Source organism: Leucoraja erinacea, chromosome 33 (genome assembly GCF_028641065.1).
Source record: "Leucoraja erinacea ecotype New England chromosome 33, Leri_hhj_1, whole genome shotgun sequence".
In the NCBI taxonomy this organism is placed as follows: Eukaryota; Metazoa; Chordata; class Chondrichthyes; order Rajiformes; family Rajidae; genus Leucoraja; species Leucoraja erinaceus.
This window is the reverse complement of record NC_073409.1, coordinates 5,963,028-6,251,385: the sequence shown is the minus strand read 5'-3', so window position 1 is coordinate 6,251,385 and position 288,358 is coordinate 5,963,028. Positions and strand designations below refer to the sequence as shown.

At 43.1% G+C, this 288,358-nt stretch overlaps 6 protein-coding genes and 1 long non-coding RNA gene across 10 annotated transcripts; 4 read left to right on the top strand and 3 right to left on the bottom strand.

Annotated features, from left to right (window-relative positions):
* The first annotated feature begins 29,085 nt into the window (after positions 1–29,085).
* On the top strand, positions 29,086–60,887 carry tnfaip8l3 (tumor necrosis factor, alpha-induced protein 8-like 3). 3 transcript variants are annotated; one of them, XM_055661111.1, is made up of 2 exons: positions 29,086–29,312; positions 59,466–60,887. In XM_055661111.1, the coding sequence occupies exons 1-2, from the start codon at positions 29,267–29,269 to the stop codon at positions 60,029–60,031; spliced, it is 612 nt and encodes a 203-aa protein (XP_055517086.1). In that variant the 5' UTR covers positions 29,086–29,266; the 3' UTR covers positions 60,032–60,887. The 3 variants fall into 3 exon arrangements, with proteins under 3 accessions (XP_055517086.1, XP_055517088.1, XP_055517087.1); XM_055661113.1 differs by lacking the exon at positions 29,086–29,312 and adding an exon at positions 36,720–37,139; XM_055661112.1 differs by lacking the exon at positions 29,086–29,312 and adding an exon at positions 45,851–46,000.
* Positions 60,888–66,387: 5,500 nt separating this feature from the next.
* ap4e1 (adaptor related protein complex 4 subunit epsilon 1) lies at positions 66,388–101,226 on the bottom strand. The gene is given in 22 exon segments (XM_055661109.1): positions 66,388–67,922; positions 70,404–70,564; positions 72,466–72,656; positions 74,264–74,851; positions 80,574–80,814; positions 81,961–82,064; positions 82,066–82,097; positions 82,597–82,711; positions 83,774–84,076; positions 85,589–85,707; positions 86,858–86,970; positions 88,813–88,952; positions 89,525–89,634; positions 89,726–89,848; positions 91,456–91,529; positions 93,924–94,090; positions 95,217–95,376; positions 95,519–95,640; positions 97,240–97,313; positions 98,104–98,227; positions 98,854–98,925; positions 100,976–101,226. Coding segments are annotated over 22 exon segments (3,426 nt in total). The 5' UTR covers positions 101,108–101,226; the 3' UTR covers positions 66,388–67,761.
* Positions 101,227–105,748: 4,522 nt separating this feature from the next.
* On the top strand, positions 105,749–134,403 carry scg3 (secretogranin III). The gene is made up of 12 exons (XM_055661107.1): positions 105,749–106,242; positions 108,662–108,714; positions 109,751–109,778; positions 109,880–110,098; positions 110,952–111,094; positions 112,037–112,201; positions 114,086–114,251; positions 117,331–117,447; positions 124,818–124,901; positions 125,024–125,134; positions 129,834–129,917; positions 132,495–134,403. The coding sequence occupies exons 1-12, from the start codon at positions 106,146–106,148 to the stop codon at positions 132,611–132,613; spliced, it is 1,386 nt and encodes a 461-aa protein (XP_055517082.1). The 5' UTR covers positions 105,749–106,145; the 3' UTR covers positions 132,614–134,403.
* On the bottom strand, positions 117,797–171,453 carry lysmd2 (LysM, putative peptidoglycan-binding, domain containing 2). 2 transcript variants are annotated; one of them, XR_008726093.1, is made up of 4 exons: positions 171,086–171,453; positions 153,439–153,776; positions 141,127–141,599; positions 117,797–118,391 (listed from the first exon to the last, which is right to left on the bottom strand). XR_008726093.1 is itself a non-coding variant. In XM_055661108.1 (3 exons), exons 1-3 carry the CDS (start codon positions 171,326–171,328, stop codon positions 141,536–141,538), a joined length of 645 nt encoding a protein of 214 aa, XP_055517083.1. In that variant the 5' UTR covers positions 171,329–171,453; the 3' UTR covers positions 136,338–141,535. The 2 variants fall into 2 exon arrangements, 1 of the variants encoding a protein (XP_055517083.1); XM_055661108.1 differs by lacking the exon at positions 117,797–118,391 and having other exon boundaries at positions 136,338–141,599.
* Positions 155,135–165,974, top strand: LOC129712585 (uncharacterized). The gene is made up of 2 exons (XR_008726094.1): positions 155,135–157,128; positions 165,706–165,974. It is a non-coding gene; the product is annotated as an uncharacterized LOC129712585 (long non-coding RNA).
* Positions 171,454–192,713: 21,260 nt separating the features above from the next.
* Positions 192,714–243,273, bottom strand: tmod2 (tropomodulin 2). Its single transcript, XM_055661106.1, has 10 exons — positions 243,144–243,273; positions 219,584–219,738; positions 216,799–216,955; positions 203,809–203,931; positions 202,019–202,093; positions 200,743–200,873; positions 199,238–199,345; positions 198,132–198,275; positions 196,660–196,804; positions 192,714–194,455 (listed from the first exon to the last, which is right to left on the bottom strand). Exons 2-10 carry the CDS (start codon positions 219,707–219,709, stop codon positions 194,421–194,423), a joined length of 1,044 nt encoding a protein of 347 aa, XP_055517081.1. The 5' UTR covers positions 219,710–219,738; positions 243,144–243,273; the 3' UTR covers positions 192,714–194,420.
* Positions 243,274–256,053: 12,780 nt separating this feature from the next.
* Positions 256,054–273,227, top strand: leo1 (LEO1 homolog, Paf1/RNA polymerase II complex component). Its single transcript, XM_055661105.1, has 12 exons — positions 256,054–256,206; positions 259,483–260,199; positions 260,785–260,892; positions 261,030–261,121; positions 262,170–262,315; positions 263,012–263,096; positions 263,300–263,394; positions 264,642–264,776; positions 266,508–266,643; positions 267,106–267,292; positions 269,706–269,803; positions 272,957–273,227. The coding sequence occupies exons 1-12, from the start codon at positions 256,149–256,151 to the stop codon at positions 273,056–273,058; spliced, it is 1,959 nt and encodes a 652-aa protein (XP_055517080.1). The 5' UTR covers positions 256,054–256,148; the 3' UTR covers positions 273,059–273,227.
* Positions 273,228–288,358: the final 15,131 nt, after the last annotated feature.

Genomic DNA, 288,358 nt, shown 5'->3' with positions numbered 1-288,358 from the left:
CCTTAGCATTGTTGATACTTATCATCAATGCAAGTTTCTTAACAACAAATAGATTTGGAAGCAGGGAGATTTGGAAGAGGGGTCTATGTTCTGTGGCATCTCTGGAGAACCTATCCATGTTCTCCAGAGATGCTGCCTGATCCGCTGAGTTACTCCAGCACGCAACAGATATGTAAACACAGTACATCTTAAACACCAGAATAACCAACAAAAGAGAATTACAGTATGTAAAAAACAAATGATAACAGTGCAAAATCAAAAGCAATGCTCCCAAGTCTATGTAGTGTGGAGCTTAGTTGGAGGTTGTGGTGTTTAATGGCCTGGTGGTTTTTGGGAAGAAGCTGCTCCTAAACCTGGATGTTGCAGTTTTCAGGCTCCTATATCTTTGGCAGGAGTGAAATGAGAGGGTGGCCAGGGTGGTGTGGGTCTCTGATGATGCTGGCTGCTTTTTTGAGGAAGACCTATCAATGGTGGGGAGGTCAGTACTGATTATGATGTTATGGTATCGATGATTGCTACTGCTGCATTATTGTATATCTGTTGTATTAAGCTGGTTGTGATACTAGTTGAAGGTGGTTGCCGGAGGTTGCAGGTGGTTGAAGATAAGACCTTCCACTACCTGCAACCTCCGGCAACCACCTTCAACTAGCACCGCAACCAGCTTTGACTGAAAAATTACCGATTTTTAAAACGGCAACCTATTTTTAGTTGCGGCCGGTTTTGAATTTTTTGAAATAATCGCCGGAACATAGAAGAAGCGGAAACCACTTCCGACCATTAGGGAGACTGACAAAAACCTTCGGGAACCTCCGGGAACCGCACAGAAACCTTGGGTGGGGCGCCAAGTCTCCAAAGGTTTCCGTTCAGGTTTCCTAAGTGGGACAGGGGCATTATTGCATTATTGTGTCCGTAATGATGCAATAAGTAAGAATATAATCGATCCATTGCCAGTACGTACGACATTCATGTAATTTTGTATTTACTTTGTGTACTAGTCATGTCTCTACTATTTATTTCATTCCTCTTACATGTTTTTCCTCTACCTGCTAAATTATTGTAAGGTGGCCTTGAGACTCTTGAAAGGCGCCCACAAATAAAATTTATTATTATTATTATTATTCAAACTCTTTTGACTTGACAAAAAATTATCCATCACAGGAAAGTAATTAGTTTTTTACTTGCTATTGGGGAAGAAAGATGAGGTTGGAAGTGGTTGCTGCATGAACTATTATTTGTCATGTGGATATTTTCTGATTTCTGAACTTTCTGACCTGGCTTTCAACATGAAGCTGTCAGAAGTGTGAAGCAGAAATCAACCACAAACTGTTCATTCAATGTAGTCTGACTGTCTGATCATGAAATTCCTGCATGCAACCTTAATCTACAAAATCCTGACCCTTAAGCTTGAATGCAGCGTTTAGAATCAAAGTGATTTTAGACAAGAGAGTCTAAAAAGGTGAATCCATAATCGACAGAATGAAGAAGGGTCTCAACCCGAAACGTCACCCATTCCTTCTCTCCAGAGGTGCTGCCGGTCCCGCTGAATTACTCCAGCATTACTCCAGAATTACTCCAGCATAAGAGGGAGTTAGATGTGGCCCTTGTGGCTAAAGGGATCAGGGGGTATGGAGAGAAGGCAGGTACAGGATACTGAGTTGGATGATCAGCCATGATCATAATGAATGACGGTGCAGGCTCGAAGGGCCGAATGGCCTACTCCTGCACCTATTTTCTATGTTTCTATGTTTCTATATTTCTATTTGGTGTCAAGCAACAGAATGACACGGTGAACATTCAGATGAATGAAGTCAGCATCTCCTAATGGGGCAAATAAAGAACAAAGGTATTTTTGATAGAGCTGGAAGTATTAGTGAAAAGAACTTGGAGGCTCAAAGAGGAAGATGACCAGAAGATTTGTCCTTTGAAACCTGTACTCGCAGTTTATCTTTCTGACAGTAGGAAACATTTTAACTTAAAGGGCATACTTTTATTTACAGGCAGGGGCTATCAAATATGAGATCAACAGTTCAGGTGTATAGCCTCAGGTTCCCATTCAATATTTACCCCCCTGAACTTAAACCTATGTCCTTTGGTTCTCGAATCCTCGACTCTGGGCAAATGGACTCTGTGCATTTACCTAATCTATTCCACTCATGATTTTGCACAGTTCTATAAGATCAGCCCTCGTCCTCCTGCACTCCAAGGAATAAAGGTCTAGCCTGCTCAACCTCTCCCTCGACCTCAGTCCCTCAAGTCCTGGTAACATCCAATCCAACTGTCCTACAGTTCTTCCCTGGATTTCCAAGGCATTGATGGTGGGGGATTCAGTATTGATAATCCCATGAATGTCAGGGATGGGCGAAGGGTCTCTTTACTGTGTGAGGTGATCGGTGCTTGGCACTCCAGGGGATGCGTGACGGAGAATGAAAATCATCCCATGCATCTAATGGAATAAATCTGTATTCTTCAATAGAACGCCCCTCAAAATAACACCATCAGGAAAAACGATGAGCAGAGCAGGCCAACTGCAGCAGCCAGTGGCATATAATAGACATAAATTTATCATTTTTATACCACGGTTAAAAAATTGAGTTGATTAAGCATTGTTCAAACAGATGCCATGAAACTACCGTTTCATTAACAGACTGCATATGAATGTGTGATCGTCCAATCCAAGTGGTTGGAAACCCAGTTATATTATGTTGAGTGCTGCCCTCTTGTAGTATTTAATGCATTAAATTATAATGTATTTATGTCCTTTTATCACAGATTTTGCTTTGACACTTGCGATGGGTGAGTCGATGCCTCACAGCGCCAGAGTCCTGGGTTCGATCCTGACCACGGGGGCTGTCCGTACGGAGTTTGTACGTTCTCCCTGTGACTTGCGTGGGTTTTCTCCTGAATCATCGGTTTCCTCCCACACCCCAAAGACGTGCAGGTTTGTAGGTTAATCGGCTTTGGTATAAATGTAAATTGTCCCTCGTGTGTGTAGGATAGTGTTAGTGTGCAGGGATCGCTGGTTAGTGCCAACCCAGTGTTTCCGCTCTGTAAATCTAAAATAAACTGCTTATCTAGGGACCAAAGTTTATGGACTCTAATCCCCTGAAGGTTTAAGAACACCGTCGAGGCTAATAATTCTGGTGTTGTACTAAAGGAGTACTGGACTGTTGATGGTGTACAGAAGGAGCTGTCCACTATACCAGATACACATAAAAGATCTGGTGGCACCATGTACAATATTTATATCTTTGACCCGAGGCAGCATGTAGTGGATGGGGAGGTTGGTTTGCACGATGTACTGGGCTGCATCCCACAACTCTGCACAGAGCTGTCGCTAAACCAAGCTGTGATGCATCCCGATAGAATGCTTATAGTGGGGGGTCTGTCTGCAAATGAACCTGGTGGGCATGGTTTACAGGCTCCTGTACCTTCCTCCAGGTGGCAGTAGCGAGATGAGGGGTCACAGTTTAAGGATAAGGGGGAAATCTTTTAGGACCGAGATGAGGAAAACTTTTTTCACACAGAGAGTGGTGAATCTGTGGAATTCTCTCCCACAGAAGGTAGTTGAGGCCAGTCCATTGGCTATATTTAAGAGGGAGTTAGATGTGGCCCTCGTAGCTAAAGGGATCAGGGGGTATGGAGAGAAGGCAGGTACAGGATACTGAGTTGGATAATCAGCCATGATCATATTGAATGGCGGTGCAGGCTCGAAGGGCCGAATGGCCTACTCCTGCACCTATTTTCTATTATGTTTCTATGAGTGTGTGGCCAGGGTGGTGTGGGTCTATGATGATATTGATCCTTATGTATCTGTAAAAACAGCAACAAGTTCACTGTTCCATTACTGGTGCATGTGACAACTAAACACAACACAAGACAAGAGTGTTTTAATGTCATGTGTCCCAGATACGACAATGAGATTCTTGCTTACTGCAGCACAACAGAATATATACAGAACAGGAGATAAAAGTTCAGTGTGTCTATATACCATAGACCATATATATACACAATAAATAAGCAGATAACGTGCAATAGGCTGTTATTGTTCAGAGTTTGTTTGATGTAGTGTTTAATAGCCTGATGGCTGTGGGAAAAAGCTGTTCCTGAACCTGGATGTTCCAGATTTCAAGCTCCTGTACCTACCTTCCCGATTGCAAAGGAGAGATGAGTGTGTGGCCAGGATGGTGTGGGTCTTTCATGACGTTGGCAGCCTTTTTGAGGCAGCGACTGCGATAGATCCCTTCGATGGTGGGGAGGTCAGAACCGATGACTCAAACCACCAGTTCACCACCAATCACTATCTACCTCATTGGTGACCCTCAGACTATCCTTGCACTGAACGTTATTCCCTTATCGTGTATCTGTACATGACTCGATTGTAATCATGTATTGTCTTCACGCTGATTGGTTAGCACGCAACAAAAGCTAATTGTGAAAGTTTATTGTACCTCGGTACTTGTGACAATAAACTAAACTAAAATCCAATGTAGACATAGATCACCATCATTGAGACACTTGTGCAGCAGATGGAAACCACAGGTTTGCTCTTTGGTATGGCTAAGAAACTGAGCTCTCGGATTAACAAGATGTTGGCAGTGGGTAAGATCCATATGGCCCACGACACAGAGGGTTCATTACGAACATTTAAGAAGCTGAAGGGAAAGTCAGCATCAGGGGGAGTTGCAGTTGCAAAGTCACCAAGTGCAAGAGTTAAAGACCTGACAAGATCTTTGAAAAACATCAGCTCACACCTCGAGCCAGATCTGCCACTCTGGTTTCAAAGACTGAAGCCTGAGGCAAGCTGAAGCTGACGATGAATTTCTGCCCAGTTGAAGAAACACAGCCAAAATATACAACTTCAAGAGAATGAACAAACGTTTAGTTTAGTTTAGAAGATTGAGGGGGGATCTTATAGAAACTTACAAAATTCCTAAGGGGTTGGACGGGCTAGATGCAGGAAGATTATTCCCGATGTTGGGGAAGTCCAGAACAAGGAGTCACAGTTTAAGGATAAGATGGAAGTCTTTTAGGACCGAGATGAGAAAATCATTTTTTACACAGAGAGTGGTGAATCTGTGGAATTCTCTGCCACAGAAGGTAGTTGAGGCCAGTTCATTGGCTATATTTAAGAGGGAGTTAGATGTGGCCCTTGTGGCTAAAGGGATCAGGGGGTATGGAGAGAAGGCAGGTATGGGATATTAATTTGGATGATCAGCCATGATCATATTGAATGACGGTGCAGGCTCGAAGGGCCGAATGGCCGACTCCTGCACCTATTTTCTATGTTACTATGTTTAGTTTAGAGATACAAAGCGGAAACAGGCCCTTCGGTCCACCGAGTCCACACCGACCAGCGATCACCCCGCACACTAACACTATCCTACACACACCAGGGACAATTTACAATTTTACAGAAGCCAATTATCCTACAGTCCGTGAACTGGGGGCCACATGAGTCCAAAGTTAAATAAAAATGGCTCTGCTTATAAATGATATTTACTGGAAAGCTCTACTAATGGGGGTTTTAATTAAAATCAAAAGGGCAAATATGAAAAAAAGAAATTGAAAAGCAAGAGTGAAAGGATCACAAACAATAAGTGCGTATGTGTGGTGATCCTGGTATGGAACTGTGTACAAAAATGAAGTTCACTTTACATGCATCACAGCTTGGTTTGTCGACAGCTCTGTCCAAGGCCACTGAACCATTGATTCCAAGTCTTCCAGTTTTCATCCCGCGGACATACGGGGGACTTTGAGCACGTTCCAGATATTGAAATTATACGCTCACATAGATTGACATCCACACCCGCCTCCAGGTTAAAAATCAACCATAACCACCGACTCCCCACTCAAATAGCACACACAAGCCCAAAGTATATCAGACCAACCAAATCACTCCTGTGGAAACCTTGATAGCATTGCGCGTTCAAACGAAAATGTCTGAAAACAAAGCAAATTAATGAATCAGTCGACTGATCGATTGATTGATTGGTCGATCAATCAATTAATTAATCAATTCATTAAAAGAAGCAATTTTTAATTTTTTCACCTCAATCTGGTTTCCCATCAAATTAAGGTGCGGCACAGTGGCACCGCGGTAGAGTTGCCGCCTTACAGAGCCAGACACGGGTTCAATCCTGGCCTCGGGTGCTGTCAGTATGGGTTTGTACGTTCTCCCTGTGACTGAATGGGTTTTCTGTGTGTGCTCCAGTTTCCTCCTGCAGTCCAAAGCCATGCAAGTTCGTAGGTTCTGCAAATTGTCCCTAGTGTGTAGGATAGAACTGGTGTACGGGTGATCGCTGGTCAGCACGGACTCGGTGGGCCAAAGGGCCTGTTTCCATGCTGTATCTCTAAACTAAACTAAACCAAAGGAATCCCTTCTTAATCTGGTGTTTTACTTACATTTTATTTTACACTGTGAATTATTTTGACACTAGCTTTAAATGTACTCATTACCCAAAATAGTTTAGAGATGGTTAGGTTTAAAGATACAGAGCAGAAACAGCTCATTCAGCCCACCGAGTCTGCGCCGACCAGCGATCCCCGCATACTAACACTATCCTACACACACTAGGGACAATTTACAATTATACCGAAGTCAATTAACCTACAAACCTGCACGTCTTTGGAGTGTGGGAGGAAACCGGAGATCCCGGAGAAAACCCACGCAGGTCAAGGAGAGAACAAACAAACTCCGTACAGACAAGAACTCGTACTCAGGATCGAACCCTGGTCTCTGGCACTGTAAGGCAGCAACTCTACCGCTGCACTATAAAACTATAAAAGGAAATTAAATAGAATGTACACTCTTTCCACGGGTAACACGATAGGTTCGAGACACAAGTAACTGCAGATGTTGGAATCATGAGGAAAAAAATCCCAAATTGGTAGAGATCAGGCAGCATTTGTGGAAGGAATGGAGGAACAATGTTTTGGGTGGAGATCCTGCATTAGGACTGAGAGCATAGAGAGGACATAGCCAGTATGGGGAGGTGAGAGGCAGCGGTGGAGAGGGGCCATCTGGCGGAATCTACAATGGACCCATTATAAAGAGAATGAATAAAATGTGCGCTTTTCCCACAAGTAACATACCAAGTTGGAGACGCAAGTTGCTGGAACCTTGAACAAAAAAAACAAAGCGTTGGAGGGAACCTCCTAGACGGGTGCGTTAACATCTCCTAGGACTGGTCTGTAGAATGTCTGAAGAAACAGAGTTATTTATCCTGTGGAAGGAATGGACATGCGCCATTTCAGGTCGGGACTCTGCATCAGAGATCATAGAAGGAGATAGGGAGGATAATGAGATGAGAGGGAGGAGTGTGAATTGAATTGAATTGAATGGAATACTTTACTATAGGTTTTTTTTGTTCAATTTTGTGGGAGCAAACAGAATCAAACCAATTTCAAAGGATAAACAGTCTTCCTTTTCCAGCTTTAACTAGTCTGGTTGCTGGTCCATTTATTCCAACCAAAAGTTCATATTTTTAATATTAACGGCCCAGAAATAAAACACGAAATTCGGTAAAGCTAAACCTCCATTTGTCTTTGATTTCCATAAATGTTTTTTGCTTATTTTATGATTCTTATAAACCCAAATAAAATTAGTGACGATGGATTTTTAATCCATTTTTTTTTTTTTAAATTGGCAGATATATCGGGATTGATTGAAAGAGGTACAATAATTCCGGTAGAAAAATCATTCAAGTCTACTCTGACATTCAATAATATCCCAAGTCTATATAGTCATAGCCTGTTTGGAGGCTGTAGTGTTTAATAGCCTAAGATAGACACAAAATGCTGGAGTAACTCAGCAGGACAGGCAGCATCTCTGGAGAGAAGGAAGCAACCAGAGATGCTGCCTGTCCCACTGAGCTACTCCAGCATTTTGTGTCCATCTTTGGTTTAAACCAGCATCTGCAGTTCCTTCATACACGTGTTTAATAGCCTGATGGCTATAGGGAAGAAGCTGCTCCTGATCCTGGACATCCCAGTCTTGCCAAAGGTAGGAGTGAAACGAGAGCATGGCCAGTCTGGCCCGGGTCTCCGATGATGCTGGCTGCCTTTTTGACACCAGCAATGATGTCTGTCCTGTATGCTTAGCAAGTTATGCACTGCGATGAGCCATAACTCATTCTTAGGATGCGATGATTTCTGTCGGTGTTAACAGAACTGCCATCAGTCATTTCCAACAGCTATCAAGCAAGACCTCAGAAATGTCAAATAACCTTTATCTTCCCCTTGACGAGATGGTTCGTGAGGCACGCTGGCTATAAACTATTTTCGTATATTTGTTAGTATTTATTTTGCAAGTTGTATTCTTATTGCATCATTCAGATCTGTCCTAAATACTTCATCCAAACAGTTGGGCCTGCTGTGTTATGCAGTTGAATCTGGAGCGTTTTTGTCAAAGAACCTGCAAATGGCAGTGAAATACAGTAGCAGGGAGGTGAACATGTCAGTAATTGTACCTGAAGTAACAGGATTGATGGATACAATAGCCCAGTTGTTATGGTATTATATTTGCCCTCCTGAGATCAATTCCTAGTGAGATAATAACACTTGACAATTTTTGGATATGACGATAAATGCTTCAGAAATCCAACTGGCTCAAGAGTCTAATTGATGTTGAGTTCCCTCCTTCTCCATTTTCCTTGTGGTATAACCCTCCCCTGGGCACCAGGACAAATGCTGACAAATCGGGCCAAACTATTTTTAGTTTGCCTTAGAGAAGGAAATGTTTTTGCCCCTCCATTGAACCTCCTTTGCTCTGGCTGTAGTCATTCAGTGAGCAGAAAGTACCATCAGGTGACAAATCGCCAGAGTGCCTTATATGTCCCTGGCAGAAAGCAACTTCTAATAAATGGAACTGACAGGAACCTGAGCACGATGGGCTCAATATTAACGGCAGATGTTTAGTTTATTTCCGTTTAGTTTAGATGCACAGCACGGAAATAGGTCCCTTGGCCCACCAGCGATCCCCACACATTAACATTATCATGCACACACACTATGGACAATCCACACTTGTACGTTTTTGGAGTGTGGGAGGAACCTGAAAATCCCAGAGAAAACCCACACGGTCACGGGGAGGACGTACAAACTGCATACTCGCGGTCGATCCCGGGTCTCCGGCGCTGCAGGCGCTGTAAGGCAGCAACTCTACCGCTGCGCCACCGTGCGTGCTGCTCCATATGTGTTGTGCCTCAGATGTAGCAATGATGTAATACTGCAGTAAAACCCCCAAATCTGCATTGCATTTGAATGAGAAACACTGAACCTGTCGTAAAAAAACTCATTAGAGTCATAGTCATGCTGCGTGGAAATAGGCCATTCTGCCCAACCTACCCATGCCAGGCCAAGGTGCCCCATCTACACTAGACCCACCTGCCCGCCTTTATCCCCTATCCCTCTTTCAGTCTGGGAGCAGGTCATGGAGTCAACGAGTTTTACAGTAACACTGCAAACCAAATGAGAGGGGAAGGATTTAATGGGAACCTGAGGGGCAACTCTTTTCACTCAGATGATAGTGGATGTGTATGGAACGCGCTGCCAAAGGAGGTAGATCAGACAGGTACAATAACACCTAACTGGACAGGTACTGTACATATATAGGAAAGGTTTAGAGTGCTATGAGGCAAATGGGACTAGCTTAGATGGGCATCTTGGTTGGCATGGACAGGTTGGGCCGAAGGGCCTATTTCGGTGCTGTACCACTCCATGACTCCACTTGTGGTACTGGGCATGGCTTGACTCTCCTCGTGTATAGTATCATCTGACTGCAGAGCACAAACCTTTCACTGTATCTCGGTACAAGTGACAATAATAAAGCAATACCAGTAGTATTGGACTTTAGAAATGTATGCTTCCCCCACTGTGGTACCAAACTCTCAGCACAGAACTAGTTCTCTGAACACACTTCATGAAACTTTCCGTAGCACCAGCAATCAGTCTGTGGGCTTTGTGTCAGATGGGCCCGTGCGAGGCAGCTGCCTTATCTCACATGGTTGCCAATAAATCATTCTGACATGGCTGACCCCATTTCCTCACCTGAAAGGCAATGATTGATAAAGGCTTTCTTTCTTCACTCTCGCTCCTCCCCAGCTCCAGAGAACGCTGACAGATTCCCTGAAGAGATCGCATGCACCACGAACCAAACACCACAGGAGGGTTACATCCAGCATGTACATCCTGCTTCCATTCATAGTCCTTGTTTCAATAATGTCTGCACGCATTTGTGCTTTCTTTTTAACATGGAACACAACACAGGAACAGGCCCTTCAGCCCACAATGTCTGTGCCTAACATGATACCAGGTTAAACTAATCTCCTCTGTCTGCACGAGATCCCTAACCCTCCATTCTCTGTTTATCCTTGTGCCTGTCTAAAAGCCACTTAAATGTTACTTCTATTACTGCTTCCACCACCAACCGTCTGCAGTGCGTTCTAGACACCCACCACCCTCTGTGTAAAGGACATGCCCCGCTCATCTCAATTAAACTTTGCCCCTCTCACCTAAAATAAACGGTCTCCAGTATTTAATATTTACATCATGGGATAAAGGTTCTGGCTGTCTACCCTATCTATGCATCTCGTAATTATATATATTTCTGTCAGGTCTCCCATCAATCTCTGCCATTCCAGAAAAAGTAATCCATGTTTGCTAATCCCCCATAATCCAGGCATTATGCTGGTAAACCACCTCTGCATCCTTTCCAAAGCCGTCCTGTAATGGGGTGACCAGAACTGCACCCAATACTCCACATGCAACTCTGTAACCATGTTATGAATTAAAAAAATAGACACAAAATGCTGAAGTAACTCAGCGGGACAGGCAGCATCTCTGTAGAGAAGGAATGGTTGACATTTCGGGTCATAGAAACATAGAAACGTAGAAATTAGGTGCAGGCGTAGGCCATTCGGCCCTTCGAGCCTGCACCGCCATTCAATATGATCATGGCTGATCATCCAACTCAGTATCCCGTACCTGCCTTCTCTCCATACCCCCTGATCCCCTTAGCCACAAGGGCCACATCTAACTCCCTCTTAAATATAGCCAATGAACTGGCCTCAACTACCCTCTGTGGCAGAGAATTCCACAGATTCACCACTCTCTGTGTGAAAAAAGTTCTCCTCATCTCGGTTTTAAAGGATTTCCCCCTTATCCTTAAGCTGTGACCCCTTGTCCTGGACTTCCCCAACATCGGGAACAATCTACTTGCATCTAGCCTGTCCAACCCCTTAAGAATTTTGTAAGTTTCTATAAGATCCCCTCTCAATCTACTAAATTCTAGAGAGTCCTTCTTAAGACTCAACCCGAAACGTCACCCATTCCTTCTCTCCAAAGATGCTGCCTGTCCCGCTGAGTTACACCAGCTTTTTGTGTCTATCTTCGGTGTAAATCAGCATTTGCAGTTCCTTTCTACACTTAACAATCTAAAAAGATTGATGTCAGAAACTGCGATGTTAAAACCATCAGATTATTTTGAAAACTCATCTGATTAACCATTCACAAAAGTCAACCTGCAGTTCTCTCATGACCTTGAATCCAGAGGCACCTCACTCATAAACCCCCTTCAATTCATGGGTAAAAATGGATGGATCATAAATGTCAGCCCTACCAGCAGCGCCCATGTATAAATCTGAGATCTCTCTGCATCCAAGAATAAACACATCCTTTTCACTGGATTTATCTGATCTCAGCCCCTTTAGCTGCTAGGATTTCAATCTCATTGTTCTGCATATCTCAATGATTTTAATGCTTCATCAGTTGTTAATGTCCTTGTTCTGACCCTACTTTCAGGAACTCTAATATATTACTAGATGTACTTTGCTACTAAATGTTATCCCTTCACTGGACAGATCAGTGAAGCGTGACTTTTCTCCAGTACAAAAGGGAGCAAAAGAATTGAAATGGACATCTGCAGTTCCTCGTGTCTCCATTTTACCGCTCCACCGTGAAAACTCCTCAAGGTATGTTGAATTTGAAGAAGTTCTCCTCCTCTCGGGTGCCAGGCGTTATGGGGAGAATGCAGGAGAAAGGGGTTGAGAGGTGAAGATAGATCAGCCATGATTGAATGGCAGAGTAGACTTGATGGGCTGAATGTTCTAATTCTGCGCCTATCATTTATGAACATAAACTCACCGCTGGGAGTTCTGTGAGTCCTTCTCTTACTGCTCCTCTTACGTGATCCCTGCTCTTCAACCATGTTCTTATCCAGCTTCACTACAACAGCCGAATGTGAAGAAGGGTCCTGACCCGAAACGTCATCTATGTTGCCCCTCGGGTTCCTATTAAATCTATCCCTCCTCACCTTAAACCGATGTCCTCTGGTCCTCGACTCCCTTACTCTGGGTAAAAGACAGTGCATTATTCCTCCTGTGATCTTGTGCACCTCTATAAGATCACCCTTCATCCTCCTGCACTCCAAGGATTGCAGTCCTAGCCTGCTCAACCTCTCCCTATAGCTCAGGAACCCCGAACATCACTAGTAACGTCCAAGGTATCACTGAACCAGGCACAGCTCAATGCCACTTTATGAGTTGCTGACTGGCTATAGTTGCTGCTCACCATTCACAGTAGGAACAGGTATAAAACAGTCATAGTTCAGGCTTGGATAAATTACTGATCACAATCTCATCACCCTTTACAAGAAGCTTTCAACCTAATCCCTGAAAATGCTTTATTCTAATGCACAAAATAATATTTGAGATTCAGTATAACTTGTTGCACCTAATATAATTTATATAATTTTCTCAATGCTAATCTTCCCGCATTTTTCACTTTGTATATTAATTCTCCCCACTCTGTTCTTTTGAATCGGATATCTCTCAAATCCGTATATATTCGCCAGCATTAAACATTCCTTTGTTTCAAAATAAAGGTGAACATGTTCTCTGAAAGTGGTGATGCAGGTGGAGAGGTGATCAAGACCAATTGTTTGAAAAGTAAGAAACACCTCTTGTAGAGTCATAGAGTGTAAAACAGCACGAAAGTAGGCCCTTCAGCCCAATTTGCCCGTGCCAGCCAAGATGCTCTATCTACTCTAGTCTCCCATTCCCTCTAAACCTTCCCTATCCTTGTACCTGCCCAAATGTCTTTTAAATGTTGTTATAGTACTTGCCTCAACATCCTCCTCTGGCAGCTCATTCCATACACCCACCACAATGACCGTGAAAAGGTTGCCCCTTGGGTTCCTGAGGAAGCACAATCTGCCACAGGCAATGATGGTCCAATTCTACACGGCCATCGTAGAGTCTGTCCTCACCTTCTCCATCACAGTCTGGTTTGGCTCAGCCACCAAGCACGACACCTGGAGGCTGCAGCGAATCGTCCGATCAGCAGAGAAGGTTATTGGCTGCAAACCTTCCCTCCATTTAAACTGTACACTGCAAGGGCCAGGAAGCGAGCGGGCAAGATCATCTCTGACCCCTCTCACCCTGGCCACAAACTCTTTGAATCACTTCCCTCTGGAAGGCGACTCCAGACTGTCAAAGCTGCCACAGCCAGACATAAAAACAGCTTTTTATCCACGAGTAGTTGCTCTACTCAACAGCCAAAAATCTGTAGCCTCCCTTTGATCTGGTATTCTGTTGGTTCACATGCTTGATCAATGGTGTTTTATCATTAATGTTTTATTATTATTAATGTTTAGTGTTTTTCTGAGATTCGTAACTGTCACTGTATGTCATGTTGTTACTTGTGGGCGGAGCACCAAGGCAAATTCCTTGTATGTGAATACTTGGCCAATAAACTTACTTACTTACTATTAAATCTTTCCCCTCTCACTTGAAACTTATGTCCTCTGGTTCTTGATTCCCCTACTCTGGGTAAAATACTCTATGATTGAGATAGTGTGCGGGGATCGCTGGTCAGCATGGACTCAGTGGGCCGAAGGGCCAGTTTTCACGCTGTATCTCTAACCTAAACTAAAATCTGCTCCCCCTCGTAACAAAGTTTAACATTTATGTGGGTTTTGCGGAAGGGCAAGTTTGCAGATTTCTGTAATTCTTCATTGTTCGATGATTCCCGCAGATTATCACAGAGAAAGTTTAAAAGAAGACCAGCGATAAGCAGAGGATTGCCAGTTCAATGGTTTGTTGGTTCACAGGTACCTCATTGCATATGTCCATCTTCCAGAAGCCAAATCAGATTTCTTCCACTGTGAAATCGCTCCACCAGTGTGCTCATCATAAGTGCTAAACCAGCGACTCACACACAACTTTCTCCAGCCAAGTCTGGAAGGACTGTTGATAGACTCAGATGGTTTCTCAACAGTTCCACATCATATGAAAGAGTTTAAGAAGGAACTGTGCAGATGCTGGAAAATCGAAGGTAGACAAAAATGCTGGAGAAACTCAGCGGGTGCAGCAGCATCTATGGAGCGAAGGAAATAGGCAACGTTTCGGGCCGAAACCCTTCCGGGTTTCGGCCCGAAACGTTGCCTATTCCCTTCGCTCCATAGATGCTGCTGCACCCGCTGAGTTTCTCCAGCATTGTTGTCTACTTTAATATGAAAGAGTTATCGGTAATGAACTGTTGATATGAATCACAATGATTACAAAAATACCAAGACTACAAAATAAGACATTAACGTTACCGACAATGCCTGACCTGAGTCAATTACACAACAATTCATTAAGTGCTTTCCAAAGCAAATTCCATCTATTTTTTACCTCATGCCATTTTTAAATTTGAGCGTTTTCATCTGCCCCTAATGCAATGTGGCATCGCTTACAAACCTGGAACAGAATGAAGGACTTTGTCTGGCCACGATTCAAATTCCAGGGCCTGTCGTGTATCATTGAAGCAGAACAGCCTTCCTATGTTAACCTATTCCCTTTTCTGGTCAGATTTTTCAACTAAACCTATTTCTGTCTAAGGAGGATCTACTCTAACTTCACCCCCAGCCCCCATCCCGCCCTCCGCCTCTGAACATACATGTCGATCGTAATGTACGACATTAACGTCCATAATGTCGGGGTCACTCTGCAGTAACCCCGACGTTATCATCAAACCCGCCGACAAGGGAGGTGCCGTGGTGGTCTGGCGCGCTGACCTCTACCTGACTGAGGTCAGGCGCCAACTCTCAGACACCTTCCCTGGACCATGACCCCGTAGATGAGCCCCACGCTATCATCTCGCAGCCCCTGACTCTCAGTCTGAAGAAGGGTCTCGACCCAAAACGTCACCTATTCCTTTGCTCCAGAGATTGCTGCCTGACCTGTTGTGTTACTCCAGCATTCTGTGTCTATCTTCTGTTCCTGTCAACGTTCTAACTAAATAATAACTTTTTGGGCAAATCATTCTATAGGCCAGGCTAACTCAAGAAATGTCTCTATACACAGATGCAACTGATATCAATTTAAAATAACCAGTTACCAGTTTCTTGGATTTTATATAAAATGAAGTCTAGATATTGTCACCATCTCCATCGTGTTAATATCATAATTCCACTGCTATTTCTGGGAGATTCAAAGTCTAGTATTGACGATAAATATTTAATGTCTTATTAAAATGCATGACTGAGGTTTTCAATATTCATATTTCGAAACATTTCGATGTTCCTACAGACAATAGATGTAGACGGTAAGCTTTTAACTGTCATTCATTTTCTTCAGGTACCTTCATACTTCAGTCATGAAGTTGTGCGGCAGAGAACGAGGCCCTTCAGCCCACCTTGTCCATACTGACCAGGTTGGCATATTGGGCCATTTGCCTGCATATGGCCCATGGCCCTCTAAACCTTTGCTATCCATATATCTATCCAAATATATTTTAAAAGTCATAATTAGGTCCACTCCAAAGTTTTCTCTGGCAACTCATTCCAGACATCAGTTCAGTTCAGTTTGGTTTATTGTCACATGTACTGAGCTACAGTGAAAAGCTTTTGTTGGACCACCTTCTGAGTGAAAAAGTTGCTCCTGAGGTACCTCTTTGGATCTCTCCCGTCTCACCTTAAGCCTATACCATTGAGTTTTAGAATGCCATACCCTGGGTAAAAGACTGTGAGCATTCACTTTGCCTATGCCCCTCTTGGCCTTGTACACCACATCAAGGTCACCCCTGAACTTCCAACACCCCAAAGGAAAATTCCCAGCCTATTCAACCTCTCCCTGTAACTCAGGCCGGCAAAACCTGGTAACATTCCAATGAATCTCATCTGTACGCTTTCCAACCTTCTCAAGGCCATCTGCATAGTTTTCTCAACTGATGTATCAACATTTATTAATTTTTTCACTAATGTTGCAAAAAAACAAACACTATGGGAATGCTTTGGTGTCAGAATATTGCCCGTCTCTTATAATTTATACACCCTTAAATATAAAAATAAATGTATGTGAAGAGGCATTTATGTGGTTTGAGTCATAGTCAAATGTGCCTTCACCCTATCTATATCCCCCTCATGATTTGAGACACCTCTGAAAGATCACTTCTCAGCCTCCTGCGTGAAAAGGAATAAAGACATAGTCTGTCCCAACCGCTCCCTCTAGCTCGTAAGTGTTCCAGCTTAATGACACCCTTCCTGTATCAGGGTGACCAAAACTGGACATCATACACCAAATGTGGCCTCACCAATGTCTTGAACCACTGCAACACAATGTCCTAACGTTAGTTCTCAATACACTGACTGATGAGTCCATTTGGGAGTGATGGTACATTTTACCCAGTCATCGGTGCTTTGTCCATTGGTGAACATTGCCAATAGTTACAAGGAATGGACAAAGTTTAACTATACCAAATGTATTTTAAATGCTGCTGTAGTCCCTGCCTCAAGTGCCTCCTCAGGCAGTCCATTCCACATACCCACCATCATCTGTATGAACAGATCTGGCCTCAAGGTTCACCTGACAACACAGTGACAAGGCTGGTAGAGTTGCTGCATCACAGTGCCAGAGATCCAGGTTCGATCCTGACCTCGGGCGCTGACTGCGTGGAGTTTGCATGTTCTTCTTGTGACCGCGTGCTCCGGCTCCCTCCCACATCCCGGAGGCATGCAGGTTTGTCGGTTAATACGTTCACAAGTTCATCAATGATAGGAGCAGAATTAGTGCCATTCAGCCCATCGAGTCTACTCCGCCATTCAATCATGGCAGATCTATCTTTCCCACTCAACCCCATTCTCCTGCCTTCTCCATAACCGCTGAACCTACTAATCAAGCATTTGGCCCAAGTTTGCAGATAGTAGATAATGTGGAACGGGTGTAAATGGGTGATTGATGGTGGGACGCAGACTCTGTGGACTAAAGTTTGCATCCTGTAACTCTAAACATAAACTAAGCTAAACGTGGACAGTTCCAACAAGGTGCGACACACAAGGAAAGCCAAGTCCAGCTCCTGCACACCAGTAATCCTTCCTTAAACTTCTTTAATCTCCAAGACTTCCCCTTCCCACCGAGTTGGTGGAATGTCTGACAATTCCACGAGATTGCATGAGCTCACATTTTTTGTTGAACTCTCTGTTAACGAGAATAAATCTAAGAGCTTCATATCCCTCGCTGGGTAAAAACCCAGACCTTTAAGTTAAAGATAAAACAGAAAGTGCTGGAGGAACTCAGTTGGTCAGGCGGCATTTGCGGAGGGAATGGACCAGTGACATTTTGTGTCGGGGCCCTTCTTCAAAGTTTCTTTGTGTCCCGACCCGAAATATCGTCTGTCCGTTCCCTTCACAGATGCTGCTGAGTTCCTCCAGAACGCTGTGTTTTTACATCGGTGTGCTGCTATAATAACAACCCATAATCAATGATACTGTGTAATAGTATACTGCACTCTGTGGAAATACTAGGACCAGTTGCACATAGTTTAACATTGAACAGTGTACCTCTGACTCAGTGTATACAGCACCACAGGAGACCCACTTACACATTCATAGCTTCAAACCCCAGCATGTGCCACTCACACCGTTCTGAATTCCAAAGTTTATAAAAGGAAGCTCACTCATTTCCTCTTGGATTTTTTCATGACCTTTGTAACTTTGCCTTTCTTCGAAAACACAAGCTGGAGGTTTGCAAGCAGTGACTGATCAACAGGTGTGTTTCTTAAGGGGCTGTCCCACTTGGGCGACCAAATCCGCAAGTTCTGGCGAGTTTGCCCTCGACTCATACTCGCAGCATGGTCGGCACGAGGTCGTAGGAGGTCTTCGTAACTCTCCTTCATGATTGAGAGTGGTCTCCGCGTACTCGAGGCCTCAGCTAGGTCGCGGCGTTTTTTTTTCAATATGTTAAAAAATGCCCGCGAGTAAAAAAAGGTCGCCATGGAAAAAATCGATACTTTTTTTACACGTAGGTTTAGTCGTGTAGGTCGGCATGTTAGTCGTAGGTAATCGAGGGTAGTCGAGGGTAGTCGAAGGTAGTCGTAGATAGTCTTCAACATAGTCGAAGGGAGGTGGAAGGAGATCGTCTTCACTCCACTATTCGGTGTCCAATTTTCCCGAAGTTAGTGGTAGCTAGTCGAAGCTGGTCTTCAACATAGTCGACAGAGGTCGAAGGAAGTCTTCAACATAGTCGAAGGAGGTCTTCAACATGTCATTTTTTCAAACTCTTCTAAACTCGCCAATTAGGTCGCCCAAGTGGGACAGCCCCTTTAAGAATTAGTTACTTGGATCATGAGGAACTGGGCAGGATTAAATATTGAGAAACAAGGAACTGAAGATGCTGGTTTACCAGAAAAAAAACCCACAAAGTGCTGGAGTAACTCTGTGGGTCAGGCAGCATCCCTGGAGAACTTTTTTTTTTTTTTAATTTTATTTTTATTAGAAGTACGGTAAATTACAATCCTACACAACACATATATGTTAATACATTTTTTGTACCGCTTCATTTTTTTGAGCTTTAAGAAAAAGATAGAAGTAAGGAAAGTAAAGAAAGTGCGCAAGAGTTGTGAAGTGCAAGAGTGTTGGGAAAAGAAAGCCCCTTAGAAAAGAAGTTAGAGAAGGAAGTAAAGTGAGAAAATAGACCCTAGAAAAGAAAGAAAAAGAAAACAGGAACAATCGCTCTATTATAACATTAAACTCCGCAGAAAGGGGACTACCAACCAAGTCTGTTTTTGTTGTTTTACCTCCCGTTACCAGGTCCTGATACCATTTATTTATTTATTTATTTATTTAAATTACTTTTGCACCTCATACTTGTAATAGGTCCAGAAACATAGACCACGTCTTTTGGAATTGGTCTGCTTTACCTGCTAAGAGGAATCTCATCTCTTCCAGATGTAATGTTTCAAACATATTTGATATCCACATTTTTATTGTTGGTGTGGGCGCATTTTTCCAGAATTTAAGTATGAGCTTTTTTCCCATTATTAGCCCGTAATTAAATAAATTCTTCTGAAACACGTTTAGTTCAGGGTTAACTTCCGATATTCCAAAGATAATCCATTCTGGTTTTGGTACCAGTTTTATTTTGACTAATTTTGAAAATCCCTGGAGAACTTGGATAGGTGATGTTTCAGGTCAGGATATCTTCTTCCAACCCAAAACAGTCTGAAGAAGGGTCCCAAACCAAAACGTCACCTATCGATGTTCTCCAGAGATGCTGCCTGACCCGCTGAGTTACTCCAGAACTTTGTGTCTTTTTCATTCAAGAGTCAAGAGTCTTTTAGTCATATGTCCCAAAACGGAACAATGAAATTCTTATTTGCAGCAGCACAATTGAAATGTAAACATAGTACTCTGTAAACAGCAGGCTAAAACAACAAAAAATCTACTGTATATATGGTTAATGTTTCGTTAATTATGTGCGTTAATGGTTTCATGAATGCTACACCATGGACTGTGGCCATGCTTTGTTTAGTTTAGCTTAGAGATACTGCACGAAAACAGGCCCTTCGGCCCACCGAGTACTCACCGACCAGCGATCCCAGCACGTTAATGCTACCCTACACACACGAGGGACAATTTATACATATGAAGCCAATTAACCCACAAACCAGTATGCGTTGGAGTGCGGGAGGAAACCGAAGATCTTGGCGAAAATCCACGCAGGCAGGTCACGGGGAGAACGTACAACCTCCGTACAGACAGCGCCCGTAGTCGGGATCGAACCCGGGTCTCGCTGTAAGGCAGCAACTCTACCGTTGCACCACCGTGCCGCTCTTTGGTGTCAGAGGATTGCCTGTCTCCGCAGAGAAGGGGACTAAAATTGTAACAGCGCTTAAAGTGCAGTCTTATCAACCTCCTGTACCATCACACAAAGACATCCCTGCTCATTGTTCAATTGCTCTTGCTATGAAGGCCTAACATACCACTTGCTCTTTCAACCACCAAGTTTCTTCTCAGCAGAGAGTCCACAACAGCAAACTTTTCGACATCTTTCAGCATTCGAATCTGTCTTCCTGGTTTTGCTACCAAAGTGGGTAATCTCATAAAATAACAGGGGCAGGGTGTTGCCTGTGGGGCAATAAACCACAACAGGTGAAGATGTCAAGTCAGTCGGTGCAACTGGTCAGTCAAACGGCCTTAGGAGGGTTCATTTCTCTTGAAGAAGCATTGAGACTGTAGCATTGAACTATTATCTGAATGCACTTCCATTTCAAAGCAAGGTGATTCATGCAAATACATGCTATGATGAGTGCTAAAATCAAGTCATCTCAGTAAGGGAAATATCACAGGAAAGGGACAGTGTTTATGCATAAATTAACATTCCGTACAGATTTATCTAGAGTGCATTGCAAAGGACAAGACACTAATTTCATGGAAGGTAGACATAAAATGCTGGATGATGTTTCGAGTCGAGTCCCTTCTTCAGGCTGAATTCAGAAGGGTCTCGACCCAAAACATCACCCATTCCTTCTCTCCAGAGATGCTGCCTGTCCCGCTGAGTTACTCCAGTATTTTGTGTCTGCCTTCGATTTAAACCAGCATCTGCAGTTCTTTCCTACTGATTTCATGGATATGTGTCGGAAGGAACTGCAGATTCTGGCATAAACTGTAGATAATTACAAAATGCTGGAGTAACAGGCCATTGTTAGCTGTGTGCTGGGTGAAAACAAGTTACAGACAATGTCGTCCTGATGAGTTTCATTGTCTGAAACTCGTTTTCACCCAGCACACAGCTAAAAATGACCTTTTTCCTTTAATCATCTTCAGTTTTTTTGCATATCTTTCATTCATTTGTTCTATATCACTGTCTATATCTCTCGTTCCCCTTACTCTCAGTCTGAAGAAGGGTCTCGCCCTGAAACGTCACCAATTCCTTTTCTCCTGAAATGCTGTCTGACCCGATGAGTTAGTCGGGCTTTTTGTGACTAATTTCATGGATCTGTCTCTTGTGAATGGTGCGTCAGTAAGTCCGCGTGGATCGGTAGGCTTGAAATTTGGGAACATCTCAAGGGAGATAGATCTGCAGCAGCCAGTCTTTCAGTGTATTTGCAGCATGGGGATAATTAGGTTATTTTTAAAGAGGATGAATAAAATAAAATGTGACCTCACTGCATTTATTTTGCAATTCCTATTGGAGAGGTTTTATATAAATTCTAACAATCATCTTTGGGGAAATCTGTATCCAGCTAAATGAGGCAATCATTAATGTTTAAGTCTGCAGTGTTGAATAACCAAAGTGGGGTTGGAGCTGGGTTTGATTCCAGACACAGCAACAGTGTTGTAGGATGAAATCAGACTGCTAATGAGGTTACAAAAGGCAGCAAAAGCAGACATCATATTCAATGCAACTTCTCTCTGAGTCAGTTCCCCAGATGCCTGAATTCCTCCAATCTTTCAAATATTTCATCTACCTTCTCTATAAACATTGCCTGTCATGTAGTCTCCACCACCCCCTGGGGTCAAGAATTCCAGAAATTCACTACCCTCTGCAAGCAATACATTCTTTAGTTTAGTTTAGAGATACAGCATGGAAACAGGCCCTTCGGCCCACTGAGTCCATGCCGACCATCGATCGCCCGTTCACACTAGTTCTATGTTATTCCACTTTCTCATCCACTCCCTACACACTAGGGGCAATTTACAGGGGGCCAAATATCCCACAAACAAAAAAAGACGCCCGTCTTTGGTATGTGGGAGCAAACTGGGGCATCTGGAGGAAACGCACGCAGTCACAGGGAGAACGTGCAAACTCCACACAGACTGCACCCGAGGTCAGGATCAAACCGGGGTCTCTGGCGCTGTGCGGCATACAATACAATACAATACAATACAATGCAATAATACTTTATTAGCCAAGTATTTTTTGCAACAAACGAGGAATTTTATTTGCCAAATCAGTCATACAACTAAAAAGCAACAGAACACACAAAATACATTTTAACATAAACATTCACCACAGTGACTCCTCCACATTCCTCACTGTGATGGAAGGCGAAAAAAAAGTTCAATCCCTTCCCTTCGTTGCACGTTAGATTAATATAGCCACCTATTTATTGTGCGACATTGGTCCCTTTTTTAGGAGACTCTCCCACTAATGGAAACATCTTAACATGTACCCTAAAAAAAAATCACAAAGTGCTGGAGTAACTGAGCGGGTCAGGCAGCATCTCTGGAGGACAAGGATAAGTCTATAGACATCCCAAGCAATCGCCTAGCCATGTCCTTCAGAGATGCTGCCTGACGGGCTGTGTTACACCAGCACTTTGTTGTTTTATTTTGTAAACCAGCATCTGCAGTTTCTTGTGTCAACATCTACCCTGTCATGCCCGCTTAGGATCTTACAGTATATGTTCCAAGATCTCTTTCTTCTCAACTCCAAAGTTGACAGTTCCCATTCACTGCCTTTCCAACAGTGAATAATGCCTCCACTCAACTCTAAACTGGACCCATTATCGTGAATGGTCACTACTTCACCAAGTAAATTGGTGGTAAATTTGGTCAAAAGGGAAAAGGAAGCAAGTGCAAGATGGAATCTCACCGGACCTTTGAGTAATATAAAGAAAGGAGGTAGGTGGTTAAAAGGGCCAAAAGGGGCCACGTTGGCTTTGGCAAGTCAGATTAAAGAAAGTCCCAACGCTTTTTATGCCTATATTGAGCAGGAGGGTAACCAGGAAGAATGTAGGACCAGGACCACACATAGATAATGGGGGGAATTTGTGCTTGGAGTCTGGGGGTGGAGGCAAGGTATTTGGAATAAACATTTGGAACGAGGTGCCAGAGGAAGTAGCTAAGGCAGGTAATTACGGGTCAGACGTAATGGGGAGAATAGGGTTAGGAGGGAGATAGATCAGTCATGATTGAATGATGGAATAGACTAGATGGGGCAAATGGCCTAATTCTATTATCACTTATGATTTTATCATCTTATGATCTTTATAACATATAAAAGTCATTTGGACAACTGCATCAATAGGAAAGGTTTAGAAATATATGGGCCAACCACAGATTAGCTTAGATGGGGCATTTTGGTCGGCATGGACAAGTTGGGCTGAAGGGCCTGTTTCCGTGCTGCTTTGACTCAATGACTCTTTATTGTCTTACCAATGCAGTTGTTAAAAACACTGTTTATCATTTGTGTCATTTTGAAATTAATTCCAAATTATTGATTGAATCCAGATACAAATGTGTTGGTGGTTGCTAAAGTTACAGTAACACATCGGTGGAGTTTTATCAGAGGTGTTCCACAGGACATTGATTCCACAATGCCCATGAAGTGCAGCGTGACAAATGTGTCTTTGACACTGTTTTAATCAGTGGCTTCGTTTGGAAGGAACATAGTCCCTGAACACAGTCTGAAGAAGGTCTCAACCCAAAACGTCACCCATTCCTTCTATCCAGAGATGCTGCCTTTCCCACTGAGTTACTCCAGCATCTTGTGTCTATCTTCGGTGTAAACCAGCAACTGCAGTTCCTTCCGACAGATAATGAATAAACGTGTGATAATGACCAGGGATGAATCATATTTGGAGTGTAACGTGATCTGGCCAAATCTGTACAGTGTCAGTGTGTTTCAGTACACATACAGTAAAACTCAGCAGATGGTCACATCACGGTGTTAACCAATAATTCTGTTACCGTTCAGCCAGCATCAGTTTATTACCAGGCAGTTTGTGGGCATGTGTTTGTGGGCACAATTGCAGTGACAAAGGTATGATTATCTACAATTATTTTGTTGCAAGAGCAAAGAAAGGGCGGCACGCTGGCGCAGCGGTAGAGTTGCTGCCTTACAGCGTCAGAGACCCAGGTTCGATCCTGACTACGGGTGCTGTCTGTGCAGGTTTTGTACATTCTCCCCGTGTGTTTTCTCCCTGAGTTTTCTCCGTTTCCTCCCACACTCCAAAGACGTTTGTAGGTTAATTGGCTTTGGTAAAAATTGTAAATTGTTCCTAGTGTGTAGAATTGTGCTTGTGTAAGGGGAGTGCTGGTCGGTGTGGACTCAGCGGGCTGAAGGGCCTGTTTCCACGTTGTATCTCTGAACTAAACCAAACTAAAGTAAGTCACAGTAGCCTTGCACTAAGCATGCATTTAATTTCATAATAGAAAGCTAACATTCCTCTTGACTAATTTCAGTATTAAAAAGTCACTATCAATAAAAAGCATTGTAATGTGTTTCAAATACATTAACTTGCTGTGCTCAATGATGGAATCAGCACTTCTACACGGACTCAAAATAAACCTGACAAAGTTGTTATCAGCTTTTTTAATGTCATTAATCATGAAATTGTGCTGCGTGACCCAGATTCACCATCAAATGAAAAGAGATTTAGTTTAGTTTAGTTTATGGATACAACGTGGAAACAGGCCCTCCCTCTGCCCCCCCAGGGCCACACTGATCATCCATCACAGTAGTTCTGTGTTTTCCCACTTTTACATTCACTCCCGACACACTTGGGGCAATTTAGACAAGCCAACTAACCTACAAACCTGCAATTGTTTAGGAAACCAGAGCACCTGGAGGAAACCCTCACGGGGTCACAGAGAGAACGTGCAAGCCATGAAACAGACAGCACCCCAGGTCAGGATCGAACCCGGGTCTCTGGCGCTGAGAGGCATCGGCTCTACCAGCTGTGCCGCCACATGCCACCTCTTCAAACCTGCACCCGTGCAAGTAATGAGAGCAGAGATGGGCGTGAATACTGAGGCCGAGAGTTCTGCCAGAGGGTATGCAATGGCCATGGTGAAAAGGGGGAGACCAGCAGGTAAAAAAAAGGGGTTATAAGAAATGCATCAAGCAGGTCCCGAAGATAGACAAAGCGAATAGTTGAGACACAACTCCCCCAGCTTCAGCTAACCAGACTGATTCACCCTTCATTTAACTTCCACAAGTAACAAGGAGAGGTGAGACAAACCTGGATTGTTTTCACTGGAACCTCAAAGGGTGAGGGAAGAACTGATTCACATATACAATTATTGTATTGTATTGTATTGTATATCTTTATTGTCATTTCCTGAGTATTCACATACCCAGAGGAAACAAAAAAACGTTGCTCAACCAGTGTCCATTCAGTGTGCATGAAAAATAAATAGAAATTTAAAAAAAATACATGTATCATGAACAAATTTAACACTCTACTAAACATTCAACAGGCGTTCCGACCGGCAGCGGCACAACAGTGGCTCTGCTGCAGTGTGTCCAGGTTGGGGGTTTGTGCGCGATACTTGGCAGGGGGCAAAGTCCATTTAGCAGTCTTATAGCCTGTGGGAAGAAGCTGAGGAGCATCCTGCTGAGAGGCATGAAGAGGGTTGACAGTCAGAACCTTTTTTTTTCCCAGGGTGGAAATATCAAAGATTAGAGGGCATAGCTTTAAGATGAGAGGGGCAAATTTTGAAGGAGATGTGAGGGGCAATTTTTTTTACACAGAAGGTGGTAGGTGCCTGGAACGCACTGCCGGGGATGTTGGTGGAGGCAGGTATAACAGTAACATTTAACAGATTTTTAGATAGGCACATGGATATGCAGGGAATGGAGGGCTATGAGTTATGTGCAGCAGAGGAGATTAGTTTAATTTGGCACCATATTCGATATAGACACTGTGGGCTGCAGTTCCTGTGCTGTTCCATGCCCTATAGTCTATGCAATGATCTCTTCACTTGGACCTTGTGAGTATTTTCCTCAGAATTATAACCCAGGCATGTCAATGCTGTCAGGAGATGAGAGATAAAATTTGAAGGAGAAATAACAGTCTATTATTTTCCTTGGCTTTGACTGGATCGATTTACTTACACAACCTTTTAGGTCACGGAGATATGAAAGTATAAGAATGACAAATGGATTGAAGAATAGGATTCATGGGGCAACATGTTAATTCAAGCACAATTATTATATCGGTTGCAGCTAAGATTTGTACCTTCATCTGGTGTCTGTCAGGTGCCTTTGTACTGCTGCTGGCAGGAATAATAAAATCAGAGTCAAGAGTCCTTCATTCTCATATGTACTGGCAACAGGATAATTAAATTCTTACTTGCTGCATCTTAACAGGCCCCATTCCTTTCTCGCCAGAGAATCTGCCTGTCCCGCTGAGTGACTCCAGCATTGTGTGTCTATTTTCAGTTCCTTCCTACACATACATATATAGTAATGGATAATACAAGAAATTAATAATCGGTAATACCAGGTGAAAGTTGCTGGAGAGAAGCTGTTCTTGGATGCTTTCAAGAGAGAACTAGATATAGGGCTCTTAAAAATAGCGGAGTCAGGAGATATGGGGAAAAGGCAGGAACGGGGTACTGATTGGGGATGATCAGCCATGATCACATTGAATGGCGGTGCTTGCTCGAAGGGCCGAATGGCCTACTCCTGCACCTATTGTCTATTGTCTATTGAACCAAGAGGTCATGGTTTTCAGGTTCCTCTTCCTTCTCCCAGATGGTAGCAACAAGATGAGCATATGGGCGTGGTGGTCAGGGTCTTTGATGCTATTGCCTTTGTGAGGCAGAATTATGAAGGGAAGGCCCTTTATTGAAGACATCAACTCTTAACTACACTGCAGTGTCCGGCACAACAGCGTTTCACGAGTCGCACCAAGTGGCAACAAGTGTCTCTTTAAACATGAAGATCAGATGCCTCACCTGCACTTTGATGGCCAAAAAGGTAGTGGTACATCAGCAACTAACTTGATTGACTCTTGAGTTAAGGCATGAGGGGAACTGTGATGGGACATAGTTACATAGAACAGCACAGGACCAGGCCCTTCTGCCCACAATGTCTGTGCTGAACATGATGCCAAGTTAAACTAACCTCCTCTGGCTGCACGTGATCCATATCCCTCCATCTCCTGCATATCCATGAGCCTATCTCAAAGTCTATTATACGCCACTATTGTACCTGCCTCTGTTGAGAAGGAAACGGGACCATTGAGGCTATATTGAATATTTTTGTGCCTTTGCTGGTGCCCTATATACTTGCCCTATATACGCCTGGCTCTTAACATACTTATATCTTGTTTGCAACACAAAGAATTTCATGCTGCCTAGACAGTACATGTGGCAACACACTATCAACCAATCAAGAAAACTAAGATGAATTCTAAAGATAGACACAAAATGCTGGCGTAACTCAGCGGAACAGGCAGCATCTCTGGAGAATTGGAATGGGTGACGTTTCGGATCGAGTCCATTATTCAGACCGAGGAAGGGTCTGAAGAAGGGTCTCGACTCAAAACGTCACCCATTCCTTCTCTCCAGCGATGCTGCCTGTCCCGCTGAGTTACGCCAGCATTTTGTGTCTATCTTTGGTGTAAACCAGCATCTGCAGTTCCCTTCCTACACCTAAAATGAATTCCATCTCTCACCTGGGTAAGAAGGAACTGTGCAGATGCTGGTTTACACCGAAGATGGACACAAAATGCTGGAGTAACTCAGCGGGACAGGCAGCATCTCTGAGGAGAAGGAATGGGTGACGTTTCGGACCATCTCTCCCCTTGCCAGTTAAGTAATAACAGACTCTGAATTGTTTTATACATTCTGGGCAAGTTACAGTAAAATAGAATAGATATTTATTGTCATTCAAACCTAGGTTTGAACGAAATTCCATTTCTACAGTTTTTTACAAGACCCACACTTAACACAGTTTACATAAACATCCATCACAGTGAGTCTCCAACATCTCCTCACTGTGATGGAACGCAATTTGCAGATTAGGAGTTAAGGACATAAATGTATCAAATCCCATGATCTTGCATCAGAACTCACTCAGCGGGGACACAAAAGCACCGTGCTTGGCCCAGCGTCAAAATAGCACAGACTGTACCATCTCACTGTGTAGAAGTGATCAGACTCCAATGAATGATGGCACAGGCAGCGGAAGTGACTCACACGTAACATTTTCTCTCTCTTCAGAGGAGTTTGGTGGAACAAAAACAATCCTGCCAATTTTGCTTAGTGTGGTTTAGCCAAATTGAATAGAAAAAAATCAGCCTTTAAAAGCAGCTGCCCCTGATGTTGCCGGTTGAATCTTATTATGCTGATCTATCTCCACTGCTTTAAAGATGACTTGAATTGTGATTTCGCAGCAATGAAGGACACATCTTACTCATAAGAACTCCAGAGTTTTTTTGTGACGAACTGTGATAGTTTACAGGGAGCTGTGGACTCGCCCAGGGGGGTCACTAGTAGACTAGTATTATGTTTCATTATTAACCATTTCTTCACCTTCAATCCGCGCTTTCTTTCGGGCATTAAGTGTCCCCGTTGTTCGTATTCAGTCGGTGTACGAGGAGGTGGAGTCGTTCTGTTCTTCACTTTTATTACTTTTCTCCACTGCGAGTAGTTAGAGCTCTTTGGAGAATGGGTTTCGGCACACGTCACTGCCAATCTCCCGGCTGCCTAGTCACTTGGTCGTTCTGTGCTTAAAACAACCCAGGAGAGAGGGTGAGAGAGAGGGGGGAGAGAGAAGAGAGGGGAGAGAAAGAAGGGAGAGGAGAGGGAGAGAAAGAGGAGGAGAGAGAGAGAGGGGAGAGAGAGAGAGAGGGGGGAGAGAGAGGGGGGGAGAGAGAGAGAGAGAGAGGGAGTGAGAGAGAGAGGGGAGGGAGAAAGAGAGAGAAGAGAGAGAGAAACTTTTGAGAGAGGAAATGTTTTTACGGAGTTTTGGAGAAATTGAGAGAGGGAGAGAGAGAGAGAGAGAGAGAGAGAGAGGGAGGGAGGGAGAGAGAGAGAGGAGGGGGGAGTGTAGAGAGAGAGGGCAAGTGAGAGAGCGAGAAGAGAGGGGGAGGGAGGGAGGGAGGAGAGGGGAGATGATGATGATGATGATGATGAAGTGGAGTTTGGGAGGCGACATGCCCGAAGCTGACTCACTTTAGACTCAATCTGCCTCGAACTTGCAGCGGTGGCTCTGTCTATATGCTCAGCATAAACACTTCACTTTAGCTGTTCAGCCACCGAGCAGAGGGAGAGATGGATTTGGAATCTGCAGAGATTGGTGAAGGGGATATATCACCAGGTAAGTAGGGTTTTTCTTTATTCTTAGTGCCATACGGTGTGGACACAAGCCCTTCGGCCCAACTAGCCCACACCGACCAACATGTCCCAGCTACACTAGCCCCAAATGCCTGCGTTTAGCCCATATCCCTCCAAACCTGTTCTATCCATGTACCTGTCTAATTGCTTCTTTAAAGTTGCGATAGTCCCAGCCTCCGGCAGCTCGTTCCATACACCCACCACCCCTTGTGTGAAAACGTTACCCCTGAGATTCCTATAAAATCGGCCCCCCTTCACCTTAAACCTATACATATTTGTCCTCTGGATCTCAATTCCCCTACTCTGGGCAAGAGACTCTGTTTTGGAGAAAGGACATTTCATGAAACTATTGTTACCTGATGAAATGTGAGTTGATTTATTCCCAGCGAGACCCAGTAGACACAAGGAACTGCAGGTGGTGGTTTACACACAAAAAAAGACACGAAGTGCCGGAATAACTCAGCAGATCCGGCAGTCTGAAGAAGGGTCCCGACCTGAAACGTCGCCTATCCATGTTCTCCAGAGATGCTGCCTGACCCGCTGAGTTACTCCAACACGTCTTTTTCCCTGTCCACAGATTGGCACGAAATACTAATGAAAGATCCTTTAAGGAAGCACTTTGTCTCATTCTGCTCGCTTAACTTAGCAAAATGTTCACCGCTGACGTTTCTAAAGTAACAGAATAAGTCTGTGAAAAATGCACCCACTCCTTCCTTCCGAGGAAGCTTTCGGATGTTGCTATGCTTCCTGTACAGTCTGTTATTTGTGCCTTTAACTTGTGATTAGTATTTCACGCTGTTCGCCAAACAGTATCTGTCAATGAGACTAACACACGCTGCATGAATTCATTACAAGTGGGTCCAGTCGGATATTTTTTTTTTAAAGTACCTAGATATTTTTTTTTCTTCTACTCTCCGTTTCCCAAATGGTAAAAGGTCCATTTATTTCCATCTCACTCAGAACGTGTTTCACATCCTGTATTAAACGGCTCCTGCCTCTGCAGCGCCGGCCAAGTTTTCCCGAAGGGGGCTCTCCAATTACAATGTGGTTTCAAAGATATCTCGACAGGCCAGCACCGAGATATCTTTAATGCTGAGCAGTGGTGGGGAGAGGGGACGAGTATGGAGCTCTGGAAAGGAGGGGTAAACATAGAAACATAGAAATTAGGTGCAGGAGTAGGCCATTCGGCCCTTCGAGCCTGCACCGCCATTCAATATGATCATGGCTGATCATCCAACTCAGTATCCCGTACCTGCCTTCTCTCCATACCCCCTGATCCCCTTAGCCACAAGGGCCACATCTAACTCCCTCTTAAATATAGCCAATGAACTGGCCTCAACTACCCTCTGTGGCAGAGAGTTCCAGAGATTCACCACTCTCTCTGTGTGAAAAAAGTTCTTCTCATCTCAGTTTTAAAGGATTTCCCCCTAATCCTTAAGCTGTGACCCCTTGTCCTGGACTTCCCTAACATCGGGAACAATCTTCCTGCATCTAGCCTGTCCAACCCTTAAGAATTTTGTAAGTTTCTATAAGATCCCCTCTCAATCTTCTAAATTCTAGAGAGTATAAACCAAGTCTATCCAGTCTTTCTTCATAAGACAGTCCTGACATCCCAGGAATCAGTCTGGTGTGGTAGAAAGATGGGGAGGGGTAGGGTGGATGTGGGAGGGGGGGTGGAGGGGGTGGATGGGGGGGTGAGGGGTGGGGTGACCATGAAGGGAGGGGTAGGGTGAGGTGGACAGATGGGGTGGGTGGACCAGAGAGGTAGGGTGAGCTGAGCTGGAGGATCAGCCATGATCACAATGATTGGCGGTGATGGCTTGAAGGGCCGAATGGCCTCTTCCTGCACCTATTTTCTATGTTTCTATGGAAGGGTGGGGCGTGGTGGAGAGTTGGGGTGAACGGGAGGGGTGAGGTGGATTGGGGGGGGGGGGGGGTGGGATGAGGGGGAGGGGGTGGGGGTGGATTGGGGGGGGGGGGTGGGATGAGGGGGAGGATGGACGGGGAGTGAGGGTGGGGTGTGGTGGAGAGGTGAGAAGCAGTGATATGCGATGCGAGGGGAGAGGGAGGGTGGTGTGGACAAGTGGAGGGGTGGGGATGCAGGGGAGGATGCATGTGTGAATGACAGGGAAATGCTTGCATTGTTTTTATGAGCAAGTGGCAAATATTGGAAACTTATCCGCTCCACATCAAAATCTGGCTTAAAACTGTTGATTCCTCTAGGAAATTACCAGGATTTCCGGCCTTTGTGTTAAAGAGGAAATGTTTCTGAATTTTGTACCGGCCCGCTGATCAACAATCTGTGTGAATTTTAGTCGTTTAGTCAATCATTGACTTTGATTCATGATAATGTTTAGAGCCCTCGAGCCATGCAGCACAGAAACAGGCCCTTCGGCCCAACCTGTCCATGCCGACCTAAGCTAGTCCCATTTTGGCCCATAAAACCTCTCCGTGTACCGGTCCAAGTGTCTATTACATGTTGTAATAATACCTGCTTCAACTACACCCACTGGCTACCCGCATTCCATATACCCACCAACTTCCAAGTGAAAATGTCACCCCTCTGAATCCTCTTAATTCACTCCCTCTCTCCTTCAACCTATGTCCTCTGGTTCTTGATTCCCCTACTCTGGCTAAAAGACTCTAGTGCATTCATGTTTAAGAAGGAACTGCAGATGCTGGAAAAATCAAAGGTAGATAAAAATGCTGGAGAAACTCAGCAGGTGAGGCAGCATCTATGGAGTGAAGGAAATAGGTGACGTTTCAGGTCTCGACCCAAAACGTCACCTATTCCTTCGCTCCATAGATGCTGCCTCACCCGCTGAGTTTCTCCAGCATTTTTATCTACCTTGTGCATTCATACTTTGTTTACCCTTTCTAAGTCCAGACTATTGTATAGAGTGTTACAGTTGGTACAAGACGTTGGTGAGGCCACAGTTGGTACAAGACGTTGGTGAGGCCACTGTATTGTTTTCAGTTTTGGTAACCCTGTTACTAGAAAGATGTTGGCCAGCTGGAAAGTTGTGCAGAAAAGATTTACGGGGGTGTTGTCAGGACTCGAGGGCCTGAGACATAGGGAGAGGTTGAGCAGGTACATGGATAGGGCGGGTTTGGAGTGACATGGGTCGGAGGGACGTGGGTCAAATGCAAGCAGGTGGGACTGGTGTACACGGGACATGGTGGTCAACACGAGAAAAGTTGGGCCGAAGGGCCATCTTCCACGTAGTAAGTCTCCATGACTCAGAGTGAATGAAGCATACATCTCCGACTACATCTTATCTCTGTACCACCCACTCCTCTGACTTCAGTCTGAAGAAGGGTCTCGACCCAAAACATCACCCTTTCCTTCTCTCCAGAGATGCTGCCTGTCCTGCTGAGCTACTCCAGCATTTTGTGTCTATCTTCGATTTAAATCAGCATCTGCAGTTCTTTCCGACACACTGTGTCTTTTTCTGTCGTTGCTGAGAGGGAAGTAGAGATGAGAAATGGGAAGCTCCTCACAAATTAAAGCAGTGGGATTGGGAAGAGAAACCCTTGGCTGCGGCTTTAAGGCTTCAGCTGAAGAGATAAGAATGGTAACCAAATATCCATAGTCCTGCCCAGCTAGAATACATGAACACTCTGTCAAAGACCACAGGCTAGCTGAGAAGGACAAGACGCAATGACTATCCTCTTTACCAAGACATAGGGTGTACTTTGTAACTTCAAAAATATCTTGGTATTGAAGTTGGAGTGCAAACCTGACTGGTGGGATTTGAAAAAAAAAAGTAATGTGAGGTAAGATTTGGGTACATTTGGACAGGTACGTGGATAGGAAAGGTTCAATGGATTAGGGGCCAAATGGGGCTAGCTGAAATGGGACACCCTTGTTTGGCATGGGCAAGATGGGCCGAAGGGCCTGTTTCCCTGCAGTAACTCTTCTGCATTTTGGAAATGGAGAAAATGACTGCTTTGCAGATCTTGGGCAACAGCAAAGTCACATCATACAAGCAATGGGCTCTAGAGCCTCCAATGTGTTCTGATGTAAACAGTTTATTGCTCAGATCACAGGCCAATCCCATGGCATTTTAGAAAAATTAAACAGAAAATAAATTCTAGTGGTGCATGGTGAGTGTGAACCATATGCTTCGTCTCACTCGGTTTCCTAGCGATTGAATTATTCATAAATAAACTTCCCTGTTCAGTCGAAACATCTGGATTTATAGTTTGGAACTGAATTGGGTTTAAAAAAGTGTAAAGCACTGTCAATATTTTATGCATTATTATCTTATTTAAAGGGATTCAGAATGCGTAAAGAAAACTTGGAGGACACTTTTGTTGTTAAGCCTTGCTTCTGAGAGTTTACAGTCATAGTGACCCCCCCCCCTCCACACCGGACACTCCTTCCCCCAGAAAAATTGCACTCTTACTGTATGTACATATATATATTTATTGCTCATTATTCTATGTTCGTTCTTCTGGGGAGATGCTAACTGCATTTCGTTGTCTGTGTACTGTACACTGCACAATGACAATAACATTTGAATCTGAATCTGAATCAGAATGATACAATGTGGAAACAGGCCTTTCAGCCCAACCTGCCCGCACCGGCCAACATGTCCCAGCTACACTAGCCCCACGTGCCAGCGTTTAGTCCATATTCCTTCAAAAACTGTCCCATCCATGTACATGTCTAACTGTTTGTTAAATGTTGGGATAGCCTCTGCCCCAACTACCTCCGCTGGCAGCTGGTTCCATATACCCACCACCCTTTGTGTGTAAAAGTTACCCCTGAGATTCATATTAAATCTTTCCCCCTTCACCTTAAATCTTTGATGTTGCCGTCATCAGTGAGCAACGTACCTGCTCCAATTGAGTGAAGACCAGACTTTGAAGAACTGCTATTTGTAAACCAGCATCTGCATCTCCTCGTGTTTCTGCATGGTCAAACTTTGCTGTTGGTATTAGTCATGTGTACTGAGACACAGTCAAAAGCGTTTGTTTGTGTGCTGTCCAGTCAAATCAAATCAAATCATACTATATATGAGAACTACCAAGCCACATACAAGTACAAAAGGCCATAGAGTCATACAGCACAGAAACAGGCCCTTCGGCCCAACTTGCCCATGCTGACTAGGACATCCCATCTACACTGGTCCCATCTACCCGCCTTTGGCCCATATCCCTCTAAACCTTTTCTATCCATGTACCTGTCAAAATGGCTTTTAAGATGTTTAGACAGGCACAAGGTAGTGTAAAGGAAACGCATTGTAGAATGCAGAATTTAGTATTGCATCTGTAATGTTACTGTTGCAGAGAAAAAAGTCCAATATCTGCAATGGGGTAGGTTGGAAGATAGGGACTGCCCCCTAGAGTATGGGAGGACTGTTCAATAGACTGATAACAGCAGGGAAGAAGCTTTTCTGAATCTGGTGATATGGGCTTTCAGGTGTTTGTACCTCCTGCCTGATGTGGGAGGGGAGAAGAGGGAGCGACCAGGGTGAAAGTCTCCAGTGATGAGCAGCTACTTTGTTCATTTGTTTATTAAGCGGTTCTGCACCAGCTGAGATTATTAAGGGGGGTGTTTTGGTGACAGGGGAGGCCGAGATCAGCTCCATCTAAAGCTGCATTTTAACGCAACACCCAGAAATCAAAACATTCCACAACATTGTGACATGGAGTCACATTGCTCATTCTGTTTACAGGCAGGAGGCCAAGTCAACTTCTCTGAGGCTGAGCATGAGGAATTCAGATGCTGGAATCTTGCACAAGGCACCAGGTGCTGCAGGAACTCAGCGGGTCAGGCAGCATCTGTGTGGAGAGAATGGACAGAGAATTGGGTTGGGACCCTTCAAACTGATGGCAGTAAGGGGGAGAAATCTGGAAAAGATTTAAGGAATGATGAATTAAAGAACGTTCTTTTAGGAAGGAGATGAGGAGAAATGTCTCTAGTCAGAGGGTGGTGAATCTCTGGAATTCTTTGCCACAGAAGACTGCGAAGGTCATCAGTGGATATTTTTAAGGCCGAGATAGATAGATTCTTGATTAGTACAGGTGTCAGGGTTATGGTGAGAAGGCAAGAGAATGGGAATTAGAAGAACAAACAGACTCTGATCAAGAAGGCTCATCAGCGTCTCTTCTTCCTGAGGAGACTGAAGAAGGTCCATCTGTCTCCTCAGATCCTGGTGAACTTCTACCGCTACACCATCGAGAGCATCCTTACCAACTGCATCACAGTATGGTATGGCAACTGCTCTGTCTCCGACCGGAAGGCATTGCAGAGGGTGGTGAAAATTGCCCAACGCATCACCGGTTCCACGCTCCCCTCCATTGAGTCTGTCCAAAGCAAGCGCTGTCTGCGGAGGGCGCTCAGCATCGCCAAGGACTGCTCTCACCCCAACCATGGACTGTTTACCCTCCTACCATCCGGGAGGCGCTACAGGTCTCTCCGTTGCCGAACCAGCAGGCCGAGGAACAGCTTCTTTCCGGCGGCTGTCACTCTACTCAACAACGTACCTCGGTGACTGTGAATCACCACCATCACAACTGGGATAAGGCCAACTCTGAGGGTATGAGAGAAGGTCTCGCTCAAGTTGACTGGAGCAGGTTATTAGATGGGAAAGGAACATCGGCCAAGTTGGATGTTTTTATAAGTGTACAAAAGAAAGCTCAGGATGTGTACGTCCGGTCACAGGGAGAAGATGCAAACTCCACACATAAAGCACCAAGGTCATAAAGTCAGAGCTGTACAGCACATCTGCCCACATTGTCCATGCCAACCATGTTGCTAGTCCCATTTGCCTCATAGCCTGCTAAACCCCTTCCTGTCCAGATATCTGTGCGAACGTCTTCTAAAAGTCTTAACTGTACCTACCTCTTTAGATTCCCTTGGCAGCTCATTCCAGATGTGGACTACCCTTCGAGTGAAACGGATTGCCCCTGCAGTCCCCCAAATCTCTCCCCTCTTATTTAAACAAAACTGTGAGTGTTCATTTTATCCATGCTCCTCATGATCATATACACCTCAACGTCACCCCTCGGCCTCCTAAGTTCCGAAGAAAAAATGTACCAGCCTATCCAACCTCTCCCTATAACTTGAGCCCGCAAGTCCAGGTAACATTCTGGTGAATTGATGCTGGTCTGGAGAGCTGTGAGGCATCAGTTCCTTCAGAAGCACCGTCAAGCCATTTGAATACTGTTGACCCCATCACATTGATTCCTATCACACCGTACCTTCACAATATTCCTTCACTATTGGTCTGTTACAGAGAGAAAAAACTCTGAATTGCCCAATTCCCATATGGGAATTAATTTGAAATATAGATCATTTTATTTTTAGAAAGCCAGATCATGATACACATTGCTTCACTCATTTGTCACTGTTCTACTTTACAGCTGAAGATATACACTGTGTGTTTTATTTTAGCACCTCATCTATTTTCTCATATTTCACAGTACACATTAATGGATTTCCCCGCTCCGTTCCTTCCCTGAGCTTTTAATAACTTTCCCACCTACTTTCAGGTTTCGGAACAGCATTATTATCAATGAATTGACTGGGAGATGCAGCATGCTGAGGCCCTTCGCACCACTGGGTCCACACCAACTATCGATCACTTGTTCACACTAGTTCTTTGTTATCCCACTTTCTCAGCCACTCCCTGCACATGGGGGAAAATTTACAGTCAATGATGTACAAACCTGCCCATGTATGGGCTGTAGGAGAGAATCAGAGAAGCGGGAGGAAACACACGCAGTCACAGTGAGAACGTACAGACTCCACACAAACTGCGCCCGAGGTCAGGATCGAACCCCAGTCTCTGGGGGCACTGTGAGTACCACCGTGCCACCCTTTAGCCGAGGACGTGGTTAAGATGAAGACTTTCCCCATTTGCCCTCTACCTATGAAGTCAGGTAGTGTTGTGGAAGTAGGGAGTCTGCAGAAGTACTTGGACAGGTTGAGAGAGTGGGCAAAGAAATACAAATGTACAGTCATGCACTTTGCAACAAGGAACAACGGAGGCATGGAATACTTTCTTAATAACGAGAGAGGTTCTTATGGTCTTGTGGCATAGTTCCCCTGCTGCAGAAGTAATAATGTCCGTAAGATATAGAGGCAGAATTAGTCCATGCAGCCCATTGAGCCTGCTCTGCCATTCGATCCAGGCTGATCTATTTTTTCTCTCTCAACCCCAATCTCCTGCGTTCTCTCCTTAACCTTTGTTATTATCTTATCCGTGTTATCGTTTCTCAAAAGTACCAACCACACAGCCAAAAATCAAACCAATGCTTCTATTTCCTCATGAGACCCAGAAAGTTCAGATGTTTAAGAAGGAACTGTGCAGATGCTGGAAAAAACGAAGGTAGACAAAAATGCTGGAGAAATTCAGCGGGTAAGGCAGCATCTGAAGAAGGCTGAAGTCTGAAGAAGGGTTTCAGCCCGAAACGTCACCTATTCCTTCGCTCCATAGATGCTGCATCACCCGCTGAGTTACTCCAGCATTTTTGTCCACCTTCAGAAAGTTCAGATGTACTTTGGAAAGTGTTGCACGATGGTTTGAGAACAGCCCAATACCACTAGAAATTGCAAAGGGTTGTGGATGTTGCCCAGTCCATCACACAAACCAGCCTCCCTGCCCGCCATCAACTCTACACTGTACACTGCCTCATGAATGCAAGCAACATAGTCAAAGACCGTTATCACCCCGGTCATTCCCTCTTCACCCCTCCCTCATCAGCCAGACCATGCAAAAGTATGAAAGCGCATATCACTGGATTTTGGAATAGCTTCCTCCCCACTCGTTTCAGAGAACTAAGAATCCAATTCTCAATTCACAGTCAATGTCTCGTATCTGAAGAAGGGTCTGGACCCGAAACGTCACCCATTCCTTCTCTCCCAAGATGCTGCCTGTCCCGCTGAGTTACCCCAGCATTTTGTGTCTCCAGTTTAAACCAGCAACTGCAGTTCATACATAGATACATAGACAATAGGTGCAGGAGTAGGCCATTCGGCCCTTCGAGCCAGCACCGCCATTCAATGTGATCATGGCTGATCATCCACAATCAGTACCCCGTTTCTGCCTTCTCCCCATATCCCTTGATTCCATTAGCCCTAAGGGCTCTGTCGAACTCTCATTTGAATGCATCCAGTGAATCGGCCTCCACTGCCTTCTGAGCCAGAGAATTCCACAGATTCACAACTCTCAGTGTGAAATGGTTTTTCCTCATCTCAGTTCTAAATTGGTCACCCCTTATTCTTCATATACAGCAGTTTAAAGCTGTTATGGTCTTGTAGACTGGTGCTGACAAGAATCTTGCTTTATAAAATGGCCTTGTAGACTGGTGCTGCCCTATCTTGCTTTATAAAATGGCCTTATTGGTCAAGAGAAGAGAGTTGCATTCTCTTCAATTTGTTTGAGTGTTTTGTAGTTGAAGGGCAACGTATAACATTGCTATTAATCACAGGATATGTGTACCTAAGGATCTTGTAACAGCTCGAGTAGTTATTTTTCTCGACAATAGATTGCAGGAGGCTACAAACCAATATGCCACACTATAAGAAGGCATCATGGCTCAAGGCAGTGCTAATCTGTATCTAGAATAATGTTCGAAAATGTTGTTCCCCTGCAGTTTAATTAATTTGTTTATAGTATGTGGAGATCCAGGAGTCTACCCATGGTTTCTGAACTTGAAGAATAATTTAGTTTAGTTTAGAGATACAGTGCAGAAACAGGCCCTTCGGCCCACCGAGTCCCCGCCAACCCGCGATCCCTGCACATTAACACTATCCTACGCAAACTGGGGACAATGTACAATTATTCCAAGCCAATTAACCTACAAACCTGCGCGTCTTTGGAGTGTGGGAGGAAACCGGAGATCCCGGAGAAAACCCACGCAGGTCACGGAGAGAACGTACAAACTCCACACAGACAGCACCCGTAGTCAGGATGGAACCCGGGTCTCTGGCACCATAAGGCAGCAAACTCTACTGCTGCACCACCGTGCCACACAAGAAGCATTGATGCTCTGAGAATCCCCATCCACAGCCTTAAATATTCACTGCGCCATCAGTGGTAAAATATGTCTGCTGTATTTATCATCAATAGGATTCATCACAGCAACTCATCAGCCTCTTTGGTAACACCATCCAAACTTGAAGCCTAGAGGAGCAAGGCCTTGTAGGAATAACACTTACTCCAAGTTCCCTAGCCACCCTCCAGACTTGAAACTATTCATTGCCATTGGGTCAACATCATGTAACTGTCCTCCTCAACAGCGCAGTGGTGTGTGCATCAGTGTACAGGCTGAAATACTTCAAGAGACCAGTTAGTTCATCAGCAATTCATCAAGACAACTATGAAATGGGCAATAAATGCTGTCCTTGTCAGCTATCTCCCATGAAAGAATAAATCGTGGACGTGTTTATTTTTATCCAAAAAGGAACCTATTAAAAATCTAGTTATATTAAGTCTAAAATATGCAACATAGTGTGTGACTGAGACATGGTGATTAGGTTGAACACAAGTTCAAAACTGACACCGGCTCCTCATTACTATGCATTGACTCTGTGCTGAAGAATACTTGTAAAGATTGGGTGAGGACAACATTCATCTCAGCCAGGAATCAAATAGCTTACTGACAATGAATATTTCATATAATTAATATTTAAAGGCGGCTTAAAAATAACTATTTGAGGAATAAGAAACTTATTCCTGTCTCAAATGCTGAAGTGCTTTGTCAACGTCAGTTCTGTGCTCTCATCTCCTTCTACGTTGAGATAAATTAAAGACACACAGTCTTTAATTGGACTATCTTTATCTGGACTTTACCTTGCACTAAACGTTATTCCCTTTATTAGATATCTGCACACTGAATGGCTCGATTGTAATCATGTATTGTCTTTCTGCTGACTGGTTAGCAAGCAACAAAAGCTTTTCACTGTCCCTCGGTACACGTGACAATAAGCGTAACTACACAGGTGAGACAAGGTAAAACATCGTGCATTGTAGTTATTCCATAATTCCTTTACATAGTTGGTTTCATTTCATCCTACACTACGCTTTGCTAAAGAAAACCCCATGATATATCACCGATCCATGTTCTCCACAGATGCTGCCTGACCGGCTAGGTTATTCCAGCACTTTGTTCTTTTTTTGTAAACTAGCATCTGCAGTTCCTTGTGTCTCCGCCTCTTGTTGTTGCCTTTCAGCCTCTCGCTTCTCTTTATTTATTCTCTCAAATATTTGTCTCACTTCAAAGGAACTAAGTCGAACTCTTGTGTCCCTTAGTTGTCCAAATGCTTGAGGCAAGAAACAGCAGATGCTGGAATCTGGAGCAAAAAAAATTGTGCTGGAGAAACTCAGGGAATGGGCAGCTGAAGGAGGGTCCCGCCCCGAAATGTCATCTGTCCATTCCCTCCACATATGCTACCTGACCTGCTGAGGCCCTCCAGCACTTCGTCCTAATGCCTGAATGTTTTGGCAAAATCTCAGTCTTCGGGATTTTAATTGGGGCAGAAGTCATTTGGCTGAAATACTAAAGAAGGAATTTGTCAAACCCAATTCTCTGGTCAAGTGCCAATTTTGCAAATCTCCATTTGAATTGAGGTCCGTTGATTGGTAAACAAAAACGCCTGAAAAGAAATTAAAAATTCTAGTCAGGACACAAAATAGCAGATTGAGACGTCTGTGACCCATGAAGGCATTTCCCTTAAATATTGTCTTCAGTAAGGCAAACTAAAAGTTAGGAAGAGGAACTATGAGCCCCATGGTGTAAAAAAGCCAGTTTTAAGACACGATGATAAGGGAATGAGATTCTCGGCTATATGAACACAATAGCTATCTTTTTCCACCAGTTACATTGATAAAACTGCTTCAAAATGATGCTTTACCTCAAGGTACTTCAAGTCCAAGCTATAGTAAGGGAGGACAAAGTTATCTTGGAAAGGTTTATGACGGAGAAGGCAGTATGTATTCATGGCCATTAATTGCATTGTGTAGCAAAGGCTACAGGGAATTGGCAATTGACCAGGCTTGTAAGACCGGGAGTGGAAACAAGGATTGAAAAGGTTTGTGAATGAAAGTGAGGACAATGAAGTTGATTAGCACGGATACAATACACTTGGAAGTGCAATGCAGCATTGATATACCAGCATGGCATCAAGCCGAGAGAGACTGAATTTAGAGGAGAGATCATTCCAACCATGATCATGTTCCCCGGAATTAAGAGTTGGATAAAGTGAACGCTTGCAGTCTTTTTCCCAGCGTCGTGGATTCTAAAACTAGAGGAGTATAGGCTTAAAGTAAGAGGGGAGATAATTTAAGAAGGAACTTGGGGGCAACATTTTCACTCGGAGGTTAGTCTGTATCTGGAATGAGCTGCCAGAGGAAGCTATAACCGTGGATTCAATTACGATTTATAAAGGACATTTGGACAGATGTATGGATAGGAAGGGATTGGATGGATATGAGCCAAATGCAGGCAAATGGGACTAGCTTGGTGCCAACACGGTTGGCCACAGGGCATGTTTCGTGCTGTATAGCTCTATGACTCTAGGTAATAAGCGATTTAATTTGAATTTTCAAGATATTAGGGGATCTGGAGTGGTAGGATTACAACCATGGCAATCTGGATCCAAAGGACATAGACTAACGTCTGAAGCCAGGTCGTTAACGAATGAAGGTACAAAACACTTTCTACAACCAATGCTGTTAGAAATGTAGAGCCCACTACCGCATATGATGATAGATGCTGAATCAATTGCTAATTTTAAATGTGGTGATTGGTAGAATTGTTATTAGTCAGAGCAATGAATGGATATGGGGGGGGGGGGGGGCGGGGGCTGGCCCAAGGGGTGAAATTGTCAACTTTGGTTTTTGGATTCCTTTGTACTGAGTGGATCGGTGAATCAGTGAAGTTCAACAGAAGAATGGGCATTAGGTGCTCAGGATCTTGTGCTGGGCAGAGTTTTAGAATTGATCAACAATTAGAGGATCATTTATTATGGAGGAGACGAAGGGGAGACACTTCACACATTGACCCACCTATTCCTTTTTTTTATTTATTTTTTTTTATTTTATTTTTATTAGAAGTACGGTAAATTACAATACTACACAACACATATACAATTAGGAAAAAGGGATAGAAGTAAGGAAAGTTTAGTTATGGAGTGTAGGGAAAAGAAAGCCCCGAAAGGAAGTTAGAGAAGGAAGTAAAGTGAGAAAATAGATCCTTCACAACATTATAACCCAACCAAGTCTGTTTTTGTTGTTTTACCTCCCGTTACCAGGTCCTGATACCACATTTGTTTATTTAAATTACTTGCACCTTACACACTTCTATAAGCTAAGATCATCCATTCTTCCAGACCCATATTTGATATCATTTTTATTGTTTTGGGCGCACAGAATTTAAGTAAATCCCATTTAGCCCTTAATTAAATAAATTCTTCTGAAAGAGAGGTTACCTTCCGATATTCCGAAGGCGTTTTATTTTGATCAATTTTGAAAAGTTTTCTCTTAATTTTCATTAAAAGAGAGTGCCATTCTTCTGACACAGGCATTTATCACTGAAACATTAGGGAAGTTAATTTATGAAATAAACTGTATGTTTTAATTGCGATTATTTCGAGACCCAGATTCCCTTATACTTTTACACACTTCTATAAGAAACCATTCAACCCCTCATCATTTACTTTGAAATTATTAGGAAAGGAAAGAGAGGGCATTCTCTTAATTTTCATTAAAAGAGAGCCATTCTCCTACAATCACTAACAAGGTTATTTATGAAATAACTGTACTTAAAGCGCGAGACAGATTTAGCTCTTAAAAACATTCCTCTCCCTGCCCTGCTACATCACTTCACAAACATGTATCTTTTCATGACAGAAGCAAAGTAATTGATGTTAATGTTCAGGCTAGTGACTGTATTAATTGGGTTATTGATGGTGTTACTGCCCTTAAACAAATATCACAGTCTAGACCTGGAATAATGGAAAAAATAATAATCTTAACACGAGCATTGAGTGACACTTTGTTGAGATTACTTCACATGAGATCACACCAAAGATAAAATAGTTAATCCTTCACATAAATTGCAATTATAAGGTCAATTTAACACCAAAATATAAGCTATAAAGTGAAAAATATTTATCCAGCAGAAAAGCATTCAAAACATTGAATATTAATATAGCTATGAATAAATACACTTAATTTATTGCCATGGTTTTATATTACTGAGTCTAAAAACATGAGCTGATTTAGATTTTTTTAAATCCTTTTGCACTAAATTTAAGGCAGAGGCCGAGATAAATATTTCTTGACCAGTACGGGTGTCAGGGGTTTACGGGGAGAGGGCAGGAGAAGGGGGTTAGAAGGGAGAGATACATCTGCCATGATTGAATGGTGGAGTAGACTTGATGGGTCGAAATGCCTCATTCTGCTCCTATAACTTATGAAAATGAAATTTTATTTTTTTTGGATGAATGGTCTCATCATGAACCACCAAAATGTCACCATCTTTCTTAAAAACAATTCCAAAATATCTAATGAGTGTCAAAGGTGCTCGGAAAGGTAAGAGACATTGGTTATTTTAATGAGAAGGGTGATATTGAAGGTGGAAGCGTTAAGATGCAGTTGCCCAGATTTGTCTACAACATGCCAATCGGTGAGATGGCGTCTCTATCTTTGCCGGTAGGAAAGTCCCTCAAGAACCAGAGGACGTAGGTTTAAAGTGAGGGGGAGGGAGGGGAGGGAAGAAGAGAGATTTAATAGGAACGCGAGGGGTAGCTTTTTCACACAAAGGGTGGTGGGTGTATGGAACGAGCCTCCAGCGGAGGTAGTTGAGGCAGGTACTATCGTAACATTCAAGAAACAATTAGGCAGGTACATGGATAGGACAGATGTAGAGGGATATGGGCCAAACGCAGTCAGTTGGGACTATCGTAGATGGGACTTACTGGTCGGTGTCGAACAAGTAGGGCTGAAGGGCCTGTTTCTATGCTGTATGACTCGCTAACTGTAATTGATAATTAGTCGACATACCAGTTAAACAGCTTTGTGGTGTATGAGCTCCAAACTATTGGTGAAAGATCCAACTGATGATGATCTCCTCAATTTCTAATGATGGGCCTTTGTGCGGGGAGCCAAGTTCAAGATAAAGATAACCATTCTGTTCTACAGTTCTCGAGTGATGTTTGTATCAGATAGATACTGAGTAGCTGACTGAAAACTTGCAATCATCTTTGCTAACCATTGAGAATGGTTAGCAAATTGATAAGATATGCATAATGTGGAGATTGGATGAGTTTAATCTAGAGGGGAGATTGCATCCTAGGTCACAGTTTAAAATAGTTGTTTAGTTTTAGGAATACAAAGTGAATACAGGCCTGTCCACTCCGACCATTGGTCACGCTGACACTAGTTCTGTTATCCCACTTTCACATCCACGCTAGAGGCAATTTACACAAGCCAGCTAACCAGGGAATGTGGGAGGAAGCTGGAGTACCCAGAGGAAACATGTTCCCGATGTTGGGGGAGTCCAGAACCAGGGGCCACGGTTTAAGAATAAGCGGTAAGTCATTTAGAACGAAGATGAGGAAAAACTTTTTCACCCAGAGAGTGTGGAATTCTCTGCCTCAGAAGGCGGTGGAGGCCAGTTCTCTAGATACTTTCATGAGAGAGCTAGATAGAGCTCTTAAAGATGGCGGAGTCAAAGGATATGGGGAGAAGGCAGGAACGGAGTACTGAATGTGGATGATCACATTGAATGGCGGTGCTGGCTCGAGGGGCTGAATGGCCTACCTCTGCACCTATTGTCTATTCTCTATAGTCTATTGTCTGTCACATGGAGAATGGAGAAACTCCGCACAAACTCCAGCACCCATGGTCCGGATGGAACTTGAGTCTGTGGCACTACTACTGCGCCACTGCGCCATCCTAAATTACTAATTGTGCATTAGCAACAAAAAAGAGAAACTCACACTACTTATTTGACTGTTGAGCTCGCTACTAGAACCATTGATTATGCTGCTAATCCCATTAAGTCTTCTGTTTCCAATATGCTTTTTCTCTCTTATCTGTTTGGCATCTGGGAGCTGAGATTCGCAGTGAGGCAGCATTAACTTTTAAAAAATGGCCATAAAGTTTTGCAGTGTAGGAATTTTTAGTGCAGCTTTCTTTGACTTTCCTTGTATACAGCCACCCCAGAGCCCACTTCAACCTCCCACTTGTTCAATGGGCTCGATGTCAACTTTTGTTTGCAAGGTTCAAGGTGGAATGCCTCTAAGGGTTTAGTTGTAAAGCTATTACATCCATGGGAAGAATGGAAGGAAATCGCTGCAGTTATTCCATTTTATTGGAAATTAAAAAGAGGATTTCCAGTTCTCTCACACAAAGAATAATTTCCATTTAAACAAAAAAAAAAAGGAAAATGCAAGATGAGTCACGGACCACAGAGGTTCCTGAAACAAGGAAGGGTAACTTGGTATCAAAGCAAGGAAGCACCTGCGTTGCAGTAAGTGTTAGGGCCACTGAGGTTCTAGTCACCTCTCCCATGACACACAAGTCATTCAAATGCTACAAGTCACAGTGGTTTACATCGCACAAAGGCTGAAGTAGTATCTACGCGGAGAGGTTGGACAGACGTGGATTGTTTTCTCCAGAATGCCGCAGGTTAAGAGGAAACCTAATGGAAGTAAGTAAATTTATGCGAGGCATTGAGAGAGTAATTGGTCAGAACCTTTCTCCTCAGGGTGGAAATATCAAAGACTAGAGGGCATAGCTTTGAGGTGAGAGGGACACAGTTTAAAGGACAAGTACGGGGCAGGTTTTTCACACAAGGTGGTGGGTGCCTGGACCACTCTGTCAGGGGTGTTGGTGGAGGCAGTAACAAAAGTAATATTTAAATAGAAAGGTGGGAATGAAGGGATATGGGTCATGTGGAAGCAGCGGAGATTAGTTTAACTTGTCGTCATGTCTAGCATGGACATTTAGGGCTGAAGAGCCTGTACCTGTGCTGTACTGTTCCATGTGCAGGAAGGATCTGCAGATGATAAACTGAAGATAGACCCAAAAAGCTGGAGTAACTCCGCGGGTCAGGCAGCATCTCTGGAGAAAAGGAAATAGGTGACGTTTTGGATCAATACCCTTCTTCAGTCTGAGGAAGTGTCTCGACCTGAAACGTCACCTATTCCTTTTCTCCAGAGATGCTGCCTGACCCGCTGAGTTACCCCCGTGTTTTATGTCTGTACTGTTCTATGGCTGTTTGGGGCCTTGGATGGCGGGAAAGGAAGAGATGAAAGGGCAAGTGTTGCGTCACCTGAGATTGGCAGAGAAACTGCTGTAAGAAGGCTTGGGAGGGAGGATGATTGGGGCAGGGAGTCACTGAGTGAATGGTCAAAGGGGAGGAGAGGGGAGGACTTGTGTGGTATTGGAAGCTCACTCAGTGGCAGAAATTGGGGGCAATAATCTGGTGAATGAAGGGAAACTGGTGTAGTGGAAGGTGAGGATGCCATCTTTGTTCTGTCTGGAGGAGAGGAGGTGAGAGCAGAGGCTCTGGAGATGGACCTCCTGTGTTTTATTTTTCATATTTAACTCCAGCATCTGTGGAGATAATAGAGAACAAGGTTCCTGACACGAATTCCAGCATCTGCAGTAATTTTAGATTCTCTATTTCATGCCAAGTCTGTTTGAAATGATCAAGTGAAGTCCTGCAACTTCTCTGCTGGAAATAATATTCGAAAGATACAATATCCTACTTTGGAGAAGCAAGGAACTGCAGGTGCTGGAATAACTCGGTGGGTCAGGCAGCATCTGTGGAGGGAATGGACAGTTGGCGGGTCATGTCAGGATCCTTTACTACCACCTCCGCAGATGCTGCCTGGCCCACTGAGTTCCTCAACACCTTGATTCTTGCTTAATATCCCACTTTGCTGAGATCTAGGAGCAGAATTAGGCCTTTCAGCCCATTCTGCCATTCAGTCTATTCCGCCATTAAATCATGCCCTCTCAACCCCATTCTCCTGCCCTCTCCCCATAACCCCTGACACCCGTACTAATCAAGGTTTTCAAGGAATCCAGTTTGATTCAATAACTCAAGCCTACTTCCCTGCCCACTCCCCTTCAATGGTCAATAGGTACTTTATTGTCACATGTACCCAGATACAGTGGAATTCTTTGTTTCGCATTCCCACTAATCAATAATTTGTCAATATCCATCTTAAAAAATGTCCATTGACTTGGCCTCCACTGACTTGGCCTGTGCATCATCTCCCCATCACCTGAAGTCGATGTTACTCTGCAGTAAGATACAGTTGCACTGCCTCCCCTGCCCACAGACAATGAGCATGTAAAGTGCACACAGCACTCCGACACCTCTAAGGCAAGGCGCGGCTGGAAAGCGCTGCTTGAAAAGCTCACTGCAGCAGCACCACCATATTACTACCTGTAACAGACAGAAATGAAAACCATTCCACAAGATTCGCTCATTTACTGCAGTCCCATCCAATGCCTGCAGTGTGTGTTATTGACAGCAGTACCATAGGACCATAGAAAATAGCTGCAGGAGTAGACCATTCGGCCCTTCGAGCCAGTGCCGCCATTCAATATAATCATAGCTGATCATCCAAAATCAGTACCCCGTTCCTGCCTTCTCCCCATATCCCTTGATTCCAATAGCCCTAAGAGCTAAATCTAACTTTCTCTGAGCGATGGTAAGTTTTATATCCACCCATTCCAATCATGTCAGGAAAACGCTGCCCTTCTTAAGTTCTTAATTTCCAATGTGTTCATCTCAAATTGTGATTCATGTTTATACCCTGACCTGGTCTTGGAGAAGTCAATGTGCTGTTTGGTTCTGTTATAAGTATTGGTTCATTAATGTCACCTATACCAAAATACAGTGAGAAGCTTTTGTTTGCTTGCTAACCAGTCAAATCCGATAATACTCTACATGAATATGGGCAGCACCAGTGATCCCCGAATATTAACGGGATATGCGGAGATCGCTGTGGTAGAGTTGCTGCCTTACAGCGCTTGTAGCGCCAGAGACCCGGGTTCAATCCCCACGTGTGATGTAGGGAGTTTGTACATTCTCCCTGTGACCGCGTGGTCTTCGGTTTCCTCCCACACTCCAAAGACGTGCAGGTTTGCAGGTAAATTGGCTCGGTAAATGTAAAAATTGTCCCTAGTGTGTGTAGGATAGTGTTAATATGCGGGGATCGCTGGTCGGCGTGGAGCCAGTGGGTTGAAGGGCCTGTTTCTGAGCTGTACCTTTAAATGAAATGAAACTAAATGAATATAATCAAGCCAAATACAAGTGTAATAGGTAGTGCCCAAAGAGAAAAATAACCAAGGGCATGAATATAGGTTTGCAGCATTGTCACATCACATCTAGAGTCATAGTGTCTGTCATACAGTGTGGAAACAGGCCCTTCGGCCCAACTTGCCCACACCAACCAACATGCCCCATCTACACTAGTCCCACCTGCCTGCATTTGGCCCATATCCCTCTAAAACTATCCACTCCATGTACCTGTTTTTTTTAATACAGAGGAAAAAAATCCATCACCTGCAATGAGGTAGGTTGGAAGATCGGGTCAATACTCTAGTTTATGGGAGGACCATTCGGTACTCTGGTAACAGCGGGGAAGAAGCTGTTCCTGAATCTGGTGCAACACTATCAAGTAGATTGAGTATAATCATTGCTGGGCAATGATAAGCGTACATGAGTTATCAAAAAGGTTTTTAATTAAAAGGAACAGTGTGTGTATATATAGCAGTGAACACTGATTAATGGATACCACGTTCAAAAACAGCTTCAATTATGTGTAATGGATGTGGAATTTCTGAAAACAAGTTTAGCAGGCATGCAGAAAAATCTCAAGGGATTATCCAAATTTGGACATGGCCATTGTTCAAAGGCTCAGCAACGATCACTGTGCCAACAGCAATGCTGATTTTTGCATTCGCACGAATATATCTTCTTTTCACTGATGAGTAGACCACGTTCACTGGGATTCAGGTGATCTCACTGAGACACACAAGGTTCTAGGATGGATTGATGGGGTAGACTCCGAAACACTCTGTCCTCTGGCCTACGGTCTGGTCTCAAGTATCGGGGACATGGTCTGAGCATTTTATCGGGATGCAACACAGCATGTTTGCACTAGTGGGAGAGTCTACGACTGGAGGTCAGAGCCTCAGAATTAAAGGACCTTCTTGTAGGAAGGAGATGAGGAGACATTTCTGTAGTCCGAGGGCGGTGAATCTGTGGAATTATTTGCCGCAGAAGGCTGTGGAGGCCAAGTCAGTGGATATTTTTAAGGCGAGATAGATAGTACGGGGGTTGGAGGTTATGGGGAGAAGGCAGGAGAATGGGGCAAGGAGAGATTGATCAGCCAAGATTTAATGGCAGAGTATTGTATTCAATTTTGTATTCAATTTATTGTCATTATCTCATAAGAGACAACAAAATGGATTTCCCTTACAGTCAAGTAACATAAAAATAAATAATAAATAAATACAAAATAAAAAAAATATATATATATATATTGATGGGCCGAATGGCCTCATTCTACTCCTATCCCTTATGATCTATTGAACAGCAGACAGAAGACAACTGGATATATTTATGAAGGAAAAGAAAAGCTGGGGTTGGGGATCATGTAACCTCCAAAACAGCTAGTGGAAATATAATAGTTCACATAGACTACATATTTTGAGATATTATTTTGGTTGAAAACTAAAATGTTAATTACCCAGTTTTAATCTCTTGTCTCTGATCGGTCCCAGCATTGACGGTATAAAACTGATGATAGAACATTGAGGACAAAATAAATGTTGTAGTATGACAATGCCCTGCAGCTCCATATAAAAGAGACGTATTTAGTGTACTGAGAGACTGTTGTGGGAAAAAAGCCACAAGCCAGGGTACTGTCCAATTCACCTCTGCCCCATTGCGAACATCGGACTTTGTCTATGGAACTGGTTCGCTACAAAGTTGAGAACTATATTCTGCACTCTGTACCTTCCCCTTTGTTCTACCTATGTGCCTGATTGTATTTAGGTGTTGTATTATCTGATCCAATTGAATAGCATAAAAGGTAGACAAAAATGCTGGAGAAACTCAGCGAGTGAGGCAGCATCTATGGAGTGAAGGAATGGGTGACGTTTCGGGTCGAGACACTTCTTCAGACTGATGTGGGGTTGGGGGGGCGGGAAGAAGAAAAAGGAAGAGGCGGAGACAGTAGGCTGTGGGAGAGCTGGGAAGGGGAGGGGAAGGAGGGAGAAAGCAAGGACTACCTGAAATTGGAGGTCAACATTCATACCGCTGGGGTGTAAACTACCCAAGCGAAATATGAGGTGCTGCTCCTCCAATTTGAATAGCATGTAAAGCAAAGCTAATCATAAGTTATAGGGGCAGAATTAGGTCATTCGGCACATCAAGTCAACTCTGCCATTCAATCACGGCTGATCTATTTTCCCTCTGAACTACATTCTCCTGCCTTCTCCCCATAACCCCGGACACCCCTTTTCACAGTACCCCAGTAATAATAAGCCTAAACGTAAATAATTGTTAGTGCTAAAGCTATGGGACACACACAGGCAAATGACACTAGTCCAGTTTGCCAACTTGGTCAGCATGGACAATGCAGGCCGAAAGGCCTCCTTCCATGACGAACAGCTCTATGACTATCCATTGCAATGACATAGTTGCAGCTGAGAATACTTGTACATTTCGAGGAGTTTATAATTAAAGCCTAGTAAATAATCTTTATTAAAAGCAGATGCCTAATAATAGGCTGGAAGGCTATCGTTACAAGGAATCAAGTCCCTTTTCGCCCAGAATATAAAGGATACCGACATTATGCAATGATAATGAAACATGTGGTGGGCTTTTATGGTACACTACTTCAATTATTTTCCAATAATTGTTGACTATTTGGGTAGCCAACCATGAATTTTGCAAGTGAGTTCAGGTGTCGAGAAGATCATTTGCCAGATTGGATAAGTCTCTGAAAATGTTTTTTTAGGAAAAGACATAAAATGCTGGAGTAACTCAGCGGGCCAGGCAGCATCTCTAGAGAACGTAGATCTGTGATGTTTCTCCATGTTCTCCAGAGATGCTGCCTGACCCGTTGAGTTACTCCAGCACTTTGTGTCTTTTTTTTGTAAACCAGGATCTGCAGTTCCTTGTTTGGTCTGAAAGTGTGATCTGCTGCCACATCTTCATGTGCACCGTCTGTTCTTGTTTCACTGATATCCTCTACGACATCCACCCATGTTCTCGGGTGAGGTCTCATCTTCCCTTCAGACTTTCTTAAAAATAGATGTTGCTGAGATTTTGTTTTTATTAACTAAATATTTCAAAAGGTATGATCACAGCTCAAAGATACAAGTACTCTCTCATGTTGCAGTTGTATAAGATGTTGATGAGACCACATTTGAAGTTCAGTTCTGGGCACCATGTTATAAGAAAGATGTCGTCAAAATAGAAAGGGTGCAGAGATTTATGAGAATGTTGCCAGGACTCGAGGGCCTGAACTATAGGGAGAGGTTGAGCAGGCTTGAAATCTATTCCTTGGAGCGCAGGAGGATGAGGGGTAATCTTATAGAGGTGTTCAAAATCATAAGAGGAATAGGTTGGGTAGACACACAGAGTCTCTTGCCCAAAGTAGTGGAATAGAGAAGCAGAGGGCATAGGTTTAAGATGATGGGGGAAAGATTGAATAGGAACCTGAGGGGTAACCTTTTCACACGATGAATGGCAGGTACTATCACAACATTTAAGAAACAGTTAGACAGGTACATGGATAGGACAGGTCTAGAGGGATACGGGCCAAAAGCAGGCAGGTGGGACTAATGTAGATGGGACATGCTGGCCGTTGTGGGGGGGTTGGGCAGAAGGGCCTGGACGGATGTGGGGGAGGGGGTAAAGGGACAGGTGCTATCTCCTGCTGTTACGGGGGAAAGTACCTGGGGAGGGGATGGTGTGGGTGGGAAGGGGTGAGTGAACCAAGGAGCTGTGGTAGGGGTGGTCTCTCTGGAAGGCGGAAAGTGCTGGGGATAGTAAGATGTGGCTGGTGATGGGATCGCGATGGAGGTGACGGAAATGTCGGAGAGTGGTGTGTTGGAGGCAGAGGGCCAGTGAGGACCACGGCAACTCTATCCTGTATCTTCCAGTCCATCAATTCAATTATATCCTCACACTATCCATCAGAGTTTCAACCTACACCAGATGAGAGCAGAGGATCCCAATACTGTCACACAAAGCACTTCCAATGGTAGTCACTATCAGCCCTCTGTAATAGAAGATGTCCGTGCAACGGTCCAAAAATTATTCAACTTAATGTTCAAGTCGTATATTCTCATGTTATATAAATCCACCATTGCTAAATGGTGTGGGCGGCTTTAGTTAAAGGTCTGCGGCTCAGGATGTGGAGTGGACTCTATCAAGCCTGTACTTAGAAACAAATCAGTGTCAGATGAGTGTGTTATTGACTTCCTTTGCACAAACTGGAATGAAACAAGCTAGCTCTTCACATTGGCAATTTATACATTAACCCACTAAATCACGAGTTCCAGCTTAAATGAGTTCCTCCCTGCTGAATATCAAAATAGAGTTTGGAGACAAAAGTTTACCAGGTTGTAGTAGACAGAAGTTGCACATTCTTGAGTTATTTTCGAGATACAACATGTAAAAAGGCCCTTCGACCCACTGAGTCCACGCTGACCACCGATCACCCATTCACACTAGTTCCCTCTTATTCCACGCACTCATGCACTCCCTACACACTAGGGGTAGTTTACAGTAGGGGTAGTATAAATGCATTTTGTTGTCTCTGTACTGTACACTGACAATGACAATTAAAATTGAATCTGAATCTGAATCTGACAGGGACCCATTAACCTACAAACCCGCACATTTTTGGGATGTTGAGGGGTCCGGAGCACCCGGAGGAAACCCATGTGCTCGCAGGGTGAACGTGCACACTCCACACAGACAGCAGCTGAGGTCAGGATCGAACACTGGGTCTCTGGCGCTGTGAGGCAGCAACTCCATCCACTGCACCACTGTGCTGCCCTAGTCATTGCCAAAAAACTTGATTACGTTTCTGTGCCGAGCAGGGCGCCAAATTAAACTAATCTCCTCTGTATTTGTACAGGGTCTTGGTGAGACCACACCTGGAGTATTGCGTACGGTTTTGGTCTCCAAATCTGAGGAAGGAAATTATTGCCAGAGAAGGTTCACCAGACTGATTCCTGGGATGTCAGGACTGTCTTATGAAGAAAGACTGGATAGACTGTGTTTATACTCTCTAGAATTTAGGAGATTGAGAGGGGATCTTATGAAACTTACAAAATTCTTAAGGGGTTGGACATGCAGGAGATTGTTCCCGCTTAGGGAAGTCCAGGACTAGGGGTCAGCTTAAGGATAAGGGGGAAATCCTTTGATGAGAAGAACTTTTTTCACGCAGAGAGTGGTGAATCTCAGGAACTCTCTGCCACAGAGGGTAGTTGAGGCCAGTTCATTGGCTATATTTAAGAGGGAGTTAGATGTGGCCCTTGTGGCTAAGGGGTCATATGGAGAGAAAAACGGGATACTGAGTTGGATGATCAGCCATGATCATATTGAATGGCGGTGCAGGCTCGAAGGGGAATGCGCCCTACCTGCACCTAATTAAACTATGTTTCTATGTTTCTCTGTATTCACGTGATTTGTATCAAAAAAACTCTCCTTAGTGCCACTAGTGTATCTGCCTCCACCACCACCCCAGGCAACGTGTTCCACGCCCCCACCATCTATGTGTGGATAAAAAAAATTGCCCCTACACATCTCCTTTAAACTTTGCCCCTCTCACCTTAAAGTTATGCCCTCTAGAATTTGCCATTCCCACCCTGGGAAAAACATTCCGTCTCTCCTCTCAATGTTTTATATACTTCTATCAGCCTCCCTTCAGCCTCTGATGCAACAGAGAAAGCAACCCACGTGTGTTCAACCTCTCCTAGTAGCTCATAACCTCTAATCTAGGCAGCATCCTGGTAAATCTCTTCTGCACCCTCTCCCAAGCCTCCATATCCTCCCTGTAATGGGGCAACCAAAACTGCACACAATACTCCAAATGTGGTCTAATCCAAAGTCTTACAGACATGATTAGGACAATTTTAGAGGGGTAAGGGCCAAACGCAGGAAAATGGGCTTCAGCTTGGATGAGACATCTTGGTCCAGCATGGATGACTTGGGCCAAAGGGTCTGTTTACATGCTGTATGATTCGATGACACAATCTGTAAGTCAAGCCTCTGTATTTAGCACACAACGTTTCGTGTGGGATTGCAATAACACATGGAAACTGTCCCAGCCATGGAATTAACAGAGCCTCGTATAATAGGGTATCCAATGTGTGTAAAAGGCAGCATTCTGCTTTCCAACTCGATTTAATCAGTAATGAAATGACATGCTGTGGGCCAATTTTAAATTAAATCGTCGGCTTGCAGGTCTGTGTGGCTCGAAATAATATGACGGCTCATGATATGTCTGGGCAGTGACAGCTATGGAGTGCCTGATGCATTACAAAGCAAATCTGATTTCTCAGACACTCTTTTAGTCAAGGTTTCCTAATTGATCCTGATCTCTCAGTGGGTGTTACCATCTAGCTGTCGTGAGTTTAGTTTGTAACAATAATCCTCGTGTATAACATGGAGAGGCAAGTTGCAAATGCCTTCCTCCTTACCCTGGCCCTGACGATGTGAGTAGAACTTGTATTGTTAATACCCATTCATGGTCTCGCACAAAAGGCGGTAGAAACATAGAAACAGAAAAATAAGTGCAGGAGTCGGCCATTCGGCCCTTCGGGCCAGCACCTACATTCATGGCTGGTCATCTAAAATCAGAACCCCATTCCTGCTTTCTCCCCATATCCCTTGAATCTGTTAGCCCAAAGGGCTAAATCTAAATCTCTCTTGAAAACATCCAGTGAATTGGCTGCCACTGCCTTCTGTGGCAAAGAATACCGCAGATTCACAACTCTCTGGGTGAAAATGTTTTTCCTCAACTCAGTCCTAAGATGGGTGCGCCCTAGTGCAAGAAACATCAACCGAAGGTGGACTTCACACAATGTGTTGTCAAGGACCAGGCAGTCTCTTTGTTAAAACCCAGGCAATGTTCTTGTAGTTAACGCCTTACCTCTTCAAGCAGGTAATTCCCCAGAGTTAGATATATCTCTTAGGGCTAACGGAACCAAGGGATATGGGGAGAAAGCAGGAACGGGGTACTGATTTTGGATGATCAGCCATGATCATATTGAATGGCGGTGCTGGCTCCAATGGGCCAAATGGCCTACTCCTGCACCTATTTTCTATGTTTCTAAGATGGAGAATTTTTTTTGGTAAGAGCGCCGAGAGGATTTACGAGGATGTTGCCAGGACCTGGGAGGTTGTGCTGTAGGGAGAGGTTAGGCAGGCTAGGATGAGGGTGTTCTTATTGAGGTGATAAGATCATGAGGGGAATATGATCATGAGTGGGTAGATGCACAGAGTCTTTTACCCGGGGGAGGGGAATCGAGAACCAGAGTACATGGGTTTAAGGTGAGGGGGGTACGATTTAATAGGAACCCAATGGACAACTTTTTTTACACAAAGGGTGGTAGATGATAACAAAATTCTTAAGGGGTTGGACAGGCTAGATGCAGGAAGATTGTTCCCGATGTTAGGGAAGTCCAGGACAAGGGGTCACAGCTTAAGGATAAGGGGGAAATCCTTTAAAACCGAGATGAGAAGAACTTTTTTCACACAGAGAGTGGTGAATCTCTGGAACTCTCTGCCACAGAGGGTAGTTGAGGCCAGTTCATTGGCTATATTTAAGAGGCAGTTAGATGTGGCCCTTGTGGCTAAGGGGATCAGGGGGTATGGAGAGAAGGCAGGTACGGGATACTGAGTTGGATGATCAGCCATGATCATATCGAATGGCGGTGCAGGCTCGAAGGGCCGAATGGCCTACTCCTGCACCTAATGTCTATGTTTCTATGTTTCTATATTGTAGAGGTGTATAAAACATGAGGGGATGGCACAGTGGTACAGCAGTAGAGTTGCTGCCTTACAGAGGCCAGGGTTCAATCCCGACTACGGGTTCTTGTTGTATGGAATTTGTACGTTCTCCCTGTGACCCATGTGGGTTTTCTCCGGGTGCTCCAGTTTCCTCCCACACTCCAAAGACATACATGTTTGCAGGTTAATTGTCTTTGGTAAAGATTGTAAATTGTCCCTAGTGTGTAGGATGGTGCTGGGGTATGGGCCAGCACGGACTCGGTGGGCCGAAGAGCCTGTTTCCATGCTGTATCCCTAAACTAAACCTATAGCCACAGGGCTGGCAATCGGAGGGAAACACAATTATTACCCCCTCCCGAATAACCAATTGTCAACACATTTCAGCATCTTATCCCCAACTGCCCCCATTTGCTCTACCAAGATATGTTCATATTGCCTGTAGCTGTTATTCCCTTCCAACTCATTGCCATGATTAGTGTTTAAGAAGGCTGGTGCAGATGCTGGAAAATCGAAGGTGGACAAAAATGCTGCAGAAACTCAGCGGATGAGGCAGCATCTATGGAGCGAAGGAAAGAGGTGACGTTTCGGGTCGAGACCCTTCTTCAGACTGATGTGAGGGTGGGGGGGGGGGGGGGGGGGGGGGGCGGAAGAAGAAAGGAAGATTTCCTTTCCTCACATCAGTCTGAAGAAGGGTCTCACCATAATTAGCGTAGTAGGTTTAGTGCTTTCTAGATATTGTCCCTACTGTTTAGGATAGAACTAGTGTATGGGTGATCGCTGGCCGGCGCAGAGTCAGTGGGCCGAAGGGCCTGTTTCCGCACTGTATCCCTAAAGTTTAAACTCTTTGCCATGGTTAGTACTATACAGTGATGGGAAGTGGGGAGTTTGACTGGTTCACTCTCTGGCTCTGGTTGACCGTCTGATGACCCGTCCACTCCCCTGGCCTCCCTGCTCTCTACATTTATCCTGAGGTTCATTCACTTTGTATTTACATCAGTCCTTGCTCCTCCGTCTCTCTGCACTGACCTCGGCCTCAACTGCTGTCTCTGTCACTATTGCCTTCGCTCAGATGCTGTATCCATTTATTTTTCTAATAGCAGGCTCTGGTTAGAACAACCACTTAATCCAGACCTTATGCTGGTGGGAGAGCTAGATAATTAACATTGTTTAGAAGCGGCAGCATTTAATACGGCATTAAGAATTAACATTAGCAGTGCTGCCAGAGAGGGAGATTCCGCCTGGGTCAGTGGCATCAGTGGGACATATTCGGACAGGATTTAATTATTAGAACATAGAGCGGCACAGTGCAGGAGCAGGCCCTTCGGCCCATGATATCTGTGTCCAACATGGCTCCTGCATTACAGAGTAAAGAATCCAAGTCTGTCCAGCCTCTCCCTGTAACCATCCCCCCCCCCCCCTAATACAGACACAAAATGCTGGAGTAACTCAGCGGATCAGTCAGCATCTCTGGAGAAAAGGAATAGGAGATGTTTCAAGTTGGAACCCTTCTTCTGAAGATGTGTTCAGACCTGAAATGTCACCTATTCCTTTTCTCCAGAGATGCTGCCTGACCCGCCGAGTTACTCCAGCATTTTGTGTTTATCTTCGGTATAAGCCAGGGTGTAGGACAGTTCCTTCCTACACCCCCTAGTACAGGCATCATTCTTGTAAACGTCCTCTGCACCCTCACCAAAACCTGTTGTACACGCTGCCATTTCCAATATTTGAGCACATAATCCACTGAAACAACGCTCTTTGCCATACATCATTTACAGCGTAGAAATGGGCCCTTCAACCCACCGAGTCCACACCAACCATCAATTACCCGTGCACACTATGTTTATGTTATCCCATTCCCCACATTCCCTGAGCTTTGACAGCACTGGGCCTCTACTCGCTGGAGTTTAGAAGGTTGAGGTGGGACCTCATTGAAACTTACAGAATAATGAAAGGCATAGGTAGAGTGGATGTGGGAAGGATGTTTCCACTGGTGGGAGAGTCTAGGACCCGAGGACGTAGCCTCAAAATTAAAGGGCGCTCTTTTAGAAGGGAGGTGAGGAGGAACTTCTTTATTCAGATGGTAGTTAATCTGTGGAACTCATTGCCACAGAGGGCTGTGGAGGCCAAGTCAGTGGATATTTTTAATGCAGAGCTAGACAAATTCTTGATTAGAACGGGTGTCAAGGGTTATAGGGAGAAGGCAGGAAAATGGGATTAGGAGGCAGAGATCAGCCATGATTGAAATGTGGAGTAGACCCGATGGGCCGAATGGCCTAATTCTACTCCTATAACCTGTGAACAAACTAGGGGTAATTTACAGAGGGCAATTAACATGCAAACCCACGTGTCTTTGGGTTATGGAAGGAAACCGGAGCACCCGAAGAAAACCCACTCGGTCATAGGGTGAACGGGCAAAATCTACAGAGACAGCGCCCGTAGTCAGGATCTGAACCTGGTTTCTTTGAAGCAGTCAGGCTACTGACCCTTGCAACTGCTCCAATCCAACCCAAAATTATGTTGCCTTGAGGCTCGAGAGAAACTTGCTGTGAAACCACATTTGCTATTGGTTTTGGTTCACTGTTGTCACATGCAACGAGATACAGTGGAAAAACCTTGCATGCACGCTCTCCGGTGAAATCATACCATAAGCAAGACAGAGAGGAAAATGATTTGAAGATGGAGAGAAATAAAGAGAGTGGAGAATGAGAGCAGGGATATTACCAGTGGGATCCAACAGTCTGTTCCGTAGAAAACCCACACCTCCAGATCCAAGAACAGTTTCTTCCCAGCTGTTATCAGGCAACTGAATCGTCCTACCACAACCAGTGAGCAGCGCTGAACTACTAACTACCTCATTGGTGACCCTCAGATTATGCTTGATAGGACTTGGCTACCTTCACTTTGCACTAAGTGTTATTCCCTTTATTTATACAGTAGGTGGAGCAATTATAATCATGTATTGTCTTTCCGCTGACTGATAGCACGCAACAAAAGCTTTTCACTGTACCTCGGTATATGTAAACTGAACTGATGTTGTGGTGGAAGTCAATGTAACCATACGATTGCCTCAAGGAAATCCTTTGTGATCAATGTTATTTTGTCTATATTTTCACAGCGGGGACGGAAACCTTTAACTCCAAAAGCTTGGCCCTGCAAGCTCAGAAGAAGATCCTCACCAAAATGGCCACCAAGGCAGTGGCTAACATGCTCATCGACGACACGAGCAGTGACATTCTGGACGAGTTGTACAAAGTGGCCAGAGAGTACACAAACGACAAGAAAGAAGCCCACAAGATCTTGAAGGATTTGATCAAGATCGCTTTAAAGATAGGGATCCTCTACCGAAACAACCAGTTCAACCAAGAGGAGGTGGAGATCGTGGATAAGTTCAAGAAGAAGTTAAACCAGGCGGCCATGACAGCGGTCAGTTTTTACGAGGTCGAGTTCACGTTTGACAGAACCGTTATGGCCGAGCTGCTGAAGGAATGCAAGGACTTGTTGCACGAACTGATCGAACGCCACCTCACCCCCAAGTCTCACGGTCGCATCGATCACGTCTTCAGACTCTTTGGCGACACGGAATTCCTGACGGACTTGTACAATCCCGACGGCACGTACAAAGAGTCGCTACAGAAAATCTGTCGGGGTGTCAACAAACTGCTCGACGAAGGGATAGTCTGAACTCGGCAGCCCCCCCGGATCAGGAGGGCATTCGAGGTGTTGCTGATCTGCACAGAACATCCATTCGCCATTTTCATTCACCACTTCCACTGTTTGACCTGGGTGCCACAGTGATTCCTTTTGTCTGACTGTTACACTGTAGGTGTTTGCATTTAAATACAAACCAGTTTGTGATTCAAATCTGTTGCTTGTGAGAAAGAGTAAACAATCTGCTGTGCCAATGTACGTTGAAGAGCTTTTGTTAAATTGCTTTTCCACTTGCACACATTGAGATGCTTTGAGTACTGCTGTCTCCAGAATCCAAGGTGTATTCCAGCACAGTAACCCGATTTATTGTTGGAAAATGTATTATGGAAACTCAAATGATCTATGGAATAATGGCCTATTAATTCTGAAAATACAACAATTTAGGCCAACAGCTGTCATTAGCTGGGTTCAACAGAATTGAGTGGCACAGTGACGCAGCTGGTAGAGCTGCTACCTCACAGTGCCAGAGACCCAACTCCAAACCCGACCTCGGCTGCTGTCTTTGTGGAGTTTGCACGTTCTCCCCGTGACCGCCTGGGTTTCCTCCCACCTCTCAAAGACGTGTGGGTTTGTAGTTTAATTGGCTACTGTCAAATCGCCCTTGGTGTGTAGGGAGTGGAAGCAAAAGTGGGATAAATTAGAACTAGTGTGAAGGGGTGATCAAAGGTCAGTGTGGTGTCAGTGGGCCAAAGGGCATGTTTCCATGCTGCATCTCTACACAGAATTGAGAAAACATAAGTCTATTGTGCCTACTACGCTGGTTATCCTGTGCTGCTCACTGTCCCATATTTTTCTAATCATTTTCCATTAAAGTTTCCCTTTACAAATATTTATACTGTTGCTTTTTAAATGCTATTATAGATGGTGCTTCTGGTAAAATGTTGAAATCCGCAGGCCACGGTTGGAGCGTCGATCCCAGGCAAGGGATCGCAGGCTCCGCTGGTAAGTCAGTCTCAATGTCAGTCTCGAGCAAGGCCGCCAGCTCCACGATGTTTGGGCGCAGAGCGGCCGGAGATACGATCGCATCTTCAGCAAGGCACGAGATTGAGAAAAATGTTTCCTCAGACCCCCCCACCACCCACATAAAATAAACCAGAGAACAGTAACACCTACTTTCTAAAACACACTAAAAATAACGAAGAAGACGAAAAGACAGACCGTTGGCGAGGCTGCCATCGCCACTGCACCACCTGGTGGAATATAGAGAGGATGTTTCCTTAGTAGTGGGAGAATCTAGAACCAGAGGGAATAGCCTCAGAATAAAAGGTCGCACCTTCAGAATGGAGATGAGGAGGAATTTCTTTAGCTAAAGTGAGTGTTTCTTTGGCACAGAAGGAGGTCAGGACACCAAGAGCTGGAGCAACTCAGCGAGTCAGGCAGCATCTCAGGAGGACATGACTAGGTGGCATTTCAGGTCTGGATCCTTCCCCAGACTGAAGAAGGATCCCACCATGAAACGTCACCTATCCATATTCACCTGAGATGCTGCCTGACCCGCTGAGTTACTCCAGCACTTGGTGCCTTTTTCTTCGTAAACAAGCAGCTGGAGCTCCTTGCGACTCCAAAGTTAAGAACAATTTTTTGGCAGCAGTCCTCTTTGGAATGTCCAGAGGATGTGAACAGTATTGTATTAATGAAAACCCCTTCCTTAAACATAACTGTTATTCACTCTGAATAAACGACTTCAGGAAACACATTGCAATCACCAACTGAATAATTAGTTGGTTTACCTTCATGGGCACTGGATCTTTCACAAATGTTTTTATAATTATAGATACTCACTTGGGGATTTGATATTTTTCTGCACTTGTTAAATTCTTCATTTATTTTTTTTCCCCATTAGATGCCATTCGATTTGCTTGTTGCATGGGTTGTTCTAAGTTATAGAGGTACAATGTGCCCAATAGTTTCGTGAGAAGGCCAAATGTTCTGCAATTGACTTTTGATTAGGTCTTCCAATAAATTTGAACATCTGGTTATCATCACACTAAATCCCAGACATGTACCATCACGTTTAAATAAAGTATAGCTGTACACAATTAAGCATAAAGCAGATTTTAATCACCAAACCTTTCATAGTTCAGTGTGAACAGAGATGATCATAAGATCAACAGAATTAGGCCATTCGGCCCATGAAGTCTACTCCGCCATTCAATCATGGCTGATCTATCTCTCCTTCCTAAACCACATCCTCTCCATAACTCCTGACACCCATACTAATCAAGAATGATTGCACACCGAACTGGTCTTCAACTTCTTGACAATCAGGAGATGTGACAAGGCTTGATAAATGGGCTGCAGTGAGATGTAATCAGGGATGTTTATATCAAAGACAGTTTAAGAGACATTTGGACAGGTACGTAGATAGGATAGGTTTAGAGGGCTATGGGCTAAGCATGGCCAGGGGAGATTAGTGTTGATGGGGCACATTGGGCGGCATGGGCAAGTTGGGCCAAAGGGCCTGTTTCCAGTGTATGACACTGACTTCATGCAGTTTTTTGGATGAGGTGGTACTGCCAATCACACCGGGACATTGAAAAGACCAGACTCTGCCTTTGCCAGTCGAGTTTGAAGATAATCATGTTATTGGCAAAGAACATTTTATTTAAAGGAAAGATTTGTTCAAATAGAACTTACTCCAACCATTTCTTGTGCTGAATATTATTTTCCTACATTGCGAATGACTCACCGTATGACTCACAGTTGTGTAGGTCTTTGAACTGTTTCCTCCAGTCAACAATGACTGCCTGTATCTTTGATAACTCCACTGCCATTTTCAATTGGCAATGGAATGAGAGCTTGCTCACCTCCTGCCAGCGAGTTGTTGAGGTTTCAGTGCTCTTTACATCTTTCTTTTCTTTAGGTCCTCAGTTTTCTGCAGGTGACATCCAAGATCAGGAACATCTTCTCCCTAACAACCAACAGGCTGTTGTACACCACAAGCACCAACAAAACTTTGAATTGTCTTAGTTGCACTCGGGACTTCCAGCTTTTTTTTTGCTTCACACTAATAATTTATTGAATAACTCTACTGGTGTACCGCCCCATGGTGAATTCCTAAGACGTTACAACTAGAATTAGAATTAGATTCCTTTATTGTCATTCAGACCTTTCGGTCTGAACGAAATTATGTTGCCTGCAGTCATACACAGAACCAATAAAAACAAAACATACAATAAACACAAATTAAACATCAAGCACAGTGAGTTCACCAAGCACATCCTCACTGTGATGAAGGCAAAGTCTTAGTCTCCGTCTCTTCCCTCCTTGTTCTCCCTCTGCGCTGGGGCGATCGATCCAGGCCGGAGATGCCGCCCTCCAGTCCAGCGGACCTCCGTGGTGATGTCACCGCCGCCGAATGGGCGGCAAATCTCAATAATTTCTAAAACACAAATCTCAATAATTTCTCTGGACTTCATCTCAGATACAATGGGCAGCACAGTGGCGCAGCAGTAGAGTTGGTGCCATCCACCACCAGAGACCTGGGTTCGATCCCGACTACAGGCGCTGTCCGTACCGAGTTTGTACGTTCTCTCCGGGACCGCGCAGGTTTTCTCCAGGTGCTCCGGTTTCCTCCCACACTGCAACAGCATATTGGTTAGGTTAATTGTCTTCAGGTAAAATTGTTAATTGGCCCTGGTGTGTAGGACAGTGTTAGTGTATAGGGTGGCCGCTGTTCGACGTGGATGAGGTGGGCCGAGGAGCACATCTCCATGCTGTATCTCTGAACTAAACTAAACACAAGAAAAACTATCCAAGAAGTATTTTTCTGTATCATTCTGCAGCAAAGGAAACATTAAAGTGGTGTTGGTGCTTCAATCTAAAACATTTAATAACCACATCAAGGCAGCAGAATCAAGGAAGTCAGCGGGTCACACTGTAAAATAATTTCTGTTTCAATAAGAATAAAAGGTTGCTAAATTAATACGTTCTTAATGGATTAGCAACATTAATCTTCAAACAAATTATTGACCGTGACAACAAAGACTGGAAAAAAGCTCTTTATTTTGCCTGGACTGTTTACTCATTGGGTACCTTTTAATGAAGAGTTTCACAGCATGTCCTGTTATTAATCATAGACATTACGTTGGTCGCTGTAAGTGACTATTTTTTTAAAACGTTCTCTTAGTCTAAGACATGTCGATACTTGTCACAGTCGTGTGCATTCTCAATCAGTTGCACGTGAGTGAGTGAAATGAACGATGAAAAATACCTGTACAATAAGAAATTTTATATTTATACAAGTATATTTTATATTACTAGAGAACATTTGCAGAAGCAGAACTGTAAATGAGTTGCCCAACCTCTCCCTGTAGCTCAGGTTCTCCAGGTGAAGGGCAAAATTCATCAAGAGTATGAGACGCGCATTTACAAGAAAGAGTTGGATACAGGGGAACAGAGATAAGGAGAGAATGGAACGAAAAGGAATTCCTCCTTGGCAAATTGCGAAAATATGTAAAATTCGCATCAGACGCAAAGAAACACTTTCATATTCTTGGCATTCACTAAAGAGAAGATAGTTTAGAATGTATTTCCCATTGCGTTAGATACTGATATCCTTTCCAAAATATTGTACTTACCAGGTTGGACAATTCATCTCTCGCTGGTCTTGACAACAGACATAAGCTGGTATATTCATCTGTGAAATTCCATGTCCTCAAAAGGGTGTACTAAATGTGTTATAGGGTAACTTGTTTCCCTTTAACCCCGATTCTGAAATTAGTGGATTGCAATACTCGCACATTACCATATTAAGGATCTCCATTTCGTAGTTGAAATATTTGAAGGCAGCACAGTGGCAGAGCTGGAAGAGCCGTTGTCTCACGGCACCAGAGACCCGGGTTCAATCCTGACTTCAGGTGCTGTCTGTGTGGAGATTGCATGTTCTCCCTGTGGCCGCTTGAGTTTCCTCCGGGTGCTCCGGATTCCCCCCACATCTCAAAGATGTTTGTAGTAAGCCTCTGTAAAATTGCTGTGAATGTGTAGAAGGTGGGATAATATAGAACTAGTGTTGACGGGTGGCCGAAAATCAGAGTGGATTCAAAAGGCCGAATGGCCTGTCTCCAGGCTGTATAGAAACATAGAAAATAGGTGCAGGAGTAGGCCATTCGGCCCTTCGAGCATGCACCGCCATTCAATATGATCATGGCTGATCATCCAACTCAGTATCCTGTACCTGCCTTCTGTCCATACCCCCTGATCCCTTTAGCCACAAGGGCCACATCTAACTCCCTCTTAAAAATAGCCAATGAACTGGCCTCAACTACCTTCTGTGGCAGAGAATTCCACAGATTCACCACTCTCTGTGTAAAAAATGATTTTCTCATCTCTGTCCTAAAAGACTTCCCTCTTATCCTTAAACTGTGACCCCTTGTTCTGGACTTCCCCAACATCAGGAATAATCTTCCTGCATCTAGCCTGTCCAACCCCTTAAGAATTTTGTAAGTTTCTATAAGATCCCCCCTCAATCTTCTAAATTCTAGCGTGTACAAGCCGAGTCTATCCAGTCTTTCTTCATATGAAAGTCTTGCCATCCCAGGAATCAGTCTGGTGAACCTTCTCTGTACTCCCTCTATGGCAAGAATGTCTTTCCTCAGATTAGGAGACCAAAACTGTACGCAATACTCCAGGTGTGGTCTCACCAAGACCCTATCTCTGCACTAAGCTAAAGTAAAATAGCACAGAAAGAGGCCCTTTGGCCCACTTCACCCCTGCTGAGGATAGTACCTGTCTATACTAATCCTTTGGTCAGCACTTGGTCTGTAGCCATCTGTACTTTGGCGACTCAATTAAATATGTAAAGAGTACCTGCATCTACCACCTACTGACAATTCAAACTACACTCTTGGGTGACAAAATTCTTCCTGAGATCCCATCCAATTTACAAACCCACTCGTTCGTTGGGATGAGGGAAGAACCCGGAGCATCTGGAGGGAACCCACGCAGTTACAGGGAGAATGTGCAAACTCCACAAAGTCAGCGCCCGAGGAAAGGATGGAACCCGGGTCTCTGCCAGAGATCCAGGTTCCATCCTTTCCTCGGATGCTGACTTTGTGGAGTTTGCACATTCTCCCCATGAATGCGCAGCAGTGGCTCTACCAGCTGCGACACTGCGAAAGAGAAAACAAAGGAAACATTCAAACTATCATCTAACAAGGATCCATCCAAATTTCCATCTGCAAATGGATTTCGGCATCGTTCAGCTCGAGCTCATGTGACTGGAGTGGTTAGAGCTCAATGGAAGTGAAAATGTTCACAAAATAACTAAGCACATTTCAAAGGGAAGCATAATACTGTTGTACACTGAGAAATAAAACAAAGCAGATATATACAAAGAAATTATATTGAGCATTGCAGTCATTAAATTACAGATGTTTACAGAAACCATAATTAAACATACTATATTTATTATGTATATACACACTCAACCACACACATTATTAAACAGTGAAAACTGTACCACCGGTACAAAATAGGCTGATTATATTATACATGCATAAGGCTTTGGGTCAGTCTTGATAAGTACTATAACTTACATGCACAACTGCTCCGAAAGAGCTTGAAAACACTTCCCTGATTATTACTCTGATCTTGACCACAGTGCAAGAAATGATAAGCAAACTCCCTTTGTTTAATATCAGTGCAACAAATTAGTGATGCTCTTGTAGCAAATTAGTGTCACGCCTAGGAATACAGGAGCAATAAAACTTTGCTCCATCCAGCGGAAAAATTTAATTTTGCAATTTCAATGCAGCTTGCAATAAGAGAAGTGATGGAACGGGATTAAATATGCGCAACTCGAAGCAATATCCCTACACAGTTTGGAGCTTCTGTGCTCAAAAACTGGAAGTGTGTGATTCGGAAAAAAAACCTTCCAGCATTTAATGAGTACCCCATGCATAAATGACTCCAAGTTGCAGCACAGGTGGAATAAATTGATGATAGACACAAAACGCCGGAGAAACTCAGCGGGACAGGCGGCAACTCTGGAGAGAAGGAATAGGTGAAGAAGGGTTTCGGCCCGAAACGTCACGCATTCCTTCTCTCCAGAGTTTCTGCCTGTCCCGCTGAATTACTCCAGCTTTTTGTGTCTATCGTCAGTCTAAACCAGCATCTGCAGTTCCTTCCTACACAAAATAAATTGCTGTTAATTTCGATGGAACTCCTAATTGAGAACTTCCAAGCTGGTTTGCAAGTATAAACGTGCTAGACATGCTACAGTACTCCAAGATACTTGGCATCCATCACAAAGTTGGAACTACGTTTTTGTTTTCACAGTTCTCATATGCGCAAAACGTCAAACCTGGAATCAAAATACTATCATGATTCAAAAAGTTTTACCTTACATTGCAGTTTCCATACAGTGGCACTAGCCTAGAATTTCCATATTAAAAAAACCTTTGGAAATGAAGAAACATTTGAACACCAGCCGCTAGCAAATCTCAGGGAGTCCCCAAGAAGCAGTTTCAGTACAGAGTTGCTACTCCCACTTGCTTTTATACTGTGAACGGCTCTTACAATGGTTGACCATTGTTCATGTCACATTGCTGCTCTGGAACAACCAGCCTGCAGTGGCCTCAAACAACATGTCCTCATCAAACGCCACAGCCACCTCGATTCCAATGAACGTGAGAAACATTGTCAAAACCAGTGAGGAAAACGCAAGCTGCCTGACTATTTCTGCCTCAGGTTTTTTGCCGAGCTTACATTTTTTGTATCACCTTTTGGCACTCGTACAGCAAGCAGTCTAGAAGGACACCGCAACCTGATCGCAGCCACAGTGATAAAGTCCCAGCGTGGAATCGACAGTGGAGTAAACAGGCCGTCGATGGAAGCAGCTGGCAGGACACAATCCCTTCTGTTCCTGCACGCAAAGGGAACAGTTAATTTGGACACAGTCGTGGAAAAAAACAAAAAACCCAGCATGTCCACTACGTTTGCTTTCCTCGACATCTCCCTCACAACTTGCATTCAAGAACTAAATGAAAACTGCAGCCAGCTTTCTGTGGTAAATTCCTGCACATAAGCATCGGAGTCACTGTGACTCCAACACACTTCAACTAACATGTGCAGCCTAGGAATTATACCACAGCTTCCAGGAAGTGGATTGAGGGAACTCATTCACACAGTCCACACTATCCCTTGGTTTATGGCCATGTGGAGACCCTGCCAAGAGATCATCACATAGATACATCTAATTTTAACGTTCCCCTGCCTCACTAAGTAACGACTTCTTGCAAACATTATCATATGCTCATCGACCTCAAAGTTGAGAACAAGTCGGAACCGAATGATCAAGGAGCACACACAACTAACAGACATTACTGAAGGTGCTTTTACAACACCAACTTTCTCTCTTTCAGCTACTGGAAGTAGATGTGGTGTTTTAATTATGGTTGACTTCTTAAATCCCAATGATGTTTTCATTCCAACTACTTCAGGAGGTGTGTGAGGGTGGGCAGAGGAGAGCCATTGAGCATCCTTGATTATGATTTGCATAATGGGTTGCACAGTGGTTAAGTTGCTGTCTTACAGCACCAGAGACCTGGGTTCAATGCTGGCTACCGGTGCTGTCTGTATGTAGTTTGTATGTTCTCCCTGTGACCACGTGCATTTCCTCCGCATGCTCCGGATTCCTCCCACATTCCAAAGACGTGCGGGTTTGTAGTTTAACTGCTTCGGTAAACTGTCCCTGGTGCGTAGGGTGGAACTGGTATATGGATGATTGCTGGTCGATGGCCGGGATGGACTTGGTGGGCCAAAGGGCCTGTTTCCATGCTGTGTCTCTAAACAAATCTAAAATCCTCAATAGTTAAATACTGAACGGTATTACGTGTTCAGCACGGATAATGGGGAGCGGGGTGGTGGTGGGAACAGGAGGTACAGTTCACATTAAAACTAGTCAGTTGCTGGTCAGATAGTCCGGTCCATCATCTGATTCCACTAACAAGATCATAGTATTAGCAGACAGGAACTTGTCTACGCATACATGCACAGCCACATATATACACACCCACCACCCTCTGTGCGAAAACATGCCCTATACATCTCCTTTAAACTTTGCCCCTCTCACCTTAAAGCTGTGCTCTCTGGTCTTTGATTTTTCAATTCTGGGATAAAGGTCTGACTGTCTACTCTAATTACGCCTCATAATTCTAGATACTTTTATCAGGTTTCCCCATCAGCCTCCGTCGTCCCAGAGAAAATAATCTTATTTTGTCTAACTTCTTTTTATAGTGAATGCCCTCTGGTCCAGACAGCATTCTGGCATAAGTTCAATGAGTTATAAAATCGTTCTGAGATTATCCATATTAAATAACATCAAACAACACAGTCTGAAGAAGGGTTTCGGCCTGAAACGTTGCCTATTTCCTTCGCTCCATAGATGCTGCCTCACCCGCTGAGTTGCTCCAGCATTTTTGTCTACTGTCAAAAGAGAAATGGCTCAGACTGGTTGATGGTACTTCCCATTATTTTAAACCTGGGAGTAACTCAGTGGGACAGGCAGCATCTCTGGAGAGAAGGAATAGGTGACGTTTCAGGTTCCCTTCAGAACCCGAAACGTCACCCTTTCCTACTTTCCAGAGATGTTGCCTGACCCGCTGGGTTGCTCCAGCATTTTGTGTTTAACTTCAGTGCAAACCGGCATCTGCAGGTCCTTCCTACACATTATTTTAAACTTGTTGGGTGCACAAAGCTACTGGTTCACATCCCTGCACACACAAAGTCTGCTTAAAATTATGGTCAAGTTTCACGAATGAAGAAGGTTCTTGACCCAAAACGTCGCCGATTCCTTCTCTCCGTAGATGCTCACTCAGCCGCTGAGTTTCTCCAGCATTTTTGCCTACCTACAAGTATATCACGTCCTTTCTACAACGTGTCAATAATCACTGGAGCAGGAATAGATGGGCATATTCTGGTCGCCAAGCTATAGTGAGGATGTCATTAAGATGAAAAGAGTGCAGAAACGATTCACAAGGATTCACTGGCACTGGAGAGAAGGAATGGGTGACGTTTTGGGTTCAGACTCATTGAAGAGGTATGGGCAGGTAAAATTACAACACTCAAAAGGCATTGGGACAGGTGCAAGGATAGCAAAGGTCTGGAGGGAATCGTGCTAAATGCAAGCAAATGGGACTAACCCATGCAGGCAACTTGGTCGGCATGCACACGTTGGGCCAAAGGGCCTGTTTACATGATGTCATCTATAATTGACGTTATCTGATAATTGGAACAACAATAATCTGACTACATTGTAACGGGAAATGTTTTCACAGCAGATTTCTGTACAGCACTGCCTGTATTGTTAAGTCATCTCAAGGTTAGAAATGTGCACATTACCTACCTATAATAGCCACAATGTGCAGCTGGAGCTCTTTCTGTAGAGTGTTAAGTGCTGACGTCAAAGCTTCCGATGACTTTGATGAGACGTTAAGATTCTGTTTCACGTCGTTGGAGAGTGAAAGCCAAAGGTTCCCAAATTCTTCAGTCGACAGTTTTAAAGGCCTGGAAGCAGACAGAGGCAGGCACACAGCTAACGTGTTTATTGTTATATTAAAAAAACATGAATTTACATCAGCACACTGGTATTACAAAATAATCAGCCAACGTTTTAACTGTACTATTATCTACCCCTAACATTCTAGGCAGAAGCCTCGACATTCCCTTTCTTGCTACAACATTCCACACTGAAGGTTGAGCACATCAAAGGCAAAAAACAAAGTGATTGATTCCAGGAAAACATTAAAAGTCACAAAGTGCTTGAGTAACTCAGCGGGTCAGACAGCATCTCTGTAGAACCTGGATAGGCAACGTTTTGAGCATCCACATCTCCTGCTATCCTACCCTCCTCCAGTACTTTTGTCTTTTTTTGTAAACCAGCATCTGCAGTTCCTAGTTTCTCCAAGAAATCATAACTCATCTTTACAAAAGCACCAAGTACTGGAGTAACGCAGTGAGTCAGCAAGCACGTCTGGAGGACAAGGATTGGCGATGTTTCAAGTCAGGACCATTCTTCAGACTAATTGTAGCAATGGGGAGAAAGTTAGAAGAGAGGTGGGGGCTGCATTAAGACTAGCAAGTCTTGGGTGGAGCCAGACAAGAGAGGGGTTTGATTAGCAAAAGGTTGGACAGACGATTGGCCACGTGAAAAGGGGATAAGGAGAGAAGAGGCATGGAATGCGAGATCAGAGGGATATAGGTGGACGGAGGGTGGAAGGAGACCGTGGGAGATGGGAGGAAGGATAGCAGGAGATATGCATGCACATCCAGGTGGGACACAAGGGTGGGGTTTAAGCTCTCAATTAATTATGATATAAAAACGGGTGATAATTTATCTTTTTTATTATTTAAATTACGGAAAATCAGTTTGATGAGTTGAGGCTTACAGCCAAAAATCTGCAGCAATCTTTCCCCTTGTTAATATTTCCATACCATACAGACAGTACACTCAAGGGAAAAGTGTATGAGATCAACTCTAAGACACAGGCTTCCCTCAAAACGGAAATATCTGTTTACTCAATTGCTAGGATATAACTACATAAGAGCCAAAATTTAAAAAAATGTGTGCTTGCAGAAATTAAAAGCAACAACACAGTTTTGTGCTTAACTAATTGGGGCATTGATAAAGGTTGGGGACACAACATAACAAACAATGGGGTCCTAACCAACTTTGGGGTATCCGCACACAAATTATATAATTCATATACAAGGGCCCTCAAGTCCCTGATAAGGTCCAACATAACTAGGTGAGTGGGGGGGGGCAACATCTTGGACAAGGCAGATGGTTTAGGTTGGTCCTTTCTTCAGGCCATTGTGTGGGGGGGGTGGGGAGAAAGATAACTGGAAGAGGAGAAAGGGAGGGGGGGGGGCAAAGTCTGATAAGGTAGATACAGGTGAGGGGGGGGGGGTTGATTGATAGGCAGATGGTTGGTCCAAGGCCAGTGGTGACATGACAAAAGGTGTGAGACAAGGATAGAAGAGTGAAGCTGGAGGATAAGTCACAATCAGTCTGAATAAGGGTCCCGTCTCATAATGTCACTTATCCATGTTCTCCAGAGATGCTACCTGACCTGCTGAGTTTCCCCAGCAGTTTTTCTTTTGTAAACCAGCATCCGCGGTTCCTAGTTTCTACACTGATGGATGGGGGGGCAAGACAGGGATTTCTGAGATCTCCATCTTGCTTTCCTCTTTGTAACATACAATGGTCTGTCACTGACTGCCTGTGAATACCCACATTCAGCCAGTGTGTAAACTGTAGTTTGCTGCTCCTCAATCATTCTCTACTGAACAAATCAAAGACATTTTAAAGCAAGTGCTCCATAATTAGAATTGTGAGATAAGCTTATGCACAAGGAAAGGGCATTTTTAGGAATAATGATAATTTTGGTGCATTTTAATTCTCGTACCTGATAAAATCAGTTAAGAATAAAGTTAGTGTACATTTCTCTTCAGTGCATTGGTGGGTCTTGGGATGATAACTGACGTGCCCGGAGAGGGCTACCTGGGAACAAGGCTTCACCATTTGCAGACACAGCTGACATCTGACGGAGGCATGGCATTCTATGGTTGCAAAATGGAAAGTTGAACTCTCAACAGCCTGTCAAAGAGATTAAAATCAGAGTTAGGAAAGCTGACAGAACTATAAATTTGCAGTGTAGTCACATCCAAACCAGCAAATTATGATCAGATATGGTAGTGTGTATGCGAGGCACTGGAATTCCCCATACGGCAAACTGGACAAACACTTCCTGCAAGCTCAGAGCCAAGGGACTTCACACACGAAGCAGCCGACGGGAACGCATGTGTTTTATCTCTCAGCTGAGGAACAAAGTATTAACAGATGGCCGACTTCCTCACATCCAAAGCAACAATACAAACAAATGTACAAGTTCAAGAGGTTTTGCTGCAAGACGGCCAATCTGATCCGAAAATGCTTGTCGAAATTGCGGAACCTGACACCATTTTGCACCAGGGATATCTCACGACATATTCAAGAAGTGTTTTGATGCAATACCAGTTCAATGCATTTGGGAAGATACAACTCTTGTGATTTGGCAGAAAGACTAAAGATAGATCAGAAAATGTATTTTCATCCGAGCATGGGGACGTGGAGCTTTTTTTCTTGAAAGGATGATGGAGACAAAAAAAGCCTCAGTACATTTAAAAGGCTCTATGAGCGCCTGAGGTGCCATCATGTGTTGGCTACAGAGAAGTTAAAATGCCTGCATTGTCTAATCAATGTTTTTGCCTTACATGGACACAATGAGCCAAATGCCCACATATACAAACATACAGTGAGGGAGCTGTCTGAATAATGCCACCCCTCCTTGGGCAAATAACCTGCTTTTGTCACTTAATTTAATTCATTCATTTATTTGATTTATTTTTAATCGATAACGTTGCAGGTCCTCCTGGGGTTACAAACGCCAGACTTGGGGACAATGCAAATATACCAGCGAGTGTTTGGAAGACCAGCAGGATGGATTTGCGGGCTGCTGTGGGGTTACAGGCATCTTCTGTTGGGTGGGAATGGGGCATTTCAACGTGCTTTTGACCCCCCCCCCCTCTCCCCAGAGCCGCAACCATGGGTCGAGTCGAGCAAAGCTGGGATTGTGAGCAGACTTGTTCATTCATTCAGACTCTGTGAAGGCAGCTGGCGGCCTGCTCGCTCGCCCGTCACAGCTGTTTCTGTGATCCTCTCCCAGTCTCTACTTACAAACAGTTCAGGTTATTCATAAGTTCATACGTTCTAGGAGCAGAATTAGACCATTCAGCCCATCAAGTCTACTCTGCCATTTGATCATGGCTGATTTATCTTTCCCTCTTAACCCCATTCTCCTGCCTTCTCCCCATAACAATCAAGAATCTGTCAATCTGTCCTTAAAAATATCCATTGACATCCTCTACAGCCGTCTGTGACAATGAATTCCACAGATTCACCACCCTCTAGTTAAAGAAAGTTTGCCTCATCTCCTTTCTAAAGGTACCTTTTATTCTGAGGCTATGGCCTCTGGTCCTACTCTCCCACTAGTGGAAACATCCTCTCCACATCCACTCTATCCAGGCTATGAACAGTTCTCAGGAACTGAACTCTGTCTTAACCTTGGGAATGCCTGTATAGCTTAAAATGTAGAACTGCCCACTACTTGGGCAAATATCCATTTGTATTACTAAATTCAAGAGAATTACACCAATCATATTTACCTTCAATTCTTCAGTCAATGTAAATTCGATGGTCACATTTGTAACTTCTATATTGCTGTGATTAGTAAAAAATAGGATTATTAACAGACAGTCCTCTTTCCAGACTTTGCAGGAAGACAGAGTTACATTTTCAGTGGCACAAACTTGCTCAAATCCTGAATGCAAAAACTCAGAGAACTCGACGGGCAAGTTTGGAGTCAAACTGGAGACAGGTTCATGGGCCACAGAGGAAGAATTGCAATTTACAGGCTGTATAATGTCAAAATTCCCATCTGCAAATAGACCCGAAAAAGATTCCTTTGATGCTGTCGGCTTGGCTTCGATTAAGTTGTTATTCAGAGCCCAGGCTTGATCAGATACTTGGCCAGGTTCCACTCCAGAGCAAGTTGCTGCATTCACCAGAGGTACTGCTTTACTCTCTTGGAAGGAAATACAGCTTTCTGGGACATTATCCATTAGATCTGGAATTTCACCAGGGTGTGAAGCAGTCGCCTTCAGTGCAGACGTCATCTTGTTAGAGCTATTTTGTTTCTCAATATTCTTTGACTTTCGGCGAAATGTATGGGCAGTGCTCGGAGTTTTCCCCATCTGGAAAGATTACAGAAAATATATGAGTTGTATTTTTCAAGTCTTTAAATTATTATGTGCAGGCAAATAAAATATGGTCTTGGCACCATGTTTGGCATAGACATTGTGGGCCAAAGAATCTGTTCTTGTGCTGTAATGTTCCTATGTTCTGATCAGTATTGGCCTTAAGAAAAAATTGCCTTCACAAGAATCTTTTAAACAAATATTGTGCAAAAGCTAGCGTACTGTTCGATTCACCACTACCACATTGAGGACATTGGACTTTGTCTAAGGAACTGATGTGCTACTAAGCTGAGACTATATTCTGTGCTCTGTATCTTCCCCTTGGCTCCATCTATTGTACTTGAGTTTGACATGAGTGTATTTATATATGGTACTAGACTAAGTGGGACCCGGTGGGTCCCAGCATCACACGGGAGGGCTGGTTCCCCCAACGCAATATTCCACCTCTCCACCAATTCCAATATTGCTAGCCAGTGGGGGGGGTTTCTGGAGCGCTAGTATGTGTGTTGTGGGTCAAAGGGACTTGCTTCCAGAGGGCTAGTATGGACATTGTGGGCTGAATGGATTCTTGGGCTGGCAGCTCAGTCACTCTGAACCAAAAGAGACACTTTTTGCAAACATTGTAGAACCAAAGAAAGACACATTCTGCAAGCATTGTAGAACCAAGAGACACTTTTTGCAAATATTTTAGAACCAATAGACACTTTTTGCAAACATTTTAGAACCAATAGGCACTTTTTTTGCAAACATTTTAGAACCAATAGACACTTTTTGCAAGCATTTAGAACCAATAGACTTTTTTTTGCAAGCTTTAGAACCAATAGACATTTTTTGCAAGCATTTTAGAACCAATACTTTTTTTGCAAGCATTAGAACCAATAGACATTTTTTGCAAGCTTTAGAACCAATAGACTTTTTTTGCAAGCTTTAGAACCAATAGACATTTTTTTGCAAGCTTTAGAACCAATAGACATTTTTTGCAAACTTTAGAACCAATAGACATTCTTTTTGCAAGCTTTAGAACCAATAGACATTTTTTGCAAGCATTTTAGAACCAATAGACATTTTTTTGCAAGTTTTAGAACCAATAGACATTTTTTGCAAGCATTTTAGAACCAATAGACATTTTTTCCAAGCTTTAGAACCAATAGACACTTTTTGCAAACATTTTAGAACCAATAGACACTTTTTGCAAGCATTTTAGAACCACTAAGGGCACTCACATTTGAGTAGACATGTGTTCAGTGTTATTCACAGCTCAGAGAAACGTGACCCTCTGCCTTCCTCCATCTTGAAGAGTGAGTGAGGCACACCACTTCCTGGTTTTATAGTCCCTCCCCCCTGCCGCCAGCGGGGGCAGCAGAGAGAATGGGGAATTTTGTAAAAACATTAATATCTCTGTCATTTTTCATCGACGGGAAAAATCCTCGGCACACATGCGGCGGAGGGGGCCTCTGAGCAAGGTGGCCAAAAGTGACGGCCGTAGGTGGCGGCGTTCTCTCGGAAATCGCAGCACAGACGGCCAAAAGCGGTCAAGAACAGATAGATAGATAGATAGATAGATAGATAGATATTTGATCTCTTTGGATACCATGCAAAACCAAGCTTTTCTCTGGTACATGTAACAAAAATAAACCGAAACCTAGTCGCATCACAAGATAATTCTATTCATCTTACCTGCAGTACAATCTAAGCGTGTCTAAAAGCTGGTTGTGTGCCTATCAGGATTTTAACAAATTGGTTACCAGTTTAGCTGCTCATTTTCTTACACCTTGCAGGTTGAATTGCCTAGGTTTAACTGCAGATTCTACCCAGCATTCAATCAATTAAACAGAAGGCACATGATACATGTCCAGAGACAAGCTCCAACATTACGATGTGTGAAGTAAATAATGAGCATCAATAAAATCAAGTAATAGAAAGTTAATGCTAAAATCAAGATGATTAAATCAAAAGATATCAATTAGCTTGACTAATTAACATTGATAGTTAAATAAATATTCAGGTAACTACAGGTAATATCATGGGCAGCACAGTGGCGCAGCGGTAGAGTTGCTGCCTCACAGAGCAGGGACCCGGTGCAATCGTGACCTCGGCTGTTGTCCGTGTGGAGTTCTCACGTTCTCCCCATGACCGCGTGGCTTTCCTCTAGTTTCCTCCCACATACCACAGACGTGCGGGTTTGTCGTTTAATTGGCCTCTGTATATTGCCACTGGGTAGGGAGGGGATTAGAATGTAGGGTAACAGAAACTGTGTGAACGGCTGATTGATGGTCAGCAAGGTCTCGGTGGGCCAAAGGGCCTCTTCCCATAATGTATAATTCACTCAATTTATAATATATAAACTATGAAATATGATCCTTGAAGTCTTACACAAATTTTCCGTGGGTCTAATTCCATATAATTGAAATCAGCTGCATTATCTATTACATAATATTGGTTCATAACAAGCTCTCCCTCTAGTGGCCATGCTGGATACGCCATTCAATGTCTCACAAATGAGGCAGAGAAGTCATCGTCAGCATGGAAACAGGCCCTTTGGCCCAACTTGCCCATGCCAACCAAGATGCCCCATCTACACTAGTCCCACCTGCCCGAATTTAGCCCATATCCCTCTAAACCTAAAGTCCTATTGGTCTAAAATACAGATCCCACCGCTCTTCCGTTTTCTTTTCTCAACATAAATATTGTGGGAACATCTTAGCATGTGTTTTCATAAGCACATATTTTAATTAAAGTATGATCGATGATTATGTTCCACTGTAGGATGTTGCAAGATATCTGAAGTGTCTGTGTACAAATGTTTACAACTGGCTGCATAGTTATGAGATATAATCCAGAAAATTTATGACATTTTGCAATTTCAAAAAAGTTTAGTTCACAGAGCCTGCAACTTTGATTTGGAGTTGACAAAAAACAGATAATAAGCATTTATACATTCCATGATTAGGGTTCCACGGTCCTGTAGAATATTGTGAAGACATTCAAACATGTTTCGTAAATGCATATTCTTCACACAAGCAAAAGTAGTTCAAAGAACAGGCAGTGATCAGAGTAGATTTTTTTTTGTACAATGTCATTGGAAAGCAGTGCAACTCTAACATAATCAATGAATGAGTTTATTCTTAATAAAACAAAGTGGGTTCACTATCACACCTCAACGTCCACTGATGTGCAGAGATGTGCAGAGAATATCTTAGTTATTTCTAATTTACATTTTGGGAAAGAGATTACTTTTCTTTAAAAAAAAAAAAGACTAAGTTCTGGAGTAACTTAGCAGATCAGGCAGCACCCCAAGAGAAGATAGACACAAAGTGCTGGAGTAATTCAGCCAGCAGCTCTGGTGAAACGGAATGGGTAACGTTTTGGGTCTGAACCTTTCTCCAGACTGAAAGGGCTGGCAACATATGACCTCAGAAAGAGTGGAGTACATAATGAGGAGAATCCCAGGAGAACATGGCTATGTGTCATTCAGGTCATGACACTTCTTCAGACTGTCCAAGGATGCTACTTGATCTGCTGAGTTACTCCAGCAATTTGTGTCTTTTCTTTTTGTAAACCAGAATCTGCAGTTCCTAGTTTCTACATTATCATTTTTCCTTGTAAGCTGAATTAAGAGAAATTGCTCTACATTAGTTTAGTTGTTTGGTTCAGAGTTCAAATTCCAACATTAAATTAGGACTTCACAATCAAGGGTGAGTGACTTCAATGGGTGTAGGTAGATTAAAGGGCCTGTCCCGCTGCAGCGACCTAATTTGCGAGTTTAGACGAGTGTTTTAAGTTTCATTTGCGATGCTCCGGTATTCCCTGGGAAACGTTTTCTCATTTTGCACTGTACAACTGTTGCTTTGCAAGATGACAATAAAGGTTGATTGATTGAGTGAGTGAGTGTGAGTGTGAGTGTGAGTGTGAGTGTGAGTGTGTGTGTGTGCGTGTGTGCGCGTGTATGTGCGCGTGTATGTGCGCGTGTGTGTGCGTGTGCGTGTGTGTGTGTGTGTGCGTGTTTGTGTGTGTGTGTGCGCGCGTGTGTGTGTCTCGCGGTTTCATCACTGACGGTCGATCCACCTGGAGGTTTTTCAGGCGAGTGCCCTCGAGATGAAGGTCGAAGACAGTCGCTGAAAAGTCGCGTTAGTGGGACCGGCCCTTAAAGTGGCAGAAGAGATACCAAAATTTATCGATGTTGATTTACAAAAAAAAGGACAAAGTCCTGGAGGAACTCAGCGGGTCAGGCAGCATCTCTGGAGAACATGTATAGTTTTATGACACGTGGACACGTTCTCCAGAGATGCTGGCTGACCTGCTAAATGACTCCACACTTTCTCTTTTTTTTTTTTTAATTTAAAAAGAGGCAGAGATTGTTCTAATTAAAGCAGAGGAGATCAAAACAAGATAGGTGTACAAATTCAAGAATACATAGAAAATATACGAGGAAAAGCCATTTTCATACGAGTTAACACACCAGACTTTTCAGCCTAGGCTTGTGCTGATCAAAAGAACCATGCAATCTAAATTAGTTTGTCTTGGCATCTTGCTTGGCACTGCTCCTGTGCAGTACTGTTCTATATTCTATGTTCCTAAAAGACCCAACTGCCACGTGTTGAAGTCTTGTTTTTTATGTGCTCATAAAAATGTCTTAGGATTTTCTTTGATTTGACTTGCAGTGACTTTTAAGAGCGAGAAACCAGATGATAGATCAGGAGGAAAAAATAAAATCAGGGGCATTATAAAACGGGGCCAAACTGTGGAATGCAGTGCAGGAAAGAATGTACATACGCAGGCAAACTTCATGAGAAAATTACATAAATACTTGAGGGGAAAAAATATTGCATTGAGGGGAGAGGGCAATGGCAACTTTCACAGCCCTGCAGTTAGAAAAAAACATACATATTTTCCGATTTACAGAATTCAGTTTCGAAAGTCTATTGTGAAGTACATCTCTCTGCAAGAGTCACGGTAAGTTCAGCACAAATCTGGATTGCTGATTGAGTTTGAAGAAGGGTCTCAACCTGTAACGACACCTACTCCTTTTTTCCAGAGATGCTGCCTGACCCACTGAGTTACTCCAGCACTTTGCATCTATCTTCTGGATTGTTACTCGTGTGGGCTCACTGGTAGATGGTGTCCAGTTGCTATAGTAATAGAGCATGCAAACCTGTGCTTGCACACATTACAAGCAGGTCTGTCAAGGGATGTCAAACAAAGATAAGACACAAAATGCTGCAGTATTTCAGCAGGTCAGGCAGCTTCTCTCCAAAAAATGGATAAGCGACATTTCAGGTCGGGTCCCTTCTTAAGGTGCCAAACAAAGGATATAGGGCTCAACCTGCCTGCCTCCTCTCTCCTGAAACATCAGCTTTACCGCCAATGTCTGCTGTTCAAGATCAGTTTTTTTTTAAAGCATCTTTTCACTTCACATCTCAAACATGCTCCTGCCCTCGATCCCACACCCGCTGCCCTCTGCTGGCCAAATACTGGTTCTTCGCAACCAACCACTGTGTCCCACCAAGACCTCCTTCCTGCCTCCAAGATGAGTGGGGCAGACAACAACTTCATATTGTATAAATTCAGGGTGTTAACTCAATATAATTTTTTTTGGGGCGCACTATAAAATGAAGCAAAGATTAATTATTTTTAACAAAGACTGTGCAACTTTGCGATTCATAGCTGCTTACAATCCTCGTAGAAGTGAATCTATACACATATATTGATGCTAACTTACCAGATTTACAAGGTTATTGGATCCCAAACCAACAAATAGAGATGATGCCAAACGTTGTCTCTCTTGTTCTTCTGCAGAAATACTGACGACACTTTCTGCAGTGGAGGGACATTGAGCAGCCATTTCACCTTCGGAAACAGCAATTGCTTTGCTTGAGGTTTCTTCTTTGGATTCCTTGCTTCGAAGGTAGCCCTTCATACCCCACACTTTCTTCACCCCTTCAAGTTTCAGACCCTCTGAACTGAACACAAGAGGTATAGAATTCAATACAAAATCGAAATGTTGGCACAAAAAAATCCTTTGTTCATGCATACAAGAAATCACTACTGCAGCCAGTTTTTAGAACGCAGAATGTTAGTTCTCTGTCTCCAAACACACAAATAAAAGTATTAGTGTTACACTGTTATAAAGTCCCTAAACGCTTATGGGATTGGTTAAATGTTAGATATTTGACAAAACTAGAGGTCACAGATTCAAGGCACACTTATGAGAAGTAAGCATTTAATTCAGAACTGACGTTACAAAGTTGTACAGGTTTGTAGGTTAATTAGCATTTATAAATTATCCCCGGTGTGGAAGAGAAACAGTGTATAGGTCATCGTAAAAGCCCTGTCCCACTGTACGAGTTCATTCAAGAGCTCTCCAGAGTTTAAAAAAAAAACCCAACCATGTGGTAAGCACGTAGAATGAATGTAACGGGTACGTCGGAGCTCGGGGACATCTCTTAGCAGCTTGTAACGCTAACGGCAGGTACTCGGGAAATGCGGTAAGCTCGGGAAGACTCGTGAAGATTTTTCAACGTTGAAAAATGTCCACGAGAGCCCCGAGTACCTGCGAGCGGCTATTACCGTAAATCTCCGAGTTCGAATCAGGGCAAACTCAGGTGAACTATTTGAATGAACTCGTACAGTGGGACAGGGCTATTAGTCAGTGCTGAGTCGAGTCAATGGGCCGAAGGACCTGTTTGCACATGGATATTGCTGCGTGCACACTGACCACCTTGTATCTTTATGACCCTACCCTTCAAATGCACTTAATTAACACTTTAATCAAATGCTACCCATTTACTATTATTGACTTATTTGCAGCCATCAGGGACTGCTGAGAAACCTTTAATTAATACATCCTCAAGATGAATAAAGTACAGAGTGCTCCAAAGCAATTCCTCTAACTTACAAAGTCGGTGGCTTCATCAATTCAGACTATTCTTTCAAAGGCATATTCAACCACACATGCTAACGTTCAACACCAAAATCAACTGGTTTACAAGCTCAGAAATGTTAACAAAAATCTATTTCACATGCTATATTTACATATTAGATTTATACTCTAAACAAACAGTATTCATGCTAACGTCTGCTGAAGCAACACAAATCAGTAAACTTACTCTTTTAATCCAGATTCTGTGCTGTTGTAAGAAATCTCTGAATGTAAGGACAAGTCTGCAGGGGATTGTCTTCCTGTAACACTGGAGGTATGTTGGGCTTGTTGGAAACGATAGTCCATAAGGTTCAAAATTCAACACTGTGGAAAAAATTTATGAAATTACTTAATTGTGAGGCTAGTTTCTAACCAAAGATAGCAGGCGTATGTGCAAACATGCTTAAACCTTAGAAGAACTTAGAACCGTACAGCACAGGAACTGGCCCTTCGGCCCACAATGCCTGTGCAGTACATAATGCTAAGCTAAACTAATCTCATCTGCCTGCACACAATCCTTACCCCCTCCATATCCGAATGCCTGTCTAAATGCCTCTTAAATGTCACTATTGTATCTGCCTCCATCACTCCTAGCAGCACATTCCAGGCACACACCAATCTCTTGAGTAAAAAAACCCGTACGCCCCCTTTAAACTTTGCCCCTTTCACTCTAAAGCTATGCCCTCTAGTCTTTGATATTCCCATCCTGGGAAAATGGTCTGAATGCTTATCTTTTCTTTCTCTCTTATACTTGACTTTGCAATGGAAAAAAATATTTGAACACTCACTAATTTGAAACTGACTTTTTTTGTTCCCTCTTTACCTTTTTCTTGAGCCAATTTCTCTTCTTGTCTTTGATGATGCGGCTTATACGGTGCAACTCCGCGACCCAACGCATCGGCAACAAAACCATCCAGAAAAGAGAGCGAAGCATCAACCTAAACAAAGTAACAAGCACAATCCTGTTTATTCTGCTTTTCCATTATTTGCAACTTTGAAAATTGGTTGCATCCCGATAAATTAAATTCTACAGAATGATGCAGCAACTTTCCTTTTTGCAAAGCAGGTTGTTTAAAGGTACCACAGATGGCCTCATTTGACGGGGTGGGGTGGGCGCAATGGTGCAGCTGGTAGAGCTCACAACGCCAGAGACCAGCGTCCGATCCTGACCTTGGGCCCTGTCTGCATGCAGTTTGTACATTCCCCGTGACCATGCAGGTTTCTTCCCACATCCCAAAGGTTTGTAGATCAATTGGCCTCTGCAAATTACCCTTAGTGTGCAGGGAGTGGATGGGAAAGTTAGATAACATAGAACTAGTGATAGTCAGTATGGACTTGGTGGGCCAAAGGGCCTGATTCCACGGTGCATCTCTAAACTAAACTAATTTGAAATCCAGCATGTCCAATAACCAGATAGTCTCTTTGAGAAAGAACTCAGAACATTTCCCCATTGCTCAGCTCAAAGTTCAGAGCCTGAGACTGCAAGGGGTACCATCTTGAAATGAGACATTAAATCAAGTCCTCTCCCCACCCAAAAATAAAAATATCAATTTCTCCCGAAATGCTTCGTACTGAACGTCCCCCATATCTTGTATGAAAATTGCCTTTTATATCCATTTACTTGTCCAAGTATTTTTTTAAATGTCGCAATTGTATCTGCCTCTACTGCTTCCTCTGGCAGCTCAATCTATATACAAACCATCCGGTGTGTACAAAAGTTGCCCGTCAGATCCCTTTTAAAACTTTTCCCTCTAATTACTCAGCTTATCCAAACTCTCCTTATAACTCAACACCTCCAAGAGCCAGTAACATCCTCGTAAATGTTTTTTGCACCCTTTCCGGTATAATGACATTCTTTCAATAGCATGGCTACCAGAACTGCACCTAAAGCATTGCAAAGTAAATCCTGTGTTTGAGAGATAGGCTACAAATCACTGAGCATGAACTAAGTAAACTTACAATATTTTGGTCTTGCGCACAAATAGTTACTTGAGACTCACCACTATATCATCGCAACTTGCATTCAGTGGTAAAACTGAGGTCATCATCTCTCTGTTCTCAATAAATTGCTTCAACTCAAAACAACTTTGTCTCAAACAAGGATCCATTGAATTCCCAAAATGTTGCATGATTTCAGGTATTGCTTTGACATTCAGTGTCAGACGATAGAGTTTGGTAATCGCACTCAAGATCCAAGCTTTTGTTTCCAAATTTGCAGCACATTTTCCGAGTAAACAATGTAGCTTCTGTATGACGTCTTCTGGTTTGGTTTCTGTTTTGAGGTAGGAATATTCTCCCAGCACCTGACACACAGAGCAAGAACATATTTCAACCATTTGATCCAATCTTTATTTTCATACAAATTTCTCTTACTTTCAGCCTTGCAAATATTCTAACACATATTCTCATCATAACTCGGTCATTCACCAAAAATGAGCAGCCTGCGTCAGTTATATTCATTAATATGTTAACAGGCAACTAAACCAACTAGAGACAGTGCTGAGCTCCCATCTACCTCACTGGGATAATTTGAACTATCTTTAATGAGACCATCTTGCACTACATAATTATACCCTTTATCCAGTATCTGCACACTGTGGATGGCTTGATTGTAATCATGTGTAGTCTTTACGCTGACTAGATAACAGGTAACAAAAAGCTTTTCACTGTACACATGACAATAACAAACTAAACATTCAACATGGGCCAGTATGTCTTGGCAAAATGTTGTCGTCTTAGAAACATAGAAAATAGGTGCAGAAGGAGGCCATTTGGCCCTGCACCGCCATTCATTGTGATTACAGCTGATCGTCCACAATCAGTAACTCGTGCCTGCCCTCTCCCCATATCCCTTGATTCCGCTAGCCCCTAGAGCTCTACCTATCTCAAGAGTAATAACTCTTAGTACAATAACAATTATGCAATGATGTTAACGTAAAATTATTTGAATGTACCAAGAAATAAAATAGGCCATGGCATGGACTTTATGGCCATATTGAAAAGACTTGTGAAAGTTAAGTAACTGAAACAAGAAGTTTCTTGAGCCAACATTCCTGCTCTGTGTTCAATTATCATGTAAGGGTGTGCGGGATGTTGGAAATCCAAAATAAAAACATAAAATTCTGGAAATGTTGACTTATCCTATTACTGTCATTCCATTTGATCTTTATATTTCTGCCCCACTTTCTAAAAACTAACTTGCACTTCTCAGTTCTATCAAAGGGTTGCAATGCTAAAACATCAGCTGTTTTTCATTCCACAGTTGTTGCCTGACTTGATGAGTTTATCCAGCAGCAAACAAAACAATTACTTACTTAAGATGTTAGAATTACTACCCGTCACATCTGCAACATTTTCTAGTTCCAGTGAAGGATCAGAAAGCTTGGAATATCTTTACAGTTGGTTTTACTGGCCAGGCTTTGCTCTCTTCCAGTTTTCTTCCCCCCCACCCCCCCCAAGTCAAGTCAAATCAAGTTTATTCGTCACATACACATATACGAGATGTGCAGTGAAATGAAAAGTGGCAATGCTCGCGGACTTTGTGCAAAAAGACAAACAAACAAACAAACAACCAAACAAACTATAAACACAACCACAATCTGCCTGAAGTAGGGTCCCAACCCAAAACATCGTCTATCCATGTTCTCCAGAGATGCTGCCTGACCTGCTGAGTTACTGCAGCACTTTGTGTCCACATCTAACTAGGTCAGCTTCCCTGAAAATATTACAATGTGACATTAACACACTATGTGCATGGACAATCACAATCCTATGAACTGCTGAGCCTACTCCATTCCTTTTATTTATAATCTTACCCAGCTCATAACCTGTAGGAATTTCAAGGGATATTGTGCTTTGGGCTTTTCCAAAAGAGCAAGGTAGGAATTCACTGCATAGAGTCTCAATTGCTTGTCCTCCACTTCATCATCAAATCCTAGAAGTCAGAAAGTACATCACATTTTAAATATCAATACTAAGCTGCAAATGTATCAATAACATTTATCTTCAGGAGTCTTGCTTGGAAAATGTGGGTGTCTAAATTATGTGAAGGAATGATCTACATCCTGTTATATACTCACAGTTATACCCACAAACCAAGTGGATTAGTAAAAGACGGACATTAAATGCATTTGTCAGTATGACAATATCTCTGGCATTGACAGTGGTACCAGAACCTTCTCATCCATGGCCAAAAATTGATCATACATTTGGACTTTATGGAGAGGAGGTATCCACTAGTGGGAGAGTCTAGGACCACAGGCCATAGCCTCTGAATAAAAGGACACATCTTTAGAAAGATGAGGAGGAATTTCTTTAGTCAACCGGTGGTGAATCTGTGGAAATTATTGCCACAGACAGCTGTGGAGGCCAAGTCAATGGATATTTTTAAGACGGCGATCGACAGATTCTTGATTAGTACAGGTGTCAGGGGTTGTGGGGAAAAGGCAGGAGAGGATTAAGACGGAAAGATAGACCAGCCATGAATGAATGGCGGAGTAGACTTGATGGGCCGAATGGCCTAATTCTGCTCCTATAACATGTATTTATGACTTTTGACCCATATGTTAAGATAGCACGATAAATGAATTAATAATTCTGTCAAAATGATTAAAGCTTTCGAAACGTTATTTTGCTTTGCAGCTTATTGATCACAAAATTAAAGCATTAAGAAAATCAAATTAAATAATTGAAGGCAATATTAAATCATGAAACATAAGATTCACAATGAATATTGTGAGGAAGGAACTGCTGCAGATGCTGGAAAATCGAAGGTAGACAAAATGCTGGAGAAACTCAGCGGGTGAGGCAGCATCTATGGAATAAGAAAGTCTGGAAGGAGACGGAGACCCTCCTTCATCAGTCTGAAGAAGGGTCTCGACCCGAAACGTCACCCATTCCTTCGCTTGTCCTCCCTTGTTCTTCTCTCTCTCCCCCCCCCCCCCACACAGCTGTTCCCCCACGCCGGATCCTCCTTTGTCCCCCCCCCCCCCCCCCCCCCCCCCCAACTACCCTGGTGGTAAACACTTTCCAAGTTAAATATAACTACTGAATTTCAACAGTGATTCTCTCTGCTGGTCGTTTACCTTCAGCCAGTAGTCTCAAGAAGTTGTTTGGGATTTCCGGTTGTATCATATCTCCGCCAACTGCAAACACCGTGTTCATGGTTTGTATAAACCACTCGTTACTGGGAGCATACGTTTGTTGGTTGTCAAGGTGGGAAACCAATCCATTATAAATCTGTCTGCTTTCCTCTGATTATGTGACAAGAGAACGCAGGGGAGGGATTGGGAAGATGTATTTCAAGAGAAAATTGCACCGACCAATACATGAAAGGCTATTTTCTGGATGATATACTATTGAAATGCAAATCTGAAATTAGCATTTTCATTGCACATTTTCGGAAAAATTACAGAATAATACCTCTCACATTATTCTCAGCTTTCTTTTTGCAAAGATTAGCAAGTGATGCAAAGGCAGCGCTGCACCCTGCAGCCATGGATGCAATTTACACCACAGCCTAGATGCATCGGTTAGATTAGATGCATGATTAGAATTTCAACCAAGCTGCATTTTAAACTACTGCAGTCATTAAGAGGGAGAATGGAAGTCCACTTAAATCCAATTATATCTATGCATCCCAGAACTTTTTTTAAATGTGAACTGCAACATCCAGACCTCTATCAGCAATGCAGACTGAAACATCGTGCACATTTTCATTTTCATTAATGTCCAGTATATTACAACTATCAACGGTGAAGACCTTACAAATACTTTAAGTTTTTAGAGCAGGAAAGAAATGCAGATGCTGGTTTAAAGGTCGACACAAAATACTGGAGTAACTCAGCGGGACAGGCAGCATCTCTGGACAGAAGGAATGGGTGATGTTTCGGATCGAGACCCTTCTTCAGACTCATTGAAGAGGTATGGGCAGGTAAAATTACAACACTCAAAAGGCATTGGGACAGGTACAAGGATAGCAAAGGTCTCAAGAGAATTGTGCTAAATGCAAGCAAATGGGACTAACCCAGGCAGGCAACTTGGTCGGCATGCACACGTTGGGCCAAAGGGCCTGTTTACATGATGTCATATATAATTTGTCAGACTTTTAAGTTTAACAATTTAAGTTACCCTGGAAAACTAAATGTAGGATTGAATCTTCTTAAAAAAAAACAACTATTTCTCTAGTGTCTATTCTAATCCATCAGACGGCACCTGGTATGTAAGGAGTGATAGAGAAACTAAGCTGAAAGAGTTTGGCAGGATGAATTTTCACATTGCCAAAGTTTGGGCTATAGGAGCAGGAAACTCATGACAACCCAGATCCTGCAAAATAATGGTTTAAAGAAATCACCGCATTCTTTCCTCACCTTAAACGCATTCAAAATATGACAATTAATGTCCAATGCAAGTGCCTTATCATAGAGTTTTTTCCTATTTGTGATTTCAAAATCACCAGCTTTCTCATTTAATTTACACGTGGGAATACTTCTGAGCTCACAGTGGCACAGCTGGCCAAACATCCAGGTTCAATATGGAACTAGAGTTCTGGTTATGTGGAGTTTGCACGTAGGTAGGTATAGCTGCTGCCTCACAGCGCCAGAGACCCGGGTTCAATCCTGACCTCGGGTGCTGCCTATGTGGAGTTTATATGTTCTCCCTACGACCGCGTGGATTTCCTCCGAGTGCACCGGTTTCCTCCCACATCCCAAAGACGTGCGGGTTTGTAGATTAATTGGCCTCTGCTAATTGCCTAGAGTGTATAGGGAGTGGATGAGAAAGTGGGATGACATTGAACTAATGTGAACAGGTGATCATTGGTTGGCGTGAACTTGGTGACATGAAGGACATGTTTTCATGATGCATCTTCCAATCAATCAACTAACATTTCACACAGAATAATTAATGTTATCTACAATCAGTGCCAGCATATTTTTCTGTTCAATCTACATATTCTCAGTCTCAGCATCTCATTCCCATTATGATGCAAAATATAATCAATGCCTATTTGTTCAAACGCATGTCAAATGTTAAAGGATATTGTTCTGCAAGTTGTGCTATTTTGCCAACTAAATTGATGGTGATGTATTCGTCCTTGCTTTGTCTCAAGTAGTCCAGCAGTTTCTGCACTATAACAGCTACGTTTTGTGCATTGGTAATTCGGTAGAGCAGTTCTAGCGTCTGTGGAAAGAGTGCAACTTGGATCATTTTAAAACAGTTAAAACAATATGAATGAAATGAGAAGACACAAAAAAATGCTGATGCTGGAATCTTGAGCAAAGTACAAAGTGCTGAAGGAACTCACCGGATCAGAGAGCATCTGTGGAGGAAATGGACAGACGACGTTTCGGGTCGAGACTCTTCCTCAGACTGACTGGAATTCTTTTCCAGTTTTTTCCCCTCTACTTCATTCAGTCTGAAGAAGGGTTCTGACCTGAATCAACGTCCTGGCATTCTCGCCTGACCTGCTGACCTGTCCTCCAGCACTTTTGTGCTTTACTGAATGAAATCAGGAGTCATTTAAGAAAGCAGTCCACTCGGATATGGAAGAATGAAAAATCCAAGGCTCCCATGCAATTTCCACTCACCAGAATCAACTTTGAAGCTAACTGAACTTGGATTAATTTAGAATAAAAACAAGAACAGTAAAACAATCCACTGGTAAAGATTTAATGAACCTTCAGATCAATGTTTTGAATATAAATAATTTCATTTGGCTTATCTAGCAAACTGCCTGGGTCAAGATGACTTACCTCTCTCTTTATAATCGGGTCAGAGTGATCTAAACATTCAATTATTGTCAACTGGTGCTGAAGAACTAGATTCAAATCTTGCCGGATTACGTATGTGAGTGCTTTTAATCCTGGAACATTTAAATACAATTATCACTTTTCAACATAAACAATGCAATGCAAAATAAAACTGTTACAAGACAAATCATCTAATATCCTCACCTAGATATTTTAAGTTGTTTTTTGGTGATAAGATAAACTTTCCAGTACACTTTGCTGCCTTCTCCAACAATTCTGACTTTGGATGAATGGTATATATTGTTTGAATACACTCAAACAATATTGCTGGAAAACACAAGATTAAAATGGGGAAAGATGCAACAAGGAAGCTGCAGAAACTTGTTTCTTGATGAGCGCCTAAAGAATTATTCGTCTGTATTGCAACAATGAGCCAGCTGGAAAAAGAACAATATACATATTTAAGACAAAATGTAAAAAGAGCTGAGCATTAGGATTTTCAAAGAATTGGTAATTGTTTGAATCTGGCAAAGATTTACTGGCAAAACAATTAGACACAAAGTGCTGGAGTAATTCAGTGGGTCAGGCAAGATCCCTCTAGAACTCGGATAGGTAATATTTTGGGTTGGGACTCTTCATCAGACTGATTGTAGGGGGAAGGGGAAAGAAATCTAAGAGGAGAAGCAGGACAAAGCATGGCAGGTAATAGGTGAACATAGGCAAGGGAGGTTTTTGATAGGCAGATGTTGGACAAATGCCAGAGATTAAAAATGTGAGACAAAAGAATTGAAGAGTTGTGAATTGTGAAGCCAGAGGAAGGAACGTAGGTGGAGGGAAGACACAGGTGAGGCACAGGGCAGGTGGGGGAGGAGGGAAAGTAAGGGGGTGCGAGGGGAAATTGGGAGGCGGTGGGGTTGTTAAAAATGACCTAAAATTGGAGAATTTAATGTTCATACCATTGGGTTATAAGCTACCCAAGCGGAATATGGAGGTGCTGTTCTTACACTTTGCATGTGGCATCACTCTTGCTATGGAGGCCCAGGACAGAAAAGATCAGTATGGGAATGGGAAGGAGAGTTAAAATGGTTGGCAACCAGGAGATTGGTGATTTAATGCCAATATATTCTCTACAAATTGATTAATTGGAAAATATTCAACTGAAAAATACTTAAAAGAGCCAGACCCTAGAATACTAAATGGTTCCAACAGAACTATTCAGCTAAAGCTAAAACGTTAGCAAGATTATTTATGGTGCATCATAAATTCGTACAGTTGTACCAGAGACGGCTTTGGGTTTATTCAAATTGGTGAGATTAATGTCAAGAGTATTATTGACTGAAGACAATGGTCATGGTTTACAGTGAGTCCAGAAATGAAATAAATAAGCTGCCAACAAAAAGATCTTCCTATGGAATCACTGGCATGGTTCCCATACAAACCACAGGAGGCTACCAGATTACGTCCATGCAATCCAAACTCTTCCTCCTTCAGAAACAGAGAGGAAAAAGTATAATTATCAATTAAGAGGGAACTGCAGATGCTGGAAAATCGAAGGTAGACGAAAGTGCTGGAGAAACTCAGGGGGTTCAGCAGCATCTATGGAGCGAAGGAAATAGGCAACGTTTCGGCCTGAAACGTTGCGTATTTCCTTCGCTCCATAGATGCTGCTGCACCCGCTGAGTTTCTCTAGCACTTTTGTCTCCCAACTATAATTAGCAGTCCAGTTCAGAGGATTTAAGGTTGATTGGTTTAGTTTAGGCCCAAAATTGATAATTATAATGCACCGTTGAGCACAAGAACTGTAGAACAAATACCGTATGTGGTCACTGGAGAGGCTATTAGTTAACGAATTCCCAGTTTGAAGGTTTATCTACAGGCATCTGCTCGTTGGTGTAGACCTTCAGAAGTCAAGTCAAGTGGACACAGTTACTTACCATAGGTTATGTTGTGGTTCAGATCGGCTCTTCGTAAAGATTCATCAAGAACATCATACATTAATTCACTAGTTCTGCACCAAAATAAAAACACATTGCAAATACAAATTTAGATCCATGAAGTGAATTATTAAAAATGCTGGATATTTTAAAGGTGGCTAGTACAAAGAAATAACACAGATTAATTTTATCAGTGCCTTTCATTAGCTCAGAACATCCCAAAGAATTTCACTGCAGTAATTGTGAATTTTAGCTGCTATTTTAATATAGGCAGAATTGATTTATATGCAAGGGGAATAGTTAGGGTGAATGCAGTCTTTTCCCCAGGGTAGGGAAATCAAGAACTAGAGGGCATAGGTTTAAGGTGAGGGGGGAAAGATTTAATAGGAACCCGAGGGGCAACCTTTTCACACGGAGGTAGGCAGGTGGAACGAGCTGCCAGAGGAAGTAGTTGAGGCAGGTACAATAACATTTTAAATGACCTTTGGATAGATACATGGATAGGAAAGGTTGAGAAGGAAATGGGGCAAATGTGGGCGAATGGAACAATCGTGGACAGGGCATCTTGATGGGCATGGATGAGTTGGGCCGAAGGGTTTGTTTCCATGCTGTGTGACTATGACAATAATAACTATTATTCTTCAAAATTGCCATGCAACTTTACTGTTCAGTCAAACATTCAGGCATGATCTCAATTTAATAATTCATTCAAAGGATTGCACCAGATATTCAAGCATTCTCTCAGTAGTGTGACCACATCCTAAATTACTTACGCAGGTCATTGGAATGGGATTTGACCTTGAAAACCTTATGATCTTGTAACATGTAGCAGAACTATTTTAAAGATACAAATTTAATTTCCAATGGAATTATTATAATCCAGTCAAGTCCCACATCTCAAGTAACTTAATATCTAATAATCTATCTCTCTCTATTCTGAATAAACTACTGAGCCTCCACAGCCAGGGTAGAGAATGCAAAGATTCACCACACTCTTGGTGAAACAATATAATTTCTAAAGAACGTCTTATTCTGAGATTGTGACATTTAGTACTGGATTCCATCAGTATCCAGATGAGATCAGTTTAACTTGGCATTATGTTTGGTGCAAACATTTTTATTCCTTATCTTCCATGTCAGACAATTAAATACTTCTGAAGCATTATCAGTATTGAAATGCATTTCCCTTTTAAAATATAAGCTCCATTTTCTACATGCAAGGTCTGGCATCTTAATGATGAGCAACAACAGAGATTCTTGCGTTGTTGAAAATACATGACACATGCTTTAAAATAGATAACCCTTATATGCAGAAATCTCTGGATATAAATATAATCCCAGTCTGCATCTTCAAAACCTCACCTGGATGCAACTGTTCCATTTTGAATTCCTACGCCCACATTTATAGTGGAAGCTGCCACTGTGCACTTGTCAAGCTTCCCCTCAGTGGAGTTACTGCTGCACCACTGCTGAGGGAGAGAGAGGGTACAATTACAGTGCGACAAGTTTACAGAGACAGTTACCATTATAAATATAGATAAAGGAATGAATACAAACAAGGACTTTTAATATGGGAACCACTCTCTATCTATCGATATTCTCAAACAATTCCGACCTAAAATAAGATTTAATATAATGATATTTTATTTCAATTTAGAGTCATACAACGTGGAAACACGACCTTCGGCCCAACTTGCTCAAGCCGACCAACAGGTCCCATCTACACTAGTCCCACCTGCCTGCGTTTGGCCCATATCCCTCTAAATCTGCCATATCCATGTGCCTGTCCAAATGTTTCTTAAACGTTGTGATAGTAACTTCCTCAACTACTTCCTTCGGCAGGTCGTGCAATACACCCACCACCCTTTGCGTGAAAAAGTTCTTGAATACTTTACAGAAGAACAATCTGTACTTAAAATAATTGTATACAAGATTGTAACTAGCTGCATTAGAACTAATTGGCAATGCCATTGCTTATTATTCTTACTTGGGCCACATGTGTTTCTACAGCCTCAACCAGCCGATACAAATATTCACACAGCCCTTCAGTCCCAGAGGGGATGTGGAGAGGATGTTTCCACTAGCGGGAGAGTCTAGGAACAGATGCCATAGCCTCAGAATAAAAACTATGTACCTTAAGAAAGGAAAGGAGATGAGGATGGTGAATCTGTGGAATTCATTACCACAGAAGACTATGAAGGCCAAGTCAACAGATATTTTTAAGGCAGAGATTGACAGATTCTTGATTAGTTCATGTGTCAGGGGATACGAGGAGAAAGCAGGGGTTGAGAGGGAAAGAGAGATCAGCCAAGAAGGAATGGCAGAGTGGGCTAGATGGGCCGAATGGCCTAAGTCTGCTCCTATATCTTATATAAAAATGGTGATAGTGTACTTCCTAGATTTTGTTTCATTTTCAAATATGTTAGCATTATACATCGAAATGTAAAACTAAGCAAGGAATAACTTACACTGGATCATCTTTTCCCAGCAATCTTAAAATCCTCAGCAACTGGATCTGTAGCCAGGGCGCTGGCACACTGTGGTAGTTGAAGTCCACTGCAAGCTTCCCGCCAACCACTTGCTTAAGAATAGTTACAAAGCTCCCAGTTAAATCTTTATGGCCATCTGGATTTTCCTAAAATACAGGAATTGAACTATTAACTTTATTTTCTTTAAGCCTTAGAAGCAAAAATGACCTTTTCAACTCAATACAAAACATAATGCTGGACAACACAGCAGGTCAGACAGCATCTGCAGAGTCTGACGAAGGGTTCTGATCCAAAATATCATTTGTCCATTCCTTCTGCAGAGCATTTTGTGCCATTTTTGGCAAACCAGCATCTGCAGTTTCTTGTGTCTACATATCCCTCCAATGTACTGCCTGGCCCGCTGAGTTCCTCCAGTACTTTGTAGAAACAAGGAACTGCAGATGCTGGTTTACAACAAAAACAAAAAAAAGTGATGGAGTAGCTCAGCAGATCAGGCAGCATCTCTGGAGAACATGGATAGGTGACGTTTCGGGTCAGGACTCTACTTCACATTTGTAAACCATTTGCAGTTCATTGTTTTTACATTTTACTGTTCAATTGCAAAATCTCCTCAAGGTAGTAAAGGGTCCCGACCCAAAATGTCACCCATGTTCTCCAGAGATGCTGCATGGCCCGCCGAGTTCCTTCACTGCTTTGGTTTTTTTTTTGCTCAAGATTCGAGCAGTTCCTTGTGTGTACCGTTTCAATTCCAACCTGCTCATCACTCTTTCCCTGCTGCCTTAGAGAGGCACAGTTCAGACTAATGCTAAGTCATACTAAACAAGTATTTTCATCATAGTTTCATTTCTAATAAGTGGTTGACTATCCACTATTACCAAATCGCTCTAAATGGGTCACTCAAGAGGTATGGGGAAAATCAATGAGGGATTTCATTCCAGTGTATTAGAAAATATGAGAATGATGGAGAATCCAACTCAGCTGCAATAGAAATACAAGAGACTGCAGATGGTGGAATCTGCAATAGTCAGCAATCATACAATGCCACTACTTATGTAGGCGCACACACACACACACTGTTTATGATTGCAATAACATATCCCAGAGTTAATGGACTGACTGAATTCTTAAACAGTTAGATCATTTTAATTTGGCGTTCTACATCCAATACTTCAGTACGACTTGTTGGGAAAAGAATGAGGTTTGACAATATTGCATTTATGAGGCAAGAGAAGAAAATCACAACAACAACAATATTTTATTACACCAGGGTACCTTAATCAGCAGAAGGTAGATGTGAAGAGAGGCAGCCATAACTCCAGGATCCTTGTCACACAGAGCTTTCTTAAACTTGTCATGAATGTGTTGAACTTGATTTGGAGCAATAAGATAGAACTTATACAGCGCAAGCACTGCTTTTCTTCTTATTATTTCCCTATGAAGTAATATTTTCATTTTAGTTATGTTTACAGAATTGCACTCATAATTATGAATTTTAAAACCAAGATTCCATCTGTGAAACAAATGCCCGATAAATTACATCCAAGATGTTGCCATCTTCCGTTCTCGTCTCTTACTTTGAATGCTGAAGCTTCTCTTCAACCAGAGGAAGAACGGCAGGGATCATATCCAGTGGGAAAAGCTGGCTGCCAACAGTCAAAGCCATGCAAACCTCAAGAAGGTTAGTGCTCTGGAGATCCTGCAAGTAGACCAAGATTATCTAGAATTAGTACAATTGCACCAAATGCTTGAGATAAAAATGCAAAGGATACATCTTCTCAACTACTTGGACAAGCTCCATTAACTTACATGGATGTACAGCAGAAGTTTCATTTATCATTCAATTCTCTCGGTGTAAAGAAAATGCAGCATTAGAGACCCGGGTTTGATCCTGACTTTGCCTTCTGCCTGTACAGAGTTTATACGTTCTCCCCGTGACTGTGGATTTCCTCCCACACTCCAAAGACATACAGCTTTGAAGGTTATTTGGCTTCTGTAAGTGGTAAATTATCCCTCGTGTGTAGGCTAGTGCTAGTATACGTGGTGATTTCTGGTCGCACGGACTCGGTTGGCCGAAGGGTCAGGTTTCTAAGTCTAAAGACTAAAATGAACGATTCAGTCTTGGGAAACTTCCAACATTGTAATGCTTTTTCCAGAAACCCTACACAGCTTTTCATCATTTTAGGTGTTCTTTAAGTTACATCAGTTACTCGTGTATTAATCATATAGATCATCAAACAACTGTGTGACGACTTGGTGTACTCACTGACATTGATACCACAGAGAGCAATTTTACTTTAGCCAACAAAACTCGTATGGAATCAATATTACTCTTAGACAATAGACCATTCGGCCCTTCAAGCCAGCACCGCCATTCAATGTGATCATGGATGATCATCCCCAATCAGTACCCCGTTCCTGCCTTCTCCCCATATCCCCTGACTCCGCTATCTTTAAGGGCCCTATCTAGATCTCTCTTGAAACTATCCAGGGAACCGGCCTTCAGCACCCTCTGAAGCAGAAAATTCCAGTCACAACTCTCTGTGAGAAAATATGTTTCCTCATCTCTGTTCTAAATGGCTTACCCCTTATTCTTAAACTGTGGCCCCTGGTTCTGGACTCCCACCAACATCGGGAACATGTTTCCTGCCTCTAGCATGTCCAAACCCGTAACAATCTTATATGTTTCAATAAGAAATTCCCTCTCATCCTTCTAAACTCCAGAGTGTACAAGCCCAGCCGCTCCATTCTCTCAGCATCTTTAAAGCAATTAAAACAAAATGATATAAAACAATGCACAAAATGAAATTCTTGAACTAGATAGAACTAGTCTAAATGGGTTCAGTTCAGTTTATTGTCACGTGTACGGAGGTACAGTGAAAAGCTTTGTGAACGGGTGATCAATATGGACCTGTCGGGCTGAAGGGCCTGTGTTCATGCTGTACCTTTCAATCAATTCAATCAATCAAACTCCCAGAAATGACAGGGTGTGATTTACTGACCCTGGTGTAGGTTTTCAAAGCAAGATTATTAAAAATGAAGGAAGACATTCCTAAAAGGCCAGTAAAAGCCAGACTTTCATGCAATAAAAACAGATTGCACACTACACGTGGCCCTGCAATAAAAAGTTGCTATGTCACCTTTTTGTTTTGTGGACGCTATTGGTGATGAATTAAAAGGCTTGCAAACTGACCCACGCCAAGACATTAAACGTTAAGACAACACTTCCATTTGTTTTTAATTCAGTTCACAGGTTAATAGTCAGGATGTATCATTGATCAGTTTGGATATTTCTTACCTTTAGGACGGTGTTCACAAGCAACAGCAGCAGCTCGTGTCCCTCATTTAGAAAGAGAGAAACGGCCAAGTAGCCTAGCAATGAATAAACAAGTAAACATGAGTGCACTCAGTATGATTCTCAAACAGAGCTCCACTGCAGAATTTCAGCATGACAATGTGCATATTTTGCAGAAATCTTTAGTGCTAACCTTTGGCAAACTCAAATATCACATTCAGCTAATGCAGGCTGACAACGTGACAGTTTTCTCACCGCCTGACTTGTCTACTCAAAGGTAGCCACAATGTTAAGGAAGTAAACATAGAAACGACAATTAATCAACAAAGATCAGAGAATACATTGAAAATTAATTAAACCTGGGTGGCACGTGGCACAGCAGTAGAGCTGCTGCCTTACAGCACCAGAGACCCGGGTTCGATCTTGACTACGGGTGCTGTCTGTACGGATTTTTTACATTCTCCCTGTGACCTCCCTCTGATTTCCTCCTATATTCCAAAGACATACAGGTTTGTAGGTTAATTGGCTTCTGTAAATTGCCCCTAGTGGTGTGGGATAGAACTAATGTACGGGTGATCACTGGTCAGCATGGATCGAATGACCTGTTTCCATGCTGTATCTCTAAAACTAAAACCTGCCCTCACATCACAAGCATGAGAAGTTTTGTTTCATTTCTTTCCCTGTGTCCATAAAGTGGCCAATTTTAGAATCTTTACAAGTGAACAGAATAGTGAACCACTGACTAATAAATGGAATTGCAAACACTATGCCTTAGACGGTTCAGTACCACCTCAGTGCTGCCACACCAGCACAGCCAAACTGTACAATTAATATGCTGTGTATTTAAAAAAACACAGGGGAACATACCAACTCTTTTTTCCATCAGGCTGCCCTGCTGAGCTAATTTGATTGCGTGTATGTATCCAAAGGAGGCGTCGTACCCCAGCATTTCACAGTAGATCAGACGCACCAAACATTCCCACATTTGCTTCTGTAACAACACCAGAAGGCATTAAGGAACAATTAGTTCAAACAGTAATTGCAGTCTGAAGGTTCATCTCAGATACAAAGCAACTCAGCTAACCTTGCACAAATAACACTGTTGTGGGGAGGAAAGAAAATTTGAGATGTTGCAACGTCAAAGGTGGCTCCACAACGGTAGAGCTGCTGCCTCACAGCGCCAGAGCCCCGGGTTCAATCCTGACCTCGGGTGTCGTCTGTGTGGAGTTTGCATGTTCTCCCTCCCTGCGACCACTCCAGTATCCTCCCACATCCCAAAGACATACGGGTTTGTAGGATAATTGTCCCATGTAAATGCCCTTGATGTGTAGGGAGTGGATGAGAAATTGGGATAACATAGAAATCGTGTGAACGGATGTCAGCATAGACTGTGGGCCAAAGGGCCTATTTCCATGCTGTATCCTTCAATGCTTATCAATCAATCAATCAAAAAAAACAATTGCAGTGACCTCAGGACTAACTTGACAACAGAAAATACCACGATAAAATGTGTGTGTGATTAAGTAACTTAAAGCATAGCGAGCTCCAAACCATAGTTACAAAAGACTATTGAAAGGCAGCAAAAATAATAAATTCCTTGAGGAAATTAAGAATTACCGGAGATGTGGTGGGAGCAGAGACCTGTTCTTTTAACGCAGCCAATTCCTTCTTGATCAGTTTCTCCTCATCCTTAAACACAAATACCAACTATTTAGGAATGACATTTTCAGTGACAGAACATTGCTGAATTCACAATCTGAACAATGAACCAGAAAATTTCCAGAATAAAGCATCAGTAAAACAGTTCCACAAAAGTGCGTGAAAATAATCTTCATATGTCCGTAAGTTCTAGGAGTAGTTCGGCTTTCCAGCCCATGTACTCTACTCTGCCTTTCAATCATGGCTGATCTATCTTTCCATCCCAACCCCATTTGCCTGTTTTCTCCCCAGAACCCCTAGATAACCCCTAACACCCGTACTAATCAATCTGTCAATCTCCATCTTAAAAATATCAACTGACTTTGCTTTCACAGCTGTCTGTGACAAAGACATTTATTCTCATCTTTCTAAAGGTAAATCCTTTTATTCTGAGGCCGCGGCCTCTGGTCCGAGACTCTCCCACTAATGGAACCATCTTCACATCCACTCTCTCCTGGCCTTTCACTATTCGGTAACTTTCAATGACGTCTCCCCCTCATCCTTCTAAACTCCAGCGATCTACAGTCTCCTTTGTTTTAATTGTACACAGAAACGTGGGATAGGTGGGAGGTTGGGTAAGTTATTCAAATCATCTTAGCCTTAGTGATGCTGAAGGGAAAATAAATCCAGAAAATTAATTTCAACTATCCTCTGACACAGGACACATTTAAATTCCAAGTGGAGCAAATATTTCGAAACTACTCTTTATGCAAATAATCAGCAATCTACTCACTAGGTAGATGCAAAATATTCAATACCCATGTTAAAGAAGTACAAGAAAGTTTTCCCCCAGTGATCTAGCTCGCATTTATTTTTCAACCAAGATCACTGGAAAAACAAATAAAAGACAGTGCTGCAAATCCTCTCGCAACAAGCAGCGACCCAGGAGAAACAGTCAAAACTTAAAGTTGATGTCCATTTATCAAAACCTTTCATCAACCTGAAACACGACATAAGATTCAGATTCAGATTCAGATTCAATTTTAATTGTCATTGTCAGTGTACAGTACAGAGACAATGAAATGCATTTAGCATCTCCCTGGAAGAGCGACATAGCAAACGATTTGAATAAATAATAATAAGTGTCGGGGGGGGGGGGGGGGGGTGGTGATTGGCAGTCACCGAGGTACGTTGTTGAGTAGAGTGACAGCCGCCAGAAAGAAGCTGTTCCTCGACCTGCTGGTTCGGCAACGGAGAGACCTGTAGCGCCTCCCGGATGGTAGGAGGGTAAACAGTCCATGGTTGGGGTGAGAGCAGTCCTTGGCGATGCTGAGCGCCCTCCGCAGACAGCGCTTGCTTTGGACAGACTCAATGGAGGGGAGCGAGGAACCGGTGATGCGTTGGGCAATTTTCACCACCCTCTGCAATGCCTTCCGGTCGGAGACAGAGCAGTTGCCATACCATACTGTGATGCAGTTGGTAAGGAGGAAAGGAGATAAGGGGAAAGGAGTGTCTGTTTAAGGTGACTGCAGGGGACGCGAGGTGGGAAAAAGGGATGGGCAGTGGGTGAGAATTGGATGAAGGAGAAGTATGAAGGGGAGAAGCAAAGATACTAGTATATTTGGGGAGAAGGATCAGAGGGAAAGGGGGGCGGGTAATTGTCAAATGTGGGTGGGCTTGGTCAGGGGACGTTGTGGTGAGGATGGGTTGGTTGTGGAGGGGGGCATTTTGGAGGGGTTGTACAGAAGAGGATTTGGTGGAGAGTTGGTTGGGTGGAATGATAGTCTGGGGAGGGTCGGGGTAGATTGGTCAGGATTGGAAAAGTGAAGTGAGGGAGGGGAAAGGTCTGCACTCTGCCCCCGTCTAAACACATCCCATCCCTCCCTCCCTCACCCACCTCCCTTCCCTCCCTACTTCCTCCTCTTCCCCTCCATCGCTCACTCACTCCTTCTTTCTTGGTTCTTGGTTTCTTGGTCCTCCAAAATATTCCAAATGGAATTTAAACTGGAGGTGGTGGAGGGAGGACTTAAGCCAGAAGGATTTCCATCAATCCTCACACTCCCTCTCCCACCCAAAGCATCTACAGCATCTTTGCTCCCACCTGTTTGGACGCCAGCTCGGTGAGGCCGCGGATGAAGCCGCCGAGCCGGGACGCGGCCGTGATGCCGGCGCCGCCTTCCAGCGACAGGAGGCTGGGCAGCGCCGACAGCGTCTTCTCCATGACGTCGCTCATCGTGGCGAGGCCTCGGCTTCGGCCCCGTCCCTGTAACTGCTCCTCCAGCCCCTCACCCTCACCGCCGCTCCGCCCTGGGTCGCGCCATCTTGTTGTTGCCGCCGCCGCTTTCGATCCAAAACTTTATTAACATCGCAGCGCTGCACCATCCCAGCCGCCAGGGGGCGCCGTGGCCAGAGGCTGCTCTACATCATCCCATCAGCTAGGGGGCGCCGTAGCCAGAGGCTGCTCTGCACCATCCAGGCCGCTAGGGGGCGCTGCGATCAGAGGCAGCACCATCCCGGTCGCTAGGGGGCGCCGTGGCCAGAGGCAGCGCTGCACCATCCCGGCCGCTAGGAGGCGCCGTGGCCAGAGGCTGCTCTGCACCATCCCGGCCGCTAGGAGGCGCCGTGGCCATAGGCTGCCCTGCACCATCCCGGCCGCCAGGGGGCGCTGGAAACATTTCGGCTTTGCACCATTTCGGCCGCCAGGGGGCGCGGTGGGCTGGCCGGTGAGATACGACACTGAGACAGGCCCTTCGGCCCATCGAGCCCGCACTGACCAGCGATCCCCGCACACTAACACTATCCTACACACACTAGGGACAGTTTTTACAATTATACCAAGCCAATTAACCTACAAACCTGTACGTCTTTGGAATGTGGGAGGAAACCCGAGCGCCCGGAGAAAACCCACGCAGTTCACGGGGAGAACGTACAAACTCCCCACAGACAGCGCCCGTAGTCAGGATCGAACCCGGGTCTCTGGCGCTGTAAGGCAGCAACTCTACAGCAGAGCATCTATGTTCCAGCTTCTTGCTTTACAATCTCTATTGAAGTCAACAAGACCTAGGTCATGAAGGGGAACCTTCATGACCTAGGTCAATAGACAATAGTGCAGTAGGCCATTCGGCCCTTCAAGCCAGCACCACCATTCAATGTGATCATGTCTGATCATTCACAATCAGTACCCCGTTCCTGCCTTCTCCCCTTATCCCCTGACTCCGTTATCTTTAAGAGCCCTATCTAACTCTCTCTTGAAAGTATCCAGAGAACCTGCCTCCACCGCCCTCTGAGGCAGAGAATTCCACAGACTCGCAACTGTGAAAAAGAAAAAGCCCAAACACCACTTCTCTCCTCAATCTGGGCATTAGGTTCAGACAGAGTTTGAGGGCATGTCGCAGTTGAGTTAAATCTGTTGGTGGATTGTTTTCTCAAGTATAGGTCTTTGAACAATCTTTGTCCTGAGGTTTTAAAAGACATTCGGATGGATACATGGATGGGAACGGTTTGGAAGAATTGCAGGCAAATGAGACCAGCTTAGATGGCGCATCTTGCTCAGCCTTGTCCAGTGAAACTGAATATTTATACCACCGGGTTGTAAGCTGCCCGAGTGAAATATGAGGTGCTGTTCCTCCAATTTGCAAGTGGCCTGACTCTCAGTCTAAAGAATGGTCTCGAACCAAAACGTCACCTTTTCCTTTTCTCCAGAGATGCTGCCTCACCCGCTGAGTTTCTCCAGCATTTTGTGTCTATCTTTGGTGTAAACCAGCAACTGCAGTTCCTTCCTACACAGTTAGGCCATGGAGCCTGTTTCCATGCTATATGACTCTATGACACCATTAAAGTGGAAATACAGACAATTATAATTTCCTTAACTGAACGATACAAGCTGTGGTTGAAATGTTTGCAGCAATAATTCTTTACTTCCTATAATAATACTTTAAGTGTGGGCGGATTCCATCTTCAATAATATATCAACCTGTGAGATATGTTACTTATTAGTTCCAAATTCCTTATCACTATTTTAATTGGAAATTTTCATTATCAGTATTTCCAACTTAAGCTCTTGAGCTTCTCTTAGCCCGAGTCATTGGAAATTGGTTTAAAACCTCTTATTATCTTCATGTGTTTGTTTGCATCATAACCAATGGCTCTGACATTCACACTGCAACAGAAAGCACTCTGGATGATTTCATCTGGTACATAGAGTTCTCAAAATGTTCTGCGTTGGTGTATAATCAATAGATCCTTATAAACTTTGTGACAGATTGCATTGGACTATAAGTATGATTCAATTTCCAATGGACGTCTGAAACGTGTATTTATTCCTTCCTTCAGCTTATGAAAGTTTTGTCGCATTGTTATAATATTAGTTTCTAGAGCACACATTATGTTGCTTTCCTCACGAAAATAAAGTGCCATATTTTGAAGCAATTATTGAGTGTGTTTGTTCAGAATACTTTTTAAAAAGTAAGTGTTTCCATGGTAAAATCCATTTATTGCGTGGAATGTGTTGATGACATTTCTGCCAATCTACTGAGTCAAAGTAAAGCAAACTGATATATAGATGCCAAATCTACAAATGCTGACTGATTATAACCACGTTATCTCCTCGATCTCGCTGTCCCACACCGCAACTTTTTGCTTTATATCAGTTCCTTCTTTTGTATCAGTCCCTTTTTGCTTTAAATCAGTTCATTTAATCGGCTCTACCCTTGCCACACATCCAGCCCATCTAACAACCGTCTAACAACAAGGCTTTCCCATGTTATTCTCTTCCCTCGGTCCCTTCCCTAACTCTGTATTTTCTTTAAAGGTGACTATCACTAATCGCAACCTCTCCTGATATTCTGAAACATTAACTCTCTTTCCTTCTTCACAGATGCTGCCTGACCAACTGCATGTTTTTTGGTTCTATTTCATATTGTACTTGAGCTATTTGTATTTATTTGTATATCTGATCTATTTGGATAGCATTTAAAACAAAGCTTTTGCCGCAGAATGCTGTGGAGGCCAAGGGATATTTTTATGGTATAGATAGATAGATTCTTTATTTGTATGGGTGTCGGGGTTATGGGGAGCAGGCAGGAGAATGGGGTTGAGGGGGAGAGTTAGATCAGCCATGATTGAATGGCATAGTACACTTGATGGGCTGAATGGCCTAATTCTGCTCCTATCACTTATGAACTTTTCACTGTACCCCAGTATACATGACAATATTAAACCTAACCCTATATTTGTAGTAATATTTCGATTTTCTGTAAACATCACACGTGACTTTAAAATAAACATTTTTTTAAACTGAAGCCAAATAAATACTATTGTGAGCACACAGTCTAATATGTATATGACAACAGTTTTCCAATGAAACCCATAATGAGGAATGTCACAGTGTTTTGATTCCAGTATGAAGGACTTGCCTTCAGTGGAATCATATCAGCCCTGTTTTTTATCCATTTATTATGCTATGCCTTCCCCAAAGTCAACACCTTCACGTTCCTTGGTGTGCATATCTGTGAAGATCTATTCTGGGCCCAGCACATGGATGCAATCATCAAGAAAGTTATCAATACCTTTATTTCCTTGGAAGACTAAAATGAGATGTGGTAGGTTGTCAAATACACACTTGAATGTGTACAGTGGAGAGCATACTAACTGGTTGGAGCACAGCCTGGTTTAGCAACTCCAATGCCCAAATATGTAGGTAGACACTGCCTGGTTCATCACTGGTTTATCACTAGGATCTACAGCGCTGCCTCAAAAAGGCAGGTAATATCATCAAAGACCCCTATTTCATTTCACGACCACTGTCGGGAAGAAGGTACTGGAGCCTGAAAACTGTGACCACCAGATTCAATAACAGTTTCTTCCCTGCAGCCATCAGGCTCTTAAACACTGCACAACAGTGTGGCACAGTGGCGTATTGGTAAAGCAACTGCATATTGCAGCGCCAGAGACCCGGGTTCAATCCTGACTACGGCTGCTGTCTGTACGGAGTTTGTACGTTCTCCCCGTGACCTGCGTGGGTTTTTCCTCCCTCACTCCCAAAACGAACATGTTTTTTAGGTTAATTGGCTTGGTGTAGATGTAAAAATGTATCCCCAGTGTGAGTAGGGAAGTGTAAATGTGCGGGGATCACTGGTCGATGCGGACTTGGTGGGCCATCTCTAAACTAAACTAAAGATTAACTTTAACAACTGAGATCTTCTATAGACTGTGCCTTTGGTTGCACAACAGATTGGTCGTGGCAGGGTCATTAATTAATTGTATTAATGATTATTATATATTTTCATCTGGGTGTTATTTGCGTCACAGACCTGATAAGCTGCAGCAAATGAGAATGTCTTTGTTTCAGTGCCCGTACATATGACAATTAAACACTCTTCACTCCTGCAGATGTCTAAAAAGAGCTTATTCGCAGCTCAGGGCATCAATCATCAAATGTATTAAGCATCCAATGTTTGACGGCTCGCTGTCGGGAGAGTGTTTGCTGATGTGATTTGGTACACACGGGATCTTTTGTTCAGCATTTAATGTGTTTGCAACATGGAACTATAATGTGAGGTGCCGAGCCCCGGCGGTCAATGAAATGGAAACTCGTTTGCACACAGCCCACAGCCAACAAATGGACCGAATAACCTTCATCATCGTTACTTTCTTGCATGTCTTACATTCATTAGTTCCATATCTCTCTCTAACCACCGTCTAAATCTCTCGTTTCCCGTTCCCCTGATATCAGTCTGAAGAAGGGACTCGACCCGAAACGTCGCCTATACCGTTTCTCCAGAGATGCTGCCTGACCAGCTGACTGTTTCCCTTGTCATCGTTACTTTTTTGCATATCTTTCATTCATTGTTCTTCATCTCTCCACATCACCGTCCATGTCTCTCGTTTCCCTTGGCCCTAACCAGTCTGAAGAAGGGACTCGACCCGAAACTTCACCCATTTCTTTTCTCCAGAGGTGCTGCCGAGTTACTCCAGCTTTTTTGTGTCTATCTTCGGTTTGAACCAGCATCTGCGGTTCCTTCAACACAGATGAAAACGCCAGATATATTTCTATCGCCCAGCTGAGCTGAGGGTTTGTTTGTGTGTGTGTGTGTGTGTGTGTGTGGAGTGACGCAGGCGGGGAGAGAGTTGACGCACAGAGGTTGGATTAGCATCCAGTCCCCACCTCCTTGTTGTATTCAGCCCTGGTGTACCTGCTCCAGCGGCACCGCTGTCCAACGTCCTGAAACTGCAGCCAGCACTTCGCTTCGCCTCGCCTCGCCACCGCAGCCATGCCTCTCAGACACACTGTATGTGTCCTCCTCTTGCAGGCTGCTGCATTGGTGCTACATCAGGTCAACGCATTCCCAACTCCTGCAGGAGCCCAAGGTAGGTCCCGGTTCATCTGCGTTTAAAAAAATAGCACTGGGATTCGATGTGCAGCAAGGAACTGCAAATGCTGGTTTGAACCGAAGACAAACGCTGGAGAGACTCAGCGGGACAGGCAGCATCTCTGGAGGGAAGGAATGGGTGACGTTTCGGGTCGAGACCCAACAGTCCGAAGAAGGGTCTCGACCCATTCCTTCTCTCCAGAAATGCTGCCTGTCCCGCTGAGTTTCTGGGATTCAAGGGGTGACTGTGTATCACGAACGCAGATTAACCTCGCCAGATTAATCCACCGCAGTTAAACTGAACGGATGAGAAGGTTGCATTCCAGCGAGTCCTTTGTGTGTCGGGGTGTAGCCAGCAAAACGGCGTTGCTATTGTTCCCGAGTTATCTCTGTAAATCTGGCCATGGTCAGAGTTTGTGTCGGAAGGAACTGGTTTAAACCGAAGATAGACACAAAAAGCTGGAGTAATTCAGCGGGACAGGCAGCATCTTTGGAGAGAAGGAATGGGTGACGTTTCGGGTCGAGGCAGGTTGATCAATATTTCAGCTCAGGGCTTCACGCTTTGTTCAGCCCAGCGACCTGGTCGGGGATATGCAGACCGTTCTATTCTCGGGACGGTAGATGGAAGATATACAGGAGGCCGCTCGGCCCGCTGCGTCGATGCTGGTCAAATTGAGATGTCAATGGGTCCAGGCGATTTATCCGCATTGGGAAGGTTTCAGTCACATTTGTTTAACGGTGGGGCTGTCAAACGCAGCCAGTTTTCGGTTCTCAGGTCACGGCGAGGGAGGCGATTACAAGTGGCATCACAATCTTTGATACTTTAATCTTAAACTAATTAAAAAATCTCGGAATCGTCGCGTGGGACAAGCATTGCTGACAAATGACCTCTCTGTGGAACAGCCCCAGAATAGATTGCGACGTGCAATAGACTCTACATTCAGTCACACGGCCAGTAACGTCATTTTATCCAGAATGAGTATAGCCTTGCGACTTGGTACCGATTTCCATTTGTCAAACTGGTAAGAACTATTGTTCAGTCTGAAGAAAATATTCAGTCTGAAGAAAGGTCCCGACCTGAAACGTCATCCATTCCTTCTCTCCAGAGATGTTGCCTGTCCCGCTGTTACTCCAGCTATGTGTGTCTATCTTCGGTTTAAATCTGCAGTTCCTTCCTACACATCAAATACTATTGTTTCAGCTCACAGTCCACATTGACTGCAATGTTATAGCCATTGCACCTTGTGTAGGAAGAAACCTTCTGAAGAAATGTATCGACCCGAAACGTCTCTAGAGATGCTGTCTGTCCTGCTGAGGTACTCCAGCATTTTGTGTCTGTGTTCTTGCTATTGAGGGAGAGCAACGTAGGTTTACAAGGTTAATTCCCGGGATGGCTGGACTGTCATATGCTGAGAGAATGGATCAGCTGGGCTTGTACACTCTGGAGTTTAGAAGGATGAGAAGGGATCATTGAAACATATAAGATTGTTAAGGGCTTGGACACAGGAAACATGTTCCCGATGTTGGAGGAGTCCAGAACCAGGGCCACAGTTTAAGAATAAGGAGTAAGCCATTTAGAACGGGGAGAGTGGCGAGTCTGTGGGATTCTCTGCCTCAGAGGGTGGTGGAGGCAGGTTCTCTGGATGCTTTCAAGAGAGAGCTAGATAGGGCTCTTAAAAATAGCGGAGTCAGGGGATATGGGGAGAAGGCAGGAACGGGGTACTGATTGGGGATGATCAGCCATGATCACATTGAATGGCGGTGCTGGCTCGAAGGGCCGAATGGCCTACTCCTGCACCTATTGTCTATTGTCTATTTACCATTTGCACCTTGGTCTGTTGGGTATTCTGGAAATAGAGATGTGTTGGACAGGCTTAGATTGTTTTCTCTGGAACGCCAGAGGCTGAGGGGAGACCTGATAGAAATATATAAAATTATGAGAAGTTTAAATAGGGTCAACAGTCAGAACCCTTCTCCCAGGCTGAGAAATGTCAACGACTACAGGGCACAGATTTAAGGTGAGAGGGGGCAGATTGAAGGAGATGCCTGGAACACACTGGTGATGGAGTCAGGTACAATTTTTAAGAAAGAACTACAGATGCTGGAAAATTCGAAGGTAGGCAAAAATGCTGGAGAAACTCAGCGGGTGAGGCAGCTTCTATGGAGCGAAGGAATAGATGACGTTTCGAGTCAGGTACAATAGTGTTTTTCAGAGGCTTTAGGATGGGCACATGGATGTGCAGAGAATGGAGGGGTTGTACCAGATGCAAGCAGAGGAGAATAGTTTAACCTGGCAACATGTTCGGCACATACATTGTGCACTGAAGAACCTGTTTCTATGTTCTATATTCTATGTTCTATGTTCTATGTGCATCTTCTCCATACATTTCTACTCACGTTTATTCCATTCATTTCAGACAAAGCTGTATCTAATCTGGAGTTATCAGCAGAAAGACCAGTGGAAGTACAGGTAAATGATGCCATGCAGCTTTACACATGAGCTTCGATCAGTTGGCTCCCACTTTCACCTACTTTTCACCTACAATTAAAAATCATTTCAATTTAGACTATTGTCACGTGTGACGAGGTACAATAAAACATTTTTCGTTGCGTGCTATCCAGTCGGCGGAAAGACTATACATGATTGCAATCGAGCCGTCCACAGTGTACAGATACAGGATAAAGGGAATTAAGTTTAGTGCAAGATAAAGTCCGATCCCTGATGGTACACTTCGCTTTTTAGATTGCCCTTGCAATTGTTGATATTGTCCAGAACAGTCTAATCATGTCTTACAGAGACATTTAGTGTTGACTGCCACTTGGTGTAGATACATACTCTGCATAGTCAACCCTTCTGTGGAGAATCCCTTGGATTTATTTTCGGTGAATCTCCGATGTATTGTGTGCAGTTTTGGTCTCCTAATTTGAGGAAGGACATTCTTGCTATTGAGGGAGTGCAGCGTAAGTTCACCAGGTAAATTCCCGGGATGGCAGCACTGACATATGATGAAAGAATGGGTCGACTGGGCTTGTATTCACTGCAATTTAGGATGAAAGGAGATCTTATAGAAACATATAACATTCTTGAGGGATTGGACAGGCTAAATGCAGGAAAAATGTTCCCGATGTTGGGGGAGTCCAGAAGCAGGGATCCCAGTTTAAGAATAAGGGGAAGGCCATTTTTGACTGAGATGAGGAAAAATGTTTTCACCCAGAGTGATGTGAATCTGTGGAATTCTCTGCCACAGAAGGCAGTAGGGGGCAATTCACTGGATGTTTTCAAGAGAGAGCGAGATATAGCTCTTAGGGCTAACGGAATCAATGGATATGGGGAGAAAGCAGGAACGGGGTACTGAAAGCAGGAACGGGGTACTGATTTTAGATGATCAGCCATGATCATATTGAATGGCGGTGCTGGCTCGAAGGGCCAAATGGCCTACTCCTGCACCTACTTTCTATGTTTCTATGTTTCTACGTGACACTTTGTTACTTTCCTCCCCCTCCAGGAACTGGACGGCCACTCATCATCGACAGGTAGACATAAGGTTTTTAGTTTACGAATACAGAAATTCAATCTGGTCTTCACTTGTCACTTTTTATCCTTGCTGAACAAATCACATTTGATATCCTTGCAGAGAACAAGGTCCCCCTGCAGAATGACTCGTTTGCGGATGACCTCATGCTGCTGAAATCATTGGCGGAGAAAGAAAGTGAGAAGTCGGGGGACGTCAGCAAAGACTCTCCGACCAACGTCTCCGCTCCTCCCGCCCGCAGTGTCAATTCCACCAAAAGCAGGAGACTCGTTCACGATTACGACGATTCCACAAAGAATGCAATGGATTACAAAGATGAAGGTTTCTTCCTCTTGCTGACCTTTCATTTGCCGTGTATAACAGAGTCATAGAGTCATACAGCATGGAAACAGGCCCTTCAGCCCTACCTGTCCAGATGCCCCAACTACGCTGGTCCCATTTGCCCACGTATGGCCTTTGTCCCTCTCACACTATCCTATCTGTGTACCTGTCCTAATGTCTTTTAAATGTTGTTTTTGTACCCATCTCAATTACCTCCTTTGGCAGTTTATTCCATTTACCCACTGCCCTCTGTAAAAAAAGTTGCCCCTCAGGTTCATATTATATCTTTCCTCTTTTAGTTTAAGTTTAGAGATACAGAGCGGAAACAGGCCCTTCGGCCCACCGAGTCCACACCAACCAGCGACCACCCTGTACACTAACACTATTCTACACACTGGGGACAATTTACAACTTTACCGAGACCGATTTGCATACAAACCTGTACGTCTTTGGATTGTAGGAGGAAACCAGAGAACCCGGAGAAAACCCACGCAGGTCACGGGGTGAACGTACAAACTCCGTACAGACAGCACCCGTAGTCGTGATCGAACCCAGGTCTCTGGTGATGTAAGGTGCCACCGTGCCGTTCTATCACCTTAAACCTACGCCCTCTTGTTTGTGATTCCCTTACCACAGCTAAAAGACTCTGCGCATTCACCTTATCTGTTCCCCTCATGATTTTAGACTGCTGATACACAATGATTGATGATACTACTATCTTTTCATTTGTATTGAGTTTGTCTTTACATACACAAGGCTTGCTAGTTATAGACTTATGATTTACTGGTTCATCGGTTCTAAAATAATTTGCTTTAAATGACATAATGTGCTCCAAAGTTATTTATCTTTGCAGATGACCCTGATGGTCTACACCAGTTGGATGGAACACCCTTGACTGCCGAAGACATTGTCCAGAAAATCGCCAATAGAATTTACGAAGAAAATGACAGAGGAGTGTTTGATAGAATCGTTTCTAAACTCCTAAACCTAGGACTGGTAAATGTTTAGTTTAGTTTACTTTAGAGATACAACGCCCTTCTGGAAACAGGCCCTTCGGCCCACCCAGTCCATACCGACCAGCGATCCCCTCACACTAGCACTATCCTGCACACACTAGTAAGTCTTTGGAGTGTGGGGGGAGACTGAAGATCTCAGAGAAAACCCATGCTAACCTGTACGTCTTTGGGTTGTGGGAGGAAACCAGAGCACCCGGAGAAAACCCATGCAGGTCACGGGGAGAATGTTCAAGCTCCGTACAGACAGCACCCGTAGTCAGGATCGAACCCGGGTCTCCGGCACTGTGAGACAGAAGCAGCAATTTTACCGCTACGCCACCGTGCCGCGCAAAATGTCTCAAATTTAAGAGTTAATATAGCATGCAATCAAAGAAGGAAAGCCATTATGCAGGCAGAGATTAGCAGGAGGGAGAGCAGGGGTAATCTTACCCTGTTCAAACGCTTTGATTCAGGTCCACGCTGAAAGCCTCTTTGTTACCTCACTGACAGTTAATTAGCGAACCGTCCGTGCCTCAGGGAAATTAGAGGAAAAACTGCAGGAGAATCACATTTCATTTACAAAATGAGCAGAGATGAGCAAAATAAATTGAATCCAAGAACTGTAGAAAAAGACTTCTCCCTCCCCGCTGCTCCCCCACCCCCAACACCATTTAACATTCACAGCTGAGCTTCAACTATTACAAGATTGGTGAAGGTGTTTGTTATTTGTGGCTCTTTTCTGCATGAAGATATTAGACAAAGAGAATCATGCTGGCAGATAATGGGAGTTCTCATTGCAGATGGAACAGCACAGAGTGAACACATGGGCACTTGGAAATTAGACAATTGTGGGGGGGGCGGGGGGGGGGGAAGCAACAAACTGAAAGCGGGTATTGCTGTGTCTATCTGCATCTCTGACAATGCTGACATGCTCTTCTGATAGATAACAGAAAATCAGGCGGACAATCTGGAAGAAGAAGTTGCCATCTCTTTGCAACAACTTATCACCAATGAAGCCCATAAGAATGAAGTCAGGGATGAAAATGATGATCTCCCTGTTCTGAAGACAGAAGCCGACCGGCGTGATCGAGACAGGGAGGAGGACGAGGTAGGATCATTGAAGCACGTAACTAAGATAGATCCCTCGTGTGTGTAAACCCGGATACAAATGACAGTCGTGTAGAAACCCTAATAGTTTTAATATAAAAGAAGCACATTCACCATCTTATTATTTTCTCAAGTTGAATTTGGTCATAAGTTCATGTGATAGGAGCAGAATTAGGCCATTCGGCCCATCATGCCTATTCCGCCATTCAATCATGGCTGATCTATTGTTCCCTCTCAACCCCATTCTCCTGCCTTCGCCCCATAACCCCTGACACCCGTACTGGCAGTGTTTGTCCACATATAACTTGCTTTGACCAGCCCTGACCATCAAAAATATCTAGGTGCTGAACAGTTTTTCATAATTTTGAGATTAAATGCCAACCCCTGTGCTGTTGGAAAAAGAAGATCAAATATAAATTAACAGGCAGAATCCCAGGGAGGATGCCTGCACATATGCCCTATAGTTTGATATGTCAGGATATTCACAAATCTTTCCGCAATAAGTTGGGCAAGAGTGACAGCGCGGTTTAGAGTAACAACGCAGAAACAGGTCACCTTCGGCCCACCGAGTCCACGCTGAGAAGTGATCCCCGCATATTAACACTACCCTTCACTCACTAGGGATAACTTACATTTTTTACCGAAGCCAATTAGCCTACAAACCTGCGCATCTTTGGAATGTGGGAGGAAACTGGAGCATCCGGAGAAAACCCACGCAGGACACGGGGAGATGCTGTATGTTAATGGTGTATGGCAGCAACTCTACCGCTGTGCCATCGCTGTGCCACCGTGTCGCCCGCAGAGATGGGTCATTGCCGGGCAGAAGCGTGGGCATAGATTATATTTAGAGAAGAATACAGTCGTCAGTAATCGCCTCCATTTCTGATTACATAGTGTCAGCTAGTCAAAGAGAGATACAGCACAGAAACAGGCCCTTCGGTCCATCAAGTCCTTGCCGACCATCAACCATCATTTACACAAATCCTACACTGATCCACTCCAATTTTATTCTCCCCGCATTCACATGAATTCCCTCCAGATTCTATCCCCCACCCTCACACTAGCGGCATCAGACAGCGACCAATTAACCTACAAACCCGCACGTCATTGAGATGTGGGAGAGCTGGGACCAGAGCAGCTGGGGGAAACCCACGCGATTACAGGGAGAACATGCAAACTCCACACAGACCGCACCCGAGATCGGGGTCCAATGTGGGTCTCTGGTGTTGAGAGGCAGCAGCTCTACCAGCTGTGTCGACCCTTGCAAATGGGGCAGATGGAGCAGTCAGTGGATCGAGGACCCTATTGAGAGGAAGCTCTGGGGCTGTGATCATTGTCCTCCTGTGACCAACACCATCTACCTTTCTGTGAGGCTTAACTCCAACCATTTGAGTCTTTTCGCCTTGATACCCATTGGCTTCAGATAAACAAGGGTTCCTGGATCAGTATGAAGGAACTGCAGATGCTGGTTTATACCGAAGATAGACACAAGTGCTGGAGTAACTCAGCGGGATAGGCAGCATCTCTGGAGAAAAGGGTTCCTTGATGCCACACTTAACTAAATGCTGCCATCTCTTATCACACCTCAGGAACTACATGCTTTGGTCCACTCCTGGATGTTAATGAGGTTGACGTTCACTGATCCTGGTGAAATCAAAATATTTTCCATGGCTTCATAAGTTCATAAGTGATAGGGGCAGAATTAGGCCATTCGGCCCATCAAGTCTAATCTGCCATTCAATCATGGCTGATCTATCTTCACCTCATTGTCCTGCCTCCCCCCCCATAACCACTTTGGTTCTTTCTGCTTTCCCTTCTGTACGGGTTTTTGAGCAGAGGCTTATGTTTGCACGGCTTTTTTCTTATTTCCTCGCTTCCTCCACAGAAAATCGCAAAAGCTGCAAAGAAACAACGCGAGCTTGTGAAGAAGGAGAGAGACCGGACACCCACCATTAACAAGAACCAAGGAAACAATCTGCCAGTTGCCCAGGACATGGATGATCTTCAATACTTTCCCAACTTCTACAACCTGCTGCAGAGTTTAAACACAGGTAAGTGACAAATCCTCGTCCTCCTCCACTGTCAGAGAGAGGCTACACACAAATTGGAGGAGCAGCGCCTCATATTCCGCTGGGGCAGCTTACACCCTTGGGGGTCAGAGCGGTGCAGCAGTAGAGTTGCTGCCTTACAGACCCAGGTTCGATCCCAACTATGGGTACTGTCTGTACGGAGTTTGCACGTTCTCACCGTGACCGCCTGGGTTTTCTCCGAGATCTTTGGTTTCCTCCCACACTCCAAAGATGTACAGATTTGTAGGTTAATTGGCTTGGTGTATGTGTAAATTGTCCCTAGTGTGTGTGGGATAGTATTAACGTGCGGGGTGATCGCTGGGTGGGGCCGAAGGGCCTGTTTCCGCGCTGTATCTCCAAACTAAACTCAGTGGTAACTCCTGTATTCCCTCCCCCTCCCCCGCCCTAGTTATCTTACCAGTTCCAATGTTCACATCCTTGTACCCCTCTCGTTAGTACATCCTCCCCAGCCCACAATGGGCCATTCTGGATTCCAACCCTCCTGAGATCATCTGTTGCCAGCGTTGATTTGTTCCGGCCCTTTCCCACCTCCAGTACAATTCCCCCCCCCCCTCCTTCACCTCCACCTTTCAGTCTGAAGAAGGGTTCCAACCCGAAACGTCACCAATTCCTTTTCTCCAGAGATGTTGCCTGACCCGCTGAGTTACTCCAGCACTTTGGGTCTATCTTCGGTATAAACCAGCATCTGCAGTTCCATCCGACACATTGGGAAATCGGGATGAATTCTGTAAGGAAGGGGCTGAGAACAAGCAGTGTTCACTGGTATTAACGTGCAAACAAGGCGGCTAATCAAAGCCACTGGAGAAGTACAGTGAACACTGCTCTGCTCCTGCAAGAATGGTGCTTCTATTAACAGCAAACCAATTTCTTCTTCCTCGTGTCCGGCCATCTTCTATATCACGTCTTTCCGGTCGGTCAGTGACGGCTGACGGTCGGTGGTTGCAGAATTGGCTACTTCAGTCGGTCACTGTGGTACAGTTTATGTCGTCAGCGTTGCCCGGGATGCGCCACATGGAGGCTTCTGCTTGCGTCCCAGCAAACCAACATGTCCTTGCAATTAGTAATTTCCAACAGTCCGGGAAAAAATATATATGTACGGTGTGAGAAATATTTAAGTAAGTAAGTTTTTTGGCCAAGTATTCACATACAAGGAATTTGTCTTGGTGCTCCGCCCACAAGTAACAACATGACATACAGTGACAGTTACGAATCTCAGAAAACACTAAACATTATTAATAATAAAACATGAATGATAAAACACCATTGATCAAGCATGTGAACCAACAAAATACCAGATCAAAGGGAGGCTACAGATTTTTGGCTGTTGAGTAGAGCAACTACTCGTGGATAAAAACTGTTTTTATGTCTGGCTGTGGCAGCTTTGACAGTCCGGAGTCGCCTTCCAGAGGGAAGTGATTCAAACAGCAGAATCTTGTTTGCTGCCTACAACCTTTCTTTCACTAAAAATTATATTTTACAAATATTACTCAGCTTTTAATTATTGTTTCTTAAAATGTGAATAATTTTCCTTTAGTACAGCGAGAAAAGAGGCCCTTCGGCCCACCGAGTCCGTGCTGACCAGCGATAGTATACTAACACTATCCTACACACGAGGAACAGTTTACAATTGTTACCGAAGCCAAATGACGCTACAAACCTGTAACTCTTTGGAAACATAGACATAGAAACATAGAAATCAGGTGCAGGAGTAGGCCATTCGGCCCTTCGAGCCTGCACCGCCATTCAATATGATCATGGCTGATCATCCAACTCAGTATCCCGTACCTGCCTTCTCTCCATACCCCCGATCCCCTTAGCCACAAGGGCCACATCTAACTCCCTCTTAAATATAGCCAATGAACTGGCCTCAACTACCCTCTGTGGCAGAGAGTTCCAGAGATTCACCACTCTCTGCGTGAAAAAAGTTCTTCTCATCTCGGTTTTAAAGGATTTCCCCCTTATCCTTAAGCTGTGACCCCTTGTCCTGGACTTCCCCAACATCGGGAACAATCTTCCTGCATCTAGCCTGTCCAACCCCTTAAGAATTTTGTAAGTTTCTATAAAATCCCCTCTCAATCTCCTAAATTCTAGAGAGTATAAACCAAGTCTATCCAGTCTTTCTTCATAAGACAGTCCTGACATCCCAGGAATCAGTCTGGTGAACCGTCTCTGCACTCCCTCTATGGCAATAATGTCCTTCCTCAGATTTGGAGACCAAAACTGTACGCAATACTCCAGGTGTGGTCTCACCAAGACCCTGTACAACTGCAGTAGAACCTCTCTGTCCATACTCAAATCCATAGAATATTTGGAGTGTGGGAGGAAACCGGAGAAACCCCACACAGTCATAGGGAGAACGTACAAACTCCATACAGACAGCACCCATAGTGAGGATTGAACCCAGGTCTCCAGCGCTGTAAGGCAGCAACTCTATCGCTGCGCCTGGCACCATTCATTTACTGCCAACCCCCAACATCTGGTTCATTGAAACGTTGCCTATTTCCTTCGCTCCATAGATGCTGCCGCACCCGCTGAGTTTCTCCAGCAATTTTGTCTACGTTCAATTCTCCAGCATCTGCAGTTCTTTCTTGAACATTTAATGATTAAAACAGTGTGGTATTAATGCCAGGTTCCAATTACGTTGAGGAGGTGATTGCACAATTAATGAAAGAATCTTTTCTTTCTGCAAAATTGTAACTCTGCAAATCAAGATGACCATATCAAAATGGTGGGCAATGTTACAATATACGTTATAAACTGTCGTATGCAGCAAAAAAAACTGGAATTAATATTCTTTTAGAATCAATATTATTTTAAGAGCAGTCGCCTTCTGCTCCATAATCCCTGTATCAACAGCTATTTCATCCTTGTATCAAAAGCAATTAAGCAATCTCAATTAAAACATTGCTACTGTTCACAATATTGACATATAATTGAAATCCAGATCAATATTCCTTCTGGATTGGTTTAAAACTGTCCTATTTTGTATGGTGCATGCAGATTTTACCCAACCCACTTCAATATTTTTTTATTAATGCAGAGCAAGACGCAAAGGAGAAGGAAACATTGATAACCATCATGAAAACTCTAATTGATTTTGTGAAGATGATGGTGAAATACGGAACAATTAAACCAGAAGAAGGCGTTTCATACCTGGGTGAGATTACATTTAAATATACGCTGATTACATTTTATATTAGTGTCTAATGATCAAGAAGTGCATTAATAAACAACTTCTCTGGTAAGAAGCAAGGAGAGGGAAGAATTTTTTTTCACTCCTTACAATGCTATGTACGACAGTGATCGCAACTTCTACTGAAGTGTGGATGGCCTTTGGCTCGCTAGGAGCTCATCCGCCCTTTGACAGGTCTTGTTTTTGGTGCTGCTGGGGGTCCACAGCCCCCTCCTCACCTGGAAAACCAGGTGGGGGAGACAGTTTGGTCGCCGACTATCCGACCACGGAGCAGGTAGCACGGGATTACATTTGTACCCGTGGCTCTGGGGAACGCCCCCTGACCTGACCTAAAAAGTGCAAGGTCTTGCATTTTAGAAGTCAAACCAGGCCAGGACCTTCCAAATGAACGATCGGCCCTGAGGAGTGTTGTAGAGCAGAGGGATCTCGGATAAAATGTATATAGTTTCTTGAAAATAGCATCATAGGTAGATAGGGTGGTGAAGATGGCTTTTGGCATGCTGGCCTTCATTAGGCAGGGAATTGCATATGGAGATTGGGACGCTGTTTTACAGTTGTGCAAAATATTAATAAGATCGTGCTTGGAGTATTATGTTCACTTTTGATAGAAACAGAGAACACCAGCTTAATTAGTTCAGTTTAGTTTATCGTCACGTGTACCAAGGTACTGTGAAAAGCCTTTGTTGCGTGCTAACCAGTCAGCGGAAAGACAATACACGATGACAACTGAGCCATTCACAGTGTACAGATACATGACAAAGGGAATAACGTTCCGTGCAAGGTGTGGTTCAGTAAACTCCAATCAAAGACAGTCCAATGAAGTACCTAGTACAGTAGCTCAGGACTGCTCTCTAGTTGTTGGTAGGATGGTTCAGATACTCTGAGATACTCTGCAGGATGACCAGCGTCTGTGAAGAGAAAATGAAGAGAGGGTTTCAAAGTTTAGCAAATAGTTCATGGATTTGGAAAAGTATCAGCATGCAGAGAGTGGACTGTATCATGCCACAACTTAAAATAGAACCTGATAACTAACAACTACATTCAGCAGTCGACCTGAAACGTCACCCATTCCTTCTCTCCAATGATGCTGCCTGTCCCGCTGAGTTACTCCAGCTTTTTGTGTCTAACTACATTCAGAAGGTAGACACAAAAAGCTGGAGTAAATCAACGGGTCAGGCAGCATCTCTTGAGAGAAGGAATGGGCGACATTTTGGGTCGAGACCCTTCTTCAGACTGAATTTCATTGTTTGACATGATGCTTCCATTCACAGAGTAAACAATAAAAATATGAAGTGAAACCTTTATACCTTCATCTAATGCCAGAGTGGCTCGACAATACTTGCGTTAATTACAATGGATCGATGCCGATCATTTATTTTTCAGCTTTCCGTTCTCAGCCTCATATTTTCTAATTTAATAGGTTAAAATAAAGTGAAGTACTTGACAAATATTGTTCTAAAAACTCTTCGCATTTCCGGATCCTGTGTGCATCTGACAACAGCTGAGCAAACATTTGGATTGGAATTAATCTTACAGATGCCATTTCCTTCCTGCGATAACAAGTATTAGTTTAGTTTACTATTGTCAAGTGGACAGTGAAAAGCTTCTGTTTGCATGCTAACCGTTCAGAGAAAAGACTGTACAAGAATACAATAAGGTTGCCCACTCTGCACAGAGGGTACAATATTCAGTTGAAGATATAACATCACAGGGCAATTAAAGATAGTTCAAAGCTCTTCAATGAGGTATTGGCAAATGTATTAAATAATCAGTCACAATTTTTGGTTCAAATGTGTAAGCAATTTAAACTATTTCATAGTTTTTACTATTATAACTATTATTTCATATAGTATACCATTAGTATACTTATTAGTATATAAATTAGTATACTTTAGTATATGAATTGGAATACTTATAAATAGCATACTGTAAATAAGTATAGTAAACTTATTAAATATAATATACTAAATAATATACTTATTCATAACTGATAGGAGCAGAATTAGGCCATTTGGCCCATCAAGTCTACTCCGCCATTCAATCTATCTTTTCCTCTCAACCCCATTCTCCTGCCTTCTCCCCATAATCCCTGACACCCTTACTAATCAAGTAGTAAATAATATACTATTATTTGGAATAGTATTAACTGTTACTAAATATAATATGAATTTGCTATTCTACAGCACCAAATCAGTTTGGCAGGTTGCAGTAATTAATTTAATTTGTTGATTTGTAAGCAAAATATTTGACTGCAGTCTTTATATACATTGTTGAAACTGAGAATATATACTGTATACATATAATGTTTAAACTGCTAAAATAAAATGAGGAATGAGTTCCCGCTGGAACAAAACGTCACAAATGTTGGATACTGGAAAGGGCAAAGCAAACCAGAGTCCAGTGTTTGAGTGGCAACAACATTATGTTTTATGGCCTCGAAGTTGGAGAAGGAAGGGAATTATGAGTAAAGGTAGCTTGGAGGCATTGCTGACAAACAAGTTCATATTATAAAGTTGCATTTGCAGTCTGCTATAATAAGGAGGGAGTGTATAAACCTGGATAAGAGCAGCATTGAACACGATTTGGGGGTCGACAGCCATTTTAGCTCTCAGGGCATGTTGTCGTCTGCTCATGCAGGGGAGTTTAGTTTAGTTTGGTTTGGTTTGGTTTAGTTTGGTTTAGAGATACAGCATGGAAACAGGCTCTCCGGCCCACCGACCAGTGATCACCCCGTACACAAGCACTATCCTACAGTCTAGGGACGATTTTCAATTTTTACCAAAGCCAAATTGATCTACAAAACCTGAGTTTTGTAGATTAACTCTGAAGAGAGCTCTGGCAATGAAAGATTCTGTCAGAGCAGAAAGCTAAGCCTGTTTGATAGACAAATGTGTCAAGATATATGGTTAAATGTTTTTGGAGGAAACAGAAGTAAACACCAAGTAAAGATTGTGTTCCCCAGTTGTTGTGTAATCCATCTACAGTTTTAATCTCTGTCAAGACACAAAGTACTGGAAGAACTCAGCAGGTCGGGCAGCATCTGTGGAGGGAATGGACAGACGACAGTTTGAGTTGGGACCCTTCTTCAGACCGAGGACATGGGGGGTGGGGGAGAGAAAGCTGGAAAAGAAAGATGTGATGGGCCAAAACCTGGCAAGTGATAGGTGGATACAGGTGAGGATGGGGGGAGGGGGGGAAGGGGGGACGGTGGGCTGATTGGCAGATGGGTGGAGTAAGTGACAAAGGCTACAGGTGAAAAGGATACAAAAGGGCATCAGAAATAAGGAGAGAAGAGGTGGAGTGAAATGTAAATTCCTCATCAGACATGTAGACATGCATGGATAGTAAAGGTTGAGAAGTTAAAAATAATTAAAATGAATTTTAATGGAAGTCATTTAAAATACTATAGTGTAGCTTATGCAGGTGTGATTAATACAAGGTTCTGCAACGCTGGCAATTAACTGCAATTTTAATCTGTATTGCATGTGGAGTTGAGCAAATTTCATAAAGTCATACATTAGGAAGAATGCAAAGAATTATTTGCCATTAATTTCAATCAGTGATCAGCATTTCACTTTAAAATTCACCTTCACAACCCCCAATGGCACACAGAACCATTATAATGCCATTACTAACCAGAGAGCAGACCTAGACTTACTGGAAAATATATCAAACTGAGATTAAATATTAATTTTGTTGAAGCAGAAGATTTGCAGCTGAACCTTTAAACCACAGGATTTTAAAGCTATCTTTATTAAACATTATAAAATATAACGTCACCCATTCCTTCTGTCCAGAGATGGTGCCTGTCCTGCTGAGTTACTCCAGCGTTTTGTGTCTACCTTCCATTTAAACCAGCATCTGCAGTTCCTATCTAAAAGAAACATGGTGTGCTTTGTGTGAAATCTCCCACGCCACTGAGTGAAAATGACATCTCCTGGCCAACGTCTCAACTGATTCTATTGATAGCAAATTAAATACCGTTTTTTTGTACGACAATGCTCATGGCTGTCTATTCTTTGGCCTCCTCTCTACTTCAAAAATTTAGATTTAGAATAATTAAATATTATTTTGACACATTTACTAAGGTCCAGTGTTTTGAATAGTATCCAAACCGATATACCATACATTTATGCAATCAGTTAAACTTAAGTACACACCTAAGGGGAAGATACAGACTGTCTGTACCTAATGTTTGGTTGTACACAGTAATATCTATTTTAAGTAATGATTTATGGAGATTAATAATATTCAGGGAAGGTTCATTTCCCAATTATAAAACACCACAGTCTTGATTAAAATGAGTGCAGGTTTTCAGAAAACAGAGGAACGAGATTGCGAGCCAGACCCAGTAATGTTTAGAAACCTGCTTTGTAATTAGCAGAAGATAGACACGAAAAAGCTGGAGTAACTCAGCAGGTCTGACAGCATTTCTGGAGAAAAGGAATAGGTGACGTTTCGGGTCGAGACCCTTCTTCAAACTGAAAGTCAGTGGGAAGGGAAACGAGAGATGTAGACAGTGGTATAGAACAAATTAATGAAAGATATACAAAAAAGTAACGAATGATTAAAAAAGCAGGCCTTTGTTGGCTATGGGCTAGGTGAACATGAGTTATAGACAATGAAACTCACCAAGATGACATTGAAACTGATACAGCGACTAGGGTGAGGGAGGGACGGAGAAAGAGGGGATGCAAGGGTTACTTGAAGTTAGAGAAATCAATATCACATCACTGGGGTGTAAACTACCCAAGTAAAATATGAGGTGCCGTTCCTCCAATTTGCGTTTGGCCTCACTCTGACAATGGGGGAGGCCCAGGACAGAGAAGTCAGTGCAGGAATGAGAAGGAGAATTAAAGTGTTTGGTAACCGGGAGATCAGGTAGGCCCAGGCGGACATGAGCGGAGGTGTTCAGCGAAACGATCGCCCAGTCTGCATTTGGTCTCGCCGAGGGCTCTTCCCTTGAACAACGGATACAGTAGATGAGGTTGGAGGAGGTGCAATTTGCAGGCATGATTAACAGTGTTCCTAACAATCAAAACATCCCAATTACAGATTGGCCAAACTGTTTGAGCAAGATCAGCATGTTGCTGCAAATACTAAATGGTCAAATAAACACCTTCACCCTAGGATGACAGTTGCTATGGCAACTAATGTGCTTGGTATGGTCCTCAGGGAATTAGCAAATAATGCATTGGTTGCTGAGATACTGATCCTCCATTAGCCTGCAGCCAACATCTCTACTTGAGATTCTGCTTTTACTGAATATTCACTGTGATTCAGCTGTTATTTGAAGTTTTAATGATCTGCCTTTAAACAATGGCTGTTATTTCAATTTGCAGCTGTGACATTTACATAAGCAGTTCCCGAATGCACTTAATTCACTCCAGAGATTAACCCTAAACTGAAACGCCAAGTGTAGAACTGAATTTGAGATCCAGTTCCACCATCACCACTATGTCTATGAATCTCACAAATTTGTTGTACTTCATTGAGTTATAATTGAAGTAGGGACGCAAGAGACTGCGGGCCCAGAAATCTTGAGCAAAACACAAAGTACTGGAGAAACTCAGCGGGTCAGTCAGCCTCTGTGGAGGGAATGAACAGATGGTGTTTTGAGTCGAGACCCTTCTACAGACTGAAGTGGAGCAGTAAAGTGGAGACACAAGAAACTGAATTACATTGCATACTTGTGTTAGACACAGGGTTGCAAGGTGGCGTAGCATTAGTGCCGGAGACCAATCTCCATTTAGAACGGAGACGAGGAAACACTTTTTCTCATAGAGAGTGGCGAGTCTGTGGAATTCTCTGCCTCAGAGGGCGGTGGAGGCGGGTTCTCTAGATGCTTTCAAGAGAGAGCTAGATAGGGCTCTTAAAGATAGCGGAGTCAGGGGATATGGGGAGAAGGCAGGAACGGGGTATTGGTTGGGGATGATCAGCCATGATCACATTGAATGGCAGTGCTGGCTCGAAAGGCCGAATGGCCTACTGCTGCACCTATTGTCTATTGTCTATTGAGACCCGGGTTCCATCCTGATTATGGATAATTAACTGTACGGAGTTTGTACGTTCTCCCCGTGACCTGCGTGGGTTTTCTCCAAGATCGGTTTCAGCCCACACTCCAAAGACGTACGGGTTTGTAGGTTAATCGGCTTGGTATGAATGTAAAATTGCCCCTAATGTGTGTAGGATAGTGTTAATGTGCGGGGATCGCTGGTCAGTACAGACTCGGTGGGACGAATGTTTCCGTGCTGTATCTCTAAAATAAAAGTAAAGGGGATATGATTTCCTTTAACTTCAACTAGAAGGCTGAAAATCATCCAGAGATAATGCATTAGTGCAGGAGGTTATCTTAAGACTGCTTCTCTGTTCAAGATATACACTGTAGGCATTGTCCCCTCCGAACAAGTGACCATTTGTTAGGATAGTTTATAATTAGGATCCCTTATCTGGAAAAATGTGTCAGGAGTAATTGGGACGCCAAAATGGAGTCTCTTGCATCTGGACTGCTCTGTGTGTATACTGCACTAACTGGGGTACGGGGATTGTCCTGCAAATTTGTATGAAAGAAATGTATTTCACTGTACCTGGTACACATAGAAACATAGAAAATAGGTGCAGGAGTAGACTATTCGGCCCTTCGAACCAGCACTGACATTCAATATGATCATGGCTGATCATCCCAAATCAGTACCCCTGTTCCCCATAATCCTTTGATTCCGTTAGCCCTAAGAGTTACATCTAATTCGCTCTTGAAAACATCCAGTGAATTGGCCTCCACATCGAATGGCGGTGCTGGCTCGAAGGGCCAAATGGCCTACTCCTGCACCTATTGTCTATTGTCTAAATTAGTTTGCAGACTCAAGGATCTGTGGACGTTGGAATCTTGGGAGAAACACAAAGTGCTGAATGAACTCAGAGGGTCAGGCAGCATCTGTGGAGGGGATAAAAAGCGATATTTTGGGTCGAGATGCTTCTTCACATTAATGCTGATGTTTAGGGTTGGGACACCTCTTCAGACCTAATGAGGGTCTCAACCTGAAACGTCACCTGTTCCTTTTCTACAGAAATGTTGGCTGAGCCGCTGAGTTACTCCAGCAGCTTGTGTCTATCTCTGGTATAAACAAGCATCTGTAGTTCCTTCCTACACAAGGAAAGGTCCTGAACCAAAACATCATTGGTCCATTCCCTCCACAGATGCTGACTTACCCGCTGAGTTCTTCGAGCACTGGGTGTTTCCAATGAGTTTTCCCTGGGTTTATATTAACAGATTGCGTTGAATAGAAGATGCATGATTTTGTATTATTACTGAAGTCACTCTCTTTTCCCGGCAGAGAATCTCGATGCAATGATCGCAGTGCAGACAAAAAACAAGCTCGGCAAAGTCAAGCCCTATGCCATAAGTAAGGAAACAGAAGGTAAAATTGGAATCTATGTTTAAATCTATTGGGCAACATAGTTAAAACAAAGCCATTTCTTCAAGGATGGTTTTTTGTGCCAATTTTTAAAAATTAACATGAGATCTAATCACTTTCTGCAGGTACGATCGATGACTTAGACAGCACAAAGAACTACGTAAAGCAGGACAAAGAGACGGCCAATTCTGAGGATTCCACGAAAGAGATAGTGGAAGAAACAGAAGAGGAGAAAGGTGGGCAGTTCACTCGTTTAACAACACGTCTCGTTTCTCTGCATGAGGACCGACTCAGTCCAAATTATTGACAGTGTCATTTCTGTGAAAGAGCCAAACAGGAAATGGTGACATAGGCAGCGCAGCGGTAGAGTTGCTGCCTCACAGCGCCAGAGGCCTGGGTTCGATCCTGACTATGGGTGCTATCTGTACATAGTTTGTACGTTCTCCCCGTGACCACGTGGGTTTTCTCCAGGTGCTCTGGTTTCCTCCCACACTCCAAAGACGTACAGGTTTGTAGGTTAATAGGTAAAATTTGTAAATTGTCCCTAATGCCTGTAGGATAGTGTTAATGTGCGGGGATCGCTGGTCGGCACGGACTTGGTGGGCCTGTTTCCGTGCAGTATTTCTAAACTAAAGTAAAATGAGATTACAAGCACAAGTTAACAGGGGAGTGGGATATACAAATATAGAATGGAGACACAAGGAGCAAAACACAAAGTGCTGGAGTAATTCAACGAGTCAGGTTGCATGTGTGGAGAGAATTGACACGCAATGTTTCGGGTCGGGACAGTAGGGGGGTGAAAGTTGGAAAATAGAGGTGGGGGGGGAGGAGTAAAGCCTGTCAAGTGATAGGTGGATACGGGAGATGATGGGGGGGGGGGGGGGGGGGGGAGTGGCAGATGGGTGAAGGAAGTGACAAAGTCTTGAGGTGACAAGGAGACAAAAGGGTGTCAGATAAGGAGAAAAGAGGGGGTTTGAAATGGAAGGTTGGATAGGAGAAATGGGTGGAACTGAGGCGAGGGGAAAAGGGAATAAAAGGAAAATAGGACTTGGGGTAGGAATTGAGTGTACGGAGGAGGGTAAAGGAGCAAGGTGAGTGGGAAATGGGTGGAGGTGGGGGGGCAGTGGAAAAAGAGGGGGGTAGTGGTGTATTACTTGAAAATGGAGAATTCAATCTTCATACCGTTGCGTTGTAAGCTGCCAAAGTGGGACAACGAGGGACTGTGTCCATATCTTTGTCTTGTGTACACTTACAAATCAGAAGATCCAGATTAAGTGATGGTTTGCAGATAAACCTCTTCGCAGATCCATTTGGAATGGGCGTGGAGAGACATTGAAAGAGTCAACGGTATGATGGAAACAAGCTGTCATCACCAGTGGCTCACAGGACGCAGTTTGTTTGATGGGATTGGGCAGAGAATGGATGGAGCTGGTGCGTTTCCAGTCGTGAGGCAGAGATATAAAAGAACTGCTCAATGCTTATTGTCCTGGATGTGCCTTTTGAACGTCAGTGACTGGAATAGATTTAAGAACTGCTGAAAGCACACTGACGAGTGAGCATCTGCATTACTGCAGGTGTCTCTCTGTGCTGAGCCAGCCTGTTCTTCTTATAAATAGTATTATTGTGTCAAACAGCACAGAATCTGACCCTTCAGAAGTTTGGTTAACTTTTTATGTGTGTCGAGCATTTTTTCCATTCAAACTTTTAATGCCATTTTAATGATACAGAATAATTTTGAATTGAATAGAATTGAATACTTTATTGCCACACGTGACCAGTCACAGTGAAATTCTTTGCCTGTGTACCGTGCCAAGGTATGCAAATAACCGCCACATATAAAGGGCACTGACAAAGTTACAAAGTCACCCGGTTCTCCTTTGTCCTCCCCCCTCTCTCACGGTGGTCCCTCCACGCCGGGTCCTCCATTATTCCCGGCAGCATGTCCTACGACTCCCACTTGCTCTGTCCGCGACCGCCGCACCTTCAACGACCGCCGTCCCCGACCGGCGCCCACATCGACGCCAGAAACACGTTTGACAACTTCACTTATTGGCAAATAACATGTTTGACAAGTTTACTTCTGTTAATAATTTGTTATCCAAATCTGAGGAAGGACATTATTGCCATAGAGGGAGTGCAGAGAAGGTTCACCAGACTGATTCCTGGGATGTCAGGACTGTCTTATGAAGAAAGACTGGATAGACTTGGTTTATACTCTCTAGAGTTTAGGAGATTGAGAGGGATCTTATAGAAACTTACAAAATTCTTAAAGGGTTGGACAGGCTAGATGCAGGAAGATTGTTTCCGATGTTGGGGAAGTCCAGGACAAGGGGTCACAGCTTAAGGATAAGGGGGAAATCCTTTAAAACCGAGATGAGGAGAACTTTTTTTCACACAGAGAGTGGTGAATCTCTGGAACTCTCTGCCACAGAGGGTAGTTGAGGCCAGTTCATTGGCTATATTTAAGAGGGAGTTAGATGTGGCCCTTGTGGCCAAGGGGATCAGAGGGTATGGAGAAAAGGCAGGTACGGGATACTGAGTTGGATGATCAGCCATGATCATATTAAATGGCGGTGCAGGCTCGAAGGGCCGAATGGCCTACTCCTGCACCTAATTTCTATGTTTCTATGTCTATGTTTCTATGTTATTCAAGGATAGCCAACTCTATATATATTTCCCGGCACAATTCTAAGCACGCAGTTAACAAGGACATACATTGCACACTATCAGTCATGAGAGTGTTGACTTCCAGAAACAAAATGTTGCCTCTTGCATTGTCATAATGGCCTGAACATTCCCCCTACAGTAAACCCTCGTTATTGACAATTGTCCCCTATAACTGGGTGTGGAGGTTAATATGAACTAGTTTAACCCAAGGCCATGTGGGGGGGGGGGGGGGATGTTAAACCAGTGGGGTTTCACAGGGTGGGGAGCCGCAGAGTCCTCAGCCCCACATGCAGTGCACCAGGGACAGGCCTAGTCCTCACGCCACCTTCATGCTGGTCGCTCTCTCCACCAAAGATCACGGAACTCCGTTCTATGATCTTTGCTCTCTGCTCCCATCCCGTAAACACACCACGTGGCGCCAGCTAGTGAGGTAACCTCATGGGGGTGGGAGGGGGGGTGGAGGCGGTGTATTGGGAGCCACGCTCTGTCACCAGGTGACTGGCGCACGTTGCCAGAACGAAGCAGATGCAGGCGCGGTGGCGTTTGTTGCATCCAGCACCTCTGGTGGGCCCCACATTGGTGCAGCCGCTGCAACTCCGCGTCCAACGCAAAGCTCCTCGAGAGTGTTTTACCGCTCGCTCTCTCTCTACCCACCACCGCCTCTTCACTGCCCAACGCTGCACGGTGCCCGCCAAACATCAACACGTCACAGTGTTTAAGAGGGAACTGTGCAGATGCTGGAGAATCGAAGGTTACACCAAAAAGCTGGAGAAACTCAGCGGGTGCAGCAGCATCTATGGAGCGAAGGAAATAGGCAACGTTTCGGCACGAAACGTTGCCTATTTCCTTCGCTCCATAGATGCTGCTGCACCCGCTGAGTTTCTCCAGCTTTTTTGTGTAACCATCAACACGTCACAGGTCCGTTATTGCGAGGGTTGTCCCTTATAAGGAGGGAAGTCTCTCCAGATATTTATGAGAGGCTAGTTTTTTGTAAAGGTCGTTATGCCTGAAGAAGAGAGCAAAATGCTGGCTTGAAGTCTTACTTGGAATTGTGCTTCTGCCGACCTCAGCAATTCCTGTCTGATTCACTCCGCACGGTCCCCTGAGGCACACACCACCTGCTCGGTTCTACTGCAGCAGCTGGGAGGTCACCGTGGATGTACACCAAACGCTGCGTACATTCCCAGCACAGAAACCATGCTAGAATTGCCAGAGGTTGGAATTAACTGTTGTGAGATCTAGCATTATTAACAGAGGAATTCAAGCATTATTGAAAGAAAAACATTGCGGCCCCTTTCATTAATTGTTCCATTGTTGTATTTGAAATCTATTCTAACAATGTTATTTTGCACGTATTTATTCTAACATCAAAGCAGAAAAATAGAAAGGACCTGTCTGGAACGTTGAACAAAACATAAAGTGCTGGTGAAACAAACTACAAACACCCCTCTCACATCTCTCCCCTCTCACTTTAAGCCTTTAGTTTTAGAATCTTCCAGACAGTGAAAAAGACTGTGAGCGTTCATTTTATCCATGTCCCACATCATCTTGTACACTTTAATAAGGTCACCTCAGCCTGCTGCGCTCCAAAGAAAAGAGTCCTAGCCTAGGCTTTTGGGTGACATTGAAACACTAACTTGAAATTAATCTGACTTGTAGCCAAAATAGACACCAAATGTTGGAGTAACTCAGAGGGGCAGGCAGCATCTCTGGAGGGAAGGAACGGGTGACATTTCAGGTCGAGACTCTTATTCTGACTGCAGTCACCCGCTGAGTTACTCCAGCATTTTGAGTCCCGCTGAGTTACTCCAGCACCTTCGGTATAAACCTGCATCTGCAGTTCCTTCCTCCACATACTTACTTATATCCACTGACACTGTTAGAGCATCATCTCTGGGCAGTGACCCAAACCCAGCATGGATACAAAAAGCTGGAGTAACTCACCGGGTCACGCCGCATCTCTGGAGGGAAGGAATGGGTGACGTTTTGGGTCGAGACCCTTCTTCAGACCCTTTTAACCAGCATTTGCAGTCCCTTCCTACCCAGCATGTTGGTCGGAGGAATGACAGCAGGGATAAAATGTCACTCCGTCATTTCCAATACTTTGCCCATGAACCAAGGTGTGCATGTTTTGTCCGAGCACAGTCACAGTGATTTACGAGCCCAAACCTTTCATGCATGTTCTTGCCAGTTTAAACACCGTTAATGACAGACTGCCCTAACTACTCATTAGCTAATGGGACGCACGATCTCCCTTTTGATCAACAGAACTTGACAAAACAGAGTCTTACCTTTCGGCAATCAGAAAGAATATCGAGTGGCTGAAGAAACACAAGCAGGGGAACGGGGAAGGTAGGTTTACACGTATTAAGATTGACATTTGTGTTCAGCAGTGAAAATAACCAACTTCTGCTTAAAGGCAAATTGTAAATTTGAGTTGGATTTGAGTATACGAGCTGGGATGTAAACCTTTGTACAAGGCATTGGTGAGACCAAATCTGGAGTATGTGTTACAATTTTGCCAATTATAGGAAGGATGTCAACAAAATAGAGAGAGTTACAGAGGAGATTTACTAGAATTTTGCCTGGGTTTCAACAACTAAGTTACAGAGAAAGGTTGAATAAGTTAGGTCTTTATTCTCTGGAGCGCAGAAGGTTTGGGGACCTGATAGAGGTCTTTAAAATTGAGAGGGATAAAACAGAGTTGATGTGGACAAGCTTTTCCCTTTGAGAATAGGGAAGATCAAACAAGAGGACATACTTCGAATTAAGGGACATAAGTTTAGGGGTAATATGAGGGGGAACTTCTTTACGCAGAGAGTGGTGGCGGTGTGGAATGAGCTCCCAGTGGAAGTGGTGGAGGCAGGTTCATTAGTATCATTTAAAAATAAATTGGATAGGCATATGGATGAGAAGGGAATGGAGGGTTATGGTACGAGTGCAGGCAGGTGGGACTAAGGGGAAAAAAATTTGTTCGGCATGGACTTGTAGGGCCGAGATGGCCTGTTTCCGTGCTGTAATTGTTATATGGTTATTTGTTATATGGTAAAATGTTTAAATACATCAGACACAGAAGCAGCAGAGAAATAGCCATCAAGCAGAGTGTAGGAATATTTCATTCAATAGTCATCAACCTGAAACAAGAACTCTGTCTTTCTCACTACAGAAGCTGCCAGAGTTTCTAAGAATTATCAGCATTTTCTATTTTATTTCTGCATTTCACTTTGACTGATTTTTATATTTAGCAATGAGATTGATTGATTGATTGACAGATACAGCATAAAAAGAGTGGCGCAGTGGCGCAGTGGTAGAGTTGCTGCCTACATCGCTTGCAGCACCAGAGACCCGGGTTGAATCCTGATTACGGGTGCTGTCTGTACGGAGTTTGTACGTTCTCCCCATGTCCATGTGGGTTTCCTCCGAGATCTTCGGTTTCCTCCCACAGTCCAAAGACGTACAGGTTTGTAGGTTAAGTGGCTTGGCATAAATGTAGATTATTCCTAGTGTGTGAGGTAGTGTTATGCCCCTGTCCCACTTAGGAAACCTGAACGGAAACCTCTGGAGACTTTGCGCCCCACCCAAGGTTTCCGTGGAGTAACTCAGCAGGTCAGGCAGCATCTCCGGAGAAAAGTAATAGGTGACATTTCGGGTCGAAACCCTTCTTCAGACTGAGAGTCAGGGGAGAGAGAGAGGTGTGAAAAGGTTCAGAACAAATCAGAGCCGGCACCAAAGACCAAGGAACGGTGGAGCCCACAATGGTCCATTGTTGCCTGTGGAATAGGTGATTACGAAGGGATGCATGGATGTGAACAGCGGAACAGGCAGGGTGACTTGGCATCATGTTCGGCACAGGCATTGTGGGCCGAAGGGCCTGTTCCTGTGCAGTACTGATCTATGGTTCCATCTACGTATGTTCATCTCAAACAGTGAATGAGCTCAGTGCTAATGTTTGCGCTCTATGCCCCGTTTCCGGGGTTACGCCCGCGCCCGGGTGATACGCGAGAGGGATCACGCTCTGTCCACAGGCACCCTGGGGGATTTCCGGGACCGCTGGACACCGCGGTGGGTGGAATATGTCCTTGACAAGGATGATAGAAACATAGAAACATAGAAATTAGGTGCAGGAGTAGGCCATTCGGCCCTTCGAGCCTGCACCGCCATTTAATATGATCATGGCTGATCATCCAACTCAGTATCCCGTACCTGCCTTCTCTCCATACCCCCTGATCCCCTTGGCCACAAGGGCCACATCTAACTCCCTCTTAAATATAGCCAATGAACTGGCCTCAACTACCCTCTGTGGCAGAGAGTTCCAGAGATTCACCACTCTCTGTGTGAAAAAAGTTCTCCTCATCTCGGTTTTAAAGGATTTCCCCCTTATCCTTAAGCTGTGACCCCTTGTCCTGGACTTCCCCAACATCGGGAACAATCTTCCTGCATCTAGCCTGTCCAACCCCTTAAGAATTTTGTAAGTTTCTATAAGATCCCCTCTCAATCTCCTAAATTCTAGAGAGTATAAACCAAGTCTATCCAGTCTTTCTTCATAAGACAGTCCTGACATCCCAGGAATCAGTCTGGTGAACCTTCTCTGCACTCCCTCTATGGCAATAATGTCCTTCCTCAGATTTGGAGACCAAAACTGCACGCAATACTCCAGGTGTGGTCTCACCAAGACCCTGTACAACTGCAGTAGAACCTCCCTGCTCCTATACTCAAATCCTCTTGCTATGAAAGCTAACATACCATTCGCTTTCTTTACTGTTTCTGTGGGTGGAACGGGGTGCAGTTATTTGAAAATGTAGTGATTAGATAATTTGGTGATTTAGTATTTATGGCGGTGTGTGCGTTATCACTGTTTTGGTTTGTAAATATTATTTTTTATAATAATTGAATACACTATTTTTGATTTTATTTTTAATGTTACCGCAGGTTATGAGCTTGAGAAGTTGCGAGACACCATTGACCAACAAGTTGACAACTACGTACAAAAAGGGATCCTGGAGGAAGGAGAAGGAGATATTATCAAACGTATCTATGATAGCCTGTGACACCCTCTAACGCAGAAAGGAAGTGATCCTCATCCTTCAACAACAGCTGACCCTATAAGTTTATTTACATATAGTTTGTATTAGGATATTTGATAAGCTTTAATTTTTTTTTTTCCTTGGCTATTCTGTCGTGTCAAGCAGATTCAGGGACTCATTACTGGAAAGATTGCTCGGAAATAGGCCCTTCGGCCCACCGAGTCCATGCCGGCCATCGATCACCCTTTCACACTAGTTCCGTTATCTAACTTTCTCATCCACTAAGGGCAATTTACAGAGGCCAATTAACGTACAAACCCGCACGTCTTTGGAATGTGGGATGTGAAAACCCATGGATTAGTACGGGTGTCAGGGGTTATGGGGAGAAGGCAGGAGAATGGGGTTGAAATAGATCAGTCATGATTGATTGGTGGAGTAGACTTGATGGGCCGAATGGACTAATCCTGTTCCTATCACATGAACATAAACCAGAGCACCCAGAGGAAGCCCATGCGGTAACAGGAGGACTTGCAAACTTCACAAAGACTGCAAGAACTGGTGGGGGGGGGGGGGGGGGGGGAGGGGACTGGCAGGGAAGGTGCAGATGATACCCCACCCACGTCCCCTTCAGCCCTGCTGTTAGCTGACAGCACACAACCGCAGTCTCAACGGACTGTCCCCCAGCTTCTGAATAGAAACTGCATATTTACTGCAGGGCTGTTATACACGACAAAGCTTCATATCCTCAAGGGGCTGTCCCACTGTACAAGGTAATTCAAGAGCTCTCCTGAGCTTTTGAAAAATGTCAAAAAAATGTCCACGAGAGCCCCGAGTACCTACGAGCGGCTATTACCGTAATTCTCCGAGTTCAAATCAGGGGAAACTCGGGAGAACTCTTGAATTACCTCGTACAGTGGGAGAGGCCCTTGCCACCCCTCCTCAAACAAGGCATTTCACGAGAATGTCTGTGCCGAACATGATGCCAAGTCACCCTGCCTGTTCCGCTGTTCCCCCCCACCAACCATTCCAACCCTAAGTTCCACCACCTGTGACCCACCAAGCAGTTTGCTACGTCAAGGCAAAGTCTGAATTCACAGGAGATTATCCATGTACTTTGATTTCCTTTCCCAGTTAAAATTTATCTCTTGGCCTCCGTGTCATCTCTTGCTAACAATATTCCATCTGATGAATTTACGAAGTATACCTTTTTATTAACTATTTGCAAGGAATTGTGGTGAATTAATACAGGTTTGGAAGAGTTCCCCCGAAGCTTGTTTGGATGTAAATGATGTCAAATGTTTATCCCCCGATTTTGCTCCACGGCAATTTAGTTTGTTCCGTTACATTGGTAGATCTTTAATTTCAAAAATAACACTGACTTTTCCTACCAAGAAGTGGTTTCTGTAAAATTACAAAGGCCACTCAAGTGGTAAGATCTCTTCCCTCTGTTTGAAGAGTAACTTTTCCAAACTGATTGCATCGTAGTCGAACAGTGCAGAAACAGGCCCTTCGGCCCAACTGGTCCCTGCCGACCAAGATGCCCCATCTAAGCTAGTCGCTGTATGTTGCGTTTGCATCACAAAGTCACGTCTATTGTGTTTGTAGAGAAGGGGGTGGTGGAAATGAGAGATACATTCACTTCTCCAGAATGTATTACACATTGAATCTTGGCTCCTTTGTGTAAATGATTCCCCATCATGTGGTTGTCAGTAAATGTAAGAAGTATTTTGTTCAAGTGTAAATATATGTTAAACTTTCAAACTTGTGTAAAAATGCTACAATTAAATTGATTTGAGTTTTCTTTACGAACTTAACTTTTCCTGGGACAAGTATCAATTCAGAATGGTCTCCGCATTTCATATCCATGCAAAAAATGTGTCCAAATCATAATACATCGGATAGATATTCATAATTGCCGTTAATATCGCAATTACATAATAACACAAAAAAATGTTGGTCGTAATTTTTCAGAGAATTGACACAAATTGACTGCCCTTGATGATCCTACATATCAAGATGGCAAAACACAAAGTGCTGGAGAAACTCAGCGGGACAGGCAGCATCTCTGGAGAAAAGGAATAGGTGATGTTTCGGGTCGATATTCCTTCTTCAGACTGAGAGACAGGGGAAACGGAGGGGGGGAAACCTAGAGGTATGAAAAGTTTCAAAACAAATCAGAGCCAGCACCGATGACCAAGGAAAGGTGGAGCCCACAATGGTTCATTGTTGGCAGTGGAAGAGTTGTTAACAAAGGAATATATGGATGCGAACAGTAGAATTGGCGCAACAACATGGGTGGGGGAGGGATGGAGAGAGAGCTAATATAGAGGATGCTGCTTAATATTAGAGAAACCAACATTTATACTGCTGGATAGACACTGGAGTAACTCAGCGGGACAGGCAGCATCTCTGGAGAGAAGGAATGGGTGACGTTTCGGGCAAAGGCTGGGATGTAAGCTACCCAAGAAAAATATGAGGTGTTGTTCCTCCAATTTGTGTGCGGCCTCACTCTGACAGTGGAGGAGGCCCAGGATAGAAAGTTCAGTGTGGGAATGGGAAGGGGAGTTAAAATGTTCAGCAACCGGGCTTTCTATGCACCAGGTCACAGCAGGGAAGATGGAGGTGTGTTTTGATTTGATTTATATTCTGCCTGACCAGATAGTTCTGTCAGTGATAATTTAGTATCACTAGTTTAGTCGTCAGCATGGAAACAGGCTCTTCGGCCCACCTTGCCCACACCAGCCAACATGTCCCATCTACACTAGTCCCACCTCCTGCGTTTGGCCCATATATCTATCTCTCTAAACCTGTCCTATCCATGTGTCTGTCTAAATGGTTCTTAAACATGGAACGTAGACATTGGTAAAGCACAGGAACAGGCCTTTTGGCCCACAACATTTGTCATTTGTAACTGGCTGCAGAGATATGCACCCCCCCCCCCCCCCCCCCCCCCCCAGTCTCTAATACAGACTGACAACACTTCCAGACAGTCTTCGCTTTGGCGTGGCCAATAGAATCTCCTCCGTGAAATAAATGTATATATCTGTACAAACATACAAAAGGCTACCCGACATGCTGTGCGGCAGAAGTTCACCCCGGTGTGCCACGGCCATCCCCGACGTCAGGCCTGCCTACCCTGCCGTGGAGTTGGGAACCACACAGAGAGGGAACCCGCCGAGCCCGGCCCCTGCTCACATTGTGGACTGGGCAGGAGGGAGGCAGGCAGCATCAGGCAGACCGGCTGCGGGAGGCAGTGCACGGCCTCGATGGTGGAGTGGGCCACTGGAGGCCCTACAGCAGCGGAGGACACCAACGACCAGGCTGACCGACCATGCAACGCCGCCAGGACAACCAGCCCTCATGGTCAGGTCAAGTATTCTATTCTTATAACAACTGGGACTTGAAAATGGCACCAAAACTGGTGACTCTGAACTGTCTCAGTGTAATCCTAACTCTACACTTGTACTATGTCTGAGATGCTTATCTAAGATGTATCTGGGTGCTTACGTATAGTGATAGTTGTACTGAATAGTATACAAAAATTCATGTCACCATACATCAGTATATGAGACAAATAAAGTACCATTGAACCATTGACCACTGATCCATTTTTGCAACCAACATGCAGGTTTTATTTTTGCAGGCACACAGCACTTATGTATAGTAATAATCTTTATAATAGTATGTGTAATGACTGAGTAACCAGCACACACTGCAAAAAGCTAAAGAAATACACGGAATACATAACTTTGGGTGGAAGTTGTAACAAAAACTATTTATTGCAGATTTTCAAATGAAATAGAACAAGTTCTCATCGCCAATACATCATTTTTTTTTTAAAATATCTAAGGCCACAACATACAGACAAACAAAGAATTCATGCATAAAAAGGTCACTGCATTAGTTCACCCATTCGAGTCCTGAATAACAAGTTACGGTTCACAAAGTTTGGAATCATCACCCTGAACAATGTTCTTTCAAAGCATATTTGCCCAATCTTAGTCCTGAATAATCTTTGCACAGTTTAGGACTATTAAGGGAAAGCAATGAAACAAAACGGAATTTAATTTGATTTTAAAATTACAGCCCACGTGGATCGCTCTCATCCCCCATCTGCAAATACTATCCATGGATAACTATTACAGAGTTTAATACTGTTTTGTGACAATATCCGATTTTGGAATGAGCAACCATTTTACCGCCTCAGTCCACTTACACTCAGTCTTGTCCGTGTGAAAATCAAAACCAGACTTGAATCTCAGAAGGACCACAGGTGAACAGGACTTACATATACAATGCCACAATCACACGTGATCCAACCCCTGCCACAGAGCCCAAACAGTGACAATAAATATAGAATTCAAGTTGCAGATAGATTGAAATGAATGAGAATAAATACCAGCTAGTTTCTATGACAGGTCATCCGCCTGCAATTGCAACCTCACAACTGGGTGGTAAACAGCAAATCACTATCTGCTCATTCAAGAGTGTTTAATGGAACCAGGAAATTATTATTACTGCAGCTTAGCTGGCTCATTAATGCAATAATATTGGAGACACATAGTGATGTGGTAACTCAGCGGGTCAGACAGCATCACATGGATAGGTGACGTTTCAGGCCACGACCCACCTATCCATGTTATCTAGAGAAGCTGCCTGACCCACTGAGTTATCCCAGCACTTTGTTTCCTTTTGCAGGTTTCTATAATATTTTGGGGGATCTGGATATGTAGTAGAAACCAGGAAAAGAAGAAGAATTGAAGAAAATTTAATTTAAATCTCTGTGCCAACTAAGGTGAGGCATATTTTAATCTGTGTTAGCAATTTGTTAATATGCTCTAAAAACTAGCCCACATTATATAATGAAATGTGATTTACTTTTTAATAACAAGATCTTTAGCCAGAGTTTGGTCGTCAGGAATGTGCTACTTTGCAGTTAAAAACCACAAGGCATTATTAAATGATAATAATGATTAAAATAATATTTTTTAATACTGAAGTGGAAGAGGGACTCTGCCAGCTCTTGATTGACTATATAAGTTCCTTAATCTTCCCGCTTGAATTTGCTTTTAAAAATTTGAAAAAGGAAAAATAAAATAAAATTCATGCCAAACTTGAAAATAATTGGCCCCGATAAAGTAATTAGACATAAACGTACATGAAAATCATGGAACGCTACTCATAAACAATAAAAGAGTTGGACTGAAATATATTAAGCTGGATAAATAGTTATAAAATTTCACACTTGGAATTTTTACGTACATTGCTGATGCTGATAAATATCCTACCTGGAATAAAATATATGCCCTTGCTCCTTCAGATGGCAATCCAGGTGTGTCTATCTGGTATCAGATGATTTGAGTTCATGTTAATTCTGCTTTCACTTGATATGTCACACACTCTCTATACAATATTTAAAATTGCCTGAAAAATGTAAATTGCCTTTTGTTATAGAGCAAAGCACTTCGATAGATATGGTTCAGTTAAATATTTGATATATTCAAGTCGAAAATATAGCAAGCCATGATGCCTACAGCTCATAATGTGTGTAGTTTCTCCACGTTAATCCCTGAATTGTCATCATAATATCAATACATTCACCGACAGAGTTCACAGTTTTAGTCACCTGAACGAATGTATGTTAGAACGTTGTCCCCGCTAAATAACAGCTCACCACAGTCTCAGCAACAGCCAAGCACCTCAATCGCAGAGCACAGAAGTTGGGACATTACTTTACAGGTGGACATGATGCTGGCGAGGCCACACTTGGTGCACTGTGTTCTCTCCTGGCCACCCTGCTACAGGAAAGATGCCATTAAGCTGGAGAGAGTACAGAGATTTACAAGGATGTTGCCAGAACCTCAAATGGTCCCGAGCAATATGGAGATGTTGGGCAGGCCAGGACTTTATTCCTTGGAATGCAGGAGGTTGAGGGGTGATCTATAAAATCACAATGCAAATGCACAGACTGATTCACACACGAACCAGAGAACATAGGTTGAAGGTGAGAAAAGAAAGATTTAATAAGAACACGAGGGGCATTTATTCCACACAGAGGTGGTGGGAATATCATATGGCACAAACTGCCAGAAGAAGCAGTTGATGCAGGTACAATAACAACATTTAAAAGACATTTGGACAGATACTTGGACCGGAATGGTTTAGAGGAATATGGGCCAAATGCAGGCAAATGGGATTGGCTCAGACTACTGAGTTACTCCAGCACTTTGTCTTTCTTGGTAAACCAGCATCTGCAGTTCCTTGTGTCAACGCTATTGAACATTTGATTACTGTAATTGTATGCTGACAGTCAACCTAGCTATCTGAGAGAGCAGTACTTGCAGGTAATTGCTGCTTCTCTGTCACCATACATTTAGGTCCATCGCTAGGACAGCCAGCACATTGTTATCGCCGACCCTTCATTTGGTTCATTGTTCGCAGACTCTTCTTTCACCCAGTATCCACAGCAGCACCCTCCCAGTGCAAGGGCAGGCATGGCCAGATGCTGTGGTACCATTCCAGCCTGCCTTATAGAAATTGCTCCTGCATGCTGGATATGAGCAGCTAACCCTGCAAACCAAGCACTGACCAAACCATGACAGGGGCTGGGCAGGCAAATGGAAATCAGGTCACGGAGAAAATTAGGCAGCATAGCTAATTTGAATGAGTACGTAAAACTACTAATAAAATGTCAAACTAAATGTTTGATAAAATTATAAAATGATTCATCTCAAATTATCAATCAGAAATCCTGTTGGAATGTGTAGGAAGGAATTGCAGATGCTGGTTTACAGCGAAGATAGACACAAAATGCTGGATTAGTTCAGCGGGACAGGCAGCGTCTCCAGAGATGCTGCCCGTCCCACTGAGTGAATCCAGCATTTTGTGTCTATCTTCATCATTAGAATGGAATGGACAAACAAAGTTTCAGGACATGATCGTTCTCCACACATCATTGACGAAGGGTCCCAACTCGACACATCATCCCTCCATTTTGTTCCAGAGATGATGCCTGACCCGCTGAATTACTCCAGCTTTGTGTGTCTATCTTCAGCTTGTTGGAATGGGCATTTTGGCATCATACCCACCCCAGGGAGAGAAGATTCCCTCACGCCTGTTATTGTCAGACACTGAGCAGTCAGCTCAAATGACCGAGTCCATGCCACTTGAATTATTTAACAGACCTCTGCAGCTTAGTCAGAATGTGAAAGAAACAATTGTTAGGCTCATCAATTCCAATTTAGTTGGTGCACAATTGGTCTCATTTAAACAAAACGATATGCCGAGGAGTTTGAAGGAGCAATGTCACAAAATACTGAGACAAGTGCGTTCCCCTTAAGTAAAGTTTTAGCCAGTTCAGGCAATTAAGAGACCACAAAGATGAGAAGAGGGATAAAAAGTCCCCCCTTGTCTCCCCATCCCACTGAACGGACAATTGATCCACTATTGAATCAGATAATCACTATTCAGAGAAAGTAAATGCACAAGTGTAGAGATAGAAGGCTGGACATAGCATGCGGTGTTCATCTACGACAGAGGGGGAAACTAGATTTAAAGATACAGTGTGGAAATAGGTCCTTCAACTCACCTAATCCACATCGACCAACAATCACCCGTACACTAGTTCTATCCGACACACTAGGGACAATTTACAGAAGCCGTTTAACTTATAAATCTGCATGCCATTGGAGTGTGGGAGTAAACCGGAGCACCCAGAGAAAACCCACACAGTCACAGGGAGAACATGCAAACTCCGTACAGACAGCACCCGTAGTCAGGATCGAACCCGGGTCTCTGGGGCTGAAGGCAACAACTCTACCGCTGCGTCACCATGGCGCTCACATTTCCCGGGAAGATCTCCCGGGGAGAACAGTCTGTCTGCACTGGTTGTAACTCAGACTTGGAGAACAGAGTGATTGAAAATGGCACCAACTGCCTTACCTACTGGAACATAGTAATAGTGGACAATAAAGAATGAGACCACTCTCAGAACTGCAGGCCTCAGGTCGTCATTAGCTTTAGGTCAGATTCCGTATCCCAATTAGCCGATTCATGAGTCAGGATGACCAGAAACCCCTCTCCTCTCCCCAGCACTGACGGCAATTTATTTTGAAGGCTATCTGTTTGTACACGGCCCTTGCATAAACTGGCCACGTGTGTGAAACTGCACCACAATGGTTCCCTATAAAAGCAAATGGCCTGTTTGGCTTTCATACCCACACATTGAGTTTAACTTTATACAAGAAATATGATTCCTCTTATTTAAAAAAAATAATAAAGTTTGTCATTAATCCATTGTCTTTATCCTAAATCAACATCACTGCTTAGCACTGAATGTACTCTATTATTTTTGGTTTCAACTTGAAGATTTCAAACAAATAGGCTCTTCGAATCACTACTAATGCCTACAGGATTGTCCGGTAAAATAAGATCTCTTCCTTTCAGTTTCATCTAATTTTGCAAAAATATAATAAGGTTGTGTTTTGGTTGTGATTTAATTACTTCAACTAAGCTTAATGTTAGAGTAATGCACTCACCTCCGACCCAGACCCACACGTGCTGGACATTAGGAGAAAGCACAGCAGCCAACAGGTGTAAGATGCACAATGGGCTTCGGATTTGAAACCTGCTCGATCGCACTGCTTAGCACACAAGTTCAGGCCAGCACTAGGTGGGCGGCGACAAGCACACACTGCAAATCTTGCTGTGGGAATATAAAACAGCGAGTGGAGATGGTAGAGGGAGACACAGAGGTAACAGCAGCTCACACTTCACACCAAAGACGCACAGTCTCCCTCTCGTCCCCTGCCACGTCGAAGTATACACAGCAATGGCTTAGATTTAAAGCAAATTTAAAACCCGGAAATCAAACGAGGTCACACAGTCTCTATGCACACGCAACGGGAAAACCGATTATCCTTCAGCATCCTGGGAGCATGGATCCCACTAATCAAGGCTCTGGTAGGAAGATGTGGCCGAGGGGTCATCTTGGTGTCCGGTGTCACCAGATCTGTGGGAAGTAAAGAATTTGATTATTGCTCGGCAAAGACGGTGACACAATATCTTTGAAGAAACAACAGTCTTAAAAGAAAGCATATTGAAATGATATTTTGTAATGGATCTTTGGTTGTGAAGGCATGAAGGTTTTGAGAATGACAACTTTTGGCAGTGAAGGCACCACATTTATTACAAGCTGTAAACTAATTTGCACGGTTTTAGTGAGAAAATATGTCACACTGGAGCTCTGTCACGCTGTCATAATGCTTGGCATATACGGTCCCTGACTCTACGACAAGTTGGATGTTAACACCTTGATCAGATCTCAGGTGCAGAATAAGCGAAAGCTTCACACTGCAATCTACAGCCCATCCGCCCGTCTGATGCTGCCTGTCCCGCTGAGTTACTCCAGCATTTTGTGTCTATCATCGTTTTAAACCAGCATCTGCAGTTCCTTCCTATTCATGCATTTCATACTGGTTAATCTGATAGATTCACAGGGTAATACAGTATGGAGACGGGCCCTTCGCCCCAACTCGTCCATGATGCCCCATCTAATCCAGTCCCATTTGTCTCCATTTAAATCTTTCCCTCTAAACCTTTCCTATCCATACAACTGTCCGAATGTCTTTTAAATATGTTATTGTACCTGCCTTAACTACCTTGCTGCTTTGGCAGCCTCTTTCCATACACCCACCACCCTGTGTTAAAATGTTACCCCTCAGGCTCCAACTAAATCTTTCACCTCTCACCCTAAACCTGTACCCTCTAGCATCTGCAGTTCCCTCTTAAACACTGTACCCTCTAGTTTCCTGCTTCTCCAACCCTGAGAACAGAATTACTGTACAATTCACCCTATCTATTCCCCTCATGATTGTATACACCTCTATAAGATCACCCCTCAGCCTCCTACACTCCAAGGAATAAATTCCTAGCCTGCCCAACCCCTCCTTATTGTTCTGAGCTCCGAGTTCTGGCAACCTCCTCGTAAATTTTCTCTGCACTCTTGAAAAATCGAAGGAGGACAACAATATAAATCAAAGTACTTTACGGGGAGATAAATGTTTAACTACAAAATAGGGGCATTAAAGGTAGGAGCCAGGCATAACATTGGGATTTAAGCAACAGAATTCCCATTGCAGAGCGAGCTATAGAGATGAATGGCTGCTATTTATATTATTGTTTACAAGGTCTGTAGTCAACTTGAAGGATTTACAGAATGATACCGATGGGCTTCCAGGAACTGAAGAGTATTTGGCAGGACTAGATAAAACTATCTATTCAACACAATCCCCAACAGTATGTTCTCTGCACAGTTTAATGGATGCGTTCCAAGTCACCAGCTCTCTCCACTGTGAAGAGCATGTCCTCACCCCAATAACCTCTGATGCAAATTCCTGATAAGACAATGCATTTCGTTGTCTCTGTACTGTACACTGACAATGACAATTAAAATTGAATCTGAATCTGAATCGGATATTTACAAAAAAATCTTGTGGATTTCAAAGTAAACCTGCAGGTGCTGTAAATCTGAAGTAAAATCACGATGGGGAAACTCAGCAGGTAAGGCAGCACCTGTGGAAGGAGGTGCGAAGACCACTCATCCTCTCTCTCCAAAGATGCTTCGGGACCCACTGAGTGTCACAGAGTCGTAGAGTTGTACTGCACAGAAACTGGCTCTGCGGTCCACCTTTCCCTAGCCGACCAAGTTGCCTGCATTTCCCTGACACATTCCTATCCATACATCTGTTCAAAAGTTATAACTGCTTCCTCTGTCAGCTCGTTCCAGATACAGACTACCCTCCGAGTCGAAATAATTGCTCCTCAGCTCCCGCTGACTCCAATGCTGGACCACCTACTGTCCTTGGCATAGAGTCACAGAGCTGTATAGCACAGAAACAGACCCATCGGCCCACTTGTCCATACCAACCAAGTTGGCATTTTGGGCTAGTCTCATTTGTCCCCTAGCCCCCTCCACCTTTCCTATCGGTACATTGGTCCAAATGTCTTTTAAAAGTGGTATTGTATCCACTTTCATAGCTTCCTCTGGCAGCTCATTCCAGATACGGACTACCCCCCCGAATGAAAAAGTTGCTCTTGAGGTCCCTAGTGAATCTCTCCCCTCTCTCCATAAGCCTATGCCCTCTAGTTTTAGAATCCTCGTTCTGGGCACAAGACTGTGAGCATTCACTTTATCCTTGACTCTCGTGATCTTGTACATCTCAATAAGGTCACACCTCAGCCACCTACTGCAAAGAAAGAGTCCAAGCCGATCTAACCTCTCTCTCTAACACTCAATACTGCAAGCCCAGATAACAACCTGGTGAATCTCTTCTGCATCCTTTTCAACTCAATGCCATCCTTCATGTAGGTGTGAAACCAGAACTGTACACATTGTTCCAAGTATGGTCCAGCATTTTCTGTTTTTATTTAAGAAAAGCTCTGGTACTTGACTGGTCATTGATCAAGATCATCGCTGACATTCAGATTTATTCTATGAAGAGGAGCCTGTGGCACATAAAAAGCATAAAAGCTCATTAAGACTAGCTTTCAGATATTAAAACAGAGAATGAAAGATTCACTCGACAAGCAGGTGTGATCAATGTTTTTGAACAATGAGTCTGCGTTCTCCATGGATGCAGATTAAGCTGCTGAATTTTTCACTTAAGATAGACACAAAATACTGGAGAAACTCAGCGGAAAGGAATAGGTGACATTTCGTGTCGAGACCCTTCTTCAGACTGGGAAGCAGGGGAGAGGGAAACAAGAGGAATGAAAAGGTACAGAACAAATCAGAGCTGGTACCGATGGCCAATGAGCCCACAATGGTCCATTGTTGGCTGGGCAGGAGATGATATCGACGGGATACAAACAGTGAAACTAGCAGGTTGATTAGGGTGGGGGTGGGATGGACGGAGAGAGAGGGAATGCAAGGGCCACTTTTCAGATTTGCAATCACCGTTTCTTCTACTGACGCAACAACGTGTGAAACTTTGCGCTTTGATTCTAATCTTGTAGCTAGCTTGTCAATCCAATTATAATGCACCACACCTATTTCCACACAGAGACGGTGACAGCATCTGCCATGGGCAGATGCTCATCTGAGACAATGCAGGATTTAACACAGCAAAACTTGAATATTCCCAATGTCGTCATTCAACTAATCTAGTTTATTGGCAACGGTATACTGTGGAACCTTGACTGAACATGCTAAAGCTGCACATTTATTTAAGATCTTCTTAAGTTGTTCCCTTAAATATACCTGCAATAGACTTGTAAACTAGAATATAACAGCTCCATCCACGACTGCAAGAATTTGCAGGGAATTGCGGATGCAGTCCAGACCATCACACAAACCAACCTCACTTCCATCAACTCCATTTATACCTCACGCTGGCTCGGCAAGGCCAGCAGCATAATCAAGGATGAGTTGCAGCCCGGCCACTCCCTCTTCTGCCCTCTCCCATCGGGCAAAACGTATAGAAGTGTGAAATCGCACACCTCCAGATTCAGGGACAGTTTCTTCCCAGCTGTTAGTTATCAGGCAACGGAACCATCCCACCACAACTAGAGAGCAGGCCTGAACTACTATCTAACTCATTGGAGAGCCTCGGACGATCTTTGATCGGGCTTAACAGGCGTTAATTTGCACAAACATTATTCACATGATTCCCTTTATCATGTATCTGTACACTGTGGATAGCGTGATGGTAATCACGCATTGTCTTTCCGCTGACTGGTTAGCACAAAACAAAACCTTTTAACTGTACCTCAGTACATGTGACAATAAACTCAATTAAACAAAAATATAAACAGTAGTCATTCTTCTATGGACCTTGTTATGTTCCACATAATCCCACTTTGCTTCCTGGCCTCTACCATATTGTCCCTATTCTGTAATTAAGCATTTTTCTTTCAGATACTTTGATTTATATCTATGCTTCCCAAGACCTCGTTACCCACTGAGGGACAACATTTTTCACAGAACAAGTAGTGCCAATTATAAAAGGTACACAAAAATGCTGGAGAAACTCAGCGGGCGCAGCAGCATCTATGGAGCGAAGGAAAAAGGCGACGTTTCGGGCCAAAACCCTTCTTCAGACTGATGGGGGGTGGGGGGGGAGAAGGAAGGAAAAAGGGAGGAGGAGGAGCCCGAGGGCGGGGGGATGGGAGGAGACAGCTTGAGGGTTAAGGAAGGGGAGGAGACAGCAAGGGCTAGCAAAATTGGGAGAATTCAATGTTCATGCCAACTGGACGCAAGCAACCCAGGCGGAATATGAGGTGCTGTTCCTCCAATTTCTGGTGTTGCTCACTCTGGCAATGGAGGAGACCCAGGACAGAGAGGTCGGATTGGGAATGGGAGGGGGAGTTGAAGTGCTGAGCCACCGGGAGTTCAGGTAGGTTATTGCGGACTGAGCGGAGGTGTTCGGCGAAACGATCGCCCAACCTCCGATTTAGTTTAGTTTTGTTTAATATTGCCACGTGTTCAGAGGTCCAGCGAAAAGCATTTTTATTGTGTGCTATCCAGTCAGCAAAAAGACTACACATGATTACAAAATAGCCATCCGCAGTTTACTTATACAGGATAAAGGAATAATGTTTAGTGCAAGTTCAGTAAAGTCCGATACACAATAGTCCGATGATCTCCAATGAGATAGATGGTATGTCAGGACTGCTCTCTAGTTGGTGATAAGATGATTCAGTTGCCCGATAACAGCTGGCATTATTATTGTAGAGTTTAAATTATAGTTTACTTTAGAGATACAGTCTGGATACAGGCTGTTCGATCTGGAGAATGGTCCCAAACCAAAATGTCACCTATCCATTTTCTCCAGTGATGCTGCGTGACCTACTCAGTCACTCCAGCATTTTGTGTCTATCTTTAGCATTCTGATGAACCTCTTCTAAATCTTTTCCACAACCTTCACTTCCTTCCTGTAATTAGGCGACCAGAACTGCACGCAATATATTTAATAAATATAGTTATTGAATATATTTACGGCAAAGATTGACAGGCATGGGAGTCAGGAGTATGAGAAGGTGATGTGGCGGCCAAGATTTGATTAGCCGTGGTCTTAGGGAAAGGCACAATGGGTACCACGGATCAGTTTCTTGTCCTCCTATGTACCACTTTAGTCATTTATTTTGTACACCTGAACCATCTATATAGTTCAATGGTACAATGGTTCTTGATTGTCATGTCTGCACAGTGAAATTCTTTTTGCACAGCCCACATATCTAAGCTGAGGGCAGCACAGTGGTGCAGCAGTAGAGTTGCTGCCTTACAGCGCCAGAGACCCAGGTTCGATCCTGACTACGGCTGCTGTATGTATGGAGTTTGCATATTCTACCTGTCGATGATCGCTGGTCGGCACGGACTCAGTGTGCCGAAGGGCCTGTTTCCGCTAAAGTACCATCAAAGTCTAACGTAACGCTGCACAGCTCTGAGCTACACAGTCCGAGTTTAACTAGCTAGCCCTTTAACACAACTAGTTGTACCCTGTGCCGCAACCTGGTACCTTGCCAGAATCCCTCCTTGGCCAATGTCTCCCTCCTACAGTGCTTTACTCTCTCCTTCATTGAATACACCAAATGAAAAATCAGCAGCTTTCTCTGTAACTGCAGTAGCATACCTCGGCATTAATATTCAATGCGTCAGCTGAAGTCCAGCATCTCAGTTCTTTATGATTTATAGATTCCCAAACCAATTTTGTTTATCCAGGAACTGAAAGTGCTTCTCTATAAAGTCTGCAATCTCTTGTGCTGGTTATCTTCCCAAGGTATAGCATCACACACTTGTGCTAAATAGTGCCACGGACAGTGTCTACGTTGACATCTGCAGTAGCTATGCAGAAAATGTTGATGATACATAACCAAGTCCACTAAGTCTTGGAAGTGTTGCCGCTGTGAGGCTGCCAATGGGTTAAACCAACATAGAGCAGCACAGTGCAGGAACAGGCTCTTCGGCCCACTATGACAGTGCTGAACACGATACCAACCCTTATCTGCCTGTGTGTGATCCATATCCCACCATTCCCCGAATATCTATGTGCCTATCAAAAACCTTTTAAACCCTCCCATCATATCTGTCTCCACCACCACCACCCCCGGCCGCATGTTTCAGGCTCCCACCACTCTCTGTGTAAAAAAAAAAGAGGATATGGTGTTAAAAAGTACATATTGTAAAGATTAATGCAATTCAGATAACTCCTACATTGGTTTATCCACAGTGCACCAAAGAGAGAAGTGGAACAACCTTCCTTAACCTCAACACACGGTAACCACAGGCCCAACCAACACACACTGTCCCCATGGCATTGTGTGTCCAGATTTAATTTCTATATATTCCCAACTCAACTTGCCTGCTTAATGAACAAGGGGTTGAAGTTACAGGGCTTGGTGGAATGTGGAACTAGCACCATAATTAGCTCATTGATGAGCATATGGAACAGCAGAGAAGTCTGAGGGGCCAAGTGTGAATGGGTATATTTAAAGTCAATGGGTATATTTAAAGCAGACATTGACAGAATCTTGATTAGTACAGGTGTCAGGGGTTATGGGGAGAAGGCAGGAGAATGGGGTTGAGAGAGAACGATAGATTAGCCATGATTGAATGGCGGACTAGACTTGATGGGCTGAATGTCTATTTCTGCTCCTATCCCTTATGAACTTATGAAGTTCAAAACTGATTGAGGAACGCTTCTTGCAACTCGGTGGTGTTAAAAAAACCCACAGGTTTGAATAGATCACAGGAGTACGGCTGTCACCAAAAGCAGTAAAATAAATGGAGTCCCTCCGCAGATGCTGCCCCATCCGCTGAGTTACTCCGGTAATTTTTGTATTGATCTAGATTCCAGCATCTGCAGTCCCTTTTGTCTCCAAAATAAATTGCCTGACCCACTTAGTTACTCCAGCATTTTGTGTCTATCACCAGGTTTATCTGAAGGCCTAAACTTGCAATATTTCTGGTCCCCGCCATTGCAAAATTGCAGTATATGGTGGGACAACAGAACATTTAGCGTTTCTCTAATGAAAAATAAAACTATTCTCCATGTTGGCAAATGTTCACATTCACAAGCTGGGCAACAAGAAGTTGTTAAATTTACATTCACAGCAATACAACAAAATGTCACTTTGCAAACTACATATTCCATGAGGCAAAGCACTGAAGATTAAAACCTATACTTTGTTCAGGGATCTTTGGGGAGTGGAGGGGAGGAGGGATTGGTTCATGTAAACAATGTGAAAATAAAAATCAATGGAAAATATACTTCACATTTGGAAAATAATAGGTTGCATTTAGTCCATGTGCAGTTCGGTGAGGAAGATATTTCTAAAACCCGAGTAAAAATATGCTTTTCAGTACATTCAAACCGTATGAAGTTTGATATGTTGAACTTACCACTGAAATGGATCATCAGAAGTACTGCTGACAACAACAAAAGTCACTACCAAGTGCATAATACAGCAGAAATTAAGGAAGTTCAGAATGTCATAGGCAATGTGAAAACTAATGAAAGTTGGAACTAGATTGGGGTTTGAGAATAGATGTTGAGAATATCAAATGTACAGCATTTTACAAAGAAAAAAACAGTAGCCTTGAAATAAAGTATCCTCTCGTACTGTTATTGTGAAATACCAGGCATGTGATAAAAATGTGTCTCCAGTTAACAATGTTGCTCTCAATATTCAATGTTTGATGCAACGTTTGTTCCAATCGCCCCCAGCACTACAGCAAACACAAGACTCAAACCACGGTCAAGGCAGACCTTGTTACTGAGCTTCTCTCTCCTCAAGGCTGGGCAAGACCTGAATTACTGCAAGTAAAATCCTTCAAACTCAGATGAGACGGACAACCAGATGACTGAATGTGTGGGAAGGAACTGCAGCTGCCGGTTCACACCAAAGATAAGAGACACAAAATGCTGGAGTAACTCAGCGGGACGGGAAGCATCTCTGGAGAGTAGGGATGGGTGACGTTTCAGGTCGAGACCCTTCTTCAGACTGAGAGTCAGGGGAGAGGGAAATTGGAGATATGGAAGGGTACATAGAGCATGCAAGGTGTGAATAGGACAGATCAAAGCAGACGATGATCAAGGAAATGTACAAACAGGAGGAACAGGACAATGAGGTGACTGAATTTTGAGTTAACTGGTTATCCGCTGGCAAACTCAATGCATGTGTATCACACCAGGAAAAGTTACAGCCTGATGCCCCGAGACTCTTTTGACAACATCTTCTCCACCAATGTGTCAGAAATAAATAAATCTCTGGTTGCCAGTTTAAGTTCAGCATGGCTTTATGGCCCAGTTAAGACCATAACAATTTTTTTAAACTTTTGATTTGAAGGATACAAGATGGTGCCTGAAACGTGGCGTCTCTTGTGCACTGACTCAGTATGGTCTATTGTCTGACACTCTTATATTTACCAGGTGTGTGCCTAATGTGTGGTAGGATTATCATTGAACTGTAGGAGAAAAATATCGCTATACTTGGGTACACGTGAAAATAAAATACCATTGAACCACGTTGCACACACTCCACCCAGAATCTGGAGACTCGGGTCTAAACACCTCCACATAGAACGGTGCAGCACAGGAACAAGCTCTTCTGCCCACGATGTTAGTGCTGAACAAGATGCCAAATTAAACTCATCCCTTCTGCGTGCATGTGATCCATATCCCTCCATATCCATGTGTCTATCAAAAAGCCTCCTAAACGCCACTCTCTTATCCAACACCACTAATGTCAGCGGGTTCCAGACACCCACCAACCTCTGTAAAATCCTAGCCCTGCACATCTCCTTTAAACTTTATCCCTCTCATCTTTAATCTATGTTCTCTGGTCTTTGACATTTCCACCTTGGGAAAATGGTTTTGCCTACACTATCTATAGCTCTAATACATTTTATACACAACCTTTGATTCTCCTGAGAAAACAATGCTAGTTTGTTCAACATCTCCTTATAGCTAATAGCCTCTAATGCAAGCAGCATTCTTAACTCCCTCCAAAGCCGCCACATACTTCCTATAATGGGTGACCAGAACTGCACACAATACTCCAAATGCAACCAAATCAAACTTTTATAAGGCTGCAACAAGACTTCCTAACCTTTGTACTCAAAGCATCCACTGATGAATGCAAGTATACGATGTGCATACCAACTCCATCTAGACGTGTTGCCACTTTCTGAGAGCTATGGACTTGGACCCCAAGATACTATGTACATCAATACTGTTATGAGTCCTGCCATTAACTGTATACTTTCCTTTGCATTTGACCTCCCAAAGTGCAACATCTCACACTTGCAAATTCCTAATTGTTGCCAACATTCTTGCAGTGAGCAAGTGCTAGATCATGATAACCACTTTTGTAATGTTTTCTCTCATTTCTATCCGGAATCTTTTCCTCATCATTTTAAATCCCTGTCTCCTGTTCCTTGAACCACCTGCCATCTTTCTCCATTTGGATACTCTCTTTATGTTCCTCTTACCGTGGTGCATGGCCTCACAGTTTCCCACATGAAGCTTCATTTGTCAAGATTGAGTCAATCGATCTAGATCCTGTCAGCGGCACAGTGGCACTGCGGTAGAGTTGCTGCCTCACAGCACCAGAGACCCGGGTTCAATCCTGACTACGGATGCTGTCTGTACAGAGTTTATATGTTTGGGGTAACATGGAACTAGTGTATGGATGATCGATGGTCGGTGTGGACCCGGTGGGTCGAAGGGCCCATTTCATAGACATAGAGATGTACCTCTGTACCATGCTGTACCTCTAAAACATCTGTCCTAATACCCTCATCACAACATGCTCCCCCCCCTAACTATTCTCATGTTATTGGTAATTGTGGACACGTTAGACTTTTACCTTCCTCGTATATATATCGCAAATAATTGAGGTCATGATCTGATTCTTGGGAAACTCTCTTATCTAAATAGCTTGCAGCTAGAAATATTGAATGTCTAGTTTTAATCTTTCTTCTCATGAAAAAGACTAACCATTACCTCAGAATTAACAACCAAATGTAGGCAATGTGATTTGTTTATTTGCAAATAGTAACTTAATTTATGAGAGGGAAATGTGGAGCAGATATCACGAGAAGTTGGCAATTTCAAGGCTTGCTTTAAACCAGAACATCAAGCACACCACATTATTTGTATCCGATGAGCATATCAAAGGGTCTGCTGAATTTGAAAGGCTTTGAGCAGTTTTGGCATCAATCTAACATTTGTCACATGCAAACGCTGCAATCATCTGGAATTGTTCTGACCTTCGCCCTGCTGTTAGAAGCTCTCGAGCTTCCTCCCAGGCAACAGAAAGCCTCAATGTCAGACCAGCTGCAAGCAGTTTCTGTGGCAGGAAAGATTATAACCGTGCAAAACCTGCAATGTGGTGCTGTCACAGAGAGGTGGATAAATGGAAGGTGCTGTACAATTAACTTTCTGTCAAAAGGAAGTTGAAGGCTTCTGTTTTTTGTCATTCTATACTTCACCTCCACAGTTCACACTGCTGATAGCGTCAAGTTTCCATCCTTTCATTTTCGGGAGCTGTCAGTCTAGTAGATTATAACGCTGAAAGCTGCAGGAGTCGTGCATAAAAACAGCGTGTTGGAACCCCGGTCAATAGCTAAGCATGGATGAGGAATGCCTGGATACCCTACAGCAGTCCATCCATACGCAGAGAACCCCACATTGCGGAGGGATGCGTGGGGACGCATGCCCAGAGAACGAGCTACATCGTCATTTACCGTAACGCAAAGCTGCATAATCTGCGCAGACTCCAAGAAATGCATTTAATTTAGTTTAGGAAGGAACTGCAGATGCTGGTTTACACCGAAGATAGACACAAACTGCTGGAGTAACTCAGCGGGTCAGACAACGCTCCTTCTGTCAAGAGATGCTGCCTGTCCTGCTTTAGTTTCTTTTAAAAAGGCCCTTCGGCCCATCAAGTCCGCACCGACCAACGATCCCCGCACATTAACACTACCCTACACACACTAGGGACAATTCTAACAATTAACCTACAAACTGGTACGTCTTTGGAGTATGGGAGAAAAACGAAGATCTCGGAGAAAACCCATGCAGGTCATGGAGAGAACGTACAAACTCTGGCGTTGTGAGGCAGTAGCTCTACTGCTACGCCATCATGCCGTCGATCAATAGACTCGATGTTGACAAATGAAGCTTCATTTGGGTAACTGTGTTGAAGGTGGGGATACAGAGTTAGCTCAACTGGTCATCATCACTCTGAATGGTGGGTCCGGCTTGAAAGGCAAAATGTCCCATATCTTCAAATCCTCACTGCTGACTTACTTTGTACTCCAGTGTAAACATGTGCTAATTTAACCAAATATTTGAAAATATCAACTTCAGTCACAATTATTATTTGAAAGGTCAACTTATAATATCCATATTAAATGGCTTTAAAATAATTTCAGCTTTATCCACCAAAAACAAGGTTTATGTGTTAAATGTATTACTGACATCCAGTGCATTTTTCGCAGAAATGATCTAATGGCTGATCTAATTTTCCCTCTCAACCCTGGTCTCTTGCCTTCTCCATGTAACCTTAGACACTTAATCAAGAACCTATCAATCTCAGCTTTAAAAATACCCAATTTGGCCTCCACTGCTGTCTGTGGCAATAAATTCAACAAATTTGCCACCTTAAGCAACAAAAAAAAATCCCTCCTCATCTCTATTCTAAGGAAACATTATTTTATTCTGAGGCTGTGCCTCTGGTTCTAGACTCTCCCACCACTGGATAGATCCTCTCCACATCCACTCTACTTGTGCCTCTCTCTACAGTGCAGTGCATATATATTGTGCATTTAAATAAAATACAATTACCCGTGATCGTCCTCCTGTATTGTTTTAGCAGCCGCTTGCGTTGATAGTTTAATCTGCAAGTCCAGTCTCTGTAAGTAGTCTTTTGCAGACAGTTCCTCAGGCTGCGTGGGCCTGGTGTCTGGATCTTCTGTATTTGGAGATGGAGAGTCTTCTTCGTTATTCAGAGGCCTTCCGTCACTGAATGCATACGTTTCTGTGGATTCATTCTCAGGAGAGTCCAACGAGTTCAGTCCATTAAAAAGTGACCCCTTCTCCGATATCACTGGGATGAGGAGGGTTTTCCTCAGGAATATGCAATCACTTGTGAAGAGTTTATTTGCCCTTTTAATTTGCTCCGTCTAGAATAAAATCAGGATAAACGTTAACAACATCTTAGCTGCAGATTTGTTTTGTTTTACAATATTATATTTCCCGTATTGTGATGTCTGCAAAATACATTTTAACCTGTAATAATGGTGGCATTTTGGTATAAATTGTACTCTGGTGTAAACTCAGCTGGCTTAGTTTAATTTAATTTAGAGATATGGTGTGGAAACAGACCCTTTGGCCCACGCTGACCAACGATCACCCACACATTAGTCCTATGTTATCCCACTTTCACATCCCACACACCAGGGGCAGTTTACAGAAGCCAATTGAACTACAAACCTGCACGTCTTTAGAAACCGTAGCACTCGGAGAAAACCCACATGGTCACGGGGAGAACGTACAAACTCCGTACAGACAGCACCCAATGTCAGGATCGAACCCTGGTCTCAGGTGCAGTGAGGCAGCAACTCTATCATGCAGCCCCACAATATTCTACTAAGTTGGTTGAAGTACCAATACTCCAGGGAAAACTAAACAATGAAGATTTATTAAGACGCTGGAGTTTTACCTTGGGACCAAGCCTCTAATGCAGATTGATGGGATGAAACCATTACTTAGCAATAAAGCATCTTAATGAACTGCATTTGAGGAGTATCTTAATGACTACTGGCTCACTATCTCATGGACAACTGATGTGGGACATGGGGAAAAAAAGCCCCACTGCCCAGCAGTGGATGCCCTTTATAGGGGCATTTCTGGAGCTGGGGGTATGATATCCACAGCCAGAGAGTTCAAAATTATACCAGCAGTTTATTCCAGTTGTAGCTTACCAGTTGATCTACAGCAAGTGAAGAATCCTCTGATGGAATGTCCATACATGCAGAGCTCTGAGCTGGTATCTGTCAGGCACTACATTGTTATAGCACCTATGTTCTCCATCTGAGTGCTTATAGAACCAGACTACTTATGCTTTAAGAAAGGTGTCTCCTCAGGGCTGCGTGGCACTGTATTGGGAGGCTGACGTGAGTGCCAGAGGAGGGAGTTGAGGCAGGTACTGTCACAACCTCAAGCAACATTTGGACAGGTACATGGATAGGAAAGGTTTGGAGGGATATGGACCAAACGCAGGCAGGTGGTACTTGTGTAGATGGAGCATGTTGGTCGGCGTGCACGAGTTAGGCCAAAGGGTCTGTTTGCACGCAGTATAACCATGACTCCTGCTTTCCCCGCTCCTGTACCTGGGAGCCGGTGAATCCCTGTCCTGGTACTGGTTTCCACAGGGCTTGGTGAGGAGAGGTTGGTCACCAGCATAATCAAGGACCAGTCTCACAATGTCTCGCCACAGTCTCTCTCAGCGCTTCCTGTAATGGACGCTGCTGCCTCCTCTTATACCCTCTTCCATAAGCAAAAGGTACAGAAGTGTGAAAGCGCATACCTCCATATTTAGGGACGGTTTCTTCCCGGCTGTTACCCCCAGGCAACTGATCCATCCATCCTACCAACAACTAGAGAGTGGTTCTGAGCTACAATCTAGCTCACTGGAGATGATCGGCCTATCTTTAATCGGACTTTGCTGGTCTTTATCTTGCACTAAACGTTATTCCCGTTATCATGTATCTGTACACTGTGGACAGCTCGACTGTAATCATGTATAGTCTTTCCGCCGACTGGTTAGCATGCAATAAAAAGCTTTTCATTGTACCTCGGTACACGTGGCAATAAACTAAACTGGTGTTGGCAGTCTGGGGCGAGGAGTGCAGTCAGTCAGCACTGAGGTAGGTGCGAGGCTCGGAGATGTACCACAAATGCCAGCGCAGTACACATGACCAGCCCTGGGGACTTGGGAACACCTGCCCCGTTTGTTGACAAACCGCCTGCACGCCACAGTCCCTCTTGACGCCTGCTGTACACTTGAATGGAAGCTGCTACCTCCTGCTGTCCTTGGAGGTGGGCAAACACCAACATGCTGGTTGTCCCGCGTCCCGTGAGCACCAGGCTAGAGAGAGGGTCTGCACAGTCTGTCGACACCTGAACCAGACTCCACCCCGCAGCTCAGTAGCTGAACAAACACACAGCCCTCCCCCAGCCTGCAGCCTGCCCAACACCCACTCACACCAGCTGTCTCTCCACACCATCAACGTGCAGATCAATACTGGATGCCTGCCAGCTGCCTGGCGCAGCAATGCAGTCAGTCATGCATGAGGCCACCACATGGCTTTTGGGCAATGATTCCATCAGCACTCTTGCTCTTGGGATTGCGTTCTGAATGTTAAACAAGCACTCGATGCAGCAGGTACATAGACGGTGTTCATCATAGACACATGAAGCTGTATGGCACAGAAACAGGCCCATGCTGACCCAATCGCCAAGCTGGGCTATCCCCAATTTCCTGCATTTGGCCCCTATCCCTCTAAACCATTCCTATCCATATAACTGTCCAAATGTCTTTGAAAGCTGTAATTGATAATGGACTACCCTCCAAGTGCAAACATTGCCCCCGAGATCCATCTTAAATCTCTCCCCTCTCACAAGACTATGCCCCTTAGTTACAAGTTTGAATCCTCCTCTGCCTTGGGTAAGAGACTGTGTGTTCACTTTATCCATGCCCCTCAAGAAGGTCACCCCTCAGCCTCCTGTTAGGCTCGTGATTCCAGCATCTGCAGTTCCTTGTAACTCCTTAAAGGTGCACATCAAAAATAATCTTGATGGAGGCAGTCAACATAATCACAGTGTGTGTGCACGTCCCTGTCTCTCTCTCCCCCTCGCTCCATCTCCACCTCCCTCCATCTGTGTATAGAGGAGAATTCTAGGAATTAAATTGTAACTGAGGGGCAAGATGAACATATCTATGATAAAGGAATCAGTGGTGGATTCTTCAATAACGGGTTTGCAGGCCTTCATTCTTCATCTGAAGAAGAATGCCGGCCCGAGACGTCAACCATCAATGTTCTCCAGAGATGTTCCCTGACCCGCTGAGTTCCTCCAGCACTTTGCGTCCTACATTATTCTTCCTGGTTATGCATTTCACGATTCGAAATATCCCTACATCCAGTCATGTCCCAAATAACCGAGTAAAATCTCAAGAAGCCTCAGGACACTTTAGACAAATCTAACTGTCTCACATACTTTTCTTTCCCTCAAAAGCAAAAAGCCAGCACTGAATTCAATTAATATTTTATAACTGGCAAACAATGCACAAGTGATATTGTATGTGACAGCAGAATATAATAACCGCACTGGCGTGCAGCCCATTCCCACTCGCGCCTTGTGTCCGTGTGGGCAGCCCAGATCATTAATCACATCCTGTGGCTGCAACTAAATTTGGATATTTTCAGCTGAGCGAGGAAAGTGAAAGCAATTTTTAAGCTTCAAAAACATCTGGTAAGTCAGTTGTGATTTCTGCGAGGGCAGTTTGAGGAATGGAATGGTTGTAGCAAGAAACATTGGTGCATTTTAACTAAAGATTATATTAATACAGCCGTCGGAACCACAGCAAACCCTTAACATGCTCCATCTTACAAATTCACAGTATTCCTCACCATGGACATAGCTTAAGTCACGGAGCTATCGAGGCATAGAGCTGTACAGCAGAGAAACAGGACATTCGGCCCAACCCATTTGACCAAGTTGGCATATTGGGCTAGTCCTATTTACCTGCTTTTTGCTCCAGATCACTCCTAATCCTTCAATCCTTATATCTGTCCAAATGTCTTTTAAAAATTCCAAATGTTCTTTAGAAATTCAACAGGATAATGTAGCATAGCAAAAAAAAAAAGACTCCTGGGGTGTTAAAACTACATTTTGAAATTGGAGGCACTTTACCATCCCTCAGTTAACAGGCATGGTGATGCAGTTATAGAGTTGCTCCTATGAAAGGGTGGCACTGTGGCACAGCAGTAGAGTTGCTGCTTTACAGCACCAGTGACCCGGGTTCGATCACGACTATGGGTGCTGCCTGCACCGAGTTTGCACGTTTTCCCCATGGCCTGCATGGGTTTTCTCTGAGAGTTCCGGTTTCCTCACACACTCCAAAGACATATAGGTTTGTAGGCCCACAAAAATGCTGGAGAAACTCAGCGGGTGCAGCAGCATCTATGGAGCGAAGGAAATAGGCAACGTTTTGGGCCGAAACCCTTCTTCAGACTGAGGCCAATTGGTTTGGTGAAAAAAAATAGTAAATTGTCCCCAGTGTGTGTCGGATAGTGTTAGTATGCAGGGATCACTGGTCACTGTGGACTCGGTGGAACGAAGGGCCCGTTTCCAGGCTGTATCTCTAAACTAAACTAAAAGGTGTTGGCTACTTCGGCTTCTGCTGGTACTTTTACAGGCTGTATAAATGTGCTTTGTGAAACAGGAACCACTGCTGAGCACCTGCACAATTGGGCTTAAACCAGCATCTGCAGTTCCTTCCTACACTGAAAAAAGGGTGGCCAGTCAACCAGGACTCTGCCCCAATCTGACCCCCAATTGATGTACTGTTGCTGAACATTAACTTGTCTTGCCAGTCCAGCTGATTTCTTTCTTTTCTGAATGGATTTCAATAAAAGCCTTCAGATGACAAGTTGTCAAGGGTAAGCCAGTACTTAAAAACGCCATCTTCCCACAGTTGTGAATGATATATGGCGTAAGTTAATGGATACAAGTCTCAAACACTAATTAGATTGTTGGACGAGCATAAGAATATCACATTCATAGTCCTTAAACCATGACCTCATTAGAAAGTTCATAAAAACCCATAGCTCTTGAAGATCTTACAGAGGTGTATAAAATCATGAGGGGAATTGATAGGTTTAAGATGAGGGGAAAGATTTAACCTGACATCATAACTTGCCCATGCCAATAAAGATGCCCAATCTAAGCCAGTCCCATTTGCATGCAGTGAGCCCGCAGTAAACCTTTCCCATCCATGTCCCCATCCAAATGTCTTTTAAATTTTGTATTGTACCTGCCCCAACTCCCTCCTCTGGCAGCTCGTTCCATATGACCACCACACTCTTTCCCCTCTCATCCTAAACCTATGCCCTCTAGTTCTTAATTCACCTAATTGGGTAAAAGATTCTGTGCATTCACCCTATCTATTCTCCTCATGATTTTATACGTCTCTATAAGATCAACCCTGAGCCCCCTGCGTTCAAGGAATAATGTCCTAGCCTGCCCAACCTCTCCCTATAGCTCAGGCCCTCTAGTCCTGGTAACATCCTCGTAAATGTTCTCTGCATTCTTTCCAGCTTTATGGCATCTTCTTGTAAAAGACCAGTTAACTACAGTACAATGAGGCAGCTAATCTGCCCATTGGTTCCATGCTAGACCCAGTATGGCAATCTCATTCCCTTTCTCCTTACTTCCCTGCAGCCCTGCAAATTATTTGCTTTTATATGCGCATCAAATCTATTTTTTGCCACTTTCCCACAAAAATAGGTAATTTACAGTAGACGTACATTTATGGACGAGAAGCAAGCATCCAGAAGAAGCCCATGCACTCACAGAGAGAACGTGCAAACTCCACACAGGCAGCACCCAATGTCAGGATCAAACCCAGGTCTCTGGAGCTGTGAGGCAGCAACATTCACTGCTGTGCCACAAAGGCCACCATTTGTACTTCAAAAATGCAAACGTACGAGCTCCTAGTATATATTCAACAAGATTTCAAACAATCTCAGCAGTTTTATTCAAGAATCTGCCGCCATCAGCAAATTTGATGTAGAGCTGCCATACTTATACTTTGAAAGCTTATACGAATTGTAGGATCATACAACAACCTTGATGTACTGCTTCTTCTGAAAGATATAAACCCATTCCTGGTGGGAAAACCATGCGCAAGCACAAGATCAGACTCGGTGACCATCTTTCCAAGGCTGAAAAGTTCACTGTTATTTATGGCAGGTTCCCATGGCGACTGGCCGATGAGTTTGCCTGCTGCACCATTCTCCGGCATGAGTCAGTGTCTTCTGCGAGCGAAGCAGCAACTGGCTGTGGCTCAAGAGGAAGGACTCCAACTGGGCTGCAAAATGACCAGCAAGAGGGGTGAAACGGTGGGGAGCGCACCTGGGGCTCCAGGTGTTGCTGTTGAGGTGTTGTGGGCCTATCAACGAAACACCAAGGAAGGAGGGTGCCCACCTGATGACCCCAATGAAGTTTTTACCCCCTACCCCTACTCAAGAGAGTAAGTGGGGGTTGTAATTTCAATTATAGTGGGGATAGTAATATCAACTCCTATAAGCCCAACTCAATACACAACGTAGTTCACAGAGGAACAGGACCTTCAGCCCACAATGTTTGTGCCCAGCATGATGCCTAGTTAAACCAATCTCATCTGCCTGTCCATGCGATGACTGGAGACCCGCAAAAGCCTGGGGCTTGCCTGGAACGGGGACCGCTCATAACAACAAGCACCCGAGGTCAGGATCGAACCCAGGATCTCTGGTGCTATGAGGCAGCAGCTCTACCAGCCACGCCACTGTGCTGCCACGCAATGAAACTATATTCAGTAAACCTTTGATAGACACAAAAAGCTGGAGTAACTCAACGGATCAGACAGTATCTCTGGAGAAAAGGAATAAGTGACGTTTGGGGTCAAAACCCTGTTTCAGCGTTAAATCTCCAATTACTTCATTTTGTAAAAAGAACAAATGACTGGATAAAAATGTAAATCAAATGAATAAAATTGTCAACTAAATGTCTTCCAGCAACATTGACGACATTCAAATTGTCCCCTGGGCATTGTTCTTGACAGAGTTCGCCAGGAGATTTAAAATAGTTTTACATATTCATTACATTTGCATGATTTTCAAATGGCAATTGTTTCCAGAATCTTCTATGAGAATGTTACAAATCATCACAGTGCAATAAAATCCACAAAGGGTTATCACTTATATTGCCAAATTCCACAACAATTTCCACCATTCACTGAAGATGCAAAATCAGAACAGGGTCAGCTGTCAAATCCATACTAATATACAAGGGTAGTTTGAGATTGAGGAGGTGTTGAGGCTCTTGAAGAGCATTTTAAGGTAGATAAATCCCCGGGACCTGATAGGATCTATTTCATGTTATTGAGAGGCAAGAGAGGAGATTGCAAGAGCCTTTATGAAGATCTTTGTGTCTTCTCTAGTCACAGGCAAAGTCCTGGAGGAATGGAGAGTAGGTAATGTCGTTCCTTTCTTTAAGAAGGGTAGGAGAGAGAATCCAGGGAATTATAGGCTGGTGAGCCTCACGTCAGTGGTAGGAAAACTATTGGAGAGGAATCTTCAGCATCAAGATTCCTGGGGTCGCGAACTGAGAGGGAGGCTGTCAAAAGTATACAGCGGGATATATGTCAGCTACAGAAATGAGCGGAAAAATGGCAGATGGAGTTTAATTCATGCAAGTGTGAGGTGTTGCAATTTGGGAGGACAAATGTAAGGGGAAAATATACAATTAATGGTAGGACCCTAAAGAGTAATGATGTACTCAGAAATCCTGTGGTCCAAGTTCATAACTCCCTGAAAGTGGCAAAATATGTAGATAGTGTGGTATAGAAGGCATATGGCATGCTTACTTTCATAGGTCATAAACATCAGGAAGTCATGATACAGTATAATAGGACTTTGTTTAGGCTTTGTTTGGAGTATTGTGTGTAGTTCTGGTTGCTCCATTACAAGAAAGATTGGAGAGGTTTTGAAAAGGTGCAGAGTACGTTTTCCAGAATTATGCCTGGATTAGCTCCAGGGAGAGTTTGGACAGACTTGACTTGTTTTCTCAGGAAAATGCCAGTGGTTATGGGGAGACATCGTCAGTCTGAAGAAGGGTCTCGATCTGAAACGTCACCCATTGTTTTTCTCTGGAGATGCTGCCTGACCTACTGAGTTACTCCAGCTTTTTGTGTCTATCTTCGGTTTAAACCAACAGATAGACACAAAATGCTGGAATAACTCAGTGGGTCAGTGGGTCAGTCAGTTCCTTCCTACACACTGAATTGTTCCACGTTTCATTAGAGAGTGACTGTGATCCTTCCTTTTGGGTTTCACAGAATTGAAATTGTAAAACTAAATAAATGGTCAACTGCAAATGGTTTTAAAATCTTGAATGGAGTCTTTATGTAACATCAATCAATAATTTCAGATCCCAGGAGGAATGGTGGCAAAATCCAAGATATATGATGCTGCAGACTGCATGGTGATCTATATCGATCCAAGTCTGAAAGCTGTACTAAGCTTCATCCACATTACCTTGAACGCAAGAAGTCCGCAACAAAGCTCACATAAACGGAGGCTTAACTAATCACGATTATTCTTACATCAAATGCATTATCCGAATGTAGTTACAGTGCCCTCCATAAAGTTTGGGACAAAGACCCATCATATATTTATTTGCCTCTGTATTCCACAATTTGAGATTTGTAATAGAAAAAAAAAATCACATGTGGTTAAAGTGCACATTGTCAGATTTTAATAAAGGACATTTTTATACATTTTGGTTTGGAGGGGGAGTAGGGGGGAGGGAAAGAGGTGTAATGCAAGGAAAGGCAGAGGAGAGTGCATGTAGAAGTTATCTAAACTTAGAAAATTCAACGTTCATACTGCTATGTTGTAACCATTATTTTAAATGTGGCTATCATACCTGCCTCTACTACCTCCTCTAGCAGCTCGTTCCATATACCCACCACCCTCTGTGTTCCCCCTCAGGTTCCTATCAAATCTTTCCACTCTCACCTGAAACCCATGTCCTCTGGTTCTTGGTATCCCTCTCATCCTTTCCTATCTATTAGGAGAGTGATTGTCCTTGAAATGGTACAAGCAAGGAAGAAAGGTTATGGAAGTTAGACATGTCTTTAAGATTATTTGACTAGGATTGAAACAACCACAAAGAGAACTCTTAAAGATGATTCAGACAAATTGTTCAAGGATTAAAACAAAATGGAAATCAAACAGAAATTCCCACCTGGAGAAGCATTGCTGGAGAGGCTAACTTGATTAGTATGGGTATCAGGGAGAAGGCAGGAGAATCGGGTTAAGAGGTAAGGATAGATCAGCCATGATTGAATGGTGGTAGTAGACTTGATGGGCCGAATGGCCTAATTCTGCTCCTGTCACTTCTGAACATGAACAAGGTAACCATTAAAAGATGTTTAGGAAAGAGGATTAAGAAGCAACAAAATAGGTATCTTGAATAAGTGTCAATGCTATAAGTTCCGTTTTGGTACTTGCCAATTGTACTGTTTTACAGGCTTCTTAAATAACTTTTTCTGCCACTGGATCTGTAATAGGATCTTAAATATTTCCTGTGCTGAATTCATCATCTGTCATTGCATTTGGCCAAACGCCATTCCACATGTCCAGGCAGACACAGGAATATCCTCTGTCAGAAACGCTTCAAGTGTACAAACACTGAATGTACAATACACTATTCAGAGACCCCCAACTACATATGACAAAAAACATGCACTCCTGCGAAGGAACCTACTCATGTTATATAATAGGTCACCCCAGCAACCAATTCTAGAAATGTAGATGCAAAAGAACTGCAATGCTGGTTTACAAAAAAAGACACAAAGTGCTGGAGTAACTCAGCGGGTCAGGCAGCATCTCTGGAGAATATACACAGGTGTCGTTTCGGGTCGGGACCCTTCTTCGGACTGAAGAGGGGTCCCGACCCGAAACATCACTTGAGCATGTTCTCCAGAGATGCTGCCTGATCCACTGAGTTACTCCAGCACTTTGTGTCTTTAATTCTAAAAATGTTCCACGGAAATCCTTTACTTCAGGATCCTGGGTCATGTTGAATCTCAAGCACCGTGGAGTGTTCAAACAAAGGGGAGCGAGCCTTTCTCTTCATTCTGCAGACACAAGGCCTGAATAAGCAGACTTTGTACATTCAGCATCACGAATAAATAGCAAGAAGCACGGGCAGCACAAAGCCTGTGGCCAGTTGGGGAGAGGACAGAATTTGGATTATTTTCAAAATGAGTTTGACACACATGCGGGCAGAGGGGGCTGCAGGGGCCTTACTGCAGCCGGGCGAGTGAGAGGATCATGCGCAGCCTGCAGCAGCTGCATGGAGAGGCGGTGGAAGGAGCAGATGCCATCGAGCTGATCCAGGTCCACCCCTACTTCATAGATCCAGTGACACCACGACACCAGGCCTTAAAGTGAGAACATTTAAAAAATGCATACCTCATTGGGTCAAGTTTGAAATTGTCAGAGGCTTAGAAGTTGCAAGATGGCGGGGCTGGCGTAGACGGGGCATCTTAGTCGGAATGGATAAGTTGGGCCACAGCAAACAACGTGCATCAAGCTGAAAGCAAGGTCTCCGAATTCCCAAGAAGATATCATAGCCAATATGAATGCACTGATACATTTTAGAATGTCATCATTTAAATAGCAATTATGAAAGCTACTTCGAAAAAAAAACCTCATAAAAGGCAATTGCATATCAGACAAAGCACTGAATACTTGACATAAAACACAAATTAAAAATGCAAATGTTATGTAATACATTCGACTTGAAAGCAATTGCAAGTATAAAGGGGAAACAAATGATCTGATCGAGTGAGTGGGTGAGAGCACAGCAGATGAAATAATTGGAACATTGTGAGGCCAGACACGTTACAAAGCACAACGGAAACGCACAGTTTCTTCAATGGTCGGATGTCGAGCTGATAAAGCCATGGAAAGACACAAAGTGCTGGAGTAACTCAGCGGGTCAGGAAGCATGTCTGGAGAGCATGGATAAGTGACGTTTCAGGTCGGGACCCTTTTTCAGACTGATTGTAGGGTGGGGCAAAGAAAGCGGGGAGAGAGGAGAGGCAGTACCAAGCGTGGCAGGTGAAAGGCAGACACACATCCATGTTCTCCAGAGATGCTGCCTGACCTGCTGAGTTACTCCAGCACTTTGTGTATTACCCAGCATCTGCAGTTCTTTGGTTCTAGGTTACTGGAAATTGTTGAATTCAGTAGTAAATCATGAAGGCAGTACATTCATTTTTTTTGGATATCTCAAGCAAGAATCTATTCCTCATCCCCAATTGCCCTTGATGTGCACACCTTTCTGAGGAACCCCCTCCTCCCGCCCAACATCGTCCCCTTTCTCCCCACACCCTTCCCTTACTTCTAGTACCCATCCACTAACATTATCCTGCACACTAAGTACAATTGACAATTTCTACCGAAGACGATAAACCTACAAACCTGTACGTATTTGAAATGTGGGAGGAAACTGGAACACCCGGTCACAGGGAACAAGGTACAAACTCTGTACAAACTCGTAGTCAGGATCGAACGTGGGTCTACGGTGCTGTAAAGCAGCAACTCTACTGCTGCGCCACCGTGCCGGCCACACAATATAATTTAAATTCCCACGGCAGCCCATGAACTCAGATCTCTGAACTATTAATCCTGCACTTTAACTGTTGTGCCACCAACATGCACCTCTGCATTCATCACTTCCCACAACTTTCACCTCCGGGCAGATCAGGAACAATTAACAAGTTGAACCACCATCAATTATATAAATTAGTCTTTCCTGATATCCACCCTGTCACTGTACTCCCTGTACCATTCACTCCTCTGCATTCTCTGCAACCTAAAACATGTTAAAACACAGAGTACAGCACAGGCCGCTCGGTCAACAATGTCGGTGTCGAACATGATGCCACGATAAACTAATCTCCTCTGCCTGCATGTGATCCATATCCCTGCATTCCCTGCACAACCATGTGCATATTTAAAAGCCTCTTAAATGCCACTATCTACCATCCCTGATCGCGCATTCCAGGCATCCACCACCCTCCGTGTACAAAAAACTGCCCCCCACATCTTTAACCTGTGCCCCTCTCATCTTAAAGCTATGCCCTACAATCTTTGACATTTCCACTCTGAGAAATAGGTTCTGACTACCAACGTTTGATTTCTAACTTTTCTCAGCTCCGATTAAGAAAAATGTCACCCATTCAAAACATCAATCCTGTTTCTCTCTCAACAGATGCTGCCCATCCTAATGTGTGCTTCAGACAAAATGTGTGTAGGATCTGCAGATTCTCGTTTTAATCAAAGAAAGACACAGAAAGCTGGAGGAACTCATCAGGTCAGGCACCATCTCTGGAGGAAAGGAACAGGTGACGTTTTGGCCCGAGACCCTTCTTCAGACTCAGGGGAAAGGGAAATTAGTTTCACTGTTATCCTGTTGAGTTTCAGTGCCTTTTTAACTCGTTATCACCTATCCCACAGCCAATAAAGTACCATTGTGAGCTCTATCATTCCTTGATTATCATTGCTTTTATGCACATCTTCCATCTATTTGTCCTATATCTCTCATTTCCCTTTCATAATAATAATAAGAATATATTTTATTGTCATTGCACATAAGTGCAACGAGATTTGGGTATGCAGCTTCCATCCGACATCATAACTTAAATAAACTACTAAAATTTAGGTTTAGATACCCCGTGAACATGGTTTGTACAAGGAACATTACAATAGTAAAATAGTCAAAACAGACTAAAGTGCAGATGTGTCTGTGCGACATGACCATCCGAGGGAGATAGTCCGTGGGGGTGGGGGGCACTCAGCTGTGACTCACAGTCTGAAGAAGGGTCTTGACCCGAAATGTCACCTATTCCTTTTCTCCAGAGATGCTGCTTGGCCTGCTGAGTTACTCCAGCATTTTGCGTCTGCCTAATGTGTGCGTCTGGCATTTTCTGGGGTTTATTTGAGTCACATAATAAACATAGGTTTAATACTGTGCCCAAACTACTGTAGGTTCCAGGTATGCCGTGCTATAAGTCTAAAGGCAATAGTACCATTAATTCTATTTACAGAACATTAAAATGCCTGTTGTCCGCAGTGAGGCCTGTGACAAGTTGCCTTGCAACAATCGATAAGACCCTAGCTGTGCAAAGCAACAGGACAGATGGCTATGCAATGTTGTCAGGCCAGATCACGTTACTTGACGCCATGGATCTCTAGCCTTGAGGTGTTCAGCACTGTGGTGCTGAAATCAAATCAATGCAGCGATGGATATATATGCAAGGCTTTCTTTTTCTTTAACCCATGGGTTAAAGCATGGGTGAAAGAAAGAGAAAAGGAAAACAGTGGTAACTGTTAATGGGGAACACTAGGAGCAAATGTAGGTATGGGGGGGGGGCAGTGCAGAGGGGGCAGAAGGGGACCTGAAGAAGGTGAGAGCAGTGGTAAACAAAGGTAACAGTCAGACTAAAGTTAAAAGCATCTATGATTCAGCTGCTGGTGGGGTGGGGATAGTGGTTAAAGTGAAGAACTATTGAAAATTGCCAAGCTAATTCAAAAGACAGCTTACTAAACTGTGAGGCTGAAAATTTTCCAGAGGAGAATAAAAACCCACCCAGATCAATACTCAAGTTTACTCAAGTCTCATAATCCAAGTACATTCAGAAAGGATCTGGATAAATTCTGGAAAAAGGTAGCACTAGGTACAATTATTGTTAAAACAAAATTGAAATATAACAACTTTGGAAAGAAAGAATTTGGGCATTTAGTAACTTTGAATTCAGCAAACTAGACTATAGGTACTTATTGAATATATTGTCTACATTTTCTCTCGCATTGCCATTTCAATCTGCAGCCATAGCCTTAAATTAAAGAGTCTTGCAGTTTGTTTGGACTAAGACATCAACCAAGACAAAGCAAAATCTGCACAGTAACAAATGCCATATCCCCAAACAAGATATTAAAAAGATATTCATACTACATAACTGTACATCCGTCTCAGCTTCCTGGCAACGGCTTCCTGGCAGGCCATTAGTTGCTTTATGGTATCCATTCTATTCTCTGCCCTGAAAATCAGGAACACTCACCGAATGTTCCCGCAATAGCTTTAATCCTCTTTGTATGAAACACTTTAGAATTAAATACAGGAAGCCCAAGGAAAATTGTTATTAAAATTCCGCTGAAGAGTTTAAATATTTCAAATTATTTACGGCAAAGGACTGATTGAGGGTAGCAATTTAGTTCATGATAGATGTACACCACCTGAATTCATGCAAGAATTTAAGGCCTATGGTTTAATATTAGCAATATAAATAGGTTTTAATAGAGAAACAAGGAACTGAAAATGTGGGCTTATAAGAAATGACACAAAGTTCTGCAGTAACTCAGTGGGTCAGGCAGCATCTGTGGAGAAGGTGACGTTTCAGGTTGGGAACCTTCTGGCTGTGGTGGGGGGGGGGATGAGGTGTGGACAACTGGAAGAGAGAAGGGGCAGGACAAAACCTGGAAACCAAAACAAACTCAAAACCTCACTTATCCATGGTCTCCAAAGAAAAGTTTATTTTGAAAAGTTAGTTAAGTAACAGTGAACGTTTATTCTATCAATGAAAGATAGCTAACAAAAGGATCCACAACTCATGACCAAGCGCAGGCTCGGCGATCGTTTCGCTGAACACCTCCACTCAGTCCGTCTCAACCCACCTGAACTACCGGTTGTTCAGCACTTTAATTCCCCCTTCCCATTCTAACCTATCTGTCCTGGGTCTCATCCATTGTCATGAAGTTAGTCCCAGGGCAAATTGGAGGAACAGCACCTCAGAAGGGGGAATGTGGGGTGCAGGTGGGATAATGGGGAACACTAGAAGCAAATGTAGGAATGGAGGGGGGGGGGGCAGTGCAGAGGGGGCAGAAGGGGACCTGAAGAAGGTGAGAGCAGGGGTACAAGGATGGAGGAGGATTTTGAAGGGGGATGTGGGGAACAGAAGGGAGGGATGTGGGATGCAAGTGGCACAATGGGGAGCACCAGGAGCAAATGTGGGATCCGGGGCAGAAGTGGGTGAGAGAAGATAGATGGGCAGAATTGACGGGGTGGAGGTAGTTCAGAAGGGGGAGAACAGATTGGGGAGGGGGGGGGTCAGATTGTGGAGGGGGGGGGGATCAGATTGGGGAGGGGGGGGATCAGATTGGGGAGGGGGGGGGGGATCAGATTGGGGGGGAGGGGGGGGGGGGGGGGGGATATTGGGGAGGGGGGGGGGGATCAGATTGGGGAGGGGGGGGATCAGATTGGGGGGGGGGGATCAGATTGGGGGGGGGGGGGGATCAGATTGGGGAGGGGGGGGATCAGATTGGGGAGGGGGGGGGATCAGATTGGGGAGGGGGGGGGATCAGATTGGGGAGGGGGGGGATCAGATTGGGGAGGGGGGGGGATCAGATTGGGGGAGGGGGGGGGGATCAGATTGGGGAGGGGGGGGATCAGATTGGGGAGGGGGGGGGGATCAGATTGGGGAGGGGAGGGGGATCAGATTGGGGAGGGGGGGGGATCAGATTGGGGAGGGGGAGGGGGATCAGATTGGGGAGGGGAGGGGGATCAGATTGGGGAGGGGGGGGGGATCAGATTGGGGAGGGGGGGATCAGATTGGGGAGGGGAGGGGGGATCAGATTGGGGAGGGGGGGGGATCAGATTGGGGAGGGGGGGGGATCAGATTGGGGAGGGGGGGGGATTGGGGGGGGGGGGGATCAGATGGGGGGGGGAGGGGGATCAGATTGGGGAGGGGAGGGGGATCAGATTGGGGAGGGAGGGGGGATCAGATTGGGGAGGGGGGGGGGGGATCACATTGGGGAGGGGGGGGGATCAGATTGGGGAGTGGAGGGGGGATCAGATTGGGGAGGGGGGGATCAGATTGGGGAGGGGGGGGGGAGGGGAGGGGGGGGGATCAGATTGTGGGGGGGGGGGGGGGGTCAGATTGGGGAGGGGGGGGGAGGGGGGGATTCAGATTGGGGGAGGGGGGGGGTCAGATTGGGGAGATTGGGGGGGGGGGGATCAGATTGGGGAGGGGGGGGGGGATCAGATTGGGGGGGGGGGGGGGGGGGTGGGGGGGGATCAGATTGGGGAGGGGGGGGGATCAGATTGGGGAGGGGAGGGGGATCAGATTGGGGAGGGGGGGGGGGGGTCAGATTGGGGAGGGGGAGGGGGATCAGATTGGGGAGGGGGGGGGGATCAGATTGGATTAGGGGGGGGGATCAGATTGGGGAGGGGGGGGGGGGGAGGGGGAGGGGGATCAGATTGGGGAGGGGGGGGGGATCAGATTGGGGAGGGGGGGGGATCAGATTGGGGAGGGGAGGGGGATCAGATTGGGGGGGGGGGGGGGGATCAGATTGGGGGGGGGGGATCAGGGGGGGGGGGGGATCAGATTGGGGAGGGGGGGGGGGGGTCAGATGGGGAGGGGGGAGGGGGGTCAGATTGGGGAGGGGGGAGGGGGATCAGATTGGGGAGGGGAGGGGGGGGATCAGATTGGGGGGGGGGGGGGGGATCAGATTGGGGGGGGGGGGGGGATCAGATTGGGGGGGGGGGGGGATCAGATTGGGGAGGGGGGGATTGGGGGGAGGGGGGGGGATCAGATTGGGGGGGGAGGGGGTTCAGATTGGGGAGGGGGGGGGGGATCAGATTGGGGAGGGGAGGGGGATCAGATTGGGGAGGGGAGGGGGATCATATTGGGGGGGAATCAGATTGTGGGGGTCAGATTGTGGGGGGTCAGATTAGGGAGGGGAGGGGGATTAGATTGGGGAGGGGGGGGGATCAGATTGGGGAGGGGGGGGATCAGATTGGGGAGGGGAGGGGGGGATCAGATTGGGGAGGGGGGGATCAGATTGGGGAGGAGGGGGATCAGATTGGGGAGGGGGGGATCAGATTGTGGAGGGGGGGGGTCAGATTGGGGAGGGGAGGGGGATCAGATTGGGGAGGGGGAGGATCAGATTGGGGGAGGGGGGGATCAGATTGGGGAGGGGAGGGGGATCAGATGGGGAGAGGAGGGGGGGATCAGATGGGGGGAGGGGAGGGGGATCAGATTGGGGAGGGGAGGGGGATCAGATTGGGGAGGGGGGGGGGATCAGATTGGGGGGGGGAGGGGGGATCAGATTGGGGAGGGGGGGGGGATCAGATTGGGGGGGGGGGATCAGATTGGGGAGGGGAGGGGGATCAGATTGGGGAGGGGGGGGGGGGGGGGGGATCAGATTGGGGAGGGGGGGGGGGGATCAGATTGGGGAGGGGGGGGGGAGTCAGATTGGGGAGGGGAGGGGGATCAGATTGGGGAGGGGGGGGATCAGATTGGGGAGGGGAGGGGGATCAGATTGGGGAGGGGGGGGGATCAGATTGGGGAGGGGGGGGGGGAGATCAGATTGGGAAGGGGGGTCAGATTGTGGGAGGGGAGGGGGGATCAGATTGTGGAGGGGGGGGATCAGATTGGGAGGGGGGGGGGGGGATCAGATTGGGGAGGGGGCAAATTAGAAAGGGGGTGAGAGTGGGTAGAAGAGGGGATGTGGTGTCCAGTGTCTCCCCCGCTGATTGACCCCCCCCGGGCCTAGCCGCAGCCGAAGCCCCGGACTCACGCTCACTCACTCACCGTGACCCCGTAGCGCAGGGCCAGGCCCCGCAGCGTGTCGCCGCCGCCCACCGGGTGCCGGACGTAGCGCTCGGCCAGGGGCGCGGGCACGCTGGCTGTGCTGCCGTACCAGCGCGCCTTGGTGCGGGCCAGGCTCTGCCACAGCTCGGCCTCCTCCTCCTCCTCCGCCACCGCCGCTCCGGCCTCCCGCTGGGCCTGGGCCTGGGCCTGGGCCTGGGCCTCCCCCGGCAGCGCCTCGGCCATCGCCCTCTCCCTCTCTGAAGACCGACCTGAAGCTCCGAGTCTCCCCGCAGCAACAGCAGCCGCTCCCCGCACACACACACTCGCAACCTCCGCCGCTCTGAGTCGGAGCAGGAGGCGGGGAGGTTGGCAACAAAACACGGCATGACCCCGGGAACAGCATCCAGTGGACGGGCCGAATGGCCCGCCTCTCCAAGTCAAGTCAAGTCAAGTCAAGTCAAGTTTATTTGTCACATACACATACGAGATGTGCAGTGAAATGAAAAGTGGCAATGCCCGCGGAACAACAAAACAACCAAACAAATTATAAACACAATCATAACACACATATTATTTTACATAATAAATAATAGAAGGAAACACGTTCTGTACAATAGTGCAACTTTCAACAACTAACCCCCCCTGCACTTTAATTCAACTACAGAAAACATTCCAGCATCTGCAATCTCTTTTTTCCAATATGATCAATTCAATTGTCCTTTTTTGTGTGTTTGTTTAGTTTCTGCACTTGTTGGTCCTCAATTTAATTTAAATTTAGCCCTCAGATCAAATTTAAGATTTAAATCTCTGGAATCAATAAGATTATCGAGAGCAGGCAGGTTGAAAACTGTGTAGGAAGGAACTGCAGATGCTGGTTAACACCAAAGACAGACACAAAGTGCTGGAGTAACTCAGCGGGACAGGCAACATCTCTGGGGAGAGGGAATGGGTGATGTTTTGGGTCGAGACCCTTCTTCAGACACTGTTAAAAAATGTGCTCCCCATTGGGTTAAAGTGACATCTGTTGACATCCCTGAAAATAGTGGGCTGTAATCTGTATCAGAGATCCCCAGTTTTCGCCTCCACTTCAGCTAACAAGAGCAGAAACTTAAAAAAAAAAACGGGGGCTCATGTTGAAATAAGAGATTGCAGATGCTGGAATCTTGAGCCCAAAACCAAATACTGGTGTAAGCGAGTCAGCGAGTCAGGCAGCATCTGGGGAGGGAAATTGGCAGGCAATGTTTCGGGTTGGGACTCTTCCTTCTCCAGGCTGATGGAGTCGTTCAGTTTAGTTTGGAGTTACAGCACAAAAACAGGCCCTTCGGTCCACCGAGTCCGCACCGACCAGCGATCCCCGCACACTAACACTACTCTGCACACGAGGGACAATTTTACATTTATACCAAGCCAATTAACCCACCAACCTATACATCTTTGGAGTGTGGGAGGAAACCGAAGATCTCAGAGAAAGTCGACACAGGTCACGGACAAACTCCTTAGAGACAAGCGCTGTGGTCGGGATCGAAGCCCGGTCTCTGACGCTGTAAGGCAGTAGCTCTAATGCTACGCTAGTATGCCAAGTATTGGGGAGAAAACTTCCAAGCAGGCATACTTTTGAGAAGATTTTGTAGTGGACCTGTAAAATGAAACATGATTGTATGTGGTTACCCAGGAAACATCCAGATGCTTACATATTGTGCCTGAAGTTTGTCTGGAAACTGCAGATGAGGATGTGTTTTAAATGTTTAAGATGGAATTGTTATGGAGTTGCAGAAAACTACTTTAGATGGCATGGTGGCACAGCGGTAGTGTTGCTGACTTACAACGCCAGAGACCTGGTTTCGATCCTGACTACGGGTGCTGTCTGTACGGAGTTTGTACGTTCTCCCCATGACCTGCGTTGGTTTTCTCTGAAATCTTCGGTTTCCTCCCACACTCCAAAAACGTACAGGTTTTTGCTGGTCGCGCAGACTCGGTGGGACGAAGGACCTGTTTCTGCCCTGTATCTCACAACTAAACTAAACATTACAGATACAGCATGGAAACAGGCCCTTCGGCCCAACGAGTCCACGCCGACTGATGATCACCCTGTATACTAGCACTGTCCTACACACTAGAGACAATTTACAAATTTACCGAAGGCAATTAACCTACAAACCTGTGCGTCTTTGGAGTGTGGGAGCAAATTGGAGCACACGGAGAAAACCCACACGGACCCAGGGAGAGCGTACAAACTCTGTACAGATGGCGTCAACAGTCTGGATCGAACCCAGGTCTCTGGTGCTGTACGGCTGTGACTCTACCACTGCGCCACCGTGCTGCCCCAGTGCTGAACCAAGTTCATAACTCTTTGAAAATGGCAACACAAGTAGATAGAGTGAAAAAATAAGTCATATGGTGTGCTTCAGGGCATTGAGTATAAGAGTCAAGAAGTCATGTTACCTCTTTATAGGACTCTGGTTAGGCTGCATTTGGAGTATTGCGTCCAGTTCTATTCACCGCTTTACAAGAAGGATGTGGAGGCTTTGAAAAGGGTGCAGATACTGTTTAGCGGAATGATGCCTGGGGTATTCGCCAATGGGAGAGGCTGGACCAGATTGGGAATCCATATTGAGGAGGACCTGACGTGGAGCGTGAACACCACTGCGCTGCTGAAAAAGGTCCAGCAGAGACTGCACTTCCTGAGTGTGCTGAGGAAGAATAACATCACTCAGAGACTGCTGCTGTCCTTTTATCGGTGCTCCATTGAGAGCATACTAACATACTGTGTATGCGTGTGGTACACCAGCTGCACAGCGGCTCAGAGGAAAGCGCTCCAGAGGGCCATTGACAACGCCCAGAGGATTGTCGGCTGCCCCCTCCTTACCTTGGAGGACTTACACAGTTCCCGCTGCACCAAAAAATCCCAGAGTATCATAAAGGACATTTCCCACCCCGGACACTCCCTGTTTGAACTGTTGCCGTCAGGCAGACGGTACAGATCTACAAGGACAAGGACGAACAGACTAAAAAACAGTTTTTACCCCACTGCTATAAAAGCACTAAATGTAGCCGCCAAGGAACGCAGGGGCGAGACATACTAAGGGACTGTGGTACACTGTGAAATCGACAGAAGGATGGAGGGTTGGGTGTTTATGCGTGCTATTTTCGTGATATTTATTTTAGTTGTTTATCTTTTAATATTTTACCTTGTATGTATCGTTAGCTTTTAGAAATGTTTGAATGGTGCACTGACTGGCTGACATTTTTAAATTTCGTTGTACATGGTTCATGTTACAATGACAATAAAGAAACTATTCTACTATTCTATTCTGGACAGACATGGATATTTTCTCTGGAATGCCAGAGTTTGCAAGGAAAGCTGCTTATAAGTATATAAAAGTGAGAGGCATCGATAGGCAACTTTTTAGAGAACAGTCAAAACCTTTTTCTCACGATGGAAATATAAACTACTAGAGGGCGTTGCTTTAAGGTTGAAGGGCAAAGTTTAAAGGAGACGTGTGGGACAAATATTTTACACAGATTATGGTAAATGCCTGAAACGCACTGCCTGGGCTGGTAGTTAAGGCAGATACTATAGTGGCATTTGAGAGGCTTTTGGCTAGGCAGATAATATGGAGGGATATGGATTATGTGCAGGCAGATATGAGTTCTTGGCATTATGTTCGCCACAAACATTGTGGGCTGATGCCTTTTCTTGTCCCATAGTGTTCTATGATCCAGAAGAGAACTTTGTCAAATCAGATTACAAACAATCTTCCTTCTACATACTCAGTAAATTGTACATCGTAAATTAATTTAAATAAGTCGATTCGAACTTTTAAATTTTCCAGAGTAACTTTTTTCTAGGAATAGGATATTCTGAAACATTAAAATTAATATGACTGCAGATGCTGGTAATTTGAATTAAAACAGGAAAAACTCACCAGATCAGAGTGCACGTTCTCTTTGTCACCTCTTGGGTTTTGAGTTGAGTTTATTGTCACGTGTACTGAGGTACAGTGAAAAGCTTTTTGTTGCGTGCGTGCTGCCCAGTCAGCGGAGAGACTATACATGATTATAATGAGGCCATCCATAGTGAACAGATGCAGGATAAAGGGAATAACGTTTAGTGGAATGCTACTGTTGGAGTAGAGGTTTAAAAGAGTGGAGTGATTATGATGAGTGATTGCAAATCCACTTCTGGGACCAGCAGGCAGAGAGTGGCCTGGCTCTGGTGCCATCTTGGATGCTGGTGCTCCAGTTCCCTCCCACAACACAAAGCAACGCGGGTTTGTAGGTTAATTGGCCTCTGTAAAGTGCCCCTAGTGTGTGGGGAGTGGATGCGAAAGTCGGACAACATGGAACTAATATGAACGGTAATCTAAGGTCAGCATGGACTCATAGGGCTGAAGGGCCTGTTTCCCCACTGTATCTTTCAATCGATAAAGAACAAAAATTCTGTTAGTGTCTAATGGCTGGGTAATTTGATATTGTTCATTCTACATCCAATGTCAGAATGCCTCCACTTTAGCGTGCATCATCATTCTAAAAATAACCAACCTTGCCTTCAGTTGTTATTCTTGATCAGTCAATCGATTGCATCAAAATGCATGCATTGTCTGAGCTTCATGAAGAGCCAGCATCAATTTACAAAAGATTTGCCAATTCACTGGCATCCTTGCTCTCTCCTGTCTCCTAAGAGCTTCACTTAAAGTGAAATTACTTGTACAGAACAAAAATCATTTGCTTTAATTTTAACTAATGAGGCATCAAGTGTACACCACATTGATGCACATTTCAATACTAAATACTATATTTCAGAAGTCAAACTGAAGAGATGCAGAATTACCATGTTGTCATTTTATAATACGACTAGACCAAGTGCAGACCCATTGGGTCTGCTTCCCCAACGCACCCGTCCCCTACCCGTACCCCCCGGGGAGGTGTGGTCCTCCAACTCAACCAGTTGCCGAAGGTAAGATTTGAGCACTCCTCGGCAAAGATCATAGCTCGTGAGCCCCCCCCAGCACTGTAGTTGAAATAAAAATCCCAATAGCACCTCCTTAAGTGCAACACCAATTGACCCTCCCCCTCCTGTCCTGCCAGGAGCTATGATGGCAACATTGTTGCAAATGTGCACTTGCTGTGAGATGCCATTGAGCTGAAAAGTTCAGAGTGTTCCTGCCAGTGTTCCTGTCTTGCAACTTTGTATTGAAGTGTGTTGGAAGCTGTGAGGGATGATTTTAACAGGAAAAAACTTTTTAAATTCAAAGTTTTGTCAGATTTTTGAACATTTTCATTAATAACTCGAGAAATAAAGCATGAAGTTTTCAGATAAGGTGATTTCAGACTCCAGGGGGGAAATCTCTACCGGAATATGTTTTTACAAGAAGATGTGATTATACACAAACAAACACACACACGAACAAACACACACACAAACAAACACATCCACATCAAAGATTAGACATTTAATAGTTATATGATAATTGTACAACATTTCATAATTTGATGGGAAAAATGTCAATGGAACCTGAGGGGCAAACATTCTCCATGCAGAGGGAGGTGGGTCTATGGAACGAACTGTCAGAGGAGGTAGTTGAGGCAGGTAAAATAATATTTAAAAGATACTTGCACAGGTACAAGTTAGCCTAACCTTTGCAAAAGTTTGGAGGGACAAGGGCTAAATGTAGGCAAATGGGATTAGCTTTGATGATGGCATGGATAGGTTGGGCGAAGTGCCTGTTTCTGCGCTGTATGTCTGTATGCTTCCAATAATTCACAGAGAAAAAAAATCTTAATACATTATAATAGATACAATTTTCATTTCTTATGTTTCGGAGAATCTGATGACATCACATCATGCAGCAAAAAAATGGCATGGGTGCCAAACAATAGAAGATTGTGAACTGCCACTTCACATTTTAAGAGAAGAAAAGTAACTGACACCTAAAGACACAGAAACTGCATATGGTGGAACCTTCAGCATAATTCAGTGGGTCATGCAGCATCTATAGAGGGAATGGACAGACAATGTTTCGGGTCTGGGCCCTTCTTTAGACTGATGGAGTGGGGGAGGAAGGGGGAGGAAGGGGGAGGTGGAAAAACAAAGCCGGGCAAGTGACATGTAGATAAAGACTGCTTGCCACTCCATATCACTGACACAATGAATATTCGTCATGTTGGCGAACATCAGAAAGATTATAGATAATTATTGCGCTGGGTGTATAAATGCTTGTGATATTGGGAAAGGCAAATTTATCTTAAGTCAACTTAAAACAAACGGAAGATCATTCAGTTTGAGAATCATTCAAAGGTAAAACTGAGTAATTCAAAATGTTTGATAGGTTTTGTTTAGATAGGAATTAAGTAAAAATTTCAACCAAAAACCAATATGGTTTCATCTGTTTGCTGAGTTCCAACAAAATCCATCGTGGATTAAGCAAATCTCCAATTCATTTTTGCACTGTTACACAAAGATATTTTTTTGCAGCTTTGTACAATAAAGTCAAGACACTCCCTTGCCCTGTATTTGGACAGTCAACTGTTAGAATAGTTTCAAGATTGACTCGGGGGACTGGAACAGGGCTTGTGAATATTTCAGCTGAATTTGACAGAGAAAGCGGAAGTTAAATTTAAAAGGGAACTTTTCACACCCTCCAAACATCCCCCAAGGACTTTAGTTTGATTGAATTATACTTGAAGTGTGTCTCTTATTCCAGAAAGCAAACTGAATGTCGCAGGTTCTTATGAACAAAATGAGACGAATAATCAGTAACCATGCTTTTAATGATTGATTGATTCAAAGATACAGCATGAAAGCAGGTCCGTTGTGAGTCCATGCCGACCATTAATCACGGTGGCACAACAGTAGAGTTGCTGCCTTACAGCGCCTGAGACCCGGGTTCGATCCTGAATACAGGCGCTGTCTGTGCAGCCTGGCAGACATTGATAGCGTGAAAGAAGGCAACTTCCTTCCTGAGCTGGAGACACAAGAAGCTGCAGAGACTGGAGTCGGGAGCAAAACACAAAGTGCTGGAGGAATTCTGTGGATCAGGCAGTATCTGCTGGGGGGGGGGTGGGCAGGTGTCCTTATGGGTCTGGACCCTTACTTACTGATTGAGTTGAGGGGAAAAGCTGGAAAAGAGAGGGGGATGGGACAAAGCCTGGCACAAACCTCCTTCCCTTCCCCCTGTCCCCGATTACCCATATCCCTCCCTCTGGCTTTACATTTCCTTATCTTCCTTCCATTTGACTCCTTTTCACCTCTACCATTAGTCACTCACTCCATCCATCTGCCAATCAACCCCCCTCACCTGTATCCACCTATCATCTCCCCTCTCTTTTCCAGCTTTATCCCCCCCTAGCCCATCAGTCAGAAGAAGGGTCCCAACCTGAAACATCGTGCGTCCATTGCCTCCACAGATGCTGCCTGACCTGCTGAGTTTCTCCAACGCTTTATATTTCGCTCATAAATGAGTTGTCTGTTACTTTTGTGCCGTTTTCTTCAGGGAATTAATCGCTTTTCTAGAGATGGAGGTACATTAAATGTTCCTATTTCTTTTGCAAATGGTTCTTTAATAAATGTAGCAGGTGTAAATCTCTCCGCTCTATCTCCCCTTTCACCTACTCTAATTTTACTGCACTTACAATGAGAAGGATTGTTTCTGGGACACGGCAAGTCTCTTTCCTCATCAGCAGAACATTAATACAAGTTGGAGAGATGTAACTACAGCTCATGGTGAAATGTGCTGAACTGTCTCTCCATATTAATTATGCTGGGGAAAAATCACCTTGATCTAATGCAAGTTTTATAGATCCACACGTGAAGGGGTAACATTGCAACTGTTTCCTGGTAGCTTTGCTTGTCTATATCAAAGAGTGCAATTAATATCGCTGCACATTAAAGAATTTTGCACAATCGGTTTCTTGGTTTTATTTCCTGAGGATAGCTATTATACCACAGACCATACGACATTAGACCATTGGGCAGCGCAGTGATGCAGTGGTGCAATTGCAGCCTAATGCCCCTGTCCCACTTCGGAAACTGGAACGGAAACCTCTGGAGACTTTGTGCCCCACCCAAGGTTTCCATGCGGTTCCCGGAGGTTGCAGGTGGTTGCCGGAGGTTGGAGGTAGTGGAAGCAGGTAGGGAGACTGACAAAAACCTCCGGGAACCGCACAGAAATCTTGGGTGGGGCGCAAAGTCTCCAGAGGTTTCCCTTCAGGTTTTCTAAGACTGAGTCTGCGCCGACCAGCGATCCCTGCACACTAACACTATCCTACACACACCAGGGACAATTTCCAAATGTTCCGAAGCCAATTAGCCTACAAACCTGTACATTTTTGGAGTGTGGGAGGGAACCGGAGCTCCCGGAGAAAACCCACGCACACACCCGTAGTCAGGATCGAACCTGGGTCTCCGGGTCTGTAAGGCAACAACTCCATGCCGCCTGCGTTGAGTAAACAAATAAACTAATTTGAGCTCAGCAGTAAATGTTTACCGAACATTGAAGCATTTAAGCAAAGCTATAAAATTGGAGGTTTCGTTGTCGTGGCAACACAACCCACTCTGCTGAGTCATCGGCTATTCCTGTCCACAGTGGAGATATCTGGTTCTCTAATGACATCTTGGCAACCGTGCACACTGATTAATGTGCTGGCTTTACATTGCATTATTTAGAAATGTAACGTATTCCTGATGTACTGAGATTGCAAGAATTCTGGCCCCATCAGAACTCTAGCAGAGAAACAGCTTCACTTCTCCTTGCTCTGAGATCCCAAAGGATATTCAGTATTGTATGATTTTTCTTCTCTCCCAATTTAATGTTTTTTTTAATACAAGGTTAGAGGTCGCACTTCCCTCATGTTTTCTAGGCACTTTGACCTATAAACCAAAGGGCGGAACGATGCCGCAGCAGTAGATTTGTGGCCGCATGCCCCTGTCCCACTTAGGAAACCTGAACGGAAACCTCTGGAGACTTTGCGCCCCACCCAAGGTCTCCGTGCGGTTCCCGGAGGTTTTTGTCAGTCTCCCTACCTGCTTCCACTACCTGCAACCTCCGGCAACAACCTGCAACCTCCGGGAACCGCACGGAAACCTTGAGTGGGGCGAAAAGTCTCCAGAGGTTTCCGTTCAGGTTTCCTAAGTGGGACAGGGGCATTACAGTGCTTATAGATCCAGGTTAACATTAACACTGCAATACAATATTCTACACTCTGATATTTTTCTCCTTGCCCTACTTGTGAAAGGCTTGACTGTACATTTGTACAGTATGATTTGATTTGACTGGATAACACTCAAACAAAAGCTTTTCACTGTATCACTGTTCATGTGACAATGGTAAACCAAACCCACACTTAAATTAATCTCCAATGCTCAGAGTCCCAATCACTACCCGCCACGGTTGGGGCTGGTCGCAGGTGCCTTTGCTAAGCCCCCAACATCCAGGCTTCTCTGCTCTTCCCAAAGGTTAAAAAAGACACAAAGTGCTGGAGTAACATGTGGGGAACCTGTGTATGTAATGGGTAGACAAAAGTGCTGGAGAAACTCAGCGGGTGCAGCAGCATCTATGGAGCGAAGGAAATAGGCAACGTTTCGGGTCGAAACGTTGCCTATTTCCTTCGCTCCATAGATGCTGCTGCACCCGCTGAGATCCTCCAGCACTTTTGTCTACCTTCGATTTTCCAGCATCTGCACAGTTCCTTCTTAAACACATGTGTACGTAATGTTCCGGGTTAGGAATTCTGAAGGATCCCAACCTGAAACGTCACCCATCCATGTCCCCCAGAGATGCAGCCTGACCTGCCCAGTGACTCCAGCACTTGTTTTTTTTTGTAAGCCAGATCTGCAGTTCCTTGTGTCCACCTATTGCTTGCCAGGCTTTGCTTTGCCTTGCCCCTGCCTCTCCTTTGCAGTTTTCTCACCCCTCCTCTATCTGTCTGAAGAAGGGTCCCAACCCAAAACATTGTCTGCCCATTCCCTCCACAGATGCTGCCAGACCAGCTGAGTTCCTCCAATACTTTGTGTTGCTGAAGATCACGAGAGGAATACTGTAGATGAGGTAAAAGAACAGAGTAGGGAATCAACAATCAGAGGACAAAGGTTTACAGTGAGGGCAGGAAAGATTTAATAGGAATTAGAGGGGCAACTGTTTTACACAAAGGATGGTAGGTACATGGAATGGGCTGCCGGAGGGGGTAGTTGAGGCAGGTACTTTCAAAACGTTTAAAAAATATTTAGACAGGTACATTGATAGGAAAGGTTTAGAGTGTACACAAAAAAGCTGAAGAAACTCAGCGGGTGCAGCAGCATCTATGGAGCGAAGGAAATAGGCAACGTTTCGGGCCGAAACCCTTCCATGTACCTCAACAAGGTTTAAACAAGGTTTAGAGTGTTATGGACAAACACAGGCAGGTGGGTCTAGTGTAGATGGGGCAAGTTTGGCTGTATGACTAGACTGTATGACTCTATGCCTCCAGCATAGACGATGCAGTTGTGTATGTACATGCCAAAAACAAACATCAAGCTGCAAAAGACCTATCAGCTGCTATGATTAATGTGTCAAACTGGTTGCAGTTTTCTGATCTACATCTTAATATGTCAAAGACTGTCTGTATGTTTGGGCACTTTGGGCAGTCAGTATTTTCATATCGAGCGTCGCAGACCTGGAACACGATACCATGCGTCATACGGGATCTGCCAACCCTTACCTCATTTACCAAACATCTAAAAACATGGTTACTGCAAAATCAAAACTGCAATCAAAACCTACCTTAACATTATCCAATGGTACTCTTTTATTGTTACTTTTTTACTTTATTGTTTGTTTTGTTTTTGACTTCTGTTTTGTCTCTTCTCTTATTGATTGTGTTGTGATGTGTTTACCTTGTTTACCAGAGGGACTAAAGATGGAAATTAGCTACTGGCTACAATCTTGCGTATTACATGTAAATGTTTATTAATATGCGCTGTCCTCTAAATAAATAAATTACAAATTACAAATCTGCAGCCTCTTGTCTCTCTGGCAGACTGATCTGGCTTAAGGCTCCTTATCTGCGGGTGAAATTGCCAGTAACCGATGTTCTTAGATATTACGGGAGAAAAAAATAATTTAGTAATATAAATTTATTAACTCCACTTCAAGCCGAAGATTTCTTTCAAAAAAGTAATGAATATCGTCTCCTCACCATCTAATAAAGCCATCTCCTGCACCAGGCTGCCCCCTGGAGGAGGCTTCATTTGATGCATTGCATCTTCATGTAACTTGTCTTTGCCTATCTATGTGGGACATTGTACTTATTAGTGCTTTTACTTATGTAGACAAAGATATGTTGTTCCTTGCTGTTAGTGGCTGTAGTGGATCATCTTTCTAATAAGCTGCTTAAGCTGTTTAAGGGCCTGACCACCAACTTTACAGAAGCATAATTAGTTTAGTTTAGTTTCTTTTAGAGATACAGCATGGAAACAGGCCAGGTGAAGACTAGGTGGGCCAAACGACCAGTTTCCACGCTGTATCTCTAAAGTAAACTAAACTCTCATCTTTCAAGAGATAGTTAGATTTAACTCTTAGGGCTAAAGGAATCAAGGGATATAGGGAGAAAGCAGGAACGGGGCACTGATTTTGGATGATCAGCCATGATCATATTGAATGGCGGTGCTGGCTCGAATGGCTGAATGGCCTACTCCTGCACCTATTGTCTATGTTTTTATGTTTCCATGGAGAGTCACTGGTTACAGTACTTTGGTTCTGCACTATTTTGATTATCTGGTATAGCTGCTATTAATTTATTATATTACTGAATATTATATATTTATCTGTGTATTATTGTGTTAATGGGCCTGCAAACTGCAGCAAGTATGAATTCCATTTTTCTGTTAATGCGCAGCCTGCAGAACCAGTGTCTTAAGGGCCTGTCCCACTCGGCGACTGCAGGCATCATTGACTGACGTGTCAGGTCACCAAAAAATTCATGGCGTGGCGTGGCGTGACGACGTATTGCCGCGCGGTGTTTCCTCAAGTGGCGCAACATTTTTGTTTGTCGCCGCTGGATTTTGAAATGTTCAAAATCTTTCGGCAACCCTGATACATCAGTCAATGACGCCGACAGTTGCCGAAAAAAATCGCCAAGTGGGACAGCCCTTTACAGTGTCAGGGACCCAGGTCTTATCCTGACCTGGGGTGCTGTCTCTGCTGAGTTTGCATGTTCTCCATGTGACTGCATTTGTTTCCTCCCACATCCCAATCTCCCCAGTACCGTTCATGTTTTAGTAAACGCTCCGAAAAATTCCCCCTCAGACTCTCCTGCCCCAAGGAAGACAAACCAGCCTCTCCGCATAACTGGAATTCTCCATCCCAGCCCACACCCTGGTGAATCTCCTCTCAGCCCTTTCAATGCAACCACGTATGCCCACCAAACTATACACAGTACTCCAGCTGTGGCCTCACCAAACGTTCTCCCATAATGTTCCTTGTTTTTATATTCCCTGCAAGCATCTATATTCTTCTTTCATCATCTTATCTGTCTGTACTTCCTCCGTCAGAGATCATTGGACTTGTACGAGGTCACTCTGATCCTCAGTGCCCCCCAAGAGTCCAGAGAGTCAAGAGTGTTTAATTGTCGTATGTACCGGTAACGGAGGAATTGTCGGCACCTTTGTGGCGAGCCCTTTGTGTACTTTTTATGTAGCAACAAAGGGTCTCACTGCACCTAGTTACGTGAATGAATGAATAAATAAATCTGAATGAATGAATACATTTTATTAGCCAAGTATGTATACATACAAGGAATTTGCCTTGGTGCTTTGCTCGCAAGTAACAACACAATATACAGTAGACAATTAAAAATAAAACATTATAATTGAAACGTGAAGAATGAAATAAAATACCAGAGAAAAATGAGGCTACTGACTTTTGGCTGTTGAGTAGAGCTACTGCTCGTGGATAAAAGCTGTCTGGCTGCAGCGGCTTTGACAGTCCGGAGTTCGGGAAGCGTTTCAGGAAGAGTTTATGCCCAGGGTGAGAGGGGTCAGAGATGATCTTAACCGTTCGCTTCCTGGCCCTTGCAGTGTATGGGGGGGGGAAGGTTGCAGCCAACAACCTTGTCGGCAGATCGAACGATTCGCTGCAGCCTCCGGATGTCGTGCTTGGTGGCTGAGCCAAACCAGATCATGATGGCGAAGGCGAGGACAGACTCTACGATGGCCGTATAAAACTGGACCATGTGACAATAAAGTATCATCGGAAAGAATCAAACTGCTGGGGGAACTACAACATTTCGTCTGCTGGAGGGACTCAGTGGGTTCTGTGGTGGAAGGGTGACAGAAATTGTCAATGTTTCAAGCCAAGACCCTGCATCGGGACTTGGATGAAGCCAGTTGACTCTTGTTAGGAATGTTGCTATGCTACTAGAGTGAGTTGCAGTTACAGCGTCTCGGGATAATGTTTGGGTTGTAACATTCAGCCCGAGGTCCCACACGACTGATACCATCACAAGTCACTTGTAAACATCTGTAAAATCCCCCCTAGCTGAATTACAAATCCTAAAGAAAGCAGCGAGGGTCAGAAAAAGATGTCTTTTGTATTTCTATTTTGCAAAAAACAAAGAGCAAGCTTTTAAGTCAGAATCAACTGATTTCATGCAGATTAGCTACAAACATATGAGAACCTTGCTTGTTTATTTTCACGTGGGTGGAAAGGTCAGAGAGGAGTTGGTCTGTGTGCGTGTAAAAAGCCCATTATCTGAGAGATCACAGAGGAGATGGGTCAGGAAAACTTGCATCATTAACTCATTAAAATCGGAAGCCCAACACAATTATTTTGGGGCTTCCATTACAGTGCGATGTCTAGAGTAAAAATGAAACCACTGCTTCAAAGGAACTCGCAAATATGCATATTGGCCTTTGGATTGTTTCATTCTGATGTTGCCCAAGATTAAGAGAACCAATTTGTTAACTATAGGAACTCCTGCACTTAATTTCTAAATTACTGAACATTTGACTCTGTGCTATCTGTATAAAACAATTTTCATTATTTTATATCTCCAAATAACTAAAAATAAAAGGGTACAGCATAGACTGATACATTATGCTTCTGCGAGTATCAAATTTATGATTCTGTTTCATTTGACATTCAAACACTCGACTCTTGACTGGACCCCATTTCCCGCGACATTCCCGGTGTTAATCTTAAGTGGAGGTGAAGGTATGGAAGAGAAACTGAACTCAGAGTAACAATAACATCTCCAATTTCCCAAGCTTCATCGATGAAAACTGAAAATCTTGATGGAAGGATAATAGAGGGTTCAAAAACCAGTGGCATTCTTCTTCTTTGGAATTTAGGAGGTTGAGGGGTGACCTCATTCAGGTATACAAGACCATGAGGTACACTAGACTAGAGGGCATAGGCTTCAGGAAGAGATTTAACATAGATGTCAGGGGCAACCTTTTCACTCAGAGGGAAGTCAGCATATGTGTATGAAGAAACTGCAGATGCTGGTTTAAACCATAGACACAAAATGCTGGAGTAACTCAGCGGGACAGGCAGCATCTCTGGAGAGAAGGAATGGGTGAAGGAGACTTAAGAAGGGTCTCAACCCGAAACGTCACCCATTCCTCTCTCCAGAGATGTTGCCTGTCCCGCTGCATTGCTCCAGCATTTTATGTCTATCTGAAGTCAGTATATGACAGATATGGATAGGAAGGGCTTCGAGGAATATGGGCCAAATGGGTACACTTGGTTGGCATTGATAAGGTGGGCTGAGAGGCCCGTTTCTGTGCTGTACCGCTCTATGACTATGCGTGCAGACAAAGCCTCTGCCTGGCAAGGACCAGTAGACAAGAAGTAAATAGTTCATGATGTGACCCAAGGGAGAGATGGGAAACAATTTCACTTCTCCTGGAACTCATTTTATAAAAAAAGAAATGTGACGTTAATTCTGGGATCTCTCTGGCATTGAAGCCACATCGAGATCAAATGTCAAGGTTTTAAAAGCTTCATATATTTCTTAGCCACTCAAAATGGCCCTGGATTATCAGCCCAAATGAGTTATCATCAACAAAACCTCATCGATTTGCCATTCCCATTGGATCTGTTCACAGATTTGTTTTCAAATTGAAGACATTTCTGGTAAATTTTATTTTGGGATTCTGCATTTCACAGAACACCAACAGCAAAGCTTCTGAAGCCTCTTGTTTAGTTTAGAGATACAGCGCGGAAACAGGCTCTACAGCCCGCTGGGTCCGCTCCGACCAGCGATCCCCGCACACTAACACTATCCTACACACACACACTAGGGACAATTTACAGCTTTACCAAGCCAATTAACCTACAGACCTGTAAGTCTTTGAAGTGTGGGAGGAAATACTGGAGAAAACCTACGCGGTTTCGAGGAGAACGTACAAACTCCGTACAGACAGCACCGTAGTCAGGATCGAACCCGGGTCTCTGGGGTTGTAAGGCAGCAACTCTACCGCTGCATCACTGTGCCGCCCTCTGGTATTTGCTTTCAATGAAGCGATACATAACTCTGTGGTTCAGACAAGTGCCTTCCAGCATAAGAAATCCTTGCTCGTGAGGAACGGTGGCCATTCAGCCCATTACCACAAGGAATGAAGAGCAATCTAATTCCGCCTGAATTCCCATTGGTGTCTTAAGTTTTATTCTTCCATGAATAAATTGAAATAGACTTTGGGGGTGGAGGGGAAAGGGAAGGTTCAGAACAAATTACAGGGATGTCACAGGGATGTATAGGAAGGAATTGCCAATGCCGGTTTGCAATGAAGATAAGACATTAAATGCTGGAGTAACTCAGCAGGACAAGCAGAATCCGTGGAGAAAAGGAATAAGTGATGTTGCAGGTTAAGACTCTTCTTCAGACTGTCAGAATGTAATTTTAAAAAGGCAGAGAAAGGGGAAAGATTGGTGATTCCAGTGAGTTTAGTTTAGGGCACTGTCTAATGCAAGTTTGAGTCAATGTTTAATTACAATGACAGTGTAATTAAGTTGCTGATATCAAATCGGGCCCAACGTGACCTACTGGTCCTGTGGTGCTTTCTTAAATCTTTAATGGTGGGAGGAGCTGGGGGAGTTTGGAGAGAAGAGATATTAGACACCAAGTGAAAAGTCTTTGTGAAGCGATGCTTGCTCTTCCTGGGGCCTCCAGAACCCCTTTGAAGGATAGCAATTACAGTTCTCTCTACTTGGAGAAAAAGACAAGCTGCGGGAGAGTTGCTGCTTTACAGCACCAGAGACCCGGGTTCGAACCTGACTGCGGGTGCTGCCTGTACGTAGTTTGTACGTTCTCCCTGTGACCACGTGGGTTTTCTCCGGGTGCTCTGGTTTCCTCCCACACTCCAAAGACGTGCAGTTTTGTAGGTTAATTGGCTTTGGTAAAATTGTAAATGGTCCCTAGTGTGTAGGATATTGCTTGCATAACGGGGTGATTGCTGGTCGGCATGGTGGGCCAAAGGGCCTGTTTACGTGCTGTATCTCTAAAGTCTATAAATGTGTCACCAATGTCAGTCACGGACGGATCTGCATCTAGACGACTGTCTGGCTGGTTTTACATCGAATGATTCCTGGTTGTCTATTTAAAATCCTGCCTGAAACTTGATTAAAGGCTTAACTGCTGGCTCTTTATCAATGAGAGTACAATAATCACTCAATATGCTTTCACGTAATAGGTTGATTTAAGAAGCAAACTCATCCAACGAGGCAGGAACGGGGTACTGATGGTGGATGGTCAGCCATGATCACAGTGAATGGCGATACTGGCTAAAAGGGTCGAATGGCCTACTCCTGATTTACACCAAATATAGACACAAAATGCTGGAGTAACTCAGTGAGTCAGATGGCATCTCTGGAGAAAAGGAATAGGTGACATTTCGGGTCGGAACTGAAATGACTGAATCGTCACCTATTCCGTTTCTCCACAGATGCTGCCTGACCCGCTGAGTTACTCCAGCATTTTGTGTCCTCTGACAGGGTTATGACTGACAGGGCTTTGTGTTAAGATATCTGTCCTAAATTGGCATGCCCATCAGTGCCACCACAACAGCAAAAGATGCATAACGGTGGATAATTATTTGTTTGTTTGAGTCATCCATTACATTTACCAAGGAAGGAGGATAATTGCTCCAAGGAATGATAACTTTCTCTGACTGTATTACGAGCCTCCTATCTGATTAGAGTTTGAATAGTTCGCAATTAACTCTTCAACAGTTGAGTAAGATGAATTTGTAACCTTCAACACGCTTGTTCCTTTACCCTTTTCTGGAAAAAGTTAAAAGTGATCACTGGGACACAAGTTCTTGGAGTAAGTTCAGCCTGCGTAACTGGCAATTTGCAGTTACCAGAGCTCAGGGAAAATGATCAATGAAGTAGAGTAGAAAAATACCATACTTGGAGAAGTACAGAACTTGAGTACACAAATCAAACCTGACACTCCAATTCGCACTGTGTGAGTGTAATATATCAAGTAACGACATGCTGAGTTTTAAGACATTGTCCATGTTGTTACCTCATCCCCAGAGAATGTAACTCTGAAACAGAAACAAGTCAGGTCATCTAACATTTGACAAACCATACAAGGAACTGTTGAATGTAGAGTTTCTGATCTGTGTCAGGGGAAAAATAGAATGATATAGGTGAGAAAACTTCCATTTATACAACATGCTGCAAGATATTAGGTGGTAACTTAGTACAGTATTATACTGCATTAAAATGTAAAATTTCAACCTAAGATTCTCAACATGATTGAGATTAGTCAACAATAATTCTGAAAGTTTATAACATTACAGCTGATGACGTGACCAGGTTTAGAGCCACGGCATCTTTCCACAACTTCATCCAATGATTGATCACCTTGAGAGTTTCTTTCATCTACACAAGAAACAGAAATACCGACCTTACGTCACCCAAATGATGGAGGATTCCAACCCATTAGCACTTATCTAAAAGTTTACAGATGCATGATCTGGTTATTCTCCTTGTAAATGTGGAGACATGGTAAATCTCATTTAGAAAAAATACTTCTTGCCATCACTGCTAATAAATATACATTTTTAATTTTGCCCACAATACCTTGTTAAAAGTTGAAAAGAGACGTATTTAAGGAACGACATTGCATTTATTACACTTGATCAAACGGTGGCATGGATTTGCCAACTAAGCAGTAGTTAAAAACGATTACTGCTTACAATAATTCAGCTGAGAGTTTGACACCGTTTCCCCCGATACACATGACAACAATAAACCAATACCAATATCAGCCTGGGTAGCTCAGGCCAAGGCTCCTCCTGGGCAAGTTATTAAAAATGGAGAACTGGCAAGTTGCCAGATTTGAAAGAATAAAAACAAGATCAAATGAAAATAAAGCTGAGCCTGATTAGATTCAGATTCAAACTTCATTGTCATTGTGCAGTGTACAGTACAGAGACAACAAAATGCAGTTAGAATTCCCCAGAAGAGCAAACATAGAATAATGAGCAATAAATATATATATCCACATAGTCGTAGTAGTGCAATTTTTCTGGGGGAAGAAGTGTCCGGGGGGGGGTGGGGACTGGCAATCACCGAGGTAGAGTTAAGGAATGTAACAGCCGCAGGGAAGAAGCTGTTCCTGGACCTGCTGGTCCGGCAACGGAGAGACCTGTAGCGCCTCCCGGATGGTAGGAGGGTAAACAGACTGTGGCTGGGGTGAGAGCAGTCCTTGACGATGCTGGGCACCCTTCGCAGACAACGCTTGCTTTGGACAGAATCAATGGAGGGGAACGAGGAACCGGTAATGCATTGGGCAGTTTTCGCCACCCTCTGCAGTGCTTTCCGATCGGAGACAGAGCAGTTGCCATACCATACTGTGATACAGTTGGTAAGGATGCTCTCGATGGTGGTAAGGATGCACAAGTTATAGAGGTGGAAAAGGCCAAACCTGAGAATTCTCTGGTATTATAAGCATGCAGAATGAAGACCATGCTGATGCCACTCACGGTCATGTATTGTCTATTTACCACCAACATCTTTCAGTATATTACGTTGTGGCTGATTTTTTTCATCAACGTATTTGTATGGTATTGCAGTCTTGAGTTTGTGAAAGCAATTTTTAACTTTCAGTTTAACGCACACACCTGTTCACATGTACTTAGATCAAGGTCACCTTCTGGATTGGAAACAATCCAAAGACATGGAGTCAAGCCAACACCACACACCATAAATAGCATGTTCTCACAGACGGATACTGTAGCTTTTGAGCATTAAACCTTTTACTTGGAACCACATTCTCCTGGACACAGGTGGAGAACATGTTTTGTTTCTACAGCAGCCTTCCACTGCACCTTATCCAAGTAACTAGTTGTACGTCAGAAAGTGTAGAGAAAATGTCACTTAATGACAAGGGTTCCCAACACCAAGCCCAGATCTTTGTGCTCCCTCTCAACTACCTCACCACCAAGAACTGTAGAACACCAATTATTATCTTGTTCTAGATTTGCCAAGCTTGAACCTGGAAATTATTCCTTTACATTATTTACAGGATGCGTGATACTACCATTTGGAAGTGCAATTTAAGAGTCCGCTGCTTGGTCGTAGGACAACTCGGTTAGATATACTCTAACTAACACCTACAAATGTACTGTAGAATATATTCTGACTGGTTAACGTATAGACCGGAACAATTGGGGTTAAATAACAGGAATGCATAATAAGCAAAAAACAAAATGCTGGAAGAACTCAGTGGGTCAGGCAGCATCTGTGGAAGGAATGGATAGACAACATTTCAGGTTGTGACCCTTCTTCAGACTGAAGGAGAAAGAGTGTGGGAGTGGGGCAAAGCCCAGCAGGTGGTAAGTGGGTACAGGTGACGGAGAGTGATTGGCAGATGGGTGGTGTAAGTGGCAAACGTTTGAGGTGACAAGGAGACAAATCGGATCAGGAGAGAAATAAAATGTAACGCTGGGGGGGAAGGGTATGGGCAAAAGGGGTATGGGTGAAAGGGGACAGGGAGAGAGGAAAGAGGGGGATAACAGAAATATTTCTTGGCTGCTTAATCTTTTAAAAAAATAACTTAATTCATTAACATTTCAAGTAGATTTCCAAGACTTTGGAATCCAGACAAATCAAATACAGAAAATGTTGAATTTAATTGCAAAGGGGTGTGCATTTGAAGGGTTAAAACTATCTGGGATTTTGAACAGAGAGTTACAAAATGATCAATTACCTCATTTCACTTGCATAACATTGGTTAAATTTGTCACAATTACCCAACACATCATCGGTGACAGATTAGAGCTATTTCAGTTCCATGGCATGCAAACCCAAACAGTTCTCCAATGTAGCAATAAAACTGCAGGAAAAAGTTTGTCCTTTTTTAGTTTAGAAATACAGCCCGGAAACAGGCCCATCAGCCCACCGAGTCCGCACCAACCAGCGATCCCCGCACACTAACATTATCCGACACACATAAGGGACAATTTCCATTTACACCAAGCCACTTAACCTACAAACCTGTAGGTCTTTGGAATGTGGGAGGAAACCGAAGATCTCGGAGGAAACCCATGCGGGTCACAGGGTGAACGTACAAACTCCGTACAGGCAGCACCTGTAGTCAGGATGGAACACGGGTCTCTGGCGCTGTAAGGCAGCAACTCTACTGCTGTGCCACTGGAATATTGTTTGGGAATAGTTAAGGGCCCAGCATTGATCCGCTCCTAATAGCATGTCCACCTGAGTGTACAACTTCTCTCTCTAAACTTGGTTTGCAGCTGAGTGTTAGCATCTCAGACGATCTGTCCTGGGACCATCCGAGGTGTCACACAAAGAGGGGCACCAGTGCCTGTAATTTCTTTGAAGTTTAAAGATATTCAGCACATCAGCCAATACTCCAACAAACTTCTGCTGATTTAGTGTAGAAAGTATGCCGACTGGTTGTGTCATGGCCTGCTGGGACAATTTCATTGCACAGGAATGCAAGAGGCTGCAGAGAGATGGACTCAGCTTGGTCCATCACGGGCATAGCTCTGCCCACCATCAAAAGCATCGACATGAGGTGCTGTCTCAAGGTGGTGGCATTTATTCTCAAGGGTCCCCAGCCTTCGGGCCATACCTTCTTCTCGCTGCCACCATCAGGTAGGAGGTACAGAAGCCGGTAGTCTCACACCACCAGCTACAGGAACACCTAGCATCCTACAACTATCAGATCCTTTGCCAATTGTGGACTTTTCCTTCTAATTGTGTTTGGCACTAATGCCTTGTTTTTTTTTGCAGTCATTTTTTACTATCTCGCACAATGTGTAGTTTACCTTTATTTTATATTTGTGCTACTCTACAGGTGCATGTGATGCTGCTGCAAGCACGATTCTCATTGTACCTGTACCTCAGCGTAAAACACTTCAGCATCCAACAATAACTTAACTTGACGTAGTTAACTAATTCTCTTTCCCATTAAAGGTACACAAAAATGCTAGAGAAACGCAGCTGGTGCAGCAGCATCTATGGAGCAAGGAAATAGGCAACGTTTCGGGCTGAAACCCTTCTTCAAACCCTTCTTAAACTCTTTCCCATTAATGCTGCTCCCCAAAATCAATTTTTTTGTGCGCCATATCAAAAACCTATGATTTTGAACGATAATTAAATGAGAAACAAACACGAGGTTAAGTATTAAAAACTTTATTATTCCCCCTCAGTTTTTTCGTAGAATGCTGTTCATGTTAAATACACACAGCACTTTTGTTACATGAACTTCCCTCATTTAACAGATCATTTCAGATATGCATTTTACTTTGATTGTAACCAATTATTAATCATTAAACACCTACATCACCTGCAAGGACATTTTGCCAGTTGAGAAATAAGGGTATGTGATACAATTACATCACACCATCCATATTTAGTCGGTGAACAATTATTACCACAAGTCACATTCTCATTCATGATCAGACAAAATCTTTTGTAAGATTATGCTTAAATTTTAAACAGTTGAGCAGTTAACAACTTTCTTTATAAAATCCCACTATATGAATGAATGTTTGAAAGAACCACCACATTAATGCAATGCATTGGCTGACAGGGAAACCATTATACATGGACCTACAAACAATGACATAGCTATTCATTGTGTTATCATAACATAGCTTAACCACACAAACACCAAGGGATAGCTAGCACGTTGTCACACAGCATTCACAAGTCGATCCTTTGAGCAACCCATCACAAAATGTGGCCATGTGCATGGATTTTCTAGCATTCAGAATATTTCCTGTTATATTAGTCATGCTGCCACAGGGTTTTTATATATATATACACACAGTAGACAAACCTTAAAATAATGTCGATAAAAACTGTGAGGGCAAAAACTATTATTTTTACTGCATAGAGCTTTCAGTGCAGCTTGGCATGGATCTTTCTTTTAAACTAACCATTAACACCTGATGTGAGCATTGTTTAGATGTCTTCGAATACTATTAGCTTCATTAGTCCATACAACCCAACTTGCCCACAGGAAATATATGGAGTTTTCAATGCTTAATACATTAGGAGCATAAAACTGAAAAAGTCCAGATTTATTGATCTTTGGTTAAACAGTTATGACTTTTGCCAACTAACAGTCCATTCAGATTATCTACAAGTATTTTATTACTTTGTTTTAACAGTTTCCATTGACGCAAACCATCTTGGTCGTAAAATGCAATTTGCAGCACAGTATCAATGAATGTAAGATTTGTAAGTAACTTTTTTGGCAGCATGTCAGAAGAAATTATTCACGTTAAGACTTTGACTGTCTTTCCCCCATTCAAGTGGAAAAACCAATAGATACCTTCAGTGGTCATGGTTTAACTCCGCACAGTACGGTCAAATCAGCATCCCAGGACAAACTTCTTTACAGCTTTTAATTAATACAAAAATTTAAAAAAAAAAGTATTTTGTCTTTGTTACATTGAAAGCTCAAGTGCAGTACAAAAAATGACACTTAACTGCACAAGATACTACAATTTTAGCATGATTTTAATTACAGTTTATAAAAGATTAAAAAATACTTGATGTTGGGCACAGTGCAAATTTCAAGTCAAACATTTTTCCTGTCCTGGATATTTTACTCTGATATATTTTTGCATAACAAGATAGTTTGGTGCTATGAGGTTCCATGAAAAAAAGTGAAAGGAAAGTGTGTTTGTGGGTAAAAGATACTGTTACAGTACTACTAGAACAGTGGAGGAGTTAAATTCCAGTCGTTTCCCTTCTACCCAGACAGCAAATATATGAATGCCTTGACCCAGGCTTGGCAACTTGCCCAACACACTGTAGTGGATCTTCCATAGGATGAAATAGAGCACCAGGCAGCCACAGGGTCCAGATTACTCCTAATATCCATCTCTTTCAATTCGTTTTTTGCGAACTGTAGTAAAAACAGAAAGAGTGTAACTGTAGAGGCTTAAAAAGACAGTCGCAAGCACTTAGAACAGGCAGGCACTATTATTATCTTCTATAGGTTTATAACGTGGTCAACACAGTATTGGAACATGCATCCAAACAGCACCCAGTCTCAGATTTTCTAACTGGTCAGAAATATGTCAAGCAGTGAAGTTAAGTTTAAGTAAAAAAACAAACAAAATCAGTTAGTGCAATGTCAGAAAACTGGTGATTAGTTTAGTAATTCCAGTTTCATGCTCACACTTAATACCATTGAAACTTTGTGGTTGGACAGCTGGAAAGGTGCGTGAAGAATAACTAACTCATTCCAGAAGAAGAATCAAGATGGCAGCAACTAGCAGAAACAAAAATAATTCAGAATGTAAAAGTGTATCCTTGTAGACTGATTTCAAGAGGAGGTATATCAGCAATACAAACCTTTGGTTCACACAAAATGTCTTTTGGGTAATTGCGTTGTTAATGGGAAATAAATTGAAATCTAAAATTACAGTTTCATAGGTACGTTGTAGCAGCAAAGATCCCTCAAGGTTTCCCATTCAAACAAACAGCACGAATGCTACCACAGGGTTTCTAAAGAGTACTTTTCCTATATCCTTACTGAAAGAAAACTTGCATGGTGAATCATAGAAAAGTACAGCACAAGAACCGGCCCTTCAACACACAATGCCAATGCAAAAAATTATACCAAGATCAACTCTTATCTTTGTGTAAGAAAGAACTGCAGATGCTGGTTAAAATCGAAGGTAGACACAAAATGCTGGAGTAACTCAGCGGGTGAAGCAGCATCTCCTCAGGAGATGCTGCCTCACCCGCTGAGTTACTCCAGCATTTTGTGTCCATCTTCAACTCTTATCTACCTGCACATAACCAATATCCCTCCATTCCCTGAATATCCATGTGCCTATCCAAAAGTCTCTTATACGTCATGATTGTAGCTGCCTCCACCACCACCTCCAACAGATGTGCATGGCAAGTTCTTTCCACAGAGGATGGTGAGTGCCTGGCCCAAACAACTGTGCGATGGGAATGGATTGTGGCAAAAGCATTTGATCATCAGGATTCAATTCAGCTAATCCAAGCTGCTATTGAACCAAAATACTTCCTGATGCCAGGTTTCATATTGTTTCGTGATTCTGAATGCTGAGCTTAAATACAGAATACATAGGTCAGTATGAGTTAAACTACTCAAACCAATTCCTAGGTGTCAATGTCTTCTGGAGTCATGAACTTGGGAGAGGAATGGCTTGACTGACTGCCTTGTGAACACAAATTATATTCTCTTCCTGAAAGGCCTGAATGTACACCACAGCCAAGACCAAGAGGGCAGCCACGGTGGCACTGTGGTAGAGTTGCTGCCTTACAGTGCCAGAGACCCGGGTTTGATCCCGACTACGGGCGCTGTCTGTACAGAGCTTGTACTTTCTCCCCATTACCTGCGCGGGTTTGCTCCGAGATCTTCGGTTTCCTCCCACACTCCAAAGACGTACAGGTATGTAGGTTAATTGGCTTGGTGTATGTGAAAATTGTCCCTAGTGTGTGTGTGTGTAGGATAATGTGCGGGGATCGCTGGCCAGTGTGGGCTTGGTGAGCCGAAGGGCCTGCTTCCGCGCTGTATCTCTCCAAAACTCTAAGATATACAGAAGTAAAATTTAAGTTTAGTATTTCACATTGAAAAAAAACCCCATCTCATCAGAGGTCCTGAATGAGCCAAAGAGTATTTCTGGCAATTTGCATTCATTGCAGATTTCCAGCATTTGCAGCACTTAGCTTTTATTATCCATGATGAATGATCACTTAGGCAAGGATCCAGAGGATTCCCAGTTCTGAAGATGGGCTCTGAACCCATAATATTAACTGTTTCTTTCCAATGATACTGCCTGACCTGCTCAATGTTTCCAGCATTTTACGCTCTTAAACCAAACGTAGTTATGTTCCAAAGTGCACCATTATGGAATAAACATTGGTGGTTTTGTTTCCCAGAGTCGCCGCATCCCTAAGCTGCAAGGCACAGAAACAGGTCCTTCAGCCCAACCTGTTGGCATACTGGGATAGTTACATTTTCCTGCATTTGGCCAATAGCCCTCATAAGCCCTTCCTGTCTATACAGCTGCCCAAATATCTGGCGTGAATGTTCTATGTTATGGCGGACGGTGACGAGATCTTACTTACGTAAATCGTTGTTTTTAGTTATGGCTGCAGCTGCCCGTGCCCGTGGACCTTGCTGCATAAACTGATACCCAAACTTCAAGATTGAGATGTTTGTTTCCAACATTTGTGCTATTTCCATTTCAACCGTTGCACCTAGCTGCTGGCGCTGGAAGCAGAAACATTTTATTTTAAAAATAAACCAAATTTGTAATTAAAATAAATACAAAATAAACTAAACATTCTTCATGTGCCTCTAGTTTAGTTTAGAGATACAGTACGCAAACCGTGTCCACGCCAACCATTAAACACCTGTTCACGCGAGTTCTACATTATCCCACTTCCTCGTATACTCCCAACACATCAAGGAAAATTTCCAGAGACCAGAGACCTACAAACCCGCACGTCTTTTGGACGTGAGAGAAAAATTGAGCACCTGGATGAAACCCACGCGGTTACAGGGAGAACATGCAAACTCCACACAGACAGCACTTGAGGTTCGGATCGAACACGGGTATCTGCCGCTGCTCTGCCAGCTGCGCCACTGTGCTGCTCTACATTCAGTATTGCTAGTGTTATACCCCGTTGTGTTATCACCTCCTTTACACACAGCACTACTGCCACTCATATGGCCCCCTGGGGTGGTCTCCCTTCCCTTGTTTGAGGGGTGCTCCAACCTCACTCAGTCCAGAGACAGACATCACGCTGCGCTGGGGGACCAACGAATTTCAGACAGACCAAAGAGTGTCATCGAATTGATGGTCTTCCTGCAGCACTTGATGTCCATCTTGGAATGTGTCCCCAGAACAGCCCGCAGATGAGAGTAGTGTATTACGCAGCTGTTCACAATGAACCGTAACAAGGAAATCTTTACATCTTTCTCCAGACCCTTAGCAAATCCACAATCTGCAAAGAGATGGGCAACAGTCTCCTCTCCATAATGGAGTGTCCCACCAAACTCCCATTGGACAGAAAGGATGACAAAAGGTGGTAATTCTGTATTTCCCTCTAGAAAGTGACAATATGCAGTTTCAATTTACATTTTCAGTGAGAGGGAGTAGAAAATGTCTTGAGATTATGTATAAAGCAGTTTGGTTTAGTAACTGAATATTACTGTTAACACTTAAAATATCAAATTTACAAATTAGCAGCTATTTTCATAAATTGAATTTTTAATGACATAAAACGCTCAAATGAGTAAACTTATTCAGCTTGCATTAAAAAAAAATAGATCAATGTATTTTCCATATATCTTGACAAATCATACAGAGATACCATAACAAGTTGGAGTGAAAAAGTTGATGCAACGTTTATTTCTTGGTAGAAAGCATGAACATTTTTTTTTAAGATTGAAAATTTACATAACAAGATGCACAACAAATTGGTTCACAATTGATGCAGACATTTTTGGCTATTTCAGTTAAGGTCCAAAGTATCATAAAACATTTCAGTGTTTTATCAGTATACCATAGATCATGATTTGTTAAAAAGCTTACCTGATTATCAATTTTCAGCTCCATTAAGGTATCATTTTCTTTCAGTGCATCTATGATCGACTGCATGCCAACACCAGTGACGAAGTTTGACTCAATATTTAAACTTCTAAGTGCTGTATTTACTCGCAGCATATCTGCTAAACCCTTTGAAAAGTTTGATAAATGTTAGCAGATGCAGTCTCAATAACAAAGCTTCTAACGTGCACTAAGAAACTCAGGTCCATTTGCATCCCGCAGCTTGGCATTCTCTCATTTGGTTAACTTACCTGACAAATGGAATATAAGATGGGAAAATGAAATTTCAGTTTCCCATATCATATTCCATTTGTCAGAACTCGGCTCACTCACTTAACCCCTGTCTCCATGTTGCCGGCACCCGTCATAGTCGCAGCAGGTCGCCGAACATTTTCAAAATGTTGGAAATCCAGTGGCGACCAGAAAAAGGAACGACTCTTTGGGCGACTACTCACGACCATACAGGCGTCTTTTTCTGGATTTTCAACATCCTGAAATTTATCGCCGACCTGCTGTGACTATGACGGGTGCCGGTAGGCGCCGAAAAAAATCACGTAAGTGGGACAGGCCCTTTATAGATCCCTTTTTACTGCAATATTGTGAATCCCGCTCAATTTCAATTTTTTCCTATTCTTCCACTCGACTTACTCCAACACTCAGCTGAATATTTGGATTAAACTTTCAGTCTCAATTAATAATTCACAGACTGAGGGAAAATCAATACTACACTTTGTTTTCTCAGAACAAAATGTGTTTAAAAACAAATTAACCCCATTGCTGAGGATTTAGTGTCAAACATCATCCAACTCAACAAATCATTAAAATAAACATAGTGCATACTATGTATTTCGTTGTCTCTGTACTGTACACTGACAATGACAATTAAAATTGAATCTGAATCATACAGTACAGGCTGCCTAAGATTTGACTGGTAATGTTGCTAAAAGGCAAGGAAGCATCGATGGCAGAGTGATCCATGCACTGCTTCCGAGTTTTCATATTCCTTCACTAGATCATAATATCAAGTTAATTCACCACAAACTAATCGAGAATATTTCTCACAAATACACAATAAATAAAATAAAACTTACGACGGCAATGGGATCATTGCTCCGGGTCGCTGCCAAGCTAAATTTCTTCAGATGGGAATTCTTTTTCAAAGCTTCCGCAAAATCTTTTAACGTTGGAATTGGAATATTCTGAGGACAAATTCAAATTATTGAGTTCTTTCTCTGCTGTTAGTCCTCATTAGTTTCAACCAGTTTATTCGTGGACCAACGCAACCGTTTTCAAACATTGTAGCCATATTTACAAAACCTGACTATCTAGAAAATCTGCTTTTTAGATTTTGTTCGAATGGTAGTTTTTAGTTTTAGAGATACAGTGCGGAAACAGGCCTTTTGGCCCTCCGAATCCACACCAACCAGCGATTCCCACACATAGCACTACCCTACACACTCTTGGGCCAATTTAAATTTATACCAAGCTAATGAACCTACAAACCAGTACATAGTTGGAGCAAAACGAAGATCTCAAAGAAAACCCACGTGGTCACTGGGAGAACGTACAAACTCTGTACAGATAACAACCGTAGTCGAGATCTATTTATTGACTGCATATTACTCATGCCTTTTACAGGTGTCCAACTTGGCTCATATTAAATACTTAAGAAGGAACTGCAGATGCTGGAAAATCGAAGGTAGACAAAAATGCTGGAGAAACTCAGCCGGTGAGGCAGCATCTATGGAGCGAAGGAAATAGGCAACGTTTCGGGTCTAGACCCTTCTTCAGACTGCATTTTTGTCGACCTCATATTAAATACTGGTTTGCATAAGAGAGAAAGGAGCATCTTTTTCAAGTAATTACTTGGGTATCATCCACTTGAAAAAGATGGTCCTTTCTCTCTTACACAAACCAGTATTTAATATGAGCTAAGTTGGACATCTGTAAAAGGCATGAAAGGAGGAGAGCTTGTCAAGGAACAAGAGTCTGGCTGAAATCATCGGAACCAGTTTGACCAACTCAACCATGGCAAAGACTTGATGCCAAACTACAGTGAACTATCTGCTAAAATCTCAGACCTGCTGCATTCAAGTTTAAATAGGTAATCATTAAACTGAAAAACAAGGGGTCTCTACAGCAAACAACCTCTGCTAAATACATCAGGGCTGAGGAGTACTTCTGGTGCTGAGTAACAGGCTGCTATAAGTCTAATGCTAAATCTAAGTCTAGCATGATTAGTAAAGTTAATAAATGAAACCATCATTGTGCCAAAAGGTTATTAAAGTAGCTTTTCAGCTTTTATTGCAATAAGCCAGGATATCTTGGATATTGGTTTATTGTTGCCAAGTGTACTATCATAGTTTTGTGCTATTGAGGCAAATCCTATCATACACCAGTGTACCAGGCAGTGCAAATGAGAACAGCAGAGTGCAGAATATAGTGTTACAGCTACGGAGAAAGTGCAGATAAAAAAGTGCAAGGGTCATAGGTAGATTGGAAGATCTAAAATACTTCCTCAAGTCAATGCCTGCTAAATGAAAGTGCCATTTTTCAAAAATATTGATACCATGGCATTGAACAACAGGACTCCTACCTTTATGTTATTAAGATTAACTTCCACAAGCCCAGGATCATTGGCTTTTATTCGTTGTAAACTTTCTTCTACATTTGTTGGGTTGGGCGGTTCATCCATCACTGGTTTCACCTTCTCACCTTTGACAACATCTGGAAGGTACCATTCAAAGCAGGTCAGAGGCACGCTTCACTACAAAACATAGTATTGTAGCAACATTTGCTGCACCACTCAATGAGAAAGCACGTTATGAGGAGGGACATGAAACTTCAGATGAAGACAAATTGATCAAGTAAAAACCGACTGGTGAATTAAATCCACCCTGGGAGGAACAACAGAAAAACAGAATATCGTTTAATTTGAGACATTTTAGAATGCTGTTGGAAAGAGATTGAAATACACATTTTACAGGTACAACAAGTAATACACAAGGCAAATGTTGGCCTTTATTGTTGGGAAGATCGAGTAGATCAATTTGGAAGACTTACTTAAAAGTTTACAGGTCTTTGGCAAGACTACATCTCCTTAGTTAGAGGGAGAAGTTCAGAGAAGGCTCTTGGATGCAAGCAGAGAACAACTGATCCCGTAGTGCCTATACATATTGGAAGTTTAGAAGAACGACACATGACAGTGTTGACAAGGTAGGTGGGAGAGAATGGGGGAGTCCAGAACAGCAGGGAGTACATGGTTCAGAATAAGGGGTTGACAATTTCAAAATGAGATGAGGAATTTCTTCAGAAGATCATAAATCTATAGAATTCTCTCCCTCAAAGAGCTGATTTGAGGCTGTCGCTAAATGTGTTCAAGGTTGCAGTTTCGATCGGGCCGAAGTCACCGGTAATGGAAGGGAAGCAGGTGGGAAAGTAGAGTTGAGGCCAAGATCAGAGCAGCTATGACCTGTAAGGAACGGCAAAACAAAAAAACACCAAACGCTGATGCAAGAGACTGTTTTGTTCAAGATTCCAGCATCCGCAAAGTGTTGGAGGAATTTTGGAGGCAAGGCAGTTGCGGACAGAAATGGATAGGTTGAGGTAGGACTATGTCTGAAGGAGGATCCCGACCCAAAATATTGTCAGTCCATTTCCCTCGTCAGATGCTGCCTAACCTGCTGAATTCTTCCAGCAGCTTTTGTATTGCTCAAGCTCCAAAGGAATGTATAGACAAATCCTGCTCTTATGTTAGTTTACACAACATACTATTTTGTCTAGAATACCATGAAATCAGTAATATTCTTTCAGCATGAAGGCCACAGTTAATTTTCAAGCAGATATATAACAAGTTAAATTCTCCAACTTACTGTTCAACCTCCCTTTGATTCCACCAATTGAATCACAGTAATGAGTGTTGCTCAAAGTGTGCATTCCAAGAATGGCTGGAATTAAGAAAGATCAAATTAATAAAATCTTAACGACAGGTTTGATAACCTTTCAACAATGTCTGCTGCAATTGAGGCAGTTCTAAACAACGCTACAAAATAAATGTAACAAACTAGGAAGGCTGTAACTGATTCATTCAATTACTGTCAGTGTTTTTCCCTTGAATGACACACACACGAGGCACACCACCGAAGGATGGAATGGATAACTTACCTTAATTGAAATTAGATCAACCATGTTTTCAAACATTTTATATGCTGCACAAAGTATGGATTTAAAAGTTTAATCTTGAGGTACATCGCTGCTAAATGTAAGTTGCTGTGGTTCCTATAACGTGGCAAATTGCTGGAATTCACCATTTGCCACAAAGTCAGTCACACCGCTAATTATTCTCCAGATGCAAACAATGAATGTAAAGCTAAATGTAGATTTAGAATCATAATTTCAAAACCATGTACTGTGGGAAAGAAATCAAAAATAGTTTTAAATTATACAGACCCTAACATACAAATGGATACATGAAGACAGAGTCTGAGTATAGAAGATGTTTTGAGTGTATTTGAGATCATTGGAAAAAATCCATGAACTGTACAATGATCAGTAAGATTTAGGGGAATACATTCTATTACTGTGGCATCGGGTGTTAATCTCCTGATTTTTATATACTGCCAACAATGAAAGACTACATAAACGCCACCCGTGCCATAAATAATGATCGATAGCATATCTAGAAATAGCACACTCCATGTTGATCAATAGCCAGCCCAGACACTCAATGAACAATTTGGTTTTGGGGATTCTAATTACTGGATAAAGACTGGATAAAGGTGGCATACCTTCTGTCGTTCTGTGGACATAATTACTAAGTAAGGACTTCTTTAAAATTCTAGATTAGAAATCACTGCTAAGTTTAAAATTCTGCAGGATTTGAATTGTTAGTTCAAGCCTCTGGATGACGTCTATTAACTACAGCAAATGAAAGCATCAAGTGGATGATGCAATTTTATACAATGCAACAAAACTCTTGATAATCCAGTACCCAACACAAAGTGCTGGAGGAACTTGGCGGGTCAGGCAGAACCTGTGGAGGGAATGAACAAACGATGTTTCGGGTTGAGACTATTCTTGAGACCCAAAATATCATCTGTACAGTCCCTCCATTGATGCTGCCTGACCCGCTGAATTTTTCCAGCACTTTGTATTCTACTCACGTTTCCAGCAACTAGAGTTTCTTGCGTCTTACTCTTTGTCAACTTGTTTACCAGGTCCGGTTACCAAAACTCCCTCCTAACTTCCTGAGCTTTGCTTTCCCATTCTCCCTTTAAACTCATCTGATTCACAGGAAAATGTTATACTACCCCATAAACACTTGATAAAACAATTGAATTATATCCAACTTTCTGGAAAAGTTCTTAGTCCCACAGCACCAAAGACCTGAGGGTGGAAGAATATCAGACTCGGGGGTTAGATTGCACAAGTTATTAATTCATAAATTGGGGATAACATTTCTAGTCACAAAACTTGATATCTTACCCACCCAAGATAAATATAGCCTCTAAATTTCCCCCCACCAGAAGTGAAATTTGGGTATTTGCTGTTTATTAAAGCCAAATTTTAAATTATAAAAAGCAAACCATATTTATTTTTGCACAAATGCCATCCATCGTCAAACCAAAGAGTGAAATGCAAAGTTCTGCTGTAGATGCTTTACCTGCAAGATCACAGAGCTCATTATCTGATGCACTGGTCAAAGCTTCTTCCAGTTCTGGATCCAGAATCACTTTCTCTTCTATACGTTGTTCCATCGGTTTGTGCTTGGGCAACCATAACTTTCCTGTGACAAATTATATTTCAATTAATCTTACAACATAAACCAAGTACAGTGCAGGCCAGTAAGGAACAGCCCTTTCAGCCCACACTGTCCGTGCTGAACATGGTGCCAAGATGCATGTCCATGTGCCAATCTAAAAGCCTCAATACCATTATTGCATCTGCCTCCACAAGCACCCCGGGCAGCACATTCCAGGCACCCACCACCCTATATAGAAATACTTAGCCCACACACCTCCTTTAAACTTTGCCCCTCTCGCCTTAAAGCTATGCTCTTAGATTTTGACATTTTCACCGTATGGAAAAGGGTCTCTCTACCTCAATTGCCGTCAAGGTGACATTGTTAAACTACCACCCTGAACTGCTGTAGTGTTCCAGATATAGGTACTCCCCACTTCACTAGATACTGGATAGCGGGACATCAAGGACACAGACCCTGTGCTGGTGAAAACCATATTTCCCCATCATATAAATCAACAAATTGGACAACCTGCAGGTGGCAGTATTCCAGTGCACTGCTACCTTTGTCCTTTGTGACAGGGATCATGTGTGTGGGAGGTGATTTATAAAGAAATTATCTTTACGGCATGGAATGAAACTATTATTGGGCTGCATTCTCTAACAAAGGTCAGAATTCAAAATACAAATACAAAATTCTCCAGGATTCAAACACCTTCACGGAACAGATGGCTTGTCATTATAGTCATAGAGCGATACAGTGTGGAAACAGCCCCATGGCCCAACTTGCCGCCACCGGCCAACATGTCCCAGCTACACTAGTCCCACCTGCCTGCGTTTGGTCCATATCCCTCCAAACCTGTCCTATCCATGTACCTGTCTAACTTTTTCTTAAATGTTGGGATAGCCTCTGCCTCAACTACTTACTCTGGCAGCTCGTTCCATACACCCACCACCCTTTGTGCGAAAAAGTTATCCCTCAGATTCCTATTAAATCTTTTCCCCTTCACCTTAAACCTATGTTTGGGCCGATTACACTATGGAGGATGCTTGTTTCATGATCTCTATTAAAATAAGTTGCCCAACTTCTAGTTTAAGGGCTTTATAGCATGTTACTTATAAGAATGTGTAAAGGTATTTACATGCAATTGAAAAAAAAATGAACCAACTCCCTCAGTATTTATTCTAACAGCTACATTTTGATACAATTTTTTGTTTTGTTTTTGCAAATGTTTGCAAAACTATTCCAAAATGTTTCCAAAACTGGTAAGCAATGCCGTTACACAGCCAGCTAAGTACTTTTAAGTATTACTTCAAATTATTTCTGACTGAGCAATTTCTGCAGAAGATTACTATCAAATGCCATTTCAATGCAAGTAAATATAATCAGGAAGAACAAATAGTAAATTCAGTGGAAATTATTTGTATCATTACCATCTGTAGATTAAACAAAAAACACAATTATCCCTTGTTGTAGGGACAAGAATGGATTACTAAACACTGCTCAGAATATAGTGAGACTTTTAGATAACCGAGTCTATCTGTTTTTCCGACCGAATAATGAAAGGCCTAGATAGAGTGGATGTGGAGAGAGTCTAAGACCAGAGGGCAGAGCCTCAGAATAAAAAGGACATATGTTTAGAATGAAGGTGGGGAGGAATTTCTTAAGCCAGAGGGTGGTGAATTTGTGGAATTCATTACCAGACGGCTGTGAAGGCCGTCATTGGGTATTAAGTGGAGAATGATAGGTTCTTGATTAGTAAGGGTGTCAAACATTACAGGGAGAAGGCTGGAGAATGCGGTGGAGAGGAGAAAGTAAATTAGCCACAATGGAATGCGGAGAAGACTCGATGTGCCAAATGGCCGAATTCTGCTCCAATGTCTTTCGTCATCCAAAAAGGTCAAATCAATGCCACATCAACCCATTCGCCAGCTATTTCAGATTATACACCGAGCCCATATGCCAAATTGAACAGTAATCCTACAGTTACATAAGGGCTCATTAATTAGATATTTATACATTTAAATTTCAAAACAAGCCATTTTAAAACAACACAAAACACAGGATATAAAATTAAACAGCTTTTCTTCCCATAGGTAACACTGGCAAAGCCGTATTTTTTGTCCATCATGAAGTGTTTATTTCAATTGGTTTTCTAGATGAAGGTATTAGCATCATGGGGAAGGCCAGAGTACAGAGCAGATCATGTGGGAATGACAGTTTTCCCCGTGCAGAGGGCTGTTGAACTATGGTGCTTTAAAAACTATTTATAACCAATTTAGTACTGTCAGTCAAAAAGCTCAAGATTTAATTGGTTCAGCAATTTCATAACTTATGGAAGCAATTGAACCAGCCCACGTTCCTTAAACACCTGAAGTAAAAAAGTTAAATGCATTAGCAGTTGGGTTTGGAGAACGTGCAGGGTAAAAGGTGCATTCTTCACATGTGTAAATTATAATGTTATATTTTTAATTGTCTACTGTATATCGTGTGTTACTTGCGAGAAAAACACCCAGGCAAATTCCTTGTACGTATACGTACTTGGCTAATAAAATGTATTCAATTCAATTCAAAATAAACCAGGAGATCATTGGGGTGGAAGATTGCAACCTTCACGTGGTCCACCCTGTTTTGACTAATGCAATCAACCCAACGTGCAAACAAAAGAACAAACAGAACAAGTCGTCCTACAACTTTAGGCTGTGCACGCCATACGCAAGAAGGAGATCATTAAAATCACCTATTCATTAACTATGGGACCAATTGGCAATTCGATGTTTAAATCTAGATTTTTTTTTTTTAAAGGAGTTACCCTTGCAACTGGTAAACTTATACATTAGGCAAAGACCTGGGTGTTACTGTTCACCACAGCTTATGGACTGTCTACAAATACTTTGGGATGACCTATTTTTGACCAGATATTTTATGGCTGCAACATAAAAGGCATCCTGCAACAAGTGTTACACCGCCTAGCAGCCCAAAACTGTTCCATTACCTACAACAAACAACTCAGGAAGCTCTGGCATGAGGTTCACACCACCCATGACAAATTAACCTACTTGACTGGTACCACACCTAGCTCATTAAACATTTGGCCCATTCTTAGTCATGTGTGTGACCAAAACCATGGGGAAAACTGTGGACTACATCTCTTCTAATTCTGAAAGCGTTACAGGTATATTGTTTTGTGCTGTATATATATATATATGATTCATATTTATTTCAAAGTTTATCAAGTGAAATTTTTATAGGATGCTGACAATGCTGACAATGTTTGTTTAGGGTCAGAGGTCAAATATGACCGGTTACGTCACGTGACCTCACACGGAAGCATTCTCCCCCCCCCCAAATTTTATCTTACAAACTCTGAATTTTAAAAAGCTAGAGCGTTCGTATCTTTAGCAGACATGCATTATAGTTCTGTGGGTAGGAAAATAGCAATGAATAAGATTAATCTCTTACAATCATTTTTTTATGTATTACTTTATGTGATGACCTCTGGTCACGTGTGTGACATTTGGGTCCACTTTCCAACGAATGACCCATTCATTCTCTTCAACATTGATGAAGAAACAATCCATTTCTAAGTCAGCCTCTTACCTGCACCGTCAATTATCGTGCCAGGCATCATATACTCTCCACTAGTACTAATGATTTGGCAGAAAACAGAAATATTTTCTTTGCTGATATTTCTGAAACGGATGTTGAAATATTCGTACAAAAAATGGTGAGAATTACACAGAAGTGGGCAATGTGGTGAAATGAGTAGTAAACCTATTTAAAATTAGCAGTATAATTTATTTATTCAGATTATTACTTGAATGGGATTTGGTATAAAGACGTTAAATCTTTTTAATTCTTAAGTCACTATTTTCTATCAGTTGATTTATCACATTCCAAATCTTAAACCTTAAAATTTAGAGCTTAATCCAGTAGGAATTTATTCAATTTACAAAAACTATTCCCGACCAATTAGTTTGCAGCACAAATGTCCCAATGTAATTTCCCCTAGCATCTTAAGTATTTATAAATAAAAGATATCAACGCATCAATTTTTTTGCCATAACAGCAGCAGGGTGGCGCAGCAGAAAAGTTGCTGCCTTGCAGCGCTGGAGACCCGGGTTCGATCCTGAATGTAATGTCTGTACGGAGTTTGCACGTTCTCCGGTGACCGCATTGGTTTTCTCCGAGGTCTTCGGTTTCTTCCCACACTTCCAAGATGTACAGGTTTGTAGGTTAATTGGCTTGGTAAAGGTGTAAATTGTCCCTAGTGTGTGCAGGATAGTGTTAATGTGCGGGGATCGCTGGTCGGTGCGGACTCGGTGGGCCGAAGGGCCCGTTTCCTCGCTGTATCTCTAAACTAAATTAAACTAATCATTTGGCAAGAACTGCTTTCACCATTTAAAACCAGTGACCTTGTCATTAATTCAGATGGATTCAAAACATGGGTTACTGGAATGCTAGTCGATGTGGAATGCTGGAAAGTTTCAGAAATGTCACTGGAAACAATTATTCTGCAACCCAATATCAAGATACCTGCAACATGAAATGTAAGGGTAGCTTCACATTAACAGAATATTATATTGATAACCACTTGATTTACCATTTTATGGCAAAACTTCCAGTCATTTTGACAAGAGACGCATGGAACTGTGAAATAATCTTACCAATGTAGTTTAGTTTGCACCAAGTTATATTTAAACAAGGCATTAAGATTAGGTCCACATTTCTGATGTGATGCAAGTTCAGATGCAATACCACACACCACAAAAAAGAAACAAAAAATGATGGCCTAGTAAACTGTGGGAAAGGAATACGAAAACATATATAAATGAATTGAGGAACGTTTCACACATCATGAACAATCCTTTAAATGTTAGGGGTAGAGATGAGAACAAACTCAAAAGCAAACAGAATATTCCCCATTAACTGAAGATGGATCCGTTTGTTAACCAACTGCAAAGGCAACTCATTTTAAATGTCAAAAAATCAGCTTCTCCAAATGAGAACCACAGGTTAATTAAGTTTTAATCTAAACAGCTGTTTGGAAACCAAGAAGAATAAAAAACAATTTGTTGGTATCCCCATGAGATTGTGAGTGTGGGTGTACATGATAGGAAAAATAATTGATCAGAAAGTCTTTCTTCCGAGGGATTTCTCACCTGAAGTAATGGCAGCTGCTGCTCCTGTGGTTGGCATTAGGGTGAGCAGCAGAGAGGACTGGTTAGCAAAAGCCAGCAAAAACGGTCAATAGAAAACACAGAGTAGCACAGCGTGCAAGGTTTGAGAAATAGAATATACTTTACATTAGAAATATTCAATATAAATACCACAGTAACAGTGGACAGGCCATGCAACAATTGCAATCCATGTACAAAAAAACGCACCTGCATACATCTGGTCAAGGCATACAGCAATATTCTCAGATAGCCCATGCATCTCATGCCCTTTAATGCATGCAACAAGTTTCCATAATTCAGAGAGTCCATTCCAAGATTTTTCCTACACAACACATACTCTAGTTAAATCTGTGTTTTCCAGATGCTAGCACCAACGGAGGAGATGAGGAAGAATTTCTTTAGTAAGAGGGTGGAATCTATGGAATTCATCGCCATAGAAGGATGTGGAGGTCGGCAATGGATATTTTTAAGGCAGAGATTGATAGATTCTTGATTATTACGCATGTTAGGGGTTATGGGGAAAAGACTGGAGAATGGGGTTGAGAGGGAAAGATAGATCAGCCATGATTGAGTGGCGAAGTAGACTTGATGGGCCGAATGGCCTAATTCTGTTCCTACCACTTATAAACTGTATGTTTTACCATATGCTTTAAGATGTAAATCAGCTATAATCTATTTATGTGGGAAACAGATTTGCAGATCAAAACCTTATGCATTTTGGAAGAATAAGATGTAAATTATTTAGTAGCTACACTATTTAAACCTAGTTTTCAAATGTTTCTAAAATGTTCTCACAAATATGGTATTAGATGCACATCCCTGGAAATAAACATGGTGCAATTATCAGAGAGATGAGGAGGTTTTTTTTAAAATCAAAAATGGATCCTGAGAGTATTTTAGAATGAAATAAGATGGAAAATTGAACTGAAAATGCAAATTACAAACAAATACAGAAAAAAATAAAGGAATGAATACTGGAGCTGCATTGTGTGGAGTACTGGTAACAAAACAAATTGAGCGTTGCAATGGAGACAGGCTAAAATTTCCCTTCTGTACTTGGTCAGAGATTTTAATAAACTAGGTTTTAATCTAACCTATTGATGATCTTGAAGGTCAAAATACCATATACTGCAACAGCACAGAGTAGAAAGTGTTGGTAACAAGAAATCACTTATGTGCAGGTGTCAAACACAATTAAAAAGATCAGGTGTTTAAGAAGGAACTGCAGATGCTGGAAAATCAAAGGTACACAAAAAAGTTGGAGAAAGTCAGCGGGTGCAGCAGCATCTATGTAGCGAAGGAAGAAGGGTTTCGGCCCGAAACGTTGCCTATTTCCTTCGCTCCATAGATGCTGCTGCACCCGCTGAGTTTCTCCAGCTGTTTGTGTACCTTAAAAAGATCAGGTCTTGCATACATGGCAAAGCAAGTGAGTAATGCTCTTACAAATACTACATAGGTAAATAAATAAGTAAATAGTGCACTGCAGTAAGTCACAAGCAATGGCAGGAGACAAACAGTTGAAGAAAAAGAATGGCAGTGTAGGTTACAGATAAAATAAAATGTTGATGCTGCCTGTCCCGCTGAGTTACCCCAGCACATTACGTCTTTCCTTGCTAAATCAGCAGCTACCGTTGCTTGTTTCTCGAAGATTAATATATTGACCAACTTACTAAAATAAATTCCACTTTCAAAATCCTGCTGTTTAAATAGCACCATGGAGTCTTTTAGATCTATTTGATTAGGCACATTTTATGACTTGATTCGAGATCTTAAAATGTACTTCAAATAATGCAACATTACCTCAGTACTGCATGAGACTATTAGACTAATTATGCGCACAAATCCCACACCCACCAATTTAAATTGCTGCAAATTTTTACTAAGCCGAATAGTCTACAAACAGTAATAATAATGGATATCACTAAATAACGGAAAAATCGGTCTAGACCACTTGAAAAGCTTGTCCCTGCTCATTTCCACATCAACTACAGGGGACAATTTTTTTTTAATAAATTAGATTTCCATTGTCCCTTTATCATTTTCCTGGTAATTCAATAAAGCTGAACATCAAGAATATATAAATAACTCCATCCACTCCAAACAGGTGCACAACCTTTTATCCGAAAGCCTTGGGACCAAACACTTTTCGTAATTCGGAATTTTTCGGCTTTAGGAATGGAAGATTTTTAGCGTAGATTTTAACGGCTCATATCCGCAAGGTCGCGAGTTTGCGCCTTGATCCCGGCAGTTACTCGATCGCGAGTTTGAGTCTTCAATGTAGTTTTTTCTTGCAGAATAGGAGAGAATAGGGAGGGTTAGGCTGGGATCATTCTCTGCGAGATGATCTTAGTGTGGGAGACAAGTGTAGGAGAGGTGTACTGACTGTGTGGGCAGAACTTTGGAAGTGATTGCCCACCATTCTCAAAAGCCACTGTGTCTCCCTGTCCCGGCGATTAAACAGCACAATACCCCCCTCCCCCTCCAACTCTAGAGGAATCCGCTCGCCGATGGGCCGCTACGGCGACAAGTGACAGTTCGCCCACAGCCCGAGCTGCGCCACCCCAAGAACAAGACGTACCTTGCACACCATCAGCTTCTGTCCCTACGGGGAGCGTGTTCCTCTGGAGTTGGAGTGGGGCTGGGCTGGAGTTGCTGATCTGGGATCTCCGTGCTTGCAGTGGGCCTGGGGGTCAGTGTCCCGATGAGGGGGCGCAGCTCGGGCTGTGGGCGAACTGCCACTTGCCGCCGTAGCGGCCCATCGGGGAGCAGCTTCTGGTGGTCCTGATGTCTCTGGCCAGTTTGCAGTTTTCCTCTGGAGTTGGAACGGGGCTGGGCTGCTGCTGGCCTCTGGGATCTCCGTGCTTGCAGTGGGCCTGGGGGTCGGTGTCCCGTTGGTCCTGACGTCTCCGGTGACTGGCACTGACCTGCTGGCATCGCCGACGTGAAGACAGTGCAAAGCCCCCGCGCCCGTGCAATGGGCGGGGAGCTGGAAAGGGGAGGGAAGGGGTCACACACATGGCCGGGAAGCAGAGGGGTGTAGGTGGGGTGATACTGAAATGAGCGACAATCTGCTGCTGCCTGCCCGCTGAGTTAACAAGTTCCCACGCAAACATAGAAACATAGAAATTAGGTGCAGGAGTAGGCCATTCGGCCCTTCGAGCCTGCACCGCCATTCAATATGATCATGGCTGATCATCCAACTCAGTATCCCGTACCTGCCTTCTCTCCATACCCCCTGATCCCCTTAGCCCCTTAAATAAATCCCTCTTACTACCCTCTGTGGCAGAGAGTTCCAGAGATTCACCACTCTCTGCGTGAAAAAAGTTCTTCTCATCTCGGTTTTAAAGGATTTCCCCTTTATCCTTAAGCTGTGACCCCTTGTCCTGGACTTCCCCAACATCGGGAACAATCTTCCTGCATCTAGCCTGTCCAACCCCTTACGTCCAAGACTCACGATACACTGTGTACACTTCCAAAAGTGAGATAATCCTATAAACCAAGTCAGTAGAAGGAAATTAAGGTGTATTCTCCACTTTGCTAGAAATTGGTATTCTATGTTGTCCTGGGGCTTCGGAGTTTTAATTTATTTGTAATTATTTATATTTCAGGACTTGGGCGTTGCTGGTAAAACTGCATTCATTGGACATCCCTAACGGAATGCCCTGTTAGACCATTTATATTAGACATTTAAGAGCCAGCTACATTGATAGCTATGGGGAAATAGATAAGTACAGCACAAACAATAACTTAACTATTACCACTTTCAATCCCAGAAAGATAAAATGGCACACTTTTTAAGTGGTGGGTTAGCCATTCAAAACTAATAGGATTTATATCTTCATAAATTAAGAATAAATGCAATGTAAATACAAAAATTAAATTGTAAAGGCTAATGGTTTGCTAGCCTTGACATCATGGAAATTAGAATTTAAAGCAAGGAAACGAGGCCTCAGTTGCCCACATTATTACAATTTCCGAATGTTAACTTTTGGTCAAACTTCAGGGTAAAAGCATTGGCCTTGGAAGGCAAAATTGCAAATATTACACCAAACTGCTAAGGACCAGCTTCGCCCATCTTACAATAAAGGGCCTGTCCCACTTACGCAATTTTTTTGGCGACTGCCGGCACCCGTCATAGTCGTAGCAGGTCGCCTATGTGGTTGTGAGAAGTCGCCCAAAGAGTCATACCTTTTTCTGGTCGCCGCTGGATTTTCAACATTTTGAAAATTTTCGGCGACCTGCTGCGACTATGACGGATGCTGGCAATCGCCGAAAAAAATTGCGTAAGTGGGACAGGCTCTTAAGATGTGTTCAGAATAACAAGTAGTTCAAACATACACTTCAGGGTTCAACATTTGGATCTTACTAATGACAATGTGGACTACATTGCTACGGGCAGCTTTACAGTGAACTTTGCTTAAAGGAGACCCTACTTTTGAAATAACGTCATAGGAATCAATACAACATTGAGTCCCTTTGATAGTACCACTTCGAAACATAAAATGACAATATGGTTGCACATTCAAGATACGCAGAGGCTAGAGATGAGAAGGGCACTTTGCAAATCTTAAAACGTTTCTCCATTACAGAAATGTACTACTATTACACTACTACCTCTGCAGAAGAGCGAGACATTTTGACTTCAGGACAAAGAATACAATTTTTGCCATTAATATGACTGGTGTTCTGAATGTTTATCATACTTGGCCTTGCTATTCATATCAGGAAAGACTGAGAAACTCATTGGCTTAATACCTTATATGTAGTATTCACCGAGTGGCATTTCTCAAAAAGTAAAGCTTGCATCAGAACAGCTGAACCCACACTTCAAATTGCATTAATAAGCTATAATAAAGTCAATTTCATCGAGGTACACGTTCCTAACATAACAGCAAAGAGACTGCTTGCTCTACAAGGTGAGTGAAGCCAATAATGTAACCTCTAAAAGTACCAACTATGGTCAACGTTGGAGCTTCAAAAACCTGACAGCAATTCTGCAAAGTTAATTCCAAAACCGCATACTTTTCACAAGTCTCAATTTGCGTAGTTGGGGATCAGTTGCGATACAGTAGCGCAAGAGGTGGCACAGTGTTGCAGCTGAGGGAGCCATTGCCTCACAGCAGCAGAGACCTGGGATTGAACCACCGCTCGGGTACTGTCTGTGTGGAGTTTGCAGTTTCTCTTGTGACCGAGTGGGTTTCCTCCAGGTGCTCCAGTTTCTTTCCACATCCCAAAGACGTCAGGGTTTGTTGGCTAATTGGCTGTTCTATGTTTCCCCTGGTATATAGGGAGTGGATGCGAAAGTGGGATAACATAGAACAGGGTTATAAATCTGTGGAGATAATTGCCATAGACTGCTGTGGAGGCCAAACCTTGGGATATTTTTAAAGCAGATTCGTGATTAGTAAGGGTGTCAAAGGTTACAGGGAGAAGGCAGGAGAATGGGGAAAAGATTGATGGGCCATGACTGAATGACGAAGCAGACTCGATGAGTTGAATGGCCGAATTGTGCTCCTGTGTAATGAACTAATGTCAACGGGTGATCAACAGCCGGTGTGGACTCAGTGGGCACATATGTTTTATAAACACCAGGAATACGAATGCTGAATCCAATAATACTGGTGCAGGTTATTAGCTAACCAAGAGGTTAGTTAATATACAAGCTCTGCTCCACTTCTTTCTGATTACAAAAACCAAAGAATCACAAGGTATAATGAAATGAAGTGATCTAAAGAACACTGTTACTTCTAATGATGGTTCTCACAAATGCATTCAAATAAAATCAAAAAGCAAAATTAACATGATTTTGTAAGGTGTGAGATATGATTCTAGCAGTTCTACTAGCCATGAAATTTAAGACCTAGTTAGTCAAGAACTACTTGTCGGAAAGTCATTTTCGATTTTTTCTTTCCTCGACTTCAGATTTAGAGATTTACTTCTGTAGTAATACATTAGGTTTAAGCACAAGCTCAAAAAACAATTCTAACGGTAAATACTGCTAATCTGCTGGCCAAAGGAAGTTGCAGGATTTCAAAGTGACGTTCTTAACAGGCTCATTACTTGATTTAGCAGTAGAAGGTGCAAATGGGGCACAGAAGGTGGGGTGGAGCAACGAGGAAGGCATGGAGTGCATAATAATTTATAATTTGTACCACTGCATTTTAACCATTGAATTGTGTAAAATATGTTATTGAAATTCTATAAATGAGGTGTTGAGTCCAAAAATCCGAATGGTTTTAAAGCTTGCATATTAAATTAATTTGTATCCAAAACATCCTCAGGAAAAGCCCATAAAGACTTGCAATAATGTCAATACAGTCAAAGTCAACGTTTAGGTGCATACTGCTTTTACTTCGGGAATCTAAAATTACATAAAGTGAGATTTCCCATTAAAAAATAAAAATTGCCTTCAATCTCAACATTCTAACCAAATAACCTATTTTCTTGAGGATTGCAACAAAAAAAATGCCTGGATCCCACCGTCCAAGTTTGCAATGAGAATTATGAATATTTGAGTGTTTAGGAAAGTTACATACTATTACATCAATGTTCAGCATTCTTGAGAAATAAAAATTATTTCATAATTATATTTATACATACAAACACTGATTTAATCTAAGATCATAGCTTGCAATGGCCTGCAGTTCATTGTAAATAGACAGTTTCCATCCTTTCTTAGTTTTTAATATATAATAAATGATAAACATGTGGCTTTAATTATGGTATGTGTGTCAAAGCCCTGGAATAGGAGCCTGTAAAGATTGCTCGCTGTATACGTATTTACAAGAGCAGGGTACTGTCGTGGGAAGCTTACTCTCCATGCTGAGGAGTGCGGAGAACATCTGGCATGGTTACTAGCTGGAAATGCCAATGTTATTTAACAGTCAGTAAGTACTTGGAAGAGCATTAAATATGCATTTAGATCAGCAATGTTTTGGCATTGCCATTCACCTCAAGGTAATAGTTTTACTTCCATGCAAACCCATCCAAGAGTTAAATACAAGACCCCAAATTGTTGCCAACAGAAAAATCCTAAATGAGAAGTAACCGTACCAAGTCCCATTAGCTTTTTAAAAATATTTAGCCTCAATTACAGCACATTTAAAGACTGCAATTAGCATGCCTGATGCATGACAGTAACGTACTACATTCAAATACTCTCATTTGAATTTTATTACGTCTTCACGTCTGTTTCTTCTTCAAAAAAGAACAGCAGGAACCACCCATTTTCCATTAACAAAATGTTTCAGTGATTTTACCCTTCCTGCAGTTTTGTTCCCTTTTCAGGGGTCTTTAATTAATATCTTAAAAGATAAATGTGTACTGATTGTCTAAAAACCATCAAAAATGGACAGCAAAACTAATTGCAAGTCATTGCAAGTATTGCATCCTGTAAGATTTTAATTCTGTGTCAATGCTTTATTTTAATGTAAAAGTTAACAGTATAATAGATTTTTAGTTGCCAAATATGCTGAACATTAAAATAACTAATGCTGATATTTTGTAAATGTCACAATGGAGGATTTGAAAAAAAAAATTAAAATCAAGATTAAATGACTGAAGAAAAGTTTAGCATTTGACCTTACAGCTGCACTCCTGCCTAATTTACACACACTAGACTGAAAGTGTTAAGATTCAAAATCTTTTGCAATGCATCTTTTGTTAATTCCCTCAAAGACACAAACATGCAAACAATTAGTAAAAGCCGATGGACCCAAGTTTAGCATTGTACCTTTTCTCTCTCCAGTGAACGGCACAAAATCTTCCCTATCCTTGTATTCCAAGGCCTCCTTCTCCAAGTACCCGAGTAGCTGATCTCGATCAAAGGGGCCAGTTGGAGATTTGACAGTCTGGTTCTTCTGACGATAGCCTGCTGGCAGCAGCGCATGCTAGAACAAACGAGAGAAAATAAGTTTACGTCTAAACAGAAAACATATTACATATAAAGCTACTCCTTCCAAAAAAGATCAAAACTTTGGAAACAAATATACATTAACCTTAAGTAACAGAAGGAAATAATGACAGACAAAACACGAATCTGTCTCTAGTGAATTATATGATGTAAATGGCATGTGTAATAAGGCTGGTTTGCCTTTTGTTAAGACTGTGCATGTTTTAGAATAAGATTTTAGACTTAGCTGAATGAATAAATGAGGATATCATGAATCAGGGAACATTTCTCGAAGATAGTAGGAGTGAAAAGAGACCAGTTGTTGTATAGGCGTTGAATACCGCTGAGAAGAGCCTCTAACTGAATATGTGCCTGATCACCAAGAGTCGCCTCTATCACCCAAACCTGATGTTCCTCAACTCATCTGTTCAACTCATCTCAACTATGCAATTACACAAAGTGCTGGAGGAACTAAGCGAGCCAGGCAGCATCCTTGGAAGGAATGGGTAAGTGACATTTTGGGTCGGAAATAATCTTCAGGCCTTGAAGGTTCCCAACCAGAATTGTTGCCTGCCAATTTATTTTACAGACGCTTCCCTTCACAGACCAGCTGAGTTCCTCCAGCACTTTGTGTTTTGCTCAAGTTCCTTGTGCCTCCAACTACCATTACTCTTCTATCTTCTACTTACCATCAAAAGAAACACTTCAGTTTTGGTGACAACTAGCTCTGTTCACTCATCATGGAATTATTTTTCCATTCTCCCTTCCCCATCTCTAACTTTCAGTCTGACAAACATCAGGGTATCCACCCTCCAATAATTCAAGGCCCTCACCCCAACCTTCCCCCAGCAACACGTTGCTGAAAAAATATCCATGTCAGTCTCTAGAGATTAAGAGACATGAAAAAGCTAGATTCCTGAAATAAATCAGAATGTACACAACTTATACATGCATGGACAAACATTTGACCGATTATAGAGATGGGTCAGAAGAAAACAAGCCAAAAAACTCATGATGCATTTTCATTTAGTCCACACTTAAACTAAGATCAGTGTATTAACTGTTTACTCAATAACACCATCCACTGTTTACACATCACCTCTACCCTGAGAAAGGTTTTTAGTGGATTAAATATCTAGAGGATCATTACGTCGACATACCTTGCACCCAAGGACACTTCTACATAAAAGCAAATTATTGGCAAGTGAAATTTTCCCTCATTGAAGTTAACTGCAACACCATTTCAAACGTGATATTCAAAAATTACATTGCTAATTTTATTTACCCCTGTGAACAAAGGAAAATTGTCTGATAATTAATCTCTTGTGACGGTCCCTGCGGGGTAGGCCACTCCTTAGATCATCCCCCTCGCCGATTGAGGGACAGGGGCGTTGGTCTGCCACGGGATTTCCAGACGACCCTGGGTGTGTGCTCTCAGTGTATGTGGTGTACTCTCGCTGTGTGGATTAAAGACTACTGTTTGAACCTGCCTGGCGTCTGGCCTTTTCCTGACCTTGTCCAGGCCGCTACACTCTATTGTACTCATAGCACTCCTCCAAGCTTCTGAATACATCCTTGGTCCCATTAGCACTTTAGGATGTGTTGGTGTCATACAGCGTGGTAACAGGCCCTCCAGCCCAACTTGCCTACACCGACCACCATGCCCCATCTACACGTCCCACCTGCCTGCGTTCGGCCCATATCCCTCCAAATCTATTCTATCCATGTACCTGTCTAAATGCTTCTTAAACGTTGCAATAGTACCTGCCTCAACTACCTCCTCTGTCAGCTCATTCCATACACCCCTCATCCTTTGTGTAAAAAAAGTTACAAACCCCCACTGTAAAACTACGTCTGGTTCTCGATTCCCTTACTTTGGGCATTTACCCTATCAATTCCAATCTATGCATTACATTATCCACACTCTCCCCATTACTACCCCATCCATTCCTTTAACTTCATCGACAACGCTTTAAGCCGTTCAATTCTGATGAAATGAAGATGACCAGAGGTAATACTGTTCTTTCATCGTGAACATTTGCAGGAAGGCGTAGGCAGAATTTGAACAAGTGACCAATATAAATGTATAAACCACAGATTAAAATGGAACTCACCGACATGATTTAATTAAAACTTATAACTGAACCAATCTTGAGACAATGAAATGCCCAGAATAAGACATCACTACAACATCAGCCATATGACGTTTTCGTGCTGCACAATAATATGGCGTGCTTCTAGATGCTGGGTGATGAACAATCTTTCATGCTACTGAATTGTTTATTACAGATGTTGCTTTGGGAAAATGCCAAAATAAGATCTGGAAACCAGGTGGTTATAGTTGAAGATTGATAGAATGAGAACAGAACTATTATACAAGTTTTTTTATAAAGAACTCCTCTGCAGTCACACAAACCTGTTTTAACATCGCAACATACAAGCAGTACTTGCAAACTTTAAAACAATTAAATGGTTATAAACAAGGCTTATATCTCAATTTCAAAATTCTACACAAATAAATATTTGTGGTAATTAAACATTACAAATATTTCTCCCAAAAAACAGATGTTTTAGCTTTAAACTTCCAAACTAATTCACTGGCAAATGTCAAACATTCCAGTCCCACCTCTGGGTCCAATTCCTCAAGGGTGGTTTCCAGCTGCTTCAACTCTTCCTCACTCAGTTTGCCAAGAAGCTCATCCTCGTCAATATCTTTATACTTCTCCAGGTCCTTCTTGAATGGGAGGGCCATCTCTTCGGCAGCAATGATCTCACTTCACTCTGCAACAATAAAACAATGCAGACTTTAACCAGATGTAATTCCTGCCAAGAAAGTGTGTAGAGATATTTAAAACCAGACCATAGTTTCCTCTGAATCATGGGCGGAAATCCCGGGGGAGGGGGGGGGGCACGTCCCCCCCATGATTTGAGGGATGGGGACAATCCCCCCCCCCCCCCCCATGTTTAGTAATCCAGATTTTGAAACTCGGTGAAGAAAATCTATTAAAACTCTCCACTTTCTGCGAGACAGTGGGGGTGGGACTGATGATCGAGGGAGGGTGCCGATTGGATGAGAGTGACATCGGTCAGCAGGCAGTTGGGGGGCCATGATGATTGGATGAGGGAGGTGTCGGTCAGAGGTGGAAGTAGGGGGGTGGGAATGAGGATAGAGCACAGTGATTGGAGGAGGGAGACGTCCTGGTGGAGCAATGATAGAGCTTGAACCGGCCCGTTCGCAGGGCTTTTCATCGCCCGGCACAGCTTAAAATCGGCCGCAGGATCTTCCAAATCCCAAATAGTCATTTAAAACATTTAATTCTTACAACCAAAGTGGTCATTTCTAACTTCACCACAGAACATTTCCATGTGTCACCTTCTTGCCCATTTACTCATTCCATATCTTCCTTACAACTTGCTTTCTACCAAGCTATCTGCAGAGGCAGAGTCAGACAGCACGGACACATTGTCGAAAAGCTCAAGTACTACATATTCTTATCAAAGACATGCAATTAGATAAAGTTTACATCAAACACCAATCCTTGACGAATTACCTAACAGCAGGTTAGTGATATATTCACGATTTGACATGAATAAGTCAATTTCCTATGATGAGACTGAACTGTATTATTTTCACTGTCAGAGCCTCACTCCACAGTCCAAGAAATGTAATTAACTCACTCTTGAATTAGCACCCGTAGCCACATGTGGTAGAATTCTAAAAATTCACAATTGTATGAGTGATAATGACTGCAACTAATGTCTGAACCATCGTAAAACTACAACCTCGAGTTCTAGATTTTCCTGCCGGAGGAAGAACAAGCTTAGTGACAATGCTATCAAGGTCTCTCACAAAAAAGAAACACGTTGCCTATTTCCTTCGCTCAATAGATGCTGCCTCACCCGCTGAGTTTCTCCAGCATTTTTGTCTACCTTCGATTTTCCAGCATCTGCAGTTCCTTCTTAAACATTTCATCACGATTAACCATTTTTCAGTGAACACGGGCCAATGAAAAGCCCTTTATCCAAAGGAATCTAGCAATAGAATCAAGCCACCAAATCTTGTACTCGAAGCGCAATTCATGACTTAAAATACCAAGAATATTAACATTCTGTGTGGCCTTTACAACAGCTGTAAAATTTCGGTGTGATAATGGCTGTGAGTCTTTCTAACTGCTTGCAGTATGGCCATACCTTTTCTGCCCACGAGACTTTAAGCAACAAAATCAGATGAGCCTTATAAAATAAGTGATGTATGAACTATAAAAGGTTCATTTTCAAGGTCACGGTTAGTTTGTCACACTTATCAATGTGAAATTCAAATTCCAATGCCTTTAAATGATACTAATTATTGCTGAACAAACTGCTTTTTACTATGGTCAAATTTACCAGTAAATTAATCATTCCATGTAAAAATGAAAAAAGTAATGTACTTTATACCATGTTGTCAAATAAAAAATTATACCAAATTTAGTGACTCCAAAAACAAAATGCTGGTTTAAACATCTATGATGACTGCCAATTTAATCTTAAATCATTAGTTGGGAATTGAACAGCTGCCAGTACCTTAATACTCACTGCCGCAATAAACAGAAATAGCCTGCAAATTGTTAAATCTCAACTCCAGCATCTGGTATCATATCATAGCCAACTCTCACCTCCCATCCCAACATCTGTCCAATAAATGAATCAACATTGCAATGGATATAAGTCGGTGTATTGTTCCAAGTACACACTGGTGTCCTGTGGGGAGGTCATGTGGATCAGAACATTATACTTGGGTATTCAGTGAAGTTTTAGAGCTTGTGACAAAACTTGGGAGATAGTAACAGAGGAGTTGTGGAGCGAGTAGAAACATAGTGGGAACTATTTAACCCAAAGTCGTACATACACAAATCTCTACTGCAGAGGAAGAAAGATTTCTATGAAAAGGATACAGCATTACAGGATACAGTTATATGTAAGGGGAGAAGCTAGTGCCCTTTGCTTTTCAGGAAGTAAAGGGATGTTTGGCCTAGGCACTCAAATCGGTTTTAAACTTATTTTCATTAGCACAGACTTACCAATAAGCCGAATTATTTTCAAAAGACATTTGAAAAATCTTAGGAATAAAAGTTCTGAAAAGAGCTAACAGAGTGAGGTATGATGTCAAATGGACTATAGTGATTATATATTGATGTTTATTCAGAAAGTGAGAGAAACTGGAATATTAGCGTGCACGTCAAAGAATCTAATTGAGCAGCCCGTCGAGAGATAGAACAAGCTCCTCAATGCCTGAAAATCTAATAGTGCAAGGATGGGAGAAATTTACCCGTAATAACAAGCCAAAACAGAAAGACGACTTTATTCACCAGCAGACTAACATGGGCTTCTTACTGGACTTAAATTAGTTTACTATAATTAGATTGGAAATGTAGGCAATCTTTCAATTACTAGTTCAAATCTTTTATTTTGCAAATAAGTGTCTCTCCAAAAGCACTTTCATACACTTTAAGACGATGATAGCAAAATCAAATAGCCCAACAAATACTTTGGCATTTACCCAAACAACCATCAACAAAACTAATGCACAATGAAAATGCGGCTTCAAGATTGCTGCAATACTCTGCAGGAAGTGAACAGGAAGTTTTCAACAAAACTACACCCCTGCCTTAATTTTCTACTGCAGTTTATACTTCCATGAACATCAACAAATAGACATATATAGTGCAGGACACCTTACTACTTCTGTTGAGAATTCAATGCAAAAATAAAACAAATCCAACACTGTCACAACCAAGATCCAACCAGGAATTGTTTCGCATGAACAATAATCAATATTCAGATGAGCGATTCAGTGTTTATACAAATTTATTAAAAAAAAGTTTGCATGCTTTCATTCTCCAATGTCATTCAATAAACAGTCAAAAGATTTTCCTTTCAGGCAAATCCCACCTCATTACAAATTTAAGTATTCATTCTAAACCTGGAAATGCCTGCATCAGTCCTATGACAAAACATTCAGTGACCTCACCCCTTTGTGCCAATTCATCTGATTACATTACACATAAGCTCACTAAAATGTTGGTATTCACATTAGGATTGAGGCAGTTTGCCAAATTCCTTAATAACTTTCATAATTTCCCATTTCAATTCACATTTAACCATTTTGAAAAAAATAAAGCCAACTGAGATTTGACTTTAAAAAAGAACTCAAATCTACAAAACCCATCTACCCTCTAATTTCTAGTTATACAACTCCAAAGCTTCCAACAATACATTAATTTAGTGCCTCCTGTAAACTATGTAGACTTCCTGAATGGGTTTGGTAATATTGGATCCAAGATTGTAATATAAATAGCAGCACTGAAACTCTATACTTCAACTATGCTCAGATTTGTATTGCTGCACAATTAATATACACAGGCTTCTCACATCCAGTTTTCAACCATTTGAAATCCAGCAGATTCACTATGCATTAATTATCAGAGCCAAAAGGGTCTGTCCCACTGCGGCGACCTAATCCGCAAGTTCAGAAGTGTTTTCCCTCGACTCATACTCGCAGCATGGTCGACACGAGGTCGTAGGAGGTCTTTGTAACTATCCTTCATGCTCGAGAGTAGTCGAGGCCTCAGCTGGGTCGTGGCGTTTTTTTCAACATGCTGAAAAATGCCCCTTAAAACGCACACAAGAGTCAGTTCCAAGGGGTTTTCATTTTAAGATGAAGCATTAAATACAAGATTACAGAACAGCAATGTAACCACACATAAACCCACATTAATTTGCTGGTAATGAAATGCATGCAGCTAAAACATGTGTTATATTTTGTTTGTCTTGAGGAATGGAAGGTTGAAAAGGAGTTACGTGCAGAAATAGGTAAACATGTAAATACTAACATTCCTCAATTACTGACTGGCACAACATTTGAGTAAATGACAGATGGGAAATGCTCATATTGTAGATTAGATTTAAATGGGTAGTTTAACGGCTTGTACAATCCACCCTGCGCTACTTAAGAAGTTAACACAATCTTACTGAAATCCTATCTACTTATCCCGCTTCCACTTCTCACCTTAATCTTCAACCATAAATTTCCTTGGGGGAGGTGGGAAATTTGCCTGAAAGGATCATTTCAGCGCATGGCTTTTTTTCCCAGCAAGAGAGCAGAGGGAAGGAAAAGGTTGGGAAGCCAAAAGGAAGATGCCTGTCTGTCTGTCGGAGGATCAATTTCTTTTATCCAAAAGCAATCTTACTGCGTTTCAATATTTTTGGTGAAGCGGGTTCCCCTTTTCTGTGCAAGAAGTATTTAAAATCACCTTGTGGCTTGGCTCGTAGTTTAAAATAAATCACGCAACTGCAAGCTTTGATGCGAGTATCAAAGACGGTTTCAAAATATTAGTCATCCTGGCCATCCCCGCATTACAGGAGGGTTGCGGTTCGAGAAAAACTGGCCACACTGTGAAGCCGTATGTTGTGCGTGTTAAAAAGTAATCATTTGTGTTGATTTATTTCCTCCTGCCCCACATAAATCCAGAAAATGTGGATTTTATGCTGTCTCAAATTTCTGTGTATATATTTGTTGTATGCAAGGGTAAATTTCCATAACTGACTGACATATTTCCACAAATGACTGTAGCACGTGGGTCGCCTGTAACTATTTAGCAATTGAAACATAAATGTATCAGCTGGCAAGAACGAGAAAGGCTACATGTTAGATTCCTTTGGAGTTTGGTTTCATGCCATTAATCAGAAACAAACCCAATGACCACTAAGCAGGCATGAAACAGATGTGCAGTAGAATAAAACAGCTCAAAATGTTTGTTTGACAGGATTGTGCTAAATTTTAGTTAACAAAGTATCTGACCTAATGGGCCTACCACTTAGGCAATTTTTTTGGCGACTGTCATAGTCGTAGCAGGTCGACTGGTCCCCCCTACGACAATGTCTACGACAAGGTCTACAACAACCTACCACCCAGTCGATTTCAAGCTAAAGCAGGCTATCGACAACCTGCGACCCATTAGGTTGTCCACCTACGACAACCTACGCCCACCCGCGACAAGATACAACCCTGTCGGCAACAACTGAAGACAACTCAGTCGCCGGAACCTGTCGCCGGTTGACGTAGGTAGTCGGCAATAGAATTCACCGAAGTCAGCACCGGCGACAACCTACGTCACCTGGCGACAACCTACAACAGAACCTACATCAGGAGAAATCAAGCTACGCTCATTGGCGTCAAGCCAACTGTCACAGAAATGTTTTGAATATTTCAAGGTCCAGCGGCAACCAGAAAACGCTACGATTCTTTGGGCGACTGAGACTACTCACGACCATACTGGCGACACCCCAGTGACAATGTGGCCCACTGTAGGTGAAATTTAATCCAGAGAAATATGGAAACATAGGAGTCACAGCAGCAAGGAAGCAGACCCTTCGGCCCACATGATACATGCTGACCATTAAGTGTCAATTTATACCAATCCTACACTAATCACATTTTATTATTTCCAACTTTCAATCAACTCTCCCTACCAACCCTGATTCTACCCCTCACCTACACACAGTAGAATCTGCCATGGTCAGCTAATGTTCCAAATACTAGGTTATTAGGAGGTAGAACATGGAATGTTACGCAACACAATTCTAGAAAGGCTACAGGAACGCCAATATGGTGTTTATGTACACACATCATTGAATGCAGCAGGGCAAGTTAAGAAAGTGATTAAAAGAGAACTATTTCCTTCACGACACAATAGCGGCAGTCAGGATGCACTTTTAAGAGCCACAACTGGAGTACTGTGTCCAGTCCCGAACATCACACTAGGATATGAAGAATTTACCACAGGGGGAGGAATTTACAGGAGTGATTCCAGGGACAAAGAACTTTGATTCTAAGAAACTGGAATTGTTCTCCTTGGCTTCCTCCCACACTCCAAAGACGTACGGGTTTGTAGGTTAATTGGCTTGGTATTAATGTAAAATTGTCCCTAATGTGTGCAGGATAGTGTTGATGTGCGGGGATCACTGGCCAGTGCAGACTCTGTGGGCCGAAGGGCCTGTTTCCGCACTGTCTCTCTAAACTAAACATGACGTCATAGAACAAGGCAGAATGAAAGTGGTAAACAAAAAGTGTTTTACCTTATGTTTTTGGTTTTGAATAAAGTGAGTGGTTAGGGTCAGAATACATTGAAAGGAAAATAGTGGATTCAATGGTGATGGTCAAAAGGAATGGAAAAGGTACTTGAAAAGAAGGAAAAAAACAACGTGGGCATATGGGGGAAGACCTCTCCTCCCCACTCCCATCATGCAAGAGGTACAGAAGTTTGAAAACTCACACCTCCAGATTCAGGGACAGTTGCTTCCCAGCTGTTATCAGGCAACAAGATTGCTGACCTGACCTCCCATCGATCCCATTGAAGACCTTTGAACTATTTTCAATCATACTTCATCTTACAGTAAATGATGTCCCCTTGATCCTTTATCTATACACTCTGGATAGCTTGATGTTAATCATGTAAAGTATTTTCTTTGACCGGACAGCACACAAAAACCTTTTCACTGTACACATAACAATTAACTAAACTAAACAATTGGATGAACAGGATTGCTCACGGATACAGCCAGCAAAAAGTTGATGGGCCGAATGGATTCCTACCATGCAGTAACTTTTCATCAATTGTGCAATAGCAGATAACTCGGATTCCAGCACTGGGATGGCTTAGCTGAACAGATGTTACAGCTACAGAAAGCACAGAAATGAAACAGTGATTGCATGCATTAGATCCCAAGTGGGAATCTGTTCTCAACTCAAAACATTTTCTGAAGTCCCACCCAACACTAACGTTTTCAGAAAAGAATGTTTGGCTTAAAGAATGGTCTTTCACTTAACATAAGTGTTATTTTCAAACAACACTTCTCCCTTAAATAATCAACTGATGAAATCACTAGCTTTCCAACATTTGTTTTCAAGTGACCAAATTGTCTGACATTCCAGTCCAATTACAAAGGAATTCTGAGGAGTGAATACATACCAGGTGCCATGTTGAGAAAAGGGTCTTTATTTACTGACATGTCACTGCTTTTACTGCTCAGATTTGAACAGTCATAACTGCACACGTTCAAGAAATATATTTAATGTACAATATGTAATCATTATGGCGATGTTTCTCATAACCTAGACCCACACATTTAAGGCAACTATTCAAGTTTAGATTTAGGTTTATTATTGCCATGTGCACCGAGGTACAGTGGAAGTTTTATTCCACATGTTCTCCAATCAAATTGGATCAGACTAAACATACATACAATTGAGCCAAACTCAAGTACAATAGGCAGAGCAAAGGAAAAGAGAGTGCAGAATAAAGTTCTCAGCATTGTAGTGCAATTGTTTTTTTGTTTCTCCAAAGTGCAAAGAGTTTGGAACTCTGATCCTCGTGCAGACAGGCTACAATCATTGAGCGGGCCAGGCAGACTCTCCAGAGAAAAGGAATGGGTGACGTTTCGGGTTGAGTCCCGTCATTATACTGAGAGTCAGGGGGAAGGGAAACGTGAGATTTAAGACAAGTGACTGGAAGACATGCAAAAAGCAACGATAATGAAGGAAAGTTGGAGCCCACAATGGTCCATTGTTTGCTGTGGGATAGATGATAATGAAATATACAGTGCCTTTCATTGTTTCTATATCTCGTTATCATCTTTCTTTGATTATCGTTGCTTTTCCTGGATTATCGTTACTCCAGCGTTTTGTATCTGTCGGTGTAAACCAATATCTGCAGCTCCTCCCGACACAATCATTCTATTGATGAACTTGAAGAACTGTGACTGGAAAGGTGCAGGCCAAGAGCTGTTAAGTGGGATTTGCCTCAATTCGTTTTGCTTGACTAGCTTAAAATGCGTGAAATGGCATCCTGTGCTATAAAATTTCAATGAACTGATATTTTTACTATCTAGTGTAAAGTGCTTGGGATCAAAATTCCACCATGATGTGAAGTTTTCTACATTGTTCAAACTAAATTCAGCAGAGTTTGGAGGTTTTAATGACCACATTCAAATTCCTTTTAAAGACCATTATACCACTCAAAGCAAGAGTGATTATCCAACATGATTGAAATAGAGACCTGGGCAATTCAGCAAGCATAAACAAGTAAGCCTCAAAACTGTTAAACACATGTGGGAAATATATGGTAACTTTTTAAACTGACTCAATTCTTCAGCAAAATTTCCACCACATTTTTAATAATTTAATGCAATTTCATTAGTTTAGTTTAGTTCAGAGATACAGCGCGGTAACAGGCCCTTCGGCTCACCGAGTTCGTGCCGACCAGTGATCCCCGTACATGAACACTATCCTACACGGACTAGGAACAATTCACATTTACACCAAGCCAATCAACCTACAAACCTGTATGTCTTTGGAGTGTGGGAGGAAACCGAAGATCTTGGAGAAAACCCACACGGTCATGAGGAGAACGTACCAACTCCGTACAGACAAGCACCCATAATCAGGATCGAACCCGGCCGCCCAAAACATCTATAGTGTGGTACATCTTGAATAGCACACAATTGTTGCTGAACTAAATAACAAGCATCTTAATACAGGCAGAGCCACAGACTATGCTACTTTTAAATTGCAATTTTTAATATGACCCTTCTCATAATTCAGAATCAGTTTGATCCAAGTTTTACAGTCTACCTTAATTTTTTATTAGTCAATTTCTGGCCTGTAGAATCAGATATGTATACACCATGGAGACAAGGCTAGATCCATTTAGCTGCGTTTGGTACAAATCCCTCCAAACTTCTCCAATATTTTGCATGCTATTGTACCTGCCTCAACCATTTTCTCTGGCAGCTCTTTCTATATACGTACCACCCTTTGTGAAAATGCTGCCTCTCGGATTACTTTTGAATCTTTCCCTTCTCACCTTAACCCTGCCCCCTCTTTTAATTCCCCTACCCTGGGGAAAAAAGTGCATTCACCCTATCAATTCCCCTCATGATCTTATACACATCTAAAAGATCACCCTCCCACACTCATTAAGCTAGCCTATCCAGGGATAAAGCTTCAGTCTGTTCAACCTCTTCTTACTCAAGCCCTCCAGCCCCTATAACATCCTTGTGAAGTTTTATCTGCACCCATTGTAGCTTAATGACATCCTTCCTGTCACTGGGTGATCCAAACTGTGCATTATACTCCACGTTTGGTCACAGAATAACTAGAACAGTTGTAACATGACATCCCAACTCTTGTACTCAAACATCCTGACCAATGAAGACAAAAGTGTTGTTAATTGCTAAATTCTGAAGAAGGGTCCAGATCTGCCCCATACATGTTCTCCAGAAATGCCTCCTGAACCACTGAGTTACTCAACCATTTTGTCTTTTTTGGTAAACCAGCATCTGCAGTTCCTTGCTTCTAAACTCTTGAAGCTTTCTTGTTAAATAAACCGGATAAACCAGTTTAATGTGTAATATGTGGCACAACTTCACCATACCCAATTTAGAATGCACACAAAAGTGGTGAGGTAGTTTGCTGATCAGTACTTCTCTGTGTTCCAGCGATGACTCATGTTGTGGCCTTTAATGGAAAAACCTTTTGTGCATATTCCAACAGTTGGTAAAGCATGCATCTGAAGTAGATCAGATCCACACAGCTCTCATCTTTCAGTGAAAGGATAGGCTAGCTTAATTAATGCAAATTATAGTACTTTTCAAAATGCCTGCAGGCATTATTACTACTTTACTGGACAGGTGAGATGGAGGGATGATACTGCACAAACTTCAAATTTAGTTTATTTTACTTTAGAAATACAGCACGGAAACAGGCCATTCGGCCCACTGAGTCCGCATCGATCAGCGATCCCTGCACATCGATACTACCTACACACCTTAGGGACAATATGCACTTATACCAAGGCAATTAACTTTCAAACCTGTACGTCTTTGGAGCGTGGGAGGAAACCGAAGATCTGGGAGAAAACCCATGCAGGTCATGGGGAGAACGTACAAACTCATACAGTACCCATGGTCACGATCGAACCTGGGACCCGGGTCTTTGGTAAGGGTAAGGCAGCAAATCTACCGGTGCGCCACTGTGCATTAAAATTACTGGAACCACATCTGGAAAACAATTTCTATTTGAAAGGGAATTGGATAAACATTTGTTTTGTAGCCAGCAGAATTTGTTTGCTGACTCAACATACTAACTATATTCTATTGCCGCAATTTCACTTTAGTTAGTCACTAGACAAAGAGTTTGACTTCAATGAGCCTGACTGGGGAGTAACAGTCTGAAGAAGGGTCTTGACCCGAAACATCACCCATTCCTTCTCCAGGGATGCTGCCCGACCTGCTGAGTTACTCCAGCTTTTTGTGTCTACCATAGTCCCAACAACATGTGTTTGATCATGTAGACACAAGCAACTGCAGATGCTGATTTGCAACAAAAAAAGACTGTGCTGGGGCAATAGCGGGTCGGGCAGCATCTCTGGAGAACCTGGACAAACATTGCCTGTCCATATTCTCCAGAGATAATGCCTGACCTATTGAGTTATTCCAGCACTTTGTGTCTTTAAAAGTTTGATCATGATTCTCGGCAGTTCCTCTGTGTAAATTGAAAGCTCCCTTTCCAGTTGCTCGTTTCCCCTCTCATCACAATGATGTGCTGAAGGGTAGGTTAATTGGCCGTTGTAAATTATGTGTAGATAATGAGAATCAGGGTAATAGTAGAAAAAATGGTTACATTGGAAAGTGGCAAATGAAATTTATGGTACTGTTCTGAGAGTTGGCAGACTTAATAAAGCAAAAGGCTTATATTAAAGAAAATACAATTATGAAATTTGACCAAACACTTTACAGAAATATACAGTAATGCTCAAAACGATTCATTAGAAAAGATCCGATTTGTGTAAGTATTAAGCAGTGTTAAATTATGATCTTACCCTTGATTTGAGACAAGGGCCATTGAGAACAAATGGCAGTCAGACTGCCGTAAGTTTCTGACCAACTTGGAACAGAACACTACATCTCCAACTGAATTTTGGTTAAATATAATTAAAATACTAACAACACCAGCAGATCCAGCATTTAAATGCTTAATGTCAGAGCAGAAGCTTAAAAATGATAACTTGCAGTAATATGCATCCAAATAGCAGTGCTCACTTTGGATCAGTACAAAGTAGAATCCACCAATCTTCTGAACTATGGTATAATGGGGGCTCTCTCCCCTCTCACCAGCTGCCGCTTCTTTCTGTTGGTGTGGCTTTGTCCATTCCCTGCTCCATAACCGCCTCCCGCCTCCCTCTCCCCCACCGGAGTCGCTGATATACTCCACCTTTGCAGATGTCAGCAACTGCAGGGGATGAGAAGGCAGCCGAATGGACAAAAAGAGATGAAGAAGGCACGGGCAGAGCGAGAGGCGGACAAAGCTAAGAAAGAAGTGGTTGCTGGTGAGAGGGGGGAGAGACCAAACATGTCCTTGTCGGTGGCAGCGGCCTGATGAAAGCGCTGACATCCGGGGGCTACAACGTAAGCTGCAACAACGGCCGCATCAACTGGTGAAGGGCTCGCTGGTACAAACCAGTGGCATCAGCACCCAGCATTAAGGTGAAACAACACAAAGTCCTGGAGTAACACAGCAGACTGAGTCAGTCTGAAGAAGGGTCCCGATTTCCATGTTCTCCAGAGACGCTGCCTGACCCACTGAGTTACCCCAGCACCTTGTGTTCTTGTGTATTAGATCAGCATCGGCAGTTCTTTGTTTCATGGACCACCGGCAATAATGAACGGCATTTCCTCCCTACTCAACACCCCCCCCCCCCCTCATGGTCCATTATAAGGAGGGTTTACTGCATTGCAAACTTAGTCATGTTGAATCGCTGATCTCAGTCCTGTGCTTTAATTCCACTAAAAATTAAAATAAGCAAATGTACACATAGCTGATCTTAGGAATAGAGATTCTAAGTCTCCAAAAACAAGCAATTTTAATTAATAACTTTGCATTGATTTCAGTTTTTCTTTTATTGGGTTCAGCACACACAGCTGCAGCCACTCCCACCACTAAATGTTGTGCATGGTTGAATGCCAAATTGTAAAGATAAATCATGTTGATGATTACCATGTGATTTTTTTATCCTAATAGTTCAGATTAAATTGCAAATTCCCTTGGAGGCTAAAACTGCTGCAAATTGTTAGGAATGGTATACATCTTCCAAATTGTTCATAGTTATTTAAGCAGATTCAGTAATGGAAGTTGCAAGTCCACGACAGTCAGACACAGGCAGAACCAGAAGAAATAGCTGATCTGATACTTAGTTACAGCAGATCAACACTTACAACCACATTCTTGTGCTGATACTTTGTTCATATCTATCAAGCCACTCATCATAAAGTGTTTGGAGAATCTTATCAGCAATTCATTGTTATTGACTATCAGTAACATAGTTTGGAACATCAGAAACGCAGAGGATTTTAAACAAAAACGCAGGGAGAAAAATGGAACATGGCCTTTTAAACACAGCAATTGAAACAACCCTAATTTCCAAATGGAGACACAAAAGACTGCAGATCTTGTGTAAGAAACAAAGTACTGGAGGAAGTCGGTGATGCAGCATCTGTGGAGGGAATGGACAGACGAGATTTCTTCGCAAGTCTGAAGAAGGGGCCCGACCTGAAGTGTCATCAGTCCATTTCCTTCCACAGATGTTGCCTGACTGGCCGAGTTCCTCCAGTACCTTGTTTTTTATGCTCAACTCCCTAATTCTTTGTAATTACAGCCTGGCTACTTGACCCACGACTGACAGGGCCCAACAATGTATGTTTGTTTTATAAAGTCTGGGTTTAGGTTTGGATGATGGGGCCCAACTGGTCTGGGTCACCTAACCCAGGTCAGCGTGATTTGCTGAAATATCACTACGTGTCCGCAGTTACTAATTATTAACAAAGCACATGCAGAAAATGAAGTCACTTCTGCCTTAGATCATGAAGGATATGGTTAAAAACATTAATTACTCAGACTCTGGTTTAGGTTTATTGTTACATGTACTAAACTATAGTGAAAAGCTTTGTTTTGCACGCTATCCAATCAAATCAGATAATACTACACATAAATAGTATCAAGGCAAACTCAAGTACAATAGAGTGAGCTAAGAAAAAGATACAAAGTGCTTCGGTTGTGACCAAGTCAGGTTTTAATTTCATATCCAAACTGACCTCTATTTGTTATTTATTTTCTGTCGTGTTCAATATTATTGCCAAGGCACAACCCTCTATTTGATCAGGACATGTCATAAAAAATAACTATTTATGTAAATCACACTTATAATGGTTGATACTAGTTATACTTCAGCCCACATTTTCAAAACAAAAGGCTCCCGACTTTAAAGCATATTATGGAAATCAAAGCATGTGTTGTGGAAAAGTGACACAAAAGAATCAGTTTAAATTCAGATGCAAACAGATATTTTGATGTGCAAGTCTGGAAAGTGAATGACAATAAACTATTTCACTGGAGGGGGAAAGAAACAATGAAGTCGTCAAATATGCATTCTTTCTAAAGAATCACTGTTAACCACACAAACAAGAAATGGGCGTTTTTTTTTTAATCAAAGTCATTTCAACAAATTGATCAAATATTTGACTCTGGCCCAATGCAATGAGTCCATTGTGGCAGCCACAGCCCACTACTTGCTCCTGTGACTGTCGAGGGAAGAGTTCAAACCCCACTCAAGAGCCTTGAACGCCTACCAACGGATACTGAAATGCAGCACTGTAAATGGAGGTACTATTTCAGTTTATATATACAGCGCGAAAACAGCGATCCCCGCACACCAACACCATCCTACACGCACTGGGGACAATTTACAATTTTACCAATACAATTAGCCCTCAAACCTGTGCGTCTTTGGAGTGTGGGAGGAAATCGGAGCTCCTGGCGAAAATCCACACAGGTCACGGGGAGAACATACAAACTCTGTATAGGGAGGTTTCACGGCAGTTGGGTCACGACCCATAACCCGTACTGTTGCTACGCTACGCCAAGTGGAGTACACGCGATGAACTGCAGGTAGGCACTTACCATTGTTTCCAGCGTAGCGGGGCCGTTAAAACCCGCTGAAATTGTCAATTTTTGCGCTGTAAATAATTATGGAAATCGGGATAACAGTGAGACACATTTAGCCTACTTCAGAATTCCAAAAGTGAGGAGAAATTACAGTAGATAGAAGCGAGAGCTGAAGGGACAACAACAGGCAAAGTGCTTGACGAACATTGGTCGTTTGCTCACTGCATTTCATCAACTACGGCATTATTTGTGTTTTTTCTTGATTCCTTTGGCATCTAAAAAGTTTCAGAAGTGATAAATCTGGCTGTAAATTTTTTAAATCGTCCATGGTTCTCATGTGGGTTTTTACATACAAAATGAAAACGCATCTGAAGAAAAATTTACAGCCAGATTTATCACTTCTGAGGCTTTTTAGATACCAAAGGAATCAAGAAAAAACACAAATAATGCCTTACGGTTGATGAAATGCAGTGAGCAAACGCGATAATTCCCGATATTTTCAATTCCGATATCGGCACAGCCAATGTTTACCAAGCACTTTAGCTGTTGTTGTCCCTTCATTTTGCTTCACTTTTGGAATTCTAAAGTTGGGTACATGTCTCTCACACTTACCCCGACTTCCAATTTTTTTCGGCGCAGAAATTCAACATTTTGCCGGTTTTTAACAGGTAGGTAAGTACGCTTTTCTTACATTAATAACATTTTCCGGAAGTTACGGATGTCCTCCAGATGGATTGAGCGGCTCCGTGCGTCAAGCCCTATGACCCAGTGACCTTACGTGCAACCCCCCTATAGCGTACACACTTCTTATTGTTGTCAGAGGAGATATTAAAACTTAGGCCTCATCTATTCACTCAGCAGCAAGTTTTTAAACTAAAACTCTTGGAATTATCTTAGAGACCAAAGTTCATTCTCTGCCTTGGTGGATACCTTAAATAATTGAAAACAATCCTTGCAATACATTTGCTACTTATGAGATATTGCAGCACACAAACATTACCACAGCAACTACTCTTTAAAAGGTGTAGGAAGGAACTGCAGGTGTTGGTTTAAACTGAAGATGGACTAAAAATGCTCGAGTAACTCAGTGGGACAGGCAACATCTTTGGAGAGAAGGAATGGGTGACATTCCGGGTCGAGACCCTACTTCAGACTTTTTAAAAGGACTCCATATGTCATGAAATTTTTTAGGCCTTTGCAAAATATGCCACATAAATGTATCTTTCCTTTAGAATTGCAGCCTCCCAGAACTGCTGCAATTGGTCATGTTTGCTAATTAAGAATGATTCCCAAAAGCATACAATTAGGTGTCACTTAAAAGAGCTAACAATATGGAAATACACAAGCTTTAAAGTGCTATTATGAAATGTAATCATTGCGAAGAAGCTTACACACAAACACTGACACACTCATCCAGTCTACAATGCTGCCAATTGGCCACAGATGCTGCTACAGAAACATACTAAAAGTTGCCAGAAATATGTAAGTGGGAGATGGCCAACTTTAGAACAGATGTGAAGTTGTATCAGAATCAAGTTACAGTTGCCTTAACACAAAACAAAGTGAACAACTGATTTATCCATCAGCAAAGCACAAATTACTGTAGGAACTCAGCGAGTCTGGCAGTATTTGAGGGGGGAATGGACAAGCAACGTTGCAGGTGGACTGAAGGGTCCCAATCCAAAAGTCGCCAGTCCATTCCCTCCACACTTGCTACCTGACTCGGTAAGTTCCTTCAGCAATGTGTTTTGCTCAAGATTCCAACATCTGATGTTCTTTGTATCTCTACAGTTCTTTTTATCCACCCTCGAACTGATGTGTTACCAGCACAAAATGTACATCGAAAATATTTGTCTATATTCCTGAAAGAAAATTAAATCTCAAGAATCAACACAATTCTTGCCACCATACATTCTGCTGAAAATCCCCCAGTTTAATTGTGATAAGAAACAAAACAATTTCCCTTGCAGAAAGGTTACTCCCAAAATAACGATTGGGCAGTTTGTCAACACAAATGACTTCAAATGAAAGTCTTATTCTCTACATTCAGGAAACTGTAAAAATTGTCTTCATAAATAAAAAAAGATTGAGGAACACCGTGCCATTATTCTTTAGCTATTACATTTGAAAAAACAGGTGAAACCAATGACCAAACTATTAGCCTTAATGTGCAGAGCAATGGTTAAGCTAATAACCGTATAATGTACCCCCATGGTAAGGACATTTCCCCTTATGGAATTCTTGAATCACAACGACAAAAATTGAGATATGAAATGAAAATTTGCTCTTTAGTTGTGTGAGAAAAAAATAATTAAGATACTTTGCAAAAGAAACAGCAAATGTTGTCAATGTTCATCAAGAGTTTGTGTTATGGAAGAATCACGATGGTTTCTATGTCTACATTTCCTCTAATGCATGGGTGAACTGTATTTAAAACTCAATCTCAAGCAGTTTTAACAATCTCTGGAAATGTTCTGATTATTTTGCTTTAAAATTAATACCCCATGATTAACAATTTATATGCTAGTGACTATAAAAATAAAAAGATATACAAACTGCATTTACCAACGGGATTACATTTGCACTGTCTTATGCAATAAATAACATTCCCAGTTTTTTTGCCATTATTACAAATGATTCATCCACACAACTAATTCACATACTAGATCCTCAAGGTAAGTGACTTCCAAGAAGATGTGCTATGAAATGGCTTTTTCAACCTAGGGCCATCCCATGCACACCTACAATCGGATGGATAATGCTGAACTGGAATGCCATTGGTCAGACCTTGCCCCACCCTCACCTCACATTTCCAGCTTTCTTCCGTCCCCCTCCCTCCCCCCACTCCAACAGTCAGAAGGAGAGTTCTGATCCAAAATGTCACCTGTCCATTCCTCCTCAGATGTTGCCTGGCCCACTGAGTTCCACCATATATAAAGTGCAGTGTGTGGGGTTCAAGGGCATTCAGATCAAAGTCTCAGGTGGGGAGATTCTTTGAAATACTCTATGCAAGGAATGCCAAGTGCCTTTCTGCACCCAAAAGGCTTTCTTTTCTTGGCTCTAAGAGGGGGATGTCCTCAGTATTTAGGCAGTATGCGGTCTTGGCGTAATTATAAGCTAGTGTAGTATAGTTTAGTGATACAGCGCAGAAACAGGCCCTTTGGCCCACCAAATACACTCCAGCCTGCAATCCTAGCATAATAACATGGGACAATTTTACCAAGCCAATTAGCCTACAAACCTGTACATCTTTGGAGTGTGGGAGGAATCCACCCAGAGAAAACCCACAAGGGCACAAGGAGAACAAACAAAGACTGCACCTGTAGTCAGGATCAAACCTGGGTATCTGGCGCTGTAAGGCAGCAACTCGACCGCTGTGTCACACTGCCACTCCTAGTTCCTGGATCTCCTGCTCTCTTTCCACTGACATAAAGTCATAAGTTTGTAATCTTGGACCCATGCCTTCAGGTTCCTGCAAAGCTATTTTTCTCCCCTCGAGACCCCGAGTTTTAAAGGATGCCTTGTGTATGAAGTTTATTAGTTCCCAGATCTCCTGGTCATTCTTATCAAACCAATATGTGTTTTCTGGCAAAGACAAGATATTTTCCCAGGTGCTCATCATTGTGGATTTTAGAGTAGTCCAAGCACTTGGGAGTTGTCAGATTGTCTGCCAGGTGTGAACTGAGGGAGCTTTCTTTGCAGGATCCTTGAAATATTCATTATTGATTTCCTTCAATTTCTTCCAGCAATGCTTTTGGCTGGTGTCCTGGGCTGATATAAATAACAGATTAAGCAGTGGTCAATGCGGTATTCATCACCACCAACATGGCACGAGTAGATGCACACATCATTGGGATCTCTCGCTTGGATAACAACTACAAGTGCTGCACCCATCTTGACAGTCTAACCAAAGTATCTTGTACTTGTGATGCTGACAAAACTGGGTGAAGGACACAAGGATTTTATCAGAAGAAAAACTCCAGTCCGAAGAAGAATCCCAACCTGAAACATCACCTATCCTTTTTCTCTGGAAATGCGGCCTGACCTGCTGAGTAACTCCAGCACCTTATAGGGGCTGTCCCACTGCAGCGACCTAATTGGCGAGTTTGCCCTCCACTCGTACTCACAGCATGGTCGACACGAGGTCCTAGGATGTCTTTATAACTCTCCTTCATGCTCGAGAGTAGTCCCTGCGTACTCGAGGCCTCGGCTCGGTCGCCGCGTATTTTTCAACGTGCTAGAAAATGCCCGAGAGTAAAAAAAAGGTCGCCATGGTAAAAATTCAATATTTTTTTTACTCTTAGGTTTAGTCGAAGTAGGTCATATTAGGTCGGCATGTTATTCATAGGTAATCGAGGGTAGTCTTTAACATAGTCGAAGGGTGGTCGAAGGAGATTGTCTTCACTCTCCACTATTTGGTGTCCAATTTTCCCGAAGCTGGTCGAAGTTAGTCTTCAACATAGTCGAAGGAGGTCTTCAACATGACACTTTTTCAAACTCTTCTAAACTTGCCAATTAGGTCGCCACAGTGGGACGGTCCCTTATGTTTAACTTCACCATATAGAATTGTCCTGCTTTCTGTGATCAGGGCATTTCCGTGCAATTGTCCATATTGTTGGACAGATCTGTCTTGCAATCATGTTGGAATAGCTTGTCCAGAGATGCAATTGATTTTTGGAGCGCAGGATTTCAGTTTTAAATCGCACTTAAAAAATGACCAGTCGTTGGTCTATTTTCCAATGCCCCTGTCAGACCTATATATGAGAGATGCCAGGCTTGGGAAATGTGAATCCCTTATCTCTTTACAACATAGAAGGAAGCCATTCCATTTATGTCAGCTCACAAACAATCCCGTTCCTGTCTATTTTTTCCCACTGTAAACTATGTTCGTAGGTTTTCGGAGCAGAATTAGGCCATTCGGCTCATCAAGTCTACTCTGCCATGGCAGATTTATCTTTCCCCCTCAGCCCCATTTTCCTGCCTTCTCCCAATACCCGACACCCATACATCCCTTCAACTCTTCCCCTCCAATTCTAATACTTGTCTATACTCCAACAACTTAGTGGCAATTTGTGTGCCAACCCTCACACCCTTAGGACAAGCAAACCCAGAAGAAACCCAGTCAAAGGGAGAACAGGCAAACTCCGCACACTCAGTGCATCAAATTGAATCCAGACTACCAACACCACAAGGTAGCTGCACCATTAGCTGTATCATCCTGTGGGGGAGGACTTAGCAAGGTACTAGTGTATCTGACAGATGGTATCTACCCAAAACCACAGAGCCACCAGTGACACGGCTGTCCAACTGAATGAGACACTTCTGTTCTTGCTCGATGAAGCTGCTCCATTTGCCTAAACATTACAAGTCAGGCCCCACTATCAGAGCACTCGGAGACCACAGTCCACCATCCGACAGCATCAAGCAGTTGACTGAAGTCTGTGCTTTGGTTTTCCCAGGCAGGGACTGAACCCACCCGTGTTCACTATTGAATACTTGTGTGCTTATAGATGCATCATGATGCAGATGCTTAGAATGACACAGCAGCAATAGATCTCTGTGCAGCAAGTATACAACAGTCTGAAAAACACCATTAACCACAGATAAGACAGCATTTCCTTCCTGTCATTACCAAACTGATGATTTTTTTTTTAATGAACCAGTGGGCAAAAATTAAATACAAGGGCTTAAACTCCTTTCAATGTAAAGGCCAGTCTGGCTCAAGGGCGTGCACATTTTGTGCATTCAATGTTTTAAATTGCACAATAACTGGTCAGATGAAAATTGAAAGAATTCATAAAGATTCTATGGACAAATGATGTGGAGAATATTTTTGGATTCATGCTTGCTAGAGAGTCCAAGAATAAAGGGCGGCACGGTGGTAGAGTTGCAGCCTTTCAGTGCCAGTCACCTAGTTTCGATCCTGACTCTGGGGCTGTCTGTGTGGAGTTTGTACGTTCTCCCTATGACTGCGTGGGGTTTCTCTGGGTGCTCCGGTTTTCTCCCACATTCCAAAGACGTGCAGGTGAAGATTAATTGTCTTCTGTAAATTGCCCCTAACATGTAGGATAAAACTATATGGTTGACTGCAGGTCGACGTTGATCCAGTGGATTCAAAAACAGTCCAACTGAACTGAGCATCAGAAAATTATTTTAAATACTTACGTACGTTTACATACAGGCATGTTGAAGTAGAAATTAATTTAATGAAAGGGGATGCAACACAAGTACGTGGAGGTGATAAAGCACATCTTTTTTTACATTATAGCATTTCAAATCATTTTAGACAAAGTTAGCAATTTCATAATTCAAAAGTTGAATGAAAAACTGGTTTTACCATAAACCACGGTAAAATGCACAAGTCCAGAGGTAAAACATTCTATCAATCAACATCTAACTTCACAGGCCCGGCAGATTGCACCATGAAACATAAACTCATCATTATGGAGCTACTTTTTCCAGCTAAAAACATTTCAACAGAAAAATATTTGATCACTGTAACACTACTCAAAAGTCAAATAAAATGGAAGTGGAGGAACTTAAAAAGAGGTCTTAATCTGTAGCTGCTATTAGAAGAGGACTCATGCCAATGTAATTTGTTGATGTTATGGTACAACCACATGTTTTAATGATTTTTCTTCATGAATCTTACACCATCTCAATTGTACCTCTAGGTTCCATACTCAATGCCTTCCTCAAGATACAATACAAGATACAAGATACACTCAAAGCATGAATCACCGCAACCCAAGTTTTTCCAGATCATGATGCTTCATTAAAAAAGTTAAACCTTCCCAACTCTATTGGCTACTAGTCTGCAGCTATAGAAGCACTTTCCAGCTGCCCAGACCTTGACAAGTCTTAAATTGTGTTAAATCTACCGCTTAAAAGTCTTAAATCTACCGCTGCACCACAGAGAGCATATTAACGTATGGCATCTCTGTGTGGTATCTCAGCTGCACGGAGGCGGAGAGGAGAGCTCTTCAGCGCGTCGTCCACAGAGCGCAGAAGATTATTGGGACACAGCTACCGGCCTTGGAGGGCATCTACCACACACGGTGCCTCAGGAAGGCCGTCAACATCCATAATAATTCCTCACACTCTTGTAATGGACTGTTCAAACTACTTCCCTCCGGCAGACGTTACAAGGTCTTCTACGCCCGAACCTCCAGATTCAGGAACAGCTTCATTCCCAGAGATATAGCGGCTCTGAACCGGCCCTGCTGAGCCTCCCTCGGATGGTCACGTCGCACAGACACATCTGCACTTTAGTCTGTTTGAACTGTTTTGACTATTTTACTGTTGTAATGTTCTTTTTACAAACCATGTTCTTGGGGTATCTAAATCTAAGTTTTATTAGTTATTTAAGTTATGACATCGGATGGAAGCTGCATCCGTCAGAACCAAGACTGGACGGAAATGACAAAAATTAGGCAGCATAGCTTTAAGAAGAGGCAAGGTATTTTTCCTCCAGTGGTGGTTGCCTGGAACGTGTCGCATGGGGTGGTGGTGGTGAAGACAGATCCAATAGCGATGTTTAAGGGGCTGTTAGATAGGCATATGCAAATGGAGGGAACGGGTGGGATATGGATCAGATGCGGGCATAAGAGATTAGTATAACTTGGCATCAGGTTCAGCAGAGACATTATGGGCCAAATGGCCTGCTCCTACGCTGTGCTCTTCTATGTTGTACGTCCTCCAAATGTATGTTTTCCCTCCACAAGCACTGTAATCAATTGTTGTAAAGACTGTAATGAATTGATGCTTTTCCCAACGTTCCTCCAGCTTTTGCCTCAGATCGGAGTCATTACGGCCCCAGTCAGCGTTGGCAGTATTTATATTTGGACAGTCTGCTGAAGCACAACACACAGTCAGGGTCAAATGCAAGTGTTTAAATGCCAAACTCACTGCCAGACTGAATGTGCAATTAAGTTGCAGTTGGCAGCAAAAGTGATACAGAGCAGAAGCAGGCCTTTTGGCCCAACTCATCCATGCCAACCAAGATACTCCATTTAAGCTAGTCCCTCTTGCCCACAACTGGCACATATCCCTAGATCCATGCATCTGTCCAAACTGTTGTTACTGTACGTGCCTCAACTACCTACACTGACAGTTCATTTGACATATCCATCACTCTGTGAAAATGTTGCCCCTCTGGTTCCACTTATATTTTTGCCCTCTCATTTTAAACCTATGCCCGCTGGTCTGCAGTTCCCTTATTCTGGGTAAAGACTCCGAACATTCATCTTACCTATTCCCCTCATAATGTTATACATCTCCATAAGATCACCCCCCTACGCTCCAAGGAATAAAGTCCTGGCAACATCATCGTGAATCTTCTCTGCACTCTTTCCAGCTTTTGGCACCCTTCCTATTGCAGAGTGATTAAAACCAATAAGGTTTTATTGTGTAGGAAGGAACTGCAGATGCTGGTTTTCACCGAAGATAGACACAAAATGCTAGAATAACTCAACTGTCCAGGCAGCATCTCTGGATAGCAGGAATAGGTGACGTTTCCGGTCGAGACCCTTCTTCAGACTAAGAGTCAGGGGGAGAGGGAGACTGGAGATGTGGAAGGGTACAAAGAGCATGTAAGGTGTGAAAACGACAGATCAAAGCAGACGATGTTCAAGGAAATCGTTCAAGAAGGAACTGTGCAGATGCTGGAAAATTGAAGGTACACAAAAATGCTGGAGAAACTCAGCGGGTGCAGCAGCATCTATGGAGCGAAGGAAATAGGTAACGTTTCGGACCGAAACCCTTCTTACAGTTGGAGGGCAGGGGGTCAAGGAAATGTTGGTTTCTAAATCTTCACTGCACTCTTTCCAGCTTAATGGCACCCTTCCTAGAGCAGGGTGACCAAAACCAGTGAGGTTTTACTAATGGGCGTAAACAGGACATGTTTATGGGTGGGGGAAGAGAAGGCCACGCCGGTGACTGCGGTCCAGGCTTCGGGTGGAGAGGAGGACGGTGAGGACGCACCCGGACCCTCATCTCTCCCCTCACCGCCCACCCGCCGCCATCACCCAGCGGCGGCCGAGCTGAGGGGCGGCACAACCGGCACCCCTTCCCTTCCCTCCCTCGTCTGGGCCCGGGCCCACCCCAGAGCTGGATCCCCGGGCGCGGCCTGCCTGACTGACTGACTCACCGGCGCGGCTCGAGCACCGCAGCGTCGCCTCCGCCCTCGGTCGGTCCGTCCGTCCGCCTCGCTCACTCACTCGCCCCCGCGGCACTGCCACTGCCGCAGCCTCGCTCTCCCGCCCCGCCCTGCCCTGCCCCGCCCCTGGGGGCGTGGCCTCCACCACACGTCACCTGAGCGACATCCACTTCCGCCAATCGCCGCCGTGCCCGCCCACCTTCCCCCCGGCCGCCAATCGGAGCGCGGACTGAGAGGGCGAGGGCCGGGCGGGGCTGGAGAGCGCGCAGGCGCGGTGCGGCCGCTCGTTGCGCAAGGCGGGGAGGGGTGGGGGGAGCGGCTCGGCTCTAGAGCGACCTCTATGGGTGACGGCGACTCCTGCAACAGGAGAGGCGGCGGGGAAGGGGTGAGGTCTCCAGGTCCGTCAACATTGCTGGAACGAGTTATTGTGTAGCAAGCAACTGCAGATGCTGGTTTACACCGAAGAATCAAATACACAGGACTAGATGTTAAAAGTCCCTTGTGCCAATAGGTGGGGAGCATTTCACGATATCCGTTGATTGTTGAGAGTGGTAGAAGATTATAGAGCGGAGTGAAGAAGGGTTTCGGCCCGAAACGTTACTTATTTCCTTCGCTCCATAGATGCTGTTGCACCCGCTGAGTTTCTCCAGCATTTTTCTGTACCTTCGATTTTCCAGCATCTGCAGTTCCTTCTTGAACATTATAGAGCGGAGCCCTATATTTGGTTTGCACCGAAGATAGACCGACACAAAATCCTTCTCTCCACAGATGCTTTCCCCGTGACTTTCAGTCTGAAGAAGGGTCTCGACCCGAAAAGTCACCCATTCCTTCTCTCCAGAGATGCTGCATGACCCGCTGAGTTACTCCAGCACTTTGTGCTTTTGTAGATTTTTTTTTAATCTGATTTTTGCTTTCATCGTCAAATTTATTTTTCACAATTCAAAGAAATGGTCTTTAACCTAAAACATTAACTCAGTTTCTATTCCTACTGATGCAGTCTGATGTACTAAGTATTTCCAAATTTGTTGTCATTACTTATTATTATTTTTCATAATCTCTTTACTTTCCCTATTTCCCTTTTGTTTGAATGTACATCTTCCAGGCTCTCTGTTACATTAAGTCCTTGATGTTTGACATATATCCCTTCCTGCCTTCTTCCCTCTGTGTTACATGGCTCTAGGTACGGTATTTCTTTGTAGAAATGTTTACACTGAAGTCCTGAATTTCCTTCAGTGCCTTCCAGTGCAATTTACTTTCAAGTAGATCACCTTCCTGCCCACTTTTAGACAATAGACAATAGGTGCAGGAGTAGGCCATTCGGCCCTTCGAACCAGCACCGCCATTCAATGTGATCATGGCTTATCATCCACCATCAGTACCTCATTCCTGCCTTCGCCCCATATCTCCTGACTCCGCCATCTTTAAGAACCCTATCTAGCTCTCTCTTGAAAGTATCCAGAGAACCGGCCTCCACCGGCTTCTGAGGCAGAGAATTCCACAGACTCACAACTCTCTGTGAGAAAAAGTGTTTCCTCGTCTCTGTTCTAAATGGCTTACCCCTTATTCTTAAACTGTGGCCCCTGGTTCTGGACTCCCCCAATATCGGGAACATGTTTCCTGCCTCTAGCGTGTCCAAACCCTTAACAATCTTATATGTTTCAATAAGATCCCCTCTAATCCTTCTAAATTCTAGAGTGTACAAGCCCAGCCACTCCATTCTCTCAACATATGACAGTCCCGCCATCCCGGGAATTAACCTTGTAAACCTACGCTGCACTCCCTCAGTAGCAAGAATGTCCTCCCTCAAATTAGGGGACCAAAACTGCACACAATATTCCAGGTGTGATCTCACTGGGGCCCTGTACAACAGCAGATGGACGTCTTTGCTCCTATACTCGACTCCTCTTGTTATAAAGGCCAACATGCCATTCGCTTTCTTTGCTGCCTGCTGTACCTGCATACTTTTAGTTTGTAAAGTTGGCCTTGCCGTGGCTCCTATGTCTTTTGTTCTTTTCCATTACTGTGCTAAGTCTAACTGAATAATGATCATAAACGCAGCCATGCACCCCCACTGGTACCTCTTCCACCTGCCTAGTTTCATTACCTAAACCAAATCTAGAATTGACCCCAAACCCACCTTATTGGACATACTGTATGCTAATGAAAAATATTCGCCACAATGCAGTTTAAAATTCTGCATTCTCTGTACCCTCTATGCTGACAGCATTTTAAAATAATTGAAATATCCCACTATTACTGCCATAATGATTTTGCAGTTGTCAGAAATTTGCATACAAATTTGTTCTTCCATCTAATTTGGACTACGTGGAGTCTTGTACAAAACACCCTCTTTTTAGTTCTTTAGTTCAATCCTTATAGGAGTATTGAAATTCCAGTGCTGCTGCTTTAGTTGTAGAGATACAGTATGGAAACAGGCCCTTCGGCCCACCTAGTCCATATTGACCATTGATCACCCTTTCACACGTCACCCCACTTTCTCATTCACTCCCTACACACTAGGGACAAATTTGTGGAGGGCCAGTTAACCTACAAACCCACACATCTTTGATATATGGAAGGAAACAGGAGCACCTGGACGAGAACCACATGGTCAGAGGGAGAACGTGCAAACTCCATGCTGTTGGCAGCCGAGGTCAGGAGTGAACACAGGTCTCTGTCGCTGGAAGACAGGGGCTCTATCAGTTGTGCCACAGTACTGCAGCTCTTTAGGCTATGTGGCAGGGAGATGGGAATCTGAGCAAAGCTGCAGCAGAGCCAAATCCAGAACCAGAAATGGAGGAAAGAAAATCGATGAGAGATTTTGCGACACACAGGTGTGTTATCATTTCAATACTTTAATTCAGTGAACAAAGTACTTACACGTAACAACATAAAAGTAATTGATTAACAGGAATGCTAGTATGGCTATTTTCTACAGAATAAAACCACTTCAATTTGTCAGGGGCAATGAGGAGATGGCAGAAGAATGGGGTCAGGAGGGATTGATCAGCCATGACTGAATGGCGGAGTAGACTTGATGGGTTGAATGGCCTAATTCTGCTCCTGTCACTTATGACCTTATGGGAGGTTTTCTTCTTCCTTTTGAGTCATTGAAATGAATGATTCTGCCCACTTGACAATGTATGAACACACGGTACTTACCTAGGACTGTCATACACATCTCACAAACTTCCCAAAGTCTTTCAGATATTTTTTTGTGTGAGCGTTCACCATCCTTGTGGAAACAAAAGTTGAAGCTCAACGGCAACTTGAATGAACAGTTCACCGGTTTCTGGATGGTGTTGATTGAGACAAGGATGTTGGTCATGGGATGGAGAAATTTAGTTTAGTTTAGAGATATTCACCATTTTCTACAGGTACACTCCAGAGAGGGTCGTGTCAGGTTGGTTGCATCACAGCTTGGTTTTGGAACAGCTCCGTCCAAGATCACAAGAAATTGCATAGTTGTGGATGTAGCCCAGTCCATCACACGGACCAGGATCCCCATCACTGATTCCAACTACACTTCATGGTGCCTCGGGAAAGCAGCCAACATAATCAAGGACCACTTGCATCCTGGTCAGTACCTCTTCTACTTGCTCTCCTTGGGCAGAAGATACAGAAGCTTGAAAGTGCACACCACCAGATTTAGGAGCAACCTCTTCCCTGCTGCTATCAGACTATTAAATGAATCAGGATATATTCCCCATCTGCCAATCTACCTTGTTGTACCCTTGCACTTTTTTTATCTGCACTTTCTCTGTTGCTGCAACACTATATTCTCCACTCTCTTTTCTCATTTGGCACTACCTGTTGTACAGTTTGAATGTACTCATGTACTCCCATGGTATGATTTGCCCGGATAGCGTGCAAAACAACATTTTTCACAGTATCTCAGTACATGTAGCAATAATAAGCCAACGTCAATATCAAATAACCATTTCACTGAAGAGCAATAAAACTAGATGCTGGAAAACCAAAATGTAAATAAATGCAAAGGATGTTCAGCAGTCAGGCATAAAGAGACAACTATAAAGAGACAAACAGAGTAAACGTTTTGGGTGAATGACCTTTTGTAGAACTGGAAAAGTGAGAGTATAACACATTTTAGTTGCAAAGAAGGGGAAGAATGGAAACAGGGCAGAGACCAAAGTTTCCAAGGTCACACAGCTGTTTCCTCTGCAGACAAGGAGCCCTTCTTTCTAGAGCATATATGTAGAGGTCAATGCTAAAAGGAAGGAGGGAGGGGGAGAGATGAGAGATAGAAAGAGAGTGAGAGAGGGAAAGAGGGATAGAGAGGGGGAGCGAGAGGGAATGGAGAGAGGAAGGGAGAGAGACAAAGAGAGAGGCAGGGAAACAGAGAGATGGAGAGAGAGAGATAGATGGATAGAGAGAGAGAAACAAAAAGACACGCTGGTACTGTGTGAAATAAAAGAGGATGCTGGAAATGTTTACTAGATCAAATAGTATCCTGAATCCGAATTCAGTTCCAGTCCTCTCCACTGTCAAAGGGATTTATAGGAAGTGCTATCCCAAAAATGCAGCTGGTATCATCAAAGACTCACACCACCTTGGCCACATTCTCATCTCATTACTACCACGGTACATGAGCCTGAAAGCCGTGACCGACAGGTTCAAGCACGGCTTCTTCCCCGCAACCATCAGGCTCTTGAACATTGAAACTATGATCTTAGACAGACTTTATTTTGGTTGGACCACAAACTTCAGATTTGCATTATTACGGTCCAGTTACCCTGAGCCTATTAAGCTGCAGCAAGTAAGAATTTTATTGTTCTGTTGCCAGTACGTGTGACAACGGAAACCCTTTTGACTCTTGGATTTATATTCTGTTTCTTCAGATCTTATTTTACACTATTGAGTGAAGTACAGTTTATCTCAGCAGACTGATATGTAGTTAAATGCAGGAAGTCCTCTTTACCAGGAGTATGTTTCATACTAAATTTTCTCTAGTCTCTCTATAACACCCTCTAAGTGTCAGTGTTTGTCAAATCTTTCAGTGTCTTTACTTACATGTGATTATGTATTTATGTAAGCTATATCTATATCAGATGGATTCAAATTTTTTTCCATTTTTTCTGAGCTGTCAGTCATTTTTTATTTAGTTTAATTTAGAGATACAGCATGGAACCAGATCCTTAGGCTTACCTAATCTACGCTGATTATCGATCACCCGTTTACACTAATTTTCTGGTATCCCACTTTCTCATCCACTCCCTACACATGGGGGACAATTTTGCAAAGGCCTATTAATGTACAAACCTGCCTTTGAGATGTGGGAGGAATCCAGAGCACTCAGAGGAAACCCACTCGGTCACGAGGTCAGGAGCAAACGTAGGTCCCTGGCGCTGAGGCAGCAGCTCTACACTCTTAAGACATCGAGCTATGTAGGAAAAAAACCTCCAACCTTCTTTACATTTCTGCCTGACTCTCTGTCTAACTATCCTCCTGTTTGTCTCATTAAGTATTGCTCATTTTTTCCCATCTACTGTCTGCATATTTTACCCTTCATGAGGAAAGGTTTCCATGAAACCAGCAGTATCTACCTCTGGAGGAACAGACTTTGATTAATATTTATTCCTGATTTAATAATTCAGTACTTGTCTTGCTTTTGTCGATTTCTCCCCTCACCCACAGTCCCTGGTGTGTGCCTTAGTTATATTCGCCGTTTTATCTGGACAGCATTTTAAACTCTCTTGTGTAAAGCTCTGTGGTCTATTGGCTCACATTACATTTCCTGAGCGTCACTCCAATTTCTTTGTTTTAAAATCCTAAACTTGGCAGTACTTCATGTTGAGAGTTCATGCTGTAAATGCCACTCCTGTTTTCAGGATGTTGATCCTTCATTGTAACTCGTCAACAGCCAAGAAAGTTGTTGTCTAGCAACTGCCCTGCATTTAATCAAAAATGAACAACAACAAAACTACTTGCAGGCCATTTATGATTTCAAAAACAAAATCCGGTGAATAGTATGGAACAGTGGCACCACTGATAAAGCTGTTGCCTTCACAGCCCCAGAGACCCGCGTTCGATCCTGATCCCGGGTGCTGTCTGTGTGGAGTTTGCGCGTTCTCCCTGTGACCACGTGGGGCTACTCTGGGTGTGCCAGTTTCTTCCCAAGTCCCAAAGACGTGCGGGTTTGTAGGCTAACTGGCCTCTGTAAGTGGATGAGAAAGTGGGATAACATAGAACTAGTGTGAACGGGTGATCGATGGTTGGTGTGGACTCGAGGGACCTATTTCCATGCTGTATCTTTAAACTAAACTTAGCTGGGATCAATGTTTAAACCCAATGCTTGGGCAGCACCAAAGAGAGGAACGTGTGCTAAACATGAGCATATATTTGTGACAGCCATGCATACATTTTGTGAAATTCAGCAATTTAACTTCAATGCAATTGAAGTTTGGTAGCGTCAGACAATAGTGTGTACCACACTATACCAAACTAATGATTTAAAGTTATTGGTAAAGAAAGATTAATTAGGTTCAAGGTGACAAGAGATTTGAACAGTGTTCATTTTCTATAATAGGTAAGTGTATCGGTGTCTGAGTCCTGGAGATCAGGAGTACAAAGGGATCTGTAAGCCCTGATTTATTGATAGGATCTGCAACCAGAGATGTGGTCCAGAGTCAGGAGTAATTAATTGTCATGTCCTGGCAACAGAACATTGACATTCTTGCTACAACTTTACAGGCCCATTAACACAATAACACACAAATAAATATACAATAATCAATAATACAACAATCAGTAATACTACATTTAGTGAGGGAGAACTATGATGTACCTGCATGAGTCTCCACATCCCCTGATGACCCTGTGACCTCAGGGACCATGGACCTGTCTTCACCAATGGGACCACGGTGGTGAGTTAACAGGTTTAAGTTGCAGCTTCAAGGGTAAACACATGTCTGAAGATCTGTCCAGGGCCAATCACATTCATGGAATCTCAAAGGCATCTACAAGAGATGCGCCAATATCATCAACTTCCCACCCCCCCCACCATCCTGGCCATGCTCTCAGTTCACTACAATAAATCTTAAGAAATATTGCAATTTGAAAAAGCTCTTCCCAACAATGTCACAATTGAGCAATGACAGCATGCAGAAAAAAAGAGAGCTAGTTATATTTCTGTGATCGAAGCTGATAACAGAATATAAAGAATGCTGTTGGCAACAAGTATTATAACTTGTAGAAACAAAGAACGCAGCTGCTGTTTTATACGAAAGATAGACACAAAATGCTGGAGTAACTCAGCGGGTCAGGCAACAGCCATGGAGAAAAAAGATGGGTAACCTTTCGGGTCGGGACCCTTCTTTAGAATGAAGAAGGGTCTTGACCCGAAACGTCGCCCATTCCTTGAAATTAGTTTAAGCTAATTAGAGCGTTAATTCTTGTTTTGGTTTTATGTGAGTGAAGCTGTTGAACATATTGATGACATAACATTCCTATGATTCTTCTCAAGAAAGAAAACCTATTTATCTCTTCTGAGTGTCAACATGCTATCAAAAATGTAGATGAATCAAGTTAGGTCAGTCTGATATGCTTCTATGTTTAGCTCTACGGTGTAGAACCCGAGAATCACCCATCCCTGCCAAGAGTAAACCTATCCATTTCCATCTCTTACGATCACCGGTGCCATCACTTTTCTCAATGTGCTCTCCAGCTTCTGCAACAGCTTCGTTCCAACAAACATCACTTTTGAACACTGCAAAGATAGACACAAAATGCTGGAGTAACTCAGCGGGACAGGCAGCATCTCTGGAGAGAAGGAATTACTCCAGCATTTTGTGTCCATCTTCGATTTAAACCAGCATCTGCAGTTCTTTCCTACACACTATACTCCACACTAACCTCAGCAACTTCGATCCTGTATGGACTTTGCTTAGGTTGCACTCCGGATTTTGGTTTTGCACTATCATGGTCTGGTTACCTTGTATTACTGATTATTAATTATTTGTATTATTGATTGTTGTATATTTATTTAGTATTATTCTGTTAATGGGCCAGTAAAGCTGCAGTAAGTAAAGGGCCTGTCCCACTTTCACGACCTAATTCATGACCTTTTTTACTCGTGGACATTTTTCATCATGTTCAAAAAACGCCCCGACCTACTTGATGCCACGAGTACCTACGACTAGCATCACGACCTACCTACGACCTCCTATGACCTCATGACGACCATGCTGCGAGTATGAGTCAAGGGGAAACTCGGCAGAGGTCGTGAATTAGGTCTTGAAAGTGGGACAGGCCCTTAGGAATCTCTATGTTCTATTGCCAGTAAATGACAATTCAACACTCTTAACTCTTGAATTCATCTGTTGCTAGAACTATCATCTTTGCAACCTTAACTTGAATGAGTGCACTCTTGAGTAGAACTTACACCCTCTCCGCTGTACACCCAAAATCATCCAAAACTCTATTGCCCAAGTCTTTACTAACACCAAATCTTAATATCTCACCAGTCACAAAATCTGTGTACCTGACCTCTACTAATTCATGGCTAAGCAACACCTCAATTTTAAAATGTGTACTCTTATTTTTCATTTCATCCATGGCCTTGCCCAAACTTTCTCTGTAATTTCCTCCAGCCCTACATACTTTAGAAATCTCTAATTTGACCCTCTGCTTTCAATGCAAAGACGTGCGGGTCTCTAGGTCTGAAGAAGGGTTCCGACCCAAATCATCACCTCTCTTTTTTTCTCCAGCGATGCTGCATGATCCACTGAGTTACTCCAGCACTTTGTGTGTCCATCTTCGGTATAAACCACTATCTGCAGTTCCTTCCTACACTTCCAGGTTAATTGGCCCCTGCAAATTGCCCCTAGTGTGTAAGAAATGAATGAGAAAGTGGGATAACATAGAACTAGTGTGATCGATGGTTGGTGTGGACTTGGTGGGCCAAAAGGGCAGTTTCCAAGTTGTATCTTTCAATCAATCAACCTTATTTATGCTCGATGGTAGACACAAAATGTTGGAGTAACTCAGTGGGCAGGCAGCATCTCTGGAGAATTTTGCTTGATTCTTGGGGTTGGGCTCTCAGCTATCAAGTGCCTAACACTGGAATACCCTCCATGAACTTCTCTGCCAAACTTCATCACCTTCCTCTACTCTTCTGCTTGATATTTACCTCTTTACCTAATCTTTTGGCCCCCTGCCCAAATAATTCCATAAGTGGCTTGGCGTCAAATTATATTTGATAAATTGACAGCAAGGCATTTTGGGATGTTTTGCTCTAACAATTGTCAGTTGTTATATATTTTTGTCTCAACCCATTGTGTGAGAACATGTAATGTATTGTGTTTGCATATACAATAGGTCATTGTGAATGGAAATCATTTTTACATGAGATCACCTGTACCTTATCCTTAAGATGATCTCTGTAAGTATGTTACCAGTTATACACTGGTGATACTGTCAGCACCATTCCATACAGCTCCAAGCTCAAAAGCAGTGCAATGCGTCAAGAACCAGTAATGGAACAACATTATTATGTGCTGCAGCTTAACAGGCTCGTTTAAGCAATAACGCACATGTCAATATACGTATAATAATCACTCATGCAATAAATTAATCATCGCAATACTAGGGAATCATAATGATGCAAAGACTGAAGTCCGTAGTGCAAACAAAGACACAGACAATAGTAGATTACAGTTGCTGAGATTAGTGTTGTATGGTGTTCAAGAGCCTGATGTTTGCTGGGTAGAAGCTGTTCTTGAACTAGAGTCATGGTTTTCGGGCTTCCGTATATGTTCTGGATGAGAGCGTGGCCAAGGTGGTGTGGGTGATATTGGCTGCTCTTTTAAAGAGTATTGGTTTTGCTGAAAGAAAGGTATTGCTGGAAGAAAGGTATATCTACTTTAAAAATGGTAAGGTGAAGGTTCGCAAACTGACTCATAGAATGAGCGAATGGCTCAAAGGACTGATTGAAACTGAAAGACGATCTCATTAAAACCTATAAACGTCTCAGAGTTTTGACAGTAGAAATATGAGAAATTAGAGACATAGAAAATAGGTGGAGGAGTGGGCCATTCGAGCCAGCAGCGCCATTCAATATGATCATGGTTGATCATCCAAAATCAGCACTATGATCCGCTTTTTCCCCATATCCCTTGATTCCTTTAGCCCGAGGAGCTAAATCTAACTCTCTTGAAAACGTCCAGTGAATTGGCCTCCACTGCCTTCTGTGGCAGAGAATTCCACAGATTCACAACTCTCTGGTGGAAAATGGTTTTCCTCATATTATTTCAAATATCTATCAAATATTTCAAATTGCTACTAATGCAAACATGACTTTTCTGATATCTGTTCTGCAGATACTTCACATATTTTTCCAATGCAAAGATCTGAAATGGACCTCACCTAAGCAAAGATTCTGTTAAATTTCCTCACAGCTCAACTGGTCAAGATACCCCCTTGGTAGTTCAGGGGATTGATTCATTACTGTCAATTCAGAACACCATTGAATTTCCAATTATTGTTGTGTATTGATTAGGCAGACAATTGCACGTTCTCCCTGTGACCGCGTGGGTTTCCTCCGGGTGCTCGTTTCCTCCCACATCCCAAATACGTCTTGGTTTGGACGTTAATTGGCCTCTATAAATTGCCTCTAATGTGTCGGGAGTGTATAAGAATGTGAGATAACATAGAACTAGTGTGAATGGGTGATTAATGTTCAGCATGAATTTGGTGAACTGAAGGCCTGTTTCCATGCTCTATCTCTAAACTGAACATCCCACCTGATTCTCCCATCTCTACTGTTACACCACACAGGGTTTACTAATGAAGGACAATGGGCCAAGTAATATCCTTTCTTTGATTCCATCTTATAGATACGTCCAGAGAGTCACCATTGTTGTCCATGAAATGTCCCATTTTCCTTTTCTTTACCCTTTCTCATATGTTTGAACGATTGGTGGCATCGTGGCTCAGGGCAAAACCAGATACCTGTGTTCCAACCTGACCTTGGATGCTTTATGTGTGGAGTTTGCATGTTCTCTCTGTGACCTCATGTATTTCCTCCGGGTGTTCTGGTTTCCTCCCACCGGGGAAAGGGAAACAAGTGATACAGACGGCGATAGAGAGAGATACAAAACAAATGAATGAAAGATATGCAAAAAAGTAACGATGATCAAGGAAACAGTCCATTGTCGGCTGTGGGCTAGGTGAACACGAGTTATAGGGTGATTTCACCAAAGGTCAAATGAGCGTAGATCCCCCCTCACGTGACCGAAAATTTTAACTGGAGGACATCTCTCAGTTTGGTACATGTAAGTGAATGGGGAAACACGCACTTTCCCACCCGTTAAAAACATGGAAAACGGCCAATTTTTTAGCTGAAATTTTCTGTGCTAGTTGCGGTGACCGTGAAGCACAGCGACCTAAATTTTCAGGCAAAAAAAAAGATAGAAAGTGAGGTAATTACAAGAGGGAACTGAAGGTAGAAAGCGGCGGAAGTGAACAGCTGACAATTGCCGTGGTGATTTTAAGATCCAAAATATCGGGAATTATCGCGTTTGCTCGCTGAATTTCATCAAAAGTAAGGCATTATTAACTTTAGCTTTTTGTGTCTATCTTCGGTGTAAACCTGCACCTGCGGTTCCTTCCTACACCTTTTGTCCACCTATCACTTGCCAGACTTTACCCCACCACTCTTTTCCAGTTTTCTCCCCCTACTCCATCAGTGTGAAGCAGGATCCCAGACCAAGTGGCGCCTGACCTGCTGAGTTCGTCCAGCACTTTGTGTTTTGTTCATGATTCCAGCACTTGCAGTTCCTCGCGTCACCAGCCCAATGGCCGCTGCAGCGCCCCCTGGTGTCACGGAGTACTTCACCAGCGCCCCCTCCAGTCCCGGAGTACTTCACCAGCGCCCCCTGGTGTCACGGAGTACTTCCCCTGGTGTCCCGGAGTACTTCACCAGCGCCCCCTGGTGTCCCGGAGTACTTCACCAGCGCCCCCTGGTGTCCCGGAGTACATCACCAGCGCCCCCTCCAGTCCCGGAGTACTTCACCAGCGCCCCCTGGTGTCCCGGAGTACTTCACCAGCGCCCCCTGGTGTCCCGGAGTACTTCACCAGCGCCCCCTGGTGTCCCGGAGTACTTCACCAGCGCCCCCTCCAGTCCCGAAGTGCTTCACCAGCGCCCCCTGGTGTCCCGGAGTACTTCACCAGCGCCCCCTCCAGTCCCGGAGTACTGCACCAACGCCCCCTGGTGTCCCGGAGTACATCACCAGCGCCCCCTCCAGTCCCGGAGTACTTCACCAGCGCCCCCTGGTGTCACGGAGTACATCACCAGCGCCCCCTCCAGTCCCGGAGTACTTCACCAGCGCCCCCTGGTGTCACGGAGTACTTCACCAGCGCCCCCTGGTGTCCCGGAGTACTTCACCAGCGCCCCCTGGTGTCCCCGGGTAATCACCAGCGCCCCCTCCAGTCCCGGAGTACTTCACCAGCGCCCCCTGGCGTTGCGGAGTACTTCACCAGCGCCCCCTGGTGTCCCGGAGTACTTCACTAGCGCCCCCTCCAGTCCCGGAGTACTTCACCAGCGCCCCCTGGTGTCCCGGAGTACTTCACTAGCGCCCCCTCCAGTCCCGGAGTACTTCACCAGCGCCCCCTGGTGTCCCGGAGTACTTCACTAGCGCCCCCTCCAGTCCCGGAGTACTTCACCCACGCCCCCTGGCGTCGCGGAGTACATCACCAGCGCCCCCTCCAGTCCCGGAGTACTTCACCAGCGCCCCCTGGTGTCACGGAGTACTTCACCAGCGCCCCCTCCAGTCCCGGAGTACTTCACCAGCGCCCCCTGGTGTCCCGGAGTACATCACCAGCGCCCCCTGGTGTCCCGGAGTACTTCACCAGCGCCCCCTGGTGTCCCGGAGTACGTCACCCACACCCCGACATCGCGCCGCATCTATCGTTGCCCAGCGACGCTTTGCCGTAAACGATCTTCCTCCGCCCAGCGGCTCGTCTTTGCGACCCGGCAACATGGCGGACATGACAGACTTGTTCGGCAGCGACGCGGACAGCGAGCCCGAGCAGAAAGGTAGCGCCGCCCTGCGAGGGCTGACCACTGGCGTGTGGGTGGGTGGGTGGCTGGGTGCCCGCGGGGTGGGCGAGCGGGACCCGGGCCCACGGACCGAGCCTAGTCACCCCTCGCCGACCCGGCTCAATCCCGGGGCCAGGGCCGCTGGTTTGTGGCTTCACATCCCCTAAGGTGCACTGTAGAGAAACAGGAGCATCTTCAAAATGTATGTCTGCAGATCAGTGTAGCGAGCAAGACAGATGCATAATTACATGGGATATTGTTAGGGCCTAGAATATACTGAGGAGAACGTCTTGGTAGTACAAAATTAATTGATCACAGCTGGAATATATATATTTCTTGTTACCAAACTATGACAAGATCCTCCCTTACATAGAACAGTACAGAGCAGGAACTACCCCTTTGGTCGACAAAATCCACGCAAAACAGGTTCATATTAAAGTTAAACTAACCTCCCTATAAGGTGAGAGGGAACAGATTTAATAAAAACTCGAGGGGCAACTTTAGTTTAGTTTATTGTCACGTGTACTGAGGTACAGTGAATAGGTTTTTGTTGCATGCTATCCAGCCTGCCGAAAGGCTATACATGATTACGGTCGAGCCATCCACAGTGTACAGATACAAGATAAAGAGAATAATGTTTAGTGCAAGATAAAGTTCAGTAAAGTCTGTTTAAAAATAGTTCGAGGGTCGCCAATGAAGTAGATGGTAGCACAGGATTAATTGTTGATGGGATCGTTCAGTTGCGTGATGATAGTTGGGAAGAAACTCCCTGCATCTGGAGGCATGCGTCTTCATACTTCTGCACATCGTGCCTGATGAAAAAAGGGAAAATGAGGGAGTGACTGGAGTGAGAATCGTCCTTGATTTTGCTGAGGCAGTGTGAAGTGTAGATGGAGTCAATGCAAGGGAGTTTGATTTGTGTGATCATCTGGGCTGTATCCGCAATTCTCTCTAATTTTGTGCGGCTTGGATGGAGCTGTTCCCAAACCATTCTGTGATGCATCCTGATAAAACGTGTACCGCTTCACTTCCTGAAGTTGATTGCTATCTCCTTTGTCTTGCTGACATTGAGAGTAAGATTATTGTTTTGACAAAAGGTTACGAGGTTCTCAATCTCCTTCCTGTACTCTGTCATTATTTGATATCCGTCTCACTATGGAGGTGTTGTCTGCATTTTGTAAATTGCGTTGGATTTGTACTTGGCTGCAGTTGTGGGTGTGTAAGGAGTAAAGAAGGGTGGGGTGGGGTGGGGTGGGTGGGATGGGCGGGGGGGGGGGGGGGGGCTGAGAACGTATCCTTGTGGAGCACCAGAGTTGAGGATTGTCATAGATGATGATTTGTCCCCTATCCTCACTGATTATGGACTGTTGGTCAGGAAGTCGAGGATCCAGATGCAGACATGAGTGCTGAGTTCCAAGTTCTCCAAATTTGGTGGTGAGCTTGGATGGGATAATGGTATTAAAAGCAGAGGTGTAGTGTATGAATAGAAGTCTGACATAGGTGTCTCTCTTATCCAGGTTTTTCACACAGAGGGTAGTGGGGATATGGAATGAGCTGCCAGAGGAAGTAGTTTAGGAAGCTATAATAGTAGCAGTTAAAATACACTTTTGACAGGTACGTGGATAGGAACAGTTTAGTGGTATACGGGCCAAAGTTGGGCAAATGGGGCTAACCTAGATGGAGCATCTTGGTCGACATGGTCAGTTATGCCGAGTCTGAAGAAGGGTTTCGACACGAAACGTCGCCCATTCCTTCTCTCTACAGATGCTGCTTCACCCGCTGAGTTTCTCCGCTACAGTCTGAAGAAGGGTCCGCACCCAATATGTCTTCTGTTCATTTCCTCCACATGTTGACACACAGAGCTGGAGTAACTCAGTTGGTCATGCAACATCACCTTTTTTAGATTGCTCCTCATCACCTCTTTGCTCTATATAGAAGAACGTTGCTGAATTTCATCATGCATTCGAACAGGAAAAGCATTCCTGCTCTCCATCATTTGTGATAAATTCAGCAAAGAAATAACAAATGTTCTAATTTGTGTCAATTCAGTGCCAATTCATTTCAAATCTGATTCAAACTTGGTATGATTGAATTCATTTGAAAGTTATGTTTGAAATGATATTTATTTATTTTTCATCTATAAGAAAAATATCTGTAACCCCACCGTCTACTCCAACACAACTTCACAATAATTGTTGATGGGCTTAGTATCAGAAAAAGTATTATTGTCTGAATTATTGAATAAAACGAGATACTTAATCTGTTCTATGGCCATTGTTGCTGTAGGTCCAATTGATGTCCAGTGAGTGAGTTAAATTGAAAACATTTCGAAATTGTATCAATTTCCTATCTTGAATTAGCTTCTACAGACCACAAGTAATACTTGAGAACACTAAACACCTGAGCACATTGAGATGCTGATTTTGCAGAGTAAATACACTGTTTTAAAACTAAATTACAGCAGTTCTTCTGTAACTACTGTTGCTGTGCTACATGCTCTTGATTTCTTTACTTGAAACTGCCATCTATTTTGGCCAATAAATAACCTCTATGTTAGTGAAATGATTAAAGTGCAAGGCAAAGGTAGACAAGTGCAATGCAAGAATACTTTACAAAATTATAATGCAGTTTTTTGTAAAACACAAAGCCCTTGAGGAATTTGGTGGGTCAGGCAGCATCTGTCGAAGGAAATGGACAGACCACATTTCGGGTCTGGACCCTTCTTCAGATAAATTGCAGTGTCCCAAATGTAGTTTTGTGCTTATTTGTTCAGCGTATTTATTTCCTCAAATCAGGAAAGGAGGAGAGTGCTGAAAATAGTACTTGTTCAAACAAAAAGCTCGCAATATCTCTTGTGGTAACTTAGCTCAAAAAATATTTTTAAATTATAAGGTGGCATGTTTTACACACATCAATTGTCCAATATCTCAATTCAATGAACAACAATGAAAAGTTACTGTTCTGAAATATTAGTTTTTATCTTTCTCTTTGTGACTTACCGAATATTTCTAACATTTTTGGTTTTTAGCTTTTAGATTTCTACCTTCCGCACACTCTTTTTTTGATAATACATATTGAGGCTGAGTTGTTTGTAATGAAGTGTCCAGGGTTTGCAAATGTATGAAATTGGTAGAAATAAAGGACTAACTATTTTGTATATCATTGTATTAGAATAAGAAGGTCTTTATATTAATGTCAAATTTCCTTTTTACATGAATGGATTGATGCTAGCAGAATTAGATTAATTTGGTTACTTGTCTTTTATGTTTGCAGATTTTGATTCCAGATCTGGATCGGGCTCGGAATCTGAGCAGGAGCAAGCGGCTTCGGAAAGCAATCCTTCCAGGAGCGAGAGTGAAAGGGAAGACAGAAATGAGGATGAAGATGAGAGAGAAGCTACTAAACCTAGCAATAAAGAGCTGTTTGGGGAGGACAGCGAGGATGAAGGCTCGAGACACAATGGAAGTGAAGACATGTCCGAAAACCAGTCCATCGCTTTGGGGCAGTCTGACCAGGAGGACGTTCAGCATTCGGAAACAGAGCAACACAGTGGCTCAGAAGAGCAGCAGTTTGAAAATGAAGATGACGAAAATGAAGATGACGAAAATGTTTCTGATGCAGAGAGCATGCATTCGGATGCTGGCAGCGTTCGCTCCGATGCCGGTAGCGTGCACTCGGAAGCCGCAAGTGTTCACTCAGAAGCTGGAAGCGTGCACTCGGATGTCGCAAGTATCCGATCCCACTCCGAAGTTGGTAACGTCCATTCAGACGCTGGCAGTGTCCACTCCCGATCCGATGCCATGAGCAACCACTCACACTCTGATGCTGCCAGTAACCAGTCGGACGCTGAGGAATCTGGAAAGGAGGTGCACTCTGAGAATGAGAAGTGGGAGCGGGCTTCCAGGAGTGATCAATCTGACGAAGAGGAAAAAACTCACCATTCAGAAGAGGAGCAGCAACTATCAGATGAAGAGCAAGAACATAAATCAGGTATGCAGAAACAAAAAATAAAAACTTCAGATGCAGAAATCGAAAATAAAAACACAAAGTGTGTACTCACAATGTCACACAGCATCCGCGTAGTGAAGAAAGAGTTAACGTTTCAGGTCACTTGAAGGGTCATTCACCTGAAATGCCAGCTTTGTTGCTCTCTTCACAGATGTTGCCTGCACTGTTTTATAGCTTGAGCCTTTGCTGGTTTTCTTTCTGACACAAATTAGGTGATTTATAAATAAAACAAATGTATGAGGCAAGACCTTTACTTCCAATGTGCAAAATAATTTAAATTATTTACACTCTCCCCAATTATAGAATTCACATCTTTCACTTGCATAAAGGAATATAATTTGCTTTAATCAGCTATCAAAATTTTAAGTGGATAAAACTTGACTGCATTTTGTCATTTATAAACTCGTATTGAATTGTGCTCTCAAAATGTGATTGCAAGCAGCCTTGCATTTGTGATCGCTTTTGGTATTAAACTTTATTCCTGTGATTTTCCGTGAATAAAGCGAGCATTGATAGCAAGAGGTTCCTAAGTCTGATGTTATTCTTTTAAATCATTCTCAATTTCAGTTGCAGGATCTGCAAGAGGTAGTGACAGTGAAGAGGAAATAGTTCGACACAAGGCAAAAAAATTAATTGCTTCGGATTCTGACTCCGACAGCAATATAAAGGATAAAGGTAACACTTTTCACAACGTTTTCACACTGTGACATACATTTTGTACTTTATTGAAAGGATGACAATTTTATAGCATTACCAGCTACGGATGGAGCAATATTTTTTCTGAGGATGTTGGTGCTATGTCTGTGTTGCAGGTAAAATAGATGGAGATGATCTTTTTGGAGGTGCAGATGATATTTCATCTGACAGTGAAGGTGAGAAACCTCCCACTCCAGGCCAACCTGCAGTAAGTATTTATTTGAAGCTGTATCATACATTCTTTAGATTGAATTTCCTAGAAATCTTATATAGCAATTGATTTTAAGATGTGCTTTACTAAGAAATCTGGACAGATGAAGGACAAGTAGGGGAATTTAAAAAAAAAAAAAGACATGGATTCATCTACAATTGCATTATTGCAGCCCAGAATAGGCTACTAAAAATGAGTCATGTAATGGACTTGATAAGATTACTCTCGTAGTTGGCATGGCATCAGTGGGTCGAATGGTGTTCTGTGTCTTATGGGGAATATGAGAAATTAGATTTTAGTTTAGTTTAGAGAAACAGGGCAGAAACAGGCCCTTCGGCCCACCGAGTCCGCGCCAACCAAGGATCCCCACACATTAACGCTATTCTATACACACTTGGGACAATTTACACTTATACCAAGCCAATTAACCTACAAAACTGTACGTCGTTGAAGTGTGGGAGGAAACCGGAGACCCCGGAGAAAACCCGCGCAGGTTACGAGGCGACCGTACAGACAAGCACCCGTAGTCAGGTTCGAAACCCAGGTCTCTGGTGCTGTAAGGCCGCAACTCCACCGCTGAGCTGCCGAGCCGCCCGTAACCAGATGTACCAAATACCTCATTGTAGGATAATTCTCTAAAACTGTATCCTGAGTTTATTGTTATGAAGTAAAAAAAAATTTAATATCTAGTGAATATTTAAAAAAATATTTCTAGTGAAATAATTTTTGAGATTATGAAAGTTTTAAAGGAAAATTAGTTTCATTGGTTGGTTAGAGTTAGTGTATAGGGCAAGGAATTGGGATCATCACCACAAAAATCTAAATAAGTTCTTAGCCTGCCATTGCATAAGGTTACCGTGTTATTTTTCTTTTGTTAAACAATTGATTTGTTCATTTATCATTTTCATTAAAAGTTTGGTAATAGCATTTTAATTGGTTTAGTGATAATGACAATAATACCACTAACTGCTAGCATTTGCCATTTTGTGTTGTACACTTTTACATCCATCCCATCCGCATTTTACTAATTGTGTATTTGCTTTAGGATGAGTATGACATGGATCATGATCATGCAGAAGAAGAACCAATTTCAGAGACACGGATAGAAGTAGAGATTCCCAAAGTGAACACTGATTTAGGGAATGATCTATACTTTGTTAAACTGCCTAACTTCCTCAGCGTGGAACCCAGGTACTTCAACTTGTGTTGTATCTAAAATATTGAAGTGAATACAAAGGTCAAGATCACACGGGGTTTAGATTGGATTAGATTACATCTTCTCCAAAAATGTATCCCTCAGGATTTTATCTACCAAATCTTAAATAATATCAAGGATTTTGACTAACTATATATTTCACATCTTTCTATCCTTTACTATCTAACTTCTTTTTCTTATTCTCATCTTTTTTCAATGTAACAAAAAAAAAAGAAGTTGTACATAAAATGTATTATGAAAATATATATTAGGCACTTTGGTGCCATATGACTGTGCTTACTTCTAATAAAATAAAATATAAAAAAAAAAAAAAAAAAAGGATTTTGACTAAAGTCTAAGAGACTATCCTACCACCTACCGAAATGGGTTCAGTGTGGGGAATTACTGTAGATGATTCATCTTAGTTCATTCTTTTCAAAGCTAAATGTCTTCACTTTTTTCATCTTTCAATGTTAGCGATTGGTCTGACTTTTCAAATTGCACCTTGATTTTCAGACTCATTGCATACTGATGGCTAAAACTGAACATCATACTTGTGTTCTGCTCGAGAGTGTGAACTCGGGTTTGCGCGGAATACATTAAGATTCTGATACTTATTTTCTTTAAAGGCATATTTTAAAATCCATTGTGCCCATTTTTCAAACTATAAGCTTTCTGTTTGTTTTCTTAAGACCATTCGATTCTCAGTACTATGAAGATGAATTTGAAGATGAAGAAATGCTGGATGAAGAGGGTAGAACAAGACTTAAATTAAAGGTAATGGCCACCAACCTTCCCATTCCCACTCCAAGGTAATTGCTAAATGTATCTGATGGCTATGATTTTGCTGCATATATTTCTATATGCCGCCCTATTGGTAGCCACCGGGTAGAGAGAGAGAGAGACTGGAGAACCATGGAGGTTAAATTCACCACTGATGGGAATCTTAAACCTTAAAATTATTTGTCTTCTGGTCACAGGTGGAAAACACAATTCGCTGGCGAATACGCAAGGATGAAGAAGGAACTGACATTCGTGAAAGTAATGCGCGTATAGTAAAATGGTCAGATGGAAGGTTGGTAATATTTATTTGCCAACTAAAGTGTCTCTGACAAGGATGATAAAAGCTGTAAGATTTACTTTTTCATAATGTAGCTTTAAAGTATTCTGATTTCTTGTGAGAATCTTGATTTAATTTTGCTTATTAATTCATGTATCGTCTCACACCTTTGGGAAAATTACAGTGTGCTTAACTGGATATAGTTGTAACACCAGCAAGGGAAGCTTCCTTGCTTAGAAAATAAACATGTGCATGCTATATGTTAAAAGGAGGAAAAGAAAAGAAAACTTTTTCATTGATAATAAATAATAATAATAATAATTTTATTTATAGAGGACTTTAAAAACAAACATAGCTGCAACAAAGTGCTGTACATCACTAATCATTGACAAAAAAGTTAATACGCACCAAAAATAGCAATCAAAAGAAATAGTAGGAAAAGACATGTAAAATAAAGAAACATCAAAAACACCACAAACAGAAGCAAAGCCTCGGGCATGGTCAAAAGCCAGGATTGATTGATGGATTATTTGAATTCATTTTAACAGGCAAAATTGGGAGATAGGTTAAAATGTTTGGATTTGAGAAACATGAAATCTGCCTCTGTTAGACAACTTTTGGATTTTAACGCACAGTATTGAGTAGACCACCGATGTATTCTCAAAAGGTAGATTTTTTTGGACTGGGAGGTTCCTCAGGCTTAACTGATTACCTGGTGGATCTCTTGGTTTTTTGTAAATCCAGCAAGTAAAGGGAGGCAAGAGCAGCTTGTAAATACAATGGTTAGACAAGATCAATCACATTCTCGAAGGTTTAGATCTGTTAATCTGCAATGTGGGTGTTTGGAGATGCTGATGGTACGGTCTCTGTTTCCCATCCTCGCGTTGAAGTGCTTTGGGCCCCCATTTGTTGTGCTTCCATTTCCTGCACTCCCTTTAAAACCCACCAAGGTGCTATTCATTTCCTGCGCTCCGTTCAAACTTTCCAGGTTTAAAATGTATCCATTTCTTTGTAACATTAAAAAAAATAATTGAGAGTGTATGGGATATTAATGTGAATAGTCCAGAAAATCTGCCTGGCTAGCATTACCAAATTCCCAAGTGTTATAGACTATTGGAGTTTGTTTGAACTATTCTTGGGCTATTTTGTATTTACAGTAAAATTCAGTGGCTTGTGGATTTCTGTGATATTTAAATAAACAAATCCCAAGAAACCGAACTCTGCAAATAGCATTTATAATCATTGAATTTTCTTTGTTGCAGTATGTCTTTGCACCTGGGAAATGAAGTGTTTGACGTCTACAAGGCCCCACTGCAAGGGGACCACAATCATCTCTTCATTAGGCAGGGAACTGGTTTGCAAGGTCAGGCAGTCTTCAAAACCAAGCTTACATTCAGGTATGTTGAATCCTTAACAATTCACATTGCAAAGCTTTTAATTTGTATGAACTGATTATCTCAAACTGCTGTAAAAATGTTGCATAACTTATGAAATAGTTTAAGAGTGTTTATCTTTATCTGAAGTATTTGTTGGGAACAAACTCGCTTTTTAAAAACTCTATGCCTGTTCTTGCAGTGGAAAATATTTTATTAAAATTAATCTTAAAAGAGACAATTCAAATTCTCTCTTTGTAATCAGTACAAACTTATGTTGTAACTTTGAGTTTAGCTGTGAGAATTGACACAGATTTCAATTGCCTTACCTCAACACAGTTAATAAATGAAATCAACATCTTTACTCACTATTGCTTTCCTAATGATAACCAAAAGGAGACCCCACCCGTTCTCCTCCCTCTCTCCCCTGCCCACACCCCAGTATGTACCAATCGCTTGCACCATCCCAGTTGCCCTTCTCTTTCCTCCCCAATACGCTCATTTCCTATCTCTTTGTTGCCTTTCACTCACCTTTTACCCCTCCCCGTGTTCCCTTCCACCTGTAGCCTTCCCTTGGGCTTTATATTACACTCCTTGTCTCTTTATCTGATACCCTTTTATGTCCTTTTCACCTCTAGCCGTTGTCATTTACTCCACTCATCTGTCAATCACCCCCCTCTTACCTCTATCTACCTATCACTTGCCAAGCTTTACCCCACCCACCTCCCTTTTCCAGCTTTTTGCCCCCTACTCCATCAGTCTAAAGAAAGGTCCAGACCCAAAATATTATCTGTCCATTCCTCCACAGATGATACCTGACCCACTGAGGTCCTCCAGCACTTCGTGCTTTGCTGAAGATTCCAGCATTACGTTTCTCCTCTTTGTTTCACCATAGTAATTTTGGGTTTCGTTCTGGAATATAATTATTTTTAAATGGTCATAGAAGCTCATAAACCATACTTGATGTCCAAATTGTTTGAAAATATCATCTTAGTCCTGCTTTATTTTAACCTTTCCACTTCATAAATAGCCAGCCGTCATTTTGGAATATTTTATAGCCACTGATGCCCTCTAGTGCTTGCCTAATGTCCACTCTTCATGTATGAACTGAAATAGCTTGTGTAGACAAGATAGGCACAAGAACCATAACCAAGTCTATTCTCAACTCTGCTTCTCAGTTCAGTTTAGTTTATTGTCACGTATACCAGGGTAAGTGAAAAACATTTTTGTGTGCGAACCAGCCAGCGGAAAGTCAATACATGATTACAATCGAGCCTTTCTCAGTGTACAGATACGCAATAAGGGAATAACGTTTAGTGCAAGATATAGCTGGCAAAGTCCGATCAAAGATAGTCCGAAGGTCCCCGATGAGGTAGATAGTAGTTCACGACTGCTCTCTGGTTACTGTAGGATAATTCAGTTGCCTGATAACGGCAGGGAAGAAACTGTCTCTGAATCTGGAGGTGTGCGTTTTCACATTTCTATATCTTTTGTCCTATCGGAGATGGGAGAAGAGGGAGTGGCCAGGGTGTGACTCGTCCTTTCTCAGTGGATGACAATCTAGTGGAGTTCAGTATTTACCTCCCTAAAGCCAGTTTATTATCATCCAATCTCAACATCAGTATCCACCTGAGTATCATTCTATACATTAGAATTATCCCTGTGGCTCTCAAGTGAATGTACTGTTCTATATGGTAAATATATATGTTTTTTAAAAGATTAGCTTAAACCAGCATTTGTCTTAATGTGCCGCAGGCCTCATTCCACAGACAGTGCAACACACAGAAAGATGACTCTGTCTTTGGCAGACAGATGTTCAAAAACCCAAAAGATTCGAATCCTTCCTATAGCTGGCAGAGATCCCGAATCCCAGCGTTCAGAAATGATAAAGGTAAGCAAAATTGATGATGCCCCATTGTGAAGATGTTGAAATGGAGACACTGTATTTTTAGGCACATGCACAAACAGTGGTTTTGATTGAAAAGATTAAAGCAGACCTTTCAGCCCATTGAGTTCATGCCGGCCGTCGATCACCCATTCATTCTAGTTCTATGTTATCACACTTTCCCATCCACTCCATACACACCGGGGGCAATTTACAGAGGCCAATCAACCTACAAACCCACATGCCTTCAGGATGTGGGAGAAAACTGGAGCACCCCGAAGAAACCCATGTGGTCAGAGGGAGAACGTGCAAACTCCACATAGACAGCACCTGAGGTCAGGATCGAACCCGGGTCTCTGGCACTGTGAAGCAGCAGCTCTACCAGCTGCCTCACTGTGCTGCCAATGTTGTACAATTAAAATCCATGTTTGTAACTGCACCTAACTACAAATTGTCTTCGATCGGCAGAAAGAGGAGGAGCGTCTCAAAGCTTCTATTAGAAGAGAATCTCAGCAACGTAGAATGAGAGAGAAGCAGAGCCAGCGAGGTCTGAGCTCCTCCTACCTGGAACCTGATCGTTACGATGAGGAGGAGGAAGGCGATGATACCATCAGCCTTGCAGCCATCAAAAACAAGTTCAAAGGAGGGATCAGAGGTATGGAGTCATAGTCATAGTGATACAGTGTGGAAACAGGCCCTTCGGCCCAACTCGCCCATACCGGCCAACAATGTCCCAGCTTCCCTAGTCCCACATGCCTGCCCTTGGTCCATAACCCTCTAAACCTGTCCTATGCATGTAGCCGTCCAACCGTTTCCTAAACGATGGGATTGTCCCAGCCCCAACTACCTCCTCTTGCAGCTTGTTCCATGCACCCACCATCCTCTGTGTGAAAAAGTTACCTCTCGGATTCCTATTAAATCTTTTTCCCTTCACCTTGAACCTATGTCCTCTGGTCCTCGATTCCCCTACTTTGGGTAAAAGACTCTGTGCATCTACCCGATCTATTCCTCTCATGATTGTGTATACGTCTATAAGATCTTCCCTCATTCTCCTACGCTCCATGGAATAGAGACTCAGCCTGCTCAACATCTCCCTATAGCTCACACCCTCTAGCTCTGGCAACATCCTCGTAAATCTTTTTTAAACCCTTTCAAGCTTGAAAAGCCCAGAACTGAACACAATATTCTAAATGTGGTCTCACCAATGTCTTATAAAACTGCAACATGACCTCCCATACTCAATACTCTGACTGATGAGGGCAGACTGTGGTCTGTGACTGCACGCTGCCTCTACACTTCACGCTGCCTCGGGAAAGCGGCCAACATAATAAAATAACATTCCCAACCCGCTGTTTCTTAATGCATTGCATCATTTTCTATGTACTTACTCTGTACCTTGATGTGTTTGTGTCAGATTACTGCTGTAAATCGCTTCCCAATTTCTGAATCTATATCTCATTGTTTCCAATGTTTAAATTTGGTGAATTATTTTTACATGGAGAATTTGGTAATACTTTCAGCTTGAAAGGAATCAGATAACAGGTATAACATTTTTTCAAACTCTCAACAGAAAAATAAAACCCACATTAGGGGCCTGTGGAAATTGTAGGAATATGTGCCTAATTTAACTTTGTTGGTAGGTTATTAATGGTGAGATATATTTTATAATTTTTGTTAATTAGAGGAATCCTACCTCTACTTTCATGAGGAGCTTAATGTTAATAATAGGAGACTAGTGATTATTTAGGGTACTAAGCATTTTTATTGCTGAGAAACATGTTAGGATGATTCAACAGTTTTTAAAAGTTGAAATGACAATTTAAAAAAAAACCCCAATTGAGGCTAAAGGTGGCAAGTATTAGAGAAAATGCACATTATCCTGATTTTTCGACCCAGTTTTTAGGTAGTCGTGTGGTAATGGCAGCCGAGAGTTTACAATCCTGTCCTTGCCAATTTTCTCATTGACATCCAGCGCATGATAATTTTAGAACAAAGTAGCTAGAAACCCACATTAAATATTGAACCAGATGGCTATGCTCTATAATTGGGTATAATGTGTAATATTATGATGTAATATTTTCCAATAGGTGGCATGCACAGTGCTGTGGGAAACCGAGTCAACAAACTGGTAACCTTTAGAGGTGAAAGATGCAGGCAGACAGAAAATAAGCTATGCTGGGCCAGGAAGATCATGGCTGACAACACTTTCTAAACCACTGTGTGCCACTTCTCTCCACCCGAAATTCCACTAATGCACAATTTTTGTCGTGGTCCCACAGATTTCTTGCTCCCATGACCATTCTATGAGTGTTTTCTCAACAGTAGCTTACAGATGTTAGTGCAATGAGAATAGACACAAAATGCTGGAGTAACTCAACGGGTCAGGCAGCATCTCTGGAGAAAACAAATAGGTTTTTATTTCAGGTTGAGACCCTTCTTCGGTCTACTGAACTCCTAGGGTCTGGAGAAGGGTCTGTCACAAAATGTCATCTATTCCTTTTCTCCAGGGATGCTGCCTGACCCACTGAGTTACTCCAGCATTTTGTGCCTATCTTTGGTGTAAACCAGCGTCTGCAATTCCTTCCTACACATTATTGCAATGAGACACACTCCGCATACTTCACTCATGCAGTGTGCTCCATGCCTGATTCTGTATGCAAGTTCTTCCACAGCCTCGGCAGCATGTTTGTTCACACAAAGGTAGAAGCAATATTAGTGAGGACATTATGAGATTCCAGGTGTTTAGCAATACTCCAAAATGTACCCTCAATTGAAATTCTGCTGTATGACAGTTTGCGAGTCATTAACAAACTTATGTGAAATGTATCTCTCCTTTATATTAACCATAATCTGCTAATGCCCCACAGCGGAGTATGTATTCCATTCATACAGATACATTCTATTATAGACTTCTCTCTCCACTGCTAAAGCCAAGCCAGTAAATTGTAAATCACACTACAGATTTAGTATTGAAAGCTACAATATCTCTTTAAAGATTGTCATGTTTTTAAACAAAGGTGAGTGCTATAAATATCTACTTTAATATCTGTGTTTAATATCTATTCCAGAGGAGCGCGCCCGTATTTATTCCTCAGATAGTGATGAAGGGTCTGATGATGACAAAGCACAGAGGCTCCTGAAAGCCAAGAAGCTTGACAGTGATGAGGTTAGTATGTAAAACCCACATACAGATGCCTCCATTTTAAAATACAAATTTGGAATTGTTTTCACAGGTTTCTCTTGGAAGGTTGAAACAAATATTATCTTTGAGAATGGAATGATTTTTAACTTTATATATGACAAAGAACTTCTCTTTTTAAAAAAAAAAAAAGATTTTTATTTATTAGAAGCAAATGTACAAAAATATAACAAATGGCATTTGACATTATACAGTTATTGTACAGCTTCAATTTTAACTTTTAGCTATAGTTAGAAGAAAAGAAAGGAGAAAAAGCAAGAAAGAGAAAAAGTGAAATGTGCAAAGATAGAACCCCTAGACTACCAAAGTGGTGTAGTCAAAGAGGGAGTAAATAAAAGAAAGAAGAAAGTAATAGAAAAAAAAAGACAAAAAGAGAAAGAAAGAAAAAAGTGGTGATATACCTGTCTTTATATATTAACAAAGAACTTGGCATCTTTAACTAAGATTTTAAATTGAGAGCCGGAGTCCTGGTGCACAGAAACTGGCCTTTCAACCCAACTAAATACCCCATCTAAGCTGGTCCCATTTTCCTCCGTTTGGCCCATATCTCTCTAAACCATTCCTGTCCTTGTATCTCTTCAAATGTATTTTAATTGTTGTAATAGTACATGCCTTAGTTCTATCCTACCCAACCTCTCCCTGTTGCTCAGGCCCTCAAGTCTTGGTAACATTCACGTTAGTCATCTCTGCACTCTTTTCAGTTTAATGGCATCTTTACTATGGTTAAGTGACCTAAACTAAGCACAACACCCCAAGTGCGACCTTGCCAAATTTGGTCTGTTCAGACTTGCAGAAAATAATCCAGTTGATTAAAACTAAATGTAAATTTATAAATGGATAGGAAAGTTTCAGAGGAGTATGGACCAAATGCAGGAAGTCGGGCCCGGCATAGATGTGGCATCTTGATCGGTATGGACAAGTTGGGCCGAAGGGTCTGTTTCCCTGCAGTATGATTTTATGACTCTTAAGTGACTTCACTTGATGTGTAACATCTATTTGGTTGAAGATGTGTGAGAATGCATTTAATAAATGCTGCAACGTGTACAGCAAAAAAACGTGCTTTATTGGAACATCAAAAGCTGTATTTTAAGTTGTAGGAATGAGAAGTTTGTCCCTTGGGGTCATAAGTGATGTGAGCAGAATTAGGCCATTTGGCCCATCAAGTCTACTCTGCCATTCAATCATGGCTGATCTATCTCTCCCTCCTATCCCAATTCTCCTGCCTTCTCCCCGTAACCTCTGGCTTCCAGACTAATCAAGAATCTATCCATCTCTGCCTTCAAAATATCAATTGACATCCTCCACAGCCTTCCGTGGCAAAGAATTTTGCAGGTTCACCATCCTCATCTCCTTCTTAAAAGAACGTCCTTTAGTTCTGAGGCTATGACCTCTAGTCCTAGATTCTCCCACTAGTGGAAACATCCTCCCCACATTCATTCTAGCCAAGCCTTTCACTATTCGGTAAGCTTCAATGAGGTCCCCCCTTATTCTTCTAAACTTCAGCGAGTGCAGGCCCACTGCCGTCAAAGGGGATCAAAGTAAACTTGGATGTGTGAATGTTAATACTTGTCACGGTAAGGTGGATTTAAGTTGTAAGCATTTTTTGCCATTGACAATGTTATGATGACTGTGATTAGTGTATGAAATCATGATTGCTCTATTTTGGTAGGTGAGGGGAGAGGTGAGAAATAATTTAGTTGGAGCGTTGTGTTTCTCTGGGGAGGTGTTTCTCCTGCCTGAACAGACAATGAGCGAGTGGTTGGAGTGAGTGGGTGACCCACACCACTCTGCTGTGTGGTTAAGGAGGTGGTGAGACGACTGCATAAGGAAACAAAATGGATATAAATTGCGAAATGTGATGTTTTATTAACATTTTGAATTTAAAGAAAGGATCCATGGTTTGTGAAATGCTAAATTTGATATTTCAGATTCAGATTCCCAGAAGTTACGAAATGCATTGTCCCAGAAGTTTAACCATCTGGGACAATGCATTTAACCCAGAAGTTAGATTTTTAGTTAATTTCATTTGCATCCTAGTAAATAGTTTATTATTTAATTTGTGTTTAAACATTTTTATTAAAATGGATCAAGGATGGATTTTTTTTTTTCTCTCAATAAAAGTCCTTCTAACAGGTAGCTATACTTATTTGTATTGCTGGAGCACTGGAAGATGGTCCAAGTTGATACCTCCTGAGAATCTTCCAAGTACCTCTCAAATCTATTTCTGGAATTCCCGAGACAAATGATGGCAGACGTTGGTGTTACAGTGCTGAATCACTGCTCAGCAGAGGCTACAGGGATGAAATAAGCAGCTAGACTAATTTTGCCCTGTATTTTATACATAAGGACTAAAATTTCCTCTATATTTTAACATGTAATGCCAAAATGAAATGTTTGACCATTGAAAGATGATGACCAGATGCTGTAAAGCTCTGAAGATTCTGATGGTGCAGCATTTGCCTGATTCACAAGTCCAGGCAGAGAGCTGAGAGTCCAGCGTGCAGGCAGGGTGTGCAGCCAGAGTCGGGGTATGCTGATGGGGCTGGAGTAAGGGTCCAGAATGGCAGGTAGAAGGAACATGTGTCCGGAGCCTGGGTCTGGGGTTTTTGAACTCTACACGTTAAAAAACAAAACAAAAGTGTGCTTGTTTTTAATATGAATAACACCCATTAGTGTTGAAGCTTTGATGGTAGACAAAAGTGCTGGAAAAACTCAGCGGGTGCGGCAGCATCTATGGAGCGAAGGAAATAGGCAACGTTTCGGGCCGAAACGTTGCCTATTTCCTTCGCTCCATAGATGCTGCCGCACCCGCTGAGTTTCTCCAGCACTTTTGTCTACCTTCGATTTTCCAGCATCTGCACAGTTCCTTCTTAAAAACAAAGTGTTGAAGCTTTGTCAGTGCGGCACATCCAAAGTCCCAAAGGTGATGCTTCTAGTGGGACTGGCTTGGTTAGATGCTGGTCAGCATGGACGAGCTGGGCCTGTTTCCATGTTGGAGAGCTCCGAGTCTATAAAAATAAACTTTATCGCACCTGTCAATACAATAATCATGATGGCAACTTATACTATTTCTTTACTTTCCTTTCTCTTCGTCTCCAAAACCACCTTCCCCCACCTTAGGAAGGTGAACATTCTGGAAAGAGAAAAGCGGAAAATGATGACAAAGGTCCCAGCAAAAGAGCAAAGAAGTATGTGATTAGTGATGAAGAGGACGATGAGTGAGATCGCCAGAGTCGGCTGGCTTGTGTCAACAAACATTAACTTGTACAGTTATTTTGTAAGTAGCTATGTTGTCTGAATTTTTTTTTTGGGATGACTTTGGTAATCATTTGAAATTTGGTGATTCATGTATGTACCAAGATTTAAAAATTAAATCTTTTATATAAATAAATTGCAGGGTTTTAATGATTTGTCCTTGGATGTTGAAGTAAAAGTTGTGACTTAACACAATTTTTAGACGCAAGTCAGGGCTGCCAATGTAAAAGTAGTCATGGATCAACGTTACTTTCCATTACTTTGTAGATCACAGTTCCTGATTTGGATATAGATATATTGAATAATTAGAAGCCGGCAAAGAGCATGTTGGCCTAGGGTGTGGTCTGCCATTTAGTGAAATCATCTTGATCTGATCTTGGTCTCGATTCCACTTTCTGCCTCGTCCTTAAGTGGTTGTGATTGTTATCCATCCATCGGTTATAGATACGTAAATGTGGCAAGGAACTGCAGGTACTGCTTTCCAGAAAATGCCTGAGTAATTCAGCGGGTCAGGTAGCATCGCTGGAGAACATGGATGGGTGCAATGGGACATTTTGGATTGGGACCCTTCCTCAGACTGGTGGGGGTTGGTTGGGGAGGGGGGGGAGGAGGGAGGAAGCTGGGCGAGAGGAGGGATGGGCCAAAGCCAGATGAGGTGAGGGAGAGTGGGGGTGGTGGTATGGAAAGCAGTAGGTTGGACAAAGACTAGAAAGGGAAAGACAAAAACAGTGGGATAAGGACAGAAGAAGTGCAAATTGTAAAGCCAGAGGAGTGAATATAGGTGGAAGGGGAGAAATGGGTGCGAGTACAGGTGGGGCACAGGGAAGAGGGGAGGGAGGGGTTATTTGTAGGTTAGTTACATAAAGTTGTAGAATTCAATGTTCATGGAGAAACAAATGGGACAATTCTTCCTGTTTTCAAATTACTGGCTTATTTTATAGGGGAAAGATTTCTCTTTTCCCCATAGTTTTCTATGGCTTTCCTCCCATTTAGCTTGACTCGACTGTTTTTCAACATCTTCTTATTCCCTTCAGTGCTTCCAATTCTTGTCATTCATTCTTGCATTGTCTCCTCAGTTTGATAAAAACTAAGTATAAAATAGTAGATGGTAGAAAATTAATAATTATTTTGACGTGTAGGTATCAAAAAATGAAGATCACAAGTTTGAGGTGCATCAGTGGAACAGCGGTAATGTTGCTGCCTTACAGCGACAGAGATCCAGGTTAGATCCTGACTATGGGTGCTGTCTGTACGTTCTCCCAGTGATCACATGGGTTTCCTCCCACACTCAAGACGTCCAGGTTTGTAGGTTAATTGGCCTTTGTAAGTTGTTAAATTGTCCCTAGTGTGTAGGATAGCGTTAGTGCATGGGGTGATTGCTGTCAGCGCTGACTAGGTGGGCCAAAGGGCTTGTCACCGAGCTGTATCTCTAAGGTCAAAAGTTATTGGATTTGAAACTTAAAATGTCCAGCCACCAGCAGGAAAAATAGAAAGTGAATGGAATCTAATTTGATATGTTGTGTGAAAATGATGCAGTGCTTCAGCTTGCATGCAACTCAAGTACAATGTTCATAATGCAGAGAGGAATCTGCAGAAATGCCTTTCATTTGTGAAAATAGATAATTAAATAAGAACTCTTATTCAGGCGACGTGATTGAAATATCTTACTATAGCACAAAATATTAACCAACGTTCATAAGATACTCATTTTTTTGTTCAATTTAAATCTCTCACTTGGTGACTAAGTGTCATTGATACATTGTCTATTTATATCTGCAGTTCATGAAAGAAACAGAAGCTGGAGATTTTGTTCAACTACAGTTTTCAAATTACAATGTTAACAAAGTTCTGTTTATTCAGGCTAGACTGGTATCGTTTCATGCAATGAGTTGAGTGTTTTTAGTGCAACATGGCTTCCTTTTATCTGCATATTTATTGGGGTTGTTTTCCACCTTCAGCTGTTGGCGATGTAGATTTAAAGCAGTTTTGAGAAAAATGGCCACCCTTTAATGTCTAAATGAAAATGTGAATTCCTATGTAATAGAGAATGGAATGCAGGTCAGTGTGACCTAGAGTGTCAGTGTCACGTTGATATCAGTCTGACGAAGGATCATGACTTTAAATGCCGTCTGTCTCTGCCTGACCTGCTGATTTATAGATTTGTACCATCATACAGCATGGAAACTTGCCGATGCTGACCAAGATGCTCCATTATTTGGAGTTAGACAAAAATTCTGGAGAAACTCAGCGGCAGCATCTGTGGAGCGAAGGAAATAGGCAACGTTTCGGGCAGAAACCCTTCTTCAGACTGTTGCAAGGTGGGGGGGGCGAGAACAAGAAAGGAAGAGGAGGAACCAGAGGGCCGAGGGAGAGCTGCGAAGGGGAGGAGACAGCAAGGGCTACTGGAAATTGGAGAATTTGGAGAATTGTGGGCAATTCTAGTCGCCTCATTTACAGGAAGATGTGTTTTTAATTAATTAATGTTCTACTTCACCCAACAATCCCAGTGATCTCCCAATGTGAACACTTTTCAGTACAATTCTCAAACACTATTAGGGCGGATGATTACATTGTCGCTTTTAGGAAATATATTAAAGACCTTGAAAGATGACTAGTTAAAAACTGCTATTGCAGTACAATACTTAGAAAGTATCAAACATCAGATGAAACCATCTTTATTGCATTTTAGTAGAAAGACACTAACGGTTACAAATAATTGTCACATGAACGTAATACCGTTGAACTAATTTTATGACGCATTTATTTCTTTCTTTACAAATCCCTGATCAATCATTTGTGGAATGTGACAATTATATATGCCTGAGATTCAGTGATTGAGGTAACAATTGATCCTTTCCTGAGCTCATGCTATTTGTATGTGCCTTGATTTTGTAGTGAATATCAGAACTGGTAAGAGACCCCCCTTCTCTTGCTTATTGGCCTACAACAAGGACAAAGGATGTTTAAAAATTATGCTTATACCCATGTTTTAAATTGATTATTTTTCTGAGGTGGTACAACAGATTGTACCGTGCCAGTAGACCCAACTATTGATGGCACAGTTGTGGACTTTAAACATGTGTGAGAATGTATTAGCAGGGAAACACACAATCTGCATTCCACTGGCGTATGAAGTGGGGCATGCTAACATACTAACAGACTGCGGCATCATGCCCATTAATGTACAAAGATACTCTGTTCTCCAGGTCACATTCACTACCCTCATGACTGCATTCCTCAGCTATCTCCGACCTTGAAATCTTTTGAGTTCATTAGCTCCTCTATAAAAATAGATTGGGATAAATATGGGGAAGCTTCATGTGATCTGTGGAACACATGTGGGTATTTGTGCAGTGGCTGTGGAGAGCCTTCCTAATGAGAGTTTACTTGATGCGGAGCAGGATGAGATTACTTTTATTGGCAAGTCTCTTGACCCAGGAAATAATTAGCTTTCAAGGAAGTGATGGGCCAAATGGCTCATCAAAAATGTCCATGAGTCCCTCTAGTAATTGGAGTCTAGTCACGAGAATTAGGCTGTCTGATGAAGGGTCTCGACCCGAAATGTCACCTATTCCTTGTCTCTGGAGATGCTGCCTGATCTGCTGAGTTACTCCAGCATTTTGTGTCTTATCTTCCTTATTATATGTACTGACGATGGAATAATGAAATTCTTACTTGCTGCAGCTTAGCTGGCAATAACACACACATATAATATTTAAAAAATTGTAACTGTAATACCAGGTAACCATAATATTGCAAAAAGTGAAGTCCAAATTGCACACAAAGTCATAGTCTGTAGAAGATGATAGTTGCTGAGGTAGTGAATGTTGTGCTCTGCTCAAGAGAATGATGGTTGCTGGGGGAATCTGTTCTTGAACTTGGAGGTCAGGTCAGATACTGTACCTTCTTGCTGATGGTAGGAGTGAGATAAGAGCCTGGCCAGGGTGGTGTTGGTCTTTGATGATTATACTGGCTGCTATTTTTGAGGCAGTGACTCATTCCATTATTAATCTCACTCAATGTTACAGAAAATATTTTGGTCATTTTCCCATTTGTGGGATTGTGGGATTGGGTCCAATATTTATTACATTACAATAATAATTACACTTTAATTTAGTTTAGAGATACAGCGTGGAAACAGGCCCTTCGGCCCACCGAGTCCGCACCAACCAGTGGTCCCCGCACATTAACACTATCCCACACTCACTAGGGATAATTTATATTTATACCAAGCCAATTAACCTACAAACCTGTACGTCTTTGTAGTGTGAGAGGAAACCGAAGATCTCGGTGAAAGGAGGAAGGAAAAAGGAAAAAAACCCAGCAATTTAAAAAAAAAAGCAGTAGAATGGTACAGTAAAGTTAGTCCCTGGTGAGGTAGGAGTTTACAGTCCTAATGGCCTCTGGGAAGAAACTCCTTCTCAACCTCTCTGTTCTCACAGCATGGCAACGGAGGCATTTGCCTGACCGTAGCAGCTGGAACAGTCCGTTGCAGGGGTGGAAGGGGTCTCCCATGATCTTATTGGCTCTGGAGTTATAGGTCCTGCAGGGGGGGGGGCTAGTGAAGTTCCCATAGTACGTTTGTCCCATCGCACTACTCTGCAGAGCCTTCTTGACCTGGGCAGAGCAGTTCCCAAACCAAATCGTGATATTTCCGGACAAGATGCTTTCCACAGCCGCTGAGTAGAAGCAGTGGAGGATCATCAGAGACACTCTGAATTTCCTCAATTGCCTGAGGTGGTAAAGACGCTGCCTTGCCTTACTCATGAGTGCTGCAGCATGTGTTATCCGTGTGTTATCCGACTTTCTCATCTATATCCCACACACTTGGGGCAATTTTACAGCAGCCAATTTGAGGAAACCGGAGCACCTGGAGGATGCCCACAATGTCACAGGGAGAAAGTGAAAACTCCACAGAGACAGCACTTGAAGTCAGGATCGAACCTGGGTATCTGGCGCTGGAGGCAGCAGCTCTACCAGCTGTGCTACTGTGCCATCCTTATTACAAAAGATGAACAACAGTTCCTGACTGAGTGGAACCAATGCTGCAGCCTCTCCAACTGGTATCAGCACAATATTGACACTTGCTGTTTTATAACAACTGACGTCCCATGATGTTGCAGGGCTTTTTATCAGCTTTCTGGAATTGTGTTCCTCATAACCTATCGCACATGGTTACGAGTCAACTGCAGTTTACATTACGAGGGACTGCAGAATTTAAATTGTTTTAGAATTGCTCTGTGCCATTTCCTCAGTCTCCCAGTGAAATCTGCCCTTCAGTGGCCTTGAGAATCAGACATGTGTGGACTGCAGCAGTAGTTTGCTGTGGTGCCTCCAGGTGGCAGTGTTGCATGCATTTCTCTCGACATTGCATCTTCCTGTATAATGCAATGGTGCTTAGATTCCATCTAGAGTATCATGTGTTCTGGCAACAGAACTATGACATTTTTACACGCTGGAACTTTACAAGTCCATTAACGTAGTAACGCACCAATAAATGAATAATAATTGGTAATACAATAATGTGCACTTCTTCTGTCCTTATCTCACAGTGTATTTGTCGAATATGATGCCAAGTTATGTTATATAACCAAGCTCCTCTGCATGCACTGATCCATATCCCTCCGTTCCCTGCATATAAAAGCTTCTTAAAAAATAAAGACGAGGTACGTTCTGACAACCTACACTTCCACAAGACTCTATAGTGATAGGGGCTACTTTGAATATCCTACCCTTATCATAATGATTTTTTTTTGTATGTATTCAGAAAATATATGTTGTAATGAAAGTATTCAAGATGGAAAAAGACCAAGTTAAAGTATGAAAACCATTCATACTTATTGGTTACTTAATTATCTTAAAAAAATATAAGGTGAAGGGGAAAAGATTTAATAGGAATCTGAGGGGTAACATTTTCACATAAAGGATGGTGGATTTAAGGAACAAGCTGCCAGATGAGGTAGTTGAGGCTGGGACTATCCCAACTTTTAAGAAACAGTTAGACAGGTACATGGACAGACACAAAAGGCTGGAATAACTCAGCGGGACAGGCAGCATCTCTGGAGAGAAGGGATGGGTGACGTTTCGGGTCGAGACCCTTCTTCAGACTGATCGAGAGGAGGAGAACGTCTTCAAAGTAGACATATCTTGAGGAGATTTCGCAGTGGAGCAGACAAAATGTGTAAGAAAGAACTGCAGATGTTGGTTTAATCCAGCATCTGCAGTTCTTTCCGACACATCCAGTCCATGGATAGGGCAGGTTTGGAGGGATATGGACCAAATGCAGGCAGGTGGGAGCTAGTGTAGCTGGGACATGTTGGTCGGTGTTGGTAAGTTGGGCTGAAGGGCCTGTATCACTCTACGTCTCTGACTCAAAATAATATATCCCATTGTGAAGGAAATGATTGCAGCAGAAAGGTCCTGACACAATGAAGTCCGGAAATTACATACGATGATGACATTGGCAAGTTTCCCAAATACGCCTGTTATTGCTCCATCCGTCCATGAATACTCAATGAATAAGGGTTTAGATTTGTGCGTTAACCTCTGTTGTGTTTAGATTGTCACCGGGTGTTTGCTTCCAGAATGCAAATAGATCAGCCACGACCTGCTCCAGCCCTCATCCCTAGACATACACCGCATGTTTGTTGTATGAGCTCTACTAACCGATGGTGGTATCAAGGCGTTGTTTTATGAAACCAGCTCCCTTATGAATTAAATCCAGGTTAAGCAAGCATTGAACCCGAGACATCAGTCTAAAATCTTTCCACTGTAAGAGCATTATGGGAGGCAGACTACAAAGCCATTTTATGCTGAGAAATTATTTTGCAAATCAAATCTGCACCAGTCGCAAATTTGATTAATTATTTCTGAGTAGTCTGATCATGCCTAGAGAGGCAAACAGTGGGGCATCAATGAATAATGGTTGCTTGAGTAATCAATGAGGCAAATAGTGTCTTGAGGAGTGTAGCATGTTGATGGAAAGAAAACAAGTTGTGTATTTATATGGCACCTACCATGATCTCGGGGCATTCCTAATGCTGTACAACCAATGTAGCAGACCTTAGGCTGTGAGCGCCGCTGTAACGCGGAAATATGGCAGAAACGTACATACAACAGATAATACTGGACCAACACTGATCCAGGCGTAAACATTTATTTCTATAATTCTGGGTTCCCGTGTTGAGTGGAAGAACTGAGACCACCTTGGCATCCCACGAAGCAATAAACAGTGAGAAGGAGATACAATAAACTGCAGATGCTGGATTCTTACTCAAAACACCAGAGCCACATTCCTGGAGGAACTCAGTGGGTCGGGCAACATGTGAGGCCGACAACATTTTGGCTTGAGACCCTTTCGTCAGACTGTGAAGTCTTGAGTCTGAAAATGGTTCCTGACCTGAAACGTCATTCCTTCTACTGCCTGACATTGCGAGCAGGAAACTAGATCACATGAAGTTCAAGGTTACTTTTGTTTTATCCAGAAAAGACCTTTATGCATCCATTGTGAAAGACATAAAGAATGCATTTTAATTTCATAGGATCACACAACACAAGGACCGATTTGCCCATCGTACCTATGCCACCTCCTTAAGTATTCAGCTCTTTACCTGCAGCCCTATGGTATTTCCTTAAATGAAAATGGTCTTTAAATTAAACGGCGTTTTAGAGAGAGAGCATGTTTTCTTACATAAGAGTTAGAAATTGGTGGCCTTTAAAATGCCAAATGTGAACCACAGATTAATGATGCACCCTGTCAATTGACTGCATCCATATTGGATTCTGCTGCGCTTAATAACTAAAAATGTGATCACGTTTGAAGCATAATTGGACACTTGGCGAACAAAGCAGATCTTTCAGCTTCACATGCTGAATTTGAACCACAGTATTTGAGCCACATTGGGAATATGAGTTTGGAGGATGTTGTATGGTGTCATGCTCTCGATAGATGCTGCTATCTGCTGTTCTTTGTGAATTGGAGGCCATTTAGAAATGTGAAAATGCACATCTATAGATTCAGGGACAGTTTCTTCCCAGCTGTTATCAGGCAACTGAATCATCCAAGCACAACACGAGAGCAGTGCTGATCATCCATCAACCTCTTTGGTGACCCTCGGACTATCCGTGATCGGACTTTGCTGTCTTTACCTTGCACCAAATGTTATTCCCTTATCATGTATCTATACACTGTAAATGGCTCGTTTGTAGTCAAGTATTGTCTTTCTGCTGATTAGATAGCATGCAACAAAAGCTTTTCACTGTACCTCAGTACACGTGACAATAAACGGAACTGAACTATTTCCTCACCGAGACCATCATTATCTATTTTTCACAACATTATGAACAGCTGATATCTAGCACTGTTGGCAGAGGTGAGTCGAGTTAGTCCATCCATCTGAAGAAGGGTCTCGACCCGAAACATCACCCATTCCTTCCATCCAGAGGAGCTGCCCGTCCCGCTGAATTATCCAGCATTTTGTGTCTATCTTCAGTTTAAACCAGCATCTGCAGTTCCTTCTTACACACAGTCTGTCCATCAATGCTTTGATCATTTGTAGGTTAAAGGAGAGCAACTCAGAGGCAAAAGAGAGACACGACCCTGCAGCTACTGGAATCTTAACCAAAACACAAAGTACTGGAGGAACTCAGTGGGTCAGGCAGTATCTGTGGAGCAGACTGATGGGTTGTTGATTGCTTCATCAATCTGAAGAAGGATCACAAGCCTAATCAGTGCCAACCATTTCCCACAACATATGCTGCCTGGCCCTGTATTCCTCCAACCTTTGCTTTTGGCTCAGGAGCAAAATAAGTCATTTCTGAGATATAAAACAACAAATTGCAGGAAATGAACAGTGGGATCATCGAATTTTGATAAAGTAAAAATGTACTCAAATGTTTAAATGTATGCCTCTGTATACCACATGAATTGTGAATTACACCACCACAATCTGGAATGTGACATAATCAACTTATTTAATTTCTAATCGTTGAAGACCTACTTTCCTATCTGAGGGGCCCATTATTCTTTGCAGCGTGATCTTCCCTTGAGTTATTAAGCTCAACAAAATGCAACAAGGATGTGGTCAGTTGCATTATCAATCTGCATTATTTGTCCATGATTTAAATATGTTACAAGCTGCAACTGATAGATTTTAGGTTAAAGCACAAAATAAAAAGACTAAGGTTGAAATGCTGGAGGTAGAAAAGAAACAACAAAACTAATGTTCAGTAAGTTCTGATGACAGGTTGATTCAACATCACGTTGCCTTTCTATTTTCCATTTAGTGAATAATTACTGTTCTCTGTAAGTCTCTTTCGTTGTCTGAAGCAATCTCTGACGACCAGTGGAACAGCTGGTAGATCTGCTGCCTCAGACTGCTGGAGACCCAGGTTCCATCCAGTCCTCGGGTGCTGACTGTAGAGTTTGCACATTCTTTCTGTGACCGCGTGGGTTTCCTCTGGGTGCTCCGGTTTCCTCAAAAAAAAAAATTTCAGAGACCAGAGCAAATCTTTGACTGACAAGAATTAATTTTTTTCAAGCATATTAATCAGTCATGGTTTATATGTTGTTGTTGAACTAACTGCACACTAACTACCTGTGCGGAGTTTGGACATTCTTCTTGTGACTGTGTGGGTTTTCTCCAGGTGCTCCGGTTTCCTCCCACATTCTTGGTTCTTGGTTACTTGGTCCTCCAAAATATTCCATCTGGAATTTAAACTGGAGGTGGTATTCCAAAGACATGCAGGTTTGAAGGGTAATTGATTTCTGTAAATTGCCCCTAGTGTGTAGGATAGAACTAGTGTATGGGTGATTGGCCAGCATGGACTCCGTGACTTGTTTCTACGCTGTATCTCTAAGCTGAACTAAATGTAGTGCGCATTGTTTTAAAACAAGTCCTCTTCCACTTGTGTCACTAGATGGCATGTTTGCACATCAAAAAAATTAGAAGTTACAAAGAGTCCCATTATGGAAACGCAAGAAACTGCGGATGCAGGAACCTTGAGCTGAACACAAATTGCTGGAGAAATTCAGCGGGCCTGGCACCATCGGTGGAGGGAATGGACAGACGATGTTTTATGTTGGGACTCTTCTATAGACTGGAATGGGGAGGAAGTGCTCTAATGTTGGCATCTTTCAATGGTGGGACAGATGCAGCCTTTCATAATGTATCAGGTTTAACATTAGCTTTATCATTACATTTAATGACCACCGAGTTGTGCAACGTGAAGATCCTCAGATGGCCAGTTTCCATGCTGGTCCAACGCCAATCAGATCTCCAGGGGAGCAGCAGCTGATGACATTCTCTCCTTAACGATCATAGCCCTCCACGTTTGCTAGTCTTGAAGGCCAAAGACCTAGTATAGACTCCTTGAGTGCTCATTGATGTTTGTATTCATATAAGGACAGATAATACTTTTCAAGTCATTAATCGTAGTCCTTTTGATGTTGCAAGAAGTGCTTTTGCCTATCAGTTTTGGTCTTTGCGGTTCCCCAAAGCTCACCATTTTAACGCAAAGAACAAGTAAAATGATTCAGATTTTCCTGGCGCCACATGTCACCTGGTCACCAGCTTGAAGCTCCCGTCATCTGAAATTCATCGAGTCTTAGATTTAGACAGAGGTACAGCAGGGAAACAGACCCTTCTGCTCACTGAGTCCGCGCAGACCAGCGATCCTTGTACACTGACGCTCTCCTACGCACTAGGGACAATGTGATAATTTTACTGGAGCCAACTAACCTACAAATCTGTACATCTTTGGTGTGTGGGAGGAGACCAGAACAACCGGAGGGAACCCACATGGTCACAGGAAGAACATACAAACTCCATACAGACAGCACTCGTAGTCAGGATCGAACCCGGGTCTCTGGCATTGCAAGCACTGTAAGGCAGCAACTCTACCGCTCTGGGGCAAGTTTTTAACACACACAGAGGTGAGTGCCTGGAACATGCTGCCGGGGGTGTTGGTTGAGGCAGTTATGCTAGTGGCATTTAAAAGATTGTTTGGATTGGCATTTTGCTATGCAGGTAATAGAGGGATATAGATCATGTGCAGGTGGATAAGCAACATGTGCAACAGACATTGTGGGCCAAAATGCCTGTTCATATGCTGTACTGTTCCTATCTTCTATGTTAAATTAGGTTTAAGGTGAAAGGAGAAAGATTTGATAGGAACCTGAGGAGCAATCTTTTCACCATGAGGGTGGTGGATTTATGGAAGGAGCTGCCAGAGGAGATAGTTGAGTCAGATACAATAACAACATTTAAAAGACATTTGGACAGGTGCACAGATTGGAAAGGTTTAGACAGATATGGGCCAAATGCAGGCTACTGGGACTAGATGAGGCTTCTGGTTAACATGGACGAAGGGCCTGTTTCCATGTTGTATAACTCGATGACAAGATCGGAGGTTGTTCAATTATTCCAAAAAAATTACGAAAACCTCTGTGAGACGTAAATGATTTTAAGTGACATGCGAACAATAACACAAACAGCGCAGTGTAGCTTTAATATCTGCCTGGACTCCAGTGAATGATGATGACCTTAGCATGCTGAGGGCCAGTCCCCATTCCCTTTCTGCATTACCCAGTGCAGTTAGATTTGCTGCATTAACTGCTTTCAGCTTTATCCTCAACTGTGCCGCAACAGTTTGCATAAAGGGATTATTTAGTAATTAGAGGCTCAGAAGATGTAGTGAATAGTGCCTTTTGTGTAGTGTAGGGGCAGTGTAGGCTTTCTGGGTTTATCTTTTAATGAACGACCAAATAATTAATATTGTGTCCTAGATTTGCATATTATGCAAGCAAACTAACAAGTGGTTTAGCAGTGATTTGAACAAACTGCAAATTCTGGACATTTTCCATTGCTTCAACTGACAGCTTTAGGCATTGTTTTAATGTTTATGCTGACTGCAAATGAATTAAACTAAGGTCAGTTAATGATTGGTGCTTTTGTTCACTGGGAAGATGCCATTCTAACACAGTATGCTGACGGGGCAGAATTATAGATCTATTTTCTGCCGAATTTAGTCGTAATCATATTGCATAATATCAGATCTGGATTGCAGCGCATTCAACAACCTTGATGATTAAGATCCTAACAAGCCATAATGAGGAAATCACACTGAAAATAACATTGCTTTAATCCTCCTAAAACCTAGTGGATGGGAATGTTGGTGTGCTTCCTGCCTCAAATGAGGATCGACGCGTTTCAATGGCTAAAGCTCAGTCCAGTTATGGGCTGGGTTGAGAGGAGTTCAGAAGGTTTCAACTACAATGAGTGCACACAAGCAGCCAATTCAAGCTGCTTTTTCACCTGGATTCCTCCCCTCCCACCTTTACAGGTCACAGTCATAGACTCATACAGCGTGGAAACAAGCCCCTCGGCCTAACTTGCCCACGCCAACTAACATGTCCCGTCAACACTCGTCCCACCTGCCTGCTTTTGGCCCATATCCCTCTAAACCTGTCTTATCCATATAACTGGATATTTCTTAAACATTGCAATGCCTATCACTACCTCCTCCAGCAACTTGTTCCATACACCCACCACCCTTCGTGTAACAAAAGTTATCCCTCAGATTCCTATTAAACCTTTCCCCCCTCACCTTCAACCTATGTCCTCTGGTTACCGATCTCCCTACTCTGGGCAAAATATTCCAGTCCTAGGTTAGGCAGCATCTGTGGAGAGAGAAACGGTGTTACTATTTTAGGCCAACAAACTTTCAACAGTTCGTGAACGATAAGTGCTGGAGGAACTCAGCGGGTCAGGCAGCATCCGTGGAGGGAATGGACAGACGACATTGCAGGTTGGGACCCTTCATCACACTCATGGAGTGGGGGGGGGGGGGGGGGGGAAGCTGGAGAAGAGAGGTAGGGGTTAGGGGTGATAGATGGACACAGGTGAGAGGAGGTAGGGGGAGGGTTAGCAAATGGCTGGAGTAAATGACAAGATTTCTGAAGATTCCAGCATCTCCATTTTTTTGCATATACTCTTTATTAATCTCCCAAGGCTGAAGAACGGTCCCAACCCAAAATGTCGCCTGTCCATTTCCCCCCCATTGATGCTGCCTGACCCGCTGAGTTTGCTATTTGCTCAAGGTGCTATCATCTGTAGTTTATTGTGTCTGAACTTTCACCAGAACTGGGCAAAGATAAAATTCTTTAGTATTGGTTTATTCCCATCACCTGAACCGAGATAACAGTGAAAAACGTTTGTTAGTGCAATATCTAGTCAAGTCAATTCATACCATACTTAAGTACAATCAAGACATAGACTAGTACAACAGGTAGTACAAAGAGAGAGAAATACCAGAGTGCAGAATATAATGCTACTGCATTGTGGTGTTATAGTTCCAGAGAAAAAGTCTAAGTCAATGAGGGAGGTTGGAAGATCGGAACTGCACACCAACTAATGGAAGGATCGTTCAGTCGTCTGATAACAGCGGGGAAGAAGCTGTTCCTGAGTTTGGTGGTGCGCGCATTCAAGGTTTTGTATCTTTTGGGAGAAGGGAGAAGAGGGAATGATAAAAGTCCCTGATTATGTTGACTGCTTTCCCAAGGCATCCGTATTACATCCATAATTAGTGGGAGAGTCTAGGGCAGGAGGCCACAGCCTCAGAATAAAAGGATGTACTTTTAGAAAGGAGATGAGGAATTTCTTTAGGCAGTGGGTGGTGAACCTGTGGAATTCATTGCTGTGAAGGCCGTCAGTGGATATTTTTAAGACGGAGACTGACATATTTTTGATTACTATGGGTGCCGGATGATGGGGAGATGGCAGGAGAATGTGGTTGAGAGGGAAAGTTAGATTGGCCACGATTGAATGGCGGAATGGACATATGGGCCGAATGGCCTATTTCTGCTCCTAGAACATGATATTATAAACTCATTCAATAATCTGCAGCGATACTACCTGACCTGCTGTGTAGTTCCTCTTTTAATTGCAGGTAAATTGCCACTAGTGGATGAAATAGTGGGATAACATACTGTGGTCGATGTGGCGCCAAGCCCTGTTTCCACGCTGTATCTTTCAATAAATCAATTAATTGATTTTGAGATCTGGTTCCATGCAGTATTAGCAGGTTGAAGTGGTTACAACGAAAGAGGGGAACGAAAGTGACTGTGGGAGGAAACCGAGGATTTCGGAGAAAACCCACGCGGTCACGGGGAGAACTTACAAACTCTGTACAGACAACATCTGTAGTCAGGATTGAACCCGGGTCCCTGGTGCTGTGAGGCCAGCAGTCAGCATATGCATTTTCAGCCAGCCTTGAAAATGTTTCTCTTCACAAAGGCGGGTCTGTGGTCTCTTGTCTCACCTGCACCAGTGTTCTTCGTGGTCTTTCACAATAGCAGCCAGCAGACTCCCATCTTAACATCTCATCAGAGACACACCTGGCAAGCCACAGTATAATCTGTCTGGGATAACCTGATATTATCTCCTGAGGTCGTCTTGTTTATGCAGAACCTCTGGGTAACTCTGTAACTGTGTGAGCAGCTGGAAGCATATTGTAGGTGCTGTGGGGAGACTGCATGAGAACGTACTCTCAGACATAGTCTCACACGAGACGAACAAGAAATCTACAAAAGCTTAACAAATAAAGAAACTGAACTCTATAGAAGTAATAACAAAATAATTAACAGATAGAAACAGAACTGGTTGTTGGTTTATACCAAACATAGACAAAAAAAGTGCTGGAATAAATCAGCAGGTCAGGAGACATCTCTGGAGAAAATGGATAGGTGACATTCCTTTTTCTTCACATATGCTGCCTGACAGATAAAATGATCATGTCAGGTTGAGTTCATTGTCATATGTGCGGGTACAATGAGGTACAGGTATAATGAAAACCCTGCTTGCAGCAGCATCATGGACACACATGCAAACATTTAAATTATACACAAGTTACACATAGATTCCACAAGGGAGTGAGCAGCGAAAGACTCTGCAAAACAAAAGACCTTGATGCTAAATACAATTAGTAAACAAGTCCAAGGTAGACACAAAATGCTGGAGTAACTCAGCGGGCGAGGCAGCATCTCTGGAGAGAAGGAATGGACGACATCTCTGGAGAGAAGGACTGGGCGACGTTTCGACCCGAAACGTCGCCCATTCCTTCTCTCCAGAGATGCTGCCCCATCCGCTGAGTTACTCCAGCATTTGTGTCTACCTTCGATTTAAACCAGCATCTGCAGTTCTTACCATATAACCATATAACAATTACAGCACGGAAACAGGCCATCTCGGCCCTACAAGTCCGTGCCGA

Coding starts and splice junctions, on each gene's coding strand:
- tnfaip8l3 (XM_055661111.1), top strand. CDS start 29,267: ATGGATTTGGAATCTGCAGAGATTGGTGAAGGGGATATATCACCAG. Junction 29,313..59,465: donor TGAAGGGGATATATCACCAG/GTAAGTAGGGTT, acceptor ATATTTTCACAG/CGGGGACGGAAACCTTTAAC.
- scg3 (XM_055661107.1), top strand. CDS start 106,146: ATGCCTCTCAGACACACTGTATGTGTCCTCCTCTTGCAGGCTGCTGCA. Junction 110,099..110,951: donor AATGGATTACAAAGATGAAG/GTTTCTTCCTCT, acceptor TTATCTTTGCAG/ATGACCCTGATGGTCTACAC. Junction 129,918..132,494: donor CAAGCAGGGGAACGGGGAAG/GTAGGTTTACAC, acceptor ATGTTACCGCAG/GTTATGAGCTTGAGAAGTTG.
- lysmd2 (XM_055661108.1), bottom strand. CDS start 171,328: ATGGCCGAGGCGCTGCCGGGGGAGGCCCAGGCCCAGGCCCAGGCCCAG. Junction 153,777..171,085: donor CCCTGCGCTACGGGGTCACG/GTGAGTGAGTGA, acceptor ATTTTATTCTAG/ACGGAGCAAATTAAAAGGGC. Junction 141,600..153,438: donor ATACAGGAGGACGATCACGG/GTAATTGTATTT, acceptor TACTTCCCACAG/ATCTGGTGACACCGGACACC.
- tmod2 (XM_055661106.1), bottom strand. CDS start 219,709: ATGGCCCTCCCATTCAAGAAGGACCTGGAGAAGTATAAAGATATTGAC. Junction 216,956..219,583: donor TTGAGGAATTGGACCCAGAG/GTGGGACTGGAA, acceptor CGTTTGTTCTAG/CATGCGCTGCTGCCAGCAGG. Junction 202,094..203,808: donor TGAGCTCTGTGATCTTGCAG/GTAAAGCATCTA, acceptor TCTTAATTCCAG/CCATTCTTGGAATGCACACT.
- leo1 (XM_055661105.1), top strand. CDS start 256,149: ATGGCGGACATGACAGACTTGTTCGGCAGCGACGCGGACAGCGAGCCC. Junction 264,777..266,507: donor AAAACCAAGCTTACATTCAG/GTATGTTGAATC, acceptor AATGTGCCGCAG/GCCTCATTCCACAGACAGTG. Junction 266,644..267,105: donor AGCGTTCAGAAATGATAAAG/GTAAGCAAAATT, acceptor TTCGATCGGCAG/AAAGAGGAGGAGCGTCTCAA.